This window comes from Platalea leucorodia, assembly GCF_965183815.1.
Source record: "Platalea leucorodia genome assembly, chromosome: 9".
Classification (NCBI taxonomy): Eukaryota; Metazoa; Chordata; class Aves; order Pelecaniformes; family Threskiornithidae; genus Platalea; species Platalea leucorodia.
In genome coordinates, this window is record NC_138831.1 from 2,940,202 (window position 1) to 3,166,596 (window position 226,395).

The following is a 226,395-nucleotide window of genomic DNA, read 5'->3' on the forward strand; positions in this document are numbered from 1 at the left end:
CTGAATTCAGGTCTCAGTTACCCAGTGAATCTACTGCACTTCTGTGCTTTTTGCTTCGTAGCAACTGTGGCTATCTAAGCGGCATAATTTATTAAATCAAATCTGCTTTGAGAAAAATACAGTCCACTCATTCTTCTAATTACTACTGTTCAAATTTAGCCTCAATTAGTGACCTCTCAATTTGCTGAGATTAGTTCTGCCTGTGTAGTAGTGTGACTAGCTATGAAGGCACATGCAATAAGCCTTACATTTCTTCTTCTACTTAATGTATTACACAATTAGATATCTCTTGTTGCTTTTCTTTGAAGGAGTAAACAAAATACCCTTGTTAGCGGCAAACATCCAGTCTCTCCTTTCCCGGGAAGGCTCAGTTTCTGACTGCTATGGACAACCGTGTTACCAAAAATCAGGGAGAGGACAGCAGGGCAATAATGTTGTTATTCTACCATTGTAGAACACTTTTTGATCTCTGGATCTCGACATAACATTACAGACATCTGTGAGCCACCCCCTCTAAAAACACAGAAAGGCAGACCTGCAAAATGAGTAGAGATGTGTTATTATAACTATTTTATATGGGTGAACCTAGGCACAGAGAGCAGATGCCCAAGACTAGTAAACAGAGTAACTGAACGGGAAACAAACCCCAGAGGTTCACATTTCCAATCTGTGCTCTAGTTACAAGACATCTCCCTCTGATCCTCCTCCTCATACTGGAAAGCCTGGAAAAGCCTATTGAATGGGTATCATAGCTTTTTATGTTAGGATTCAGCAGTTGTTTCAGCCACGTTTGAAAGGAATGAGTCAGGAATTTGTGTATGTGGGAAGTGGTTTCCTCTCACATTGCTGTATGTATGGATGAAATACATTTCCTCTACTATGAAGTCGCTGAATGAGAAAATAAAGTGGCGCAGCTGACTGGCACTTCAGTGGCTGTACTTCGACCCTGATAATGAAAAGCCAGCGGCCTCGGGAGGCCAGTTTGGATAATGCATTTCGTAGAAAAGCTGGTGAAGTCACTTGTATTCTTATAAAGAATGACTAGAAAAGGACAAAGTGGAGAAAAAATACCAATACTAAAACCTGATAAATTAGAGACCGAGTTCTATGGTGAAACCTGGCCTGACTGAAACCACAGGAGAAAATCTGGCTTTAAGACGTGAGCTATAATGCAATAATGAAGACGCCTCCCTCTGTGCTTCAGACAGTTTTTGTAGCAACTAGTGTTCAGGAATCAGAGATAATGATAACGGCTTGTGCCTGCAATCATTACAGCTGTGGCACGCACAGTATGCAAGGCATTTAATGTCAAACTTACCAGCATCACGCAGCGAGACAGCGGCAAGACGAAGTAGAATGCAGGTCACCTGCCTTCCCACCCGGCTCGTAGCCGGAGGACCGGTGACATTGCAGAGCAGGCAGGTTTTATTTGCAATGAGACTTAACCACAGAATTTGGGCTGGGGCTACAACCTGCTCAAAGATGAGCGTCCTCAAATCCAGGGAGCTGGTATGGTCTTCCTTCTGTCCTTCAAAGCTGATTTGGGGCTGGAGCGATAAGCCTCTGAAGTCTGGAGCCTGGTGGACACCCCGAGTGGCTGTTCCCATCTTGTAGGGAACTGGAGGGGAAAAGGAGGAGTTTAAGGGCTGGTCAGACAAGTGGGCTAAGGCAGAAATGGGGTTAGGGGAAGAGAAGAAGAAGAGTGGCACAAAGCCGTCAAGAGGACTCAGCTTCTGAGGGGAGCGCTACGGCCAGCAAAAAACTGGAGAAGGAAGAAGACATAGGTGAGGACTAAAAGATTTCCCCAGTTGTTCCTCAGCAAGGAATTTAAGGTTCTTTTTGACTTGAAGCCTGGAACAGTTCCATATATTTAAAAACCAGCAATTTTTTTGAAGCGCTTTGATGAGATATGCAGAAGAGAGAGTTGCCAGATATGTGTTAAAAAAAGGATCTTACTGCTGTCAGTAAAGAACTTCTAAAAATAATGTTATACATATGTATATAAAACATATAGGAGTATACATCCTGGAACACTTAAATGCATTTTCGTTTGAAGGTAGTTTCTTATGGCGAGGCAGGCCAGCCCGTCAGGAGCCACAGCTCTGCACCGTGCTGGCTCTCTCTGCTCCAGCAGCACAAAGACGGAGCCCCAGCGTGGCCTTCGCCGTGGCTGCAATCATTGCTTATTAGTGAATCATTCCATCAGACACCCAGGCAGGGCAGCAAACACAGAGGAGACATTCGCCAAGAAAAGAAGGGAAGTGTACTTCTGCATGCATTCCGTGTATATTTTAGCCATTTTCCAATATTTCCTTTGCTTTCAACCTCTACATGTCAAATAATAGTAAATTGCAAATGTACTAGTTCCAGCTGAGCACAACTGGGGGTGAAATAGCTTTTCTTTGAAGCTGAAGCTAGAGTCCACTTGAAAAGCTGTAGTGAGCGCCACAGAAATTTGCAAAAGAGTAACTGAAATTCTGACCTGGTGATTCAAAGCATTCAATGAATGCTGGTGATTCATGACACAAATTTTCAGAGGAGCTACATAATCCATTAGGAGAGCAGCCTATGAAAGAGACCATCACTGTAGCTGAGATAGCAATCACTAGGTAAACAGCTCATTAAAAGAATGTTATTGTCTTCCAGATCAGCAGAAAACCAATATAGACCTTAACGAATGTATTTTAACATTGAAAAATAATATATTATTCTAGCATTTGTTTTCATTGCTTTTCAGGTGATCAAGGATGTCATTACACATTTCAAGTAGAGTAGAGGAAAAATATAAGATGAAGATCCAGGGCCAAATTCTTTTACATCTGCACCCTCCCTAGGAAGAGATGGGGAGGATCGTTCCACCCCACCTTGGCTCCGCTGCATGCTGTGACATTCTGGGAGCAGCTCTCATCCCTGCTGCCAGTCTCTCGGTTTTGATGGTCCCTCAGCCTCTTACCTGGGACTGCTGGTAGAGGAGCTGACAGCTCTGTGTGCACCAAGGCAATTTTCCGTTGGCAAATCAAGGCTTCCTGAGTGGCACAATACAGCTGGAACACAACACAGAAGCTGCCCCAGAAATTTCAGTATTGCACACATGCAAAATGCGTGTGTGTGTGTGTGTGTGTGTGTGTGCCTGGCACGGGCAGGGACTGAGCCACAGGCCGTCACAGCAGTGGTCTGTGAGGGTGGGTAATCAGATGCCTGATGGTTTGCGTATGTGGACAGTTCCTGTGACCACATGTAAGAAAACAGAGATGGGAGATCTACAGGGATCCTTACAAAATCAGTTATACATGGACAATTTCAAAATAAAACGTTAGCTGGAGATAAAAATGGAGAGCTTCAATTAGCTTTTTATAGCATTTCATTTTTTGTTTTACTCCCTGTGTGCCATGTGACCAGTTACCTCTCCAACATTTTTCTTCATATTTGGCAACGAGCGATGTACTTCAGCGTTGCAAGTGAAGTGCATGCCTTTGCTTAATAGTCCCCCCATTCATTTAAATAGTCAGCAGCTTGCCAGCGCTGCTTTGTTTGCATTTTAGAGTCATGGATGATGTCAAGACGGCCTTGATTAAACGCTCAGCTAACTACTGCTCAGACGGAAAGGGGCTGAAGTAAACTATTATTTCAGAGACACTTGCAAGCTTGGAGAATACATATTCTCTAATATTAGTTTTTTGCATCAGGATTTGTAATAGAAGAAATTAAGACTCTTAAGGACTTTCCCAGCAATGTGCGACTACCCATGGATGTATCAGACACGCAGTATTCATATACTCTCAGAAGGATTTTGGCTGAGATCTATGCCTCTCAATAAGCGTGCTTTCTGCTTCTTCCTTCCTTCCTCAGTCAAGCTTTCGTTTCCAAGTATTGGTGTAGAAATTGTAGTCGCCCCAAGGGCAAACCATGAACTACATGGGGCCCACACAAAATTAAGAAGTTAGTGCCCCCATTCTAGATATTTAATCCAGAAGAATACGATTCCCTGCTTGATATGTAGGGCTAGGCATTGGGACGTGGGCAGAAACTGAGAGGCACGGACGCACAATAACGGCCCGCTACAGCTCAAGCTAGCTGATTGCCAGGCCAGCATGTAAAACATATGCAATTACTCTCCTCGGTTATCAAGACAGACCTTCTCAGAGTACACACTTTCCTTCCATCCAGCTCATTAAATATCAGTCTAAAAAGGAAAACATATGAAGTGGGAAAGAAACAGCCAGCTCACTACTGGAATAAAAGTTTAATAGAGGAGTCTCAGCTGTGTTCCACATATATGTTCAAATATGGCTAATGAAAGCCTGCAGAAGTCTCCCTTCTCCCCTCGAAATATTCCAAGCAGACTGTCTTTCAGAGAGTCAAGTCCAGTAGATTAACTCAGGCTTTAAACCGCAGGAGGATTTGAATTGTCAGGAATAGAGCACAGACCAAAAAAACCCTTTAAAACATTATTCCTTAAAACAAAAAAGGTGAAAGAAGCAAAATCAGTAGATACAGTTGCAAAATTCGGAGTTTCACAAGGAAACGCTTAACCGATGCTCAAGAGCATTGCTTCCAGCTGCCTTGAGAGCTCTGTAGAGAAATTAGAACAAGATTACCCTTACTTTGCAGTAACAACAAAGGTTAAAAAAAGAGTTTCCAATATGGGATGGTTAATTGGAAGAACTTTCTACTGATTTTGTTTAAAAACATATTAAAGCAGAGCTTGCCTCCTTGATCTCATACCTACGACTGCGCTTAGCGACCGGAGTGGTTAAGACTCTAGGAACCGGTCGCTGCTTTGTACCACTGAAGTTCATGCTTGCCACAACTCTCTTCAGGACAGATGATGACCTACATATGAACAATGGAAAGAAAAAAAGAATGACTGGATGATACAGAAATGATACAAACACAAGAGTATGTGTTTAGGCTGGCACTCATTCTGCGTGGGAAACATAAAGGGAGGCAAGAGGTTAGCTGTAAGGCTCACAGATTTACTCCTTTTCTATGTTTTCCTTAGTTCCCCCTCCCCTTATTGTCTGAGCAGACCTCAGTGTCCTACTATAGTTATCAGGTAAATTTTAGTGACCTTCCTGCTAATTGTTAATATATGACAGCTTAATATTCCCACTGGATATTTTAGAGAATAGTTCATGGATCAGAAAAGTCAGAATTGAGAAAGGGCTTTTGGATCATCCTCTCCATCTCTCTCTGCCATAAGCATTGCAGGCAAAAAAAAAAAAAAAAAACCACCGAAAAAACCCAAAACAAAACCAAACTAAACAGCTGGCATTTTGCAGCCTGAAACGCGATTGAAAAAGAAAATGGAGATGCTCTGAAGTGCAAATCCTGCAAGTAACTACAGATGAACTACCTGATGGATTCCCTCATTTCTTTGCCAATTATTTCCTTCTAGTTTTGTTGCTGCTTTTGTAGCCGTCAAAAGCAAATTCTTGCTGACAATGATCATTCTTGCACTATATCATAGTTTACTCTTAGTGTTTGCCTTGACGTTCACTCTGCGTTGCAGCGTACTATCATTTGCAATTTTGGCCCAAGAGCACAACTGAGATTTCCAGTTCTCCTGTCCGTACTGCCCAGGCAGTGACAGACAGATAGACTATAAGGTAGGCACCGGAGAACTGATGAATAGTTATTGGTAATTCAAATGGCATAGCAGTACCGGTAACAATTTTCTGTCTAACCTACTGTCTTCAAGGCCTATAAAGGCTAACACTGCCTTCAGAAACACTGTTTGAATTATTCCTCTTCCCTGTGATTATAGCCAATTCTGCTGGTAAAGAATTTACCTTATGCTACTTCATTAAAGCTACTTCTGTCAAAACGGCTACTGTTATACAAACATTTATTGTTTAGCACATCTATCCTTTCCCTGTAGCCGCAGAGCTGATATGCAGATAATACTGGTCTCATTTATGACTTTTTAGTTTACATCCCCTTCTCCATCTCTCAAAGGAAGAGGGTTTTCTAACTGAGCTTTAAGGCTCTGGTCACACCAGACCTTCTAACAGGTAGGATCTACGTGAAAGTTTAGGATTCTTCTGGTCTTTGGTACAGACTGCCTACGAAGCCTGCTGGAAGGCTCGCTTGTCACTTGTGGCCAAAGGACTGGTTTTCTACTAGCACAGGCCCAGCTCTGTTGGCAAAGACAGGATCTCCTGACTGTCCTGCCTGTGGGTTAGCTAATGTGTGCAGTAGCTGGTGTACTTGGCTAATGAACCTTGGCTAATGGTTTTTTGTTTAAAACAAACAAAGGCTCTTCTCTGTTTTCCCTCTGCTCCTGCATCAGTCAAGTACAGTCTGGCCCTTGGTACAGCTGGACTGGTTTTCATCAGCTGACTTAATACATTTCTTAGCCTCCTTGGTAGCTTAGTAGAACCAGGGGGGATGAACAGCAAAGGAGGGATTTCCCTGGCTAGAGCTTTCCTTCATATGTCACGCTCTGCTGTGAGATGAGCCCTGGGCTGCCACTGCGCCTGTGAGGCAAAGGGTCCCAGAAGCCCAGGCTGCACCCAACGCTGGAGATGCACAGCCAGATGGAAGACGAAGAGCCACACACAAAGGCTGAGCAACCCTGGCTTTCCATCACAGAAGTCCAGAGTACCAATACTAGCAAATTAAGCATCATCTGAGAAGCACAGCTCAAAGGCAGTTATGTCCTTAAGCATGTGTTGCCGGCGCCTCTCCGTGGGACTCAGCTGTCATCCAGAGCCAATGCAGCATTTGTCTCTCCAAATTCTTCGGTTTCTGCAGAATCTGGAAGCACTGAGAGTCACTGAACTTCTATTGGTCCACTAAATCTGGGGGAGGAGGGATAAGATCCCGCGGGTTCAGCCTAGCAACAAGGCAAACGTCATAGCTGTCGTGCATGAGGACGTCGATGGCCACCACGTTCCACTGGTTCTCCCACGTATCCAGCTCGAGGATCTCTTTGCTGATAACTTCATGACGAGCTGAAAAACAGAAGCAACAACAGCAGGCATCAGGAGTCAAGTCAAACAGGATCAGAGAGTTTTGTGCAGTTATTATTATGACCCTCTGCAAGGCGGCAGTGAAAAGGTAATTTTTGTGCTACTAACAGCTATGCTGTTCGAGGAGTGTGCGAGTTGTCAACGTACAGCAAATGAAATAGTGCAGATGGAGATCTGCCCAGTGTATTCAGTCCTCAATCTCTGGGCTCCAGGTGCAGCTGCAGGGACAAAAGCATGAAGTGCTCCATCTTGGTACGAGTGTGCAGGTGGCATTTCATTGTGCAATCAATTGTCAGATGCTCATCTCTTAGAGACAGAGTATTGCCTATTGTTAGTGAGCATGCCTACATGCAGTATGTTGTCTTTCCTTTGCCCTGACTACAATGCAGGTCTCAGGCTCCTGGAAGCACTCCAGTGCTATGGCTTCTCTTGGGTGCGAAGTCTGGACATCCTGTGATTTGGGGAGAAATAAAGACAGAAAGAAACCTCCAGGGCTTTAAATGTACTTTAGCTGTTCTGAAGTGCTGAGGAATTTGTCATGAACGGTCAGGTTAGAAGAATGCCATTAAATCACAGCCAATCTCAAGACAAGAAGCTTTTTACTGAGACTAACAAAAATAATGAAAGAATCACCATGCAGCAGAGAACCATAATTGCCAACAAGCAGTTCTACATTAAACCCCTTACAAGAACGCAAACCCTTTCTTTGCTAACAAAAGTCCTGAACTCTCCAGCAATTGTTACTCAAAACCAAGTTCTCTCTAAAAATAAGAAGTGTCTTTCATTTCTGCTCACTTTTTCTTTTCATCTTAAAGTTGCTTTCTGACAGCAAGTAACTTTAGGCTAAACTTTTCTTACTTGGAGCTGAGGACGTGCATGTACTTTGCTGCCAGCTTCCTTCTGATGAATTTCTGGATAGATGTATTAGGAGCCAGGTCTTGGATATTTCCAAGCATGGACACTTCACAGGTACCAGGATAAGAACCGTCATAGCAAGAAACATGGAATACTCAACGCCGTTTTATCAAGTCTTAAAAGACTGGTGACAGGCTAAACTTTACAGGGTCCAGCCTGAGGTTCTGATCAGCTATCCCTTCTAGAAAGCTTTTTTTTAAAAAAAAAAACAAAAAAACAAAAAGAAAAACAAAAAGCCAACACAAACAACCCTACCGTCATATCTATTGACTGCATCTCATTGTTTGGACACTGCCCTTCTGTGGAGCCGACAGCAAAGGACTGAAGAAGGGGAAAAGAGTGAAATACAGAAGAGCATCCAGAGGCATATATTGTTTCTCACGTTGGAAACACAGACCACGTATTCCTCCAGAGGACAGCAGCCCTGGGGTTTAGTACCCCCAAGATGGTGCTGTCGTGGTTTAGGTTCCATGCAGAATTGGTGGTGATGTTATGATGCCGTAGTGCCATGGGGTTTAAAATACCCCTGTTTTAAATAGCTCCTCTGCAAGTAGCTTCAGGAGGTGGGGAGGCCAGGTGGAAACAGGGCTTCTTCCCCTCCCAGGATCGGTTTCCTTGTGGAGCAGATTCGGGACAGCGCTGTTTACTGCAGGTCCCGCACACGCACGGCAGTTGTGGATCTGTCAGCTTTATGGAAATTTCTGCACATTTTTGTCATGTTTAGCTAAGGAAACCACTCACCAACCATTCAGCATCGCCGCCGCCTCTCTCACCTGATCAAGGAGCGCAGCGCGGTGTTTCCACCCCCCAGCCCCGAGCCCGTACTGCCGTTCCCCTCAGTTGTGTCACAATTAATCGTGGCATGATTTTTGTTGGTCTAAACCGAGACCTCTGGGACTTTCATAGATCTCTAGGAGCTTACTTGAGTAAAATTTGGGTAAGATTTCAGGATTTAGCCTCCTCTGGATAGTCCTTGTTCCATTCCTTTCTGCTGTTCACAGAAAGCGAAACAATAGTCATGATGGTTTGCTTATTGAACCTGGGTATTAAAGGAGAATAATCATAATACATAGGAAAGTTTCAGCCATCCAAGAGAGAAGACAGCAAACTGCTAAAAAACCCGTTACATGTGAGGAGAGAAGGCATGACTGACAAACTGCAAACAAATAACACGTGCCAGTACCAGCAAAGAGCTCATTTCTACGTGACCCTGCAAGAGCGAACAGGTTTTTCCTTAGAGGCAAATACAGAGACACAAACAGACCCAAGCTGTGCCACGGGAGGCTCCAGTCCCTGTATTTATTATTAGATCATCTCCTTTATGCAATAAATTTTTATGCCTGGATTTTTTTGGCATGGAGGATGACAAAAATGACACAATCAGAGGGAAAAAAATCCAACACTGGAACCGAGACATTCTGTGGGTAATTGCAATACTTCAGAAAAAAAAAATAAAATCATTAAAACATCAAAGGCAGATTCAGCAACCCTTCCTTCCAAGCCTCGCTGTGTTTTTTCCTGACCCGGGTGACTCACAACCTTTAGCGTCCCTTGTTTCCCTTTGCTGTGGGATGCTGTCACTGGGTTTGTTCCACTCGACAGATTCTGCTTTCCAGCACACGGAGTGTCAGTTAACTCTTAACCCTCGGGAGATAAAAACAGTATGTTGTTGGAATAAGTGAAGCAATCGTTTCTCTAGTCTTGTCTTATTTAATATGAAAGGAAGCAGCAGCCTTTGGATGAGAAAGTTCATGTGAGGAAAAGCACCGCTCAAAATACAGTCACACTTCAGAAAAAAGAATTACATCCCCCCCTTTCTTTTTAAAAGAGAAATGAGTTAACACACCTCAATTCTTAAGTCTTTTTTCTTTTTTTTTTTTTTTTGGTTAAGACAACAGAAAAGAGAATAGCACCTTTGATTCCAGGCTGTAATGCGGGATTTGGGCTTTAATCCCAATAACCAGCTTTAAGCCTGAAGGTGCAAATAATTCTAGATTCTGCCTCATTGGTTCGCCTTATTTAATTGCAATTTTGTTTTTTAGAGGCAATATCTTAGCAGCCAATTTTGCTTACAGGAGAATAATGTGACATCTACAAAAAGCAATTGGCTGTATTACACAGATTACCTGCTTAAAAAGCCCCCCCAGAACTCCCTGTCATACATTGCATTATTCTGCATCCCTTACCAGACAACCACCTCGCCCAATGAAAGGATTTCACTCCTCTCCAAATGCTTTCATTTTTTCTGCAAAATGAGGCAGTATTTTTCTGCGCGTTCTTGTTTAACCGTGAGAAGTTTTAAGAAACTTTCTTTACACTATGTTTTTCTGCATAGGAGTTAAACCACTTTCTATTAGAATTATTCGGGGAGTACAAACCTAACCCTAATGCAGATCCTTTCCAAGCAGTAAAACAGTGTTTATAGCAGTATGGTTTATTCTTATTCAGGAAAGGAAAAGGCTAAACCAGCATAGGGAACATTAATTTCAGCATAAATTTATCCCCATGAGAAACTGTGGTATGTTAAAAGAAAGTCAGAGCTCTTCTGGTATAGTTATGCCTTTTTTACATACAAGTGCAGACTGAACGCTAACACTGAGCCTGCAAACCCGTCTTTTCCCAGTGAAAGAACTTGAGTTATACTTGAAAATGTTTAATTTATAAATGCTAAAATCAGATTTCATATATGCAAATATAGTAGACTGAAAGCAAAATGAGCTTAATCTTTAAATTCTCTTATGTTCTGGTCTGTAAACAAAACACTTTCCCACAATTTTTCATAGGAAATTTTCCTCTAAATGTGCAGAAAAAAACAACAAAAATATTAGTTTTCAGTAAGTGATTGCCTGCACTCCATATAGACAGTCATGTTTTCTCTTTAAAAGGTTTATTTTCAAATATGAGTCACTCCCCAAATATGGCCAGACTTCATTTGATGCTGTAAGTTTTCTCATGTCATTTGAATCAGGACTGACCATAAATCAGGATGAACCATTCTTGAAAAGACCCCAGTATGACTGCAGGCAACATAAATATTTGATCTGCTTTTTCTTCTTTTTTTTTTTTTTTCCTTAAACTGCATTCCATCTGTGATTTGGAGGTTGGGGGGAGGAACAACTTTCCGTGTGAATATAGTATTTATTACCACTTTTGGTCTTTTTTGACCTTACTTTCACTTCCCTCTTTGGAACTGAACATTCAGATACAATTATTAGCTTTTGGGTTGGGAGGGTTAAAGGGAGAAAGATGTAGAAGAATTAAGCAACATGCTTAACAGGTAGAAAATCTATAGGTCAGCCAGGGCTATTAACCACGCAGCTATTATGTTTGTAAGCCAATACAAATAAATTTACTCTACTATAGCCTGTTTAGTGCCCAGAGCATTGAACTAAAAAAAAATTCTTGTTGAATTTTAGTTCATTGGAGTTACATCTATGGCACGTTTGCTGAAATGCAGTTGATATTTCATTATTTCTTATTGAAGCCCATGGACATCGGCTGGGATATTTGCCTCCATCTTACGAATGAGGAAACAGAGTTATGGAGATAGCGAGAGCACGTGCCAAGCCGCGAGTCGTGATGCCTCCGCGTTAGTGCAGGGCAGGGGTATCCCAAGGTGTTTCGGACAAGCTCACCTGCCCACCAGCTGCGGCGTAGCTCCGCTGACGTACTGGTATGTGGCCAGCAAGTTTATCCAGGGCAGGGCCAGGTGCCTCAGCACAGAACCGCGTTGCGTAGCCGGGGCTAGTCGCAGGGTCCCATTGGCCTTGCCCACGAGCTCTGTGCCCTGGGACATCCTCACACAGGCTGCTTGCCTGAGCTCCGGCTGATGTCGCCTCTCGGGTTGTCACAGCACCTTTTCCTTTCCCGTTTCCTAATGTGCTCTATCTTCTTTTGCCATAAACCAGTTCATAGAAAAAGACACCAAACCCGTACTGGTTAAACTGTTAACTGTCTGCTCTGCTCTTTCCGTGGAAAAAAGCGCTTGAACATCACAAGGTGCTTTCCAGCTCCCCAACAGTCCCCAAAATGTTGACTCAGGTGTTTTCTTTCACTGGCTTCCCCAGTTCTTGTCACCTAACAGCCACCCCAGAGCTGCCTTGAAGCAGTTCAGCCTCCACTGCTGCTTTGTACCTGGTTTCACATCCCATTATCTGTACCAGGGACCAGAGAATGATTTTAAACATATGGGACTAGCCTCTGCTCCTTATCTTCCTCGCCACTAATAGCTGCTTTCATAATTACGTGATGTGGAGTTAGGTGACTTGGGAATTCACGTTTGTGTTGCAATGGGATAAAAGTGCATTTAGATCATTACCACCAGATGTCCTGGCTCCTCATTTGCAGGAGGAAAAAGAGTAAGTTCATCAAGTCTGCGGCCTTCAATCCCATTGGCGTACGTGAGCTGCCCCCTAACTCCACCGGCCTGGCTAGCGTAACACAGCGAACACCCCTTGTGGGGTCAAGCACATCCATCATCTGTGCCTGTGGGCAGAAGCAGGCAGAGAATACACAGGAGAGGGAACTTGGCCTGACTGTTTAACATGCTGGCCAGCCTCCGTGATGTTAAGTATCAAGGCAGCGTATCCCACCAGACGCGGCGAAAGCTGGGAGGCAGGTTGGGGCTTGAATTTACAGCCGTGGCAGCTTACTGTTTTCAGAGCACCTGCGTGGAGTAAGGTAAGATACTCACTCTTGTAGACAGGACCTCTATCCTCTCGCTCTGCTGTGTAATTCTTCAGGACCATAGTTTCATGATCCACCCATTCACTCACAAATCAATATATATTAAAAAAAAATATATAAAAAGAATGGGATGGTCTACAGGAAGGAACTTCTAATTCAGTTACTTGAACTGTTTTTCTTGGGATTGATCCAGCTACTTCAGCTTTTAAAATCTTTCCAGATTTTGCCTGTCGTTCGTAGGCAAGGCCTCTTTCAGACATAATCTTACAAGCGCTGGTCCTGCTTGCGCTGCGGGCGATAGCCGGTTCCCGGGTTACAGTGGCAGCAGGATCAGTGCTCTTGAAGTCAATGCACCGTTCATATGAGTAAAAACTGCAAGATCAGAATAAGAATTACTGGTCTCAGACCTTCCTAAGATACTGTTTCTAAATGCCTTACAACGGGTTAATACATTATTAATAGAGGATATAAAGCATGTTTAGACTGTATGCATGACAGGCGGTTATGAACACAATAGAAGATGTCATACATGGCTACAAGCCATGTTTCTAAACAACCTATTGACCTCTTCAGCAATTAATTAAAATGCATTAAAATATCTATTAATCATTCATTAACCCTTTATGAGCTATAAACGAGCCTCAGTAAGAAGCATGACTGAATTACTAATACGGTGCTGGCAGCTATTGGGTCAAATTTAGATCTGGAACGAGCAGGTGCTGCTCCCCAGCAATTCCCCTGACCTGGACTGGCCTTATTTACGGTAGCGAGTTGCTAGCTACTGAGCGGGGGGTAAATGGGCAGCCCTCCCTGGGAAGGCAGCAAGCTGAGGAGGTCTCTCCCGCCCGCCGGTTCCCGCCAGCAGCCCGCCAGCTCACGCCGGTGCCGGGGAGAATTGGGCAAAAGGTCGAGCAGCGTTTTTCGGGGCGGACTCGGCGCGCAGGCTGGAGAGACGTGGCAGCGCCTGCGGAGCAGCGGGCGGCCGTGAGCAGATTTCTATGCTGAGCGAAGCACAGGGACCCTGAATCCCTTGCATTGGTGGGAATATTTATTCCAATGGTAACAACTGTGGGCAGGAGAACTTTAATTATTCATCGCTGCCCAGTAAATTCTAACAGAGGGAAACAAACAGTGCTGCAGATAGGTAGCCCGGGGTTTTCCCCTCTGCTTTATTTAGCTGGGAACATGGGAAGGTGCTGGAGAAACAGGTTTTGTTCCCATCCCTCAACCCCCAAACTTCACAAGTGCAGTATTTACTGTGCCAGACTTCTTAATATGTCTAAATTTAATTTGATTCCAGTAATGTTCCATAACCGCTATAATAAAAAACAAGCACTAGAATGATTCTCCATCTAAATCACATAATGGAGGAGACTAGGGGGAGCAGCCTTTATGGGAGATTAGTCAAAATAAATAACTATTAAGCTAGTCCACTGTCAGGAGAGGATGGCGTGGAGATACAAACTCATTAGCTCAGCTGGAATACAGTAATTACTACACGGTTCTGCACTGCCGCAAGCAGCGCCGCTTCTATTCCAATGTATGGATTGCAGTTTATGTAAATGAGGAAGAAGAGGCCAGAAAATGAATCTGGGGTAAGTACCTATCTTTTTTTTTTTTTAGAATTGGAATTACACAGCTAGTAGGACTCGGTGTCACTATCACCTATCTTGGCTAACAGTTGCAAACACGAAATTGAGATTCTTGCAGTCCAGGTTCATAGATATTTCTTCCCTTCCCCCTTCTCCTGACTGTAACACCACTTAAGTGAAAAATTAATTTCTACTTGGTATCAGTGAGTAAATAACAGAACTGGGTTGAGCAGCTCTGGTCCCACACATGATGCTAAACACATTACAGAATTTTTCAACATATACAGTAGGAAAGCAGTACATAGATCTTCTCCGCTATAAACTACACCGGAGATGGCAAAACTGCCAGTTCAGAGAAATACAGTTCCACATCAAGTGTGCTGTTGGCTGATGAAATCATAAGACCTTTTAAGTGATATGTGCTGCTAATAGCAGGCCGGTTAAACGTTTTATTATTTGCATTGAGGTTGTTGTACCTTTACTTTGCACATCAGCTGATGTCACATGGGTATACAGTAAAGACGGCATGCAAATTAAAATCATCAAGTTAAATAAATTCAAATCCAGAGCTGATTTTTTAATTCAAACCTGTGAGACAGGCAGTTGAACCAACATCCATAATCTGAAACTAAAGCTACAACCCCCAGAAACAGGCTACGAGATCTGTATTTGTGCAGCAGCAATGCAAAGCCAACAAACATGTGCCTCCGCAAGCTGGCGGCGACAGCAGATGACACAGTCCCAGCAAACAGGCACACACCCTTGCCTTCATTATTTTCACCAGAAAAAAATATTTATAATACTCAGAAGCAGTCGAAAAGAAAGGGAACCCAATCTGGCAGGCATTTTATCAGCGTGTAATGCTGCATACCTGAAGGGCTGCTTACCACCTCCTTCGGTGAGGCACGCTAACGAGGCTGCGTCTGCCACGCACGGGCTAGCATTAGGAGCTGTCAGCCTGTGCAGGTGGCAGGCTTTAGTTCTACGTGAAGGCAAAGGAAAGAAAACATGTCAACAAGAACATTGTACAGTCAGGCTGCAAAGGCTGCTTTAAAATCCGTAGTTACAGCAGTAAAGGCGGCAACATATTTTAACAATTAGTAGAAAGCTGGCTGGCTACTGCGCGTTGAGTCCTTCGGAGTATTCGTGCTACGGCTGATGTCTTCACTCTGTGCAGAACTATAAACTAATGGACAAAACCAACCATTTTAAACATTTCTGAGTGTCTTGATGAACGCTATAACGTTGCTGACAAACGACAGGCAACATTCATGACACTAGGCTCCATGAGCTGGAGCTGAGTGTCAGAGACAAGCAGATTAATGGCTCCTATTTGCCATAATAGTTTTAGCAGAAAATGAGCTGATTTGTATAAACTGCTGGCTAACAGATGAAGTTTTGTAAGTCTCACCAAGGAGGAAACAAACTCAAAACAAGCAAAAGTGTTTTTTTTGGGTACTTATCATGATCATAAGAACATAAAATATTTGTCAGCTAGTGATACAACACAGAGGTCTCCGAGTGGTTGGTACTCTAACCGTAGACATCAAGCTCCTGATGTCTTTGCCTTAGGTAAGCCAGGTCAGAATCCCTCATATCGTGATCAAAACATGGAGCATTGAAAGACCAGAGAGATCCTTGGGGTTCTGAATTGCCTTCTGGTCTTTCAGAGCAGATTTAAAGGACCTGAATCTCCCTCTGGAAGTATCTGTGCTTCTCCGTATGCTGCAGGGAGCCTGAGGTCACAAACGTCTCAGTGTAGGCACTCCAGGTAAGTGTCTAAGCTTCAGCTGAATTACTCCCCTTTCATGGCCAGGCCTTGAGAAAGCTTCTAACTTGAGGAAACCTCAGCAGGGGAAGTCTTACAAGCTGTGTTTGCCAACACAGCTCAACATGGACACACTTTGGAGTCCAGTCATCCCTCAGAGAGACTGTGCTCTGTGTTGTTCAACCTCTACTCTCGGCTGGCCAAGCTGACTTCCCTCTGGAGACTCTAAGGAGCTGTAATTTCTCTTCCTCTGCCCCCAGGTATGCTGTTAGGGCTGCACCACTTGTCCTCCTTCAAGCAGACAAAGATTTGTGAGGGGCAATATATATATGGGATGGGAATCCTGCCATCGCAAAACTTCGGGTGTCATATGGGACTCAGAAGCTATGATAGATGGGCAGTACTTATCTTTTCTCCAAATTTAAGGCCCTTTGAGCAGTTGACAGCTGTTTTTCAGCTTTGTGTTTGTGTACAGCATCTCTGGTCTCTAATTATCCATTTAGGTCAATACCCGTGCAGAAAGGCATACGGAGCATGGCACATACATGAGTGAAATTAAGATGCAACAACATCCTTAGCAGGCCAACTTGCTGGATCAAGAGTGGGTTTAAGCAAATGCAAAGACAAGCTGAGACTGGGGAGTTAAGGACAGATCTATAGTATATAGGGAGCTGGTTGCAGCCCCTGGTATACATTGGCTAAGACTTTCCATTGCAGCAGTGCTTTTGGCTTATTTTCTTTTTTTTGAGAAGCACTCATTCTTGAATGTTGACAGCAGCCCTTTAGTGTTCAGCAGGCGGAAAACCCAGAGACTACAGCTGTGCCTCCAGCTTGTTCCAAAAACTCCACTTGGTTGAAACTAAATTACAATGTTTTGTAAAATTGGAATATCCTCTCTTGGTTGCATCCCTCACAAAAATCAAAGTGGCATGCCAAGAAACCCAAAAGACTAAAACCAAACAAGCGCACTCTAAAATAACCCTAGCTGCTGCTAAAGCAGCAGCAGCAGCACATGCTGTTCTGTGAATATCTTGAAGCTGCTGAGCAGCTGTAATTGTGGAAGAGCAGAGTCAAGCCACCCTCTCCAAGTTCCCATATGACACTAATAACCCTCGCTCCCCCCTCCACCCCAAAGAGCAGATCAGCCAAGAGCTCCTTCCAGCATGCAGAGGAGACGGGGCCAGGGAAAGAGGCCAGCTAGATAACCTCTTCAGGTTCAGCGTATGGACACCACCCATCTTTTTCTTGATGATGGTAGCTGGAAGTTGTTATTGTTATGAAGATTTAGAAAGCTCTTTTCCTTTAATAGCTTGAAAGTCATATTAAGAAGCCCGTCTTTAATGCACAGCTTCCTCTCAACTCCTCAGACATTTGGATACATCTGATTTACAACTGAGAGTGAGAATCTTATTTTGGCTCCCTTGTTAATAGACATCATAACAACGTCTAACAACACAATCACATACTATTTCTTCGCTGGTATACAAAATGCACGCATAGGGGGTCAGAATGCAGGTTGCACAGGTAACTACAAAACCAGCATTTTCTAACTCTGCCTTCTTGTTTTCCAATCTAAATAATGCTTTTAGTGCAGGGGAGTTCTATACGTAATTATACAGATTGCAATAGTGAAGTCAGGAATCAGGACCCCATTGAGCTGGCATTATACAACCATACAAAAGATGGCCGTCTTGAAATCCACAGGGGGACCTGCAACTGCTCCCGGTACTACCACTCTTTATACACGACTCAGCGACAGAACGTGGTGGTATTGTACAGAGAATGTTTTTATGGCTCTGAAGCTACCTTATTCAGAAAATCTCATGCTAATCTGTTAGTCATCTTGAATGAAATTGCTTCATTTGGCAGTGCAAGCGATCAGCCTTTTGAGATTTGTACCCACTAACTTTAGGCTTTTTCCTAATACCGAGAAAATATGATGGCACAGTGTTTGCTATGGAAACACAGTGATGTATCATAACCATAATTGCTCTGAGGTCACAGAACTTCCATCAGAGATGACAGGAGAACATGCCTGCTAGAGAGCTGCCATACAATTGTTTTCAGGAAGCAGCTTCCTCAAACAGTAGCAAATGAAGGGGAGCTGTGAACTAGCCCATGAAAATCATCATTCTAAAATAACAGCAGCTTTACGTTCAGAGTTTGTTATACAAGTAAAAGCCGATGCAACTGGAGTCAGTGTAATGTGAAGGACACATCACCCAGCGATGCCACGTGGCCATTCCTGGGCAACAGTCAGCCTGACATGACATTTGTTTTTTAGCAGCGGATAATGTATTACTGCTTTCTCCTAGAAAGGAAATTGGGGTAGCAGCTCCTGTGTAGCAGGAGAGTTTAAGTGTGCATGTTTTGAGAGACTCTTTGCATTTATCATGAAAAAAAAAAATAATGGTTAGCAGTACTGGAGATTTAGATAGAGCCAAGCACAGTTGGGAGGATGAAGACTTGAAAGGAGGAAGGGGGCCACGGGGCTAGGATTATTTGAAATCACCAGATCCGGAATTTTAGTCTCTTTGTACCTCATTAAACACACAAGCTTTTTCAACACTGATTATGAAAGGCATGTAAGTAAATAGGCAGAGCCAGATAGCTTGGCTAAGGACACATGGATAGTGCCTTAATCTTCAACAAATATGTCCAAATTCTTTAATGTCCATAACACACTAAGCCCCTGATCTCAGTAGCTCTGGATGTAGATATGGACAGGTTTAGCACAGATCAGAAATATCCTTATTTTTTCATGTTTTGTTAAGAAAAAAGGCAAAGGACAAACAGAACACAATTCATATTGACATTAGGAGCTGCCGGTCCAAAGGGCTGAATCAGCTCTCTCGTTCCAGGGCATGCCAGTGCCACCTGATAGGGCTGGTTGGTCATCAGGTCAGTCTGTGTCCCCTGACACTGATTTCAACTGTGTAAAGAATATCAGACTCATTTTAGTACCTGCTCCGCGAAATCCTCCACAGAGGTACAGCTTCCCTTCCACGGAGCCTGCGCTGGTAGAGTTTGTTCGTAAGGAGAGGAGGGGAGAAGGCATAGCAGGTCCATCCCTCCAGAAGTCTCCATCAGGGTTATAAATCTCCACTGCGTCAAGACATTTCCGTGTCTGTCCCCTGTCACGACCAAGGCACCCAATTCCTCCTGCAAAAGATCCGTAGGTTAAATGCAGCAGTCCCAGGTTCTGCTGAAAAATACATTGCTGGCTGCATCATTTTTTGTTTACATGTCCTCATCTCCCTCCCTTTCTTTTCCCTTTCACAGCTCCAGAAAGCTGTTAGATAGTAAACTCAGAGCAGAGGCTACCGCGTTATCTACAGACATTGAAGCGAGATCCTTTCTGAAGTCTTGTATCAAAGGAAGGAGAAGCGGCATGTCTTCAAAATGCAAAGGTATTTTGTCTTGTTTTCTGCCTGTGTAGTAGAAATTGTCATAAATACTTGTTCTGTGTGCTGGACAAATTGCTTTATTATTAAGTGGCAATGGATCAAAAGTTATTCTCCAATTGCTGTTAGTGGATTTGACCCTCACACTTGTTCATCAACGATCAGTTGGATTTCTTTTGGTATCTTTTCCAATAAAAGAAAAAGATTACACCCATTTCTTAAGGGAAATCAACTTCCAGAAACAAACCCATCTGATACGCAGGAACGCCAGTTGAGTTAGTTGTGCCAAGCCCTACTGTCGAAGGGTTAATTAGGATGCCTGAAGTTGGTGTGCAGGATTGAAACGGATCCTGGTTTTCATTTGCTGGGACATACCGCAGCAGGCTGCAGACACACCTGAAATCTCAGTGTACCCTGCAAACACTGTACACTGCCATCACGGTGTAAACACTGCCTTTCCAAATCCTTTCCAGTGATCAAACCCAGATTTTGAATTCGCAGCCTTTGGTTCTCGAGAATTAATATGCTGATGTGCCCTCGCAGATTTTCCATAGGTGCCAATGGACACAGTACCCTGTAATGAGCACTGATGGCATGCTGAAGCAGTTCGTTTGTGCATGTGTGTGTATGTGACCACTTTTAAATATAAAACGACTGCGATATGCAAGGAATTTCCACCTGAAGGCTAGCTTTCCAGATACGTGTGTAGGACTGCTCAATTGTGTGAATCCAAAATGCCATTGTATGGCATTTATGCCCTTGCATAGGCAAAGGGAAAGGACTGCAAGTATAACCCACGCAAGGTTGGTGAGGCTGCTTTTATAATATATTGCCCCTAGTGCTGTTAAGCTGGTCTGTCAGAGAAATGAGCCCCTGGTGCTCAAAGTTTTATTTGTATATGGTTTTCCATCTACCTCTTAATATGGACTGTGTTACTTTTTCAACCTTTTGTGCATTCTCCAAAGGCATTTGCAAGAGGCAGTGACATGTCAGTGGGGACTGTAATGCTTCACATTTGCTACCACTGTATTCTTAATCTGGATTTGAGAGTCAGGTAAAGACAAGACCGGTTATGCCTGTATCAGAGCAGCAAAATTAGAACCAAATTCAGTGTCCGTTATCATCAGCAGGAAGTTTTCTTCCAGCTGAACTTAGCAGCGTTTGATTCAGTTCAAAATTCACATTTGAAAACCTCACTGGGTTTGGTTTTCAGTTCCTTTGCCATGCACAGCAAATCTTTCCTTGCCCTAATACCTACCAACAAGGTCCTAGCAGTTTGTATCAGGCTCCCCTCATTGTGTGCTTAAACAAGGCTAGCATCCAAATGCTTTCATTACTAGCTTCACACCCCCAGCTAAGCAGCGTCTGCTCTGACGGGCTCCTCTTCTGAGGCTTGATTCACCTAAGGGAGCTGAGGCAGGGAGTAATTGTGGTCATGGCATTTTGCTAATCATTTCCGTGCCAAAAAGGGACTTGTACGCATCGTCATGCTGAGCCTTTCCCACGATGGAGTCTCATGGAGCTATTCCTTAGGACTATTTGGAAACAAGGATAAGTTTCAGAGTTCAAACATTTACTTATTGTGTTGTTCTTTACTCCAGGAGCATTACCCTCTTCTATGCAGTATTCGCCACTATTCCTTAATGGCTTGTAAGAGAGGTGCCACGCTAAGGACAGGACACTACTCCCCTAAATTTATCAAGAAAAGTTTTAAGGGCTAATCAAACTTTTTAACTGATATGGCTATTTAATAGATAGCTTATCACATAGCCTTTCTGGTTCTATAGCATCCTTTGGTAGAATCACAGAGTACAGCATGCAAGACAATTTGCTACCAGGGTATGTACAGTCTACGGAGCGCAGTGTAATGTAGAAAGAGATACTCAAGCCGGTTTTAACCGGGGATCAATAATATCAAATCTCCCCACAGACTAATTTGATCTGCTCAAAAGACAGCTTTCTGCCAAAGACAGGCTGCTGCTGGTTATCAAGCTAGCTTTTTTTAGAATTAGCCCAGGTGTTACTGTACACCACTGAAGAATATGCACTCGCCCAAAGGAAAAGTCTTCATATGAAGAATGAAAGAGCATCTTGTTCGGTCAGAGGAATGAGTGGTACCAGCTAGGGAACGCGCGCGGCATGCCAGAGTCAAACAACAATAGCTTTGCTGATTGCCTCAATATTTCAAGGGGGGCGGTGGACAAAATGCCCCAGAACTCTTCTAGACGTGTAATTGCTGTTTATTTCTTAGTGTATTTTTATTGCCATTTTCTAAATTGAGTAACTGTAGGGCATGGTAACTTCAGAAAGAAGAGAAATAATCAGATACAAAACTGATACAGCACAGTCAGTGACTTTTTGCAAAAAAATCACAATCATTACCACTTAATGAAGGCATTCAGCTGCCAGTCCAGGGGATTTGCCTCCCAACGTTTTTCCTGTATAGTTATTATACTATAGTTATAGAAAAGTAATCTTTCGTGATCTATTGGAGCATCTTTTCAAAACTTTAAGAGCTACCGCATATTTTCAAGCATTTATGAAACCTTCATTGGATAGTTTAAGCCATTTAAATTTAACTCCCTTTAATCCAGTCATTATCAGACACAGTCTTGAAGGTACAAATATCTCCACAGCCATTTCAGATAAATCCAATTTCATGTTCAATTTACAACAAGGGCAAAGCTAAATTCTCAGCAAATAGAAAGTGAGAAGGAGAAGTCAGAGGGGAGTAAAGTTTAATTTTCAAGCTTAGAAAAATAGTATTCTGAAAAACAAGAAATCAAGAATTTCAATCTCCTCTTCTAAAGCAACGCTAACACTGAAATATTGCTAACAAAGGAATCCGAGGATATTAGCCTCTGCCAGCACTGCTTTGCTGTGTTCCCAGATACCGTAGTTGAGAAATACTCCTGTGAGACAATACTCTTTTTCCTCTACGGAGACTGATGTCTCAGGCCTCTTCCCAAAGAACTGAATACACAAATCAACAAAAAAGGTTCTCAGACTTAAATCAGTTCACATCTGCAACCGAGCGGAGGCATCTCACGTTAACCAGGCTATCCATCATCTACAATACGTATACCAAGCAAGACTTCAAATTGGCAGAAAAAAGAAACTTGCTGTGTCAGGGAACGTGGGCTGCTTTGTGCTCCGTCACTCACGACTCCAGATCATCCTGTCCCACTGCCTCCTTCATTCAGAGTTATGAAACCATTACGAGTGCAAGTGGAGACACATGGAATTACAGTTAAGACCATGAAGATTGTCTTTATTTCGTGTTCTCTGAGTAGAGCAGCTGAACAACTGAGTTCATGCTCTGCTCCTACAGGAGCCTCTACATAAAATGGAGGTAACCCTAAAAAGGCTAAGGGAGAGTGCAGTAAAGGGGGCAGATGGTTGTGGGTCATCTGGGGGAGACTCTTGTGCCAAGTGACCCGCCAGCAGCGCGTGGATCTGTACTTGCCATTGTACCTTAAAGCACGCAGAACTACAGCTGGGGTCATTAAAACACACATGCTGTGGCCACGGCCTCCCGGGAGTCCCAACAGGTATGCAGGAGGGCAGCAATTGCTATTCCCATGCCCACGGACTGGAACGGATGCAGGGGAGGGTCCTTCATTAACCCACACTCACCTATCTCATCACGAACAGAGTGGGTGAATTCAACACCACCTGGTTTAGTCCTCTGCATAAAGCACAGTTATATGTCCTTTATGCAGGGGGAGATGGATTTCTCACTGGGAGTTTTGAACATTTCTGTCATTTTCACATTCATCACACAAGAGGATTTAATCCCAGAACCCAGTCTTTCTCCCACCCCCCTTACAAATACACCCTTCCAACACATTAGGCTTTTTACATTATGTGCTTTCCCTAGGAGATATTTCAGATACCACTGAAGATCTAAAAAAAGCCAGTGAAGCCACCTTTGTGTTCTCAAACCCATTAATGCTTGAGAGCTTTCCATATCACGCTTGGATGATTCTGCAATCAAACATACTTTTCAAGGGCACTCTGTAGGCAGTGGTTCTAATGGACTTTAAATTTAACATGAAGCTCCATTAGTAAAATAAATATATAAATAAAATACATGATCTTTATTAAGAAATGAGGATAGAGAAGACAAGCCTTTGATGCACAGAAGGCAAAGCAGGGTAGGTGATGTGATTAGCACGTCTTCAGAATGTCAACGAGGTAGGGTTCCGTGCCTTGCTATACCCACACGCTGCTCGTAGCCGGCTGAAGGCAAAGCACACTGCTTTGGCTGAGGTCAGCTGCCTCCCTCTTACCCCCCGCTCATCTGAGAAGCCGGAATGCAATCTGAGTCACGTCAGTTCCAATAATAGCACACCCTTCCAGCACTTGAGGGGGAACGTCTGTAACGGCAGCGAAGTGGCAAAGCATCACTAGTAATAATTAGTTCGGCATGTGCAAAGGAAATAAGTGCCTTAGATATATCTGTATGTTTCTATAGGAGCGAGGCTGACATGCAGTTGAGTTTCAAGAGGCAGGGAACATTCCTACCTACACGCACCCAGTGACTTCACCCATGTCACTGGTACTTGCAAAAGCAGGCACTGGTGCAGAGCAGTTGCACTTCCAAGTCTCATCCACACCAAGCTCTTATGCAGCTACGTTTGCCAGGCAGCTGAGTCCAACGTGGACAATTTTTTTCACCCAGGATAGCCACCCAGATCCAAGTCTAGATTGCTCATTGCACAGATGGGATAGCTGACCAAAATGACACCTACAAGGTGGTTGGTGGCCCAGATAGGACTGAAAAGAGCTTATGTACTCCATTGAGAGTGGCAGGGTGATGGGGACCTCTGAATACCAGACTTCATACCATTTAATTTGCTACCCCCACTAACAGGCACCTGAAATTAGATATGAAGTACAGTCTCTCAGCCAGGGCAGTATATCAGGGAGCAACAAGAGCAGAGCTGCTTCCAAAGGGAAGGTGACCCAGGCAATGAGCTCACCATCGGGGCGCAGCTCCGCAGGACCAGAGGCGGGTGATTGCAGAAGGTCCTCCCAGCAGTTGTCGGGCAAAGGCAAGGTGACAAGAAGAGGCTAACCCCCAGGCCTGTGTTTAAATAACCTATGGGCAGAGGGTGTGGGTGGAGGCCCCAGGTGATGCTAGTCAGGATGATCAAGATCTATTAGTGCTCTCAGGGCACTGACACTGTAATTCTTTTTCATATAATTAAGTCCTCGGATCTCAATATGGAGCAACATGTATCCTTACTAGCGCCTCTCTGAATTTTTATCAAAGGAACCTGGGAAATGGGTGAAAAAAAAAGGAGTAATTCTCCAACCAGTAAGTGAAATCTAAGCTTTGCCTCCCGTAAAATAATTCACGATTGCATTGATCTCTGGAATGCACAATGGATTTAATAGCGCTAATCTCTTACGTAACGGTTCCCTTCATTACTCTTTAACGGCACTCAAGCTGAGAGTCTCAGCACTTACGTTGCTCGCTCACTCTCTGCAAAGCAGGGCTGCATAGCTGGTTTCTCAGAGAAATGAGGGAGCAATAAAGCTAGCCCTGGCAGGCACTTCCAAAGATGAAACCGAGAAGCACTGTCATTCTTTACTAACACAGAGCAAAGCAGATGAGGTAATGCAGCTTGTAGAAGACATCAGGGCAAAAGATTGATTAGAAGCAGGGCTGAAAAAATAGATTATTTTCTTCCTAAATGCGGTCAACACTTCGGATCCAGCTCCTTCTTTTCTCCTGTAATGCCTTGTTCTCATTTCCTTTGATAATCCTTAAGTGAGTAGAAAGCATTTCTGATCTCACCTCTCAGACCAAATTTTTGCCTTTTTTGTTCCTCCCCGCACACAGGCACTACAGAGGCCGTTGCACAGGTGTAACGGAGCAGAATCAGACCCATAAGCTGCTACTTGTCAGAAGTCCAAAGCATATTTATAAATAGGAATGTTTATTCTAGAAGAAGGTGTTATTCAAATGCACAGTTAATACTCAAGCATGAAAGCTAAAATGTCTCCTTCCAGCCCCTCCTACACACGCTTTCCTTTCCAGAGAGACCCCAAAGTACATATTCAAATAAGTATTTTATGATCGAGACGCTCAATATTTAATTGAACCTCATTTAACTGCTTAAAACTTTTAAAAGAAGCTCTCAGCAAGAACTCAGGGGGAAAAAACCAAGTCGTAAGAGGTGGGATGCCAGGCTAAGGAGGATAAATGAAAATTCTTTGATTCCTAAATCTTTCCTAACAGGATTTCTCATTCAAGTCCTTCTATATGTTCTTATTTATAAAGCAGGAATTATATAACATAAAAGGAACACATGGTTAAAGCTGTCATGGTGATACAACATTTTTTACCAGTGACCTGTATTTCAGAGACGGTAGTTCTACTGAATGTGTTTTAACATAAGCTAATGAATATGGCATTCAAATTTGGATAAATTTTCCTAATTTGTCCGTTGGCTGTAATGAGTTTTCAGAGACTTAGCTGGAATTCTTAGTTTATTTTCTTAAGCAAGAGATTAAAATGCATGACCTTAAATAGAGCCCTCCCATCTGGTTTTCTTCCAAAAGTGTCTCAATTGCCTCTGTCATTAAGAACACAATACTGCTCTTTCTTGGGCTTTCCAACGAATATAGTTATGTTCCTGGGAAAATATGGAGAGAAAGAGCTAAGACCAGTCAAATGGGATGAATAGGAGAAAGGATTTTGAGCCTTAGGAAATGCTGTTCATTTACTTATGAGGATTATGTACACTGTATAAATAGCATAAGAATCTCTAGGAACAACAAACAGACAATTATACTGCAGGATTGCTGATTAAGACACATGGTACAGGTTCCTGAACAATGCTATTACTCAGACCAAAAACTCTAATCTATTTCTCATTTTCCTTCCACCAGTGTGACTCTAGAATAATTCCATTTAAGTCATTAGGGTTTTACACGCTGGAGCTGGCAATTAGGCTGGGAAGAGTTTTTGGACAGTGACTATGTACTCTCTGTTCTGTGCCAAGAGGACTTTTCAGAAATTAACACTTCAAAGGCTAAGCGTCAGATTCTGATCTGGGTTAGAACAAAATGAGTCTGACACAACACAACTGAGATCAGCAGACTACTTACTACAGATTTACACCTACATGGATGAGAGCAAAAATTAGACTTGTATGTCGAAGAATCTGCTACTGCATCTTATTCAAAGCTCGTGCTCCAGCTATGCTTTTCGCTTCATATTTATGATAGAAATTGCATTCACATGTCAGAGACATTAGAGAGGATCAACTTTTAGTGCAGTGATTTTTCATTTATGCTCTAGGATCCTGAATGTGCTGACACCTGTATGAACTGTAGAGGAAGGCAAAGATCCCGCCTGAAAGAGCTGCCAAACTTCCTTCGTTCAAGGCCTTTGTTTTCAAGAGTTGCTTCAAAGAAGTCTCATCTCTCTGCAACACTACTTTATGTATCCAGTTAGAGTTATATATTTCTTTACTTGATGTTTTTATTTCTGGGAAGCGGGGCTTGGTTCTTGTAGCATGCAGAAGATATCTTGCATTTACCTGTTTCCACCTTGCCTCCCTCCCTCTCCTTGCTCTCCCCCCAGTAGCCACCAGTGGATCTTCTTAGATGGGCGCAGAGTGCAGGAAGCCCATGGAGACAGTGCACCACACAAGGAACAAGTATGATAGGAAAAGCGGGTGATGCTTGTGGGAATCCAAGCATTGACATCAAGCATGCTTCTGAATTGCCCCTTCACTGAGTGTCCCGTGAGCGTCCATGGGAGCCTGTTAGATGCTCAAGTTCTGTGCACACACACTTCACCGTGGGGAACCTCCACCTGGAGTGAGAAGGGGTATAAATGGCAATGGTAGAGACTGCACGAAGGTCTCCCTCTCATCCGTAGCGCAAAAGCCTAGTCATTATGCCTGAGCATAGATGTCTCTGAGGTCACTACATGAGGACAACCTACGAGCTGTGATCCTCTTCAGAATGTGTCTTTTTGCACAAATCGCCCTTGACAGCATCTTTCTAGACTCCCACAGTGCCCCACGTTCCCTGTGAAGCAGGGTGATGTCTGAGGGATCCACAGCTTCCAACAGCCTGCAGTGGTTTTACCATCCTCTTGACAGTCGCTGTTCTTTGGTCTGTCAGCATCAACTCTTGTTCCTTCCATTCCCATTCTCTCCTGAACGTCATCCACACGATCACATCGGCCAGATTAAGAGCGCTTTCACTGTCTTCCTTTCAACGCCATGAATTGCCCGTTCACCCTGCCAGGGTTACCATCGCAATAGTTTCCAAAGGAAAACTGTGCCCACCTCGCAGCCCATCAGCCTGAGAACCCACACGGTGACACGAACTTGTCGCCACGAATAAACCGTGGAATCTCGCTTTTCTGTGTGAGGTTTTAATTACAGTTGGCGAGTGTGAGTTTACAGCTGGAGATGAGGCCATGTGTGATATCAGCAGAATAAGATGCCAATATCAGTGACTGTATCACTGTTTCCAAACAGAATTCGTTTGGAAATTGCTTCATCATTTTGAGAGGTCTTGGAAAATGCTTTAGTGTCTTTCACAGACTCTTCAGACCGTGATGGTTAACATACACCAATCACATTGCCTTCTCAATTTTAACAGATAAATCTTCATTTCCACCCATACAGTTAAAGGTGGATTAAAACCAGCATATTCAAAGGTATAATTTGTTGACAAATCATTTTTTGGCTCAGTGTCAGGTCTGTCTTTCAATTAAAAAATTAGCTGTAATATTATTTGATTTCCTAAGGAAACAAGACTCATGCGGTTACCCTCACTACACGTGTGTTCTGTATCTGCGTTGACATTATTTTGTCTGCCTTTCATAGCTTTTGCGGCTGTTGGCCAGTTTCAACCAAATTTTACAGATTTATGGACGTTAAAGTCCTCGCAAGGTTTGTGAAAATAGGCAATCAGGAGTTTGTGGAAACAACTCAGACCTAGGTCAAAATGTCTTCCCCGCGATCGATATTCATGCTACCTGCTGGTAACTCATTTGTGTCTACGCTGGCTGCAGTTACACCTTGAGCGGACGGAGCATCAGAACAGAGGCAGGGTCCGAAACACAGGGGTAAAAATAGCACAATCTTTCTCAAAAATCCGCAGCAGCGTGCGAGCTTATACCTTTGGTATAAATTACAGGCAAGATTGTTCATTACAGTGAAATTACCCCAGATTTACACTGTCGAAACTGAGAACAAACACTGCCTTTATGTGTATTTAGTTACATCTAGTGGCAAGAGGGAAGGGTCGAGTGCCGCAAATTGTTAATCACAGGATTAAGTGCGTTGGTTCCCTTAGGGCTGCTCGAATCAGGGCTGCTCATGGGACGGTGCGTGAACCAACAAAGTGATGGAGACAGAGCAAGAGCTTGTTCTGGCCCACACGCCGATCCGCTTGTCAACAAAGTTTTTCTCACAAAAAAAATTATTGGTACTGGCTGACATGTAGGAAAGAATTCAAGTCAATGTTCAGCTCCCTGAATACTGCAGCACTGGCAGCTATATATAATAAAATGACGCTTTTTATATTTTTGTTAGCAAAATGCTTGGGAAGGTCTGTGAGACCATGAACTTTCCTCAATGCCATTTAAACAGGCATTTTTTCAGGTTTAATACTGCACTTTGTGTTCAAACTGTACATTTCGTTACTGTAATCACTCAGATATGCCTCTTTCTTTGTGAGATTTTGAGGGAAGAAAATGGATGCAGTTTTCCTTATTAGCCACTCCTTTTCCCTGTCTCAGCGTCAGGCTTGCTGTGAAGACGACTGTCAATTTGCTTTACCACATGCATCCCAAGGCGGCTCCTTTTTTTTTCTCCTTGACTCCCGTGTCTCATCACAGCATTCGTGGTCCTGATCTCAGAATGCTTCTTACTGAAACGCATGAATACAGCCTTTCTCTTCCCAACTATTACGGCTGCTTCTGCTGCCCCATTACAACATCAGTGTCAGTATAATTAATTATATATATTTAACCTTTTACAAAGGATGGAGTTTCCACATTTTCAAAGCACCTTTGAACCTGGGCAGGCAACACTCTCATTATTTAACAGCACACTGACGTTCTCTATCACTAACCTTTGACAATAATGAAATGATTTTCTGTTTGCAAAACTCTCTTTTCCATACGGGCTTCTTTCACCCTTTCTCCTGGTGGTGACTATGGGCCTGTCTCAAGCCACTTAAGAGAAAGAAGTTTCTCTAAAAGAAGACAAATGCAGCGTTAAAGCCATTTTCCTCTTCTACTTCAAAGACACCTTTCTTAGATACACCTCCTGCCAAACGCTTTCCTTATTACATGCCAGGAGCAAACTCTCCTTTATCCATGGTATATAACAACCCAAACAAAACCAGAACACACCGTATACAGGAGGTGTATTAAGTTGACAAGATCATATTTATTGTGTCCACTTCGATTAGCTTGTAAGCAGGAGTAGTTTGAAGCAGAAGGGATTGAAAGGTCCTGAGGTACTGATGTGATTGCTACCTTCCTCATGTCTGATGCTGCCCATGGGACCCTGGGAGCATGGAAGGGCATGAATAACCCACAGCCCACCTGCGGATTAATTGACTGTATGAAATTTTTTCACCATTTCTTCAAGTACTTTCCAGTTATACACCTGTCTATAATCCTTCTCTGCTTCATTTGATCACCTTTCTGTCTCCTTTTCTCCTTTCAAGATGCCCCTTCAACTTTTCCCCCATATCATTCCCAATGCTCGCAGTGCCTTTCTTCGCCATCTGCCTTTCCCTGCCTTACATCATCATTTTCTCTTCAGAAAAACCCCGTGCTTGCCACCTTCTGAGGTGTTCGGTAGTGTTCAGAAACAGGTGATGTTCTTTCTGTTGGCTTGGACAGAGGTTGGGATGGGGTCACGAAGGATGGTCTTTGGGAAAAGGATCATGTTATGGATGAACCGTAGAACTGGGGATATGGATGGGGATCATTTTGGGACAAGAGATTTTGGGGTAGGAGATTATTGAACTCTTTCACACAAGTCTTAAAACTTTTGGTCAAAATATCGTTTTGAAAGAAAAAATTGAAAAGATTCAATCAAAAAATGACAAAATGAAAGATTTTGATTTTCAAAAAAATGCACTGTGCTGAGGTGGGTGGAAGAGAGTGATCCACTGAATCTTATCAGAACCCACAAATAATGGTGGTTTTGACTGGGAGATCCAAATTCTCTTTTTCCCTATGGCATTCCTTCATGGCGCTGGGGATGTTCCTTAGCTTTTCACTGCTCGCCTGCGAAATGGTGCTAACAAGGCTTCTCTGCCCCCCTTTTAAAATTCACTATTATTTATAGCACACACTGATACTCCAAAGAAAAGTGGTTTAAAAAGCGAAGTATCTTTGTTACATTAATCCAGAACACAAAACATCCACTTAATTTATTCTCCATAAATTAAGGAAGGAAGAAATGACGTGGGGAAAAAATAACTCTAGAAAAATACTATCCATTTAGTCCAACATACTTTGTCCTACGTACATAACAAAGGGTGAGATATTTCACTTCACAGAGGCAAATTGCTGGAAAGAAGAAGAAGTCATGGTACTATCTGTTAAAAATCTTACCCAAGACATAAATCTCGCTGTTGACTACGGCTGTGCTGAAGCGGTATTTGGAGTACTTCATTGGCGCGCCTTCTGTCCATTTGTCTTGGCCCGGGTCGTACCGAAACGTTCTGTTACTTAATCGATCCGGCTCATCGTCAGGCAGATCCATCTGTATGAAATATGACAGCCATATAATAATACAACATTTGGAGCCCTCTGCACATGCCTGCATGCAATTAATCACAGCAGACAGCTGAGCAGATAAATAACATAAATACATCAATTATAGCTGCGAAGTGATTCATACTCACTAGGGTTTAACGGCACCCATGACTTGTGGCTGGGAGCACACTGTAGAAGGCAAATGAATAAGAAGGCATCTATATTCCGCAGCAATAAAGCTGAGGATTTGGGTAATAACAATACATCCATGGGCCCGGCTCTGGCAGAACATACCTCTTTCACAAGGCTGCTGGGAAGTCCTAATGGTAATAGAAGGAAAACCAGTCTATGTGACATTTTTATTTCCTGCTAAAGGCTGAAATCTATTCCCACTGTTACTCGGACCGTGAGTCTCAGGGAGGTACTTAGCTGGCTTTACTCAGGCCTGTATATATACATAACTTATTCTCAAGTCATTTGCGTGTTTATTTAGGCAGCCTAACCAGAGTAGTGTTGTTCAACTGCTGTAACTTCTCCTTCAATAGTTTTCATAATAAGCTCCTAACCCCCCGCTATAGCTTTGCTGCCATAATACTCTTTTTATACTCACTCCTACTCCTCTTGTTCTCTCTAATCTTCTTCCCCTTTCTCTGCCTGTCTAGTGTGATGCAGGGAACTCAGATTATGTTTTCTGGGTACGACAGCCTTGAATATAAGCAGTAGGCTGTGGGGGAAGGATCCTGAAATATTTTGGGATGAAAGGTTTCACGTAGAGAGTGTGAAAAGGAGAGAACTACTTTGCTTACTTGTGATGTTGTTATATGTGTTCTTGCTTTGCTTGTTATTTTTCTTTCCCAAAAGACCTTTCCAACATGGATGTAACGGACAAGACAATAGGAGGCAAACTAGAAAGTAAATATATAGCCCCTTGCTTACCCCCTGTAAGTGCCCAGGGGCATGCTCTTTCTTTGTCGTAAGTGTGAAACACTGATTTATTCACTGAAAGAGGGGCAAGATGTGTATTTTCAACACAGAGTAAGCATATATTTAGGAGCAAGCACCATTTGACATACTGTAAGTTCACATCTTACCTCATTTTTTTGGTAACGTTCACCTCAGAGCGCACAGTTTGCTCTTTATGTACAGAAAGCATAACATCCAGCGACCCTTCTCTCTGTCTCAAGGGTCTGAAAACTTCCTCTCAGGCTCACCAAACGCCTTCTTCCATTTTAAGATCCCCCAGTTACCAAGGCTGGAGTCGCTTGGGTTTTTAACTCTGCTAGCATCAGTGAGTTAGACCAGGGCTGAGCCAGAGCAATGCTGCTGGGAGTGGAGCCCTTGCCCTCCTAAGCTGTCATTTTATGTCCTGGCTTGACTTCGTCTTGTCTTGTTTTGATTGCAAAGCCTGAGTGGGAAGGGAACATGTATTTATCCCTGTCCTGTAATGGCCACATGCATTTACAGCACTCTGTCAATGCTGCGTCGTTAGTGTTTGTTCGGGATTGACGGAACATTCAGTGCTGCTCGAGCATAGGGACAACTCCTGGCTTGATGAACTAATTTGCTTTCACAGTGCAGCTGTAGTAGCCCCACATATACAATCACCGCATCTGACAGGTGAGCGTGGGAGATATATGGCACCAGAAGAACTCAGCACTCCGCAGTGCTGGTCTGAAAGAACTTTTCTGAGAGCTTTAGTTAATTTGTTCTAATCTGTTCAGGTATGCCCTAATCTTACAAAGCTATTAATCAATTACTCTGCTCATCTCAAGCCTATTTATATATGAACTCAGACTCCCCTGTGTTGTTACTGATAGTACTGCTCGGCAGGTATCCACTTCAGGTGTTTTCAAGGTGCCTGTGTTTATTTTAAAACTATTCTTGGCTCAATATTCCCGACTTGTGCTCCTAAGCCACTTTTCCCCCTTACAATCTGTTCTGGAGAACTATTAAGAAAGACAAAGCTGGTTGTCTGACTTCAACATCTATCTTTGCGATATCTTTCAGTTCAAGTTTTTTTTACGGACAGATTGTTTCTGCACTAAGTATATTTTCATATTTTAATTCTTTAAATAGCAAGGTATCCTTGCTCAGTTGTTGCAGTCTCAGAAATACTCTCTGATCTTTCTGTTGTCTCCTTTGGGGACTCCTGCACTCAAAATATCCAAAGAGGTGAAAATCTTGTTTGCTTTTAAATATTTTAAACAGTAATTTATTTCAAGAGAACGCAAACCAATGAGATGTGGTGACAGTCTGAACATATTGCTGTCAGCAATAAGGATTACAGATGCTCTACTTCATTGTCAAGTAAATGTGGGGCTTTATCTTGAATGCTCAAATTTAAACTGCACCGAGCAGTAAATAAGAATGGGCTACGCTCTTAAAAAAGATCTTTCACACTGGGAGCAACTGGAGAGAGCAAGCACGGTTCCTGACATCCATCTTCCTCGTAGCACAGTTCTGTACGTTCCCTGTGCTACTGAATATGGTATCTGCGGCTCTGCTGAAAATTCCCCTTACAACTTTACAGGGCCAAGCAATGCAACTGAAACAAATAAATGGATTGATTAAAGGAATCTGTTTTCCAGAGAATGCTTTGAATTTCATTTAAAATATAATTTAATGAAAATCAAATAAATGAACTTTGGTTAACTAAGAAGGTTTCCTGAGAAATTAAGGTGAACTTTACATTTCAGATATAAATCTGTCCCTGAAATTTACCTGGGTACACGCTTTTTGAAGACAGGGCTCAGTTAAGGGCCTCTGTATGATTTAAATACCATTATTTACTGATACCTGGAAAAATTAAGTGGACAGTATAGAAGGAAAGGAAAGGCTGAAGGTAATCCATTTTTCACAGCCTGTGATGACAAAACAAGTGCCAAATAAGTACGAAATATCATCCTAGTTATTTCAACTCAAGGTTTTTTGAAAAAAAAAAAAAAAAAAAAGGTGGTTAACACTGTAGCTATTTAAATTGGACCCACGTTGACACAGGAGATGTATTTTAAACTCTTGCTCACTGTGCCCATCTCTATGAAAGAACTGCCCTTCCTAAAGTTGGTATTTACAGTGAAGATGGCATAAGATGGATATTATTCCTCTTCCCCCTGTTTGGCTTTCCTACCAAAGATGTTTAATCAGAGGAATGTGAGCAATTTATTCTTCTGTTATCACTGTTATCACTTTCCTATGCAAGCAGCACCATAAAATTACACATCATCTAAACCACGCATAGCTCTGCTTGTTAGTAAGCAAACAAAACAAAACAACTGGCACATTTCTTAACCTGGGGTGTCCAGCCGCCCAGCACGTAGAGCTTATTCTTCACCGTCACCACCATATGGCAGGCTAACGGTACTGGAAGAGGTGCCGTGCTTCTCCAGGTGCCTTGCTCCATGGAGTACTTCTCCACACAGTTTGTGACCAGATACTGATTTTTCACTTTCATTTGCCCTCCTATTACATAGAGATCGTTATGGATGGTGCCCAATGCATAGAGTTCACGGAGCTGAGTGGTGCACAGGCTGTGCCAAAACTGGTTTCCTCGCTGGTGGTATCTGTAGGAAAATCCAAAGTTGTAAATGCCCTCGTTCACTGAGGTCCCACCAGCTTATTTTGAAACGTCACCCCCTTCATCATCAATGTTTATTCAGATGGTGGTAGGATGACAAGAGCAGCTTTCTCCTTCACTGAAAAGTTATAAAATTGAGCCCAATGTTTGCAAGATCAAGCATTTTTAGTATGAGGAATCCTAGGCATCCTTTCAAAGATATTTGACCCTACTTAAGGTAAGAAGTCCCTTATTTCTGCATGTGCGGCTCAATTGCAGCTTCCACTGAAGTTAGTGGGAAGAGCAAGAGCTCAACACTGCTGAAAATAAGGCTGCTTCATCTGCCTCAGTACGGATTTACTTCCTTAGATTTAGGCACCTGTATTTGAAAATGCTGTCACCTTTTTTTAATTTTGTCTTTAATCCAGAAGATGTCTGGTTTTCTTTAAAATGGGTGCATCTGAAAAAGACATGAGTAAAACCAGAATGAGGGTTTAAAGCTACCAATCATTATCCTTTAATCTCTGAAGTACTCTCATCAACAGAGAAGTCTCTTATCTCTGTCTTACTGGACTGCTCGGTTCATTTGCTTGACTCATTTCCCCCTGCTAATGACCTAGAAAAGAGCATCCTAGGAAAAAGCTGGGATTTGAGTAAGGAGAATATAAACTCCACATACATTGATGTAGGATCTAATCAAGCTCATTTATACAGAGATGCCAGTACGGTAAATCCTCCTTCTTTCGGGAGAAAAGGCATCGGGATTTCATTGCACGTATATAATTCATTGTGCCATAAAGATCAATTGTGACAAATTGATTAGAGTAATCAAAATCTCTGGGAAAACTTTCAAGTAAAGAACCCTTCGTCTAATGGTCTTTTTTTGTCCCCAGAAACATTCTTTGGATTCAAATTTTTTAAATAATTAGGGATTTTCTGACAGAGGGTACACACCTATAAATTTCGATGTTCCTGGTCTTTTGTCTAGCCATTTTGACGGCGCTTGCCTCTCCTGCCACAATAATATCATTATTCTCAGTGACAACACCAGTGCAAACACATCCTAAGCCCTCTCCATACTTTGGAGAAGAAATGAAGTAAGTCTTCTGTGTCGCAGGAGCGTAACAAAAACTGGCATCTGCATAGCTACCGTGTCTTGACCTAATGCCGAGAGAATTGTTGCCGATGCAGAGTAGGAGATCGGTAGTCTCCATGCCGTATCGCAGGCTGAGAGAAGGGTGGCGGGATAGCTTGATGGTTTTCAGTGCTTCCTCAAACATATCATTGCATTCTGAATTGCACAGGATCATCGTGTTCCTTTTCTGGGCTTCCATGAGAAAGGAAGGGCTGACAAGTACCAGTCTCACTTGCTTCAGGAGCTCAGTAAGGTGCTCTACACGTGACTTTCTGCTGTGCTTGACCCATCTAATGACGAGGTCCAGAATGGTCTCCTCTCTGGAAATATTCAGATCATCTGATTTTATGAGAGTCAACAGCTGCTGGAATTCAATCTCTAATATTTCTTCCTGTAAGCTCACCTCAGCAAAATGCTGATACAAGTATTTCCTCGCTTGATCACACAAATCTTCTGCCCCAATGTGGTTTGCAAAGTAGTAGATGCCCACACAGTTGGAAGCATCCATATGGTCCATCATGTACTTCTGACACATCCTGAAAACATCTTCCATCTGCATGAAATAGGCAGCAAGCGCAACAGTCTGCACATTCTGGTTAGTGAGGTGCAAATCTGCACTGTACATGTAACTGAGTATTACGGACACGCTCTCTGCGGAGATCTCGTACAGTACCACTTCTCTTTGCGTGCACTCAACCAAGCCACAGGTAAACATGGCCTTGAAATAGGGACTGAAGGCAGCCAGCACCACCTTATGGCAGGGGAATTTCTCACCTTCTGCAACTAGCACAACATCGATTATCTCTGTTGATTCTTTCATTCTCTTTACTTGTTCCAGTAAAGTCAAGCTATGGCGCTGCCTTCTTTTCTCCTCAGCCTTGTGATCCATGGTTGATCTCCAAACTTCGTGTTTTTAAATCTCCTCAGAATTCAAGATCTTCATCAGGAATGTTTCTAGAGGTAGAAGCATAACTTTGTCCAGTAAGAACAAATTATTGGGCAAATGAATATTGCTGTTAATAGCTAAAGCTAGTCATTCTATAGGGTGTGATATAATGCATAAAAAGTATGTAAAATTATGGTGAGGTCTCAGGCTCAAGGTCTCCAAGACACAAAAAAAATAAAATTGACACTTCAAGTGTTCTTCAATATTCAATACCCCCCCAAGTTTTGTGATTATTTAAAGAAAATTACAGACTTCCCTTCAAAACAGTCTTCTCCAGCTGCCTTCTCCCTCCTTTCCCTGATCCTGATCCAGAGCCTATTAAAATCAAGGGAAAGGTCTCCACTGACTTTAATAAACTCTAGGTCAGGCCCTTAGTCCCTCGGCTATTCAAGTTTTGTCTCTCATATGCACCTGAGGGACATTCGTCCTTGCTTAGATGCTGAAAGTACCTTATATTTTCAACAGCCCCTTAGGTTAGACAGCTGGAACGGAGTAGTGCCTTCCCAGTGCTCACAGCTCCTCTCAAACTAGGAGTTATGCCTAAGTAGAGAGTTCGGAAAAGGGTTTTACAAGACTAAAAAAATAGAAAAACATTAGACTTGCTTCTCTCATTAGTTTTTACAGTGATCTACACCTCTGCAAAGCGGGTGGGAAATAAAGCCACTCATACAGCCCAGTTCCCTGGCGTTTTACAGAGGCATAAGTGTACCTGTGGATGTTTAATACTCCGCCATACCACCAGACCGGGCTACCAGTTTGCAGACCCGTTTTGATTCAGAAGCCCTGTGCTTACACCCTTGCCAAGCCGTTAGGAAGTTGCCGCCTCGTTCCTCTACCAATGGATCGGTCTCTGCCCCATTGCACCCCACTTTACCAGTAGCTCTCTCCCCAGGCTTCAGGCTGAGAGCATCAAGCCGATGTTGGGGGCAGAGGCAGCTTCCACCCCTGAAGTATGGTGGCGGAGCTGGCAGGCAGCAGCTTGGCCTAATTGACCAGATTCTTTACTCTTTCACACCAAAGTGTAGGTCACTGGTTTTTACAGAGTTGCTACTGGTTTGCTTTGGGATAAATAAAGGATTAGTAAATAGGGGCCAGCTCTCGAGCTGTCCTCCCGCGTCTCCGCAGGATGCCGAGGTGCTGCAGATTCACAGAGTTTTGGTTCCACTTACTGTAACCTCACATGGGATTTTTAATTAAATTGTAATTATTCACATACTCCCTCTAGTTTTATTTACGGGGAAAACAGAAGGAACTTCATGGTCCCATTTCTGGGCTTTTTTGGGGGGGCCCTTTACTGAACCTCTCAGGCTTTCAGATCAGCAACTGCAGAACGCGAGGTACAGCGGTAGGGCTGGCAATGGGCGAGTGGCGTTTGCCCATCACTCAGGGGATACCAGTCCTTAAGACGGTTTTTGTCTCTAATGTGGTACTGGTTCTGTTGTGGAAATGCATTAAGGACTCGTCATGAATCACCAACACACAGCCAAGTCCTAAAGCTGTGGTATAACCATGTTTGAAACACATTGTAAACTATTCAAATGAGTACAATTCCTCAGCAGCTTAAATATTTGCAGGATCAGGGTCCTGTACGACAGATTGAGCTGGTTTTCTCAAATCCTGGAAGCACAAGGAGTAGTCTTAGTTTATTAAAGAAATATGTATCAACATAAAAAAAATGAGTATATGAAATTCTTTCAAATCCACCTAAAGGTATTTTCACAAACAGTCCAGATTTCTCTACAGATCTAGATAGATGGATTTTTAAAAAAATATTACAGTTATTTCCCAGGTGAAAAGGAAATCTACAGCTATATAATCAATCTCAGACCTACTCTTGTAGCTCTTCAGTTGTTTTTGGAAGTAGTCATCATTCTGTTTTAGCAAATTACATAGATTCCTCACTTCGAGTGCTAAATTAAAAGCCAGGCATGCTTGAAGACTAGCATTTCCTTGATTTTATCAATTCTTTCCATATTCCAAATCTGGAACTAGAAGCAACACATCTGAGAAATGAATCTAGGCTATTACCAGATTTTAAAAATGGATTTGGAAGACAAAACATTAACTTCGTAGCCTGAATGTGGGCCAAGCTCTAAGCAATTCTTATGGTACTTCTAAAAATCAATCAAAGGCAGTAAGTTTAGTACAAGAAATAAAGCAATGGTATTTCCAAAATCTAGAACTTTTTTTTTTTTTTTTTTTTTTGCTAGCTACATTGAAATGAAATACTGCATTTGAGAAAATGTAGGTCTTAATCCTGCATCGACTGCCTCTGGAGCAGTCTTTACAGTCAGTAGAAGCCTTTTATGAGATAGAAAATGTTCTTTTTTAAAATCCTACCTGATAACTAGATGGCCAGTTCATTGTTTTCCCCTTGTGCTATTTTATCACCTTGTAATATTTGATCTTCACTGCATTTTGATAAAGCAACCACACCGTATCTCAAAGATCATGTATTATAAGCACACATGTCTTAAAGCAGATGAGCTGTAGTGTCTTTAACCAAGTTGTTCCCTCTCCAACTGGATGAAAGTGTTAATAACTACCAAGAAGATGCCAATCCTGTTTAGCAATCTGACTAACCAGGGTTTTTCCTCCAAAATTATCAACTTCTCCGCTTTCTCTTTTGTGATGTTAGAGCTTCACACATCCTCCAGCTTTTCCATAATGGACAAAATGTGCATTTTTAATGTGAAGAACAAGTGAGATGATTAATCATCATCATCTTTCCCAGACATTTCTACAGATCAGGAAGAAGCAGCGTGTAGAACTGAGTTATGATTTCACTTCCTTCGCTGGTCACCTTTAAGTTTTCTTTCACTGTTAATTTAGCTTGCTTAAGAGCAACACTTTGTCTTTGATTACACCGTTCATCAGATTTCTGAATTGTATGCATTCATTTACCAGTGATTAGGATCTCTGGCACAACATGCTCACAGCCGTTTTCTCCTCTCTTTCATCATTAAGACGTTAGCAATAGGAATCTTTTAAGAGCAGAAGATAATTATGTTCTTTTAGTACTTATCCTATTGTAGGAAAACAGGAAAAAAGTGGGGGAAGAAAAACCAAAACTTTAACCCTGTCAAAATCCACCTAGGTCCCTTTCCCACTTTTCCCTTCAAAAACGAGTGATTCTGGAGCAGCGTTTATGCCCAGATCTCCAGGATACAGTCAGGACCTGATGGCTTACCCAAACCGAAATGGGGGGAAGGCCCACCGATTTCTATGTGCAATGCACATTTCTACTCACAATGTAGCTCCTGCCATTTACATACTACTTTAGGCACAAATTATCTGATGGATAAGTCCGACACCCACTACCCAGATGAGGAAGGGCACTGCCAGTGCGGGGTGGTCTCCTCTGCCGCCCACAAAGCCGGTGGGTCGGCCCTGGGCATCCTCCCCAGGAGCAGCAGCAGAGCTACGTACAGCCTGGGAGTGGAAGATGGGGTGGCCTCCTTTCTCCTGGAGCTGGTCCTTACCCAGTCATCACCTCATCCTCGGGTGCAAGGAGTCTCCACCTTGCAGTCAGGATCACCTGCAACCTTCCAGCTCCTCTTCACCCGCCTCACTGAGCGCTGCAGAGCAGCGCCGCTTCCCCAGCCAGAGCTATTGGCAGCACTTGGTTACCGTACACTTTCAAGAAGGCAGTATTTGCCTTTCCTCGTAAGGACGTACCTTCTTCATCTCCTTGCTTTGATAGCACACCAGGCTCCCGACTGAACTGTACTCAATAAAACCGTGCTGTCAACTTGTATGTAAGTCTACTTTCTCCACCCTACAGCTGAGGAAACTGAAGCTAAAAGGTTAAAAAGAAAACAGGATTAAAACCCAGGGGTGGAATCCTTTCATTAATTTCAGAAATCCATCCCTGTGCATTCGCTACAAACTTGTCCCTCCCTTCCTGGCTTTTAGCAGTGTTTAGGTGAGGTCATTGGAAGGATATTAATATTCTCCTTTATATCACTGGAAAGACTATTAAAGGGTAATAATGAAATGGTGCTGCTTTGCTTTCCCCTCTGGGTTACAGAGGAAAAAAGATGGTACATTGATATTAAAAGAAAGGATAAATGTGATACAAATATAATTTGCAGTGAGACACTATACTGAGATTCTGCCAGAGGCTGGGTTGTCATTATAAAACCTCCAGTGCAAGGCTCAAATCCTTTGTAATGTCACCAGGAGCTGAAATCAGAGTTACTGCCTTATTCAGAGTTTTTGGATATTTTTTTCTTCTATTGTGAAAAATGGGTTCAGGTGCAAATCTTCATTCGATGTTACTTTATTTCAGAGTCGTGCTGTTAATTTTCCTCCATTTCTGGCTGCTACTTTTATTTTTATATCAGCTGTTTTGTTAGTCTAATTTAATTTTTTTTTTTTTGCCTTTGTGTCATGAACCTTATGAAGAGTCATATATAATTTTATGCAGGAGCTACAGCATACGTTTTGCAAGGCAGTAGGGTGCTGCATGAGCAGTTCAAAACATAAATAAGTGCACTGCTGTGAGCTCAGCTCTACAGCTTTTATGAGGCTATCAAACTATAAATAAATGCTGTCCTCAATTCTCAGTTACACTGCAGCCTCTTTGAACTGCCCCAGCACCAAGGGACTGTAAACCAGATGGAAGGAGCTCATCAGGAATTTCCCTTAACCTCTGGGGGGGGCGGAAAAAAAGCTACCTTGTAATGAGAGACATTATTTTGTCTGTATTTTTGTCCGGGACATAGATTTTTCTTGTCTTCTACCCCAGTCCCAAGGAATCTCCTCTTTCCCGCACCGTGGTGGGAGGGTGGGAGCCGTGGGACCCGGCCCAGAAGAGGTCACGGCACCCAGCGTGGGGCTGCGGCGCGGGAGCACCTCCTGCGTCCTCCTCTTCCTCCTCGGCTTTTTTTTTTTCCTCTTTTTTCTTCTCTGCCTTAATGAGGCTGCCCTGTCTTCAGCCTGCCTCCCTTCAGGTGCTGAAAGGCTCAGAGTTCAGGCACATCAAAGAACCGCTGCCTCTGCCTATGAATTATTTGTGCTTCCTTTGTTATCAGTAAGCTGAGAAGCAAATCTGTTAATTGTATGCATTATGACATTTGGCTGACAGCCACAGCGAGGCAGAAATCAGTACCCAGATGATAATAATGTTATAATCTCGGGGTTTAATTATGAAGACTGTGCTGGCATTTAAGATCAAGATTTTAAACCGTGCAAAAGATCCCGCAGTGCTCGAGAAGGGCAAATAATAATAATGCTAATCTTGATATAAGGAAAAGATGTAATAAGAATAAGATATAGAAAGGAAGCTTCCAGGGAATTACAGATGCTCCTATATGTATATGTAATTCTGATACCTGGAAATATGCTGGAAGAAATTATTACATGATTGAATTATAAGAATTTAGAGGGCAATAAGGTGATAATAGCAGCTATAGCACCTATTTATCAAGAACAAATTGTGTCAATCCAATCTCATTTTCTCCATTTTTTCAGGGATAATAGGGGATAAATTAGATACTTTGTCTTGAGTGAAGTTACTGATACAGTCCTACATTATATCATTAGAAACAAATTGTAATGAAATCAACCGACTAAATCAACATAAGTCAGATGCCCAACTAGCTGAAAAAGCAGATTCAAAGAATAGTTATCGGTGGTCAGGCTGGGAAGCATGTCTGTGCCTAGAGATCTGCGCTGAAGAGGTCACTCACGGTTGCAGGGAACACTTGCCTCCTGGCTTTGACTTAGATATTATTTCTTGAATGAATTTCATCCATTCCGTCCAGATAAAACACAGAAACTTGTGGCAGAGCCTTAAGTGGGAGAACATCCAATTCTTTTTAGGAAATTTGTGTCTATATGGTTTGGGAGGGCGTACAGGTAAGCATCTCTAATAAACGGTACTCTGCGACAATTAGACATTTAGCGCTTGGAGGTGTCTCAAGCGTCACCGTAACTACTAGCAGCCAGGGTACCTTTTCTGAAGCTTTCCATATTCCATCAGTTACTAGTTATTTGGAGATTTAGGATTTTCAGGTTTTCAAAGGCTTCTAATTAAGTTAAAAGTCCAAGTCCTACCGAAGCTCACTGTGCAATTTAGGAACTGTCTGCATGACTTTTAAAGGTAAAACTTCAGCCTCCAGTTGCGTAGGCAGTTTTAAAAGGTTTGCCAGATGGCGTGACCTCCTTCCCATTAAACCCTGGGAAAGACCTCTCCTTGCTCGGCCCCTCCGGTCGCCCAGGCTCAGCCCACAGCAGGCGCGTTTCAGGTGATCTGGACCGATTTGTTGCTGGCAGGGAAGAAGGAATTGTAAGGGTTTCAAATGGTGAACACTACAAATCCAATTATGTCATTGGCCTATATAAGATAAAGTATAACAATGCTTCTGAGAGAGATTTTAACAGTTTTTCTCCCTCAGTCCCTGTGGCACCCTGTTTGTTTTTGCGTGCCATCGGATACTGAGGAGCCCGAGGCAAGGGAGCCGGAGGTCTCGCGCTATCCAGGCGTGGGCCAGCTGCGGCTGGGCACGCTCCTGGGAGCTTTCTTAGCCGGTTACAGTCTGCAAGTGGTGTAAAAAGCAGCGCTCAGTGCAGAAAGACAGGCTGCTGACCTGCAAGGTAACTGTGGATGTGGGCGGTTGTGGCAGTGTTGCATTACCCCGTCTGCGCCCTGGCCCCTGCTGCCGTACGCATCCCACCGCAGCGGGCTGGCATCGGCTCCGCTCATGCTGCTACATGAGACACAGCCCGTCCTTTCTACAGCAGCTTATTTGGTTTGTTAATTTAAAATAAAAATACAATGGGACTTAACGAGGCTCTTTGGGCTAGGAGAAGTTTGACACCTAGCAGTGAGATTTTAAGCAGCCTGCAAAGCTTCAGAAACCGAGTTTGGGAGCACGTTTGACCATCAGAGACCTAAAGGCGCTTTGATCAGTTTTCAAAGCCTTTGGGTAGTTTATGATTCTGGAAAGATTTGACAGTTTGAGCTCTGTTTACTGCCAAGACAGAGGCCTAGATGCGGGATTGGATTAATATTGATCCTATCTCAGCAAACACCAGGCATTTTCTTTTTTTTTTTTCTTTAAACTGTTATAGATTCGTGAAAAAAAATCAAAGAAGCTGAAAATGAAAGACCCTGTGGGCCATCTTTTCAAATATGCCTTCACCTGACCTTAATCTCACTCTGATTCAAAGCTCAGTGAAGTCAGTCAAAAGAATCCCACGATTTAAGTAGAAAATGGATGTGGCTCTGTTCACAAACAAATGCCTATAAACAACCCCCAGTCTGAGCCAATTATGTGCATTAATTGCATGAGAAGAATAGAAGCTAAATATATACATACAGAGCCCATTTCTTTTACAGTTCACATGTGCAGATCATTTTTCTTACATATCAAAACTAATTGAAATGGCAAAGTGCTCATTCACAGAAGGAGGATGCACAAGTTTGTTACATATCCAATGACAGATGCCAGCAGAAGGAAAATGTATTTCTAAAATGTATTTCAGTAGCTCTTTGAGCAGCCTGGCAAAGGTCTTAGAGGTTTCTCTTTTTGCATTTATCTAAACATACTGGCGAGTATAGGACAGGCTTACATTCTGGAACAATTGTATCATACAGTGTAAATTGGACTGTATCGCAACTAAAAGAAATGTAATTTAATGACAGTGCAAACTAAGCTCTATTTGCATTTTTACAACAGAAAAGATTGTGAACTCTAATTGCTAATATTTACATAAAACTCTGAAGTACATATCCCTTTGGTGAGCAAATGCTAGTACGTAAAAGCTGTAATATCCCTGTCACTCAGCAGTGAAATTAAAATAAATTGCAAGTTGTAAACCCTTATAACTTGACATCAGCATTCCATTAGTTACTGCCCGAATCCAGCCTTCCCCATAAATTTCTCTAGTTTCACTTTCAATCACTACCCAGCAAATACCTGGGTATGTCCATACCCACAGAAAAGAGAATTCATGGCAACAACCCAGCACCGCCTCCAAAATGGCCCCTGCACTAACACCCGGATTCGATACCTACCAAATCTGCAATCCCCACTGAATCCTCCTGTTAAAAACGTTCAGCCTCTTGGTGGTAATGATCAGTCCCAGGCACATATAAATACCTTGATGGGAGAAGCAAGAGTTTCTCTGAGCTTTCTTGCTGGAAGCAAGCCTAGATGTTTGCAGGCTTGTGGAGGGCGCAGAGCCCCCCCGTGCACAGAGCTCAGACACTGACCCTATTTCCACACTGCTGGCAAACCCCATATAGCTGCAAACAGACCCCAGGCTTGATATTGCTTGGGAGTTCCCATCCTAACTTTGCCTGCACTTAATCTCCTACATTTCCTTTATGAACTGGACAGTAGGCCCCCTAAAAACTGAGAGGGCTTCAATGTTGGCACTGATAGATATTAAACAAGGGTCCTACAGCCTCCCTGCCACGCAGCTGCCTTGCAGCAGACCCTGCATCGCTATGTGCAGGCCCCCTCTGCAGCATCTTTAAGGGTTCCCCAAGACATACATTCAAGTACCCCTGCCCACGAATTTCCCCCGCACCCAGCAACCCAAAGCAGCCTGGCCCTGGCGTTGGCACATTGCCCATCCATCTCAGCGCCAAACTCCCTTCTCTTTCCTGCTCTGAGTGGGGAAAGGATTTAAATGTACCTTTCCGACGGCGGGAGCGGCAGGTGTCTGTGAGAGCGCGTGGGAGAGGGAAACGGAGATCTCATACAGCAGCACAGAGCTTCTGGTGAGCAGCGAGGTGCCAGGGCTATAAATAGCCCACGCTGGGCTCCTGGCTGGGACGAGGAGCAGCTTTAATATCATGCACAGGGGCACATTAGGATGCAGCCGGCTGGCAGCGGTGCTGCTCTCCTTCCCCCCTGCCTGTACACTGCCTGGCCCGCCGCCTGCCAGACTCAGTGCTAAGGAGCAGCAGGCTCCTCTGTGGGATGGCACGGCCACCGCTCGTGTCGGTGGCCCACCTAAAACATTATGTCCCCCCCGCCAGACCTTGCCACGGGCACAGGACCGGGCACATCGCCGTGTTGCGGGTGGTTCTGGGTGGCTGGAGCGGTTCCCGCGTAGGCGATGACTGGCCTGACTCCCACCCCCCACTGCGGTCTGGGTACCAAAGCAGAGGAGATGCTGTTGCTCGTTGACCTTATCCAAGTCACTCTCAAAACCAAGGCCACTGTCTCTACAGCTGAGAGGAACCTCCCCAAACTGTTTCACCTGCCCTTGCTAGATCACAAAGAGCTCAAGTTGTGCAAAAAAAAAGGATTCCTGCCTGAATGTGTTATCTGCATATTTTTAATCAGACATAAGGCCTGACTATCTTCTTGTTTGTGTTGATGTAAATCAGAAACAGATCCACTAAATTGGTCCAGAACAATGGAGCCACACTGATTTACATCAGCTGCAGATCTTGTACTCTGTAAATTAAAGGGGAATAGAGAGGGCCATAATACACTATTTATATCTCCATATGTTAAGCAAAGATGGAAAAAAGATTAAGCAAAAATTAGGGTTATAAAATTGATAAATGTTGAGCCTATACTTTTAGTTGAGAAAGACATTAAGGGGTTTTCGGAATGTTCTTTTTTAAATGGCATTAATTTATTTATTCACTGTACTAATTGGTTGATTGGTCATAATAGCTTCTGAGAAAATTGAAAATGAAATGTATTTCCTTATCTAGCTTTTTAGTCTGACAGTTTTATTACAGAGTTTTTCCAAAAGCCTTGGAGGGATTGTTCACGAATGTTCAACTGTTAATAGCGGTTTGTTGGGTTTAGGGGAAAAATTAAGATGTACATCATTTTAAAAAGCATATTTCATATCATTTGTAAACAAAACCAGGAAAAAAAATCAAAGTGATTAAAGTTTACTCATGTCAGAAAATTCGATGGGTCAGATTACAAAGATATATATTGTCTAAACTCCCAGATTGTTCTTATTAAAAGTTCAACTTTATCTTAGAAATAAAGATATCCAATCTGATACTCCAGCTTTCACAGAAGCCAAGATGGAACGGTGAACTGATGAAACGCCACAACTGTGATAAAAATGGACCATATCCCCTAAATTGCCTTATTCTCCTGTTATGTGGAACAATTTATAGCATCGTGGTGGTGAACATGGAGTGTTTATGTAATACATTTTATTTATATGAAACCACTTCGCTACCATAATAATAATCATATTTCCTTTATGGGTGTGTTTCTTCAGCTAATTTCTGTAATGAGCCTGTTTCACAAAACCACTAAACCAATGCTTTTAAGACGAGTTCCTTTTTACCACTCATGAAATTCTGAATATTTCTCTTGCACTTCACTGAATTAACCGGGCCACCCCGTCTGGCAGCGGGGCGGCCGCCGGGCAGCTCTCAGCACCACTTTATAACGACACAAACAGAGTAACACCGCAGTGAATCAGCCCCCCGATATTTTTGCTAGAATTAAAAGCTTTCTCTGCTGTAAGCCAACCCTGTTTTCACCTTCTTCGTGTAATTAAGTCGTAATCCTTTCATTCTGATATCATTATCTGTTGTCATGGTGATTTTAATTATAAAAATCAATGGCTGAGAAGTGGGCGAAGACAAAAGTTTTTGCTGAACTTCTTGATGGCAAAGGGAAAAATATCTGTGGTAATACAACAAACGCCTGATCTTTTAACACAGTGTATTTTAAAACAATGATAAGTAGGTGTCAGAGACAGAAGAGACACATTTGATGTGAATATTTCGGTGTTTAGGAAATAGGGGTTGAATTTAATGTTTTAGAGCAATTTTTGGATGGCACCGGTCATACAGCCCCTTCTGGCGTTGCATGGACAAAGAAATTCCCTTCTAAATCTCAACTGCTAGTGGTTAACCTCATGGAAAAACACCCCCTTTGTAGGCAAAAGTCTGACCAGTTCCTAAGAGTATGTTTTTCAGCGTAAAGACTTGGGAAACAGATAGGCAACATTTACCGTTCATTTGAAAGAAGAGAACCTGTTTTGCCGGGCGGGCGCACGCAAATTGTCCGTAGGTGAAGCTGCACCATGGCTGGCAAGGAGCGGACCCACAAGGCGCAGGCAGTTATAGCTGAGCTTTCGACGAGCCCTACATCAGCTCAGTTAAACTCTGGGTGGGATCAGGATGTGGTTTTTCTTTGCTGCCGCTGAAGCATTGCAACCCATGTGCTGAACTAAACTCACCTCCTCTGGGTCTGCAGTTTTGCTCTGGCTCATTCTCTGCCGACAAATACACAGTTTTGTAGAGAGGCGTCATTGAACAGTGGCACACCGTTGTAGCTCGGAAGAGGAGAGCCTCATGCTTGGCTCTGTACCAGCGTGGCCACTGCTCTTTGCTCCTCCCAGCTCAGAAATTCCCCGGGGTTCCTCAGCCTCTTTCCCCGGGAAGCGAGGCAGCCCCTGATTCGGGGACTAGGACATCACTTTTGCTCTGCCTCCCGCGTGTGAGTAATTCCCCTATGGCCGTTCATCCTCTTGGCATCAGCCGTGCGTGGAAGCGCCTCCAGGCTGGCTGCAGCGGCGATGGCACCGGCACCGCTCGCTGCGGCAGCGGCTGCCTCCTCCCGGCACGTCGCACGTGGGCCGCTGCGGCACCCTCCCGCGTGGGCAGAGAGCCGCCGTGCGTTCAGGCCCTGGCGGTGGGTCTGGACCGCAGTACACGAGGTGCTCTACAAATGGCGATTATTCTTTTTGTATTTTGCTAGGACCAGTAATGATATTTTGGTTATCATATCCACATATACAATTTGGATACACAGGGAAAGAAAAATCAGAAACGAAGATATTTCCAGTTTAATCCTATTATCTCTTCTCTTATATCAGTCCAAATACAATATTGATTTTTTTTTTTTCTTAGGGTAAGTCTTGACCTTTAGAGCAGACCAAGGGCAATCGTGAGCTCGCCTGTGGCCACCGGTCCGGGGGGCAGCACCCCTGCAGTCCCTCTGAATTGAAATCTCTTTCTGGCTCTGTCAACCTGATTCCCAGGTTGCCTGACAGATAATGTGGCATGCCAGCCACCCGCTGCTTTTTCATTTAAATAAATGAGAAAGTTGTGGCTAAATTAACACTCCAGCGGAGGTAATAAGGACCGACTCAGCAGCTGCCATGATGTATGCAAATTGCAGTTTCACACATTAGGAGCTAGATGTTGCTTAATTTGTAGGCCTTCCTGTCTTTTAAATTAAAGAGCCTCCATCAAATTCAGGCGATCTTAAAAAAAAAAAAAGGCAAAAGAAAGCCCCCAAAGTCAACTACTCACCAGTGCTTCTAACTGCACCTACAGTCTTTCTTCTGGGGTTTCCCCCCGGCCCCCCGGTAAGCAGTTATTATGGAGTTATACTGCACTGCCAGATGCTTTTAGGCAAAATATCTGCTGGTTTCCAATGAACACACAGCCTGATGAAGGAGGTGCTGCCAGCCCTTTGGTATAAACAGAAACCTGATTTTTTTTTTGCAGTGGTGCCACAATCCAGGAGCTCAACATCCATCAGTTTTTTTTTTTTTTTCTCTGGAAATGAAACTGTAATAGCGCGAAGGAAGACCTGTGATAGCTGCCAGTTAATCAGACAGAAGGAACGGGCTGATAGGAGAGCATTTTTTCTCCTTTTAGATCAGGAGAGATGGGAATGGAGATGCAAAGAAGCATATAACTGGATGAGGCTTGTGGAAATGCTGTTCTGTACATTAGTTTTAGTGCTTTTTAATCTCTCTAAGAAAATGATGGATATAACTGTGTTAGGGTCAAAAAGATTTCTAAATGGGACACCGAAACTGAAACTCAGGAAGGGAAGTGCATATTCAAATAGCAGAACCTGGGGCCATTATGGCCGCAGAAAGTAGAAATAACTATAGTGTTTCTCAGGGTATGTATTGCGAGAGGAAGCAAAATATTAAAAACATTCTAAATCAGATTTTAGCTGGCTCAGAAATGCTGCAGCCACAGGATATAAGGCTAAAAAATGCTCCAGACTCACCCAGTCTCTCCCAGGTTTTATTCAGAAAGGCAGAGGTTTCATTCTAAAATAAATCCCATTCAAATGATTCGGGGTTTGCTTATCTTTTTTGCTTTCCTGACCTACATGGTCAGTCCTCAAAGAGCTATTGCCACAGCTCTTTGAATTCCTTTGGAGGAGATGCTCTTCCCTCTGCTCTGGTCCCCAATTCCTCCATGCTCAATTCCTGTTCCTGGATGTCACCTCCTTAGTCCTCACTTGCCCCTTTCACAACCTAGAGATACGGCAGTCACCCCCAGCGTGCCGTTAGCAAAGAAATAACAGGAACTTGCCCTGCCTAGTCATTCTTTGGCTGCATGTGTTGAAACAAACTGTCACACGAAAACACAAGTAAAAAAGCCACCGTGAGTTTGTGGGCAAGAAACGCTCAGACTGTAACCAAAACGCAGGGTCTGAGAGCGCTTCCCAGTTCCCAGAAGTGAATGCATACCCGGGCTGGCTTCCAGCTCCCTGCTGCAGGCAGCGCTGGCATACACCTCCTCCCCATCGCCCTTACTCCTCCAGGAAGGGAAACCTGAGCACCCGGGTGGGACGAGAGCTGCAGCCTGCCCGGCGCTGAGCTATCGGGGACAGGGAGTGAGGGAAAAGCCCCAAAGTGCCTCCATCCTGCTGTTCAGATGTAATCTTGGCAAACTTGGGTGATTTACTACTCAGGACACCAAAGACGACCGTAATTCTGCCTGCTGTGACTTTGTCTGTCACTCAGTACAAGCCCCTGCAATTCTCTTTGGTCTTTGTCCCTCATCGCTAAACCAGGATGATGATGCTTTCCTACCAGAGAGATTAATTAGTATTCACTAAGCTGCAGGGCCTGTGTGCCAATTGTGCAAATTAAGAAGGGTATCCAGGTTTGGGTATTCCAATAAATTCTGCATTTGCTGCAGCCCCCCAACCTAGCGCACAACTGTGCCACAAAAAAAAGGCATTAAAAAACCCTTTCTTACGCAGCAGTTACTCTGAATGAATTACCAAATATGAAGCACACTATGCATTGCTTTTCTGACAGAGGCAATAGCTCTGAGAGACACGGACTCCTCCCATCATGGGCATGAGGCATCTGTCCCTAACGTGGTATGAAGACGATGCGGGTTCGTACATGTCCAGTCCTGAGCACTGAGCTGGAGGTGGCTCCTCTCTCCCCTTCCCTTGCTGCCCCAAGTGGGGCTGGCGTTTGTAGCGTAGTGCTGGAGCTCCAACCCGCATGATGAAACTATGTCCCAGAGGCAGACAGACAGCCTGAACTGTCCATCCATCCATGGGTGTCAAGGTGCTGGTCACAGGGAGCAAGGATGGCGCACCTAGCAGGGCCTTCTCCTCAACGACCTCGGTAAACGGCACGCATCCTGACTCAGGCCAGCACCAGGTATCCTCTTTCACCCCATGACCTGAGTCACCAGACTGTAGCTTTGTCAGTTCACCTGCGAGGGATGTCATGAATTAGGAGGTAAAAACTTGGAAAGATCTGCAATACTGTCACCCTTTTAATTGCCCATCTACAGTTGCCCATAAACATGCAGCTGATTTTGCTCAAACCTTGCAACTGAGCACAGTGGTTTATTCTAGAGCAGCAGTACATCACAGAAAATGAAGAGGAATTAGGATCCTTCAAAAAAATAAAATTTCTTCTACTTCTGTCCACAAAAAAAGGATGAAGAAATGTAGCATCTTCCCAGTTACACCCCATGTGGCAGTCTTCCAAACCTCTTTCCATATGTTCCTAAGTGTCAAAAGCCCAAATGTTCCATATCTTGCTGCCAAATTCTCTGGCTAAGTCCCAACAGCTCTTACAATACAGTTGGGTATTGTCTAGTGAAAAAAAAAATAAATCACCTCAGATTGATAATTAAAAATATATTTGATCATCAGATAGATATGAATGGCCAAGGGGTGCTGTGCTGAATGAATCATTCACACTCACGGATTTCGAAGCAGCAGGATAGCTTTTTGATCTGACTGAAGTTGCCCCAGAAATCCACGTTTGTCGCAGAACGTATTGCCGAAGAGATCTGAAACTGGGGGCAGGGGTGGAGGCAGATGAGCCATGGCAGAGAGCTCTCTGTAGTGCCGGGGTGCAGCCTGCGGTACGCGTCTGAACTCGACGGCAGAGGCAGGGTTTGGACTCAGGCAATGCTGGATTGGTTTCACCCCTGTCTCATTTCAGACTGAGCCCCACAAAACCAAAGGCTAGGAGCTCATCCTTGTTGCAAAGCAAAGCGTAGATGCTGCTGTAATCCCATTCCTGGAGGCGCTGAGGCGCTGGGCGCGGGTCTGGGGACGGGGCTGAGGACCCACGCGTTGCTCAGCGTCTCATACACATTTCACGGCACAGGAGGGGAAGAGATGCTCGGTGCTCTCTGGCTCAGCTGCTGAATGTTGCAGCCTTCCCTCTGCTGTCCTCTTCCTCGAAACCTCCCAAGGTCTGGGAATGATGGAGTTCCATGCAGATATCTACATCCAGGAGCTGAGTGTTTACTCTTCTGCCTGTGAGGATAGCGTCTCCAAACCTTACATTTCCATTTTTAAAAGTTACTGTAACTCCAGAGAAGATCCAGTAATGTACTAGGAAAAGTCAACGAGTAAAAATAAGCAACACATGCTGGTACCAAAGCATAGTACTGTGGACTGGAAGGTTCCTATGTGCAGGAGTCCAGGAAGCCCCACCGACGGGTCCGTAACAGGAATCTGAACTGACGTTACCAGCCCACAGCAACCGCAGATGCTCATGACTCTGAAGCGCAAACAAAACCACAGATACCTTTGCTAACATGAGAATCGACGACTGTAGCCAAGATATAATAGATATCTTGTGCTGGAGGAACCAGGATGAGGGTTGGGGGGTGAACTCTCAGATACCGTAACTTTTGATGTTACTAAGAGCACATGGTGCTAATTTACAATAAGATCAAACACGAAGGGTGTTAAAGGCTTTGAGGATTGAAGGTGTCCATCTCTAAAGCACACGAGGCTCTGGTAACAATCCTTTGTTGTCCTGAGATATGGCATTGTCATCTCATAGAGGAAATAGTTTGCCTGTGGATGCTTTGTCCCCTTTTTCACTGCCATGCTCCTCATTTGACATCCCCTTTCTCAAAGTGTGCTTCTGCGTTAATTATTACATGCATTAATTCAGTCTAGGAGGAAAACCAGTTTTCCTGCACTAGAAGGCATAAAGTAAATTGTAGCAGATACTGTAAAAATTAAATAACTGAGAGGGAACAATTATGAACCAGATGCAAACAGGAACGAATGTGGTGCTTAGTACAGAGTAAGTCACGTGTGAATGCATGGTATTAGGGCGCAACACTGAGCACAACTGCGCCTTAATTTTGTTGGCCACTTGGTGCTACCACAGTACGTGTACGGGAGAACGCTCCCAGGAGGGAGCAGTGCGTTTGGTTTCTGTAAGACGTGAAGATACTGCCTAGCACCTAGGCCAGGATGGCAGCGGAGCTGCTAGAATTCGCTTGCTGTTCCAGAACGTAACGCTTGCTTTTTCTCCAACGTGCATTTCGCACTAGGGATATTCTTTATTTTCTCTAGTGCTACTCCTGATTTACATCAGCGTGAGCAAGAGCAGAATCAGGGCTCCAGTTAAATAACTAATGCAGCTGTTTTGCTGAACCAGCTTCCTGGCTGGGACTGAATCCAGTCAGCTGTGGATAACAAACCCCAGTAACAGAGATTGCAAAGATTTCATACATTAATTTTTTTTCTTAATATTTGCAGAGTTACTTTTCTTACAAAATCTGTTAGGCAGATGTTAGGAAGTAATTACTGTACATGAATCAGAAAGAAAATGCATATCTTACACTGAACATGTGTGAGTGGACTGAGTAAAGAAACCGAAAATAACTGAGAAAAAAAGCTCAAATACATCGAAGCAGAATCTGCTAGAATTTGCCATAGGGTTATAAGTAAGAAACAGCACAAGGCACGCTCTTCCCATGAGCCATACGTTCATTGTATATCCAAAACAAGAAGCCTGCTACCTGTTCTCGCAACAGCAGAATTACACTCCCCGCTCCTGGACAGAAGGTGACGTTAGCCCTGGCTGGGCAGGCAGAGTTTCCATCAGCATCTAAGAGCCTTTCAGGCAATTACATCGGTAACCAGCGTGCTGGACGAACGAAGATGTTGCTACGTACACCTTCATGCTCAGATATCCCCAAGCATCCTTAGATCACGGCGCACACAGATGTAAATATGACGGATCATATGAGTTAAAACTCTTGCCTCCGTGTACAGAATGATTGTAATTTTTATATATAAATACAACCAATCTTCAAACGATGGTGGCAGCAGTAATAACATGCAGGAGATTAGCATAGAAAGCAAAATTAGAGGGAAAATTTTGCCCTGAAGGATGTGGCTATCCAGGCTGAGGGTTCGCCCAGAACACAATATTCCCTCTACTTGCAAATCTGGGTAATCTTTAACAACGGAAAAAGTTCCTACTTCGGTTGTTCACAGTGCTCTGACGGATAGATTTCGAGATGAGATGGGAGTTAGTCACGGTATAACTGGGTAACCAAAATCAGGAGCATTAAGAGTGGATTCTGCCCTCAGCTTGCCTCCAGCATTCAGCCCTACTTTTCTCTGCTCTGATTTCTCCCTTGTAAAATAAAAACTTTATCCTTCCTTTCTGAAGTACTTTGAAATCTCAGGTTCCAAGTACTAAATCAGAGTTAAATAAAATATCTCAGTAAGTAATAATAAAAATACTGCGTGTCTTTTACGGCATTTTCCATCACCAGCAGTTAATGCGTTTCATAGCCCAGGTCAGTATAATTACCTTTATGTTGCGGTGTGCCTGGACCAACTGAGGCCGACTAATGAAATGATTCACCTGCACCGCAAAAGCTCCCTTAAGATGCCTTTCAGGGGCATAAAGCAGACCTCCAGATTGTGCTGATTTTCACACATAAAATCAATTTAGTTCAAAAAATAAATTGCACATCAGTAACTACGGCCCTCTAAAATCCCACCTCAGTGTTTATGAACCTCTAAACACTATAAAAAGAAATGTTACAAAAGAAGCCTTTAAAATTACAAACCAGCCAGGATGTTTAATATTTCACGCTTAAATTACAATGTAAAACCTCATTTTGAGAAATGCTATGAAAGCATCAGGGTTGGGTGCATTTTAGAACAGCATTTGTCATAAAATCGCGCTTGAACATTTGGGTTGCCAAGGCAGAAACAAGCATCACAGACACATTTACCCTTATGGGGATTCATCAAGGTTGTGCCGTGCAGCTGTTGTCTTAGTAAAAGAAAGTATCGGCCCCTGGCTGGAAGAAACAGAAACATAATTATGTTATGATGAGCTGGAAAACATGCAAAGAAAAATTGGAATGCAAAGCATGATAAATGATGCTTTGTCGATTGCAAAGCAGCAAGAAAACCAGGCGGCACAATAATAACTCTTCTCCAGTCAATGCTTCCAGTTTGGCTACCAAAATAAAGCCCCACTCTAACCACGACAGAATAGCTGCATCTTTTGGCTGTATCATTTAGTCCTGACAGAATGATGCTGGGTTTGAAAAGTGGATTATGCAGGAGGCATCCTGAGTAATAGAAATGAGAAAAGGAATGGTCAGGTACTTCTTGAAATTGAGACCACAATTCCATCCGGAGCAAATTTCTGAGGTTGCCTTATCCTGATTTTTATGCATATTAAAATTCAAACCTTAGAACCTTTTCCTTTAAGATGCCCTTTAATTACGTTTTCTGCCATAAAAGCCCTGTTTCTACCGAGGTGACCAACATTTTATCAATAGTAATGTAGAATCATAGGATCGTTACGGTTGGAAAGGACCTCCGAGATCATGGAGCAGTCCTATCGCAGTGAAATAGGAAACGCCATCCCGTAACAGACTCATTAATCTGTCTGTCCTCACGGGGACAAGGACAGGATTTCCCTTCAAGTGCTGCAGCGATGTGCTTGTCCAGGGTACAAACCGCTGAAGTTTATTCTCGTGATGTGAGTGAATCCAGACGGAAAATTGGACTAATTATATACCAGCACAGGAAACTTTGATTTAGAAACCAATACTGGGCTGCAGAGATAAAAAGAGACAAGTGTTTAAAGAAAACCTCCTCATGATCAAGGGGCCAGCAGCCCGCCGGCCTCTGCAGCACCCTGGGGGACACTGCCAAGGTTACGCAGGTCCACACTTCTGTAAAAACCATATTTATTCCCAAGGCAGAGTTATTCTCAAGCAAGAGGGCTGCTGGAATAACTCTATCAACCTCCCCTCTACAGACAAAACTTCGGGGCAGAATTTCCACCTTTCATTTTGAATTTCTACCTTTCATTTTGAATTTCCACCTTTCATTTTGAATTTCCTATCTCAGAGGACACCTTTTATGTATTTCATACTAAGAACGCCTCAGAAGCTGGTATTAACATTCTTGTGGGTTTTTTAATTAAAAAAAACCCAAATGAACTCCCAAACAAAACGTGTACCGCTTCTGTAATTAAAAACAACCAGCTCTCAAATTAGCATCTATGTAGGATGGGTCATCTTCTGTACATCAGTTTAAAGGACTGAAACCTATATTCAAAGAGTGTATTTTTAAGTGTGTATTTTTGGTCCTGTCAAATAAGGAGCACAGGCAAGGTACTAATCACTTCACTCATATAGCTACTGTTTGCAGTCACGGCTTTGTAAGCGACTTCTAATGACAGCACGATTTCCAGAATTTTTGTTACCTACAAAAAAATTAGGACTATTTTTACCACTGATTATTTTCATTTACATGGTAAAAATACTTTATTACTTGACTGCAGTTTGCATCTAGGGGTATTAAACCATTTGTAGCTTCATCTAATAATTCTGTTCCCACTGATTAGGGAAAGCGAAATGACTGATGGGCAACGAATCAGTGGAGGCCTGCAAACGATTTCTGTCAGCCCTACCTGCTCAGATGGCCCGCGCTAACCCTTCAGCCTTTCGCCGTTCCGCTTGGCGCTCGTTCGTGAAGAGGTGCATGAGACTGCAGAATTGCAGCCCAATGCCAAGCTGGTTATAATTTCTCCTGATAGAGTTAAGCTTAACCTGATCAATAAACTATTGTCCTTTAACATTTTCTTCCTCAATCCCGTTTGCCTGACACCGGGTTTCTTTTTTGGCTGCAAGGCATTAAAATAGGTATTTTACGGGAAAACGAAAGCAGTTTATCCCAGCCCCCATTCCTGTCTCATCCTCGTACATGTCTTATTCAGGAATACCAACAGGCAAGCAAAGGCAGATCACACAAGTACGTAAAGCTGAATGCCTGGACTCTGGCTAGGGGCAAATAAAAAAATAGCCAAAGAGAAGGGCAAATCCAAAATAATGCCTCCGAACTGCCAGCCGCAGTGGCATCGGCTTCTCTGCTTTTGACTTGGCTTTACCTCTCCATGCTCCATCTCCCATGGTCCCCAGGCGCTCTCTGCTCGCGGGCTGTTGCTCTCTCCAGCTGCTCCCTGACCGCTGCCACTTCCAGCATTTTTCGGTTGGAGCAGACTCTTCCATAACCACATACTTCTTAGATATTTTATTATTGCGTCCTCCTTCTCTATTATTTTTTCCTCCTTCTGGTTAGCAAAAGTTCTCTTTGTGTCCTGGCGAGCAGAATCCCAAACGGTTTAGCACCCACACTCCATCAAACCCACTTCTCAAACAAAAATACTCCTTTGCCGTTTCAGAACACGGTATCGTCAACCAGAGCAGAAGGATCTCATAAAGTCTATTTACCTTTGCATGCCAACGGGATATGATCCATTCAAAATTCATTTTGTGAATGAAAGCCTAACGACAAAAGAAAATCCTACCTCATTCCTTACCCCCCCCAGAATTACACGCCAGCCCGCCGTGCCGTCTCCCATCCAGCCTGCTCTCTCCCTTCCCTTCTCTCTGGCCCATCTTCTCTCTCCCCTTGCTGTGGTAACAAGTTTTCATTATATGCGTTTTCTCTGTCATTCCAGCAACGGATTCTTTTCCTAAAATTTACCTTATTTGAGGGCGTAGTCCTTTTCTCCGTACTCCTGTGGGTGCCTTGGGAGTCAATGGAGACGCTTAAACTAAGCAGGGCTCAGCCTTTAATAAACCAAACACCTTTCCCTACAAGGCTTAAGCAATTACCGAGTTAGCATAACGATTTCACCGAGTGTATTTCTATTTTTTATTACGAAGTTGATTTAGCTTAAACTGTGTTTCCAAAACGTATTTCACTCCACAGAGACAAGAGAAGATGTTACAGTCTCATAAATACTGCATGCTCAGACATCCCTGTGATTCCTCCCAGGGAGCCGGCATGCAGTAATTGCTCTGCCGAAGCCCCGTATATTGTTTGGATATCAGCTAGGTGAATTCTTCAGACCCAATCCCGTTTTCTCAGGTGGCTTTTCATTCACAGCTTCAACTCCATAAAATAATAAGGTAACTAGTCAGCAGTTGCTTCCCATTCATTTTTCTGATGCTATCACGAGATGGGGGCGGGCGTGCTACCTCTGAGAAGAAATGTCCTCAAATTCCCGGGGGCTCCGGGAAGCTGGGAGAAGGGAAGGAGGGGTCGGCCGATCCTCCGCTCCTGTGCAATGGTGGGAACCTGGGCCTGGCAGGGAGCGTAGGCTGGACCGCCGCCCTGCTGCCTCCAGTATTTGCTGCAGGGAGGTTAACGGGGTATCGAGGGAATCAAACCTCCGGACTGACCAGGGCAGGATCTCAAAGCCAGGATCTCGCCCTCGTGTCCCAACAAAGGTCATTTTCTTTGAGGTGCTATTTTTATCCTGAATTTCAGAAAGGGATTTTTTTCCTTGTCCCCCCCCCACCTCTGTGGCCTTGGGAACTGGGATATTCCCAGCAGCACAGCGGGAGAGGAGCCTGTTCCTGGCATCAGGTTTCAGGGATGGCTGCAGGGAAGCAGCAACGTGCTCCTGGCAGATAAACTGCGTGAGCAGGGGAAGAGGCTTCTTTCCTTCTTTCTTTCCTTCTTAATCCAGTTATTATCTGATCTGGATCCTTTAAATAAATATATATGCCCTTGCTTCTTCCAACTCTGGAGCTGGTGAGGGCTCTTTAATTCCACCCATCCGTGCTTAAGACAGTAGCTGGCCTGGCAAATTGTACGCCTCCAAGTGCAGCTCCCAGGGCTCTGGGTAAGACCCCATCTGACCTAAATCTTGCTCATTATAAACAACCATAAATGTTGGCTTTGTTTTGTTCTTTTTTTTTTTCCCCCCAAACAATAGCAGTTACAGGAATATGTAATTTTGCTTTTGCCATTTATAACTAACCCCCCCCCCCCGGGCCATTTAATATAAATGACACTGAAAGAGGAAAAAGATGTGGTTTGGATTTCCTTTTTATTTTTATATGGGTCATCTCTGAGGTTTTGCATTTATTGTTATTATTGTTAGTATATATTTCTTTCCTTTCCTCAGCCTTTGCTCCCAGGTTTGGACTCAGTGAGCACATTGCCTAGCTTTGAAAAATACTATTAATAGCTGGCTCTTCTGAAAAAGGCCTGAGACCTCTAAGTATATGTAGGCATGTAAAAATTAAAGTTTATAATATTATCCTGATGAAATGTGAAAGGCCTGAATCTGTGCCCTTAATATAAACAAGTTGAAAGTGCTCAATAAATGCTAAGCACTTAACAGTATTAAATGACAAAACTCAGTATCAGGATGCCTCAAGGCGGGGAAGCTATCTGAACTTCGGCGACCCTTGCTGTGACAATTTTTATAAGCGAGTATCATATACCATCAAACAGAGCTCCAATTAGACAGTTGCAACAGATGTACTGCATACAATCTATGGTGGTTCGGTGCCCTATTAGATCACGTATGTATAAATTATACACTGTATTTATAAATTGCCTTTACCATGGTGCACAGCGAGGGGCTCGGGTGCTCCTCCGAACTAGGGTCTGAAGGGCTCAACCTTCCCGGCGTGGCTTCAAAGTCGGAAGAGCCGCACATCTAACCGCGACCAGCGGAGTTTGGGTTTGGGACTCGGCAGAGCGGCTCAGACCGGGGAAGCCCAGACGGCAGCAGGGCTCCACAGCCTCCCCCCTCTGAATTCAGGCTGTCAGAGCCGTCCCCGCTCCCGGGGTGTCACCCGTGGCCACCCACGCCCGCTGGCAGCCCCGCTGGGCGGCCGCTCCTGTGGGAAGAACCCGGTGTTTTGGCTTCGCCAGCCGCTCCCCGCCGCCGTGCCCAGGCAGCGGGGCGGCAGCGGGCGGCTGAGCCGGGCCGGGCCCCCGCGGGCCGGGCAGCGCCGCACCAACGCCGCCCTGGGGCGGGGGGCGGCGGCTTCTCCCCCCACCTCCTCCGCGGCCGAGCGGCTCGGGGGGCTCCTGCGCTCCGCTCCGCTCCGCTCCCCGCCCCGCCCTGCCCGCCCGCCCGCCGGGCACCGCTGCCGCCTCGGCGCCCAGCCCAGCCCGGGGGCCAGCGGCCACCGCGTCCCGGCCGCGGCACCGCTGCCTGCGGGAGCAGCCGGGGCGCAGCCTGCGGTGGAGCCGCCCGGCTTCGGGGGAAGCGGGGAGGATGCGTGTGCGGGGCTTGCGACCTGCGATCGCGTCGGTGCTTGGATCCCTCCTCCTCCTCCTCCTCCTCCTTCTCCTCCTCCTCCTCCTCCCCGCCCTCCCGCTCCCCGCCTGGCAGCGAGGGGCTGGGGAAGTTGCGCTTCCACGCGAGATGGCTTCGCAGCGGGGATCGCTTTGAGAACAAGGTCTCCCCCTCCCTCGCCTCCCCCCGTCGCCGTGGCCTCCGAACAGTAAGTGGCAGGAAGGCAGGAAAGTTGCAAACAACCTGCAGCGGCAGGAACTTTCCGAGCTGCTCCAGCTGCATGTGTTCAAGGTGCCTTTGATGGGCGTGCAGCAGCTTCTGGAAAGTGGACTGCAGCTTTCCCACTCGTCAGCCCTCCCTCTCCCCCCCCCTTCCCAACCTCCCCTCCCACCGCCGCCACTTCAGCCCACACACGCGATTTGTCTGAGAAGGCAAAAAAAAAAAAAAAAAAAAAAGAAACCCAACAAACCAAAAAAAAAAAAACAAACCCCAACCAAAAAGTGATGACATGAAGCGGTGAATTACCCAAGCGACTTTCCTCAAAGAGCGAGCGAGGCGGGGAGCGGAGCCGCGCCGGAGCGGCGGCGGGGAGCGGCCGGGGAGCGCGGGGGGTGCCCGCCTGCCGGGGGTGCGGGCAGCTCCGCGGCGGCGGGCGAGGAGCCGGAGCCGCTCGCGTTTGACTTGCCGTGCCGGCTCCTCACTAGAATGCAAAGCCTCGCACAGGATGAAAACAGGTTTGTGGCGAATTCTCCTGGAAATGTTTCGATCCCCGCCGCCGCCGCCTTCCTGTTGGAGGTGTCAGAGAAGATCCTGATGGTGACACGGTGGCAGATACCTCTGCTGCGTACCCTCCGCTCTTCTTCGGAGATGTTAAGGCAGAGATAAATCTTTCATGCAGCTGTCTTTTCGTATCTGTGGCGGTTGCTGCACAATCTGCACTTGATTGCAGCTAAAATATTCTTTTTAGGATCCGTTTCACAAAATGATGCAAAATAAACACAGATGGGAGAAGTGGGGGAGAGAAAGCTGTAATGAGGTAGCGATGGTGGATTGCTCTTCCCTCCTTCCCCCCCTCCCGTGCCCTCCCCCAAAATGTGAGCCTTTTCTGAACACAAAATGCTACATTTCTGTTTTAAAGCAGTAAAGGTTTTGGGGGCTCTTTGGGGTTTTGGAAGGAGACTTCCATCAGGGGTGCTTGCCTGACTGACTTTCTTGAATGTCTGTGGCTACCAAGCCCATCAGCCTCTCTCTTGCCGTCACCTGTTTTAAAGTATGTCTTGTTTCTTCCAACCCCTTGCAGGTCATTCTTCCAGAATGCCAGAGGAAAGTTCGCCAAAGCGGAGTCCTCAAAACATCCCGTACAAGGACCTGCCCCATATCATCAATGCTGATGGGCAGTATCTCTTCTGCAGGTATTGGAAGCCAGCAGCAACTCCCAGGTGAGCACTTGCAAGCAAATGTCCTTTTTTACTATCAGTAAATAAGACTCTATTCGTGTAATTGTTATTTATAGCTTGGCTGGCGTTGCAAGGCTGTGTGCATGGAGATTTACAGAGCCACTAAGAGAGATTTCTCTCAGCTGAGAGAGCCCCCGCGGTAAAGGCTGTATTCCCCAAACCTTTACTCGCTCAGGTCGGCCTTACCGGTGTAAAACATGGAGTTACTGTCACCTCGTGCACAGCTGGCTTGGTTGGCAGTTCGCTATGCTACCCTGTGGCACGTGCAGGTGGCTGATGTCTACCGGCAAGAAACACCTCTTCAAACCAATGGCACAGGCGGGCAGGGAGGGCTGGGATACAGGCTTAGGGACGGCTGCTCTTTCTGATTTTCTCACTGTCAACAAATTAAACATTAGCGTCTGACTTCAGTTTCATCAGTAGCAGCTGAAATCTCAGGGCAACAGGCAGAATATGGGTTGACTCCATTGCTTTTTGACTGTTGCTTGGGGTTTTTTTTAATTGTTTATAGTTAGTAAATGATTTAGGGAGCTCTTTCACTGACAACTGTGATTCAAAACTGACCTCGGTGATAAACATGGGCAAGGAACCAGATAGAGAAAGTTCTCTAATGTTTTTGTCATAATTTAAATAATGCCTTTACTGTAATAGCTTCCTATGCTGCTTGTGTGCTGATTATGATCTGCTATAGAAAGCTATTTCTGTTCCTTCCATAGTTATGATCGTTCTTCTGCCTCCCAGTATCTGCTGGCTTGGCATGTGGTTATGCTACCGCTAGTGACATAGGTAGCTACTTCATAAAAATCTGGATCTTGTTTTATTGTTTTCTTTTGCTGCAAGCCAACAGGAAAAGCTATGTTGATTTTATACAGCGAGAAAACAGTCGCAGGAAAAAGTTGTTCAAGCTGTAGGAGGGAGTTAAACTTTTTCCGTGAGTGCCCAACACGTCAGACATCATCCCATGTCCAAATCAGCCTGCAACTGCGCTGAGAGGTGGATACGGGTCCGAGTTAGCCGGCCTTGGGTTTTATGCCTGCCAAACTACGGGGTCATGGGGATAAGATGGAGCTGGGAGGTGGGCTAGCACCGAAGTACGCTGTCCCGAGGGGAGGACCATGCAGCTGCCCCGCTGTAGCCCCATTGCACTGGTTGGGCTGTAGGACGTGGATCTTGGTTTAAGATCACCTGGTCCGCAGAGTATTTTATAGTTACTTCTACTCACTGCCTTTCAGAGACAAGGAGGAAAGTTTTTTGGCGCTGATGCTTTACGTAGTCTTTGCACCAACCTGAGTATTTCCTCTACAGAAAAGAAAATGCTATCAAAACAAGCTTCTACTGTGAAACCAGGCTGTCTTGTATTATAATGCTAATTCATCACTAACTGCCCACAACATTCTTCACCCAGTTGTGGAATTGCTTTCTTTTTTCATGTTTAATTTCTTAGCAAATCAGTAGCGAGTGGATGGGTCTTTGATCTAGAAATGAAAGGATGATAAAGAGCTGAGAGTTAAAACTCGATGCCTAAGTCCTCTGGGTAGTTAGTTTTTCTTAGGGCTCTGTGCACCAAGCAGTTAATGGAGAGCGAGCCTGCCCTAGTTTTGTGACAACAAAAGTGGATGGGATCGGTGTTGCTCATTTACAAGTGGTTCCTAGGTGCGTGCGTGTGTATGTGTTTGCATGTTTGTGTATAAGGCGGGGGCATGCTGCTTATTATTAGCTCTTTTTGCATTGTTATGTACCAGAGAGATGGTAGGTGACTGAATAACAAGTTAGTGCCTGGATCCTACAGTCAAGAATGCTCTTGAAGTGCTTTGATAGGCAAACCAAAAATACATTTTTTCCCCCCCCCCTCACTTTTCATAAGTAGCTCAGCTTTTTCTGCTTCATATGTAGAAGCTCAGCAACTTTCATCTAATTTTAAATGTTCAGCAAAAGTGATCTATATATATATGTACAGGGAGAGAAAGAGAGACACCTCAGGGGACTTTTACAGGCCTTTACAATTTATTCTATTTCAAATACTGACGGCGATTCTTTCAATCTTCTAACTCAATTGTTGATTCAGGTTCAAATCTTAACGCTAATGAATGATGCTATAACCGTCAAACGGTGGGATCTTTCATTGATCCATTATGCATCTAATCCCAGCCAGGGCTATAGAAATACCTCCTCACTGCAGATGCCCAACGGTTATCATTGACTTGTCTTCTGTTAGAATAGAACTTACCATCCTCAATCCCTCCCCCGGGGAGGGGAGAAAACGGGATATCTGCCAAAGGAAAAATGAAAAAGTAGCCCTAGCCTGGGGTTGAAGAGCGAACAATGGCGAGGCAGCGTCTGAGAGCGGGGCCGACCGACAGCCATCGCCCCTCGGAGCTGGTGCTTCTCTTTTACCTCCTCAAAGAGACCCGCAAAGGTGGATAAAGGCTGTGGCAGACTAATGTGCTGTAGCGTATTTTTTTTTTAGAAAACAATTTGTCAGGAAGGTAGGGAAATTTTGTAAAGCTCTTTTGCTTCATAAATATCCAGGCTCTGATCCTGTGTGGCGTTGATCTGACCGATCAGCCCATACTGGTGCACATATGGAAGCTTTGTTATAAGTGCCACCGAGGCCAAGGTTGTCCTGTGAGTGAAAGGCACCTATTGTGCGTTCCTCAGCAGGGTCCGCTTTGTTTCCAAGGGGGATTTAGGTGATTACTTCGCAGGAAGCTGGCGGACAAAGGCACTCAGATGTCATAATGATTAGATGGGGTAGCTAGAGTAGGTAGTAATGGGACTAAGGAAGGAGAGCGACAGTGTTTTCCACTTGTTTTTCGGGTGGGAAGTCACTCCCAACAGCAGAGCTGGGGACTGGGTGTCTTCTTCTATTGCTGTCTGCTGGCAGCAACGCAGGTGCGACTTACCTGGCCAGCAGCCCTGCAAGCTGCCCAACTTGTTGAGCCAGTTTCGTCTTAAGATGGAATTAAGTGGTCTTGTTGAACGCAGCGGGGAAGAAAAAGCAGTATGTTCTGGTGTTGTTTTCATGTGTTGTGCCAACTGCAGGATTTGTAGAGCGTGAAAGCAGGTAACTCTTGGGCACTGAGTGCTCGCTAGTGAGTGCAAAGCTTACGATCTGAGCAAGGCAGGGCATTTTCAGGACCCTGTAATGTTGGTTGGAGTAAGTAAATCATTGGTACCAAACCAGATTGATCTTGTGCCTATAGTGTGTCCCAGTAGCCGAGGTAATCCTACTTAATGGGAAAGCAGTCTTTGTGTAAACAAAAACAACGGCTCCATGCAAAGTTAAGGCCTCTGCTACCACCCGGAGCGGTCTGAGTCAAAATATGAGGTAATAGGAGGTGAGGAATTAGGAAACCATGCTCTGTTCCCAGCTCTCAGACAGAGCTGCTAAGAATAGGGGTGGGATGAGGAAGGGGAAGGAAAGTTGGGAGGAGAAGTCAAGACATTTCCTTTGAGGCCCCTAAAGGGCCTGGAGAAGTTCAGAGATGACCTTCTTTTCCTTTTTCCCCGGAGCCTTTTCTGGATGCTTCAGCTGTTCCTGTCACTGCCTAGATAAGCACAAACAGTTTGTTCTGGGGCACTTTCAGCCCCTCTGCTTGACCTCAGATAAACCCTGTGGGATTTATTGACCCAGAGTAGTTTTTTTGAAGGTGCTAATAGCCTGTGGCCACCATTGACTTCAGATAGAGAAAGTGATGCTCAACTCTCTCCCTGTAGACCAGCCACTCTAGGTTGGACGCTTGAAGCTTGAGACACTTGTAATTAGAGGATGCTTTTGAAAATGTGGGTTCCTGACATCCTTGTATCTGAGCTTCCTCATCTATCAAACAGAAATCATTAGCTGGCTAGTTAGCATGGTACTTGTGTCTCTCTCCACGTAGTGGTCTCTAGGTGCACTTAGATGATTGCCAGCAACTGAAGTGGTCGCCTGAGGAGGCTGCCTGAAGCTGAGACACGTGTGGGTCACAGATGTGTTCCTGGTCGATTGTTAATGTACACTAAAATGGGTTGGCTCAACTTCAGACATCGTGACCATGGTTTACGTGAACAGAGTTGCAATTGTCTGAGTAAACAGTGTCTTTGTAGGCGTTCTTTCAGTTCTACACCTGACAAATGTGATTAAAACCACAAAATTAAACAACTAAAAAGCACCTGGTTTTCAATTTACTTTTTTTATTTGTTTTACTCTTTGAAAAATGCCTGTCATTCATTCGGACTTGTTAGCAATGAAAGGCCAAGCCAATAAGGAGAAAATATATTTCTCTCTTCCCCGAGGACTTTGCAGAAGTGCCTGTGGTGCAGAAATACAAGCTGCCTTTATATTTGAACTGGCCCTTAAATTGTGAATATTGCTTGCTGATTTTGGCACCTCATTACCAGCATTTTCATGGCTTTTCCAGAAGAACAGCACAGCTCCCAGCATGAGCAGATGACAAAGTTGAATTTGACTTTGAGACCCTTCCAAAATGAATAAATAAATAAATAAACCAAAGTGAAGTCAAAGCAAAGGGAATCAAGTCACTAATTACAATGTCTTTAATTATACTGTGTGGTGTTAGTCCCTAGAAATACTTAAAGGAGTTTCTAATTCAGCGTCGCTCTTGAAGAACACTTTTGTTTGTACTAACGAGGTCAACTTCGAACTAACGCACAAGGGCCAAATTTGCGTAGTGCAAAGTGACTTCTGGCAGCACAGTTTGTCGTCGGATGAATTCAGCTCCCTCTGTGTGTTTGATCACACCGTAGGCAGTGCACAAGGGAAATAACAATTATCATTGGCGAATCAACAGTCCAGCAGGCTTTGCTTGCTGTATTGCCGTTGCCTGAGTTTCTAAAGCCTCCCTTCTATTCATCAGCCATGTATGCGTTCCTTTAACACCCATGTTCTCTTTGCTCCTTGTGACTGTCCTATTCGCTGTGAATGCGGGTGTCCTTTTATGATTTCTTATCCATTTCCAGAGGACGGGCAAATTAGCAAACCAGCTTCACGTGAGAGGGACTCTGACAGACAGGAGAGCAGCTTTGGTTCTTGCTGTAGATATTTCCAACAGGCTTTTTTAGTAGGATAATTTTTTTCAGTCCCCACAGGAACATTCAAAAGAAGCAAATCTGCCTTTTATTCCACAGAACCCACGGAAAAAGGCAAATAACAAAAGGAATAACAATTGTGATTAAACTGTCAGTTTTGCTCATCGCACTGTTAGGATCGGCTTCTGAGCACCAGTGTGCAAATTTGTGACATGGGTGTGTGGGAAGAAGGTGACTTTAGGAGTTCCCTGTTAGGAATCTCAAAGCAGTAACATTTCATCCTGGTCCTGAGACAGCAGCAAAGGAAGCAAAATCAAAGTTGGCTCTCCATGTGCCACCTGATGAACTCTTGGAAACGGTGCTGTCCAACACAGTGAATGTCAGAGGCAGAGGTAGAAATAGGAGAAAAGAAGAAAAATGGTCTTGAGATTCTGTTGTAAAACTCAATTTCTGCTTATGATTCTGCCAGAGACTGAAGGCTAAGCAAACCTTGCTTCTCCCGTGCAAATAGTTCATTTCCTTTTAATGGGTTTACAAGTGTGATGATCAATACTGGCTTTGTGCCACGACCCTGAGGGATCCCCTCGCTGGTCCCTCAGCAGTTAGAGCCCTGCCTGTCCCTCCAGGTCTCTGTATCCTGAGCAGACCCTGCACTGGCTCTCCTCTCAGATGCTGGTGCATAAGTTTTCTTCAGCTCATCAAACTGGGAGCACTCTAAACCAGTTGTTCGTTAACAGCAGCGCAATAGTTGAAGCAGACAAATTCATCAACTTTATCAGGGTTCCAGATGCAAGAGCCTTTTACTTCACTAGCACAAGAAATGTGTAGGTTTAGACAAAATCATAAAACCAGCTGCACACGGTTCCTTGCCTCAGTTTCTTCGCCACTCTTGAACATCCCTTGGGAACACACAGCAGCTCTTTTAGGTCACCATGAATACATCTACAGCAAGAGTTGGCTGGTATAGTTGTACTGGCTAGAAGAGGGTATTTTTTCTAGATGCCTGTTGCAGAGGAGTTGGCCTGTGTTTCCTTGCAAGTTCCCTTCAAGCTGCTGTGGTTTTGTGCTTTTCAGAGCCAGGGTGAACATCTGATCTCTTTGTTCTTCTAGGGAAATGCATTGTTCCAAGAGCTGTCCCTGCAGACGCATTTGGCTGAGCTGCCTTCCCTAGGTTCAGGCGTGCCATTGTCCTAATGTGCTTCCACTTGAATGGAAGCCATCCGTGTTTAATGACCTTCTATTGTCCCTTCTCCAAGAGATGTGACACAACCCTGATAGCAAATGGCTGATTCTCCTAAGTATCAAGGAGATGGTATTGCATCCTGCTCATGAGATGCCTTAAGATATGCTTAGGCAGGTCTCTTACCTCATCACGCCCCAGTTGTATCCTTAACTATACCCATACATCCCTGCCCTGACTCTACCAGTACAGACATTCTGACGCTCTATCAGTATGGCTTATTATCCTATAGGATGGGAATTAGCAGCACCGGGGTAAAGTTTTTCAACATCATTAAAACTCTCTCTCTCCTAGGGTTTCTTCTTGAAGACCAATAAAATCTCACTCATGTTAACTGGAAGAGAAATACTGGTACAACAATCCCAAATACCAACCTTGGGCTAGTCCTGACCACAAACATCTTCTGAAGCAACCAGACCTGGAGTAGTTACTGGGTGGTGGTGCCAGGAAAGTGTCTCAAAGCTGACCAGACTCGCTGACCCGACAGTGGTACCAAGGTGTGGCCTTGGGGACAGGCGGGGAGCGGCCAGTGGAAGCAGTCCTGGTGGCCAGAGCTGCAGTAGCAGCTATGGAGCCGTTTTCAATGTCCCAAGACCCTGAGTAACACCAGCCTTCGTGGGTACTTCCACTGGAAGGAAAGAGACTCCCCTTCTGCGTGACAGACACTTGCTCTCCAGCCAGGAGCTGTCTTCATTTCTGCTTGGCAGGCGCTCACTCAATGATGGGAGCCTCTGAATCCTCCCTTACGAGGCGGTGGCAAAGGCAGCTTGCTAGACCTAGAATGTTTAGTGTCAGAAAACAGAATAAAGAAGTCAAGGAGGAGCAGAGAGCAGGCAAAACACGTGGTCAAGATAGTCATTAGACAGTGACACAATGACCAGTGATTTACAGAATTGGACCCTTAATTTCTCTGTCCTTTTGTTTCCTCATCTAAAATTGGGTGTAATCATCCAGGCAAGTGATATAAATTGGGTCCTAGATGAAAGTTGCCAGAGAAAGTAAGTTATTCCTTGAGGTTTTGGTGGTTGAAGAGTGCTTGATGTTTGAAGAGAGATTTTAAAAAAATCTGCTAAGTGATGCATTAGTTGTTCTCTGCTGTTCAGCTACAAGTAAATTGTCTCAGCAGCAATCCATTAAAAGAAAGAAAAGAGAGAGAGAAAAAAAAAAAAAAGGAAACAAAATATTGACAACCAGGCTAAAGCCAAACATTCAGCGGTAATAGCGTAGTAATCGTTTGCTTGGGTATTGTGTATAGGTGGTAAGGAGACAATGTACAAACTACGCCAGATTTGGTAGGCAAGGAAGATTACTGATCTTTTTCAGCCATCTCTCTGACCTATGATAAAAAGGGCTTGCTCTGTATGTTTTCTTTCTTCCTTGATCAAGCTTGAATCTTGCGGAGTGAGGGAATAAAACTTCAATCTTTGGCCCTTTTTTAGAACAGAAAGTTGCTTTAATTTGCTGTAGGTGTCAGCAGGTTAGCTAGTTCACCAGCTGGCAAGATGAGCTTATTTTTATAATTTTTTAACATATTTTTTACTTTAATTTTTCAAAACTGTCTCGGTGAGGTTTCAAATTCAACTGTCAGATTCCAGAAATCTGCAGTGGCTTAATTTGCTGGGCTAAAGGCATGAGGAGTGATGAGGAAGCAATAAGTAATTAAATTGCTGTGGAGATAATATCTAGCTGACTTAATGGTTAAGCTTTTTCTTCATTTTTTTCAATTTTGTGTGAGAGCTAGTCTACAACATTTGGAGTATTAAAAACTGTATTCTGAGCAGCATTCGTAATCTCTTTTTATTAAAAGGATATTCAAGAGATCAGCACTCAGTCATCCTCTGGCCCGCCGCAAATGATTTTAGCAAGGAGCACCAAGCCTCTCAACCCAGGTTGTCCTGAAAACGCACGGATCATCTCTCTGACATTATTACCTGCCCACAAGTTCATTAGGACAGAAAGCTTTTTTAAAAATTGACTTTTTCTTTCCAGGTTGACCGTGGCCCCGTGCGTGCAGCACAGGGCTGGAGCTCAGGGAACCCCTGGTGACATTTTGACTCTGCTGTTAAACTCCCGCTGATTGCTGTCGGGTCAGGTTTTGCCTCACGCTGTGTGTCCGTCCTTGCCTCTGGCATGCTGTCTGGCCTTGGGCAAGGCTTTCTCCCTCTTGTGCTTCAGTTTACGTGGCGGTGGGAGGAAGGGTTGATCCTGGCTTGGGACAGGGTAATGGATCAGAGGACCTCTTGAGGTCCCGTTCATCTCTGCGTTACAAGACTCTGCAACAAGCCTAGCTGCACCCTTTGTAAAGCATTTTGGGGTTTGTGAAGGAGGAGTGTTGTACAAAAGCCAGCTGTTGTTATTATTTATGCTGTTTATTTACTGGTCACATCTCTCAGAGCTGGGGAATGGAGAAAAAATCATTCGCCAGATTCACTTTGTTTATATTTAATTTCACTTTGTTTATATTTAATTTCACTTTCAGTGTTTGGGGAACGTTTGTTTGTTTGTTAAACACTACTCCTTCCCCTAAAACCTCTAGTTTTACACAGTCAGTGGAAACATTGTGTCGCTCTTACACGTAGGTATACATTTCTCTTTTGAAGCATCCTTTAAGGGTTCTGCCCATCAGTGTTTGCTTCCTGCTGTGCCCGGTGTCCTGTCGCTTCAGGAGAGACGGTCAGGTCCCTGAGCACAGCTAAAAGCAGCATCAAGGTTTGTTTACCTTTTGCTAAGCCCAGAACATTTTCAGACACATCCTTGCTCAAGCCACCCCGTAGCTCTGCAGGCAGCCAGCAAACCTCTCTCCTGCCCCGTACGCCCACGCCGGCTCCCGGGCACCACGCAAGGCACGGGCATGGGTGCTGCAGTGCTCCCGAGCCCCGTCCCCATCTCACAGCAGCAGAACTGAGGTCTCCCTTCCTCCCCACGCAGCACGTGCGATGCTTCAACCCTCCTCTGAGACCTCTGTGTCCCCGATGCCGGGGGCAGCCCTGGTGCTGCACTGTAGCAGTGCAGCTGATGAAGCTCTTCCCATTCCCGTTCCCGTTCCCATTCCCGTTCCCATTCCCGTTCCCGTTCCCGTTGCAGGCTGTGACAGATGCACCCCTCACATGTGATCCGACAAATGGTGTCTTGTAAGTTGGCAGAAGAGAAACTCGGGAGGAAAGACAAAACGTCGTCCCCGCTGCTAGCTCACACAGCAGCTCCGACTCTTTCTTTGCCGGCAGTCGGAGGAGTCGGAGCCGGCCTGGCAGTGGCGGGGTTAATAATTGTGGTATTGAAAATATTTGTTCTTGATATTGCTGAGGCTTTTTAAAAATGGTCAGAAATCTGTGGTACTTCTCAGTTGCTGGCGAAGCGCTCCACATAAAACACAGCGTTCCTGCAGCAGAATAACAGCTTGTGGTTTAAATAAATGTTGTTATTTCTGCTCTGCTGTAGGTGTACATGTATGTTTTGGTTCAGTGACTGCCAGATACTGTAAATGAGTATTGATTTCCTTTTCTATTTTAAGCTTTTCTGCAGAAAAGGCATCCCACATGCCTTTAGCTTTCTTTGCCTGTACCTAAAGTGATTGCAGCCAAGGATTTATCTAACTAAATACTCTTTTATTTTATTGTTACCGCTCACCCTTATTTTAGTAGTTGCACCCCAAGTTGGTCAGGTCCCCGTTCACCTTTTGGAGTGCAAAGCTTTTACACCTAGCCCTTTTTGAGAGCAAATCAAGGCAGTGTTTAAAACTCGTGGCAAGTAGTCCCTTATTGACATTAGCGTGGCAGCCCCCCGCCACAGGTGAAGCTGCCTTGGTGCTAGAAATGAAAGAACATTTTAGGAAGCAAGCCTGCCGTAGCTAAAGGCTTTGGACAGCCGGATTAGCTCAGTGCGACCAAGAAATAACCCAGACCTGGATTTGGCAACCGTAGGCAGAAGTCTCTATCCAATTTTTAACTATTAAATCATCTGTAGGTAAACCACTGCACCTCAGCTGCGGTTCAAATTTACTTTGGTTCAAAACGGGAATAAACATTTCAGCCTTTAAAGGACATGTTGCAGCGATCACTGTCTTAGCAGGATTCCTGCGTCTCACATTTAACTGCTTACTTTCAACTTTCTCTCCTACCTCAGGTCTACAGCAAACGTGGAAGAGTAAATTAATTGGAACATGCTCAAAGCCTTGGCGAATGCTTTGCCTGTGACATTACTGATTTCCCAGAGGAATAGCTGCTGATATTGATTTTGACAGAGCCTCTCGCTGCAAAGATTCCTCTCATAGCGGGGCAGGGCTGAAGTGCAGCTCTGGGATGTGCCGAGATAGGCTTATTCATTGGAAATTAATGTGCTTAATCTCAAAGTATGTTAAAATATACCTAAGTGCTTTATGATTGAGAAATCAGTCCTTGAGTTTCTGTCTCTTAAGTTTATGGGATAATTCCACCCTGGCTTTTGGAAAACCACCCAGAAAAAGACTGGCTATTTGGAGACTCATGTTATCTGTGACATCTGAACTACTTATGAGTTTGTCAGTTTGTTAAAGATAACCAGTTAAGATCTCTGCCAACTAAGAGGACTGCAGATAAAATTGGATCAGAAAGGTAAAAGTGAGGACGGGTGATTGACTCAGTGCGGGAAGTAATCAAGAGTTCCACGTTATTGGTGGAATTGCCTGGTTACAAACCACGCTGTCAGGTCTAAGTATTTCAGGGAATTGAAGTTTCATGTTTTGCTTTAAACCATTGCCATACAATTGGGAATGGCACAGTCAGTGCTTTATTAAGAAGTAATAATATCCTACTGTCTCGAGTCCACAGAACAGGTAAAGTGTCATCCCCTTTCTTGCTCCTTACTTATTCACAGCTCTCTTCCAGGCTAGTGAAGACTTGCCCACGTAAGCCCAAAATGCCTGATCAAAGTACTTCGGTGGTGCAGTTTTTATTGCAGGGAATGGCTTGGAAGTGCTCTGACCCCCTTGTGCCAGGTGTGCACTTCTCAGCTTCTTCCCCGCACAGGTGCTGGGGGGAGGAGCTGAATTCCTCCTTTAATAACTTTTTCAATAGTGCTTGTCATGAGTTGTCTGTACCATCCACTCCCTGAAATAACAGCTTGAGACTGGGGGTGATTAGAGCCATGGCTGGAGTCTAAAATGTGGACAATCCCATGTTTAAGAACCATTGATTTTGTGGGGAGACCGACCATGAAGAACGCCTGGTGAGCCCAGGTTCAGACCACTAGTGATGTCCAGCTCCTGCATGAAAAAGTCCACAGACTTGTCTTAGAGGACTTTAGGAGACACTGCTTAACATGTAGACGTAGTGTCCTCTGCACCACTTCATGATTTGTCTCAAAGTATAAGCACTTCTTAGCAAACACTTGAGAATAGCTGAGTAAGCAAGCATGTTACTAAGGACTTAAAAGTCCCCAAGTACTTGTGTGGACCTAACCAGAGGGATGGCTTTACTAAGTAAAGTCATTTCCATCATTTGAAACCTACAGAGGCTCAACTAGAACTCCTCATCTCGATACAGGGGTACTGCTGTCTAATTCCATCATCTTCTGTGCTATGCAGAAAGGTGAGATTGAATGGTCAAAACGGGGCTCGGATGCCACGCAGGGAGCATTCTTGCATGTCTTGAGCTGATCCCTTAATCAAGCACACCTTGTTCTTTTCTAGGAAGCCTGCTTGGTCTTTTAGGGTTGAGTTGGGTTTGTCAAGCTATGAACTTATAGCAGCAATGAGTAGTGACTTGTCACTGGAACAAGCACCAGGGCTCTGAATATGCTGAGACTGCAGGTGAACTCGGTAAGAAGGAACCGTTTTTGCACAGCTACTTTGAAGCAGAGACACGCTTTTATATAAAAAAACCTTCTTTGTTCAGTGAACAGGTTTAGTCCTGAACTAGTGAGTAGTGCTGAGCTTAAGCAACAGTGACTGTGGAGAAGAAAGCTTCTGGCCCTTTAATTGCAGCTTTCTCATGCTTTGAAAGGACAGTCCGTCTAATTACACAAGCCTTTCTTTTTGCAAGGCTTTGGCTCACCAGGCAGTGCCTGCATTTTGATTTCAAGACGAAACTGCTACACGACTGGCTAAACAGTAATTTTTCTCCCTTTGGAAATCAAGAGATGTTCAGTGCCACTCCGTGAAAGAGGGGAAGGTCTGCGAAAACTGTTCTTGCTCTCACTCCCTGTTTGTTGGTTCTCCATTGAGAATCGTGGTCCTGCAGCCATCTTCCATCTGCGGTGGCTTTGCTTCCAAGTGAAAATTAATTTTTAATAAAATTAACAAGAAGTATCTTATTTTTCCTGATTTCCAAGGGGATCTGTGCCAGAAACTCTTTTGCTTCTTTGAATATTCTTCCTCCACACCTTAAAGCTAATCTAAAAATTTTGGCTGTGATTTCAGATCGACTTGAATTTTGCAGCTGATGTCTTCTATTTAAATAATGCTTTGCACAGTTTTCTTAGAAAGACACTGACTGTTTTGTGCATTTATCCTTGTAGCTCCCCTTGAGAGATACGGCCTCCATTTTATCTCCCTTGTAGCCCTCGTACCAAGGCAGGGCTGCAGCAGAGCCCAGTACAGAACTGGGATGTCCAATTCCAGCCTTATCCCAGGCAGGTCCAGGGGCAGCTCCCCCCAGGCTCCCCCCAGGTCATCCTCCCTCAGTCCTGTGCGTGTGAGCAACGCCTACACCTTGCCTCTTTGGAAACAGAAGTCGTAATTCTTCTTTCAAGGATTCCTGTGCTCTGCAGAAGGGCAGCAGCAAGAGGAAAGCGCAGCTCCAAACCCTGAGCTGCCCGTGCCTCCAGAGTGCTCGGCTGCCTCGCAGATTCAGAGCAGCAGGTCTGGCAGTCAATTCTGCCGAGGAAAATCCCATCTCTGATATCAAAGTGAAGGAGTGTCTCCCCGAGGCAGTCCGTGTAACCCTAGAATCCCTTCTCTTCAGTTTTATCCAAGAAAGGGGTGGGAAGATCTGGCCCATGAATTTTAAGCTACACACCGCACATTTCACCTCTGATCTCAGCCTCGTGTCCCCTAAAATACTACTTCAAAGCTTCCTTGAAACAAAATGCAGCTGGTCTCAAATGTTAACTTTGCAGAGATTTGTCTAGAGCTATGCAGTTGCCAGGTTCCAATAATTCCTTCCCTCCACCCCCACCTGAAGTTTCCTTCCTCTCTTTTCCCTACGTTAGACCACGCATGAGTTATTCTCGGTGAGGGCTTGCTTTTCGAAGAGCTACAATAAATCAGCATAAGCTGTTTCTCCACATTGTTTTGTGCTGGCTCTAGCTAGATCCTGTTGAACCTTTTGTTTTGAAATCTATATCTGTACTACCCAGTTTTGTCTCTGCCCCATTGATTTATGGTGTCTACCCTTTCTGGTGTCGTTGAATGACCGACCCATGTTACTGCTCCTGGAGGTCATGGCAGTTCTCAGATGTCCTCTGAACTCTGTGCTGATGAGGGGTTGTTGTGATTTCGAGATGTATGATGAGACCAGGCTTGCAGACATTTTGCAAGAGAGTTGCTTGTGGAAGCAAGCACCGATTTTAACCGAGCCCTAAGTCTCTACCGTGTTAGGCAGTAGGTTGCTGCCCGAACTAACAGCAGCCCCTTTGGACAGGCTTGAATGGGAACTTCCAAGCCTGAGTAAATGGGGGAAGAAAACAGGAAGCAGAGTTTGCTGGAGGGGTTTATTTTTTAATTGCCAGTTTAGGAGCTGGACAGGAATGAAGCTATTGATTCTACTAGACTAGACCAAACCACATCAAACACAAATGTGCAGAATTCTAAATTCCCACAAGCCCTATAAAATCAAGCAGAAGTTATGTAGTGTGAGCACAGTGCATGGCCCTTTGGCATATTCTGTGGTTGCTCAAAGGTTTTTCACAGGCTAAACTACTACAGTCTTAAACTACTACTTACCTCAGTCTATCTGGAAGAGGTGAATTCCTCCAGACTGGGAGCTCTGTGAGATATCCATGCTGATGCTACATGGTCTGTGATACCGAGAGAAGGTTGACAGAGACTCGACTCCAGGTATTGCTGCTCCGACTTGCTTTTTCTCCTGAGTTGGGAAAAGTAGCTGTAGAACTACTAGTTTAACATAACATTGTTCAACTTCAGTGATAGCTGAAAAAAGAGGTGGCTACCCAGATTATGGACCAGCGTGGCAAAGGTGAGCATATATGGGCCAGTAGAGCAGAGGCTAAGAATGCGTTTCTCAAAAAAACTGAGTAGGAGAGCAAACAAAGCTCCTTGAAACATGGCTTGGAATTGGGAGCAAAGTCATTGCCTCTTGTGCCTTGAGAGGGACATAATTCTGCCTGTTTCCTAGAGACGGAAGGACGGCATGAAGGGACACACCTGACTCCACCATAAATTTTCCTGTCTGACCAGTCACCAGGCTGAACTCTTGGCTAACTGCGTAGGTCACGAGCACGCACAACATGAGAGAAATTGCCATAACTATTTGTAATCCCTGCCCATGGCCCAAGTTCTGTCAGGGTTGCTTCAGGACACAAATCACCTCAGGGAAAAAAAAAAATTGCAAAAACTGATTCAAAAAGCAGATACAGAGACATCCTTCTTCCAAACTTCAGGTCTTACACCCAAAGCAAGAGGCCCTCCAGAGAAAAGGTCACCAAGGGCTGTTACAGTGAACAGAACAATTCATTCTTCATTGCGTGTTCTTGGAAATGATTAGCTGGAAGTTTTTTTACGAAAAGGTAATCTTTAACAAAATACTAAGGGTAGAAAATTGGAATGACAGTTAAAGCTTGACAAAGTTACAAGCTGCTTAATGCATAATCTTACTATGTGAAAGATAACTAGTCTTCATAATCACCGAGGACCACTAACCCAGCTAACACAAGAATGCATACCTTTAATTGGTTTTCCCTTACAATATACTTTGGAAGCAAAATATATATACATGACATTACATTCTTAACAAGTTAAAAAGGTTTGTGACCAAGTATCCAGTTGCTTGTCCAAAAATTCCCCCGGTGAAATAGTTTTGATAAATAAGGGTTAACTGTTCACTGTGGTTGTAAGAGTCAGGCTGATGCCAGCCAGAAAGGAACTGATAAATCAGCTCAAACAACACAACAAAATGTAATACTTAATTCCAGCAAGCCAGTCATTTTTCTGGCAGCCTACCTAACTCAGAGCTTTCCTGTCAGTTTTTAAAAATTACTTCAGGAATTTAGTGTCAAGTATTAAAAACTGCACGAGTCAGATGTTCTTCGTTAGATTTTATCTGGTTCTGGTAACAACATACATAATACCAAATGAAAAGCATAGTTGCCTTACATAGAGTAACATGGTATTAGCTTAAGTTGCAAGGGCTTGATTCAGGAAATCACTTTCACGTGTGATTGAATCAGTCCTTATTCAGGACAGCATTTGTAACTCTTTTTTAACTTTTATCTTGTACTTTGTAAGTCCTACTGACTTTCACGAGTTGAAGAAAGTTTCCTGAGGTTAAGCAAGTACTTAAATATTGTTCTGAGGAGGGATGCTTTTGAATGGGGTGGAAAAGATTGCATTTTTCACATGTGCAGTCATAGGAAGCTTGTCTTCGGCTCTTTGGTCTAGTCCCAGTGTTTTGGGTTATGTTCTGGCAATAAAAGAGCACGCACAGGGTCCCACAGAAGGACCTCTGTCCCCAGAGGATGCAAGATGTTAAAATCATACCATCCCGCTCACAACCTTCCTCTTAGTTCAGTTTCAACGTGATTTTTGTTGAAAATAAAGCAAGAACATGGGTCCTATGCCCCGCGGGACCCAAGTCCTGAGTCGTGTTTCTGGCCTGCCAGACTTCATGGCACAGCAGCTTTCTGAGTGTTGTTTCAAGGTACGTTTCTTCGAATGACAGAGCCCTGGTTTCGGAGGGCTCTTGCTCATTTGTGTAAGCCCGCTGCTGCAGTTTATTTTCCCTGAAATTCTTCTCCTGCAATTGGTTGTGGAATTGCATCTCTAAGCAATTGTACTGGCACGGCAGAGGGGGCAACATGTGTCCAGCAATAAAGAAGGTGGGAACCTCTAAAACTGGTTCTGCTCCTGCACCTAAAGCTGAATTCCTGCCCTGCAAAGCTGCTCCCCGCACCAGAAGTGAACTATGAGAGGGTGTGAAGTTACAGTGAGAAATATGGAAGGGTTGCAAAGAGCTAAAGCTTAGATCAGCTGGTGACCTCTCCGAGAGGCAGGACAGAAAGACAATGTGGTCATACGGGTTTGTGCACACCGACTTTGCTTTGCAGCCTGGCCTCCACCACTCCCAACCTCCCTGATTTAGGAAAGGATATTTGCTTGTGCCTTGTACCAACTGCACCTGCGGCATCGTGGTGTGGTGCAAGCTGCAACTGCAACACAGCAGGGACTGGTACCAGTCATGGGTGAGCAGCACAGTGGAGATGTGGGAGCAGGGACTGGTCACTGGTATATAACATCACCTCCTAATGGAAGAGAAGTAAACACACCCAGTAGCTGATTTGAACCATAAAGACAAATATTGCCCTGCCGTCTTGTTGTAATAAGTAACTGCATCTGTTTGCCAAGCTGTGCGGTACCAGGAGGCAGAAACCTGCAGTGGGGAGGGAGGAGGAGGTGGTGAAGGCTATGGGAAGGGGAGGGATCTGTGAAAACCATCTGTTGCTTTTGCAAACAGCAGTCGATACACTGGTTTCCCTTAATAGCTGTGATTGTTGCTGCACTAGTTAGGTGAGAGCGAGCACACGGATGCTTACTCACGCTCAGCTCACACCTTGGCTTTGTGTGCAGACACACCTGCCGAGCGGGGGGAAGTCGTGCTGTTGTGTGCTTAGGTGCTTTCTTGAGCAGATGCCAAAGCAATGCTATTTCGAGATGTTCAGCAATTACAGTTCTACCAGCCAAAGCCAGCTGAAGCATCCATCAGGTTTCCCAGCCTGCGGTTAGAGAGACCGGAGCTAGCGTGGGTTCAGGCACAGGTCAGTCCCCGCCAGAAAGCTTTGCAGGCTGTGCACAGTGTTTTCTACCTGAGACGTGCATATCTCCAAGGATTTCACCAGTGCAATTGCAAGAGCTGGAGGTGCAGAAATTTCTCCCCAGGATCGATTTGATACATGGCCACCACGCAAACCTTGTTTAAACATAACTTCCGTTGAGGTTGCGCACAGAGACACCGCAGCCCTACAAAATCTTAAAGCCTGCAAGGGTTTCTGTATTAATTTTAAGCGACTGTTGAAAGCAGTCTCTGATATTCTGTTATTCCAGCCCTTGCGGTAGGAAAGAGCAGGCTGCGATTCGAGAGCAGGGGTGTCTGCAAAAATGTTTACATAGAGTAAAGAACTGCTGTCAGTCAATCTAATCACTCGCTGCATTTTCATGCCAGCTTGCTAGTGAAAATATGTTGCACCATGTATTTGTTATACTGCCTTCAGGTATGATTTGGCAAATCTAAACTTGTTTTATAAGGGAAAATGGGAGATTAGGTGAAAGAGCCAAATCCTTCAATCCTTGCTCAGATGATACTCGTACTAATTTTAATTTTTCAAGCTGTTATGTTTGATGTATGGCCCCTGTACTTAGACCCAAAAGCTGGAGCTAAAGAGCTGTGTAGAAGTGACCTAGTTTTTAGTCAGTAAAGCCACTCTCACTTTTTATTGAGCAACAAAATGAGCTACTTCTGTTTCGACATAACAATTTGGAAATTTTATTGCTTGTTTACGGCTATTGATAGGGCAAAACTTTCAGAAGTATCTAAATCTTCTCAACAGCTACTGCCATTAGGGCTCTTAAGGCACAAACAGAGGGCTCTTAAGGCACACACAGTCCCAGGAATTTTATTCAGTATTTTGCAGACAAATAATAACCAGGTCTCTTCCCCGTGGTGTCCCAAGGCTCAGTTCTGCAAGGCCTGGCAGTTGTTGCGCTAGATGAGAGGGGAGGTGGCAGGAACACCTTGCCTCTCTGCAGCGTTGAGTTTTTTTCTTTTCTCACTGGTTTCACAGAAGATGAGGGGGCTGAGCATCGAGCAGGATGCTGTCAGGCAAAGTCGTGGTGCTGCATCAGTGTGAATGAAAGCAAAATTAGGGCTTTGCTGTCAGGGGGATGAAATAACAGCAATAATTTCCTAGCAGAGATCTCTTTGCCAGCTTCCTATTAGGTTTCATTCACTTGATGCATTTCAGTGCATGCATTCAACTAATATTTCTCTGAGAAATGAAGGGCTGTATTCAGTCAGCAAAGTTGCACCTTAATCTCTGTGCCTAGTCAGCAGAAAAAAAGGTAGGTCCTCTGAAGAGTAACCGAGGGCTTAAGTAAGACACTGAGCAGGGATGCTGTCAAGAGCCAGGTAATAGGAGGTATACGGCAGAGAGACTCAGCCTGGCTGAGTCTGTTGGATAGCAAGGTGATGGGTAGAGGGGAATTTTCTCTCACGTTTCCTTAGTTTCCGCATTGGAGTCCTGTGCACGCAGTGCCTCTGCTTGCTGCACCGCAGAGTCCAGAGCGTGCGGGTTAACAGCCTGGCGTTGCTTCACCCCCAGCCCCCATGCTGCATTTCTGGCAGATCTGCCAGCCCCAGCCTTGGGGACCCTGATGTGTGGTCTCTTTAGGTGACCCAGGACCAGGGCTGAGATACCAGACCATTCCGCGTAGGCGGAGGCAGAAGCATTTGGATGGTGCCTCCAGTTTTCAGGGCCACGGGTAGAATGATGACTCGCTGTTCCAGCGCTGGCCGCAGAGTCTCTGCTGGGCTGCCTGTGTCTGGGAGAGGGGGGACATGTAAAGCCATGATGCCTCTGCTGCAGAAAGTTAATCGTCTCCGCTGTGGAATGAGCAGTCTCTCAATTTCTTCAGCATTTGGAGCTATAATAATAACAGACCCCGCACTCTGAAAATCAGACGGTCTGGCAAGTGCATTGATAACTTGACAAATCTATTGACTGGGGAAGATGACAAAGGAAGAAATGATTGCTCCACACTAATCATTTTGAATTCTTCAGTGATACTAAAGAACATTTGTAAGGCGCAGCAAGTTAAATATGCTACGTGACTTAACCTTACCTGTGCTAATTTGTATTTGACAAATACCAGACTGTCTTTGCATTGCTGCTTCTGTGTTTGCTGTGTGCTCCGTAAAATCCTTCTGGCTTCAATGGATGCTCTTTCAAGTTGTCTAGCATGAGCAAATACTTTGAAGCAGGTGCTAATCAAAGAGCTAGAGCGGGAGTTTCTACATCATCCAACATCTTTTTTAAGTTTAAATATATTAGGATCAAAGCAGCCTATTGCAGTGAATACACTGTCTAAAAATGTATTCAAAAGCTCAATCAAAATAAAGTTGAGGAATTCACTAGCCGTGAACTGCTGTCATTATTTTATGTTGTCAGTTCATTTAATATTTCACTGTTAATGTACTGAAAATGTCTAACTTGTAGCCTTCAAACTGTTTTGTGGTTGCTGATGTTGCAACGACAGATGGTTCTTTTAAACAAACAAGTTATATTTATGTTGCTAAAGCTGGATTTTAAGTAGTCACCTGTTGAATTCAGCAAAGCTTCTGTAATTTCATTGCTACTTCTGCTCTAGTCTAGTCTAATTCTATACAAACTTTGCCCAGTAAAAACACTGGGGAAGGTTCATTCAACTTCAGTCACTCTCACTTGATGCCATTCCGGTAAAAGTAAAGCATCATTGGTAAAACTGGAATCTTTGAAAATAAGTATTTGCATGTCTTTCAAAAAGAATTGTCTATTAGACTGCGTTTTTTTATGATCCCTGTCTGTAGTCATATGGTGGCTATGTAAAAGTCACGTTAATCACCAAAGTGAAGCAACTGTTTTGGAGCAGAAACTGGAATGGTAAAATTACCAGAATTGGGGTCAAGAGATAAAATTCCAAACTCCAACCAAAGTTCTGGACTCTGCTTGAGACCTGTTCTTTAGCTGAAATTTCATCTTTAGCTGAAATTTCATCTTTAAGAGTGCTCTGTAGCATCAGACAGTGTGCAAGGTATAAAGTTAAGGACAATATTTGTATTTGAAACCAGGGAGAAATACCAATCCCCAAAGAAATCAATGGCAACTCTTCTGCTGTAAGAGCAGTGTAGACACCTCAGGCCCAAGAGGGAGTTATCCAGCTGAAGGATTGATGCTGATGCCCATCTGCATCTTCAACTTGCAGCAGCCCATGGTGGCAGGGAAATGGGAAAGAGCAGTGTCCGTCCCATGAGCGGCTGACATCCGTGTGGTCTGTCCTGCTAACACGTGGTGAAGACCAGGTCGATGGCGGGTCAGGATGGCAATCGCTTCTCCTCTGTTAAAACCCACCTCGGCCATTATATACTCGCCTTGTACTTGCTGATGTCTGAAATGCTGTTGCTGAATTGAATATACTGTTTGTGCTTGCAGCTCTGAAGCCGTTGTGCGTTGATTGCCAAGTTAATGATTTATACCTTAATGCTCCATTTAGGGCCCTCGTGTTTATCGCTCATGGCGCTGGGGAACACTGCGGCCGCTATGATGACTTGGCCCAGAGGCTGACAGGACTTAACTTGTTTGTTTTTGCCCATGACCATGGTGAGTAGCCTAAAACAGTACTTGATTTACAGCAGCTCAGGACTTTACTGAAGCAAATGCCATTAAAGCTACCCAGCAGTGAGAGAAGAGTGAATTTACACCTCAGCATAAATGAGAAAGGGATCATGTGTTGCTTTGTAAAGATCTGCGTATTGAATCTGTGAAAAAGCCGTCCCTGTTCCTTCAGTTTTCCTCAGCTTTGTCATTGATATTACTGCTGGTGCTATTTTAACCTCTGTCTAAGGGATTATTTCTCTTTCACCTATCTCTTGGGGGGTGAGGAGTTATTATCCACTGTGGAAGTGGGACTAGGAGCCATTTCTGTTGGATCCATGCTCGTTGTCCTTAATGATCCCAGAGGGGAGGCTGCAATGACAGCACAGCTTTCATACACCAATACAACGAGACAGCTGCACCCTTGGGACATGGACAGGCATGGAGGCATCACAGACCTTTCTTGGTCCAGCAGAGACATCGGAGCTGGCTGCACACACCTCAGCTCTGATGAGAAGGCAGCTTGAGGGCATGCAAGGCTGTGATAACACGGCAACACCACTTCAGCCCTCAGCCAGTAGGTCTGGGCAATGCTGTGCCATGCAGACTTATTGTCCCAGCCTCTTCTGGCTTGAAGAGCTCTGCTCTGCGCTCCGTTCTGTGACACAGATATGCTGGTATCACCAGATCTTCTGCAGCGCATGAACTGGGTCATCCCAATAACGTTTGAACCATCTATCCTGGTTCTTTGGTAGCCTCCTGGCACGCCTGAATCTTGAAACTTCATGACTTCCTTGTGCTTGGAAGTCTTTGCTTTGTTTTTATCGTTGCAGATAGCTGCCTCCCCGCAAGAGTCACTGTAGGTATTAGCAGAATGAATTAGTGGGATTAATGATGGCAGTGGACAAAAGGCAAGGCCAAATTCTGAGCTGACAGGTTGAAATGGGACGTAAATCTGTTCTCCTTCTGGCAGATCTGCCCCTGACATTGAAAATTATACCGCAATACTTTGGAAAGTATACTGCAATTTACTGGGCTGAAGCTGAGACTCAAACCTTCCCCTAGATCTCCTCAAAGACAGGACTGCTTAATTTGAGCTTGAAGATCCTGAATGCAGTTGAAGTTAGAGCAGGTGCTCTCACGACTCCCTTTCAATCACAGCACTGCACTTATGTGCAAAAATTAACCCTATATTTTCCCTGAAAAAGAGGAAGTCCTAGTCCTAGTCCTCAGGACAGCTTGCAAGGAAAATAAATAAAAACCATGTGATTTTTCTCAACAATCGATCACATGCCATATTCAGGGCTAGCTTTGCAAAGGCAGTTGGCCTGTGCAGAAGTATCATTGCTGACCACATGAGTCTCTTTCTCCCTATATAGGCACAGTATTTCTAAGTGTTGATTCATTCATTTCGATATGCTTCCTTCTGAGTTGGACGTAGGCTAGCAGGAGTCTGCAGTAATCCCAGCAGAAAGCGTGTCCATTCCTCTCTGTTTATCTGTATGGCATAAAGTTCATGAGGAAGGCGATGGAACAGGCCACGTGCCATCCGCTCTGCAGCTGCTGTGAGTAGACCACAGACAGTATATACAAAAAGTTGCTGAGCTCCAAGACACCCAAGCAATTTGTTCAGAGCCACCGTGGGCCTACAAGAGACTGCGGTTTCTCGCTGTGCGTGCTTAATGTCATGCATTAGTTCCTCATTCCCTTAAAACTTGATAAAGGGTTTAAGAAGCAGAGTTAAAATAACAATATGTGAAGCAACAAACCTAGAAGAAATGAGAAAACCCTGCATTTGTCACATGGATTTGATACAGAGAATGCCTCTTCTCTTGATGGAGAAGGGCCTTTGGGTGAAGGTTCCTGTCAGGCATTTTTTGTGCTGTATAAAGAGACAGTTATCTTCTCTCCTTTTCCTTGAATATCTTTTTGACTAGAGAAGCATAAATATTTCACATTTTTTTTTCTATAGACGGATGTTGCTGGATTAATTAGTTCGCTTCAATTAATACAAATCTGGTTGCTCAGGCCAGTTAACAACTTCATTCTCCCTGTCAAACCTGCAGTTTTCTTTGTAAATTCAATTTGGTTTTTCTTCATCAGTAATGGGGAGAGGGTAAAGAGGAACCTGAAAGCAGAACAATGGAAACACAGTTGTGCTACACAAAGAGCTAATTTAACTGAGCCCAGATTCACTGTAAGTTAGAAAGACGATTACCATATTTTAGGCTCTGTAAAATAATCTTTGCACCTAAAGAGGTAAGCGGTGAGGATGAACTTTGTTTGATGGAATAGGGGTCACAGCCTGAGCTGGATGCCAGCGAGAGCTGAAGGACATAAACACCTCCATTGCCAAATTTGCTCAGATCAGACTGGGAAGTTTATAGCTTTCCTCCACCATAATATCTACTCCAAATCACTTCACCAGTGTGTTCCCCCTTTGGATATCTTTGGGTAATATTAATTATTCAATTGTGTTAGCAAAATAATTGTTTTCTGTTCCCCATCTCTTACAGTGGCTCTTAGTCTTAGGAGCTTGGCGTAGATTTCCTGACCTGGACATTTATTCTAGTTCTGGTATTCTCATGGATAAAATTCCCAATATAGACGCATTGTCCATGAGATTATTAATGCAGTTCCACAGTGTGGCTAGCATGATTTCCCAAATGAGTTGGGAAGTTACTAGGGCTGTAGCATGTGTGACTTGACTGATTTATGTTGTGTCTATCCTTCAGTTAAAAGAAGGAAAAATAATTTCCATTTATATTGCTGAGTCGGTAGGAGCTTACACGCTGGCTCTAAATCTTGCCGAAGGCTGCTCTGCACCGTGGTTTGCTGTTATGCAAGGCTTCAGCAAAAAGGTTGACACTTCATGGAGTAACAGCATTCACCCAAATTTGTGTCTTAGTATTGCCCTGTATAAGGTATCACTGGCTCAGTTCTCTTAGTACGGCAGGATTCGTGCATTTGCTCTTTTGGGTATTTGATAGTAATCCCAAGACCACTGGACCTCATAGATATGTATTAGAAATTTTCCACGGCAGTGGTGAAAATTTAATTCCAGAAGACCTCTTAACCCTACCTTAGATCTAATATTGTTAAATTGCTTTGTTTTATATCAATCCCATGAAAGCGGAAAATGGTATTTCTTTGTAATACAGCATTTTTTTCTGTGGTCTCTTATATGGTGTTTTTAATAAGCAGGCAATGGTTTCCCATGATTTCTGGGTTTACTTGGCGTGCAGCTTGATGAAGGCAAAGTTAAGGCTGCTGGCATGACCTTGCTATACATTTCTGCAAGCTTTAGGTATTTTGAAAGGACATCTCACTTTTTTAATTTCCTTTTTATATTACTATTATTTTATTACGGCAACATTCAGATGACAGAAAAAAGAGACAGACAGACATACTAGGTTATTGATGATCAATTCAGGAAAGCCCTCTTAGAAGGAATACCCGTGGGAGATTCATCAAACCGGAGTGATACTGTTATTCTTCAGTCGCAGGCAGATTGCAGCTCCTTTCATTATAATGCAGTATTTTTAGGGATCTGTAAAGCTGAGAGCCAAGGAAAATGAGAATAAAGACTAGAGAATGTGGCTTTGTTTTCTCATACCGAGCATTTTCAGTTGGTAAAGCACATGATGTTCCAGCTATCCTCATCTCTCATCCTATAACATCTCATTTGCTGAGATCTTATTCTCTATGGTTGCAATACATGGCCGGAGCCCAGAACAACCGCAATTTCACCTTCAAAAGTACATGTCAACTAATAGCAGTTACAAAAGCATTTCCAAGATGCAAGGACCACAAAAATGTATTTACTTCTCTCTTAGACTTTTTAACAGTAGTGGCACTGGCCCTCTTTTTCACTTGGACTTGCTGGTGCTTCTTACGGGTAATGTGGCTGTCTTATGTGAAGATGAGGGAGGTGAAATACTTAGCCCGAACTTGGCAGCAGTTCCTAGCCCTTAGATTTGCTTGAGGACAGCCCCTCCGACCTCCCCTCTGCCTGTCCTGGTACGTGGAGACCTCCGACTCTTTGATCCTCTTGGAAGCTGTTGAATTTCCCACTCTCAAATTATGTGTAACATCAGATCAAAGCAAAGGGAAAGGTTGCAGCTCTAACACCTTATTCATATTCCTTAGATGTTTCTAACTGAAGTTCAGCTTGCTTTTTCATCCCCACTGCTATTTTGTGTGTGGTGAGCATTTCTGATGGGTTAGCAGGTCCCTCTCAGACACTTACTGCTGCTTGTGCTCCCCATTAATTTTCTCTGTTTTCTCTATTTAAAAAAGCACTCATTTCTAAAAAGTAGAAAATAGCTGGAGCGGGGATTTTTAAATGCATCAAATACTAGCTGGTTTTGCTTTGTTTTTTTTTTCCAAGTGATTGCTATGTTGTTCTTGCAACTGTTAAAAGACCACTTTGTTGATGAGAACAGAAGGCTTTTATTTATTCATAGCACTGGGAAGGATTGATCTACACAGAAAGGTTAAAAAGGACTAAACATGGTCAAACTGGGAGGGGGGGAAATGACTAAGGAGTGTGTCAGCATTAATAAGAGCGAGAATTAGGGTAGCACTGCGAGTGAGAAGTAGCAGCTCACGCACAGCAGCGCGAGGGAATGTTCCTGGAGAGCAGCGCTCCCGGATGATGTGATCAGGCAGGCTTCAGGGCGATCTCCAGGGATGGAGTCGGGAAAGCCTTGGCAAGCGCTGTTCGGAGCTGGTTTGCTTGCAGAGCAGCACAACTGTTCCTTGGTGGCTGCTAGCGAGGCTGGGTGTGGGCCCGCTTACCCGTAGCAATCTGTTCTCTTTCTGCTTCCTCGCATTGACTCTACCTCACTAGAGCAGGAAAAGTTTAAACTGCTTTTCTGCAGAGACATAGGAAAGAATGGCACTCATTGTTTGCATTTCCTTTGACAGGAGGCTTACAATGGGTTGTGGGCATTTTTGTTTTATTTTTTTCCAGAGAAGGGCTCCTGGCCTTCAGCATAAGGCATGACCATTGCTAGGAAATAAAATCTTCCGTACGCACTACTGGAAATAATCGCGGGTGTGGACACATTAGCATTTGCAAGCAGTGCAAAATGACTGTTCTCCCCATGAATCCTGTTCTCGTTCGTGTCCCCGCAGCAGGAAGAACCTCAAACAGGACTGGGATTTGCTTGCATGCGAAGTTGCCCTATGTGAACCGTACCAGCAGCCATGCTCTGAGCAGTTGGACTGCTACTGATGTGCTCATCCTTAGACAGATGCTCTTCTTGGCCAGGAAAGAGAATATAGCACTAGCTGTGTACCTGTATTAGTGCATCTGCTTTTGGGCTTTTTCTGAAGTGATGAAAATTGTTCTCCCAGGAGAAATTTGTAGTGCTGCCCAGCCCCATGCATAAATACAGGTCCTGAACCTACTGCATGCGGTAGGCAGAGCTCCCGTGGTAGGGTAGCATGCCTGGCAGGCAGTGAGATCTGCAGTCGCGCAAAACCAGAGTGTTTCCTACACACAAATGTTGTGGGGGGTGGAAAATGCTGTTACAGTTCACCAGCTGGAGTGGTGACTGCAAGGGCAGGAGGAGATTCAGAGCCCAGCTGCCAGGTTGAGTTCCCCTCTCTCTGTATGTATTTCCTCTGCATAAAACTCCGCTCTTCAAGAGTCAGGAAAGTGCTTTCTTTTAATATTTTTATGAACATTTCCAATCTGAAGACTCCAAGCCCGTTCATGTTTGTCAGATAAGGACTGCTGCGGGGGATTTGCCGCTGATAGTTAGGATTGTCAAGCAAAAAAGAAGGAAGTTCTTCAGAGCTTCGGATTAAACTTTGCAAGTACATTCCCTATGGGGAAATTAGCCCTTTTGTTCTTCAAATTATCTCAACTTGTCTGTCTTTCAGTCCTTTATGATAATTCATTTGAAGTGGAGAGAGAGCTGCTAAGGGGTGATTAATCTGTCCCACCGTGATACAAGTGTATGGACATAAATCTTTGTGCATATAGCTCTGAAAACTGCTAGATTGAAAGCTCATGACAGAGCAAAACCAACGGGAATATAAGGGGATACTTAAATGATTCTTTGACCCTTGGTCCATGTTCAGTGTCATATGGACCCATGAGCCCTGTCTGGAATTCATCCGTTCTCCCCTTTTAACCCGGGGGAAGATTGAGTCGTAAACACGGCTGCGACGTCAAAAGCAGGCAGTGATCTCTGCTGCATGGCGTGCGGGCAGGGCCAGAAACTGAGGGGATATACCAGAGAAGAGTCATCCTGGTCTGCCCCACCTCTCATGCTCTCTCCTGTAAGCATCCTCTATAGGTTTCTCTTAGCAGGAGGATCCCAGAGGAGATGGCTCTTTGGCCTGGCTGGCAGAGCACCGCCAGTGCCGTTTTATCCCTATTTTGACTCTGTATTCGGTACGGTCCCAAGCCAGCCTAGCTCTCCCAAGTCTTTCCTTCTCCAGATGTTGAACGAAAGTAGCAGTCAGGCTTATCTGCCTTCCAGGGCAGCGGTGAGGAATGCTTAGCATGTGTGGGGCATGCAGGAGGTGAAACCACAGAGCGTAATTACAGGGTGAGAGTTCAGATGCTGCAGTACACCATGTAATTCCTTAGGCAGTGAGAAAACTGTAAGAACCTGGAGCAAAGTCCTCCTATAAAACAAATAGCTACGGAGTAAACTTACTTTTGCCACCCTTTTCTAACTCGGTTTCGGTTGTGGAGATTCTCATGTAAAGTGGGGCTGCTGCATGCGCTTCTCCCAACACAGACGTGAATTCTGAACTTGAAGACCAAAAAGCAAGATTAACTCGAGATGAAGTGGGAGACCAGCCTGCCCACCACTGATGAGCTCCAGCCAAAGTGAAACCAGTCGCTTCTCACCTCCAGCTCTTCTGGAGTGACGACTGGTCTTGTAGCACTGGATCTCAGAGCAGCAGTGACAACGTGCTAAGGAAAACAGGTCATTCAGTTTGAGCCTCTTTGAAATTATAGGCAGAATAATTCATACTGCTAAAAGATGCACCTTTCCCCATGCATTGGACACGCTCGTGAACACACTCTTTCAACTGGATAGTGTATTTTCTCTTGCTTTCTCCCAGACTGCTGCATGGAGTCGGGCTCTGTTGGTGGTCGTGAGACTACCTCCCAGAGGGGCCACACACCTCGTGTAGGACCAAGTGGTCTGGATACACCTCGTACAATACAATGATGCTGAAATGTGCCTATAAGTGTGTCAGAATACGGTGTAGTCCAGCCTCAGGGGAGTATCCTGTGGCACCACAGGCAATTGTAAGTACTTTGGTTTTATTAAATAGAGGTGTGCACACTGTTATTGTGATTTTTGAGAAGCTCATTACAGACTCTGCAGCCCAGTCTTGCTCTGGTGAAGTCATCTCAGCGGTGATTCTGTCACTTTAGCCCTTCATTCACACTGGGATCTTACAGTCCTGAATCTGCCTGCACCACATGGCATCCTTCAGGGTAGGAAGCAGTGTTTCCATTTGAGGAGAGCGACTACACAACAGCAAGAAAACGCGAGGTGAATCATGAAAGCAAATAACCTACAGTGTCTGGTGCTCTAGAGTAAGCCATGAGCAGGGACTGGGAAATGCAAGTGCAGCTTTTGTTTTGCTTGCCTTGTGAAGGCAGATGAAACAACGCCGTCGAGCCAGGAAGCAGCTAGACCACAGCAAACTAAAAATAAAGCGACAGTAAGGCTGCACGCAGCTGGTGTATCTGACAGTGCACACACAAGCCGCAGTGGAGTGTTTTGCTTAAAGCGTTTGGGCTAGGAAGGGGGCAGGGGATACTTAGAGGTGCTTCCACTCCACTGAGGGGATGAGACTTTCTTTCATGGACTTCCCAAAAGTAATACTGGAGCCATGCTGATGTAAAAGTGGGGAAAACATGGCCCTGCACCTATCTTTTAGGCAAGGGGGTTTGGAAATTGTGAGGACTGGATACACCTTTAGCACTGGCACGTAGAAGCAAGAGCGCCTGAAATCAGACGTGTAGTGTCGTCTAATGTGTGCTATGAAAACATATCAAACCAAACCTGGGCTGCTCAAAGCAATCTATTTGTTTATCTGACCAATTTTTTTTTAAAGTCAGATTTAATTGTGGTATAATCAGTGATAGGAGACGGGCAGAGTTCTGTGCTATAACCCAGAGCTGGGTGCAGGCGTTGTTTGGATGGGGGGCAGTGCAGATGCTCCATCGTCACTGCCCCTATATGTGGACAGCACACGATGATCATGTTGGACTGCAGTAAAGATTGCAAAAGAATGGTTATGGTTTCCTCCGTTCCCCTAGTTACTCTGCCCTTTCCAATCGCTCAACCATTTCCTCACTGCTGTAGATCTACCCTATAACAACAGATTATTGAATAAACCACAACATATCATCCAGTTGAACAGGATCTTTGGCTCAGGTCCTGGCTGAGCTGAGCTTGCTCTTGATGCAGCAGAGGTGTGGGTTTGAGCCCCGGGTGAAGGGGAGCTGGGACACCCTTTACTCCAGCCTTGCCCCATCCGCCTGGCACGAGCTGTTCTCTTTCCTCGCTCCATCAGGTGATGAGAAGAAGGTGCTACAGAGCCAGCTCCCCTGGCTTTGCTGAAAGCCCACTTTATGAGGGAATCCCTTTTGGGGCACACTGGGACCTGAGGAGCTGGCTTTTTACTCTGAAAGCAGTGGGCCGTGCAATCTGCCCTATTTCTCCTAATTATTCACTGCTTGCTAATGAGCAGAGGGAGAAATGTCAGTGGGTCATTCCATGAGATAGTACATCTTCTCAGCAGCTGCTTCTTGAACAAAGCCTCGCTGTTGGCCTTCACACAAGGAGGCGTGAGGCTGTAACAACGGCCCCCAGTGAGAGGGGACACAGCGCCAGAAGGAACAGAGTGCTCCCTTTGGAGCACAACGACTTTGAGGATGGAGCTGTTGGCGCTGGCCACCTTCCAGACCGTGCTCCTCAACCTGTCACTGTTAACTGTTAACAGACAGACGGCACGACAGAGGAAAGACATGTCATTCATTTGGGAAACTTAAAAGGCTTCCTTCTTCCCGTGAGGGTTGAGTCCTTCTGGCTTTCCTTCCTCTGCCTCTCAGATGAGAGATACCCTCCATGATAAAGAGGAGTGGGCCACTAAATTTGTGTGGGGTGCGGAGAATGTTGGGACTAAGGGACAGGAATTTTGGACGAGTGGTCCTGATAATCAGGAATAAAACATCCCTTATTTGGACAAAGGGTTCACTTTGGTGAATAAGGGAAACTAAAGAGGAAATAGCCTTGGCTGAACTGAGCTCATTTCGTTTTATAACCTGTTGTTTTGTTGCCTCAGATCTGTGCAATTGTCATCTGTACTCAGTCTTTACATATATAAATCAGTCCCTACATCAAGGGTCAAATTCTGCTTTCACAGCTGCTCAGGTAAATCCAGGGTAACTCTGTCACCATGTCAGAAAGCGGGTTCACGCATGTAACGTGTAACTGCGTTTCCTATTAGTGACGGAGGGCTGGCAACCTCATGTAATGTTTTCAACAGCTTACTTGCTCTCCCATAACCAGCTTTGCTAGCTGTAGGAGTACGTCTGCATGCAGAATGGTTGAGGGTGGAAGGACAAGAACCAGATGCTTATTAAAGAACTAAGGCTGAGAGAGCGGATCATTTCATGTTGCTAGCTATGTCTATTATCTGGGGCCATTGGACAGACATCAAACTTGCTTCAAACTTTGTTCCAGGGGTCGTTTCCTTTACTGACATCCATGGCAGGACATTAGTTCATATCAGCAAGGACTTTGGCCTCAAGAAGCATCAGAGGAATCTGTATTCTTTAATGGAAAAAATAATAAGTAGATGTTGCATATACCATCAGTGGACCTTTTTCATTAATGGTGTGGATGATGGGATGGAGAGCACTTCCAGCAAGTTTACAAGGGTACGAAATTGTGGAAAGTGAGCATATGCTGGAAGGCTGCTATTCACAGGGACCTTGACAGGCTGAAGAAATGGACTGGCAGGGACCTTATGAAGTTTTAACAAAGGCACTTGTGAAGCTCTGCATCTGGGGTGCAGTAACCCCATTCAGTATTAAAGGTTGGGCACTGAATGAATAGAAAGCAGCTTTGCAGAAAAGGACCTGGGGATCCTTGCAGAAAAGTTGAACGTGGGTCAACAGTGTGACCTTGTGGTGAAGAAGGCCACCACATACTGAGCTCTATTGGAAAGATTACAGTCAGCAACTCAAGAGGAGTGATTATTCTCTTCCATTCAGCATTTGTGAGACCACATCTGAAGCGCCGGGTCCAATTTGCTCCCCAGTAAAAGGAAAACATTGACATACTGGAGCAAGGCCAGAGGAGGGCTGTCAAAACAATTCGAGTACTGGAGAACAAGATGTACGAGCAGAGGCTGATAAAACTGGGTTTATTTAGCCTCAGAAGAGAAGGCTAAGAGGACATCTTATTGCTGTCTACAAGTCTCCAGTGGGAGGGTGTGGAGGCAGCAGAGCCAGACTCTTCTTGGAGGTGCACGGTGATGGGATGAGAGGGAACTGACACAAGTCACAGCGTGAGAAATCCCAATTAGATGCAAGGAAAAATGTTTTCACCATGAGGGCAGTCAAGTGCTGGAGCAGGACCCAGAGAGGTGAGGAAATCTCCAGCCTTGGAGATAGTTAAAGCTCAACTCAACAGGGCCCTGAACAACCTGATTGAATGGGGAAGACTTTGAGTAGGGGCTTGAACTAGATCATCTCCATACGTCCCTTCCAGCCTCAATTATTCTTTATGAACTAAAGAGCATCCTAGCTGCTAGCATTTGGGATGTTGCTTCTAAAATTAAAGCAGAGGAGGTTTTGAAACGGCTGAAGATATGGCCCTCTTAGAAGCAGCCTTTAATGGTATCTACAACTAGGACCAGCTTCATCTTCAGGGAGATGCTTTTTGATGTCTTTGCATGATGAAAAAAAGGAAGCGTGTTTATTTTCACCTTTACAGGGACAATTTTTCCATAGCAACAGCATTTAATTAATGTGACTAGCTTTCCTATTGTTTATTTGTCAGGTATGTCTAATTTTGAGGAGGTTGTTTCAGAAGCTAATTACTGATGATTCCTCACCTATAAATGTACCTTCACACAGATGTGGAGTTTGTCATCCTGTTGAGTTACAAATGACCGTTCCAAGTTACTGAACACCACTTGAAAAGTACAGGAGAAAATATATTTAATCCTTTTGGATTAAAACATAGTCTGGTTTCCTTCAATCCCTTTTTAGATAGATAACAAGAGTCAAAGGAGCCCAGTCCATCTCAGATTATGTCTGGTTCAGCCCTAACCTGGAGGAACAGCCTTATGAAGGAGTGCGATATTCAAAGAGCGCTCTTCTTTGCACCAAACAAAGGCAAAGGACAGGCAGCTTTACAAAGAGAAGTAAAACATATAACCAGTCAATAAATGGCCTAAAACTGCCATTTCATCTTCATTTTTAATGCACTTTGTGCCCTACCTGCATTGGAAACCACTGAATAAAATTTTTCTTGCTGAACTGAACAGCTACGGTACGGGGGGAAATTATTCACTAAAGCAAGCAAAACTGTTCAAAACTTCGAATGAGAGAACTGATTTTCCTTACAACATCAGTAGCGGTCTGAAGTCATGGGAGGGCTCACTTAAGCTCCATGCTTTGGTGTGCTTTGATCAAAACTGGCAGTCCCATTCTGGTTTTCACCAAATGTTGCTATTAACAGATTCCCTGGGCCTGCCCCAGGCAAACCTACTGCACTGTGTTTGTTCATGCGCTGTGAAACACCATGAGCTGTTACGGGGGCTGAACCAACACCAGGCTCCTTGCAAGTGAGGCATCAGCCCCCCACAGCTTCACAGGCTGAGGGCTGGGGCCGGAGTTACACGCTTGCCAAAATAAAGACGCAGAAGCAGCCCGTATACTGCTTTTTATACTTTGTAGTTCTAATGTTCGTTGTTTGATTGTTTATTTGCTCATTCATAAAGTGTGGCATGTTGTTATGGAGCTGGTATGCCTGATTCCAATGGGTGGATTTCCTCCGTAAATAACTAGCCCTGTTGATTTTCCTGGGAGTAACTCTACTCGTTACAGACCGTCAGCCCTTTTAAGGGACTATCTCACAAGGCCTAAAACTAATAGACACATTTCTTCTTACAAAAGATACAGAAACTTTTTTAAAAACCAAAATGTTCTCTAGCAGGGACCGCAAACAAGACATTGAATATTGCAGCAACAAGCCCCAGAAGCAAAACAGACAATGAACGAAGGGAAAATTCATCCTTTTGCGATTCACATACTCAGATTCTTCCCTCTTTAATCAGTCTGAGTGTTGCAGAAAAACATTTGGTTACAGTGTCTGGTTTTTTCAGTTAATCGCGTTCCTCCTATTGCACATTCATTTTGAACGTGAAACGGGACATTTCTTTGTTTATTAAAACATTCTCTTATTAGGAGCAGAGACAGGAAGGCACTCCCTGGGTTATCTCGTCTTTTGTTCCTGCCAGCAGCTTCCCTGTGGCTTTGTCACAAATGGTCAAAGCTCAGCTTTTAACCAAGTTTGGTTGCTAGCAAACACGGTCCCAACCGAGCAGGCTGTTCCAGGCTCTTGCTCCTCTCACTCTTAGAAACTTCTTGCTTTTTGTCCCAGTGTATTTCTGCCCACTTTACAGCTATATATTTCAGTGCCAGTGTTTTTCTCCTCTCCATCTATTAGTTACCCACAACATGTTAGTTAAGAGCATTGCTCTTTTGGTCTCACACCTTCTCTGGAGAGCCTGGCAGAGGGTTAACATTAACTGACGTCTCTCACTTAGGTACCACGTAACCCCTGGGCCTTCCCTGGTCCTGCCTCCCCTCCCCGCGAGGCGTCGGGCCAGTCTCCTATGTGCCAGACCCCCTCAGCCTCGCCTCTTGCTCCGTCAGGGATGGTGCCAACGTGCGCGCTCCCAGCTCAGCGCTGCAGCTTCTCTTTAATTTCAGAACGCCTTTAATTTAAAACCATGTTTGTAATGTGATTCTTACATGGTTTGGGGGTTTATTTCTTAATTGCTTGAGCTCGCCATCTCTACACACAGAATACAGGCTTGCAGCCTCTGAAGGCGGTAGCTAAATGTCACTAACTTCAGTGGGGCCAGGATTTGACTCATGGGTTTTAAGGAAGGTTGTTCTTCCTATTTTAATAAGAAGCTAACATGTCTTGGACTCTTATTTTAGAGAAGAAAAGATCATTTTAGCTGATAAAGGGGTGTACAGGGAACTATGAGAATCATGATTGGTGATTTGGGAAAATGATTTTAGAATTTTAAAAAATTAATCTTCATAATTGCAAGCCTCTGGCAGTGCGATCCTCTTCATTTCCAAGTCCGTTACTAAAGTAAAGCAGAACATCTGGCTAGCCTCTGGTTCGGTCTCCCAACTCGGATGAGATTTTCCAGCATCACAGCAGCGTTCCTTTCAGCCTTGAGCATCTTCCTTCTTTATAATAACAACATGAGGATTGCAAAAAGATCTCACAAAACTTAAGGCCAGCTGGAAGAAGTCTTACCTGAAGCTGTGTGGGGAGCGCACTGTGCAGCCTTCTGTGCAGCCTGGTGGTCAGGGAGCCGGCTGTGCAGTGGAGGTGTTTCGGTTTTGTAATGTGCGAAGGCATCGAATGAGAACTCATCAACCCATTCCTGTAAGCAACAGCCAGTCCTCGGATGATAGCGTATCTTGGTCTGTACCAGCTGTGTCCAAATTTTACTGACCTGAACTAGAAAAGCTCTTTTGCTTGGTATTCCGAAGACTTCCCTGGATTTCACATAGCTTTAGGTCTGGCCTATGGTCTGTTATTTTTCAATAGAGCAGCAGTTTTGGTAGCCATGGATATATCTCTTGCAGGTGGTCCTTCCCATTCATCACAGGATCAACCCTGTATGGTTCAGATCAGGATGTGGCTCATTCTGTGCTGCAGTAGTAGACTATGCAAGAAGGTGTTTGGAAATTCCCACTCGGCTCTGCCACAGATTCATCGTGGATCTCAGGAAAAACACTTCACTTCGCTGTATCTATCTCAGGTTACTCATGGCAAAATCCGAACATCATATCGACCCACTTCCAGAGAGCTTGCAGACGAAAAGCCCTAAGCTCCAAGAATGCAAAACTGTTACTGTGAATGGCTCTTCACAGGCTGAGAGGAAGATTCAGCAAGTGAAGAGAGCACCTTAGAATAAAATATCTCACCAATATTTAAAGGGATGAGGCAGAAAAATATCGAAGGTTAAATTGCAACTGTATAGCATTTTCTTATGTCCAAATGCAAAGCATTTGCTTTCAGAACTGCTAAGGAATGGGGTTGTGGGTGGAAAACAAACAATCGTATGTCAGATAATTACATGCTGGTTGACTAGTTAGGTAGTTACATGTGCTTTGACTGAATTTGTATTCAGGATTGCACCTGGAAACTTGACTGCTTCACAAGCCCTGAAGAAGAGTTATTCTGTACCAGCTAAGCCTGTGCTTTACTGCTCCCTCTGTCAGTGTTGCCCCATGAGCGGGAATAACTGGTTTTACCCACAAGGTGAGATTTCCTAGGGCATTAAAACTGATGCCACAGAGCCTGTCCTGTGGCACTCGGGGGTTAATTTCTCTGAAGATACCGTCTGCAGATTCAGCTCATGGGGAAAGCTGTTATACCCACAGCATCTCTAATGCTGAGATTTATTCAGGGCTTGGCAGTACTCTCCAATTTGAGAATCCTTGTTTAGCTTCAAAAATAAAATAAAAAAAAAGTGCTGAATTGTAGATGGTACAAAGACTAATGCTCTCAACCCCAATCCCTTAAAATTGACGTTCTCCACACTGCATTTATTTTCTGCTTCTGAATTTATCAAAGACAAAGCGTGCTGGGACACCCTGGCAGTTTGGCTAATGCTAAGGAGAGGCAGCCTGATCCGTAGCGGTGCCAAGTTCATGCTCAGTTCAGCGGAGGGCTGGGGGACGGGAGAGGAGGCTGGGGGCTGTTCTGAACTGAGACTGACGGACACGACCTGTTATTTTGACTACAGTCCCATGCCTTTTCGTGAAAGTTGGACCTATCCTGACCAGATTTTGAAGAGCGCTTTCTCTGAGCTGCAAATATGCCCTCGTTGAGTGATTGCAAAGTAGCTTGCACAGCCCAAAAGCAACATAACAAGTCCGTAACCTTCAACAGCTCAACACTTGTACCTGTGTGTTGTTTACTGAAATGCAGACCTGCCAGCTAGTATTCATTGCCTACTGTCAACCAGCCACGGTTTGAAATGAGTAATAGCGTACAGAAAGCAATAACCTGCCTGTTTGATCCTGGCTTGTTTGGTAAATATATATGTAGTGAGGATTTCAGAGTTGCAGGGAGAAGAGTTACAGAGAAAAGGGTATCAAGTGCTAAAACACAGCTGAAACAAGAACACTGAAATCAATTTCTACCACGAAAGGACAAGAGCTTTGCTGCAAGACGAATTTAGTAGAGCTATTTTCTGCCGTGCTGCTTTCCCCGTGACTTTCCCCGTGCACCATCTCAAGACCACCCAGGCACGAGCCAACTGGCAGCCGTCGGACTCCGCTCTGGCACACTGGGCAGGGTTGTCCCACCCAGGAACGCTCCCTGCCAGACCGGCTTAATCAGAAGGTTTTTTTCTTAATTGTGTTGCCAGGAAAAGCAGGTCCCGGTCAGGTCCGGTAGGGTTTGAGTGGGCTATAGCTCGGTGCGGATGTACCCTGTTAAAAAACAAACAAAAAAAAGCCTGCCCTTATTTCAAATAATCCACCTGCTGCTCACCCATTGAGCTTGTGCAAAGTGGGTATAAAAAGCTGTCAGCTCTGGCAGAGTGGTATTCCCTTCATGCCTTGTCAGGAGCGGGGACAAATCCACCCTAATGAGGGTGGCACTGCCATGTGGCAATGCAAAGGAGCGAAGCAAAAAGCAAAAATCTCTTTAGCTCTGTGGGAAAGCTCCCGTCGGACAGGTCGATTTGAGAACTGGAAGTGCAGCCCGTGGGGAGAACTGGCCCTGAATGCAGGAGTTTGGGAGCTCCGGTTTGCTAATGATCTTCTGGCGGATTAATTGGTAAAACACCTTGCTGGTGTCTTAGAATATGATTCCCACTTTTTAGAAGCATTATTATTATTCCTTTGCCGGTTGCTGAAAAAATTATATAACCAAAAAAATCAGTGCCAAGATTGCTTTGGAATAGAGAAATGCTGTACTCCAGCGCCAAGAATCTCCCAGACTAAACAGAACCCACCGGGAGCCCTTGCTCTATATGGGAACTCGTGTTTTATTTTAACATGTAAATAAATTGGGTGAAAGATGGCTCTTTTAAATTCTTCTTTTTTGTTGTTATTGATGTGGGTTCCCAATGGGTGGTCTGCATGGAGGGGAACCGTTTGAAGACAGCTTGAAAGGAAGTAGTGCCTGTCCCCCAAGACATTCGTCAACAGCATGGAGGGAGTTGCTACATGATCCAGCTTTCATCTTTTTCTTCTTGATGCCTAATCTACTGTTGGCAGGGAAGAATTAGGACTGTCTTTCCCGAGATGAATTGATTCGATTGTTTTCTCAAGCATAAAAATATTCAAGGCGCACGTATGGATTTTGCAATGTAACTCGCTCGCTGGAGCATGCTGCAGTGTGCTGGGCAAGGCTCCCTGCTCCGAGATCAAGAGGTGGGTCATTAACTTGCAGCGCTATTTGGAGGGGAACAATCAGGCGGGTTGTGCAAACTCTCAGGCAGGGCAAATGAAACCGTCTTTAAGCAAATAGAAGAGCAAGAAATGAATGGCCTTTGTTAAGGAAAAAATGGAAATGTTTTCCAGTTAAACAAGCTGTCATTTAGGACTTAATAGCATGTGCGTGTTGGAGAGCCAACCCACATGCCAGCCGTGCTTTGGAATAAATGGGCAGGGGAGGGGAAGGGGAGTGTGCGGTTCCACTCCAGCGCTGGCTTTTTCATTGAAAACCCTGACATTTTGAATTGGTGCCCCAGCTGTTTTAAAGCTGGAACTTGGATCAGAAAGTTAATGCAAGTGGACTTTCATCCTTGTTTTCACCTGGGAAAAAATAAAGTTTGCACCCTTTTTTTTTTATTTTATGGTATTAAAACAAGAGAAGAAAATTATGTATATGTTTTTAAAGCTAAATTAAAATAGCAGGGAGATTGTCCTTGGCTGCTTTCCTCTTCCAGTGAGTGTGAAACTCTAGCTACCATCAATGGTATCTTAGGTCATATGTGGAGAGCAGAAAAGAGGCCCTTCTCTGTTCTTGAAAGATCAGCAGCATGTAGGTCAAGTGAACGAGCGAGACCCTGGATTAACTCCAGCAAAGTCCATGCAATTTTTTCTGCAGTGTCTGAGCACTGATCCTGGTTCTATGTCATGCCAGAATAAGTCTTTGAAGACCAACTCTGATGCTAAATAATGTCACCTCAACTATACTTCAGGAAATTATCTGCTCCTCGTGAAAGAGGGCAAAATCTCAGTGCAACACTGCAAGAATAACACTTAAAAATTATTATAGGGCCTTTAAATGGAATCACTTAGTGCCAGATTATAAGACTGCTTAGAGGCACCATAAGTTGTGCCTCACTGATTATATATCTTGCATCTATATTGTGATTTTCATCCCATGGGAAGAGATGAGATGGGAATCGCTTCACCCATCACCAAAAGAAACTCTTTTGCAGAGGAACTCAACAGCTGCTCAACCACCTCTGACAGCTTTATGCGGCATTTTCAAATCTTTGATCCCAGTAGCCTGGTAGAGAAGGGCATTCCCTTCACCTGTCTTTTGCTTTAATGTTCTTGAGGGCTGGCTTGGAAGGTGGCATTGCAGAAGGGGCTGAGGAAGAAAATGGAATACTGTTGTGTATGAGCTTTGTGGAGAAGGAACTGGGCTCCCTATTCCTCTTTCACGGGCCTTACCTTCCGTGAGCCGCTCAGCAGCAGCACACCGATTTTGTGATAGGAATGACAAAGCTACCCTAATCCCGGCAGCTTGGGAAGCGACTACGGTTTGTGCAGGTTTTCATACCGTCTTGCCCCCTTTCATTGCCTGACGTTCCAGGAGACACTTACATTTCTAGTCTGGCCACAGTGACTGCTGTTTGTAAATGCAGCCTGTGAAGAGCTCGTTATTTTGCAACACAAACACTCAGATGGGATTTTTTCAGCATGTTTTCATGAGCAACATGGTGTTCCAGGAAGACTTTTAAGGAACTGTAATTCAGGGCCAAATTCAGCAACACCATAAGAAATGGACAAGTCTTCTAAAGCCAAAAGAACCGTGCTTGTATCCATTAGAGATGAATTGGCTCTTAACATTGACAGAAACAGTTTGCCTTGTCGGACAGAATTAACGACTGCTCCGGTATGTACCGGGTCATTTTGTTTGTCATCTCTGGCGTTCAGAAATTTTAAGTGGCTTCAGCAAGATGACTAGTTCTCTGCTCCCCAGGAATAAGGCACAAATAATTTTAGTATAGAAAATCGCCTGTTTCTTTTTTTTTTTTCCCCCTAACCAAGACAACAAACAATATAACTCTGTGTGTGCACTATTCTAAAAATATCTCAGCTCTGCAAATGTGTCTCTGATGTGGGAGGAGAAGGCTTTCAGTTTGCTGCACTCTGTGTGTGAGGCAAGTGAATAAAAACTATCCAGCGAATGCTGAAAGAAAAATGATTTTCCTAGCATTGAGAAGGAATAAGGAAGCTGACAGACTTGGGTGTTCAGGACAAGACTCCCTTTTGGTAAGAAAGAGGCAGGGTCCATCTGTAATTCTTAGGTGTGTGCTCCTAAAACACAGATAAAACATTAAGGGTGGAGAGATACTTGTGTTGGGTACAATAGTTTTATAATGCGCCTATTGTCATGGGAAACCCGGTGCGCTCACTGTATCTTTACAGGCGGTGTGAAAGAAGGGATGCTGAGGACTACTCAGACAGAGAAGGGTGGGCAAAAGCTACTAAGGATAAGCACGTGTTGAGCTATATTTCAGATCCTCGAGGAACATAAAGATGGAAGCAGTGGTGAGGGGGAACCCTCTCCTTTCAGTTCCTAATGCTTCCCATCTGCCATGGAAGTAGTCCTGCTGGAAAAGCCCTAGGCAGTAGGCTTGTAGCAAATATTCACAGTGTAAAGCTTGCCAATACTGCAAGCAGGTTTACCCTGCGCTGTGCCCCACGGTCCTGTCGGCTGGTGGTCCAGATCACAGGCTTAGCTGGAGCACTCCACAGCTGCCTTCCAGCCAAAGCACTGCTTTTTCTTCTTGTGGAAACCAGAGTTGTGGGAGAGGATGAGAGAGATGTTGCACAGCTAAGGCTCGGTCAGATGGACATTGAAAAGCTCACCTCCAAGGTTGAGCTGCAAAATACACTGCAGCACAGCAGCCGACCGAGGTGGCAACTCGATCGGAGTCAAGGCAGCACGGCAAATCCTAGGACAGCTTACCCTGCTTCTCGTCTAGCTCAGGTGTCTCTGTCCTGCCTTTGCTCTCCGCCTGCGTGCAAAATGAAGAGTACGTAGATATGGAGTGCAGATGCTAATGCTTGCCTTCCGTGCATCAGACTTGATTTGGTTGGGGAATGGAAAAAGATAAGGGAAATAAAACCCTTCGGGCTGCCTTGCTGTGGGAAGTCTGTTCTCAGGGCAAGGAAGCTGCTTTGTTGAGTAGGAATCTGCGGGGTGAACTCAGGGGTGCTTCCCGTGCGTGTTTGTTCGGCGAGGGGAACATTTGCTTTACATGTCACTGACAATACGGGCACAGTCTGTTGACTTTTCCAGATGTTGATTGTCCTGCTTTGAAGCTTCTTCCTGTTGTTTTACTTGTTTGTGTGTCTGAATGGTGGATTAGCTGCACTGCTTGTTAAACAAATAATTAAACACTGAGAGCTTTGAAATCCAGTATGTTTAATTAATGAGCTTTGCTCACTTGATGAAAAGGATGTGTACTTGATTCATTACAAAACAAGTATCGTTTTTTCCGTAGTGAACTGTTATGACAATTTGAAGTGTTTACTAGTTCATTAGTATTTTTTTTTTTCATGAAACCTTAAAAAAACACCCAAGCAGAAAATCAAGGCTTCACACAACATTTGCTATGTAAACCCATTATTAGTGTCGTCTTGTGTATTGTCTCACCCACATTCTCCATCTATGTGCTTTCTCCCATCTCCTCCTCTGCAAAACTGTGCTGCCTTACAGTCTGGGATTAGAGGTAATTATTACTTTTAGATCTTGCAGTGCCTTGGACCAAGGTCTGTGATGATGCCCTGCAGTGCTGGGTGCTGTACAAGTGCAAAAAAAGCAGTCCTTGCTCAGACGAGTTTCAGTAGATCTCATACATACAGGCATCAGCCGTAATGCCTTGTGACACCGCTTAATTAACTGCTGCACTGACTTCCAAAACTGAAACACTCCTGAAAACTGTATCCACTGCTTCATCTTGCGCTTCAGGTATAAGTTTTACCTCCATTCTGAATGCATTTCGTGTGGGGCAGGGAGGAAAGCAGGGGCAGACAAGGGTCGCTGTCTCCCAGTCTATGGGGGTTGGGTATTAAAATGAGCCGCTGAAGTGGTCCCTTCCCATAGCAGTGGGATTGCAGGGCAGGTTGTGGACCACCACAGCGAGGTCCCCACCTGAGCAAGCTGCCACAAGCTCAGGAAGATTGCCGGAGAGGGATTAGGTTGGCACATTTGCACCTTGCGCACCAGAAGAGCCATCCAAATTTCTGTCACTGGCATCTCCCTCCTGCGGGCTGGAGACCCAGCCTTGCTCCTCCGTGTGGGCCACCTGCAGAGTGAAAGCATCTATGAGAGCTTTTAATTATGTTTTTTTTTCCTAACCCAGACAGTTTAGCAGTAGGGAGGACATACTATTTTCATGTCTCTCATCACCTGCTGGGGAGTGAGAGCAAACAAGGGTGGGGGGTAGCTGGGCTCACTTTCCCGCATGCTGCAGTGTCCAGCACCAGCGAGGAGCCCATCCTGTCCCCAGTTTGGGGCAGAAAACAGAGGCAGAGACCTTCAGAAATAACCCAAATCTTTCAGAAAGCTAATAAACACATAATACTCATGTAAATGCCTCCTTTTCCAAAAGGCATTTAGGTATTTGCTTCAAATGGACTTGTTGGACTTCAATAAGCTTATTGATGAAGGGGGCAGTGAAAGAAGAGGGTCTTCAGCCTGAGTTTGGCGTGGGCTCTAACAAAAATCCTTCCTTTGCACACCACTGCCTGCGCTGTAACATGCTGCTGCCTGCTGCTACTGCGGAGCCAGTGCTGAAGCATTAAAATCACCTTTTCTGGCCTCCAATGGCTCCTTTGGGAGTTGAATCACACCCATGCTCCAGCTTATTAAATCCGACACTGCAGCACCGAGCCTTGCCAATGGCCCCCTCCGACAGAAGTGAGAAGTGTCCTTTCGATGTGGGACTCTGCGGTACAGGAGCGGCTCCTGGGCTGTGCCTGGTGAATCATTGACTCCGCAGTGGTGCCAGTCCTCACCTTTAGCTACTTCTGAAAACTCCTGGTGCTCCTGTGTTAGTGCCATTGCAATTCCGAATGTATTTAAGCTCAGGGAGTAGTAAGCCTGGAGTGCCTGACCATCCCCTAATTCTCCTTCTTCTTGGTTCTCCCACTTCAAAATCTTGGAGTTCCATATCTAGCGAGGAAAACAAACACGGAGTGTGATGGATCCTGAGGCAGGAGTCAAGCCCTGCATTCCTCCCGATTGTTTCTACCATCATTGGGGTAGAGAGAGCATTTCACTCCACAGATGCCTGTTGATAGTGTCCTCACTACAATACAAATGGATCCAAACCATCCCCTTTTCCCCAAAGTTGGAAACCTCAAAATATGTGAAAAGTCAAGATCCAGATTCTGCTTGGAGAATTACTGCTCCCCAGGCAGATTTCTCATGTCCTCTCTCTCTGTTTTATGGCTTTCCCATAATAAATAGGGAGCAAAGGCTGGAAAAACAACATAGCCCATAATTTCTGCTCTCCCATGACTGTAAGCTTTAAGGAACACCACTGAAATCGGTAAATTTACAGCAGGATAGCTAAAGTCAACATCTGACCCTGCATTCGCCTGTCACCTCATCTTCCATAGCAAAACGTTCCTGCGGAAGCTCTGAAGAGCGATTCGGTCCACACCTGAGCGTGCAGGGTCGGGCTGTGCCTTTGTCAGGAGGGTTTGGCACTAGGAAAGAGAAAGAAATACGTACAGTGTGCGGCTTATATAAAAGTTGGTGTTTAGAATAAAAATTGTGCAAATATCTGAGGGTGGACAAGGTGTGCTGCCGCGCTCACCCATCCCCGCGGTGCCTCAGAGGGCTGGGTGCTAATGCACCCTAGGGTGTGCGGAGGCAGGCGCTGCCAGGCTCTCCTCTTTGCCTGATGTTCTGTTGGTCTTATTTAGTGTATTTAAGGATGGATTGCTTCGGCTATGATGTGGCCCCACAGCCCCAGCAAACATGCGTCAAACATCCCCGGCAAGGCACGGCAGAGCGGCAGGTGAAGCACCCATCACGGCTCCCACTGGAAGGAATCTGCCCAGCGAGCCCAGAGCTGGGGTGCTCCTTTCTCCAGGCAGTTCCCATTTGGCCGTTACTGAAGGGAAGGGAGTGTCGAGTTGCACTGTGCTTTTTATTTACATTTTTTTCAGCATATCTCCAATCTGACCAGGATGTCACATTTTTTGAGGCGTGTGATCCAATGCCAGCTGAAGATTCTGGCTGCTTTGGAGTGGTTTTCAAAAGCAAGCCCCGCAGCACAAGAGGATATGGGATTTGAGGAATGCAGGGACTTGTCGAAGTATGCATTTGCAGGACCACAGGCTCCATTACTCAGGCACAGTGATACCTAAATGATGATAACGCACTCCCCAGAGCCCTCACACCCTCAAATATTTCATCGCTGAACCCTCAGCTTTGTCTTCCTGCGCAGCCAGTCAGTATTCTTCCTTCCAGAGAGGTGCGTAGCTTTGGAGGATCTATAATCTTAGGTGAAATCATGCTCTGAAGTCATGCTTTCTGACAGGATTGACTGATCATGAGTTACTGTTGTTGTCTCTACGGTGGTAGAGTTGCAGTCTGAGCAAGCTCATGCAGAAAATACAGAGGGCAGAATTTAATAGCTATTACGTATTGGGCCAGGTCATTGCAGCTTTTATTCAGACTTTGTTTGAGCAAAGTATGTTATTTTGCAGTGGTGTGCTTGGTTGGAAATGGAGGCTTAGACCTCCTGATTCTAGATTTGCAATTTGAAAAGGTGTGGTTTGCATTCTTGTTTTGAAAGGCTCGCATCTAGGAAAGGGTGCCCACAATTATCTCAGTACACGCAGCCCAAAATGGCCCATCACTGAGCCACTGCACATACACAATACTAGCAGTGAACCACGCAAGCTGGATGTGAAGCCAGATAGATAGGAAACCTATTCAACAGGTTTTGAAAACCAAGCGTGTCATGTGGATGTGCACTGGCAGTCACAGCTCTTTGCAGATGAGCATCTCATGGTTATAACCTCACATTGCCCTGTTGAAACCAGGGGCCCCCATTGAAACCAGGGGCCGCAGAGGGAGCGTTGTGATGAGGAACTCGTGGAGCTGTGATTCTCGTGACACGTCTCTGCTGACAGCCTCTGGTTAGTTCCAGTTCCCAGGCACCAGCAGTTCCCCTCCTCCTGCACCCAGTGTCTTGCCACTGGCACTGTGGAACCGCTATGTCAGATTCATTCCCAGCAAAACCCAAAGCAAATAGCTTTACATCGAGGATGAACCTGACCTTCATTCTTAATAGCTCTAAAGGCAAACGATCAGAGAAAAACACGTCAATATTCTTGACTGTATCGATGTTTGGCTGTGCACATCTTCCATCTAATAGAAGAGGTCTTAGTTCCTCACCCTGAAGCTTTCTCAACTGGGAGTGTCAAACTTGCAATAAACTCATTCTCTGGGGGAGTAAGTTCAGTTTCTTGGAGGGGAAGAGAGAAAAATAGTAAAATAAAAGAACACAACCTAGCGATGCCAGCTGGCTAGCCTTGCGCAAGGGACAGGGATAGTATCAAAGCAAAGACTTGCATGGCCTTCCTTTACCATACATGCAGACAAACTGCTCCTCAAGCATTGCTCTGTGCCATCTGAGCGGGGAGCAGTAGTTTAGTAGGTAAAGGCAGGGTCAAAAGGTGGGTTCATTAAGTTGCTAATAAAAAACCCCAAACCCTGCAGAAATCCAATGAGATGCTTGTCACAGCTATTGCACAGGTATTTCTTGGCTTCCACACTCGTAACTCTGACTGTTATGAGCAGTATCATTGTTATGTGGTAGGACCAGGGGATTTTCTCCACACTGAGGACCAAGGAGGCTTTCCAGACCTGCCTCTGTCTCATCCAAAACCAGAGCAAAGCCTCACAACCCCACAACAGGGAGTCGTGGCCCGTATACAGACCTGGGCCACGGGGGCTTGCTGTTTCTGCTTGCTCGGCTGTCTTACACGGACACTGCAGAGAAAGAGATCCTAGAAGCAAGTGCAAGCAGCACCAGAGTAAAAAAGTGGAAGTGCAGAGCTCTGCTAAGACAAAATTTTCCTCTCTCTAGACTATTCAACTCATCTTAACCTGCTAAATTTGAAGTTTAAATATTAGGACCTTGTTTGATGTCCACGAAGTGAGTGGACTGGACATGTATAAAAGTTGGGAAAAGCTCCCTTTCCATCTGTAATAAAAGTCAGTTTGAAGTTAATAGGACCACTAGCCACACACATGGCTTCACTTCTGTAGATCATTGCAACTTGTATTTTAATTGGCTCCTCGATTTGTTTCTGGTCACTGATCCACGGAGAATGCTTGCTATATCATATTTTGGCAGGAATTGGAGCGTGTGCATGGAAAGCAGAACCGGAATATGTTCTTTATAATTGACCAGCATGACACCTATGGGTTTATCTGGCAGACAGTGTGGCCGATTGCAGTGTTCACTGCCAAGAGACCCAGCTCTGGCGAGCACCTGGCGGGATGAAAGAAGAGCAAGTTTGGGGTTCAGTTTTTCTTAGATAGAGTATATTCAGTCCAGCTTTTTATGAGAAGTTCTGCCTGATTTGGAAGGTGATTTTTTGGATGGCTTGCAAGAAAATTAAGTTCAGACGTACTGATTTCTTCTGGTATGACTATTGCCAGCAGATCTAACTGAAAAGCCTTTACCTTTCTGGCCGGGTAGGCAATGCTTTGCTTTGCTGATCACTAGAGGGGGTGCCACCCAGCAGGCAAACAAGTACCAGGCACTTCACATCCTTTGACAAGGCATTGCCCCTCTGTGCCTTTAAATCTGCCTAAGTGCCCACTGGAGAAGGCCTAGGGAGACACACAGCAGCAGGGAGATGTTGTTTGAGACTCCCTATACCCTATTCTGTATGGGTGGGATGTGTTTTCCCCTTCCCAGTTTTCCTTAACAACCTGCCTGGAACAGAAACAAGCAAGGAGACTGTTTTTAAGGAAGAATCCTATTTGTGATAGGTAATAACATGTATGGGTGGTCAGGTAAACATGCGAACTGCTTCCCCAAGGTGGTATTAATTTCAAGGCTTTGCAAGCTCAAAATTGCCTGGGACTGCGTTTGTGGTGATGCTGGCTCCACCTCTGCCAGGGATGCCTCTGTTCCCATGGCAACTCACCATCTCCCGTTTTAGTCTTTCCCTTCCCGTTGATCAGAAGAGATAATTCCCAGATACAGAATGAGCTAACAGCATCCAGGTGCAGTACAGTTTTCATTAACGCTTGTTTAGGAGACCCATGCCACTTGCTGCTTCCCCGCTGCAGGCTCTTGCAACCACCATCACTTGGCCTCCTCTGCTGAGAGCGCTTCACCTCATAGCAGGGAAGGTTTCCAGCCCACCGATGCTCCAGGGGAGCGGTGAGAAAAGGCAGGACTCCGCAAAGCTCATGCGTACCCAGGCACTGGAAAAGGCTGTGTCCACAGCCCGTTAAGTTTATAGCGACTATATCTAGTCTTCGGAATTCTTCTGTTTCTTGCCAAGACTCTGCACAGCAGTTGGCTCAGTACAGTCAGCCATCAGGCCCCAGCAGCTATGATCCCTGGGGCAAAAACTGGTTTCCGAGGATGCAGTGACCTCCCATCCCTACAGCAAGGCAGGACAGCCCTTCTGCCCTCCTCACCCTGGTGTTTAAGGCTGCGAGATCAGTACTCTCAGTTTTGAAGAGCAGGTAGAAACACAGGGGAATATGATTTTTTTTTAACCAGATCATGGACAGTATGGCACTTTTAAAATTGTTCTCTGCAGCTTTCTATTTCTGCAGTACACTTTCTGTTGAGAGATGACTGCAGGAGAAGGTTAAGTTAGGACAGTAACAGTCTAACAGGCATGTTTCTGCTGAAGCCTTTCTCGATTGCAACCACTGCTTCAAATGACTTACATGCATGCTCTCCTTTTCCCCTACAGTTGGCCATGGACAGAGCGAGGGTGATCGTATGGTTGTCTCAGATTTCCACGTCTTCATCAGGGACAGCTTGCAGCACATTGATCTCATGAAGAAAGAGCACCCCGAGCTGCCCATTCTCATTCTGGGGCACTCCATGGTAAGCACCAGCCCCTACCTCTCCCGGCAGCACCCAGGACACGTGCCACAGCAGGAAAAACAAAACTGCAAGCAACCTTCCCTTCCACTTCATTCACTGACTGAGTTGCCAGCATGCCTTACCCCACAAGATCTGTCTTGAGTATAGTCAGTCCTTAACTTTTCCACCCGGATCATGGCCCTGATTAGTGCCATTTGCAGCAACGGGCCTGTTTTTTAATAGGACCATTCATTCACACCGAGTACCTGATAAGTCCCACCACCTCCCTGCAGCATTGGGCTTCCCCTTCCATTTTAACCAGTAACCAGGAGGTTAAGCCCTCCAGAGCTTTGCGAGCGGCTAGGGGATGAAGCACGAAAATACCCTGTAGCCTCATGCTGTTAAACAACCTAACAGGAAAATGTACCAGGGATTAGGGCTTCAAAAACAAAGGCACTGATTTGGTGAACAGATCTGAAGTCTGATTCTGACAGCACGGGCCAAATCCCTTTATTCAAGCTAGCAATATTCCCACTGATGTCATTGATCTGCTCTCCCTGCCTTCCCAGAGGAGATGAAAATGAATAAGTACTTTGGGATTCAGGCCATGCTCAGATAAACAAGTGTCCTTGCATAAGAAGGCGCGGCATGCTCTGAAGTGCTCGCTGCGCTCCAAAGCCACTGTAACAAGGAGCTAATTTCCCAGTGAGGTCTTTGAGATGCTTCTCGCTGCTGCTCCATTTAACAAGCCCCTGGTTCTCCGGCAGCGTGGAAGTTCACCAAATATTTCCCTTGGCAACTAATCCTCTGCAAACTTTCCCGAGCAAGGCGGCCAGGTCCCTTCTGTCCCCCACCCCTCACGCCATCCGCCGCAGTCCTCATGCAGGAGGGCTGGCGTTCAGCCCTGAACCGTGGGCTGGGTGTTCGCTGTCAGGCCCTGGGCACAGCGCTGCGGGGCTGGAGGGGCTGGGGACACTGAAGAGGAGAATATTTAACTTCCAGTAATTAGGGAGGATTTTCGCTTGCCGGATGGCAGCATTGCGTTGCCCAGGTTACCAGTGCCACAAGCATGGAGCGAGCCCGGCTTCACGGCATCTTCCCGACGCAGCACCAGTCTGTCACACTGATAGGACCTCAACTTATTTTTCAAGTCCCACCTGAACTACCACTTCAGACATTTTCTTCTTATTCTGTTTAACCGAGGAGGACGCAAGGCACCCTAGGGAGCTGAGGGACATTGCACGGAGTGGAGTTCAGTGTGACCTGAGGGTTTACAGCATGAGAGCAGAAACCAGGTCTCTGCTCCCCCACAAAACACAGACACTTCCAGTGCCCCTGCTCCTCCAGCCTTCCCCGCTGACCACACTGCACTCTCACGGGGGCAGAAATAATTTGCGTGTTTGGACTAAAACCCTTCCAGTAACAGGATTACTATACAAACGAGATGTCGACACCTGTATTAAGCTGTGGGCTGTTATTTTGCATTGCAGGGGGGAGCCATCTCCATTCTGACAGCTAGTGAGAGACCCAGTGAGTTCTCAGGCATGCTGTTAATCTCTCCTTTAGTGGTAGCCAGCCCAGAAGTCGCCACTCCCATCAAGGTAAGAGCAAACCTGCGTTGCACCTAGTCACCTCGCTCTTCCGCTGAAGGAAACGCGTTAAGACCTCTAGCTTTAAAATGCAAAACCCCGCTGAGATCTGTGCCACCTGGATGCCAGTCAGTGCTTCTCTTCTAAGTGCCTCCCCCACAGTCCCACCTACTTTTCAGCGGGGAAGTGAATCCTGAGCTCGTCCAGAAGAACTTATTTAAATGAGAGTCGGAGAACGATGCTACCTCGGGAGGTGGTAGCAGACTGTGCTTTCTTCACCTCACCCTGCGGCAGCCCACACAGTGCCATCCTTTCCCGTCCTCTCCTACAGTTTTCTTCCTGACTCGTACAGAGTCTGGTACAGTTGCAACACGGGCTGCTGGCTAAGTCAGGCCAGGGTTATTTTTGGTGTTTGGGGGATGACCAATTTCTAAACAAAACTAGAGCTCTTGAGTCCCAGGAATCCTTCATGAGCCTCAAAGGCGGCTTCCAGCTAAAGCATCGCTGCCCCAGCAGCATCCCATTTGGCTTGATACTGAGGCTGGTTGTTGTCCAGACCATCTCCTTCAGTTTGCAGTTAGGCTTTACCCCCGCTTCCATTCACACCTCCCTTCCAGAGCTATTTCTGATCCAAATTTGCACTGCCCGCCCTGCCCTTCCCCAGGGAGGCTCTGCAAGGCAGCTGGCCCTCAGCTCTCCCCTCCTGTCTGAATTTTTAAAAGAATAAACAACAATCCTAAAACAAGCTGGAAGCAACGGGAAGGACCAGCAAAGCCAGCAGGAACGACAGACCATCTCATTCCCACAGGACTCGTTCCTTTATCCTTTCTCCCTAGACTCTTCTCCTAGGGCTAGCTGCTTCTTTTAATCTACTTCTAAGCTATTTCTCCTGGCTTTTTTTCTTCTAGGAGAAAGGAAACAGATTGCCTCAGCTTTCAGTATAATCCTGTTCCACCTTCTGCCGTAGCGAAAGCCATCTACTGACCCCACAAATGATTACAAGCACCAAAGGGTGCTTTTTAATCACCTCACTCTGCCGCTGAAGGAAACGCATTAAGACCTCTAGCCTTAAAACGCAAAACCCTGCTGAGATCTGCACCACCTGGATGCCAGTCGATATTTTCCTTCTAAGGGCCTCCCCCACAGTCACACCTACTTTTCAGAGGAGAAGCAAATCCTGAAGTCATCCAGTCCAAGAAAACTTATTTAAGTAGGAGTCAGAGCACCATAGGGTGTTTTCAGGAGGCCAGTAGCTGATTCTTCACTGGTGAGGCTATACCTGACTCAGTGTAAGGGTCCCATGAGCACCAGTGCCCCTGTTTTTTCTTACTTTGGAAAGGGAAAAAGAATAAATATTAAGAAAAAAAAAAATAGTATAGGGTCTGAATCTGAGAAACATCGTCAGCCTTCTGTTTCCAGTTGAGTCAAGGAAAATATGGAGAGATTTTCCTTCTTCTAGAGCTATACTTTTTGCTAGATGCTAAACCCTTTCTGAAATAAGGACTCACCCGTTCTGTGGGAACTAGTATTACTGTAGTCTGGTTTCTCGCAGATCTGTACCAGATTGTTGCTTTATTTCAGTGTAGGAAATGCTAAGCTCTAACTGAAGTATTTTGGAGGTGTTTATACAGTCTCTTTCCTAGAGGGTCTCTCGCATGCAGTAATACAAGCACACAGTGAGTTTCTTTCTCTTTCAAATCTCTTGTTGCATCTCAAAACTGATTGATAAAAATTTAATTATTCCTGAAATATCTCTGCTCTGTCAAATTTAGTTGAAAACAATCCTGGAGTTGAAAAGGTATTTTCAAGAGGAAGGAGTGAAAACAGGCAGAGTGTTGCTGCGTGAGCCATGTTTTCCCATAAAGCTGAGCTGAAAACGCTTGTGTGCTTTTTTTTCCTCTGAGAGCCAAAAAACATTTCATTGGGGTTTGTGCCTCTGAGGCATAAAGGCTTTGGTTTTCCCTTGGAACTGCTACGACTTCTCGGCCCTGGGCTGTTTCCCAAGGACCATTGCATTCATCCCTTTGCCGGGGAAGTTTCCAGCTGAGCAAGAATTTACCTTGGCCTAAACAAATGAGGGCTCAAGGCAACAATACCAGTGGGCCAGCTTACACACTGGGTCCTTCAGTCTGTGTTAGAAATACCTTCCCTTGCTGCCGAACCAGCCCTTGGCAGCAGCAGAAACGCAGCGCGTTTGCAGGCTACGTGCAGGAAAATCAAATTCTGCTCTTCGCAGAAACATAATTTCATCAATGCCCTATAAATCCTGTGTCCTGATAGAAGCATCGACCTACTTGTTGCAAATCCAGTAAAGAGGGAGGGATCTTGCTGCCTTGCCCCTTTTCTTCTCAACTAATCTGGACAAAATTTGGCTCTGAATCTTCAACATTTCAAGGGGTGCAAAGAGACGGGAGTCACGTATGCTGGCAAAGAGCAGCGTAAGGGTAAAAGAGTATCATCTCCCACTACATTTCTGCTATTGAAGGCTTTGAAATCGGGTGGGCAGGACAACCCCTTAGGAAATATTCCCTAAAGATTAATCCTATGCTAACCCTCAGCCTATGACTTAAAGACTAAGTACACAATATTCTCTTTTTGCTTTTTGTGTTTTCCGTTTGGCCTCTTGCTGATCTATTGCTTTCCAACCCAACTGGACATCACGTTGTTCCAGTACCTGAGGGTCTCCCAGTCATTCAGGCTGAATCTGCACAGGTAACAGTGCAGAGGACTGTTTTTAAAGATATAGTCAAACTAGAAGAAATTAAAAACTCTTATTTTGGCTTTGCTCTGGGCTGTCCGGCGTAGCAGAGGTGTTAGTCATCAGGTTCAGACAAACGTATATAAGGTGGCTTGGTATCCAGGTATGGAGACACCATATCTGATATCTCCTTGATCATGTCATATCCAATGACATCCCTGATATAATATCTCCCTGATAACACTGTTCAGTTGCTCTCAACCTGGTCTCTTCCACAATGAGCTTCCAGAGACTTTTCAGCTCGGTCAAATGAGCCTGGCTCCCTTAACCAGTTCAAACACAACATTTTTGTTAATCCAGCTCATTGGTAGCTGAAATGAACTAAAGGGCCTTCACACAAGCAGTTTGTCAAGCAGAGATCATGGGAGAGAGAAGTAAGCACATCGAGGTGTGCAGGGAAGAGGGATTGCTCCATTCAAAAGAAAAGTGTCTACACCGCGAAGCACCCATATAGTTAAACTAAAGCAAAAAACATGAAATCAGCTTGAAGTCACACTTCCAGTCAAGAGGCAATGTTCAGCCATCTATTTCAATCGTATTCTGAGATCTTTCTCATAGAGAGGGAAGGGCTGGATTTGAACACCGTTAGTATTTCACATACCTGCGGTGGCCTCGAGCAGCTCTAATAACCACTGCGCTATAGCGTCACCCTCAGCCCCGCCAGTAATATCCCCATCATTCCATCATCCATTTTTGATCATTTGGGAGCTATTCTCCCAAGAACCAACATTGCCACTTTGAACCAACAGGGAGATCAACTTTCATATATCAAATATAGCCAGCACTTCAGCAACATGGCTTTTAATTAAAGTCGGGCATGTCACAAGCTATCACAGTGCTTGGAAAATCAGTCAAGGCCCAGGGGAACCTTCTGAGTTTTTTATTATAACATAGAACTTGATTTTTCTGTCTGTGACCTTTCCTCCAAGAATCATCAAAATCACATCTGAATTTTGAGGGTGTACTACATGTTGGAGGGAATGGAGCATTTCCTGCAGGTCTGAAGACCCTTTGAAGGACGGTGGCAGAGTCCTTTCGCAATCAGTCCGATAGACCAAGGTTACTTCTGTCTGTGCATAAATAAGAGATTTTATGCACACAGGGAGTATATGTATGTGTGTGTAAGTACATCTGACATGTCTACGTACAGGGGCTGGTGCTTCTCTTGTACAGCTGAACACCAGAAATTACTTTCACGGATATCACCAGCCCAGGACGGTACGTGCTGCTGTGCTCGTGGTCAGAAGCCAGCCCTATCTCTGTGGCAGTTTAGCAGTCAGCTTGTGACTCCGTTTGACAAAACTCCAGATACGAGCAAAAAATCCAAGAACGTTTCCAAAGCGTGTCACGGAGGCGAGGTCACCAGTAGGCAGTGGGGTTGGGATGATAAGCATATATCATTCGAACAGAAAAATGGCCATACTGAATCTGACAAAAGCCTGTCTAGCCTGTCTCCCAACAGGGAAGAGCCTGAGAAAGAGCATATATGTAGTTCTCCTTTCCTTGTCACACCTTCCCCGCCTTCAGCATATCGTTAGGCTGGTGTGTTATTGCTCATATGGGAGGAAGATTCAAATTTCTGCTCCTTCAGCAAAATCCCTATTGCAGATCCTTGGGAATATAAACATTCACACATGTACCAAGCAGACACGGAGCGGAATCCCCATCAAACTCACGTCTTTTTCGGGAATTTGAGAGTGTGTCAACTAACTTCCTCCTTCAGCCTAATGTAAAAGTAAGCAAAGCCCCCGTCTTCCAAAAACCCTGCCATCTTTTACTCTTGTGTGTGTCATCTTGGACCTAAATATCTGTGGCCTTAATACCGACATACTGATCTCGTGGCCAATACTCTAAATAGATATTGAGAGAGCATCAGCTAACCTCTCATGCCAAGGTATTTCCTCTTGGATAAGCAGTCTTTAGGCATAAGAGCTTACCCTAGCTCTTAACTCAGGCTCCAATTTTAGGGCAGCCTAATTGCCTTAGTTGTCGTGATAATCTTTGGAAATAGGCACTTGAAGACCGTTATTCGGATGTTAGCGGTGTCCTGGGAGGTGTTTCTCTCACTCCCCATGCTCTGTAAAGGATACCTGGGACAATTACACTTGCTCGAAGTTAAATACCTCAGCTACGTACCTGAAGTTACTTGGCATATGTCTGGGTCATCGTAAGTGGTTTCAAAGAAGCAAAACTGTTCCAGCGCTGTCAGCACGCAGCGTCCGTAACCTGGCCTAGGATTCATGAAGGTGCGTTCCTCGAATCATCACTGCTTGGAGTTAACACAAAACGAAGAAAACCCCATTCCCGCTTGTTTGCATCATAAGGTCATACCTGCATCGGTGTGATAATTAATTCATTAATTGATTAATTTTGCTGGCACAATGGCATAGCCAGTGAGGGGCTCAATATACTGGTAGACAGTGGCAGCGGTTCCCAGTCATACCCACCCCAAGGTACACGCGCGTTCTCAAATCTGCTGTGAGTCTTTACTGCCTTTCACTCCTGGATGACTTCGACTTTGCCCTTGTGTTATTCCTCTAATATCATAATTACTCTGTCATGTATCATCCGAGACGTCAGGGATGGCTTCAGAAGCGATGACATCTCGGCAGGAGCAGAGAACATAGGTGACAGCCTCCCTGCAAGTGTTAGCGGTGAGCAAGAAAGAGCCATAAAACAGACCAACAAACACTAACTGCATGTTTTCTGACTTAATTAAAGACAGCTATCAAAGGTCAGAGCAGAACCCTGGTATCAACGTGCTATCAAAATGAAAGATGTTACCCTTTCCTCTGCCAGTGGTTTTGAGCCGGGGCTGCTGAATGCTTTTGTGTTTCGTTCCCAGGAGACAAGCGAGCAATGGATTTCCTTAGCCACTGCATGCACATTTTGCTGTTGTTTATTTACAGGTTCCCTGGAGAATATGCTTATCAAAAAGAGTGCAGCCTAGGCAACTACTGCAAATTGCACCGAACAGCACTTACGCACACTGCAGCCTGAAATCAAAGCTGTGGCAGCAAGGAAAGGGCAGTAAAACAACAAAACCCAGCCCTTTCGAGGGCTGGAAATGGCTTTTTCCTATCAAAGGGCTTAACCGAGGCCTTTTTAGAAATTAACCTGAGAAGGGGAAACAGGCAAAGTACAACGAAGTGGTGATGTTGATGTGGACGGCCAGCTGACGGCATCTCAGACTAGCACACCCACTCCCCAATCCTGGGAGCCATTTAAACACTTTCTTTTTAAGAGAAATGTTTTAAATATAGGACAGATCTTTCTCCAGTGTCAGTTGATATTTCTCAACTATTTAACTTCTGTGCTGATTCCCATCAGCTCAGGATTTGGCCCTCTATGTTCTCTCTCTTGCTCTAACTGGCTCTTTAACTGCTTGCTTTCCTCTCCCACAGGTTTTTGCAGCGAAAGTGCTCAACTTTGTTCTCCCAAACCTGTCGCTGGGATCGATAGATCCAAATGCAATTTCCCGGAACAAGAAGGAGGTGAGAACCCTAATGTGATTTACAGTCACTGCATAGTCTCTATCTCGTCCCAGAAAAAACAGACCCAAGTGTTTTGCTAGATCATGAGGGCAAGATCTATGCTGGTGTAAAAAGGTGAAACGTCTCTGAAGTCAGTGGAACTGACTGCACATAGCAGAAAACTGGGGGAAATCAGCTGTTCATCCCTTTGGTGCGTCTTGCACCCGCAGCCACTCTGGGTACAAAACACAGAATCACAGAATCACAGAATCATTTAGGTTGGAAAAGATGTTTAAGGTCACCGAGTCCAACCGTAACCCAGCACTGCCAGGCCCACCACTAAACCATGTCCCTAAGCACCACATCTCCCTGGCTTTTAAATCCCTCCAGGGATGGGGACTCAGCCCCTGCCCTGGGCAGCCTGGGCCAGGGCCTGACAGCCCTTTCCGTGAAGAAGTTTTTCCTAATATCCAACCTAAACCTGCCCTGGCGCAGCTTGAGGCTGTTTCCTCTTGTCATAACATAACATAACGTAACGTAACGTAACGTAACGTAACGTAACATAACATAACATAACAGAGACCTGTCCTATGGTTGCGGTGGAAAGCACATGGGAACCATGTTTGTCTCTGCTGCACCACTACCGCTCGTTACAGGAGCAAAAACAACTTCTACAGGTTGCAAACACACTGCTAAAGTCAACTTTTCCACCCCTGCTCTTTGCAGTGAAATTGTATAAACCTAACAGTCCTGGAGATTTGTTTTCCTGCTTGCAAACCAGCATCGTGGTGTGCTGAATGCATTCAAACGGAGGAAAAGAGCATGCTTGCCCCAAAGACCTTGCTACAAGGTCTCCTGGATTACACGCTGGCTCTGCTACAGCCTTTCTGAACAAATGATGTATTCTTGCTGTGCCCGAGAATAATACTTAAATGAGCTGCAATTGAAGCAGCCGTTGTAACAACCCAATCCCAGCTCCACCACTGCGACTGTGCGTGGAGCTGTTCCAGGGTGAAATTTCTGTAGTGTCACCATCGCTTAGGACTCTTCTCCCATTTATTCCCACTCCTAGTAATAACTGTTGCAGCCTGTTCGTGCTGTCACTGGCAAACCCAGGCATCATTGCAACTGCTGCAACAACACGTAACGAGGTTTTTTCCTTCTCGCTGTTGTGGGAGGAGTGAGAGGAGGAGACACGAACTGTAGGTGAGCGAAGGTGCTTTGGCTGGACCCAGAACTTGGTGTGTTTCAGAAATCAACTTGAATGATAGAAAATGGCACCCGAGGGTGTCTCAAAAGCAGGAGAGCTTCGCTGGTGTGGTGGTCAGTTGTTCCTGTGCTCAGCTCACATCTCACTGATGGATGCTGTCATTTTTCCTGCTGTTCATGCAATGGTTCCTATCTTAAGTAGAAGTTAATAAATTGCCTTCCTCTGGGGAGGCAGCTTGACCGGCACTGGAATTGAAGCTGAAAGGATCAGGAGCAAAGCCAACGTCAGCGGCTGTGTGAGTGCAATGTCTTCAGCCTCGGCGCATCCCACCTCTTTGACTCACCCATTCGGTAAACTGGAAAGCAAAGGGTCTCCCAGAATAGCCACAAGGTGCTCAGGGTTGTTTCTTGGCTCTACCAAAGATTTTTTTTGGTCAAATGACTTCTGGTTTACTTATCTGTGAACTGAGCGTAACATTTCACTGGGCTGAAGGCGGAAAGATTCAAGGAGCTGAGAAAAGGAGGACAAAGTAGATCCTAGGAACCTGCCAGGACGAGCATGGAGCGAGCTCATCTGCATCGACTGATGCACCGTATGACATATGTTCTCAAGTACCATATGAGGCTGCACTAAATATCCACTTGGGAAGAAGGCTGATTCCAGTCAAGCTATAGAAACCTGTTCTTAATTACATTCAGCTGCCGTAACTTGTTGCATATAATTCAGAGAAAAGGTTTAAATTCGAGAACTAATTCACTAAAATCACACGGAGGAAAGTTTCCACTTCTGCATTTGTATTTAGAGGATAAAAGCAATCAGTGCTCTGGAGGAGGAGAGGAATTTGGGAGTGTTACCCCCTACCTGAAGAGCGAACATGGCCGGGACGCGTGGGTCTTTGCCTGCTTGTGCACTGATTTGTTGTGCGGCACTTGAACGCTGTGCTGCAGCTGGTCCTTAAGGGTAGCAGCTGTAAATAACGCCTGCCTCCGACAGTTGGATCCTCTGCTGGAAGACGCTAGTGCTGCACTAAATAACTTTACAGGAGAAAAGTGCTGATGTGGGGACATCCCAAATAATAATGCATTTAGAAAAGTGTCAGCGAGCTCCCTTAACTCGGTGCACGGTATTGACTGACCATTTCGATGCTGGGATGATGTTAGGAATCACCACAGCAACCACTGGACATAGTGTATAATAAATGCTATTGTGCCGTCTTTCTACCCAAATATTCGCTGCTGCTCCCACTTCTCTATGATGCTCCAAGTCTCAAGAGCTTCCTTTGAGCGTTGTTGTTTTTCCTCTGCCCTTTCCCTTTCCATGGAGCAAGGGGAAGCCTTTTGCAGCGTTTGAAAACATAGGTCTGCTTCCTTAGAGTCTGCTTATAACGGAGTAGTCTTCAAAACGAGACAAGAAGCCCTCCTTGCTGCGCTGCCTGCACACCTGCAAGCGAACACGCAGCTGACGTAGCAGCTGCGGATTGCGATGTAAAGCGCTTTCCCAACCATCTTCAAACACCAGGATTCGAGGCTGCAGGCACTTACTGAAGACAACGCCGCATCTCGGTCCTCTGGCTGCCTCTCACGCACCCTCCACCCTCCTTTTGGACTCAAGACACGCAGCTTCAAAGCACACAATGTGCTAGAAACATCCATTATTTATGTGTTAAACATATTCTCCTGCCAGACCAACTTTCTATTCTCTAGAAATATTTTTGGGACATCATCCAAGAATTTCCTGATGAGTTTGTATTCCCAGCAGGCTGTTCTCAGGGTGTAGGGACTGAAACACAGGACGGTATGGAGATGTTTGTTTGATCTGCTTGTTATATCAAATGCAAGAGACACAAAAGAGAGCAAGAAGCAACCTTAAAAACCCGGTCTTGTTATTCCAAGGAGGAATAACATCACAGGGGCAGGCACCTCTTTACCCCATTGATCTTTGTTAGCTGTCATTTAATTCAGTGGAATAGTCCCACTGACCTAAGTCTTGTTCCTGAAGAGTCCGCATAGGATGAGGCTGTAATTACCTTATAATGAATTTATCGCTCCGCACAATGCAAAGGGAAGATACAGACCTCTAAGCAGGGGAAGATAATGCAGCAGGAGCCCTGATGGTGGCTTCTGTCTTAGCATTACAGAAAGAGAAAAAAGAGCTGTTGTGACGGGCTGCGCCGAGCCTTCGCTGGGCCGTGGCCGGAGGCTGTCGCGGGCTCTCCTGGGGACACCCTCGCTCGCTTGTCCCCGCTGTCCCAGAGCTCGGCGCGCCGACGGGAGCTCTGGGCTTGCAGGGTTTGCAGTTTCTAGCTTGCAGAGTATACAGCCCATTGCCTGTCTTGCCCTCTTTCCCCAGCAAGCTGCCGCTTTGTACTCGCCCCGTGCACTGAACATTAACTCTGCCAAGGATTCCTGTTCATTGACGGGGAGCAGGATCCTCCCCCTGCAGTCCTGATCGATCTGGGTTAAGATTTTTTCCCCTCCCATCATCTGCACAAAAATATTTGTTGGCTGCTCAGTAGCTAAAATATCCCTGTTCTTTCAGAAAAAAACAAGAGAAAGAAAGAAACTCCTTGGGTCATTCTCTTAGCATTTATGGGGCTGGGGAGGGGGCCAGCTGACAGGAATTCATCGACATTGTTTTACGCCATGGGAAGGGAACCACCCCTCCCTTCCGCCCACCCCTCCTGCCTCTCCCCCCTGCAAAGTCCCTCATTTGTTGCCTTCAATCAAAAAAAAAACAAACTAAAAAATAAAAAGAAACCCATCTCAAAGCTGTGTTGCTTTAGCACAGCACTGTGACATAGATCCAGACAAGTAATTCCCAGATGAGGCTGAAGCCAGTTGCTAAGTAGCCGATGCAACACGGTGGTTTTGCTCCAAATGCTGATGAAAAGTCAACACATTTGGCTGAAAATATCAGGGTACACCCAGCTGTCAATGGGAGAGCTAGCAACACCACACCAGGCGGCTGGTGATTTGGAAGTCAAAGCCAAACTTTTTCCATGAGCACGTTCACGAGAGGATGCTTCTTTCCACACAGGGGCAGCTTCTTACCCCTCTGAAGCACTTTGCAGAGCAGGGAAGGAATGGCAGGCAGACAGGCTGGGCGGTGGAGGGGATGGAGGCCGCGGGCGGAGGTTTCTGCACCAACAAGTGGTCGGGCACTGGGAGGGTCCATGCGGAGCCGAGAGAGGACCACGCACGCTTCAGCCTCTCTGCTCCCTAGGGCCTTTAGCAGGAGCAGAGGATGCTCTGCAGGTCTTACGAGTGGATCCTTTTACCTTAACTACAATCTCATCTTTGCAGTGGCCTCTCACAGTGTTTTCCAAACCCTCAGCATGCATGGGCGCTTGCTTCTTTGGAAGGGAGATACTACACATAAGATCCTAATATTAGGACCTGTGATGAGAGACCTCTATCTTTGTCTCCCTGTGGAAAACTACCCCTCCCTCCAGAGTAGCCGTGATCTTGCACAGAGGCCAAAACACAACGATGGCTTTAATCAAATACTGGAAACATCTGCTGAATCCAAGGGTCCCTAAATGAGTGCTACAACAAGTTGACTCTCTTTGGTCCAACTCCAGCACAAGTTAGAGTGGCTCTACGGCTCTCACCCCCTTGACCACGTTCAGCACTGTGGGCTGGGACTGAAGGGTGCCAGCCGCTAATAGTCCCAAATTCCCACCCACTCCTTCCCCTTGCTGCACTCGAGGATAGGAACCATGAGTTCAAGCAGCAGGAGACAGTGGGACTGGCAGCAAGAAGGTGATGGGGAAAGACTTGTGAGCACCAGCATGCCTCGCTGCCAGCTCCATTTCCAGTGCTTTGTGCCCCAACGCATTTGAGACAATGAAGAGAGAAACTGGCTTTACACCAGTAAAGCAAATTAATCCCCCCAGCTGGGAAACCCCGCCATGTAGTGCGTAGTGTCCTTCTGTCACCCTGATCATCTCATGTCACAGGGAGATGAATGCAGAATCCACCCCAAAGCCTTTCTGGCTTCTTGGTGGGGACCAGGCAGGCCACGCTGTCCTGCTACAGTGCCTGTCCGTGCCTATGCTTGTGCCGAGCTGCGTGTCCCTGGGGTGGCCTTGGGGGTCACCTCCGCCCGTGGTCCCCCCAGGGCAGGCACGTGCCGCAGGAAGAGGGCCTCACATTTCTGCCAAGCCAGGGAGAATTTGAACAGACCGCACTGCCTGCGAGGAGAGGAGGAGACTGTTTTTGGCTAACCTATAAATAACCATCATTTCTATAAACATCTGCCAGGGTTGGGAGAAATTGGAGGCTGTGCCAGAGACCAACCCATAATCAAAGCATTCTGGCAAATATTGAGATGGCAGTGGCTGTGTGGGCCGTCTCCATGTACAGTATACAAATATTTACTGTAGATTTGCCTGCTGCGGTAACTACTCGTTCCTAGCAACTTTCTGCACCAACTCTTGTACAATTTTATCCTCTCACAGTCTGGCTGAGCAAGTTGTTGACTTTTTTTTTTTGCCTACCACCAAATACGATCGTTTGCTGCCTTGTCTGTGCACACTTTGCACCTGGAGAGGACCCCTTGGCATAAGAGTGCTTTGCCGCCAGGTGTGTCAGTTGTCTGTAGCTGTAGGTCACGGTCTTCATCCCTGGAGAGAGAAGATGAAAGAGAAGAACATCTGAGCCCTCAGCAGAGAGGATAAGGACCTGGACAAAGTCAGCTTCCAAGTAACGCAGTCTGAAGAACCCTCTGCAGAAGAGATATTGTCACCTTTGAGTGACAGAAGGACATGAAAGAGCAGAAAAATGCAGGCAGGTGCCCCCAGGGGAACAGTCTTTGTCCAACACTGGTTGTCTCCCTGCAGAAAGAGCTTTGGCTTGAGTATTTTCTAGTGACTTAAGAAAGAAGCACACAGCATGGGGTAAGCCAGGTTGTGTGAGCAGCTCTGGGTAGCCACAGTAAAGATCTCGACCTTGACTCTAATGGCAGGATGTCCTGACAGAGTAGGAAATGACCATGCAAGCCAAGGGAAGAGACTCCTCACCGCCAGGCTGCTCTGCTTTGTCTTTTCTGCATGAAATATTGCTAACCTTAAATTACCTCTTCCTCCCTGCCAGATGGAGTCTTATACATCCGATCCCTTGGTCTACCACGGTGGCATGAAGGTCTCCTTTGTCATCCAGCTGATGAATGCCATTGCCAGAATTGAGCGAGCTCTGCCCAAGCTGACTTTGCCCATCCTGGTGCTACATGGCTCCTCCGACAAGCTCTGCGATATCAAAGGGTCCTATTTACTGATGGACACAGTGCAGAGTCAGGACAAAACACTCAAGGTCTTCTTACTTTCTTGATTTTTAGGGTCTTTTCCTGTCAGCGTCGGCCTGAGCATGAGTGACCGTGAGGGGTAGGGAGCCTGCTGAGCTCTGGAGAGCTGGAGGCAAAGCAGGGCTGATGTGTTGGTGAGACGGAGCAGGTTACGGCCCCTTTCACCAGGAGGTAGCCCAAGTGCAGCCCTCCCCTGCAGTGTGGTGGCCTTTCACCAGCGACAGCCGGGCTGCGGGGTGGTGGGTGATCTCAAGACCTGACCCAGGGGTGGCTGTGGACCTAGAGGGTCACTTGGACATAAGCAACTTGGTGTAGAAGTAGAGTGAGGCTCATAAGCAGGTAAAGTGCTGACCCCAAAAGCTCTTCCAACAACACCGTGTGAGCACCAACCTTACCTCCTGCCCCGGCGCGTAAAGGTACAGGGGGCCCTTTCCAAAGCGCAGCACAACAAAAGCCACTTCACATCTGCTCATTTCGAGAGAGCCACAGCTGATTAACCAATTGTTAGCACATGAATGAGCCTGAAAGAGAGACAGGGAGACCACGGGAAAGCTTTTGTCATTGGAAAAATAACTGGATAGTCTGGGCATAAAGGAGTAAAATTGCACAAGGCATGATGGGAACATCCCCCATTGTCCTTTAAACTCCAAGGGCACAGTAAGTATTTCCTCCTTCTTAGTGGGGTAGGAAGCCAGAAATGCATGGGGTTGGGACGTGCATTATCTTCCTAAAGGGCAGCGGGGTGCGCGGGTGACCTGCAGACGTCAAGCTGCAATGCCAAGGCCTTCCTGCTCGCGGAGGGCCAGCACCGCCAATGGCATCGCTTTGATTTCGTAACCTGCCACGTCTAGGAAAAAAAAAAACCAACGAGGTATGGGCAGGACGTGTTGGACCCCGTGGGTGTTGATGAGAGGGGACTGAAGGCTGTTTTGTTGATGCGGATTTCATTTTTCTGTGCTCATCTCCGCTCTCTCCCTGGTTGCAGGTGTATGAGGAAGCCTATCATGCCCTCCACAAAGAGCTGCCGGAGGTCTCTACCTCTGTCTTCACAGAAATACTGACATGGATTGGCCAGAAGGTCTCAGCAGCTGGGGAAACCAGCCATACTTAAGAGCAGTTGTTTTTGCAGCTCTTACTGGGGTTTTCTGGGAATAGATGCTTTTCTTAATAGAAGTCTCTCTGAAAAAGATCTGATGCGGAGGGACTCTTGGGATATTTTGTCATGCATAGTGTAAGGGAGGGTGGGGGGAGAGGCACAGGGTGGGGCAGCATTGGCTGATGTAAATGGCCGGTACCCTAATCTGGGGAGGAATTGAGAGCTCTGGGAGCAGCTGTCAGAGCTTCCCAGGTCGGGTGGCTTTACTGAAACGCCCCTCACCCACCAAACTTCCCCCATCGCTTCCCCTTCTCTGCTTTTGCTGGGGTGACAGGGGTGTATTTATACTGCAATAATTTTTGGTATGTTAAAGAAGTCAGTATCTTCCACTTCATGGTTTTGATTCCAGGTGTGTACAGTCCCTTCCCTGTCCCCACCATCCAGTACCTTAACAGCCCTGGTCCTTGCGAGGAGAGCAGTAACGAAGGTGCTGGGTAACGAGGAGAGGCTGAAGAGGGAGCTGACAGCTCCCTGAAAGCGAAAGGCTGGTTTTCAAGGTCAGCCCCCTTTGGATGCTGCCTTTATAAGGCCAGGGGAGAGCATTATGCGCTGGGGGAAAGCGTGGTGAACAGCTCTTTAATTTTCATCATCAGAGCAGGATCCCAGAGGGGAGAGGAGGAATGTGGAATCAAACCCACTTAGCACATTCAAAAACCATGCTTTTCCCAATGCCAAACCCCATCTCTCCTCTGCAAGATGAACCACTCTGTAAATATTCCTAGGGGCTGCTTTTTTTCCTTCCCTTTTTTTTTTTTCTTTTTTTTTCTTTTGGAATTAATCACTTGCGCTACTGAAACTGAAAAAGCAAAGTCAAAGTTATAAGAGAATATAGTAACGTAATATATTATGTATGTAGAGGTGGCTGCGAGCTGGGGAAGAAATGGGAGGAGAGTCTAAAGAAGGGGTTAATTGTTCCTTCTCTTGGCAAGGCGTAATGTTGTCCTACCAGGATCCAGTCCTCTCACCATAACTTTACAGTCATAATCTGTTGTTTTCCTTCATCAGTTGGAAAATGGCCTGAAAATAGTGCTAGAGAGAAGCGCAGAGCATCTGGTGGGTGGGGATTAGCAGTGGGTGTCCTCATGGTCCACTGGTTTAGCAGGAGACCCACAGCGTGAACACAGATCCCATCCAAGCTCATCCCAATCTCCTCCTAATCAGCGCAGCCACCTCGGGGGCAGATCGCAGAGCAGAGGGGCCGAGCTCACCCCTTTTGGCAACGCGGGGAGCTGAAGGCAGAGCATAGGGTGCAGGCATCCATCCAACGTCTGCCTGGCTGCACTGGGGTGTCCAGGGACACTGGTGCGCAGGCTGCCATGGAGGAGCTCGTGGACTGGCCCAGTGGTGCAGACAAGCCAAACCCTAGAGCTGCCTGGGTCTCGGGTAGCAGCAGGGCTAAAGGAAAGACTTTACACCTGCTTATGGAGCAGAGGCGTTGTATTGATACAGCAAAAGCTGCATAGTGATCACGGCGTGGCTGTGGGGGTCACTTTGTCCAGGGTGATGGCCCTAATTACGAGTACACTTCTTGGCACTAGCCAAGGGGAAGGGGTTTAACCTGCGCCTCTCCCTCCAATTTTGCAAGAAGAAAATGCCTGCAAATGTTGCACAATGGGAGAGTGGGGCATCTCCCCCAGTGACAAACCAGTCCCCTTATTGCCTTCCCTGGCAGCAGCGGGACCCCTCGCCACGTCCTGTGCCGCTGCCCCAGGGCTGGATGCAGGGGGTCGCCCGCCTCTCCTCCCCTCGAAGCCAGTTCTGGCAAGATTCAGGAAAGGGACCTCTGTGCAATAACAGTCAGAATCAGGGCTTAGTCCCGTTCAGTCCCAGCAGCGTGGATGGATGAAGGCTGCGTGGATGGATGAAGGATGCGTGGAAGCAGGTTACATCCTTCTACTTGCCCTAAGGGGCCCAAGTCAGGAAAGCTCTTTTATACAGGTTGCTCCAGGCACTTTCACACTTATCTTTTCCTGCCTCTAAAGAGAGGAACGAGCTGTAGTTCTCGCAGCAATGCCGGCTTTTGATTCAAATATTATTCCAGTGCAATCAGCTGTTCCCACCAACCCCTGCTAAACCTCTGGTGACACTTGCTATGGGAAGGAGGCGATGCACAGGTCGCCTGCTCTGCATCTTCCAGCAGCCCGGCTTGTTGCAACGTCTTTTCCCCCAGCAAGATCCCTCCTTGCCAGATGCTGCTGGGGAAAGACAGCAAGAAGAGAAACGCAACAGCGGGGATAAACCTCACCTGCTTCTTCAGCTGGGAGGGGGATCAAGTAGGCGTGATCCAGTGGTGACAGACAGTGCGGGGGTGGTAGCAAGATGAGGATTTAAGGATGGGATTTTTGAAAGCACTTTTGCCGAGGAAGTCAGGAGGAGCAAATCAATGCCCACATTCTTCACATCTCTTCCCAAATTGCCAAGCACTTTGCCGGGGGGAGGGAGGTGACCCTCCAGCTGGAAGGTCAGAGCCCGTCTGCTCCCTCCAACCTGGCTTCAGGCAGAGGAAGGTCCGTGGTCAGTGCCTTTGACAAAATGTGTCCTTTCAGCCAAGAAACATCTGCAGCTCAGCAGAAATAAAAGGAAACCAATTACGTTGATCTGGGGAAGGCTCGTCCCTCTGTCAGCTAAGCTCAGCAATGGCATGTGGCCTGGGGAAGCTGCGTTTGAAAAACCAGGTTAACAAACAAAAAGTTGAAAGAACAACCACCAAAAAAAAAGCCAAATAAGCCCCAAGCCCCTGGCACAGCAGGGGTTACTGCCACCCTCAGCCAGTTTTCTGAAGAATTGTCTTCTGAGGAAATCAAGACGAGGAGAGCAGCCCCGAGGAGAGCAGCCCCTTGGCGGCCGGGGAGACGAGCGCGGGGGGCAGGAGCCAGGAGCAGATGGGCCTGGGGCAGCGGGGGCGCGGGCTTGCACCCGCTGCAGCTCCGCCCGCGCATTTCGGCTCTCACTGCTGCTGCCCATCCCTTACCCTGCCCGTAAGCTACTTTATATTGACCCGGTTAGGTTTCACCGTGCCCCGGAGGAATTCTTCCTTCGCTGACCAGATTAGTAACGAGCAGAGCTGCTGCCAAGGGAAATGTAATTAAACCCTGTTTTCAAACGGCAGGTACCATTTGCAGGGAGCACAGCCGGCCTTATGAATGTTGCTGTGCGGAGCCGCACCAGAGACCGGTCTGCCTTTGAGAATAGGTGGCACTGGTGACTGAGCAATAGCAATGTGTAACTACTGTATATATCACCACCGGTAGCACCGAGAGACCATTCCCCGCTGCCTAACCCATCACATTTTCTATTTAGCCTGTTCTTTTTATACCGCTCACCTTAGCACACTGCCAGCACAAGCCCATCGAGATCACACTTACTTTTCCGAGTAATTTCTGAGCTTGTCTCTCTTGTTCTGTTGTGTTCCAGTTCAATAAAATACATTTATATATATATACATATATAAAAACATATATACATACACATGTATTTTCAGTGGGAAAAACCATATACGAGTTTAGGATTCTTAAAGGAATACAGTGTATATTGCAACTAATAATAAAAGTTATGTTTTCTGAACAGAGCGTGTTTGAGGGCATCATTGGTGACTGCCGTCCCTTCGGAGGGTGAGAAGGGAAAGGCAGAGAGATGTTAAATTGCCGTTCAGCTTGCGGAGGCGGCGGCTGCAGCCCCTGGGCGCTGCCGAGTCACCAGCGTGGCCGGCGCCGGCTCCCCAGCCGCTGCGGACGGGGGGTCTGGGGGCAGCCCGGTCTCATGGAGCTTCCCTTTCTGCTTCAAGATCAGCTTTTCAAAGAGCCCTGAAACCCACCACCTCACGCCAGTATTTGCTACAAGCCCAGAGCAGCACAATAAAAAATCAGCTTGGGACACTGCAGGTGTCTTTACATCTAACTTGGACCTAACAGGGCTGGCTGGCTGGGTAATCCCAGGGAAAACTAGCTCTACTCTCCTCAGAGTCAAAGCTTTCTTTTTTTCTTAATTGTAGCTGAGGTGCTAACTTTAAAACAACAAATGAAAAATCCCCTGGCCTAAGTGCTTCCCCACCGCAGATGAACCAGGGGTCCGGGGCTGGTGGAGGAGCCTGGAGTAGCAGGCAGGCTCAGCCTGCTTCGAGACCCAGTTCCCACGCCTTCACAAGCCCATTAAAATATTGCGGGGGTCCTGACCCGTACCCAGTTCAAACAGGAAACATCTGCACCGTGGCCAGGAGCAGCAGCTGCTCAAATCCTACCTTTTCCCCCAGCTGTGACCCCAGAGAGGGCTGGGGAGCGGGGTTTCTGCGCTCTCCGCTCCCAGGCAGTGCCCAGGTGCTGTAAGAGCCCCCGGACCTGGGGCTGGTGCTGTCAGGGTGCCCCGTGCTGTGGAGATGCCCCTCCCGCCCAGGGAGCGGGGCTGGGGCACGGCGCAGACTTCGGGACAAGCTGCTGCGTTCGTGAGGGCTCCCCCGCCGCCCACTGGCACCCCAAAACGGGTGACGACCGCCGCGGCCGCAGCAGGGGACAGGCAGGACTGCGTGGCCACGTGCCCACCCTCCGGCTGGGGTCATTAGCAGCTCCAGAGCCAACCTGCAACCTCCGGCAACTCATTTCATCCTCCTCACGCCACTACTCGCTAAATCAAGAGAATAATATTCTCTTTCTGCGGCCCCGCGCGGGCTGTGCATCTGATCACGCCCCGGCTCAGAGGCTCTGGCTGATGACTTTGATGTGTGCATCAGCACAGAGAGCAGAGCCGGGGCTTTTTGCCAAGCCAGCGGGCAAACTGTGGCAGTAAGAAATATCAATAGTAACAAGATTTGCTTTAATACCGGCAAGTCCCCAGCTCTTTTACCTGGTATTTTAGTGGCTCATTAAGCTCCTCGCAGATTTGAGGGCTGACAGAGGGTGCGTGCCTTGGTGCCGCCAGCTTTCCCGATGTCACCACCCGGTGCCTGGCGAGCTGTCACGGCCATAGGTGGCCTCGCTATTTTTAGCATGTGCTGCCAGTCTGATCCTGCCAGTCTGTGGGAACCCTGAAGCTTTTTGCCTATTTCTCTTCCCCCAGCCTGTGCTCGGTCTTGCGTTACCCAGAGCTGGCGGTTTCTCTCGGGGTTGGTGCAAGGCGGGGATCAGCCGATGGTAAAGCAGGAGCCAAGGCAGTGCCGGGGAGGGGTGTGAATCCCTAAGGAGTTCCCTCCGGCTGCCCCGACAGGGCTGGGCAGCCTGCCCCACCGTCAGGGCATGGGGCGAGAGCTGCCACACTCGGTCACGTTGCTGCAGGGACCGTGGCTCTGTCAGAGCTCCGGGACCAGACAGCCCATCACTCGGGCCAGGCTCAGGCACTGGAAAAGAGCCAAATGCTGCAGCTTCAGTGAGCAGTGGGGAATTTGAATTCAGAAGATCTGCTCAGCATATAAACCATCAGTGCTTGGGTTGCATTTTCTGCTGGCAAATGATTAAGCGTGGGATTTATAGGCCATCAGAGGAGGAGGGAGAAGCAGGGCTGTAGTTCACTCCAGTGCTGCTGGTGGAGGCGAGTGGGGACTCGCACCTCTCCGGCTGCCGCCGTCCCTGCCCGGCCTCGGGCAGATCTCCATCACAGAAAGGGGGATGGAGCTGCCGGGGCCGCGCAGGTGCCGCCGTACCATCAGCGACCACCGCCACCGCACACCGTGCTGGCAGCCTGACTCCTGCCGCCGCTGCTCCTGCTCACTCCAGGCTCTCCAAAGTGGGGGTTTTCGGGCAGCCGTTTGCTCTTCTCTCCACGTATGACCACAACAAGTCCCCTTTGCGCACAGAAATGGGGCAATGCTCTCCCAGCTTATCAGTCCGGGATGCTCTCTTTCTCCATCCGATGGGGAAGCTGCTGATGTGGAGCTACCCCTCACCTTCCTGCGGCTCTCCTAACAACTCCCTTGTTACACCAAACAGCCACCTCCATGAGCAAACACCGCAGGGCCCACACCTCCCAACAGGAGCAAGCCGAACAACCGGCCTTCCTGTGGCCACTGCTCCTCGGGAAGGAGGGACACGGCATTAATTTCCCATCCCTCTGGAGGAAGGTCTTCAGAGTCTGGAAACATTCCAGGAATTCAGATGAAAAACAATTCCTAAGAGATCAATTAAGAGTTTGGATGGATCGCATGCTATGCGCTGATGTCTAAACAGAGGAAACTTGGCAAAGAAATCTGCTTGGCCTGGAGGGGGAGCGGAGGGGAGGGCAAGATGGCCATCATGGAGAACACTTGTCTTGTAAGAAAACACAGAGATGAGAACAGCAGAGGCGAAGCAAGGGCAGCTCGGGTGCAAAGGACGAGCGGTACCTTCCCTGCATCAGTTTTGGTCCATGACCAAAGGCAAGCAAGCCCCTGCCAGACCACAGTAAACCCCGCCGTGAGGCAGAGCCCCAGGAAAAGCCGAGCTTCCCAGTCTTCCCAAAGTCAGCAGCCTTCGTGTCAGAGCCGTGCCTTCATTTAGATGAAAAATGATGCAATGGCAACACCAGCAAAGCTCCTCTCAAGCCAACAGAGCGAACCCTGGAGCAGGAGGGATCCACATGCTAGAAACAAACAACTCTGGTTCCCCATCCAGAGAAAATAAATCTGTTTTTCCCCTCACGCTGGCCTGCAGGGTCAGCTTCGTGCTGCAGCGATGGCAACAAGCTGCCCGCCCGCAGCACAGGGCAGCCCTTGTGCTATCCGTATCAAAAGCCCCGACGGCGCTGAGCTCCCAGGGCTCACCCCACGCACTTTGAACACCAAGTCCTCTCTTCCCGTGCCAAGCGTGTGCACAGCCCACGCTGCGGCCGCTCCGCTCCAAAACCCAGCCCGGGGCCACTCGCGTGACCGGCAAGCCCTGGATGCCCAGCAAACGCTGAACTTTGCACGCAAGACCGATCTGCCCCTGTTATCGCTGCCAGCACCGCGGTCGGCAGAGCAAGAGAAGTACTTTCCCCTCGTGTGCTTCAGACCTGGAAGATTGTTGTTTAACTGCATGCATGATTGGAAAAGGTCACATAAAATCAGGAGACAAGAAACACCATCTCCCCTGGCCGCGGGAAGGGAAGGAGCAGTCCCCCCAGGAGCGGCACGGCCCGAGCCAGCGCCTTGGACGGCTTTGAAGACACTGTGCCCGGCAGGCACTCAGACCGGAGGAGCAGCATGGCAGAAAAAGCTTTCTGGACAATTCGCCTGAAGCGTTTTCAGCTTCTCAATGACAGCCTTTGGGAAAGGGAAAGAGATTGAACTTGCCGCCAACAAACTTGTTTTAAAACTCCTGGATAAAAGTTCAGTTTTAGATCCGGGGAGGAGGGGGGTGGAAGTTCTAGAGAGCAGATTGCTGGCTCCCGTTGTGGAAGCAAGCTTAATAAAATTCGTAGAAATATTGGTGGTTCTGCTATGCTGTGCCAAGAATGTGTTAGAATAAAACCTTCCGAGCAGAAGGGAGAGATATAATGTCATCTTAGCCTTGATATGAAAGATCAACCTTCCTCTCCTGAAGCGTATCTGGAGGAGCCGTAACCAACACGTTCACTCGCCTTCCCTCCAGAGCAGGTCCCTGCACAGCCTTGCTCGCGCGGTTCATCACTGCTGCAGCCTTGGACAAATGGTACCAGCGCGACCCTGGCTCGCAAAGAAGCGATGTGATGAAAGAATAAAGAGGGAGGCATTTTTTCTTACTGGGTTTTAATGCCATCCCAGCGCAACACAGACCAGCTCGGTTTCCTCCGTGGGAAAGCCACACCGAGTTACTTCGGATTTCTTTAAAAAGACCAGCCCCAGCCTACCCTGCGCCCATGAGCCGATGCATCTGGCCGCACCGTCGCACTCCCCTCGCCCCCTCTTGCCTGGCACACCGTGCCAAAGCAACGGCTGGGGTTCTGCCGTACCAGCCGAGGGAGCAGGGCGCAAAGCAGACCCGCTGGCAGGGAGCTGCGGCCAGCAGGCAGCAGATCTCGCTTTCCAGTCCTGCTCCCTCTCCCCTCGAGCTTGCTCCGACGGCAACAGGAGGAGCGAGAGGAAAGCTCTCACACTCCTTTCTCAGAGCTTATTTTGGGAACCGAGCAGCCAGACCCTCGGGACCAGAGCTAGCTCTTTGCATGGGTACTGATCCTCTTCCAAGGCTTTCTTTAGTCTCCTGAAACGCCCTTCAAACCTTGTCCCGAACTTGGAGGCTTACAAAAGTTAACCACAACGAGGAAAAGGGAAAGGCACGTGCATGCCTGCCCCCTTCCCCAGATGCTGATCGCATGTAGCTTGAAGCTCGTAGCTTGGCTTTGGCCTGAAGGGTCTGCATGTCCACAGCTGCACCCAAATCTGGCTGCTGTCCCCTAATTAATACTCTGCCTCTCTGCAGCCCTTGCTTTGGTTATTGCCAGTAACCCACCTCCTATTTCCTATGTAAAACCACAGAAACCACTTGCAACCCTAGAAAAGGAGTTCTCTGCCCTTCTCCCTCAGCACTCCCTCGAGGCAGGCAGCCCCCGGCAGAGCCAGCACCTTTATTCAAAACAGGCCCCAGCTCTGACAAATGGTTTGCCAGTGTGGCCTCTCTTATCTTAATAAATTCGTTATGTCAAATCTGTTTTAGCTTAGAAGGTAAAACAAAAACCTGCTCTGCCAGCACTCCCACCCGCTGCGAGCAGAGAACCGAGCCAAGCCTTGGTTTCGCATCGCCAGCCCCAGCTCGGTTCGTTCATCCCCGGGAGCCGAGCACAGGCAGACGCAACCCAGCTCCCCAGGCTGTGCCAGCCTTCGCCGGGCTGCCCCCAGCAAGAGAGAGAAAAACTCAGCGTCACCGGAGCAGACGAGTCTGTCAACGCACACCGACTGCGAGCTGTTACGTGGGAAGGTGCTGTCTCCACGGTTTGACCATGACTACCAACGCAAACAGCTCAAACCTCTTAAAGAACCTCGTCGTTTACTCCAGGCTCTCACAGCACAACGGTACTCCTTGTAAGCACTGTTTTTTGAGTCCCAAAAGCCTGATTAGCGCTTGAACTTTTCCAAGCCCGGTCCCTCCCTTCAACAGCATTAGTCATTCAGATGCTATTAGTATCCCCCTCCCAAAAATTGCACGTTCCTACACGGAGCCACGGCGACGGGCTTCGCTCCTCGTTCCCTGAGCACCAGTCACGCTCTGAAGTCAACAGGGGCCGCACACAGGCAGCTCAGTCATTGCCACCGGGACTACGGCAGCCACCCAGGCATACAAGAAGGCAAAAGAGAAAATAAGCACCTGTGTCCTCAGGGAAGGGGGGAAGGAGTGCCCGGGCAGTTCAGCAGAGTGGAGTTTTGGAGAAAACACGTTTCAGAGGGTCCAGGGGTGCACTGAACAAGTCAGAGTAGCGAAGCACAGAGGCTGAGAAATCTCCGTCCTTGGATTTAATGGACAGTGAGCAATGACAGAGGCACGGGGTGACAAGAAGAGAGGGAGGGACAACTTACCTGTCCGGGGCTGCCCAGAGAAACCTTCCGAGACAAAGGTCTCCTCCCTGACGCGCCACCACGCTGACCAAGCCTGTGCCACGGTGCTGCTCGTGAAACAGAATAATCCCGGGAGAAAGGAGCCAGTAAAAACAAGTCGGTGCTTCACGCCCGTGTTCTGGCCGGACCGTAGGAACGGGTCACCAAGGGAGGAGAGCAGAGGCACGCTTTCCTCGCTGCCTGCGAGCCAGGCGGTGCGGAGCCAGCCCTTGGCCCGGGTGCGGGACAATAAGCTGAAGGAGCTCACCAAGTCCTTTCAGAAATAAAGCCACGCTGCTGTTGTCGGTTGGTAACAAAGAGGCCAGGGCAGGGACAGATATAGTGAAATATACTATTTTATTGCTGCACACATGCTTACACATTTCTTCTTAAATATATTGTTGCTCTGATAAATTTTACAGTCGTCTTAATTCAACAAGTGGCTAGTAGTAACTGAAAAGGACAGAGGCAACAGAACACAATAAGGACACTGGCAACAGAAGAAAAATCAAAAGGTTTTTATTTTGTGGTAAAATTATTTGCAGCAAGAATAAAGTGAATTCAAATCTAAGTTTTGACCTGGCTCACCTTAATTAGAGAGCTTGCCTGCATGCTGACCATCTGCTTACGCATGCTTTTGGATAGCCCTATTTTGCCAAAAGGGATGGGGGCGTGAAAGGACCCCGAGTAACTGGACAACCTGACAGGGCTCACAGATGCGACCGCTAAGTGCACGCGGAGGGATGAGGCGTTTGCTCAGCAGCCCGCGTGGAACTGTGCTACTGGCGAGGCAGATCGAAAGGCCACGCTGCCCTTTCCTCCCACGTGTACAACTGCAGCCTCGCTTGCTCCACGGTTAACGACGTGGGAACGGAATTATGCCAGAGCAGCCGTATGGAAAATGCTTCCCAGCACCGCTGCCCCTCCTCTGCCTCCCTCCTGCTTTGCCCACTGCCAGTGTCCGCTTTGCTTTAGCAGCTGAGGCATCTGCAGAGAAAAGCGTTAGCACATTCCTCGGTAATCCTGTTTCTGCATCTCATTCAGTACAAGCAGAAGGCAGAGGCCACGTCCTGTTCTCTGGTGGCTCCGTGCAAGCCTTGGGCAGGGCTGTCACAACCACTGCTGTGGAAAGCTAAGATGTCAGACGGGGAATTTATGCAGGAGGAGCAGAGGGGATGTGATAAACTAAACATCCTGCTTAGATGTTCAGTATCATCTTCAGCCCTATAGGGAAGAGAAAGGCAGGGGAACTGAACCAGCTGGGTTAAGCTGTCGGTTGTTTCTGTAGCAGGTTTCATGAGCCTGACACTCCACTGAGCAAGAGAACAGGCAGCTCTGCTTTCATCCTTCTTTCTCCAAAATATATGGGACTTCATATTAAAGCTTTCTCAATAGCTCTTCCCCTCCTCAAGTCCACTGAGATGCCTTTATCAGTTCAAGTTGTGCTGGGCTCTTTGGTGGTCCTGTCAAAGCCACACAAGCTTAGAGATGGGCATGGAGGTACGCTCCAGAAATCACTCGAGAAACACACAGCTCCTCTCCGTGTCACCACCCCAAACAGAAGCACGCTCCTGCTGCTCCCTGCTTCCCAACAGCAACACACCCCTGCAGGGACACATCCTCTCCTCTCACCCGAATATGGCTGCAGAAAACAAATCACAAGAACTCCTTGCACTTCCTCACAAGCATTTTGAAACAAAATTTGAAGAATTGAAGCACGCCCTGCTTGAACAGCCCTGCAGCCACCATCCCCTGCCCCAAAGAGCCTTGTTCTGCAAGAGACACCAGGTAAAGACAGATGACCAAGTGCACAAGCACTGGGGTCCAGTTAAGTGAATGCACCTCATTCCTGCCCCACCAGCTCTGTCCCCAGCTTCTGTTAGTGCAACTCAATCCTGACACATGATTTTCCCAAAGTCCAGCTGCCAAACCCCAGTGCCCCCTCCTCCCTGCAACCGAACCCAGCCTGCCTAGTGCAAGTGGTGCCCAAAGCCTGCCCACGCACAGGCAAACAGCTTCAACGCATGCCAGATACAGGCAGATGCTCTGAGCAGGGGCAGTGAGGCTGCAGTTCTCCCATGGTGTGGGAGCATCAGTCTCTTACCTGGTGAGATTAGCAAAGAAAAGAAACCCATCCTCCTGGCACATCCACACCTGAAGAAAGTCCCTGCCAAATGCTGGATCTCCAAACCCTTTCTTTATCCATGTGAAGCACCACTACAGAAAACGACACCCTGAAGCTGCGGGGCATCCATGCCCAGTTCCCACCTCAAACACTAAAAGCATACCTGACATGGATTATTTCAAGCTCCTGCCTCGCAAAGTGACCAAAATGACGATATGCATTAGCAATGGCAGCCCACTGCCGGTGCAAGACTCTCTGCGTGCTTCACACAACGCCTCTTCTCCCTCCCAACTCACAGCAAGTCAAAGTATGCCCGGCCTGCGCCTTGGAGACCCAAGCCTCTCATAACATGCCACTCCGGAGACGAGCAGCTCTATCGGGCAAGGCAAGCTTTATGCAGGGGTATCACCTGCTGGTTGGTGCCAAGGAGAAAGAATATCATTACCCTCATTAGGAGTCTAAGGAGACAACACGAGATAACACGACCTACTGCAGAACACAGATTCAAAAACATTCATTAGTACAAACAGTGAATTTCCTGGAGAACAATGAAGCTACGAGGCTCAAGGCTGAGCAAAGCCAGAAGGTCGACAAATGGGACAGCCGCCCTGTGAGAGACCCAAAAGGCCCTTTTTCCTTTAAAAAAAGATTTTCAGTGACCCCTCTTCCCTGACCCACCAAGCAAGTCAGTTTTGCTCTACCACAATGGACAAAAAGAAAGGGAAAAGTGCTGTTTCCAAGAAGAAGGTGTTTCCTTCCCCTGTTAGGAAGAAAAGGAGGGCTCTCCCTTTTTAATGCATTGAAAGCTACTGCTTTCTAAGAACAGAAGGACTCTGGTCTCTACTGTATTCCCAAAGCTGTTTGTTCAGAAAGCAAGGCTTTTAAATTCTGAGCACTTCAAAGCAATGAAAGCCTAGGGAAGACCTGGAAATCACTTCGTTTCTTTTTTTTTTCATCTAAGAACTAGAACAGCAGGTGAAGACAGTGCCTTCCACATAGCCAAGTACTCCTGTGTCACTGTTAGGGAAGCACTGCCCATCTTTGCCAATCTTACAGTGCTTAAGTGAAAGAAAGGCCACCTCCTTTCCAATATACTTCTTTGGAGAGTTTAATCCAGTTTTCTTCCTCTGTTGGTGGCAATTCAACAAACATCCTGGCATGAACCAGTTTCAGAGGTGTGTTGTTGGGCAACAGAACAGGACGGGTCCCAACACCAGGCAGTGGCGAGTCCCCCCAGAGCAGCTCCCTTACCACCCCCAACAGCTTGCAGCCTCCTGTCCGCATTGTATTGTACAAAGCGGCAGCTACTGATTTGGGCTGAGCTCTGGGAGCTATTTCTGAAGGAGAAACAAAAAAACAAAATAAAACCAAACACAAACCAGACATGCACATGTCCAGACATAAATAATTTAAAAAGAAACCATGCCTGAAAGTGGATGGGAAAGAGGACAAAGGAGGGGAAGAGAGACATTCAGAGACTCAGATGTTCGAGCCAACCCACTGGGGGCTACGCAGGCTGCACACGACAGGCAGGGTTTGCACACATCAGCACTCAAGCCCTATACTGGCCAGGAGGTTTTCCAGAGCTTCAAGTTTCTGGTTGGCTTCCTCGATGGCACTGTAAGTCTGCACGTTGCTGGTGATGTGGAAGCGGATGTCGTCAACCAGAGGAATGGAGTCAGTCTCCTGCCGTTCCTCCACAGCCTCCGCATTCTCCTTCACGGCAGCCACAAACTCCTCCAACTCCACCAGCTGGACAGGGTGGGAAAGAGAACCATTAGGAAGACAAGAAGACAGGCAAAGGGACGTAAAGGGTTGGGATAATTGGCTCAGCCACTGTTGAGGGATCCCACAGAAGAAAAAGGGAATGCTAAGGGGACATGGAGACCCAAATCTTCCTGCGTCTCCTACAGACATCACCTGGAGATCCTGCCGTTCATCCTAAGGAGGCAGTAATGCTCCAACAATAAATGGTCACAACTGTAAGCAATCTGTGCCTCAAACAGCTCACTGTAATACCCACTAAGCATCCATAGTTCTGGTATTGGGGCACATGAATATGCACAATATTCCTTCCAGAAAGGCTCCTACAGCAGGAACCAGGAGATGCTGCCAGACAGTTTTGGGAAATGTCTTGCAACAGGCGAGACAGCGGGTGCTTGTGCCCAGTTCAGAACCAGGAGCCACAGATTACGCTGTCCCCACCGTGGCGCTCAGCCCCACCACCAACAGCCGACCAGCAGATCACAGCAAGGCAGCTGCTCTGTTCCGCACCCAGCCTGACAGAATCGGGTCACCCATGAATGATTTTGCATCAAGTTCCCCGGGAACATGTGGTGTGCTGAAGGGTGAGAGGCAGCTTCCGTCTGTCTACAGCACCAAACTGTGCCTGGGCACGGCAGGTTGCTGAGCCCTGCTCTATCCTACACACGCTGCCAAAATCTCTCCCTGTTGCCATCATCAGCGCATCTCTACAAGCTGCTGGCAGCTGCTGCTGTTCGAACAGCTGGGGTGCCTCCATTTGTGCCAACACCCTTAGGAAGGCACATTGCCAACGCCGGGTCCAAGGACCCCCACTCAAGCTAGAGAAGGGGAACGCAAGGGGAACGCAGAAGTAAAGCCCTACCTTCCCCGGTTACTACTTGGGATATTCATTCAGCTTTCAAACCAAATCCCTTTTTCAGAAGCCAGAATCTGGGTGCATGCTGATGTGTCCATCATCCCCAAGCTATACACTGAACAAAATAACAGCCCCAGAATCATTTCCTTCGCTGTTTTCACATGCCAAAAAATTTCACACCTTTTAAGCTGCGGGTGAAAATGTTACATTCCCATGTGAACTGTACAAGCAATTTATAAAGGTCTGTCTCAGGATAAGAACACCCCATAGGTTCTAGTTTATACTTCTGTATGGCAGCTTTCTCCATAAGTCCTGAAACTTCAAGCTATAATCACTGAGGATACACTTAAATGGAGCCCCATAAAGAAAACTTCAGTGTTAGATTCATTACTTCTGGCTGTTTAACGGCCGAATTTCCCCTGTGGAAACCGCTACTGTTAGATTTGCCATCCTGGAGGATAGTAGAGATCACACATTGATTGCTCCTTTCTATAGCATTATGCCAGGAAGAGCTCCCTCCAGCAAACGCCAAAAACCATTTGCTGCACAGAGCTCCCCCGCACGCCCCACTGGGCTCTCCAGGCTGCAGCTGGTGTATTCAGGCAACGCCGTTGTTGCTCTGGGCATGGTGGCTGAAAGCTCGGTGAAAGTCACCTGCCCATGGCACTTGCAGAACTTTTTGGGCAGGTTTTTCACCCCACAGTCCCCAGGGATGTGCTAGGCAGCCACCAGCATCTGCCTTACTGCAGCGACATCAGGTACTGACGCACTCCTTATCCTCTGTCCTAACTCACCATGTGCTTTGCTACTTAACCGCTGCTCATTTTCAGGAAGCACATTAAACCAAAGAGGGCAAGCATTTATTACAGACCAAACTGCAACCATTAAATCTGTTGTCTCTGTGGCTCACTGTTCAGTTAGATTTACGGGCACATGCGGGAAGTGCAGTGGGGAGTGTTTCTGCTACCTTCTCGATGATCTTTGCCATGTACTCCGTGCACTGGTCCTCCAGCCGGGTCAGCTGGAACAGCTTTGCAATCCTCCAGATGCTGACAATGTTGTCCTCATCGAGGATCTGAGCCAAGGTCCTGCCGCAAAGGCGCTTGAGCCCAGGCAGCAGGTACATGTCTGCCACACACAGCACGTCGTAGGCATTTTCCGGGGACAGCTGGCAATGGAAAGAGGGGAATTACTGTCCAGTCCTACCCACTTCACTTGTCTCTGGCAAACTGCCTTCTCTTCTGTCTTAGCAGAGATTCCCTGAAGTGCTGTTTGGTCCATTACCGAACAAGTGTTAACAGTACTATGGAGAGACAGGAACTCAATCTTTCAGGGCTAGGTCTTCCACTCAGTTACCACAGAGGAGTTTAAAATGCTGCAGAGGCAGCTTGCTCAGCACAAAGCAAGAAGTTTGCCGTGCTGCAGCTGACCCCTCTAGCTAAGCACAAAGCAACACTGAAACACCAAAGTGCAGCCGAAAGCTGGCTGATAAGAAACGTCCAATGTGGCAGTGGAAGGAGGTAGCCTTTACCAGAGGTACTGAAAGCCCTTCAGAGAGACAAACGGAACAGGCTGGCAGAACAGAGCACCTTGTCCCCACTACGACTTTTCCTCCCATTTTGTACTGCTGGACTTGCGCGTAGTGAAAAACGTGCAAAATTCTCTTAAGTTCCTTCCTCAAACTGGCTCTGCTAACTCAGCCAGCACAACCTCCCTGGCACGGGGGTACACCCAAGGACAGAAAATTGCACCCCAAATAAACCATAGGTGAGGCCCAACTAGGTAAGGAACAGACTCTGCACATTGAATACTACTGGAGCTTTAACAGGCATTCAAGCTGAACTAAATTCATGAACCAGATGCTGAAGCTTACACTGTGAATGGCCTTCAACATTTTCAGTCTCTTGAGCTAGAAACCCACCCTCCCATTTTCCTCTTGGGTACTTTCACTCTTTGCTAGTGATCCGAGGATAAAAAATGCTGTAGATAATGCTGGAGACACCACCTCCAGCTTCACTTAGTCTCTTCCCCCTGGCTGGGCAAATCCTATTTTAGTCAGCCATCTGCGTCACTAACCTGGAACTAGAGCCTCTCTCCGCACAGATCTGTTCCTGCTAATGCGAAGTGCAAAGAGCACCGTTACCCACATCCATTTTAACAGCAAATCTGCAGGATGCAGCATACCCTGGCTGTGGAGGAGTCGAGATCACTTGCATCTAGAGACCAAGCCACACTGGTCTAGACTGAGGAATGGTTAACTCTGGCGCAGCATGGTCCACTGCCCTGATAACTGGTCAGCAGCAAAACCACTGCTGCGCACATCCACACATGTGGTTGCTCACTCTGACAACTGCGAAAGGCTGATTATTTCTTCCCCTACAGCTGTCCACACCGGTGTTTGGAGAGAATACCCACAGCAAATGTCTCAGCTGTGTAACACCCTGCAACAGCTGTGCAGAAGGATGCAAGATGTGTTAGAGGCATGCCCTGAATGCCATAGTGCCACAGTGGTGTAACAAAGCTCTTGGGGTTATTAATGAAGTGCTGCTTTGTCCTTTCATAAGCTCCAGGAACCTCACGAGCTGGAGGCGTTTGAGTCAGTACTATTGACGGCAGCAGCTCCCAACTGCTTGACCAAGGACAAACCTGGCAAACGTTCCTCCAAAAGCTCCCCTTGAGCCCACACAAGTGTTCTGTGGGGTTCTGAAGTCAGCAACTTCTCTTTCTGCCTGGAACCCTTTCTGTCCTCTGCTCAGACGCTTCCTTCCAACTGCAAGCACTGTCACTACTACATAGCAGAGAGACATATAAACCTTTTGGAAAAAGAAACATGGAATTGGGAGTGCTGACGCTTGGTTGGAGAAACCCAGGGCAGGGAGAACACTCCATAAAAGTGTGGAACTTGAGCTATATTCCTGTTTTCCTGACCATTTTTCCTGGTAGTTTTTCACGACATGAGCTCTCTGCAGAAGCTCATATCTTGGCTGCTCAGTTTGAAAGCCAAGCTACTTTCTGTGATGGCACCATTCTGCATAGAAAACATACGAGCAAGACCCTTTCAACTCCTACACATTGTTGTTGGTCTGTCCTCCTGCTCCAAGTCTAAGCAGCGCAGCTGGGACACCCCGTGGAAAGGAATGGCTGAATGAGCCATCACGAGGAGGGCAGGCAGGCTGGAGAGGTGCAAGGGAACAGGGTCATGCTGCAGCGCAGTCCCAAGGTCAGGAGGGTCTTCACAGCCCCAACATGCTTCTTTCCCTCTCTGCCTGCCCTTTCAGCACAGGGCTGCGGGAAGAGTGCAGACAAGCGAAGCATCTGCTCTGCGGCATACCAGTGGCAATCCTGCCCTTGCTGCCTGCTAAATACATCTCTCCCTACCGCACATTCCCTGCTGCTACCCGGAGGTGAACAGATCAGCAGAAGCAAGGTCACAGCTGCGTGCACTCTCTGTACGTGGCACCTAACCCAGAGCACAAATACTGCTTGGGAGAAGTGACATTGGCAGGTGCAGCAGCGGCTCCGATCACTGCCCTAATGCCAGAAAGCGTTCCGGCATCTTGTAGCTAGACCTCCTGAAAGCATCTGCCACAAAACCAAAGCAGGAAGCTGCTTAAATGCTGAGGTTTGCTGCACCTTCCATTAGGCTGAAAACTAGGCGAGGTCACTGCTTGCGATACTGAGCACAGCAAGGCGTTGGTCTCCCAGTGGAACCTTTGCCCACCCCAGCAATAAATAACAGTGGAAATAATGACTTGCTACAAATGGAAACGTGGGCTATGATGCCAAGAGTAAATAAGCAGAATCTCTCAACCTTTCCACATCTCCAAATGTGTTCAATCTGCCATCTACTGGCAGTTGCTCACCTTATCCTTCCACAGAGTCCAAGAGGGAAATCTGCAAAGCCCTGCATTTATCACGCCAACATACAACGTGCAACCTAATTTCCAAATTTTTGTTATTGGATGAAAGACCAGGGATTTGCTTCCCGAATGTCATGCACATAAACGAGATCCCTGCCTGGCTAACCCAGTATGTGGGTTCCTGAGACAGAAGTGAGGTAGCAGAGTAGGGCAGTGGGATTTAAGAAACCACACACACATCCCCCCTCCAGATGCTGCAGGAAAGCACAGCGGTGAACACCTCCAGGATTAACCAGCACAGGAGGAAAGGCTCCACGACTGGCCTCACCTCTGTATCATCGCTGTAGATGTAGTAGAGGACCCGGATGAAGATGTCTTCTGAGATGTTGTGGAGAGTCACCACGGGGATGCTGGGCTGTGTCTGCAGCTCCTCACTCTCACTGAAATGGTCTTCAAGAAGGGCTTTGAAATAATCACTGCGACCACAGAAAAATGCCTGGAGAGGAAAGACAGACCCAAACACTAGCATCTTTTTCATCGCACCAAGTCAAACAGCACTACCAACCAGCTGTCAGAGCAGCTCCAATATATTTCGGAAGTTCAGACTCTGATTCTCCCTATATTTTGAAGCTGCATCTCCAACATTTTTCCATACCTTATTTCTATCCATGTCTACCCTCAGAACCAAAAAAACCATTTGTAAACTTAAGAGATTCAAAAGCAGTATGGCTTTAGGGCAGGAGTTTGAGTTGAGGTTGGATTGCAAAATCCATTCTTACTGCTGTTTACTTGCAGATCAAACATTCCCCTCTCCAGATACTGAACTCACAAGCCAGCAGTAGGAGATTTTGCAGCTGTGAATGTTGTAGCTGAATCCATAAATTTATCTCCTCACCTCTGCAAGAAAGGCGAGGTTTGCCGTTTTGTTAAATGCTTTAAATACAGTTTCCAGCTGCAACAAGACTTGCTTTTCCAGCTGATGAGGCAATGCTGCTTTTGCAGAGCGTATCCAGCACTGGATGAGTGGGGGAGACAGGTAGAGTAGACTTATGGCAAAAAGAGAGAAGAACGAAGTACAGCACAAGCACATACCTTATGGCACAAAAAGTTGTAATCTGCCACCCGGAAACACACGTCGGGACAACTGTTAAAGTTGTCAGTGCTGTCAAACGGCAACTCCCCAAAACCAACCTAGGAAGGGAAACCAGAAAACCCTACCTTTAACATTTGTGCTTTAAACAGGCTCAGGGCCCCAAGTTTGGACTTCTTGGTCTTCCCAGAAGCAACCATCCATCCGTTCCCTCCCCACAGCGCAGAGCACCAGAGATGCTCTGAACACAGATTTCCACGTGAGGAACTGGAGTCCTTGCACTCCCGATAGAGAGATTCCTGGCACAAGTTACAGCTGCCTCCCTTATCCATGGAAACTCCCTGACCCTCCATACACCTCTGGAAAGCATTTCTGTGCCCACCTAACAAGGCAGATAACCAAGTGGAGGTGAAGTTTACTTCATGTAGTGGGTATCATAAGCATACTACAGCTTAGGACTAGCCCTTTACTGTGTAGATGTACAGGTAGATGTAGTAACGTATAGATTACATAGATGTATACACCAGTTTGAAATGGTTTGGCTACAATTACTGCCTCACTTGAATAATCTGACATTTCTAAAGCACATTTTAAATTTCTCATTTGATTTGCAGCCAAAGATAGTGTTGTTGCAGTATTAATACTCTAGTGAATTATTTTAACACCAACACACCTCCTCCCAGTCCCACATGCCAACAAAGACAGCACACACACACACACACACAAAAAAAAAAAATCTGTTGGCCTTATGTTATTTTAAAGTGACACTTCCAAATATTTTCACTTTCACCTTATCCTATACACAGGGTAATTCAATTGTAGAAAAAAGTTTATATTCACAGTCATGTAACCAAGACAATTAATCTCTAGAACCAGAAGTTTCCCCTGGTTCTTGCTTTCCAAGCACATGCCCCTGAGCCGCCTGGGCCGAGGAGTTCATTACCACTCGCTCTCATCCAGGGAAGTTACATTCCAAGTTTGCACCTGGGAAAACCCTGGGCTGACCAGGAAGATCAGTCTCCCAACTGCAGACTACCTAAGCACCATTTCCAACATGCCTGCCTCCATCCTAACTAAAAGCAACTGACTTCCAGCTTTACTGGGAGCCAGATGACTCCTCCCTCCCAAACCAAACAAAGACACAGCCTGCAAGACGCTGGGTCGGTGCTCAGCCAAGCTCAGTTCGCATGCAGTGGGGCTTCTCTCACAAAACAGGTCCTAGGATGTGGCAAGGCACCAAGCTGGCAAAAGCTCACACCACCAGTGAACATGGCAATCTGGACCCATCTGCCAGGCTCTTTGCCTGTCCACAGCAACATTTGGCATCTTCTGGTTCCTCATCACAGAAGCGTAAGCCCAGTGACATTCAAATTGTGCACGTGGCTGTCACAGTAATGCTGCCTTGCTGTAGCACCTCTCCCCTGCAAGTCTTTCCTCATCAGGGAACTCCTCTCCCAGAGGAGATGCAGCAATTCGAGGAACGCTCCCCTCATGCTCTATTACCTGCTTTTTATACAGCTGTAACACAACGAGCACCTCCAACATCAAAGGTGAGATAAAACTGTCCCAGTTGTAGATTCCCCAGGCTGCTATTTTGCTGGTATCTGTGTCTCACGTTTCAAGGCAACGAACAAACGGCGGTCTGGGATCTGCAGCCGCGCTCTCTGTTGCATCCCATGACAAATGCCAGTAGTCACGATCCAACTGCCCGCTGTTTCCCCACAGCTTCCACATTCTCTCCTAGAAAATCTGACATGACTTTCAGGGCTACACAGTTGCAGGCACATTACAGGTAAAACAAACCTAGAAACAGGCCGTGATAAGATGCCACTCTTTGTAGCACAAGAATTTTAATTGAGACATAAACTCCACATCTCCTACATGCATCCCTTCTTTGCTCCCCTTTCATTGTCCAAAGGTAAACCTTTAAAAGGAATCCATCCCTCTGGAATGGACATGGGAGTTTTATTTGTCTCAGAGTTTGTCTCCTGAATTACAAACTCCTCTGGCCTCAGTTTCCTCCTTCCAGCCTTGCCTGGTCCCCACTCTGATGCTCAGGTTTACAAGGTCATTTCCAATTCCTACTACAAAAGCAGGTTCATGTCTTTGTCTCTCCTATTCAGCATGAAGTGGCTTTGCAGAATTTTCCCTTTCACTCCCCTTTTAAGTCTCCACTACCTCTACTCTCCTCCCTTGTCACGCTTGAGGAATTTCATCTCCCTTTCAGGGTCTCCCTGCAGAAAACTGGCTTAGTCCTCCCACCCCGCCGTTCAGGCAACCTCCTTAGCACCCCCCTGCACAGACAAAGCGCAGCTGCCGAAGTTCAGTATGTTGCCCAGGAAGCACAGAGCAGTCTAGCCTGCGCGGTGCAAACACATTCAGAATAACTCATTCACCACACAGAAACATTCTCAACACCTCTATAGCATAAGACTGCTTGAACATTCACTGGATCTTCCAGCCGTCACATGTGGAGGACCACGTCTTTGCTGCTACCCGTTTGCTATTAGCACTTAAATAGAAACGTTGCTGGAGGCAAAAACATGCAAAATAAGTCAGTGGCAGCAATTTGTACCTTGGCCAGATTATCTCAGCAAGAAAACTGTAAATAAATTACAACACAAACTACAGGGGTTAGTGATCCAAGAGAAGATTACCAGCCCATAACCAGATGCAAGTGGATGGGATGAAAAAAAAAAAAAAATTGGAAGCATGTTGTAAATAGTTCAGTTAATCTGCCTCTGCCAAATGGGCAAAGCAAAGCACAGGAATAACCGCCATGGGCAACCCCACTACACAGGTGCGGAGACAGACAAGATGCAACCCATCGACTTGTTTCCAACTGTTCTTTCTACGCATTACAAGATTTAGCTTTACCCCAAAAGTGACAAATGGTCACATTTTTTTGCAGCCACACCAAATGTCGATACAGATGGAGAGAACAGTATTTATTTCACAGCAAACTCTGATCCTTTTAAGTCTGATTTCACCTTGGTTTGGAAAAGAAGATTTTGGTTAAGAGGTAATGAAAAGCCAGCTACAAGGAAATGATGTGCCTACAGTCTCAAACACTGGAAGCCCTGGAGTCTCTAACTCAGAGGTCACCTGGCAGACACGAGATGAAGAGCTAGGCAGACTGGAAAGCCACATGGTTTTTTGACAGTTGACTGGCTTTTGATGGTATTTTACTTAAATCTGTCACTGCCAAACTGTATTGCAACAAACCAAAGAAGCAGCTGTTGTGGTCAGAAAAATTCTGGCCATTACTAGTTTAAAACAAAATAGAGACAACCACCACACTTTTAAAAACAAACACTGAAAGAGAAAAGGCTTTCAAGTATAAACAGGAATAAGAAACAAGACACCAAGATTATAAACATGTTTAAGAGTTCAAAGAATAGATTGTTCTCATTCTAAAAACTAATAATGAACTGTGATTGGGTAGCAAACATTAATGATTGTTTTAGTACTATAACGTATTACTGAACTACGAAATTGGGACGCATAGAATTTTCTGCATCATTCAATTATCAAAGACATTACAGGCAAATTATTTGTTTATAGTGAAACAGAAAGTTGTATACCTCCCCATTTCATGTAACATGGCATTACATGACATGCAGCAGCTCAGAATGTCAAATTCTGGGAATGCTGGCTTTTATCCAGAAGCCGAATACCTATTTTGTTCTGCATAGGCTGGAAAAAAACATGTTTCTCTCTCGAGAACACAGATGTTTGTACGTGACTATTCAGTTGTCCCTGACATTTTAGGTTACACACTTTGTATATTATTCCTTGTATGGCATCAAACCCTGTAAGAATGAGGATGTGCAATACCTCTGTCCCAGAAGAAAGATGCCCAATTCACAGAATTCAACAATTTGCAAACATTAGGATGAGATATAAATGGCAATAGGATGAAGAGCTTTGTTCGTATATTCTTTGTAAGTTAACAAAAAAAAAAAAAAGGCCTATAGAGAGAGAAAAACAGGAATCTTTTAGAATTTATCAGGCTTTTAAAGAAAGCACCCATGTTTGTGCATGGCATATAAATTCTCTAGTGAACAGGCGTGTGCCCATGCTCTCTTCACCTTTACAGCCATAACAAGTCTAATGCTGCTGCAATCGCCGTCGTTCTGATCTATGAACTCAGCAAGAAAACCACAGCTCACGGAGGCATTCACAGTGCTGTCAGATGATTATATTATCCCAAGTTTCATATTTTACTTCCAGCTCCTATTCTGCATGAAAGGATTATAAGGGAAGTGTTTCTAACCCTTGAGAAGAAAAGCTTAACCTGACAGGAGCGTGTCATCAAGGTCTGGGAACAAGCAATCAAACAGAAAGCACTATTTTTTTTTTATTTGTGAAGTGACTTAACATTTATGTCAGTCTCGCTGTTTTTGGGCCCACGATCCTTTTCTTAACTCTCAGGGAGGTAAATCTGAGGCTTACTTATAGTATCACCTCTCTTTGAAGCCTGCAAACATACAGAAAAGCATATTGAAAGCCACAAATAAACGCACGCTTATTTGGGGGAGGCAGGTTACGTGGGAAAGATTTCTGCATTGGTAGATGGAAACTTGATGGAGAAAAACTCCCTTTATAAAGTGCTCAGTACTCAGAGAAATATGTCTGCCAGAAGCCAGAGCAAAACACGCTGGCTTATTACAGGTGAGAAACCTTACCCGTGCACAAATACACGCGCACACACATGCTCTCTGTACCAGGCAGGTCTATTCAGCAGGCGACAAAAAGAAAAAAGGCAATAAACTTCACTACATCACTCAGTCATACAACCTCCGGGCGCAGCAGCCACCTGAAATGAGTTCATGTTATTAAATTCAGTTGTTGGTATGAGAGAGAGGAAAAAAAGGGACAGAGTGAATCTGCTGATGCTACAGAAATCAACAGATGCAGGGAGAATGAAGACCACTAATATTTATCCTGTTCTTCTGCAACTGGCAGCAAAGACCCACATATATGAGCCTAACTAATAATACTGATGGTATTTTAACATAGTGATCATCAACCTGTGGTCTGTGGGTTATTTCTAAGGGTCAACAAGATGCAGTTATGAAAAGCAAATCTATTGCCAGTCAAGTTAAATTTGCTTCAGAGGGACTCACATTTCTGCTGGAAATATTTTCAGGGTTTGAAAGCACCTCTCTACTGCAGGGTGTCAGTTCCTAGCAAGCAAGCCATCTTCCATCTATATGTCCCTTCAGGTACCAACGCCTGCTGATAAAACATTTCTGATACTCAAGAAGGACAGCAGAGAGAAGGAAAAAGAGCTGGGGGCCAGCTCTTGTCCCATTGTTGTCAATGGGGAAATCCCCACCAACCGCATGGCGAGGGGTTTGTTTACAGAGATCCCTGCTGGGGGAAAAATCCAAGGGAAAGGACCAGCAGCCTCATTAAACGATTTTACAGCATTTCCAAGCAATAAAAGGCTTTCAGCATTTAGAGCACCAGCAAAGAAGCAAGCACTAAACTTGATCGGAGAAAACGCAACGGAACACATGTGAACACGTATCACAGCCCCACAGAGACCAGAAGTAGTATAAACGCTCCCTACCCGCAGTTCGGCTGGCAGGGCGCAGTCTGCTAGGAGAGCCAGATCTTCCTGCAGCCGGCAGTTACCTGTGGGCTCAATCGTCAGCACTTTCACACAGGTCCCTGGCTTGGAAGAAACTGGAAGAAGCAAAAAAAACAAAAGAGCAGAGATGCCTAAATTCCTCTACAAACATTCTCTCCCATTTAGAGAAAAGAAGGATACTGCAGGAAAAATCAGTATTATTGCTGGTTAGCTTTTACTGCAAAACATGTGGGATTCCTCTATGTAACCAGGCATACAGCACCCCTCAGTACAGCTGGTGAGCAGGGCTGGAAGGGGACGCATGTACCGTTGTCTCTCCTCAAGCCTCCACTTAATTCCTTGTGCTGGAATGTCAGCCGTGGCAAACACAAAGTTGCCACAGGCATATTTCAAGCCCGACTTGCTCTCTGCAATCCTTGTCATCAATTATAGTTGAGGACCATTGATCGGACTGCCCCTGATCCCTGTAGGAACCATTCATACAGTGCCTTCCCCAGCCGACCACCCCTTCACCTAAGGTGAAGCCTACGCCAGGGAGTATTTAGTTAAAACAAAGCTGCTTCCATGCCTCTCTGCTTGGCCACGTGCTCTCACGGGTCCCATTTCAGCTGTGCCATCCTGAGTTCACTCCAGGGAACAAAGGGATTTATTCTTCTTTCGGTAATAAGTTCTGTGCACCTGAGTCTGTCCTCTACACTCTACCTGTAGACCCCCAAAGCACAAAGACCCACAAAACACCTGGACTCCTAAGCGTGCCCGTGTTGTCTGCAAACATTAAATCAGCATTGCTACCACCACCAAAGAGATCAAAGAAACCACACAGAGACGGCAACTTCATTTGCCTTTTTCAGACCTAGTGCATCTTCCTGCCTTGCCCTACCAGCCTACGCAGTTAAGCAGCCTGATAAAGGGGAAGCAAAATACGCCATCACACTTCTGCGGTCTTGCTACGACCAAAGTTGCTGTGGAGCTCATTGAAGCCAACCCCTTTAACTTCAAACGAGCGGCAGCCCAAAGTACGCCCAGCTATTGTGTGACGGTACCGCTGCCATCGCAGCCTGTCCTCTTTCTGGCCACCTCCCTCCCTCAGTTCACTACCCCAGGTTTGTTTTCAGCTCAGCATGCTTTGGGGTGAGGACTGGAGCATGTTAAGACATTCAAGAGCCCCTGGCATAAAGGGAAGCATGTGAAAAAACACGGAGCACCACTGAAAAATGCAAAGTTGTGGCGAGGAGGGCTCGAGATGCTGTTGGGAGCCAGAGAAACACAGAGCTAACTCTCAAGACAAAAGAGTTAAGTGGCCCCATGCTGAAGTGTTCAGAAGAATTTCTGACAGGCGTGATTCACCGCATTAAAACCCCTCGCAGGTGAATCACGCCACCTTGAGACCTCATTTTTCCTGACATTTTGCACAGCATTACATGAGCTCCATCAGATGACTCCATTGGGCCGTGGGCGAAACAAGACGATGATGTGCCACAAAACAAGTTCTCCACCCCCTCCTCCACCGTACTGCTGCACTCTTCAGATATGCCACCACTGTACCTCAAATAGGCCGAATATCCCAGAAAGATACTGGAAAGGGAAGGATAATTTACCAATACAAGACAGCCAGGTACCTTCATTGCTACACACGGAGCTACACCAGCAAGGAGACAGGCTGCTCTATCAGCACTAAACGGTACCTTCAGATAGATGACTTCCAGGGTAAATAAGCCAAGAGGAGACCTGGCACCAACACAAACAAGACGGAGTGCATTTTCTCAAAGAGAGAATCATTTATATTTGTGTAGTGCCTATTACAACAGTCGCCAAATCAATCAGGCTCTGTAAGCACTAATGGACCCAGCAAGTTTTAAGCAGTAGTCAAGAGAAAGAGTTCTTCTCTTGGGATCTACAAAGCATCTGTGCACTTTCACAGTGACATGAAAGAACAGTGATTTGTCTGAGAAGCACATCTATCATGAGGCATTTCAGACACTGCATCTCTCAAATCCAAGAGCACAGCATTTGGTATCACAAGCAACTCTCTCCTAACAGAAACAATAAAAATCAAAGTGACAGAACCGGAATAAGCTGTTGGCCACAAGCAAGCAGCAGGGACCATCACCTTCTTGCAAGAAGTAGGAATGAAGGGTTTTCTGAAAACAGCAACATAAACAATGTGAGGAGCTGGAGGGAAAAACCCAACTAGGGTTGAGAATGGTGGATTTTGTCTTTCTTCCTGGTCTAGCCCAGCTGTATAGCACCGAACGTCACCCACCAATTCATCAGCTGCCTTTGTTTCCACTGCTCAATACTTCGCTGTAGTCTTTTGTTTCAATTGAGCTGATGCACCACAAAAAAATAAAAGCCACAAAAAAGCCCACCAAACTCCCAAACCTTTCCAAAATGATGCCACACTCAGATATCTACCTTACACATCCTCCTCCCAATGCCACGACCAGCTATAACCATGGATTCTGTACCTCCAGGGCCTCCACTATGAAGGCAAGCATCACAAACCTTGCTCTCAACCTTTTTGCCCTAAAACTTGTAGAATAACTGCAGAGCATTTATTTTCAAATACCTCCAGTTCTAAAGGAAGGATTATGGCTTAATTTCAACAAACCCTGTCTGAACTCTTCCAAACACTGCAACAGTTTTTTCCTGTTACAGCCACACTATACATGCGGGGGAAAACATGCAAGCATTCCCACTGAAGTCTGTCTGAGGTGCAACAGAAGGCGCTGGGTCATCCTCTCCAGGGTTTTCCTGAACTACTGTCTGTGCATGCCAAGATACTAAGTGCTTTTGAAATGCTGCTTAACTCTAGATAATGAGATTGCAGAGACTGCAATTATCCACTGGAGCTGCACAGGCTTGAGTTCACATTGTTTTATTAGGCACATTTCAACTTTATAACACAGATGCAAGGCATGACCCTGCTCTGCAGACCTGAATCAGCTGTCTATTCCACAGAAAGCGCTTTGAACGAGCGGAGATACCTAACGCACTCCAGGGAACAGCAATGCTTTGTCAAGTGCCAGACATGATGTGATCTAAGATCTTTCCCAATTTTTAACTTCTGTAATTCTTATATGTATTATTTTCTGCAGAATCAAGTTTTCCTGGCTTCCACATGAGATCTGATATGAGAAACAAACATTTAACAGATCTATCAGCAGTTCTGTCTATTCACTTGAATCCAACCTGTCATAAATAAAATCAAGCCTAATACTTCCATCAGTGCTTTACACCACCCAAGGATTATGTCTTCTGTCAGACCTTAGAAATGAAGAACAACTGTTCCCTCCCAAAGAACCCAGAAATTACATGATTTGTCTGGTCCCATCCAGGAAGGTTTTATCATCACGTTTGCAAGTGGAGCTTGTATCTGAAACTCCCAACCAACCTGAAACGTTGCTTCACCATTTTCCATTTTTGAACCCCACCAAGAAGTCAGTGTTTTTGCAGTTCATGTATTTAACCACTGGACTTCAGGATCCTTAGGTTGCCAATGACATACTATGCAATGGCTTCAGCCAGCTAGCAAACTATCCACCTTCTTTTCCTCCCACAATCTGAGATTTTAACTTGATGTATCAAGGCAGAATGGTCACCTCTAGGGTCTGAGCTAGACCATGAGAGAAAAAAGAACAAGAAGAAAAGGGAAAAAGGGGGCAGGGGAGAGGAAAGGTCTCCAGCACCTCACTGGATTACTCTGATATCAAAAGATGCCACAAGATAATTCTGTTACCTGATTGAGCAGTTTTTATTTTCTAGTCATTGTATTCACCACCACTCCCCTTTTCCACCACTTATTTAATACACAAAATGATCTTACACTACTTGCAGCAAGAAACCAAGAAATGCCTTTCTCGTCTCTTCAGATGCATGCTTACATATGGGCTTACATGGCTGAGGTAAAACTTATGATACAGTTTCCATGCTATAAGGACTTCCACGCTGATCTACATAGGAACAACTGTACGGTGGTAACCTAGTACCCTACCACCAACAAACAATTGCCCGTGCCTAAGGGGAGACATGCATACGGTAATATCTTCCATGGGATTTGCAGGTGAGGAATTTCTTGAGCCAGAAGTATTGCCTCTTTCTGTTAAGCCCTGCAACTTCAGGAGGCTGAATAATCAGAACTCATGATTCAAAGGGAAAGGTGGAATAGCTACATGCTTACCTCTCAGATCAAGAAAGATGCTGCTATTGACCTAAAAGCTACAGACTAGATTCTCTTCTCAAACCAAAATTGACTTGACTGAAGTAAAGGAGTTAACTCAGAGCATGAAATGAGAATCAGATGTTTTCAGCCTGAAGGTTTTGTTACCATATAATTTTTTTTTTTGCTTAATGACTAACACCGCTTTGCCCTGCTTGTGCTGTTTTGATTCTTCTTCACGTGTCCTTTCACTTGAACTAAGGAGATGAATGATAAACTCCAACTGTTGGTTTTTGAGCAATAAGCTGATGTCATGATTAGATCACAAGCTCTTTGGATAACAAAAAGCCCTTAAATAGAAGATTGCATCATTTAAGGTTTGGCACATACGTGTGTTATAAATACACATGTGCATTCAGAAATACTTCTCTGCTCTTAAAAAAACGTTACATCTCTGCATTCGTTTTGAGCCAATTACCAAATGTTTTACTTTGGTTAGGGGTCAGATAAATGCAGAAAAGGACTTTTAATTGTACATATTATATCTCCCCAGGGATTTAAACAAGCTCTCTGCTGGAAGACACTTCTCAATATACCCCACAGTGCTCCACTGGATGTCTGGCAACCACAGCAAAGTCCTGCTGCCATGGCTGCTCTACTATAATGAAAACATTCAATATAAATGATAAACGTGCGTGTGTCAGAAACCGCTACAGCTGCCCTCCAGAGAGCCCACAACTGAAAACCATCATGCAAAGATGGGAATTCCACAACAGAATCACTTTCTGGAAGCCCCAAGAGGACCATGAAACATCTACCATCACACTTTCCTCTTTCTCCCTGAAAGGACACAAAGGCACAGCAGAGACAACAGCAAGTAAAATGCTTACCGAATTCATAGACTTTTTTACATTTGGTCTCCAAATCGTCTATGAGGTCCTGCAGCCGACACTGCTTGGCCAACCTCTTGCAATCATTCACGTATTCTACGTCGATATCAAGACGACCTGCCAAGGAGAAATGCAGCCAGCTCTTTTAACCCATACCACTTAGGTGTAAAAATGGCAAAATCAGGGATTGAAGACTTGATGGCACAGAAATTCAGTAATTAGACACATCACCTCACTTCTCAGCATCCAGTTACAATTCAGTCCAAGAAGCTAAGACGCGGTACCCCACTGCCCACCACTTCGATGGATCTCAGTCTGGCATCTGATTCACATTCCCACCTTCCAGTGTCTACCCTCACAGCTTCATTCAAGAGGCCAAAGAGCGAACAGGCTTATAAAAAAAGATGTCTAATTCCCTCAGAAAAGAACAAAAGAACAGCACAACAGCAGCATGCGTGACTGCCACCACTGGCTATCTGGCTTAGGGTGAGAAAAGACTTTAGGCTCACAAGCTGGCATCCCAGAATCTTTTACCACCACTGAAAACGTGGTGAGAAACATTTCTGAAAACGCTGGACTGGGGAAGGAGAGCCTTGAAGATGAAGTTAATTTCTGGCACCACCTCCTGGCCTAAAATAGTTCAGCAGTTAGCATGCCTACAATACAACATTTGGCATTTTCATAGAAGGTTTAGGATCAACTTCTGTCCAGAAAAAAAATATTAGAAAGTAGTCATTCGGCACACACTGCTCAGGTCTGCCAGACTGGAAATGTCGTACGTGGGAACCTGGCTTTTCACCAGCTCAGGGGACCGTTAGCCCAGATGACAGATTTACCTTCCTTAAGCTAAAAATACATTCTCCACATCCATCCAACCAATCAAGCCAAGCTGACTTTTTTTTAATTGACTGTATAGTTATTGGCAGGACAACAACTGACAAAAGGTACAAACAGCTTGGAAGAGAGAGGGATTGCTCACATTCTCCCGTTCTGCTAGCAGAGAGGATGTGTTGGCGACTCATGCACCCAAACACGGCTGTTTGCAAGCCTGTGCCACCAAAACAGTGCTACAGCAGAGGCACAGACAGCTGCCCACCAGCCACGAATACATACACTAGACAGCAAGTACTTTACCTGTGTATAGGTACTGCAGAAGAGAGCCAAAGGCTGCTGGATTAATCTAAAATAAAACATGAGAAAGTTACCTTTAGAATTCCCAGGAACTTAATAACAAGCTTGAAACTTGCCTGAATACAAACCTGATCCTGAACAAGTCAAAAAAACCCCCACTTAAACAGCAACTCACACACTGCACCCGATTTCCTTGCTCCTTGTGTAACTAACGTTGCCACTCCACCTGGCTTACACACCTCTTTAAATGTATGAACTGATAGTAATCCGTGTGCCTAGGGGGACAGGACTGGACTAACGGACGTGCTCCAAAGACACGGTTGTAATACAGGGTCCGTAAAATCCAGTCATTCACTGGTTGCAAACATTTCCGACTCTTCTTAATTTGAGAGGAAAGAGAAAGGAGAGACATTAAGCATGTCCTGAGAACCTGGAAGTATGTTTGTCACGAGAGGTTTTGCACAGCCACAATCGAGCTACAGAAACGTACGCCAGAGTACTGCTGATTAATGGATGGAATGCACTTATGGCCTATTTAGTTCTTGCTGCGAAGGTAACAAAAGGGACTCAACTAGTGCCAATTACGGAGGTGATGTCTTCACCACAGACCACCTGGCCACCAGGAATTAGAGAGACTCAACTCATCCCACAGAGGAGTCACGATGCAGCTGGCAGATGGCAACAGCTACCTGCTACTGCAATTAATTAAGATATGTTTGAGCCCACGACAGAGGGAACAAAGGGGAAGTACGCAGTCTACAGCCTTTTGTTATCCAAATAAGATGCTATTTTGCTGCATAAGGTGCCTCCACAAGCCCCTCCCCTTGACCAGGCTCATTCTGAGCTCCAGGAGCTATTCACTGTGGAAGTTAACCCTCAAACTGTCCTTCCTACTCACTTTTCTCACCCAGTTGAAACAGGGAAAGAAAGGAAAGAGCTGGAAGCACAGCCTTGCTCACCAGTGGATGCTTCAACACTATCATGTTCTTTCCCTTCCATTTGGTCTCAAACATTTCCGCAAAGTAGGCGCTGCGAGCACTGAGAATGCAGCGGTGGGCACAGAAGGATTTGCCATGAACAATGAAAACGATGTCGCTTTGGTAACCCTGCTCCAGCAACCTGCGAGGAACAAAGAGAGGGGAAATTCATTGCAGAATGAGAAAGGAGAGAATGGAATAAAGCTAGTGGGGGACATGGGACAATTAGGTCTAAATGAACAAATGCCTCTGGACAACGCAGTCTCTCCCTGCCCAGTTCGAAGGCCAGCACAGGGGCTGGTACTTCACATACTAGCCTGGGATCTCCCACTCCCTCCAATGACTCAAAGAAGTTTCATTAGTGCAAGAGGAAGGCTGGAGAATGAAGCCTTCTGGATTCAGGTGAACCGCTGAACACAGGGAACAGTTTTTAAAGAGGAACTAGTTGCCCCCAAACACATCTCTAAAGGTTAATCCAGCTTTTAAATTGTCAGATGACAAAAAGCCCTACAGAAGCACACACTTTCAAAAAGAATTACCCCACTACAAAGTAAGGTGCAACTTTCCTGCTCTCTGGGCACTGTCAGCACGCACACTTTAACCATGCAGCAAATAGGAGAGGATTTGATGTCACCCATCCTCAGAAGAAGGAAGGATGTTATGGGCATGAAATGCAGGCAATTACCACATCAGCAATGAAGCCTTGTTTATGATTGCATGCCCATACCCTCATTCTTTAAAAGGAAAAAACCCAAGATTGCTACTTCTAGAGTTTACGGCAACCATCACCGGTGTTTCCTAATGTCCATCGCCCCTTGCATGTATATTCTCACAAACATCCCCAAGAGGTCAAATCAGGCAGACATCAGGCATCATACTCCTTCTAGAGAGCAGGACTGGTGCACAGAAAGGTGTGGGGTCACACAAGGAGGTGGTGTCAGAGCAGGGTCTTGAATGCTGATCTCTGTCTCCTGCCACTAGAACATCCTTCCTACTAGCGTCTTGCCCAAAACAAAACAGAAGCAGTTAGGTGTTTATTTTTTGCCCCCTACTGTTTCCCTTTGTTTCAATTTTAACACAAGGTCTGTTTGGAATGAGAAGCGGAAAACAGCACATTTTAGTTTTCATGTGTGCTCAGCTGCATCACCTGAGCCACAAACTCACCAGGGAAGTGATAGATCACCCTCCAAAATTATACTTCCCTGAAAGGCAGAATGTGATTTTACTCAGATAAATGAGTTTCCTTCCTCCCCTCTTTCCCCACAGCTTCAGAAATTAGGACTCTGTAGTCATGGGAAGATATCAGACCTTTCTAGGACTTATTTGCTCTCCAATTTTGAAGATACAGATGCTGAAACCTTGTTCATTTTTTTTTTTTTAAGTCAGTCCAATGGGAACAAAAAAAACCCCCATAATCCACACAAAAAAACAAGTCTGTGTAATAACATCAGAACTACCAGGGTAAAAAAACAGCAAGAAGAAAAGATTGACACTATTCCTCTACTCCTAGAGGAAGTTAGGGTTCTCAAGTTCTAGGCTAAGACTACAAGGTGTGACAGGCAACCTGCAGAAACATCTTAAAATTAACACATTTTAATGAATAAAAAGAAAGAATTGAGCACTGTCCGTGTAAGTCAGTTTGAGGCTTTTCAAGGTGCTCTATCTCAGAAACGAGACAGCTATTACCACTGCTGGAAACCTCAGCTCGCAGGCTATAGCACTTCAGGCCTGAAACTTAATTTCAGTTGACATCTCCTAAATCCCTGATGTGGTTTTAGTGATCTGATTTTGGTTTGACAGTAAAGGATGACAGTCTAATGCTTCTGCATCATAAAGACCAGCTTTCTGTTGGCTCTGGAGTCCGTACCTAAGGCACTGGAGGCTATATTTTAAATGCACACATATCTGGAAGCCATCCCTTAAGGCACAAAGGAACATCCCTTAGGAAGCTCTACATGCCCAGGAATGAGATAGGGTACTGATAGGGCCTTTCAAATCTGCCCTGAACAGAGAGCTTGAATATCCAGGTTAACAGCTAAGGAAGGATGACAGAATGCATTGCACACGGAGCTGCCTCCTCTGCTTACCGCTGTAGGAAGACATCGTAGTAGTCTCTCTTCATGCACTTTGCTGTGATCTGTTTGTACTCCTTCAGCAGGCGTCGGATGGCATCACTCAGAGCTCCATACAAACAACGTTCCCCATCAAAAGTGTTTGCCTCACATTTCGCTCCTGCAAAATGATCACAGGTACAGGCCAGCAGGCAGAGTCACATCTTTCCCCAACAAGTGTCCCCGAATGGTTGCTAAACGCGTATGACTTTTGGCTGGTGACATGTTTCACTGTGATCCCCTACGCTACTGAGCATATTTACAAAAAACTAAGCTCCCCGTACATGTATATAACCTAAAGCTGTTCTCCCACAGCAAAATCCCTTTCTGAAGAAGTCGTGGCTCATTTAAACTGACCCCGGTAATACACCTCTCAGCACGGCTCCAGCAGCATTCTGGGAAGAAGAACCTCACCGTACAAAGAGTACGATTGCTTATTGGACTTTTAACAGCTCCTCCTAAAAAGCATTTCTGCCTTGTGCAAGGCAAGAGATGCCTCTTTACGTTAGACTCTGTTAGAAATTTGGAAGGCACTTACATTTTGCTATTTTAGAATTACACAAGTGGTTGATTAAGATGCTCTGAATGCAGTGGAAGAGACAAATTTTGAGCTCTGACTCTGCACTCCGATTCCTCTGCCAGCACAGAGAACATCACCACTACCTAAGGGAATTTGGGTGGTGGGAACCAAATGGACAGGCACTTTGCCTGGAGAGTTTGTCTTGCTTTGTTTGAGGTTAGTAAAAGCCCTTGCATTTCATCTTTAAGACCTGTTTACAAAGCAAGGCTATCAGAAGAGTACAAGAAAGTTTGACACAGACAGTTCTTCAGATGAAGTACAATTCTTACATCAGCATGCTCCCAACAGCAATGCACCCTCACAAAACATCAGCACTGATTTCAGAAAGTCATGCTGCCTTGAGCCATCACAGAAAGCTTCCCCGTAGCAAATTCAAGCAGCAAATGGCCTGCAAAAGGGACCGCGAAAGTGTGTCCAGGGCTCCCACTGCAGCCCGAGATCGCCAACTGGTTGTAACAGAAGTTTCCACAAGGGACAGCTAGAAGGATATACAATCCCTACGGACCAGTATGGAGAAAGATATTGCACCCATAACCAGGACACTTTTGCTCACCATTGGCTAGAAGATAGCGTACAAGCTCCTCATGTCCACAGAGGCAAGCATAATACCTGACAATAACAAGAGAAAGAAAATTAGAGATACAGTAAGAAGCAAAATTCAGTGTTCGGGCACACAGCAGCATGCAGACCTCAGCACTGAGCCACCCCTGATAAGCTTAGAAGATGACTCCTCATCAGAGTGAGGAATCGCTACCGAATAGCACAGAAGCCTAACCCCAGCAGCAGAGTAAGCAGGGTCTGTTCCCAGCACTCCTAGGCACTCTGTCCTGCAAGGAGATCTCAAGGTGCCAGTCTGGGTTCAGCATCTTCTGTTGCACCACCAGCTGCCAAATCCATCCTCCTTTTAATGGAGGTCATTTCACGGGTACTGAGCAATTCTACTGAAATCTCAGAAACACTCCTTGCTCCTTCTGTTGCCAGTCCGACTGCTGCACGCTACGATAACGAGGGACCGGCACCCACGCTGGAGGTACAGCAAATCCACCCCTCAAAGTCCTACTTAGGATGAGTTTCATTTTCTCTTTCATAATCTATGCCTTTCATGATTCTCTTTTACAAGGACCTCAAATTGTCCTACAAACTAGGAGAATCCTGTAACGTGCATTGCAGCAGGCAAATGTTAGTCTACCTTTACTTTGGGGAGTTATTCCGTACTCTAAATATACTGCAGATGTCTAAATGCACTTTGGAATTGGCATGTGGGGAGGTAAAAAGCTCACGCCACCCTCCTCAGCACCAGCATGGGGATTCCTCACTTCCTACTGCACGTTCACAGCCTTGCCGGTCAGACTGTGATCCCACGGTCACTTTGCATTTCACCAAGCCAAGCCTTCACCTGAAAAGACATGCTAGAATGCCTTAGACTTTGAGGGGGGAAAAAACCTAACAAGGCCAAGAAAGGACTGCTTAATCCAGGTAATTTGGCCACAAAATTAGCCACCCTACTGAGCACTACTACAGCAAGCGTCAGTCAGACGGGCAGACAAAGACATATTTAGCACAGCACCCACAGAGAAGAGAAGCAGAAATACACAGCCAAATCTCTCAAAAAGCAGAACCTGGGACGTTTTGTAACAGCGCTGTTAGCTGCTGATGCAGAGAGAGCAAAAGAGCTCTGAAAGCCTTCCCCTCCCGCCCAGCCAGCGCTCTAGGCTGCAGGACTCACAGAGGTGTACTGTCCCATTTATCACGGACATTAATTTCCACATCTCGCTGTTCAAGAAGGTATCTGGAAGAAAAGGGAGAGCGAAGTTATAACTTCATGCAGCTACTCACTCAGTCACATTCTCCTCTTTCAAAAGATGCAACTTTGAGTTTATACAGTAACTTCCAAAGGTATGACAAGATCTTGCATTCGACTCGGGGAGCTGTCAGCTGTGGCTGAAGGGGCATCAGTCAAATCCTCAACCCAAAGAACGGCATTCTGCAGCTGGCTCGGCAGCTCCCTTCAATCTTAAGTGGTGCACATGGGGAAAGAGGGGAATCAAACCCACCTCCTGCTGACCCCTAACAGGGCAGCAATCACAAAAGAAGCCTGAGGGCTTCAGCAGTACCTTCGCATTCTCCAACAATGCTCACAGCCTGGCTGCTTACAAATAAGTCGCCAAGTTTACAAGGCCAAGGCTGGACGCCCATCCTGCTTGCGGCTTTTCTTGCCACGAGTAACAACATCAGTGTCACTCCAGACTGCTCTTAATTCCTGCCACTTCCTTGTCCTGCACATTTAGGCTATATCAAATGCTGCCAACGCTCCCTCTTTGGCAGCTCTAGAAGCCAGCCTTTGCCTTGCACACAAATCTCCTACACAGCCTGGCTCTTGTTATAGCCTGTCCTCAACTACTGCAACAACCATCTCTCCCAACCACAAGTAAAAGTCCCCTCTCAGCCTTCACAAAGATTCTCAAGGGTTTTTTTTTTTTCTCATCCACCACATCAGTCCCCACTTTCACTCCCTCCATCAGTCTCAAACTTCAGGTTCCCCTGACCACCTTCGAAATCCCAAGCAACTCAGCTCCTTTCTACTCAGCCCCATATGGCTGATTTGTCCCCTCTGCTTTGACAGCATTCCCAGACCGATCATTTCTCCACTATGGCTTCTATGCTTGTCATCTTAAACCTCTGCACAGCCACCTGCACGGCCCTTCCTTCTATAGTGAACCTGCAATTTACTGTTTGCAATGAATTAATCCAGCACAAATACACAACCAATAACAATGTTCCCCAGACCTCATCTATCTGCCTATTCATCCTTCGTTAGCGAGCACCTTGAAAGAGAGAGGCTCCTTCTGATTATCTGGGAAGATCCACACGTTGGGAGCTGAAAGAATCAAGCAGGATCAGGAGGTGAAGAGCGTTCTTAGACTCAGGCCATGAGATGCAGCAGAGGAGTCTGTTGGAAACGCCGGGCTTTTCGATTACAACATCCGTTCACCCTGCAGACAACAACCCCGTCTGCCTCCTGATCTGAAATCGCTGCAGCTAAGCCACGCTGCTTCCATATAAGCAAGGAGAGTTGACCTGAAATTAAGCAGCCCGGCATTTCTCAGAGATACCACCGCAGTCTACAGCACAAGGCAGCTAAATATTTCCACGATGATTACTTTCCAGGGATCTAGCTTCCTACCAACGCAAATACAATTTCCAACAGTAGAAAATGAGCAGCTGCTGAGAAGAGACTTCTGCAAGGACATTTGCCACAGACAGCGTTCATACCAGCCAAGCACGCGATAACCGCCTGACACTCAGGTGCCTGAATTTTAAGAAAACAGGCAGACCTCGCGCAAGCCTAAGAACGCTAGCAAAGGCTCAGCGCACGTCCAGCTCCCTTGGGGGAAGGGCCGGGCGCGTTTGTTTGCAGAGAAAGCAGCTCTCCTTTTCACACCCCAGCTGTCTCCCGGCACCGCCGCTGCCCTGCAGAGGCCCCAGGCTGCCGGAGGCCGCTGCCTGAGCGGCCCGGGGCAGGCCGGGCCGGGCCTCTGGTAACTACGACCCCCGGGGCGGCCGCAAGACCGTAACGCGGCCCGGCCCCGCTTCCCCCGGCTGGTTACAGCGGTTGAAGGCAGCGGCTGAGGCGGGGGGGAGGCCGGGAGCTGCCCCCCGCTCCCCGCCCCGGCCCGGCTCACCGGACGCGGCTCACGTCCCCCTTCTTGCAGCTGGTGAACAGGTCGCTGGTGTCCATGGCCGGGGCAGGCCGCGGGGCGGCGGCGCCGCATTGACGCGGAGAGCGGAGGGAGGCCGCAAGGGGCCGGGCCGGGCCGGGCCGGGGGAAGGGGCCGAGGGGCAGCGGCGGCGGGACGGAAGCGGCGGCGGATGTAAACACGGCGGCGGGAGGGGCGGGGCGGCGGCAGCGGGGCGGCCCCGCCGCCGGCCTGAACTCGAGCCGCCAGGCGCAGCGCCCCCATGCGGGCTGGAGGAGCAAGCACCGCCCGGGGCGGGCCGGGACACGCGTGGGCCGGGGGTGCGGCAGCCCCGGCCACGGGAAAGGGGTGCCGGGGGGGCCTGGTCTGGAACAAGGACGAGGGCCGCTCTGGAACGCTCCTTGGGGGACCTGATCCAGAAGCAGGGCGGGGGGGAGGTTGTCCTGGAGCACACGGAGGGCTCTGGACCACGGGCGTGGGGTCCAGCGCTGGAGCAGGCGTGGGATGGGGGGAGCTGGTGGGGGCACGGGGGTGTGCACGCATGCGAGGGCTCTGCTCGGGGACAGGGGAATGCCCCAGCAGGGAATGGGGGTCCTGGGCTGGTCCTGGGGGACCCCACGGGACCGGACTGTCACCCCACGGGGGGAGCCAGCTTCCCACAGCCCCGGCAGGGCTCAGGGCTGCTGCAGCGCGCTGTGGGGCGCGGGGCGAGGCTGGCCGCTGGCCGCCCCCCGCCCCCGCAGAGGGACCCCAGCCAGCCCCCGTTAACGGGGCGGCAGAGGCGAGTTCAGGCAGAGGCGACCACGCACAGGACTCGGCTCGGGTCAGTGTTCAGACACCCGGGAGGTGCGTTTTATTGCAAAGAAAACAAAACCACAACCCTGTCGCTTCCAGGGCCAGACACGAGTGTTTCTAAGTGTTCTCCGGCAGCAATGCCGAGCAGTGGCCAGGGCTGGCAGACAGCTGAGGTCCAGCAGGAACGAGGGTGCTGAGAAGAGGGGCTGGGAGCCCGGCTGTCAGCAGAGATGAGCCCACGAGGCTCTCGTGAGCCAGCATGGAGGAAGGCGCTTGCTGTCTGTGCTCGAGCTGCCCCAAACCCTCGGCGAAGGGGAGAGGTGCTCCTGCGTGGCTGCGAAGGTGGACGGGAACAGCGGGATCCTGCTGCGATGCTCCAAGGTCACACTGCAATAATCCATACGATGCTGTACCTCCATTTCACACCGCATCCTTTGCCCGGAGGGATCCGTAAGGGGGTATCTTGAACTGTATTCTCAACCTGCATTACACACCCCGCAGCACAGCTACCAGGTCGCTTCTCATTGTTTCTTTACACCCTACGTACCACGAGGTGGTCTGCAGGACGCAAAGTCCCAGCACGGGTTGGCGTCCACATCACAGGCGCTGTTCTAGCCATCTGGGTAACATCTGGGAGTAATCTGCAGCTTGGCCATCCCAGACCGCATCTGGCCACCGTCCCACAGAGATGGAGAGCCACTCTGATCTTGGCCGTGCATCCAGCCAATGCCATCGCCAGCGTTCCCCGGGGCACGGAGCTCCTCACACCGGCGCCTGATGCTCTCTCTGAAGAACCACCTCCATTTCAAGCCAGAGCCTCTGCTTTCTGGCTGTGCTCCCCAGGAGGAGAGGGGGCAAGCGGAGGAGAAAGCAGGGAGATGGAGCCGAGACCCTGTTTTGCTACCCAGGGCCTCTAGACCGGTGACTCCAGGGAATGTCCCATCTCATTGCTTTGCAGACAGAGAAGTCCTCACACAAACCATCCCTTACGTTCCTGCTATGAGCCCCTCTGCTCACAGGCGAGTCCAGCAGCCCCTCGTGAATAAAGCTGGGGACTGTCCTAGGCAAGTCACAGGAAACAAATACCCAGAGCTAAGAGAGGGGGAAAAAAGTCCTTTAGTTTTTTTCCTCTTCACTTTTTATCTCTAAATCCCGGCAGCCACCAGGTGTCAGTGCGATCAAACGTTTGGCAGATGGGACTACGGCAAAGTCCGGGTAGGTCAAAAAGAGTTTTCCAGGAATCGCTTTGTCTCCTGCATCTGCTCTGTCGCCTGGCACACCGCTCTGAGAAGTCCAGCTTTGACAGTTTTTGTTAAAAAGAAGTTTAACTACATTAAGGTGATAGAAAAGCTTCCTGTTACAAATGCTAAGACAAAGTTTCTCTTCCTCTTTAAATCCTCCTTGTGCAGAGCTGGAAACCCAAGCACTGACCAGAGTAAGTGGGCTACCAACAGCCTCTCTACAGTAGTCCCCAGCCCGCGGGTCCCCGGAGATGACCCGTCTCTGCAAGGCTGGCGGGAGAGGGACAACAGTGCAATCGACTTAACAAGATCAGCCTAGTGCAAAAAAATGATACGGAGCAAGAACAAATGGCAAAGGTATAAAAAGTATTACCAGACTAAAGTGAAATGCTATTAACCAGTAGATTCCTGGAGCTAAACCGAGATCATACAGCCAGGTGCACCCTGTCAGAGACAGCACAAAATTGTTGTCAGCCTCGTGACAGCCACCTTTAGACAGTCTCAAGATCGCCTGGATGCTCCAGACACAGAAGAGAGCTCTACAGTTTCTGGAAAACCTTCAGGCCACAAGAAGCCAGAAGAACAAATCAAGAGAACTTGCTAGCTTATTAACAAGCCTGCATAGCCCCCTCGGTTTCTTTAAAGTTTGAAAACTTTACATTAGATCGGCAGGTGCTGAGCCCAGCCAGAAGCGTTGCTTTATCAGCACCTTGTTCTTTCTCTGAATTAGTGAAGCGGACAGAAAACAGGGCAGCGAAGCAGCTCCTAGCAATGAAGTGCAGCAAGGAAGTGTTTTGTGGGTGAACTGATTCACATCTGATTGGTGGCACTATCTCTTTAATAGCCATGGGGCATTAAAAACATATTTAATGAGGATTATTGGACTTATAAACATTTATATGGTGAAACTGCCTAAAGGCCCCGGCCAAGCCAGGCCCCGTTATGCTAAGTGCTATACAAACTCAATTTTTAACTTCATGCTTTAATTTACTCACCAGAACAACAACTTGCATTTAATCCCGTGAGTCCCAAAGTGCCATCAACACAGCCACTGAACGTGTGCAGTTTCACTGCACAGACCCATCAAACTCAGCAGGAGCCATCGTCACGGGGGGGTGGGAGAAGAGCCACAGTGGCAGTCCACGTACACGGACTGTCCCCCACTACCAACTGCTGGGGCAGGAGAGGGGACTCCTCTGAGCATCTCTGCAACCCTACCAACAAGATACAAATGGAGCTGACGGTCACTGTCTCCTACTTAACACGGGGAAAGGTATGGAGGCAGGATAAAAAACACTGAAAACTGGAATCTGGATAGGAAACCAAAGGCTATCACCTTTCCTGAATCCCTAATAGACCGATATCAACGTGGTCCTACATCGAGGTGACCTGTGATTCAGTTTGTATGCAAAGCGCTATGCAAAATGAACCAACGGACTCTTGTACCTTGACTATAGGCACTCACATCAGGCAGGAACATGCTAAAAATATCTATACATACAGGGATAGATTTACAGGCTCGGCATCAGGCTGCATATCTGGAGTCTTTCTGTATAAAAGGGTCCCTTAAAGGCCAAACGCGAAGCTGCATCTTGCAGTAAGCACGCACGCAGATCACCGTAACAGAGAGGACAACTGTTGCCTCTGACCGAAGCAAGTCCCTCAATCCCTCGATGACAGAGGAAACAAATGTTCTGGGATTTCAGGCTTGGCAGTAGTTCTGAGTCTCGGTTTAAGCAGGGCTCAGAGAACAATTATGCATATTCACGTGCCTTTTATCACACCTCTTCAGGGAGCTGGAGCCTCAAAGTTGCCTGAGGCATGCCTGAGATACGTTCATTGGGGAACTCGTATCTGACTCTCATCTGAACTGGTTTTTACGCTTGCTTCAGTGCAGTGATTTTAAAGATGTTACCCCGATTTACACCTATGGGACATAAACACTTCCCCCCACTCGGGGCAGGATGCTGAAAAGGAAATAAAAGGACGAGAAAATTATGTTTCTGAGTTTTTACTTTTCTCCCTGTTTAAAAAGTCTCACATAGTCTTTACATTTACCTCAAAAAGACCAACTGAAACCAAACTATCCTGGAAAACAGGAGTGGGGAAGGCCTGCCAGTCTAAAACTGAGACTTAAGGGATACTTTGCTGCTGATTTCACAGGCTGTTGTGCGAAAGAGGTGGGTAAATGTCCTTTTTGAGCAACTCTCCAACCTAAAGCAAATTTCCAGCTAAGATGCTGCACCATGGCACTGAATTCTCTGCAATGGGTCAAGCAAGGGTAAAGTGCTCACACTTTGCAAACTCGGCTTGGAGCTGTGGAGCTGAAAAAGGGAGTGGAGCTGTTTGTGGTGTGAGGGGGGAAATGAGATGACAGAGGGATGTCTTCCCCAGATGTAAACATCAGCCCATCTAATTAGCAGCTGAATGCTAGAGCATGTAAAAAAAAAAAAAACAAACCTCTTTTCACACCTGGAACACAAACTCTGCCCAGGACACTGAGTCTTGGCTCCCCTCCATCCAGAATGCACAGGTTTTACTGCACCTGCAGGGACTGGACATGATCTCAAGGTCAGGATCTGGCTGCCGTAGCTCCAGCCGGACTCCCAAAGTGAATTTACTCCCAAAAGCAGGACTCTTGGTGGCAGATGTAGCCCCACTGCCTTGCTTCTCAAGACCAGCCACTCTCAGCCACTACCAGAGAGCTACAGTAAGTGCGTTTAAAGGTGATGAAAGCATTGGTGCTACTGATAGGAATACACACAGAGACCTACACACCCACCCCTCCCGCTTCCCTCTGTTCAGTGATCCTCCTGGCTCTAAGCCTCAGACGCAGGCTCAGGAATTCTATCGGGAAAACTTGCCCAAAGACTTGACCTGTCCCAAGCCTTTAAGAAGTTCCTAGAAGCCACCTGATCCCATGGTCCATCAGTCAAGACAGGAGAGAGACAAATGCATTTAAGGGGGTGGTTCCCTCCCTTCTTTTTCTAAAGATGCGTGTCTTCCTCAAACACATCCACATCCTCGCTCGCCTGCTTATTGATCAGGACATCCCAGCTGTCGGGGCCATTGATGGTGTTTCCACCGTTCACGCTTGGCTTCTTCTCCTGCATTTCCGACTGGCTGTCACTGGCCACATCCAAGGTGGGGTTGTCATGGCAGCCGTTCTCAACAAAGCGCAGCTCCTCGCCGTGCGACTGCAAAAAACGGAGACAAAGGAGGACAGGTCTTAATGCTGCTGAGAAGCACAATCAGACCAGGCTATAAGGGTCACCGAGGACTTTGCAGGGTCAGTGGGAAAAGGTAAATTTAATCCTAGCCCAGCCCTTGCAGCGGTAACGAGCTGTCCTGAGCACAGCAAGAGACAGGTTTGCACCTCTCTTATGCCTGAATGGGCTCCCCTGCTGCTCCAGCAATGTATCCAGCTACGTCCAGTAAGTGGACAGGGGAAAACAATCTCCCTCTTAACTTTCCAATCCCCTCCATCCCAAGGGCTAAGAGTCTAGCCACCTTCTCCGCCCATCCAGTGCTCACCATGTTCTTCATCTTGGGCAGGCGTCTCTGCCAGCAGTTGTATATGAGCCCCAATACAATGATGATGGCACAGATGGAGCCGATGATCACCAGTACCACAAAGAGTTTCCCATAATCACTGCGTGTCTGGTTGGGGTGCGACTGGCAGCTTGTGGTGGTCGAGTAGTTCTGGATGCCAATCTGGAAGGAAGGAAGGGGTACACTAAATCCCCTGGCCTGCAGTCAGGTGGGATCGGGTTCAAGCTTTCCAGGGTCCAAGTATGGGACCATCACTGTGGGCAAAGGAACTAAAAGCCAGGGCTGGGGAATCAGGATGCACACTGTCTTACATGACTAGAAGGCACATAACTAAATTAACACCATCTTCCATGAAAGCTGACACGTCAGCAAATGACAGTAGGCACAATCTTATCTTGATCGCCTGCACCAGTATCACACCTATGTGCAAGACAAGGAGGCTTTCATGGGAGAAACTGCCCAAGATTAAGAGTTCCCAAGACAAAGTATGGACCACTGATGGGTGCTGAGGTGGCCATTTGACAGTAAATGTAACCATAATAAATAGGTTTCTGTTAAAGCTCTGGTCCTAAGAGGGAATAGTGGTCTGAGATCTTGAAAGTGGACAGCTGCCTGCTGATGCAAAAAGCTTAGGAACAGCTTCCCTAGAAATGGGCCCCAGTGGCTGTCAGCCAACAAAGCCCAGCATCGGTCCCAGTGACTTGGCAGATTTCAAACAGGTTACATATCAATTCAATAGTAAGTATGACGGGTGTAAGAGAATATCCTCCCTCCTCCTTCCAAGCTTGTGCTAGCGCAAGGTCAGTGCAATGAGTAGTGTTTCATTACTGATAGAGCCGGAGAGTTGGAGGCAGGTAGCGAGGCTGCACGTTAACATAGGGTCACAGTTGCACAAAGAAGTCAAACCTTGCACCAAGACAAATCCTTCTTTTTGAACAGTTCTAGCTGCCGATACTTCAGTCACACAATTTCTACAAGATTGGCTTTTCACACTTTCTCTAGTGTAAGCCAATCAATACAGCACTGAGCACTTAATTTGCTTTGTCTAACTGCACCAGTTTGTTAGGTTAGGAAAAAACCTGAGAGCAGGCAGCCAGCAAGGCAGTGACACAACTCTGCTGCTAAAGTCAACAGAATTACTCCAGTAGTGTAAAAAATCCAAGCCGAATCAGGCCCTCAGTGCCTACATATCCCATAGGCCTAAGGGGCAAAGTCAGAGATCATGGGACTAACTTGCCTTCATCTTTACCCTCCTCCAAGCTGTCCAGGGTTAGAGGGGAACACACGAGGGCTAGAGGCAGCTGGCAATGGAGTATGGCGTCCATCAGCCTGCCCTTGTGTCAGCAGTTGTCTAACGGAGGGAAATGCAGACTCCGGGATTGCAGGACGGTGTGTGAACGCGTCCCATCTGGTACAGGCACCTCTCCCACCTCCTTCAGCAAAGCCTGAGCACCCAACGTATGTAAATCAGCTGTAGGGTGAGCAGGGCCAAATCTGAGGCTCTGCAGCACCCGCATCGCCACAGGCAATAGTGTAGAAGGGATGAGACAGAGTATCCCAACAACATCAATGTGTGAAAAGCAGCCTCACAACCAAGCCACAGAGGCAGGGAGGGAATAACCCACAGTTACTCTCTTAAATGGGAGCAGACATTTGATGGCCTGGCAACTACCAGAGAGGGAAGAAGGGAGTTTGCCAAGCGACTGACTCATCTGTTTGCCTGCTGCGGGTTCAGCACTGAGATATGGTCCCACTTTTCAAGGTGCTTATTTTAATTGTATAGCTAGTCTTAACAAACGGATGCAGACAGACAGGCTCTTACCTCAGCTAAGCTCCTCTTAACATCCCCCAGTGCCGTGAGAACATCTTTTGTAGGGATGACGCCTGTAAAGAAGGAGAGGGAGAGATCAGTGCTGCTCTCAGCTCAGACAGATGGACTCATCACTGTGAAATCCCCAACAGAACGGAGGCAGGGGAACACACATTTTTGTTCATTGGTATGTTATGTTAGGAGGCTGAAAGAGTGCAAGGACCACAACCAAGGGTACCTCCAAATGTTCTTTGAAGGGGGGAAAAAATCCAAGCATGTACTGATAACAGAGGCACCTAGGTGCCCTTCCCACAGCCACAGAAGCTCTCAGGATCTGTCTCTGCTCTGGGACTGAGCAGCAACACCCAAGAAGTCATGGAGGCATGTGCCTATGCTGCCTGATCCAGCCTCCCTGTCCAGCACAACTCGATCCTGAGCTGCAGCACTCAAAATGTTCCCACAGAGCTCCATGCTCACCTATCGCAACCTTTAGCAGATGTGCTTTGCTCTGCAGGACAACCTGGCAAGGCGGTGTGCCTGGCACAACAGCAGAGGCTGCAGGAGCTGTGCTGTAACAGCTCCGTTCCCAGCAGGAGACAGCTTCAGCCAGGGAGCCACCAGCCCACGCTGAGCCACCCCTGCCTGGGACCCTCCTTCCCCAACAGCTCCCAGGGTGCTCTCCAAGCCAGGAGAACAGGAGCAGCCAGGGAGGATTCAGAGGCTGAGGCCCATTTCTCCCTTCACTTGCACAGCAGTAAAAAGAGGAACTGAACAAAAGCTTGATTATTCAGAGCAGAAAATACTTTGGTTCCTGAGGTTTCTAAACTCAGGAGTATCTCCCAGCCTGGCTCTGCTTCTGGAGGTCAGACCTGTTTTCTTCTCCAGGAAGGGGGATGTTCTGTCTCATGACAGCATGAAGGTTTTCCTTTAGAAGACCAAATGCTCACCAAAGCCTTTTCACTGGCACATGCTCCAGCCCAAGGGCTTGAGAGAGATGCATTGATTTAAGGCATTGATACAGCAAATGCCACTTCAATGTTAGCTCTCTTTTCCTATCACTGTGGGGCATTTTAGATTACTGTTGGGTTCTTTTTCCATATAGGCCATAACGTCAACATTAGAGGCCTCCGTCACTAAGCAGGCAGCACAAGCAGTACAGGAAAAGCACCCTCCTGCCAAAAGAGGATTAAAGAGATGGTAAAATGTTCCAGCCCAGCCCACCATTCACTGTCAGCTTTTGTTTCTTTGGGGGTGCAGGGGAGGCACTATCAGGACTGGCCCAGTTCAGACAAGACTTAAGAAGTGTTAATAAGTGAACTAAGAGCAGGCTCTCATGTGCTGCCATTGCAGTGGCCTGCCCATGGAGGGGAGTATATAAGCACTGGGATAAAGCTGATGGATGCTCAAGTGAAGGCAATCCAGGGAGGGAGCAAAGCAGGAGGCAAAGTGCAGTAAGATAGAGCTTCATGCAAGCGGTGAAGGGCAAGCCAGAAGGCAGATGTGAAGAAAAAGGGTCTTATGTCCTCAGTCCTTGTCCATCCCTCAAGTCCAGCTAACACTGGGAACTGGTGGGATTGAAACGGACTGGAGAGCAGAAGCTCCTTCCAACATGGCTGAGCACCTCCACTTGAGAGCCCCTTAAATACACCCCCCATCACAGCAAGGCTCCTTCTCCCAGCACTTACCCTGTTCCCCTGCCAATGTCATTAGCAAGTGCTTGTCGTTCTCATTGGGTTTGCTCAGAGAGATCAGCCAGCGGTCCTGCGGTCCATCCGCCTGTCTGGAGAAGGCATCCTCCACCAGTGCCAACAGCTGGGGACCCCTCTCCAGCCGAAACTCCTCCTGCCACAGGAAAGGGACCTTGGTGAGTGCATGGAGCAAACAGGGCAGATGTAGCACTGCAGGGCTGGCACGGCTGCGTGGCCAAGACCCCTGAACCAGGCATGCCCAAAAGCTGGGAATGCTAAACCTGGTGCAACGCTCTCCTGCGCAACCCCAGTGCCCCAGACTGGACCCACATCCATCTCCTGACACGCCAACCCCTCCTCCTCGGCTCCTGTGGCCACCGTACACCCCACACCACGCCAAGCCCAGCTCCCCCGGCACACAGGGATCCTGAAGCGACATTATCGTGCAAGGCAAGAGGGCAGCAGCCAGGCTCTTCCCCGCAGCCAGCGCTGGGTCAGCGGGTGCCGCTCAGCCTGACGTGCTCCAGCCATCCCCGGGCAGGCTCCTTTGCTGCTTTCTCACTCCTGTGTTTCTATTCTTATCTCCGGTTTCCATGCCAACCTGAAGGCCACATAGATGATTAATAAAATGGAGAGCTCTGGTTGCCATGGCAATTCGAAGCGCTCAGGGCAGGCACAGGCCTGTGCTGAAAATGGCCTAATTGGAAAAGACACCGATGACTGGGGCCTGAATCACAGGGGCCTGCCAGTGCCTCGTCTCATCAGGTTCGGGGTTTCGGCACGGGGAGGCAGGAGGAGCAGCGCCAGGATGCAGCGCCATGCTGCTCAGCTGCGGCTCCGGCTCCCGGCCCCGCTGCCAGCCTGCGGCTCCGTTCTGGGGGATGCGGATGAAGGGGGAGCAGCTTAGCCCAGGAGCAGGAGGAGGGCAGAGGTGAGATGTTTCTAGTGACGGGGAAGGCAGAGGTTGCAGAGCACTGATAAATGCTCCGTGGCGGGGTTCGGGAAGGAGCCCGAACACACGTGAGGCGAGGTGGAGGTCACCTCCTGATGTGTAGCCAGGTACCACTGTTGGGTCAGATCCTGCAGTCCTCACTTGGGCAAAATTCCCAGGTATATTGAGTGGGAGATGTGCCCAGAGAGAGACTGAAGTGACTGCCTTGCCCAGAGCCCATTAGAAAGATAAATGGGCTGCCAGCTTAACCCAGCAATACAGACATCATCTCTGCAGCAGGTAAAAGCCTGGTGCAATGAAGAATATTAAAGCTCAAGGTGCAGCCCTCTGGAAGGGGCTAAGCATCCTCCATGCCCCTCAGCTTTCCAGTGGGACTTGGTACTGCACCAGATCAGGGCATCAAAACACAGGGAGTATGTGAGGAATCCCCATTCACACTAATTTAAGCTACAGCACTCGCAATGCAGGTTCTCCCTCGCAACCCTGGAAATCCAAACACCACAGGGCTCAGATACAGAAACCAGAAAACAAAAGGGACAGATGGTAGGTGAGTTGCCCAAACTGAGCAAATTACCACGGGTAGGAAACAAACTGCATCAGTGGAAAGGAGAAGAGCTTGATTCCAGCTTCAGCCATGCAAAGTGGTAATGGGAGGCAGGGAATGAAGCGATGTTCATGTTAAATATGTATGTTGACAAGTGTCCCTTTGAATAAGGGGGAGGACAGCACAAATCATTCGCTGGGAAATGTGTTTTGAAACATGAAATCAAGTAGAAAAACAGTTCAGTCCTGCCTATCCCAGGGCACTGTCTTCTTTCAGTAAGGCAGAACTGAGGATTCAACAGTAAAGACACAATTTCATCAAGAGACATCTGCTTTTCAGTTCTCGCCCTTCCAGTGGTTTAAACAACACAAATGACCACAGGAAGGAAGCAACTACATATTACAAAATTAACCAGCATTTAAACTCCACAGAGATGGGAGAAAGAGCAATGGGGACTAGGACATAGAGGAAACAGGGCAGCAGGACTCTGGTTTTCAAGGACTGATTTTCTGAGTTGCAACTGTGAACTGTAGCAGAGATACTTAAAACCCTCCAAAGAGCCAACTGGTTTGCTTAAATCAGGAGGAAAGAAACCAACTTTTCATCTACCCTTAAAGCAGTCAGCATGCTTTATTGGGTACAGGAATTCCCGTTTTCCCTGTCCCCAGAAAGTTCACCTTAAAAAAAATTTAAAAAAATAATAAAAAGAAGAACCCCAACCACTCACCAGTAGTGGAAATAGGCCAGTGCCACCCTGCAGTAACAAAACCAGCCAGCTCTGCCCAGAGCAGGAGCCGCAGCGAGCGAGAGTGCAGACACAAGAGGCCAGACCACAGTTCCCCGATGAAACATTTCGGTCTCGGGCTGTCAGGCTTGTAATCATTTCTTAGAATTATGAAAGGCACCTTGACCCCAGGCCTTTCACAACTGGTTTTAAAGTGCCTGATAAAAGGCCCAGCAGAGGTGAATGAGCCCTTTTACCAGGGACCCACAAGGGGCTCTGGCCTCATGAATTAACTGCAGCTTTATGGGGATGGATGGATGGACAGGCAGCGGATTAGCAGAGCGTGGCTGGTTAACAGACCCAGATAACACACAAGATAACAGGGTGGGGAGAAGAAGCACTTAAGGAAGATTTAGTGACAGCTGCTTGACACTGAACCATTCACACTGCAAACGGGGAGTCCCTATTCCTCTGAGCCATCAGAGGAACGTTACTATATCCTGGAAGGAGAGGAAGGAAGAGAGAGAAGGAGACTCAAACCTCAATCCTGCCACCTTTCCTACCAGTAAGAGGTGCAACGTTAAAAGCTCTCGTGTCTTATGACAATCCAGGTACTGACTGGCACAGACTCGCAGCCAGGAGTTAGTCAAAATCCAATATGGGACTGACATGTGCTAGACTTGGAGCAAAATCCTCTCCCTCCACCCACTCTTTCCCCATTTGGAGAACAGGAACATTTCTGTCCTCCTCCCCTTCTCTCCACAGCCTCTGTAGGGACTTTGAGATTTAGTGCTTTTAAAATGTTTTGTGGCGAAAGCAGACAGCAAAGAGCTGTGCCTGCCTCCACATCTCTAAGCACTATTCCCCCCACGCCATCAAATCTCTTTGGAATAACTTACACAGTCAATGTTATCCGACATATTCAGGATGATGTAGTTTTTCCCCGCAAGGTTGCTCCAGTCTTTGCAGATCACCTGGGGAGACAAGACATAAAGACAGCTGGGTTTGGGCAGCGAATGCAGCTCTCCTGCTGAAAGCATGGGGTACACAAGGGGCAGGAGCACGGGGCTGTGCCATACCCCAGAGAAGCGCTTCTCAAAGGAACTAACTGTCCCCTAACTCTCTGCACTAAGGAGGAAACACTATTTCAGTGCTAGCACATGGGGCAGGGACAAGGTGCTGTGCCAGCTTGCCACAGCCCAGCTTACCTTCCACCTGTACCTGGACTCCAGGAGGACTCAGATACTCAGCAGAACGCTCTCCAGCCTGCAGCCTTATCCTGTATGCGATCAGGACTTAACACAAAACCTAACTAGGAGCCTGTGTGGTCCTTAAACTGGCAAGACAGGGCAGCACTTTGCAGGCAGGATCGGACGCACAGAGGGGCTAAGTCACTTGCTCAGGGTGCCGAGCACCGCGGGGCAGAAAGCAAAATTAAAAGCGTTCCCTGGTACTTTCTCACCAGCCAGCTCCTGCTACCTATCTTCCCTTAACCAGCTGCCAGTTTGCTGGATTCAGGAACCGCAGTTCACCTCATGCTTCCTCTCCCACGGGCTCTCCTAGGCCGACATCCTCACAGATCTGTCTACCCTGCTCCACCTGCTCTGCATCTGGTCCCTGCAGGCAGCAGCAGCAGCAAAAATAGCACTTCCTTCTCACTCCCTTTCCAGAAATCCTTGGGGCCGTTTTTGTCCTGACACTTCCAATAATGCAGGCTGAAGAAACAAGGAGCTTTTGCTGCTGTGCATGCCCCAGAGGGCAGGTGTTTATTAGAAGCAGGATTCTGTGCAGCAGTTTGCTGGGGAAGATGTTAGGGGGCAGGGCTTTCACCAAGGATGATGGATACCCTTACGAAGTGCTGTGAAAAGCATCCTCCAAAATTAAGTTTTGGCTGGGTGAACAGGAGAAGCTACTTCTATCAGTCAGACTTCACGGCGTGGGTAAGGTTAAGGGGTTAAACACCCCCCCCCACAGGAAGAACTACACAAATATCTCCACTGCAGCCTCGCACCCACTCCCTGCTCCCAGTGCTACCTGTGCTGAGTCCCAGGGCAGCTCTGTTGGCAGCATGGCCACGCGGGCGTCCCCAGCCTGGGGTGACAAGCTCCTCTCTGCTGCCACAGTTTCAGTGGCTGACTCTGTGTCATTCCAAATGGGATCCAGCGCAGGCTCATCAACCCTGTCCCACGGAGACGCAGAAGAAGTGGGGTGCTGCTCACTGCCAGAAGGAGTCTGGGTGCCTGGGGAGCTGCCTCCAGGAGAGGGTGTCCCCACAAGCGTTTCCATGGTCTGCTCCATTTCAGTTAGCGCTGTGGGCTCCAGCATCTCCCACCCCACCGTGGTCTCTGAGACCTCCTCTCTGGCTGAATGCTCTTCCCCACCAGCCTCTACCGTGGTCTCTGCAAGCTCTGCTCCTGTGGTAGTCACAGTCAGCTCCGAATCTGCTCCCCCAGCAGCCCATGTGTCCCCAGCTGTCACCTCAAAGGGCTCTTCTGAAATACTGGGAGACCTCGCAGCAGTAGTAGTAGAAAAAATAGAGGACACAGGCAGAAGACCTGGTCCCATGCTGCTCCCAAGGTCTAAGCCTGGAGGAACAGAGTCCTCTTCTTGCCCTCCTATGGCTGCCTCGGTCACAACACCTGGCCTGGCGGAGGCTGTGGAAAACAGAAGGGAGAAGGAGTCCTCTTGGCCCACTGCTTCAGAAGATGCAACCTCTGGCCCAGAGGTCTGGAGGCTCTCCATTCCTCCTCTTGAGTGGTCTATAGGGAGCAGCCCCTCCTCTTCCTCCAGCGTGCTGGAGAAAGGCATGTGCAAGTCAGGCTCGACAAATTCTGCTGGCGGCTGGACAGTGGCTGTTTCCCAGTTGTCTTTCACCTGTGTCCCATTCCCTTTCAGCAGAGCCTTCTGAGATGCAGCAGGAAAGCTGTAATCTAAAAAGAGATTCAAAAGACTTCATGTCACATCCCAAGTAACCATGAACTCTGAAAGGCAGAGACCTGGCCCCATTATACCTGTCTAGCCACGGATGGGGTCAAATGGCAGAGACCCTCTAAGAGCAGGTAGCCTGCCACTGAAAAGAACAATCCCATCTGACAAGTGCAGCGCAACCTTCTGCACTTCCCCAGCTCCCTGTCCCATCCCAGCAAACCCACTTTCCCTAGGGATAATTCACATGTTCATTCCCCCCGCTTCTTTCTGTCCTGAAGATGTTTTCACAGACTTGCTAGCCAGGAGATTTGCAAATAACAGCTTTGATACCTGGCATCTCCAAGGTGAGGTTATGAGTGTTAAGAATTAAGCTGGGACCTGGGGATTAATTTCACATGGGATTCAGAAAGATACTGGGTGGTAACAGCAGTCAGCCACAAGCTAAATGGGAAATACTAGGGAAGAGAAACAACAGCACAGCAAACCAAATCCTACTCCCTGGCACGCCCAAGTAATACCACCACACATGAATCAACTTGGGCATCTTTGAAATGCAGAACTTCACTTTGCACAGCACTTCACAGCAGAAAAGTCATCCCACAAACATCTGCATTATGAGTTTTCCATGTCATTAAGGAACAGATTTGCTGCAGGGAAACAGAAGCCAGCAACAGGAGCCAAATCCAACTCCCCTCCCTCCGACTTCAACCCTGGTTGTTCCATGGCTCTGACCACAAATGCATGTGATGTTGCTAGACAAATGCAGATGTTGAAGGAGAAAGATGCATCTCACAAATGTAAGGTGAGAGCAGGCAGTGGCTTCTTCTGGAAGCCCAGCAAGGAGCTGGGATCCCAGGATAAGGAGAGTATCCGTAAGACCAGACACGTTAGGCTCAGAGTGGCAGGCATAAATCCACTAGGCATAAATCAACCTTCAGCTTTCTTGAGAAATTGCCTGTACCCGAGGAGCTTCGTTTCAGGAGTTTGCATCCCAATTAACTCCCTTTCTCCCCACAACGAGCACGGCACATATTCTGACTGAGAAAGGGAAGAAAGAGGATCCCTCCACCGCCAGAAATGAGCACCCTGCCCTGTCTATGGTTGCTGTTATTAAGTGACTGTCTGAAATCCCCAAGGTCCCCATCCCCTCTCCTGCCTGCCAAGGCAGATGCTCCACTGAGCGCAGTAGGCAGCAGCTGTCTGGATGCTTTACAGAGGGGACCTGCACAAGGAATCTCCGTGCATCCCTGACTCCAGTCCATCGCTCGCTGCTGCCAGAGCGGGTGTGAGCTCCCAGGCAGGGAGGGCCGTGTCAGCAAACACATCCATTGCCTCGGATATTCCCTGGCAACCAGGACTGCCCATGCTGCTCCTGCATGCTCCTCCCCATCCCTCCTGAGCGGAGACCCACGCTGCTCCCTCCACCCTGAGCAGGAGGTGCAAAGATGCTCCTGTTCAGCTGGCAAGTGGCTTCCCTAAGCCACAGCTCATTCCCTTCATGCTGTCAGCAGCTCCCTCCAGACGCTGCCCAAAGATGAGCATGATCCAGCTGCTGACCTTCAGGGTCGTGATGTGGTGACTGTCTCCCAGTTCTGGCTGCAAACAGGCCACTGAGATCTACCGACCGCCGCAGGCAGAAGCAATGACCGCTCTACCCAAAGACCCTGAGGATTAAAAGATTACTGCTACTCAACAGCCTACTGGGTGATGCTCCCACAGAGGCCACGGAGGCCAGTAAGAGCAATCAGCAGCAGCACAGACAAACAAAAAAACCCTCCCCTCCATTGCCTGGCACTGGTCTTCCCAAAGGCCCTTACCAACAGCTACACGTCCCTCTGTCTGCAGACACAGTCACTGCCTTGCTAGATGGACGCTTAACAGCAGAGCAGGCACAGACCATGGGATTGAGGACATTAGGTCAGGACCCTCTTCAGACAGATGGTGAAGGTTTAGTGCATCTCCCAGGGCTCTGCTGCTCCTCCTGCTGCAGGGACACTCAGGATTTGCACCAAAAACACTAACCTCAGCAGGAACCCTGCCTGCCCTGACGTGCTGTGAGTGAAAAGTGAAGGTTTCGCCCCTTAAAACAAGGCCCTGTCAGATGAGATGCTATTTTCAAGGATCAGTGATCCAATCTGCCATCTCCTTTGCCTAAAGACACTCTCAGCTATTCCCAACTCCTCTGCACCTCCTCTCTTCCCTCACCCTCTTCCCACCTGGAGGAGAGCAAGAACTGGCAGATGGACACAGCAGAAAAACAAACCGGGAAAACGCAGTGTGAGGTTTGCCCCACGGGAGCTAGAAATGCTCCTGACCTATCAGCTCTCCTTTGAAAGTCACACATTCGACCTTTCCTTAAGGTGCTCTGTCACAGGTTAGCTAGCTCCCATGGGGGAAAGCCCCACGTGCTGCAGCCACGCCGCCTTTCCACCGAGAAGATCTAAGGACGCCGGAGAGAACGCCACTTCTGCCATCTCTCCAGGGCGATGGATGCTCAGGGACAACCCACGCCACCCTCTCCCAGCAGGCTTCTGTCTCACAAGGCAGCCAAAGACTGAAACCTGAGCTGCTTCTCTGGGCCAACAAACCAACAAGGCAGAAGCAGACACAGGAATCCTCGCGCTCACTGCTAACTGAGTCAACATCCCCGCTCGTCACCAGTCTCTCCACTATCCTGCATGCTAAGCTGGGAGCACCCTTCTCCTATCTGGTTCATAAGACCCCACTGATTACAACCTCAACTCCCCTCAACTCTTGTGAGGGCTGTTTTTCAGATTCGCATGGAGAACAATAAAACTCGAGGCACTTTGGTCAGTTGTGCTGGTTTGTGCTCCTTAAAACAAGGAGCTCTCCATACAACCCAGTTCCCAAAGGGGTTCAATCACTTTCCAGGTTCAGAGGTTCAGGGATGGTGAGTCAGTCCTTCCTTCCAGACTTTCCAGCTAGACACTTAGTTCCTGGAATCACCTCCTACTGTCTCACTACCAAGGGCGTCTGTCCACTTCTCAAGATCAGCTCTCTTTAAGGCACTCATATTTTCTTTTGGTTTACACCTCTCTTCTATGATTTGAAGGAGTTTTTGCACCCTGTCCACCTCCTTGGTGTGATCCCAGCCACTAAGCTGGTCCCAGCATCTCTTCCCAAGGCTCCTTCCAGACAAGCTGGTTTCCGTCACTCATCTGTGTAACACAGAGCTAAGAGCTTTCCCCCTAGGAGCTTCCCTGGCTACGCCAGGGGAGGTTTAGGTTAGATAATTAGGAAAAACTTCTTCACTGAGAGGGTGGTCAAGCATTGGAACAGGCTGCCCAGGGAAGTGGTTGAGTCTCCATCCCTGGAGGTATTTAAAGAACGGATAGATACGGTGCTCGAAGACATGGTATAGATGGACTTGGCAGTGCTGGGTGAACGGCTGGACTCGATGATCTTAAGGGTCTTTTCCAACCTTGATGATTCTATGATTGGAAGAGTCTTCTCAGCATCTCCCTTGATTCCCCTTCGCCCCAGCCCTAAGGGGACTCAAAGAGCATCTCCCACTTTTAGTGGCTCCTTCCAACAGTCAGCTAGCAGTTCCCCTTCAGCAAGTGGTCTTCTAGACCCTCCAACCCCCTGGCGCACCTGGCTGTCCTCTCCCTTCAGCAGACCCTCTACGCCTGGCTCCCACACCCTGCGCACGTGGAAGTGCACCCACAGACCTTCCCACCTACTATCCATTCCCATCCCCACCAGCTTTTGTAGAGAGAAACAGCAACCACAGAACAGAGAGGCCAGACAAAGGGGACCTGTGCTCCCGCTGCAGAAGTGGGGCAGTTTTCTGCTAAGGAGACAGGTATTATGGAGCTGGCTGCAATGCCAGATCCATCAGTCTGGTTTATCAGCTCGTCAAACTTCAGTGAGGAAGCAGAGCGCTGCCAAAGAGAAGGGTGCCTGGGAAGGGAGGAGGTAGCCACTGCACAGATCATCAGCTCCCTCCCTGCCAGCGTCTGCTCTGTAAGTCTCCCACCAAGACCAGCAGTAGGTTGGAGCACAAGAGGAACTCGTGGCCACACGCAGAGGTTGCATGTGCCGCGTACCCCTTCCAGCCACAAAGAAAGGCAGCCAAGCCACAGTGGAGCCAGCCTGATCACAGAGAGGGACAGCTCAGGAGAACTGCCCACCGGAGCCACGAAACTGCCTCAGCATCTCTCGCCAAACAGCCCAGCAGGGATAGGCCTGATGAGCATAGCAGGCAGCCACAGCTCCACGTCATGTCCTCTCCCAGAGCTTCTCAGTCACACCGTCCCCTTGGGAGTCTGGTTCACCGATATGAAATTCCACACCTCCACCTCACCTCCTTGCCACCACATCCTTAGCTACACCCCTTAATGCTTTCCATCAGCAGTGATATTACTCACATGGCAACATCCAGCCGTCTTCACCTCCCCCAACCCCCTCCAGCTTTTATCTTCCAAGCTCTCTTGCAAAGACCCTCCGGCACTATTTTCTGAAGAACCCATCTTGCACAGCCCTCCTGCCACTCCAAGGCCTGCCCTCTGCATCTCCCAGCAGACCTAGGTCTGGGTGGCACAGATTCATTTCCTTCACCCGGGGAGATGATTTGCCCTGGGAGAGGTGAACATGAGCCCCAAACCTCTGCAAGAGCCACCATTTAGGCGATGTCCTGCTTCCTCTGCAGTCAGTACCAAAACTTCCCTGACACCAGACGGGCTAACGCTTGGCACTGTGCCAAAGCACGGTTCCCCTGCCAGACATTTAATTCATGACATTTCTGCTTCTCCTTCATTCAGAAGAGCTGGTCTCAGTTACTGCCCTACAAGGTTCCCCAGCCTGTATTTGCCACTATGAGCTGTTTAAAGCAACTGTGACAGCTCAGAAAAAGGGTGACCCTCATTGTTTTTAGTACACATAACCTGACCATAAGGTCTTTATTGGATTAAACTGGAAGATCATGTTAACCAGTGATTGAATTACTGATAACTAGAAGGCACTGCAATAAAGACAAGAACACTCCTGGGCTCCCACCACAACACCACAGCCTGAGAGCACCGCTCACACTGAAGCACCTCCCAGCTTCGGGAAGCGCAAGGTGCACTCTATTCGCTGCTTAAAATCCAGCCAGGTCTGAGGTGGCATCTGCTCGCCGTTTTGCAATATAGAGCAGTGAGGCTTACTGCAAAAAGGCATACTCCAGCTGATTGAAACTGCAGGGGGATTTCAAAGAGGCAAAATGCAATTACTGGTGCTGGAATTGAGCCAGTTGGGGCTAATAGCCTAATCTTCCAGAAGAGCTAGCCAAAGAAGTTACTATCTGTGACTCGAAGACAAGTCCACAGGCACAAAAGAGATCATAATTAAACAAGAGACCCAGGGTAGCGAAGTGGTTAGGTCTCATTATGTTTGGCATTTGCTTCAGGTAGCGACTGGGCACCAAGTGCTACAGCTCTTCCCAAAGAGCCCCATGCCTTTTTCCTGCTCAGCGTCTGAACTGCAGCAAGGCCAGAATAAGCCACCCTCACCCAGAGTCGGTCAGGGATAGCTGCAGCAGAATAACACTGTGCACAGAGAAAACCTCTTTGTCACAGGTCAGCCCTTGCCAGCCACGTCTTGGTCGAGATGGCTGGTCCCAAGATAGATCACCTAACGTGTCGGTGTACGCTAAACCAGGGCACAAACAAGAGGCATCCCGGGAGCTGAGCTCAGGGAGGGGGCTGCTCAGCGCAAAGCTGCTTATGTAGACAGTCCTGACCAGGTGCTTCATTTCATTAATGCTTGGGTTGAAGATGGTATTAAGAACTGCAGATTTGCTGTCAGTCTGGATGAAGAGGCAGCAGATTTCTGTAAGGCTGAGAGATCCTGGGATCTCTCTGGCCAGAGGCAAGCAATTCATCACAGAAGGAAGTGAATCTCGCTATCAGAGTTGGGGATGGAAGATATTTTATCCCATTAGCTGGTCAGAAAACTTATTTTTCTTTGACTACAGTCCTCCTAACTTGTCTGTCCTGTTATCCCTCATCCTAGCTCTCCTGGGAATCCCTTCTGCTAATTACTATGAATAATTAAAAGATTACAATTTCCGCCCCGCCGCCTCCCAAAGCGCCACATGCCATCCTAGTGAATCACCAACCTATAAGACTAGATTTGATAGCTCCCAGCAGAGTCATGCCTTGGTCTTCAAAGGCACAACCTTGGAGCTAAAAGAGCAGATGCTGGCTGTAATGAAGCAAACTTCATGCCAGCCCACCATCACACTGGATGATGTGATGATGCACTCCAACCCTTGGAGGCTCAGCTGTTGGGCAGCGGAGGAGAGGGACTAAATGCCTTCATTCATCAGACATTCACAAGTCTTGCATCAGTTTTTGGGAGCCCACACTTCCCAGCAATTAATGATTAGGCTGCCTCAACCTAGAGCCTTCGCTGGAAGGGGAACACTTGGGGCAGTGCGCTCGCACTGAGCCAAACACCGAGAGGTGCAAACCGGGGAGCACTCCAGGATGGATACACCACCATATAACTCCGTCACTAAAAATCAGGGACTCAAAGGCACCTGCAGCCCTAATGACTCCCATCTTCTAGCCCTAAAGCTAGAAGAGATGTGGCATCTGTTGCCCAGGAAATCCAGCGTGACAGTAGGAAACATGGGGGATTGGAAGCCTCCAGGCGAAACAAGATGGGGAAGGTGGGAAGAAGGGAAAGGAGGACAAGAAGGGCCAGATGCAAGTCCCTGCAGGTCCACTCTACCTTCAGGGTTGATCTGTGGCTCAGGCCAATTTGATACCAAAGATGAAACAAAGCAGCCAAACCCAAACTACAACCCGAGAAGCTTCTGGGTTCCCTGGAAGCCTGAAGGCAGGGGGATGCAAAAGTAACACGTTCACAGCTCCAGTGACTTGCCTCTTGGCTGAAGGATGAGTCACACACGGCTTCTTTCCATAAGGATATGGCATCCACATTCCCACCAGACCTAATCCATCTCTTCCAGATGCAGCTCCACTGGGTAGCACCCGTGCACAGGTTAGCACACATGCAAGCGTGCACTTCTGTGCACACTCAGACAGAACGAGACAAATCTCAGGGTCCTTCCACAGGCTGGTGCTCACTGATGTCAATACAGATTTACTGTTCCGTAGCATAAATCAGCAAAAGCACATTATTCACGAGAACCAGAGCCCCAGGCTGAGCTGTGCTCTGCCAGTGGGAGTTTGTTCTCACTTTCTAATGGCCTAACAGGTGGCCCTAGATGCCACATGTTTTCCAGAAATATTTTTAAAGGATGTTCGAGTGCACTTAAAAAGAGCAGCAGCTGCAGATTGTTATTACTTTTTATCTCTTGCAGCCTCAAAGTCACACAAAGGCAGAGGAGTGTGTCCCCCCAGCCTTCAGAAGGACTAAAAAAAAAAAAAAAACAAAAAAAAAGAGAGATGACTAATACAGCTTTGAAATCTCAGATCTGGCCTATCCGCAACAAGACCACCAGTGCCAGGCCCAATATCTTTACATCAAACTCAGAAAAAAAACCAGCACAGATCTCCATTCATAGCAGGGAATTTTCTCTCTCCAGTAGTATAACAATCCTGGTTTGTGCCTTGATTGATACAGGGTCTCAAATCTGTGCCTGGGACAGAGCTACCAACTTTGCTGGGCTACACTTCACTGTCGTTCGGAGAGAAATCCCACATAAGGAAAACTTATACCGCAAACTTTTTTTTTCTTAAACAGCAGCTGTTTGAAACTGCTTAATGGATTTATACGTTGAAAATTACCTAACAGATGTCATCACACAGTTCCACAAGGTATCACATGGCATCTGTCACACATGCAGCACGTAAGACCCGTTGGTTGTGTGCATCTCTCCTGCACAGGCTTTGCATGACAGGAGAAGGCTGCCCAATTTAGGGATGCTATTACAATATCCTTTATTGTAAAATGACACACAGCAGGTTTCTAATTAAATTTTAAGTAGAAATGTGCTCCCAGCTCTTGAATAATTCAAACTGTTCTATTAACCAAGGTTCTGAAATGCCACCGAGACACGAGCTCTGGACGCAGCAACGGCCAGGGGAAAAAACAGCGCTTGGAAGCACAGAAGTGGTTAGCTGGGCAGCGGATAGGGCAGCGTACGCGTAAAGGACAGCTGAAAGAGCACATCTGCTCACGGAGGAAAGCACTGCAGGCAAGAACGGAAGGAGAGAGGAGCGTGTTCTGCATACAAATGGGGCGAGGCACGTGCAAGAGGCGAGGCTGGGTTCGGTACCCAGTGCATCTCGCTCTCAATGCACAAGCACATGCTGTTCTCCAAGTCACGTCCAGATCTATCAGTACATGCAGGTGCCTGCTGGCACACAAATAAAAGCGCCGCTGAGCGCGCTGCCAGCGCGAGAGCAGCTAAGCCAGAGCATGTCCCAAGGATGCGCCGGTGGGAACGCACACCACCCGCCCCGAGCATCGCTGCGGAGGCAGCATCTGCACAGCTTCCCCATGGCCAGGCCTGCAAGTGCCCCGGGGGCCACACGAGCCGCAGGGCAGCAAGAGCACGGCCAGATGAGTTTAGCAGCAATGTTAGCAAGCAAAGGGCTTTGGAGACCTAAGCTGGGACGGCCCTTGCCCCGCGTAGCGTGCACTGTGCCCCAGCGAGCAGCCTGAGCCAGAGCACTGCGGCAGCCCTCAGCCCTGTGTGAGCACAGGTCTTTTTTAAGGGCACAGAAATAGGAGTGAAGATAAAACAAGACTTGTGCTTTCTAATTGCAGACCTCAGTCAGACCTGCTGAGAGGGAGGCAGCGATAGCTGATAAGGGAGGAGGGATAAGGCTGAAGCCTGGCCCCTGCGTAACGCTTAATACATGCCCCACATGACACTTAAGAGCAGGAGCATGTGAAATAATCTCCTAAGCTACTGGAAACCCTGCAACGCTCCTTCTCCTTCCTCCCATCCCTCTCCCTGAGGGTGTCTCAAAGCCAATGAGGGGCTCAGGGGGAGACCACTGAGGGGACCCAGTGGTCTCAAAAACCACTCCACAGAGGAAAGCAAGCTCAAACGCTAACAAAACTCATTTTGGCCGTGACTCCCCAGAAAGGAGGCAGCACAGGGTAGGCAACAGGACAGCAGCCCAAGGGAGAAAACCTGCTGTCTTCCCTCAGGCCAAATCCCCACTGAAGTCACAAAGTGAGGAATCCAGAATTTGGCCCAGGGAACCCAGCTTTGACTCAAACCTCAAGACGGCCTTGATCTCTGAGCCAGGGTCTTGAGACCTTTAGGCTGTGCTTAACTGACAGCAACAGAAAGAAGGGAGAAAGAAGAAGGCATAAAAGGGGGAAGGAGAGAGAGAAAGAAGGGTACAAGGCAATGGGAAACTAGGTGGAAGCAACACTTTTCCCAGCTCATAGCAGCTCAGGAATAAAGGCTCAGCTGTAACTTGGTTTCTAAAGCCTGTGCTTGCTCAGGGTTCACTGGGGACACATCAGGCACTGAGGTGAGAAAATAGAGCTGACGTTTAATCTCAGGCCCTCTTAGCGAGAGTTGTGTCAAAGCAGGAAGGCAGATCCCTGCATCCTTCCACCTCCCCAGAGTCCCTGCAGAGCAGGGAGGACGAATGGGGTAAAATTAACCTACCTGTTGCCGGTCCCAAGTCCAGGCTGGAGTCGTTGAGCTCTCCCCCATCTTCCCAGAAGTACTGCGGGGGCTGTAAGATCTTGGACTCCTCATTCTCCTCGCTGGCAAAGCCCGATCCTGGGGCAGCATGCAGAGAGCCAGGGGCAAGATCAGGCTCCGCAGTCTCCGGGCTGGTTTGCTCGTGGGAATTCATGGCCTCCAGGTGGGACATCATGGCAAATTCCAGCAGTGAAGTTGACGTGAGGCCATCAGTGGTTGGCTCCGAGGAGGAGGCAAGGCAGAGGCACAACGTCCCTGTATAATGACAGTAAACCCATATCAGAGAGAGGACTGACACCCACGGGGCTTGTCCTCTCCTTGCAGCCTGCTCCTACCAAACCAACCTGCTGCGCACACCCGCCTTCGGGGTGACCTGCCCCGAAGATGGGCTGTGCTCTCAGCTGATGAGGAAAACCAGGGTATTTTGGGAAACATCCACAACCACGCAGAGGAGCATTCACATCCAGAAGGAGTCGGTGCCAAGCAGCCACCCAGCCTGGGGCACCTCTCTTCAACGGGGCAGGGATGGTTCACCCTCTCTGAGGTTTTTTTGCCTCTTTGAAAGGACGGGGTGCCTTGTTCATCACCCATCCTGGAGAGGAGGTGGAGCGTCTTATACTTAAGCCATGACATTCTGGCCCTGTGAAATCAATTACAGTTTCCTATCCAGCTGTCACCCAGGCAAGATTTCGCCCTAGTGCTCCTGATCTGAAGCTATATTATAGGCAGGGGGACTGATTTAAACCAAAATTATTTACATCACCAATATTAATCATGTTTTAAATCAGTAGGCTGGAAATCTATTTTTAAGTCATTGATTTGAACTTCATTTTGCATTCACATTTTCTGTTTTCATAAGGAAGGGCTGACTGGCACAGGTAAGAATTAAAATGTACCCACAGCAAACAGCTACCTAATGCTAAGGAGGGAGGCAGGTTGCATTTTACACTTTTCTTTCAACAATTATATCCTTGTTATTTCCATTTTATCTATTAGAAGGTTTGACTGACACTTCTTGATTCCTAGATGAGACTTTAATTGTGATTTGTGTCAAGGTACATTCACATGCATATTGAACTTCAATCAAAATGCAAGAAAACACCACCTGGAACTTGGCTTTATTCAGCCGATAAATACCATGATAAATATGGAGACATAAGGAAAAAATGAGATTACCAAAACATGTTTTACATTTAAAACAGTTTTGTTAAGCAAGCAAAGTAACTAATTTGGGTGAACTGAACCAATTGCTTCCTAGCCCTCTGTTCTTCAGCACATTAAAACTAGAAGATCTCATCCTCTCACAGCTGATTTTTATTCATAGATCAGAAGAAAAAAGGACAAGTTTTCCCGCTCTCTCAGCTCCTACTCAGTTTCTCAATTCTTAATGAACTAGTCACTGAACTGAACTAATTGAATAAGCTGAAAATGAAGACTAATTTGGTATTTTTCTTTGATAACCGATTTTCTAGACAAGAGAAATGCAGCAGATCTAATCCATCTGGACTCCAGTAAAATATCTGATACAGTGCCTCATGTAGAATTACAAGAAGACACCCATTAGCAGGAAAACTGTAAGGCAACTATAAGGCACTGGCTATACGAAAAATGACAGAGGTTTGTGCTGGAGGGAGGCTATTAGTGGAATTCCTCAAGGTCTGTCCTTGGATCTGCTGTTCTTTAATATTTTCCTAAGTGACCTTGGAACAAAAATTAGGAACATGATAATCAAATTAGCCAAGGACACAAAGCAAGGAGACATCCTCACTGCACAGAAAGACTGTAGGTACAGCTAGGTGATCTTGAGAATGGAAATAACAGAAATATTATGAAAAGAAATAGCACAAAGTGATAAGTCACCACCTGGAGAACTAGCACCAGACATTCCTGATACAAGATAGGAAACCATCCATTAGAAATGTCTTAAGAGGAGAAACTCCTGTATTAGAAACAGCTCTGAGATATCACTAGAATGCAGATGCGATAATGCTTGCACAGTCCTGAAGTATTAAAAATAGAGAGATTTTACAAAGCACTGCTGAGACATCACCTGGATGCTGCACGCAGATCTGGATACATGTGGCCTGAAATGATTTAAGCAGAGCTGAACTGCCTTCAGGCAAGGGCACAGAGTAGGCGACCTCCCGAGGTTCCTTCCCACCACTATGTCCTATGACTCCACGTCCCAGAAGGACAAATTCCAATCAGGGCAAGTGCCAAGATGAGCTGTGGGGCAATGGCAGATGGATTGGCCCTGGTGCTTGCACTGAAAACACTGGCTTGTTAGCACAAAAAGTTTAGGAGCTGCTGCTCACTTGCCAGGCTGATTACCAAACCTGTCCTGGGAACGCTGGAAGCCAGAAATGCATTTCTCAAGCCTTCTGCCTCCTCTGACCCTCTCCACCTTCCTCCACTATTCTTTGAACTGAGCAAAATCCAATATTGGTTACTCTTTCCCATATACGCTTGGGCCAGGCTTCAGCACTTCTCAGTCTCGTTTATTTTATTCTATTGATCCAAGGCAAGATCAGCCGAGGCCAGCGCAGCAACAAAAAGGGAACGGCAACAGAAGCAGAGTATCAAAGGGGAAGGAAGCTACTGCAGCATCACGGAGCCAACCAAAGCACCTCTGGGCATCCCTGGGGATGGGCCGGCTCCCTCTGAGCTGTGCACGCAGAGTGAATTCCACGGCTGGAAATGAGAGTTTGCACGTCTCTTGTGTGGAAGCATGGATCCGGAGAGACCTGGCCAGGTCAGCCCCCGTGCCGATTCAGAGGTGCTCACCAGGCTCCAACGTGATGGTGCCTGGCCTGGGGTTCCCTGGGCTGGCACAAGACACCTGCATCACTAACGGCGAGTGCTGCTGAGCCCCGTGCAGCCCAGCGGAGAGAGCACTTGTCTTGAGGAGCTTACAGCTTAAGCAAACATGACAGAGAGCAGCAAGGGAGAGAAAGGGAACATTATTCTCAAAGTTATCCATAAAAGGGGAGCAGAAGGATGGGATGTGACCACGGCAGGTCCAAGGCCACATGGAGAATCTGGTGTAGCTGGGACTGCAACTGGCTGCCTGGATCCTACATCAGCTCTTTATCCACCCCAACGCCTCAGTTTCCCTGACTCCCATTAGCAGAGACGTGGCTGATGTGGCGCCCTGGATTTCCAGCCAGGCTACAATACATGTCCTGGGTCTCCCAGCCAGCTAGGTGAAGCCTCAAAATGTAACTGCGCCAGCTCCAAAGACTGGCTTAAGCCTGTTTCCATCATCTGGGCTGCCTCCAGAGCTCAGCCGCAGCCAGTCCCACCACCTCTACAACAGACAGCTCGTGGCAGGTGAACCCGAGCACCCACAGAGCTAATCCCATCCATGTGGGAAGCTCAGATCCCAGGAGTTTGTTTACCCTCATTTAACTCTGAAGTGTTTACCCAGTTAAAACCCCCTAAGCTGCATTATCTTGTTCACTGGGAAGCTTTGCTCTCCTCAGCCCAAGATAAAACTACACCACCTCATCCCTAAGAATGAGTCATTAATAGACACAGCCTGAGCAAGCCAGGTTTCGCCTGGGGTGGATTTGGAGTAGGACAACGTCTTGGGGCCTGATCCAACGGCACGGGATGCAGAGGCTGGCCTGGGGGAACCCTCCGTGCCAGCACCAGCCCGAACGCCACAGGGCTCATGGCACCATTGCGTACAAATGGGTACCTCTCCAGACAGCATCCTGGCACCACTTCACACCTTTTGCACCAGCAGCAAAAACCCAAAGGCTTGGGGTACCAAACAGCAGACCCAAGATTTGCCACCTTCCCCCTCTCTTCCAAGCATCTCATAAAGGAGCTCAATGCAGCTGTCAACTCCAAGGCAAAGAAAGAATCAAAGCACGAGCTGAGCTGGAAGGCAGGGGAGCACAGCCGAGAGACGAAATCTAACGCCCCAGACACCAGTGGCTAGCCATTTTCCTCCTAGGATGGGGAACAGGGATTAGACAACTTCTATCAGCCATCAGCCTCCCAATTTTGTATTCTAAAAGGCAGATCAAGCGATAGGAATAAAGAAACACAAACGAATAAAGCCCTGTGACTGTAGATGGGAGGGAGCAGGGAACGGAGCCAGGGCTCGCCAGCTGCTTCAATGGGGCGTTTGTCTCTCATTTCTATTTTTGCAGCACCTCTGCGTAACCTGGAGGAGATGAGGCTCTGCATGCTAAAGAGGGCAGCCAGCCTTCGGGGAAACGGCAGGGCTGCGAGCACGGGAGGGAAAACCCTCCCCGGATCAGACAGAGGAGGGGCGAGAAAGGAGAGAAAGTGGGAGAGGTAGGTGGAGGGGGGAGAGGGAACAAAGACAGAGAGCACCGAAACCAGCACGGGAGCTCCCGCGCCCGCTGCGAGCTCTCCAGCTGCTAGCACCCACAGCGGCGACACGTGGAGGTAACGCTGACCTTGCAAAAGATGCTTCACCTCTGCAAGGAGCAGAATGGGGCGATTTCAGCAACAGGGAATAATACTGCAGTGTTACCTTTCCAAGGCGAAAAGAGCCAGCCAGGAGGATACACAGATGAAATGAGTTTGCTAGTTGCTGACCCCACCGGCCCCTCAGAAAACGGTTCCAAGTCAAAGTGGCAAGGCTTGCTCCGTTCAGCTCAGCAGAGGATTCGATGCAACAGCCCCGGACAAGGCAGATGGGGGAGTTTTGCTCAACAGCAGAAAAAAAAAAATCTGAGGAAAGAACATCTGCCATCTCTCTCCCAAACTGCTGTGAGTAAGAGCAGTTTCACATTTCTAAGAGAACCCCAAAGTATTTTCTACATTAGCTGACCAAGAACCACTTTATCCCTTTGCCACAAGGCAAGCCACCTCTCTTACGGGACAGGGCAGCTATTTAAAAGCTCCCAACTGGCCTATTGAATAGGACTAGACGTGAAAGAGGAAATCAGTCATTTCTGTATCCAGCTGAAATGAGAAGAGGGATTTGGGGAGATGAAATGGAATCTGGCTGTGACTGTGTCAAACAGCCTTTTAAATTTTCTTGCTTTTTAATTAACAAGAAGCAAACCTCAATTTTCTCTCCAACAGAACACATAAACATCCCTTAAGATGTCATCGTGTCGGCTTGACCTGCAGAGGGGCTGGTGTGCCCTTCAGCATACCCAGCTGAAGGCTGGCTTTACCTCTCCTTCCTGGGGGCTGTGGCTGCAGCGCGCTGCCACGGCGGCAGGCCCAGCCTGCTGAAGGGAACGGCGCTCGCCTGCAGCACACGCTCCTGGAGCACACGCTCCGACTTACCTGCCTCTCACCACCAGAGCCTGCACACCACCACCCAAGCACAGCTACGCAGTGGGTACCACGGAGGGGGACGAGAGCATCTCGGTACTGCCAACGCAGCAGCTGCAACAATGTCCATCTGGCCCTGCTGCCGTTGACCTTCCTTTCAAGCCCACCCCAACCCAGGAGTTACCCAACAATGTTATTTTCTAGGAGGGCTGGGTCAGGAATGGGTCATTTACTGATAATCAGTTAGGACAGAAACACAATGACCAGATGAGGGAAGCATCTGCCAGGGACATTCCCTCCCCCAGACCACCGCGCCTGGAAAAGCCAAGGAGCAAGGCCCAAGGGCAGAGAGGAGAGAGGCCCCAGGGCAGAACAGCCAACGGCACAAACCACCTCCAGAACATAACAAAACACAGAGTAATTTAAATAATAAAAAAGGATCCCAACCACAGACAGTGGAAGAAGAAAGTGTTGTTCAGCTGAGGGATGTCCGAGCTGATTCCCCCATGCTCACCTGGAGCCTCTGCGCCCCAGACCCTCAATAGCTTGCACAGGGAAGCATACAGGATGACCGCGTATCAGACCAAGCCCTTTTGGCGCTAATTCAGAATTACGGGCCATACCCATGCTGGGACGCTCCACCTAAGAGACCTCTCCCAGTCCAGCTCCCGCACGGCCTCATTGCTGCTCTCCCACGCTGCACTAGACCACTTACAAACCCAGCCAGGTCCCTAATCTCTGAGATCATTTCCAATTAGGGCTTCAGAAAACAGGATCAGACTGCCATCCTCCTCTGGTACTGCCAGCAACCAGGTCCCTCTAAAACCATCCACCTTCCCATGGCACCAGTACATTTTAAAGCAATGGGAAAAGCACTCGGGTCTGCAGGGAGCACATACACCTACCAGCCTGCACCAACAAGAGGGACAAGGCACAACTGAAGAAGCCCTTGCAATGGGACTACTCTTTAGAAGGAGATCCTAGAGCACGCAGTAGCTGTGCCAGCACCTTTAAGCTCTTACAGATTTTACAGCTAGCATACTGAGAGAGCTCAAACACCAGGCTACAGGGTGTGCACGCCTGCACGTACTGAGTGGGCGCTACCTTGCAAAGGACTGCCAACGTTTGCTCCCTTGGCATTTCAGCAGAGAACATCTACAGCACGCAGACCCAGGTACGTCCATGGGAAACGGCAAGGCACCGCCAGAAGATGCACCTGCTTTTGCAGATAATTGCAGATGTGCCCTTTGTCAGCACATGTGCAGCAGGGGCCTGGCCTCCAGGGGTGCCAGGCATCCTCCGCCCAGCGCTGAGAAGAGTCGGGTCTCCTGTCCTTACGATCAGTAACATCAGGACTGCTCTAAGCACCACCACCCATCTCCACAGAAGACACTCCATGCAAGCAGGTCACGGCAACTCGGACAACCCTGTCCTTCCCCCTTCGCTCAACCATTCATGCCAGGAGTCACAATCTTGCTTGGTTTCAGTTTCCCAGACTGTTTGCCTTCGCTCCCTCCCCAGATCGTCTGGTAGCCTTCCCACCTCCCTCCTCTGCTGCTGCAACGTCTGCTCTCCTCCACGCTTCTCGCTGTCGACAGTGGCAGTTCCCAGCCCGGGGCGGAGGAGATGCAGCCCCTGGGGAAACAGCATTGGGGAGACAGTTGTACACAGCAGAAGTGAATTTTCTTTCCTCAGTTACCTTTCATAGGCCTCCTCAAAGCAGCCCACAGGCCCCCAGGGGTTAACAGACCACAGGATGAAAGCCACCGATCTAAGAAAAACCACAGCCCACAGATTCCTTTGCCCTCTCACAGGCCCAAAACATTTCATCTGCCTGCTAAAAATCAACTCGCCAGGCCTGTGCTTCCTCTTCTCTCTCTGTCCCAACCTGGACCACGTACCCTGCAGCGCGTGGTCTGATTTCCAGCACACCAAATAAATGCTCGTGGCTGCTTCATCTTCAGAGCCTCCCTGCCCGGGCAGAACAAGCACTACCGCAGATGCAGGAGGGACTTCCCTCGAGACACAGTTGCCCGTCAAAATACAACAGAAGCCTTTTACATCCCAAAAGGTCTTTAAAACTCACTGGCACAACACTGAGCACAAAATGGTGACGCTCTGCTCCAGCCCCAGCAGCAGAGCAGCGACGACCACCCTGCCACACGCTGGCATGCCGTGCAGCAGCGTCACCCCAAGAGGCTCCGCTCTCCAACCAACCTCATTCACCCTAGGCAAAAAAGCTCACGCAAAGGTTTGGGAGTCCCAGGGCACACGTACGGGTCCTGACTGCCTTCACAGCACATCAGGCAGGGTAGGAAGAGCCGAGAGTGGTTGCCATTGTCATACAGAGGGAGGGCTGCAAAGCTGGCTTCTCAACAGTAAAAAAATTATCCCCAAAACAAGAACATACATCCAAACCCTGGTAACCACAATGGGGCTTAACCAGGCACGGGGACAGTGGGGGGGCTGACTTGAGCCCCAGCAGGGCGCATCTTCCTTGCCAGCATCCCTGGCCCTCTGAACAAACCAACGCACGTGTCTGCTTTGCCTCCGTGCGGGCTGCGCTCGCGTGGCTGACAAATAGCCTCTCTCCATTCTTTTGGGATTACGTGTTTCAATAGCCAGCGAGAACTGGAAGCAAGTTCACCCGACCGCCAGCTGCAGGCCGTGATGCACCTTCCCCACAGCCCCTCTGCCCCTGGCCCTGCAGCAGGGCTGCCGTTCCTGCTGCTGCTCACTCAGGTACCCACAAAATGCCGGAGCTTCTTCCCACACTGAGAGAGTGGAAAAAAAACTTTTGTGCGCTCTGATCTGCAGCTCGTCGCCGGCAGCTTCCCCTTGAGGGCTTAATGTAGTTATTTCTACCCCTGATGCCTATAATTAAATGAACATTTGCTTATGGCACTGAAGAGGCCAAGGAAAAACTGACTACAGGGAATTTTCATCCATCCTAATTTATACTCCCTCAGCTTGGGCTCGTTCACACGATGCTAACAAGGAATCTTCTAAGCAGGCAGAAGGGAAAAAAAAAAAAAAACAACTTAAATAGCCCCCATGCAGAGAAGCACCTGGGGAGACAACAAGAGGGAAGAGACCAATTCCTTCCCTTCTCCCCCTGCTTTTAACCACATCATTTTCCTACTTGCAAAAGCAAAGGGGCTCAGATACCCTGGAGCCTGGAGAGATGTTTCCACGCTCTGCCAGCGGACCTGTGCTGCCCAGCAGTCTGCTGGGACCCCAATGAGGCACAGGTCCCGTTTCAGCCCATCCCGCAGGTCTGCGGAGGCTCCCGACGCTGGGAGGCACGCTGCGGGAAGCGTGCCTTTCCCCCGGCTTTGAGGAATCTCGCTCGGTCCCTCCAGCTCTCCAGGTTTTAACTGTTCCTGTCCTACAGGACTGGAGGAGCAAGGTTGGAGGGCACTGAATTATTCCAGATTGGAATAGCTGAGCAAAACTACTAAGCAAAACAGGGCTTGCTTTATAAATTCCCAGCAGTCTGCATCTCCATTTCTGACCTCCCATCTAGGTAGGAGTCCAGAGATGCCTGGCCAACTGAGTCCAGCCCCTCAGAGCTGCCACAGCCCACCAGGATTACCAGTTTCACTGGATTAGGAACTGAGCTGTCCCTCAGAGCTGCCGCTCGCCTCCCACCCCTATGCCTCTCCCTGCTAGGACAGCAGGGAGGATCACAGGGAAAGCCAAGGACCCAAATCCTCCATATCATCACCAGCTGGACAGCAACACTAGAAAGTTTCCAGCAGCCTCAGCAGAATAGGAAGCACACCCTCCCCTCGGCACAGCAGCATCAGCCGGGGTCCTTTTGGCCGCCAGATTTTAAAACCACCACGAGGTCCGTCTCCTTCCTCCGCAGAGCAAACGTAGCTTTGAAGCGATGGGGATAGGGCCAACCCTCACCGGCACGGGAATACGGCAGTTCCCCCCATGCACCTTGCCCTCCTCTGTGGAGGAGGCAGAGGTCCAGCTGAATTTGGGGACACGGGTCTCCTGCTGAGACACAGCTAAAGGACCTCTGCCAGCCATGCCCGAGGTTTTCCCTAATGTGGACAACCTGCCTGGAGGAAGCCACAAAACTGGCTCCCTGCTCAGCTCTGGAAAGGCTTATTGCTTCTGTGCCACAGAGTATTGGCACAAAACCCCAACAGGTTTTCTGATCCATTTTGCTCTTTAAGCTCACTATTGTTTGCAAACCTAAATGGCTTTATCCCTTCTCTTTAGGGAGCCCCAGACGACAGGGGTGAGGCACTGTACATCCAGCTCACGGACAGAGCGGCTCCACAGATGACACATTCCCCCATGAACATTTTCGGGAGATTGGGGTAATAAGAGAGATGTGCCAGGGGGTTGGATGTCACCGTATCACAGCTCGGTCGTGCTGGAAGACAGCGACTGGTTGGGAAATCAGCCCTTCCCTCCCTGCCAGAATGACTCAAGACAAAGACTCCCCCACTCTTTAAACGTCCCCGTTCAAAACTCCTGTTCCACACCAACCAGATTTCTGTACAAAAGCGATGGGGGTAGGGAGGGAGAGGGCACTCTTAGCCTCACGGGTCTTTGGGGGGATCCCTTTGTTGAGAAATTTCCCCAGACTATTTAAAAATAGAAGCGGAGCCTTCATAACTATTCCGAGTATAATTATTCCTGCACTTAATTGCCTTTCCCTGGCACCCTACCTCTCCTCTACATTTCAAGAGGAGGCTCTTGGGGGAACGCGAAGCAATTTGTGGTTGCCCCTTCCTTTGTGCCAGTTTCGCGGTAGTTAGTAAAATTACCACGACGCCAGAAGAAGCCATCAATGCAAGCAAAGGCGGTTTTGGGGCAGCCCTGCCATAAGAGGGTCTACCCTGCCGAAGCACGGCGGTGGGCAGCACGCCCCGTCCGGGGCAGCGTCCATCACGCCCCGCACCGTGGCTGCGGGGTGCCCGCGGGGACCAGCGCCGTGTACCCCGGCTCCCAGGCAGGAGACCCCGGCTGAGCCCCCATCCCCGCTGGGTGAAACCCATGGGCATCCAGCCCCCGGCGCTGGGAGCCCGGGGGTCCCCTCTCACCCCCCGGGGGTCCCCTCTCACCCCCCGGGGGTCCCGGGGCAGAGACCGGCCACTCCAGAGGGCTCTGATGCCCGGGTCGGGGGCGGTACCCGGTACCCAGGCAGAGCTCCGGGGCGGGGGACGGGGACCCGACAGAGGCCCCGGTACCCGGGGGTCAACGGTGCTTGGGGAGGGGGGGGATGACGGAGACCTGCCTCCCGCAGAGCTCCCGCTGTCCCGGACCCATGGCGGGCCGCGGTTCCCCGGGGTTGTGGGGGGCAGACCCCCGGTGCCCGGGGCGCTCCGCCGCCCGGCGAGGGGACCGACACCCGCCCGCCGCCCAGCCCCGCCGCGGGGGGTCCCGGCGGCCGTCCCGCCCCAGCCCATGGGGATGGCGGCGCCCCGCGCCCCGCCAGCCTTCACTCACCGGCGGCCAGAAGCAGGAGCAACGCCGGGGCCCGGTGCAACGGCTGCATGGCGGCGGCCGCTGCCCTGCCGCGCCGCCTCTTCACGGGGAGCGGGGCCGCCCCGCCGCCCGCCGGGCTCTGCCCCTCGCCGCCGCGCCCGCCCGCCGCCCGGCCCCGCACTGCATCCCGCCGCCCGGCGCCGCCTCCTCCCGCCGCCGCTGCCCGCCGCTCCGGGGGCGGGGGAAGCGGCGGGGGGGGGGGTGGTCCTGACTGCCCGCCGGGTGCGCAGACGGAGCGGCCGGCGCGGAGGCGGGGCGCAGCCGGTGATTTGCACCTAATTTCTGGCTGCGGAGCCGCCGCCGCCGCCGCCGCCCCCCGGCCCGGCCCGGCCCGGCCGCCCCCGGTGCAGCGCCCGGGCTCGCCGCCGCCCCCGGGCGCCCCGCGGCGCCCACAACGAGTGCCGGCGGCGCGGCTGCATGCGCCGGCGGTGGGTGATCAGCCCCCGCGGCGGGAAGGCGGGAGCCGCCGAACCCCGCCGGGGACGCCCCCCTCCGCCGGGCGAAGCGGGGGCAGGAGCAAAGCCCCGGCGGGAAGGCGGGTCCCTGTCAGCCCAAACACCGGGGCCCTGGCAGGAACCCAGACCAAAGACCCTTCACATCCATCTTCTGACCTTTCCTCAGTTGCCCATGGCCCAGAGCCACTGCGCCTCCCTCACCCCTCAGCCACCGCCTCACTTCATAACCTGGAAAAGCTTCTCCCCCCGGGCAACTTCATTTCCCCACCTCCGGAGACCATCTGGTCCAACCCCCTGGTCAAGCAGGTTACCTATGACCAGTTGCCCAGGACCATGACCAGATGGCTTTTGAGTATCTCCAAGGTTGGAGACTCCACAGCCCCCCTGGGCAACCTGTGCCAGTGCTTGGTCATCCTCACAGTTAAAAAGTGTTCCCTGATGTTCAGAGGGAACCTTCTGTGTTTCAGTTTGTGCCCATTGCCTCTGGTCCTGTCACTGGGCACCACTGGAAAGAGCCTGGCTCCATCTTCTTTGCACCCTCCCTTCAGGTATTTATATCCCCCTTGAGCCTTCTCTTCTCTGGGCTAAAAAACAGTCCCAGCTCTCTCAGCCTTTTCTCATATGTGAGATGCTCCAGTCCCTTAATCATCTTTGTGGCCCTTCATTGGACTTCGTTGCCTTCTTTGCAGCAAAGGCACATGTCTGGCTCATGCTCATGTCTCAACTCAAAGGTTCATGGCTGCCTTGGTGTCCACCACGACCTCCAGGTCCTTTTCTGCTAAGCTGCTTTCCAGCTGGTTGGCCCCCAGCATATATCAGTGCATGAGGTTGTTCCTCCTCCCCAGGTGCAGCACTTTGAACGTCTTGTTGAACTGCATGAGGTTCCTGTCAGCCCATTTCTCCAGCCTGTCAAGGTCCCTCTGGGTGGCAGCTCGACCCTCTGGTTTATCAGCCATTCCTCCCAGTTTTGTGTCATCAGCAAACTAGCGGAGGGTACACCCTGCCCCATCATCCAGATCATTAATGAAGATGTTAAACAGGACTGGACCCACTATTGACCCCTGGGGTACACTGCTAGTTACTGGCCTCCAACAAGACTTTGTGCCACCACCCTCTGGGCCCGGCCATTCAGCCAGTTTTCAATCCACTGTCTGCTCATCCAGCCCATGCTTCTACAGCTTGTCTATGAGGATATGGTGGGACACAGTGTCAAGGCCCTCCTGAAGTTCAGATAGACAATATCCACGGCCCTCCCATCATCTACCAAGCCAGTCATTTCGTTGTAGGAATTTATCAAGTTGGTCAAGCATGACTTCCCCTTGGTGAAGCCACGCTGACTACTCCTGATGATTTTCTTGTTGTTCGTGTGCCTGGAAATAGTTTCCAGGATTAGCTGCTCCATCACCTTCCCGGGGATCGAGGTGAGGCTGACTGACCTGTAGCTCCCTGGGTCCTCCTTCTTGCCCTTCTTGAAGATAGGAGTGACATTTGCTTTCCTTCAGTCTTTGGGCACTTCTCCCGGTCACCATGATTGATCAAAGATTATTGAGAGCGGCCTTGCAATGACACTTGCCAGCTCCCTCAGCACTCATGGGGGCTCTTTGAAGAGCCAAAGATCTTTGAAGAGGCCAAAGTCTGCTCTCTTGAAGATCAGAGTCATGAGCTTGCATTTGACCCTCCTTCCTCCCCTCAGGATCCTGAACTCCACCATCTCATGGGCACTGCAGCCAAGGCTGCCTTTGACCTTCACATCCCCAGTGAGCCCCTCATTGCTAGTGAGTATGAGGTCCAGCAGAGCATCTCTTCTTGTTGTCTCCTTTATCACTTGGAGGAGGAAGTTATTGTCAATACACTTCAGGAACCCCCTGTACTGCTTATGTCCTGCTGTGTTGTCCCTCCAGCCGATACCAGGGTGGAGCACATCTGGCTCCTCTTCAACCTTGAGGCTGGTGAACTTATTTTGTACTTGTAAGTCCTTAGGGGGAGCAGGAGCCTTCCTCTTGGTGTCAGAAGCTTCCATCCTTCACCTTCTCAGAGGTTGCACTTACCTTAATATTAGGGGTGGACACTGCCTGCTTCTCCGCTTCAGCTGGGGCTGGGGGCTCTTCGGGCTGTTTTGTCTGAGAGAAGATTCTGTCTGTCTGCCTTTGATCTCCTCTGCAGCAGGGTGCCGCGCAGCCTCCTGTAACTCCTCCACTTGGTGGCACAGCTCCTCCAAGAGAGCATGCCTTCTGCGGGACAGACGGACATTTCTCCTGGTGCCAGAGAGGCCCCAGGCTCTCGCTGCAGCCTGGGGCTTGGAGGGCCGCATCCCTTATCTGAAGCTGGGTCTGTGTTGGAGCCTCTGCTCTAGCAGGGACCAGCTCCAACACCCGCTGGGGAAACCATTCTGCGGTGTGTCACCGCCATATCGGAGACTGTCACGGTGATACTAATTCAACTGACGCCCCCTTCTTCGTGCCCTTCTGCACAAACTGCGGCGCAAACTGCTGCGTCTGTAAAAAAAAAAAAAAAAATTATAGTGCAGCAGTTCTTGGATTGGTAGCTCTTCGAGCAGTTCTCTGTTTTGGCAGATAGCACAGCAGAGAAACATGCTGAATATCATGCTGAAAATCGTTATTACAGCAACAAGAAGTCCAACTGCTTCAATTACATTCAATTTCAAATTAAACACCTCTTTAGTGGCCTCAGGGCACAACATTACAGTAAATGACGCAAGCAAGGTCTTCGTCAGACAGGTGTCCAAGAAATAAGGCTCAACAGGTCCTGTAACACCACAGCAGTTGAGAGGGAACACCCGCCAGGTCCCTCCGCCTCAGCCCCTCTCACTAGCCCGAGGAGCTGCCACCTCAGAGGAGCCCTGCAACTCAACAAGGCCAAGTGCAAGGTCCTGCACCTGGGTGGGGGCAATCCCCGGTGTCAGTACAGGCTGGGGGATGAAGGGACTGAGAGCAGCCCTGAGGAGGAGGACTTGGGGCTACTGATAGACGAAAAGCTGGACGTGAGGCGGCAATGTGCTCTCGCAGCCCAGAAAGCCAAGCGTATCCTGGGCTGCATCCCCCGCAGCGTGGGCAGCGGGGCGAGGGAGGGGATTCTGCCCCTCTGCTCCGCTCTGGGGAGACCCCCCTGGAGCCCCGCGTCCAGCTCGGGGGTCCTCAGCACGGGAAGGACACGGAGCTGTTGGAGCGGGGCCAGGGGAGGACACCAAAATGATCCGAGGGCTGGAACGCCTCTGCTGTGAGGACAGGCTGAGAGAGCTGGGGGGGTTCAGCCTGGAGAAGACAAGGCTGCGGGGAGACCTCATTGCCGCCTTTCAGTGCTTAAAGGGGGCTCATAAGAAAGATGGGGACAGACTTTTTAGCAGGGCCTGTAGGGACAGGACAAGGGGTGATGGTTTAAAACTGAAAGAGGGTAGATTCAGACTAAATATAAGGAAGAAATTTTTCACGATGAGGGTGGTGAGACACTGGAAGGGGTTGCCCAGAGAGGCGGTAGATGCCCCATGCTGGAAACATTCAAGGCCAGGCTGGATGGGGCTCTGAGCAACCTGATCTGGTTGAAGATGTCCCTGCCAACTGCAGGGGGATGGACTGGATGGCCTTTAAAGGTCCCTGCCATCCCAAAGCGTTCTGTGATTCCATGAACTCCTGGTCCAGCCCCGGCCAAGCATTTGAGACCTGGTCAAGCCCTGAGCATCACATGGCTGCAAACATGGTGTGGTTCCACGCTGGAAGACTCAAAAATGTATCGGTCCCTTTCCATTAGGCATCCAGCTCATGTTTTCAAGCTTTCCTCAACAGCAGCAGCTAGAAGGCTTTTTCTTTGGTTCCAAAACAATTTTCTCCAGGAGGGCAGGAGATGCTAAAATCCAACATCGCAAGCTCTGAGTGAGGAGCCAGCCACGCTGTCACGGCCTCACCACGTGTCTTTGCACGGGTGCCCCGTGCTCTACGTCTGCCATATGGCACGTCACTGAGACAACAGGACATAGGTCTGGAGGTGATCAGGATTTTAAATTCAAATGTTCTTATCCCCCAAATAAGTGTTCATTAAAAATATTCTTGAGCTTTTTTTTCCTGCAAGAATTGAACTTTTCTATGGTTGAAGAGTGAATCTTCTGCAAAAAAAAAAAAAAAAAAAGATGGTATTTTTTTTCTGGCATGAACTTGCTGGTGTTCAACAACTAAAGAAAGGTGTTATGTGCCAAAGACCGCTGAACCCTCTAGTGAATCAAGCAGCCAGCCGAGGGCACCCGGGCTTATCCAGACTGACCTTTACAGCTCCGGCCAGCCCAACGCTGGCGCATCTCACCCCTCTGTGCAACTGCCTGCCTCTTTTTGCCAGCTCCTTCCTTCCACCATCTTCTCCCATGCAACAGCAACCCCGAGCGTGGCCAGGGCAGGTAACAGGCTGGCTGTACCCCTTACCCGACGCGGCAGGGCAGAGCCGACAGGCTGGAACCGAAGTACTGGCTTTTGACTTCTTTTGGACCACGTCCCTCCGGCGCTCTGAAAGTCCTTTTTATCCCAGAATCAATGCAGCCCCCAGCCCCCGCCAAGCAGGAAACGCAGCAGGAACTCCCAAGCTGTCGCTTACCCATGAGATGAGATAAAAACACCTCAGTGCGCTCCGATTCTAGTCCAGGCATGGCATTTAATGAATGCTCTTGTCATTTTTCACTTTGCTGCTGGTAATTTGGCTGTCTTCGCGTGCAGGTGGCTTACTACAAGCGGGTAACTAAAAGCCTTTCACATCTCCTGACCCTGCCACATCCAGCTCCCAAATCTTACAAACTGAATCCGGTGTCTGAAGCAGCCTAATCACATCAAAGAAAACGCAAAAACACCCTCGCGTTTTACACGGCCTCAGATCAGAGGGAAGCAACCCACACGGGCATGGCAGCGGGCACGCTTTCCGTGAGGCTCATGGTGCTCCCTGGATTTTTTTTGACGTCATACATCAATCTCAGACGGAGTAACAAAGGGGGAGTATGAAAGGAGAAGATACATTTTAGGCAAGAAAATTAAGTAAAATTAGTGGTAAGATCAATCAGCCAGGTCAGCGCTGCCAGCGGAGCAGAAAACAGCCAGCAGAGATGGGCAACACCAGTTCTCTTTAAAAACAGCAGGGACTGAAGCCCAGCACAGCCCCTCTGTCTTCATTTTACGCTCCCTGGAATAGGCACATCTGGCTCAGCTTTCTTGTGAGGCACTGACAGCTTTATAGGCAAAGGCTTGTCACTTCTCATTTGATCTCCTCCAGCCTCCCTACCTGGTGTATATTCTCCAACGATGTTCAGAGCACTGGTAAAAGGCGCTTTACAATTGCACTAAATGCTTTTTTATAGCTGCTTCAAAGCTGTTCAGAGTTTTTTCTTGGTGTTACCGTTATCTGCGCTTTTCTGTTCTTCCCCCAAATTGTTCAATTTCACAGTTACGTCTGTTAGGCAGAATGAGAAGGCAAGCATGTATTTTAGGCTGGTGAAACTGAAAATCCTTCTGCCATCTCCCCCTGGAAGTTACCGTAACAGCTTCTGCTTTCAGGAAATTCAGCCAGCTTTCTGATTTCAATTTAAGGGTCACATTTTGTTCCAAGAGACTTGCAAACAAACACTACCGAGGTAGAGGAATGAGGTGATAGCTAAGGGAAAGAATTTGGTGCCTGGGACTTGTTAATTAAAAAGAAATTAACCACAAAGTCTAATCTCAACAGAAACGTAACTTATTTTGAACCTCCAGTTAAAAAAAGGCAACACGTGAACTTGAAATCTGCTGGTGGGATGTTTTATTCTCCTAAATACAGCAGAGTGGAATCAACCTACAAAGGTGAAAGTCATCTATTGCCCTTGCTCAGCAGAGCAAGAAAATAAACAACAAGCAAAACAAAGAAGCAGTCAGATGATAAGTTCTGGCAGCGTTAGAAAATATAGATGTCACTAGTAGCAGGAGAAAGGTTATTTCTGTGCACGCTGACAATCGTCCAGACAGCAGAAGGTGATCTGTGCCCACTCTTGGGTGAGAAGGAAGAAACCCGCTCTCAGACTCTGTCCCGTTACCTCGATGGCTGGCTTTTTGGGACAGCGACCCAGGGCAGGCTTGTGGCACACCACGCGATTTAACCCCCTCTTCTCTGGGGCTGTGCAGCCCTTTGGCATCTCATCCCCCTGTAAGAAGAAAGCTTAAGAATTCCCCCACCCAGCCCCTCCGTCCTTAGGCACAAGGAAAGATTTAACCTCTCCCTTGTTCCAGTAGATGTGAATTTACTTCAGAGCCTCCAACAAGCTTTCTATAAGCTTATTTGCTGACTTAGCCTTTCTAATGCCGGGACACTGTGAAACGTTTTGACTGTACCAAGCAGGGGCGGGTACCCGCTCTATTCTTGCACAGCCCAGGCACGCAGCCATTCTCTGGGCAAAATGCACAGCTTCTGCTCTCATCCAAAATCCTGCTGGGGAAAACATATAATAAACACTTCAAGAGGAATGACCTGGAGCAATTAATGCCTTCCAGAATATGCTTTAATTAGAAGGGAACAGAATCTGCTCTATTTAGAGCCCAGGAGCGGGAGCAAGATTTTCTGTATCACTTCGAGCCGTTCTTCATCTCTCTGCATCAGCTTGCTCCCCTTCGGGGAGGGCACGCTGCCCGCCTGGACCCAGCGATGCTCCCGGCCCTGCTTGTTTCCCATCCCCTGCTCTAAGGTGCAGGGGAAGAGCGAGCACAAGTTGTGCTTGACTTTTCCAGTTTTCACATGCCCCTGCTGCCTCCCATCCCCGGAGCTTTACGTTTCTCTCCTCACTAAAGCGGGGTTGATTGCTGCATTAACAGCCATGCCGTTCTCCTGCAGGAGGCTCTGACAGCAAACCTCAGCAGACTCCTAGAGGGCAGAGGAAAACAAAGCTATAGTGTATTTGATTAAGGGGCCAGAATAACCTTTCCCAGAGCCACCTGGGGCAAGGAAGCAGACAGCTCTCCAGCTGGAAGCCCAAGCAGGTTTCCTTATAGCCCAGGGGACAGGGCTCCTCACTCGAGGGGAATAGCCACCCAGTCCCATTGCTCTGTTGGAGCTAGCGTGCAGAGAGATGGTCACAGCCTTCCACTTGAGTGAGGGGTGACTACTGAGCTCCCAGCGAGGAAGGAGAAGGGACTGCATCCCTCAGGGATTATTCACATCATTTAAGCTGGGCTTCTGTACAACACAGCTTGGAGAACCCCCTCATCTCTGTGTTGAGCTCATCAACTCAGATTCTAAGCACAGACCAAACACCCTTCTGGATGGGATGGAAAACCTGCAGAAATACAGAAAAGCAGATGTCATGAGGGCAGGCAAACCTCAGACCTCCTGAAGCTGTCTACTGGGGAAGAAGGATAAGCAAGCTAAAGCCCAGTAGAGCCAGGAGGCTGGTGACAAGGTGCAGCTCTGCCTGTTTTAGAGGCACAACCCGAGCCCAAAAAAGTGACTGCCAAGCCCTTGCTGCACAGGGTTTGAGGAGCGCACATCAGGGAGCTGAGCACAGCAAGAGGCAGCGGGACAGGGGCCCCCCGGTACCCAAGGCAGGTGAGCAGAGCAGCTCAGGGATGGCAGCCAGAAGTCCACATCCCCAGAGAAGCTCATGGTGATGAAGCCAGTCCACAGGTCAAATTCAAGGTCTGCTGATAGCAACCATCATCAGACACCACCCAGTGATCACTTGGCAGCTCCACAGCAGCAGCAGAACACAAGAGAAGGCACCAAGGGCCCCCAGGCTGAGCTTAAATAGAGCACCTGGGCCATGGGTGTGGGTGGGGGCCCCAGGTGAGCCTGGTTAGGGCAGCTAAGGCCTATTAGTACCCTCAGGGCCCTGACAACATAAGTCTTCCTTGCACAGTGACTTGAGAAACTGGGGTGAGTTTCTACCCCACACTGGACAAAGTATCCTCACTGAGAAGAGCCTAGAGGGGATTTATGGCTCATGCTTTTCCTTGCTAAACTGAAAAGCCCAATGCTATCTTCAGAGAACCTCCTGGTTTCTTAGCAGCTGGCTAAGGTGGGATGCAGGTGTCTCCAGAGCAGAGGGAGCAGCCTGTATCTGAAGAGGGCTGGTGTCTGTTGACTCTGAGGAGAGTCATGCACTGGCTTGTGGGGACTACTGGCACTCATATGTACGTCTTTCCAAGTGGCTTGATGGGACTGAGGATCCTCAGCATCTTTTACACGGGACAGTTATTTTCCCATCTCCCTGAGCACCAGATAACCCAGAGAAGAAACTTGGCACCTTCCCTGGGTTCTCCACCTCGCCTTTAGAGGGAAGTGACTTGCAAGATGAGCAGAAAGGAGCACAACCCCCTTCCAGGGAGCTTTTGCTCTAAAGACGCAGAGCTCAGCAGCCCCTTGAGACTCCTCACAGACATTTAGTTGTGGCCGAGGAGCCTGCTGGATGGCTGGAGTCGCTGGCAGACCAGTGCTCCATGATAATGGAGACATTAAATCAGTCATGGCAGCAAGAACTGCATAATAGATGCAAAATACGGCAGAAGCCTGATCCAATTTTGGCTCTGCCTTGTTAAGTGGAGAAGTATTTTAGGAGATGGAAAAATACTAGGAAGTTCAGAGTGCATCCACCCTGCAGCATGGCAGGAGGGGTAGCTGTCTGCAGAGACTCGCCTGTATCTGTAGATACACATCTTCCGTAAATCCGTAAACATATTCCCCTACCGTCTTCACGGCTCAGAGATCACATGCTGGAATTCAGGTATTCAGGTCAGTTGAGGTTGATGAGGACAGAGCCGTAAGCATCTGAAACGGCCCTCCTGGCTGAACTGCGGCGGGTTGGCCTCCTCTACAACGGGAAGATGACGCTATCCAACACAACCGCTACAGCTTGAGCACAGCTACACTGGGAAAGCTCTTGTCAACCAGTTTCCAGACAGCTCTTTAGTAAATACACAGGAGAGGGACAGAGCGGGTTCCAGCCAAGGTCTGGCATGGGAGAAAGTGAAACACTGCCAGTCCAGAAATGCTAGATATGCTAGTTTTTCCAAGTGGCTTTGGCATTAATTTGAGGGGGAGCTGGAGGTAGAACTTCCCCTGCCCAAGGGGCATCAGCCATTTGACAAGCAGACTCAGAAACAGCCGCAGGCACACGGGATGCAACCCAGGACTTGCAGATGTAGTGTGTTGGTTTATGATCGCCATAGAGGCAGAAGCTGTCAAGACTCCAAACGCTGTCCGTAGGTAGGAAAGAGCTTGCAGGAAGGGGAGGGGGCTTATCTCCCCCTTTTTTGCAGGTCACATACCCCCATGTGTTAGCTGGTTATCTGCAGGTACCTGCTCACGTGCCCCAAGCAGGCAGGTATGCATTATGTTTATGCATATATGTGTGCTCCGTGCTGGGCTGAGAGCAAGCAGCTTTTTATGAGATGCAGAGAGCTGTGCTGTTCTCAGGAGTCTGCACACAGCATGCTCAAATTAAACTGGATCAGGATCTGGCCCATCATGCCCTTTTCAAATCAAGATGCTCTTCCAAGCCAGTCTCACCCAGCATTTGCCAACAGCCAAATCCCAAGGGGGGCACGACCACCAGGAGGGACGCTGCCTGGCTTCGCACAGCCCCGTCTGCTTTGCAAGGAGCACCCCCACCATCGTCATCTGCCGTCGGAGCCCAGGCACAGCCTGCTGTGGACAAACCTCGCCTCCCCAAGGCTCTTGCTTTTGCCCCAGGTTCTCAGAGGCGCTGTGCAATGTTTGGATCGCAGCAGCGAGAAGCCAAGTGCTCAAGCTTGGCTAAACTCAAGGTTGTCAGGGGAGCAACTCCTCGTTTTCACGAGAGCGCGGCTTGGCTTGCCGACCTCCAGAGCCCCGCAGTAAAATCCTTGCTACGTTCAGCTGGAACATGCCCCCTGGCTAGGCAGTCCCTGTTCAAAGCAGCATCTCTTTTCACCCCTGTCCAGACCAGACACCTGATGTTGTCAACAGCCAAAACTTGCTCCAGGGAACCTGGAAAGCTCAGTGGCCATAAGAGGGGGAACGTGCCTTCAGACTGGCATTAACACTCCACTGAGCGGCTGATGCCAACAGTAGCAAGGGCGCAGCTGCAAGAATTCATTGCTCTGCTGGATGCTGGCAAGGCAGTGAGGTGGGAGGGCATAACTGCCTCTGCAGGGAGGGTTCAGGAGGAGACAGCGAGCAAAGTGACAAACAAGTGACTCCAACAATGGCACCTCTCTGTTGCCACTGCTCACGCTGTGTGCCAAGCCAGGTGGGACCAGAGGCGGGCAGCAGCAAGTCGTAGGCCAAACCTGAAGGGTGACTGTCAACAGCCCTGTCCAGCAGCAGGGCAAGGAGCTGGGAAAATCAGGAGTCCCACTCCATTCCTGTGTATTCTCTCACGGTTCACGGTAACGTGCTTGGCCACCTATTTAACTGCATGGATCACTACAGGCATTGCAGAGGCTTCACAAGGTTGCAAGTGTTTCGGAAGTATTTTGTATTTGTCCAGTGCAACGCAAAGCTGCTTTCTCCTCCCACACCCAACGTTCATCCCCACACCACCCAAGTTCAGTTTGCTTGACAAGCTTGTTGCATCCCTCATTACTGCTGGTTTTGCTATCTCAGGGCCAGCTCTTTCCCCGGCAACGTATGCGGGTTCCTGCAGAACCGGGCACAGCTTGCAAGTGTTGGCAATTGCTCTCCCCAGGGATGGCCCCTGCCCGTGGCCTTTGGCATTAGGCGAAGTGCTAACAGCTCAGCGCCCAGCCCTGAGGAACCAGGGCCTCCCCAGGTGGTGGTTCCAGGCAGGCAGCAGCTCTGCCCTCCCCAGCGCACACCCCACCCAGGCACACATTCAGGGGGCAAAGGGCGAGCTCAGGCAGGGAAGGCCTGCCAGTCTCTGTGGGCTGCCTGCAGAAAGCCCTGGTAGACCAGAAACCCAGTGGGAAGGGAAAAAAACCAGCCAAAACAGTTAAACAAATACACAGGAGGGAGCTGGCAGACAGAAAAGGCAAGACTCGGAGCCAGTTTCAGGCTGGGAGTCATGTGCTAAGCCCCCAGCAGGGTTGAAGCACTGCTAGCTCCTGAGTAACAACCAGGCTGAGAGGACACGCAGGCACGCACATCACCATGACAAACCCCCGGTGCCGGCAGCCAGGGACGCGTCTCCTTGGCCGGCACCGAATTGCGGCAGCCAGCTCACAAATTCTCTCGAGCACAGGCGGTAGGAGGCTGGAGATGCCTCACGGTCCCCAAGTCTAGCCAGGCAAAGCACATTCGCTACAGACTTCAGCTGCGTCTTGGAGAAGGTTTACTGCTTCTCCCAGACTGGAATCCGAGTGGCAGCCAAGACAAGATCAAGCCTGCCTAACCCAAGAGTGGGAAAGGGAGGGAGGTGGGAGATGTGTACGGTGACAAGGCCACCTCCGGGTGATACTAACAGTTACAGGCGAGAGTGGCACAGAGGGATCAGTGCTCCGATGAGCAGGCAGGACAGGCAAGGAGCCACTGCAGGCAGGCCCTGGGTGGGAACCGCAGTGTTCCCGACGCTGTCCTGTGGACAGCCGTGTCCTGGTATCTACCACCGCGAGGACGTGCTGTAGCTGAGAGACCAGGGCAGATCCCACTAACTTGAACACCGAACACAGGATGTTTGTACCCAAACCCAACCCCACAAACTGGTCCAGCATCCAGGTTGCTCACTTATGCTTTCTTCCCCCCGTGGCTGCAGGAGTTCCCAAAAGAGAAGGAAACACAAAAGTATTGAAAACCAAATATATTCAAAACGCACCTAGTAAGAAAATTGCATGTGAACGCTGAGCCCATCCTGTCCTGCCTGAAGACCTCCAGCTCAGGGCTCCTCCACTGCTACTCCCAAAACCAGCACCGTGGGTACTTCACCCTCAACAAATGGGTGGGAGATGGCGTGCAGTTTAGGTGCCAGCACTTCGATCCAGCCATAAATTCACATCTGCTGGCAGCTGCACGGAGATAACGCCCAGTAAGGCAGGGGAAGCCCCTTCCCTAAGGCTTCTGGACACGGCCCCAGCATGTACTGAAGGAGCTTTCACTGCCCATGCAGATCACCACTAACATTAGAAATAGTTACGTTTTATTTCACTTCTGATCTTCCTCTGCCCCCATCCCTCCTTGCAGAAACCAAGCACAAGGTCAACCCACGCGGGCACCTGGGGAAATGTCAAGTGTCAGGCGCAAAGGCCTGGAGCTGAGAGGCGGGCTGGTTCACGGAGGGGTGAAAGCAGTCTCAATTATCACCCACCAGGCCGCAGGGTCGCCAGCGATGGGAAAAGAGAATCCCTGAGCGTGCTTGCAATCCAAGGGGCGTGGATAAGGCAGACAAATGCTTTTCGAGTGCTCCCACTTGGTCTCTCCTGCAGATGAGCCCGTAACAACTAGCGACAAACAAACAGCAAACATGCCATCTATGTGGCCAGTGATTCTCTCCCTGTTGTGCTTAGCTACAAGGCAAAACAGTGAACGAAGTTGCTAAACAGACTTGGCTGGGCATTTAACTACTTAATTCTGTTCTATTTACAAGGTCTTCCGCAGCTCAGCACTCCCTTAATCCATAAGGCACAAAGCAAGCAAGAGAACGTGCAGCTTAGTCCCTCTGGATGGTGATCTCTGTAGCGTTCCTGGGAGGGCTGCAAGATGGAGGTCTCATCTCCCAGGAGCACGTGGCGAACTCCGCTGCCAGCCTCAGAACTGCTGGACAATCAGCTTCCGCTTCACATCCCGGCTGAACCTGTTCATCTTGAACACTTCGCTGTCGTAGAAGGCAGAGAGGTTGTGGATGTTGATCTGCCGAGCCTGGGAGGAGGGAGGGGAGAGGTAAATGTTTATTAAAAAAAAAAAACCAAACCAAGAACCACGTGGTTTTCCATAGCAGAGGATGCATAAAATTGTGACAGTCAGCAATATCTGCTCCGCTCAGCAGGAACCAGAACTGCAGCAGCAGGGGAGACTGCAGGTCAGAAGCAGCAGCATTGGCAGAGCTGAGCTGAGCAAAGAGAGGATGCTGTCTCAGCATCTGCCTGCTCTCGGCTTGTCCTTTTACTTCCACTAGAGCCAGAACGTAACTACTATCCAAAAGCCTCTAATACCTCACCCAGTGGGAGACAGTTTTGCAGGAGACCTCTGACCGGGGGTGGCCACACCGGCAGCACCAAGCTGTGGCTCTGGAAGTAGTTACTCTGCACATTTGATGCAAGGAGCAGAAAAGCAGCAACGCGGGAATCAAACACTGCTTTAGTCCAAGGTCAATACTTTGCATGCAAAGGCAGAGTCAGGAGCACAGCACCTGGACCAGGATGAGGACGCACTACGGAGGAGGGGGGTGAGCCTCAGGAGGGACTGGGAAAGTTCATACAAAACAGATTTTTCTGCTCATTGCTTCTTCAAACGCAGGTGTCAGGGAACTCGTGTTCTCATTCACCTGCAAAGCACCAGCCGTACTGCAGGATTTACCACTCCCACCCCAAAGCTTTATGGGGGTGCAGGAGAACTGAGGGGGAAGAATTTGGCACTCCCAGAGAAGAGAGGAGCAGAGACAGATGAGACAGCCCTGATTCTGGGTTAAATTAACACCATTTTTCTCCTGGTACCGTAACTGAGGAAGGGAAGTTTGAGAACACCTCTGGTTCTGAGGCCGCAGAGAGAGCAGGAATCAACCCCAGAGGCAGCTTGTTACGATAAGTCCATACCTTATCCACCAGGTCCTTCTCTGGGACTTCTATGGTGTCTTGCTGGGCCCCATAGCGGTTTCTCTGGTACATCACCTGCTCTGCAACCAGCTGCTTCAGGATGAACAGCAGCAGCTCGTTGTTGTCTCGCTTGAATGAAAGGTAGCGGGAGAACGTCTGGGAGGGAGGATGAGACAAGCCAAGAGGGTCAGGAACCGAGGGACGCACTGCGGTCTCCCGTGCCCAACACCAACCAGCCCCCTCCTCCCTCAGAGCACAAGGGGAAACCAAATGACACTGCTGTCACCTGCGCCCTTAGTGTCTCTTAAGGACTTCGGCCTTGCCAAGCTGCCGCCCGCACATGCAGTTAAAACACAGCCCTGCGAGAGCCACGACACTCCTCTGCCGGCTGCTCTTACACCCATTAAAAATCTCTGGAGGGGCCCTGGAGCCTCTCGGGGGCCGGCAGTGCGCTGCTGGGGAGGTGTGCCGCCCGCAGGGCAAGCAGGAGGGCTGGCCCTGGGGAAGGCACAGAGCAGCGTCCCTTAACCCAGGCTGCCCTGCGCCTCCCCAGCAGACGCTCACACTTGGCTGGCTGTTTGCAGCCAAAGAGAGAGGCCACGAGTCGTCCAGACTGAGGGCAGACACTCGCAGTGGATAAATGCCAGGCTGTGGCCAGCCAAGAGCTGTCTGGAGCCAGCCCCTGCCACTCAGAGAAAGGGCAGACTGTGCACTAAACGAGTCCTGCCCTGTGGTTAACTGCTCCCTGACGAGCCCTAGGAAAAACGTGAAGAAACTAACTGCCTGCTCGGGCTCGATCACCTGGCGGCAGCGTTAGCGGCAGTCCTGTGCCAAAATAGCAGGGAAGGCGTCAAAAAAGATGAGAGACGTGGCAGCGCTTTCGATACAGAGGCTCGGGGCGCGCTTCCTTCTCAGCCCCAATACAAACATTGCCCCACCGCAGACTGATGAAAGGCAGTCAGGTAGCAGTGCCTTCAGACCCACAGCACTCGGTTTACGCGGGCTCAGCGCCTGACCCCGCCGGGCAGACCCCTGCGGAGCACGGAACAGCCTCTTCCCGCAGCCAGGGCGGTGCAAGGAGGCTGCGGCTGAACCCGCAGGGTCTGGGGTGCAGCTACAGCCCTCGGCTCAGCCGGTGCCCACCTTGCGCATGCTCCGCATGACGCTGAACTTCTGCGTGTCGATGAAACTCTCCAGCATCACCCGGATGGCCATGTTGACGTCATCTTCCACCACGTAGTCCCGCAGGTGCATGCGGGCGTGGGCCTCGGCCATCCGGATCATGGACTCAATGTGACGCACTGTGATGGGGATGCTGCCGGTTGCCTGAGGGGAGAGAGGAAGAGGCAACTCCTTACTGAAGGATAAAAGACATGGGGGCAAGACAGGCGGCTTCTGGCCCAGGACCTCCTTCACACGGCAGGGAGCTGCTCCTGGGCCTTTGAGGGCTCCCAGGCTGAGGAGGCTCTGCCACCTGCTGGCACCTTCTGCACGGAGCGCGACAGGCTCCCCTGTTCAACATTTTAATTCAGCAGGGTGCGAGGGGATGCTACGTGGGGTCCCTCTTTGCCATTATTTATTGCCCTTCCAGGAACAGCAATCCCGTTTCCTCCAGCAACTTTTAGGAGGAGTTAAAGAAAGAAAAAGCCAGCTAGAAAAAATATAGTTTTCCCAAGCTCCAAAAATCTCCCTCTGACCTCAACAAATTCACCTTCCACTTGGAGTGGATGAAATGAGCCTGAGAGGTGCCACGGACAAAAGAGAAGGGTGTTTCTACACAGAACGGCTCCCTGTGATGTACCAGGAGCATACGGGTCTGAGCAAATGCAAGCATCTCCTGTGGGCCCGCCAGACTGGCTGACAATAAGAGGACTTTGCCATGGCAGGCACCAGTACACGTGTCCAGCCCATCAGTCCACACATCACCAACAGGCAAGACTCTGCATTTAGATGAGGAATCATCTGTTCAGCAGACACTGCAGGATCTGCCTGTCTCTCACAAAACAGCGGCACAGACTTTTGTGACAGGAATGGCAAGAATGTGTCAACATATGCTGGAGCAGTCTCAGGCTGATTTGCAGCCTAGATACATACTTCTTCCCCCCTTTCCTCAGTATTCTCACCATAGACTCTTTCCTGAGGTCGCTGTACATCCGGGCCACCTTGTCCTGGTCCATCTGGTTGAGTTTGGGGTGGACCTTCTCTTTGGCATAGATGATGTATTTCCTCAGGATCTCCTGGGGAATGGGTTCAACCCCATACGTGTTGGGAAGAATGACCTCATCAGCATCCCCATTCACTGCCTCTTTGCTCCCTGGGTGGTGCTTGACGTGGCTGCCAACAACGAACCGGGCAAGCATTTCATCCTACAAGAGAGCAGTGGAATACCAGACGCTGAAGACACTCACTGGATAGCAAAACTCAACAGGCAACTGCAGCTGAGCATCCCAACAGCAGCGTCACGAGCCCAGCACAAGCTCAGATTCATAGCACAGCTTGTACCTGCACTGGGTCCACTGTGTCTCTCACCACACACAGGATATCAAATCGAGAAATGATGGGCTCTGTCAGGTCTACATTCTCCGAGAAAGTCAACGATGGGTCATATCGCCCACCTGGATCACCGAGACAAACACTGAAGTCAAACACAGGCTCCAAGGCTGAAGCTTTGAAGCCAGCAAAGACCTCCAGCACTTTACTGGAGACTTTACTGCTCGCTTGATCTCTGCTCCAGACGGGAGGAACCAGGCAGAGGGAAGGGAAGCTGTGCCACAGTTCTCATGACCGCGGACTGATGCTGGAAGCCCGAGATGGTCCTGTGGTCTCTCAGCACTTACCTATGGGATTGGCAGCAGCAATAACGGTGCAGCGGGCTTGCAAGGATGTGACAATGCCTGCTTTGGAGATGGAAATGCTTTGCTGCTCCATGGCTTCGTGGATGCTGGTCCTATCTTGATCATTCATCTATGAGAAAGCAAGAATGACTTAAACTGAACCTATGTCTATACCCATTGCCCAACACACAAAGGGGAATCAGCTCCTGATGCTCTGAAAAGGTACCAAACTGCACTACGGACCAGCAAGGGCCTAAGGAAACTGCAGGAGTCTCGGTCAGCTGGGAGATGGCACCTTGAGTTACAGCGTCTCCTCATCGCAGAGGCTACAGCCCGTCCCTCCGGAGCTAATCCTTCCCACAGAGATGAAGCCGGGCCTCACCTTGTCAAATTCATCGATCAGGCAGACACCTCTGTCAGCCAGCACGAGGGCTCCTGCCTCCAAAGTCCACTCCTTGCTGACCGGGTGCCTCTGCACATAGGCTGTGAGGCCCACAGCAGAAGCACCCTGGCCAGTGGTGAAGATTGCTCTGCTAGATGCCTTCTCTATGTATTTAAGAAACTGTGATTTCGCAGTACCGGGGTCTCCACACAGGAGCACATTGATGTCACCGCGGACTTTGTGTTTGCCACCTACAACAGTAATGGGAGAGACACGTTAGCAGCTCAGTGCACGGCTTGATAGCAACCCTGCCCTGAACACCACAAAGCTGAAGGGAAGGCAAAGAAGAGGCAGGGAAACCACTTTACAGGGGAGTTGAGGGGAAAAAAGTCAGCTTTGGAGGCGGTCACATGTGTAAAACAGCTTTTCTAACCTTGCTGAACACATCTTTCTAAGGAGATGATAACAAATCAGGACACCAAAAGGTCAAACCTCTGAAGGGGCATCAAACACGACCTCCTAGAGGAAGGGGGATAAAAACTTGCCCAGGTTTGCAGCAGGAGCTGTTTTCAGTCTTAGTGTTTCTACTCTCACATCAGAGTTTTCAGTGTGATAAAAGCGGCCACTTCCATCACAGATCTCCCTCAGTCTGTTACCTCGTCTGTCAGCAAGACACGCAGAGAACCCTAACCACTCTCACAGCACAGACCAACCCAGATCCATTTGCCTTCAGCTGAGCGAAGCAGCCCCGTGACAGAAGTGACACTCACCTGGATTTTTGGGCTCTCCACCGAAGAGAGCTAAAGCCAAGCCCCTCTTGATATCTTCATGCCCGTAAATAGATGGGGCAATGCTGGCAAAAATCTGAAAGAAAAACCAGAGGAGTTGTCCAGGGAATGCCATTTCCCATTCTGGAGAGAATTTAGCACGAACATCAGCAAGGCGCTGTATCTATGGTTCCCCTTACGATACTGCTGTCTCCAGAGTCCTTTATTATCCAAGGTGAGGGGGCTTTTTCAAAGGTAACTACCCACCCAGAGCCCCCTAAAGGTGACCACAAAAATGGTGCTGTTGGGGCAAGGCAGATTGTGTAGTCTGGTTCCAGAAGCTGCTGCCGCTGCCTCCACACTCCCGTTGTACGCAAAGCGCACCGCAGCGGCTCTTATCAGCTGTTGCAACGCTGGAGACCTTGATTTGAGACTTTCTCACTGCATACAATAGTAGTTGAATGGGCTACGCCGCACATGAATTGGCATCACAGTTAAATATTATGAACAACCGGCTTAGTTTCTCAAGGGTATTCTGTTAAGAGCCTGATGCTGGAGACTCCTGATGTTACAACAGTCCTGGCTCAACTGAAGCTGCTCCACCCCCTGGGAAGAGCGGTCAATATAAAACCAGCATGGCCAAGGCAACAGAGTGAAGTCCCCCTAATTACAGAGCTTAAACCTGACCCAACCGAGGTTGAACATGCACCAGTCCAGGAGCTTTGTTCTTTCAAGTATTGGATTCAGGTCTTAACACGCAGAGAGAAGCAAAGGTAAGATCTCTACCACAACTTAAGCTAAGTAATAACATCCCCTTAAGGGGACTGGGGACACAAGCATTGGTCCCTCAGAACACTTCCCCCACTTTGCTTTCGAGATATGGGGAGAGAAAATAATGATCAGATATAAGCAGCGCCCGAGTGTCTCTCACCCGTCTTCCAGCCCTGTTGTGATGTGGGAGGCTCAGAGAAGGAAGGGGAGAAACAGAAAAATTTGACCCCCAAAATTACAAGGGAAGTTTCTTATTTACCTCCCTCCTGTAACTCACTCTCATCAACAGCTGTCTGAGAGCTACAGAAGACCAGAAGACCATTCAGAGGGAACTAGGATTTCTAAAAGTTTCTTTAACCACTGTTTAGCCAGCTGACACCTTTCATCACTTTCTGATCCAGCTACCAGGTGATGGCAAGCTATCAACAGGGAAAGAAGGGATGTCTGAGGCTGACCCACCTTCTCCCCAATTTGCTCATCCTTGGACAGACCCACAATCACTTTCACATCTTCATCAGTCAGTTCTCCAATAGCCAGCTTGTTGTCCTTCTTGGCGATGTGGTTGGCCAGGATGACAGTCGCGAACACCGGGAACCCGTTGGCGGTGTTCAAGGAGCCGTCGTAGTTGTTGTGGTAGATCCCTGTTAGCTCCTGGGAAGCAGGAGATGGTATGTCAGTGCCTGCACCGTACAAAACAGACCCCTCTCTGTTTTAAGATACCAAAAGTGTCTCAAAAGTAGCTGCCCACATGTGTACGAGGACATTCCCTCCCCACATCCCCACAGTTTAAAAATGCTCCGCGCTCACCCCATACTTGAGTTCAGCAATGTACTCACGATCTCGTCCCCCGGCTTGCAGCTGTCAACCAGGTCGGCGAGGAGAATGGCATCCTTGGAGCGGGGCAGCCTGCCGGCGGCTACCTTCCCAGGGCTCTCCTGGATTTTGATGCGCTGGTAGTTCTGATAAACTGTCTGCAGTGATAAAATAAAAAGTTACCCAGCAAGCCTGGCGGGCATCAGCACGGCCGACGCTTTTCAACGGCAGCTCACCAGAGAAGGTCCATTCAAAGATTTACTATACTTTGGTTAGAAAACTACGGGCATGGGAGGATGGAGGTTGCGAGGAGCCATTCCAGGGTGTGACAGACAACAATGGGGACAGGAAAGCACTTTGCCACATCTCACCACTGTGTTTCAGCCACCACAGTGTTTGTCCACCCAAATACTGGACCAGTTCCTGGGAGGAGGATGCTCCCCTTGTGATGGTTAAAGATATCAAAGCAAAGAACGAAAGTCAGAAGCTCCACATCACTGATTTCGCTACTCTCCTCTAGTTTCCTTAGCTGGCAGATCAGGAAAGGCTGACGTAACTTGGGAAGGAGGAGAGCTGGACAGTCTGTGTCTGTATTTCTACAATACGGACAGGTAACTGTGTACCACAGAGATGATTGTGGCAAAAGATTCAGCCCGAACACTTAAAATGAGGCAGGAAATGACTTTTGGCTGCTAAATTGGGCAGATTCAGGTCAAGAGCACAAACAGACAAGATCTATCTTCACAGACCCCTGGATACAGCAGCAGAGCCCTCTCCCAGCACCAAGCCTGTTCGAAGGGGGGGAGCCAAGGCAGGGCTGGGGGGCAGAGGCACTGCAGCAGCCTGGGCAGGACGAGCAGACAGCCCCGTCCAGGCAAGCACATCTCTCACCTCTTCCATGTTGATTTCAAAGGGGCCAAGAGACTGACACTCTGGACAGGAACCAGGCTTCACCTCCTGGTTCTGGGACTGGAAAAAGGGTCCCAGGATGAAGCTGCACTTGCTGCAGTTGTATTTGACCATGCTGAGCTGAGGCAGGACCCCTGTGCAACTCGTCACCACTCCGCTGGTCCGGATCAACTGATTCAAATGCAGTTGCCTGAGGAAAGACAGAGAGATGCTGGATGCCTGCAGGGCACAGAAGGCAGAACACCCTACGGAAATATTCTTGCTACAAGGCACAACTCCCAGAGGCCTAGTAAGAAACAGTTATCAGAAGGCGTTTTCTCGCAGGGTGTGTGTTTTACCTTTGGGGACATTGAAAGTTCATCCTTAATCTGACTTGTTTTCTGTATTAAGCTCAGTCATCCTGTTGGACTTATCCTGAGGCTTTAGCTCACAGACTAGTTCTCCTGAGCACCCCAAAGCCTGCTGCAGGCCCCACAGCCGCTGCGCGTAATTCTGCTGCTTACCTGAGCGACCGCAACTCTTCCACCAGAGGGAGGTGGGAGATACGGACATGGATCTCCTGAGCAATACGATCATATTTGGGGTACATGGCCAACACCACCTCCTTGGCTGCTTCATCAAAGATCTTCAGCATTTCTGCTGGGGCCTCAGGCAGAAAATAGGCAAGGACGTGTTCCTGGGCTGCCAGATCCTCGTAGTTCACCACCAGACTCTCTCTGTTCTCTTAAGAAAAAGATGGGGTCAATTGTATTTTCAACCTGCTCACTCCTCAAGGAGTCTGCAAAAGACAGCCAGAGCAGACAAGCCTGTATCCCGCAGGGTGCAGCTTGCAGATGTCTGCACCTTCTCTGAAAAATGTTTACAGGTCAACAATTTGAAAATGGGTGGAAAACTCTCTTTAATTCATTTCTCTGACAAATTCTTCATCAGTACCAAGCTTGTGATTGTTCCTCTCCAGTTCAGCACAGATACTTCCCAGGCTCGGTGTTCCTGAGACTCAAAAGCCTCAGCCCAACACACAACTCTCCCACAGACCTCCAGGAAACAGAAGTTAATAGGAGAGACGACTGTGCTGAATGGTTGGCCAAAACCTTCTGCGTCTTTTGTTCCTGGAAAGGGACAAGACAAATGCCTTCTGTTTCCTAGCTGTGTAACACTGACCCTGATCCACTACTCAAGCTTCTGGAGCTTCTATCTCACTATAAAGAAGAATTACGAACAACTGCAGTTACACGAGCTGTTCTTAGATGTGACAATTTTGGCTTTTAAAATTTATCAACGACAGCCTTAACGACTGCTTCTTCTGGCAGTGCCCAGTCAGAATACAAGGCTGCAACGCTGATGTGGTTTTCAAAGTCACAAGGTCTATTTGTGTCCCCTCGCTGGAGAATCCAGTTTCCAGTGTGAGAAAGTAACTGGCACAGACAGCAAGCAATTGTTGTCTCTTTCAGATCGCAAGCTTGCAGACCACTGTCTGCTGCCCCACATATTCTTTTGCTAGCATTTCTACAATATGAATATTAATGAGTAGCAGACGCCAGGGGCCTTCTAATTAGTCAGCCAGAATCAAAGAAGATAGTAGACATGTTTCCATTATTCATTTATCTCCATCAGCATCAGAGTTTTTTTAAAGTGCTGACTCAATGTCTGGGGCAAACAGAGCAGGCAGAAAAAAGCCACCTGCAGACTGGATCCCTGCAAAGTCCCACGACCCACATAAAGAGGAGAGAGCCTCTAATCACCCAGCCCTACCTTTGCACATGTCGCTGATCCTCTCCTTGAAGACATTGTGCCCATGGTCATCTACATGGGTCTTCAAGAAGTTCTTGAAGCGGTGGTAGATCTCAAGCCGAGGAGCTGCCATGGAAACCCACTCCCTCACCGAATGCCCTTTCATGTCTTCCAGATTCTCAATGCTCTCAATCATGTCTTCATCTTCCTCTTCCATGCCATCGGCAGCTCGCTCTGCCAGCCGCCTCTTCCGTGAAGGACGGTCTTCGTCTTCATCGTCACTATCTAAGAGTTGGGAGGAAAAACTGTTAAAGAGCTGGGATTCCCATTCCCACTCTTTGGATTAGTCACAGCTGGATCGCATGGGCTGCAGAAGCAAAGAGGTCAGGGCCTGGGATACACACCAAGAGCCATCCCAGGCCCAGCCTAAATCCAGTTCTAGCCTGGCTCCTACATCTTCCACAACGTAGCTAAAGACTTTATGGGGGTGAATAAGAAGATTTGTATGCAACAGCACACAGCCACGTCCATTAAGGCACTGAGGGAGGAAGGCCAAGGAATGGGCTTCCAAGTGCATCAGAGGCCCCCCCATCCAGCCCACAAAAGCCTCTATAGGAACGCCAACACCAACAAACTCCACAGCATACGCTTGGTAGCGTCCCAAACCCTTGATACAGGCCTGGGATCCTGAGTTAGTTTCAGCAGTGAACACACAACCAGAAGAACGCACCAAACAAGCTCCTAGGAAGCCCAAACCAAAGGGCTCGTGCACCGGGGAGTCCAGCCAAGCGCACAGCCAGAGATTTCACTAAGAGCTCAAGCACACTGGAGCTCCAGGGACCTCCCTGCTAATCCGAGGGTGAGAGTCCAGCTCCCCAACAAGGGCTGGCTCACAGTCAACCTCACGGGGATCAGCAGCCCGCTTGGTACAGCTCATCTCCACCTACCGTAGAGCAGCCCCCTCCTCATGCGGCCCATGCCCTGCTCCAGCTCGCGGTCTCGCTGCCTCATTACTCGCTCTGCGGCTTCCCGCTGGCTGGCGGTCAGCTCCTCCACATCTTCATCGTCCAAGGCCAGGCCCTCCGCTTCATAGACATCCAGCTCGGGGATGGGGCGGTAGTCCCTAGCGCACACACACACAGAGCATCGAATCAGGCAGGCTCCAAAAAGCGTTTCTCCAGCCCTCCCCTGGCTACCGCTGGGGAGGCGTCAGGACAGTTCTTCTGCAGCAAGAGAGAGCGCGTCGAGCGGGAAGGCACTGCGCAAGGGAGGACGCCCTGCAGTGCCAAGGGCTCCGGCACCACGGTTGTGAATGCCAGCATTCATACTGTAAAGTTCACCAGCTTGCCGGCAGGCCTGGCTGAGTAAAAAAAAAACGTTAAAATTTACGCCTGCGGGAGTAAGGAGCTGGGCTGGATGCACAGCACACATCCAGGGAGATCCTGGTTTACCCGCACTGGATCACCATGGCACTTTGCTCCCAGCTCGCAATTTGCTCAGTGCTTCCAGGACTCAAACACACCGTGCCCTGACCTTTCTCCGCTGCCCAGCAGCTCTTAGGTCCCCTCGCCCCAGCCACCAGCACAGCAGAGGGACCCCACCGCGGCTGGGAGCCCCCTCCCATCAGCAAAACCCCCTCCCCAGACACAACACCCCAGAAGCTGGCTCCCACCGGCGTCCTTACCTTTCCATCCCTTCCCCGATGAGCTCTTCGCCTTCCTCCTCCTCTTCGGGGAGCCCCTCGGTCCCCAGCAGCCCTTCGGACTCATCCTCGAAGGGAGGCAGGTCCCGGCCGGGGCTGGACGTGAAGGGATCGCCCCGGCGTGAGCTGCGGACCGGGCTGGTGGCCACCGCCTGCGACTCGGAGGAGTCCTGGGGGGACGGGAGGGAGAAGGTGAGGGCGGGGGGGCCGGGGCAGCCCCGGGCCCCGGGGGCAGCGGGGGGCCGGTGCTTCCAGGAGCCCCTGCAGCGGGGGCGGCGGCCAGACGGGGGCCATCAGCGATGAGTCCGCTTTCCCGAAAGGGGGGAAGAGATTAGAATAATTAACCCTCCTTGCAAACGACGAGAGAAACGCACGGAGCGGGGGGAAATCCACCCGGTGCCCCCGGCTCCCTTCGCCTGTGCAGAGCCGGTGGGAAACTTCCCACGCCATTTCCCACGCCCCCCCCCCCCGAAATCCCCTCTGGACCCCGCACGATCGTGACCGCGGTGCCAAGAGGCCCGGGGCGGGGAGGAACCGGGGTCTGCGCCCCGGCTCGCTCCGCTCCGCTCCGCCGCCCCGGCCGCTCACCGCCATCGCCGCCGCTTCTTCCTGCCCAGCCGGATTCCGCGCGAAAACAGCCCCACGTGGTCAGCAAAAGCGCGCGAAAGCTCATGAATAATGAATAGCCTCGGGGGCGGGCCCCGCCCCCTGCCTGAATATGGACGGCGGGGGGCGGGCACCCCCCGGGCAGGGCCCAGGGGCTCGGGAGCCCAGTGGGCAGCGGTGGCAAACTGGGGCAAATTTGGGCCAAGGTTTGGGGATTTCCCTCTGGGCGCGAGGGGGCCCGGGAATCCGAGCCCCGGGAGAGATCCCGCCGGGAATTCCTGCGTCCCTGTTCTCGGGTCTGCCTCTTCTGCAGCTAACATCAAGCCTGGCCTGGCCAGGTTTGCCACCGGCCCGTGGGAGAGCCGCTTCAGTCGCCGTTGTTCAGGTTCACGGTAAAACTGCAAGAGGTGGGAATGGGGTTCTGGTGTTTGGGAGTGTTTTGGCCTGGGTCTGAATGCTCCTCTCCCAAGCAACAAGCGACAGGACGAGAGAAAACGGCCTCAGGCTGCGCCAGGGCAGGTTTGGGTTGGATATTAGGGAAAATTTCTTCCCCGAAAGGGCTGTCAGGCCCTGGCCCAGGCTGCCCGGGGCAGGGGCCAAGTCCCCGTCCCTGGAGGTATTTAAAAGAAGAGTAGATGTGGTGCTTAGGGACACGGTTTAGTGGTGGGCTTGGCAGTGCTGGGTTAACAGTTGGACTCGATGATCTTAAGGGTCTTTTCCAACCTAAATAATTCTGTGATTCTATGTAATTCTATAATAACACTAACGGGACCCTAATTGGGGCCGTTCTGAAGAACATCTGTCTCCGCAGTTGCTCGGCGCAGCGAGCAGTGCCATTTAGGAGAGGAAATGAAGAAGAACACCTGTCCCATAGAAACTGGAAGAAGAATTTAGAGCGACAAAACAAGCAACGGGCTGATGTTTGGCAAGGAGGTGAAACGCTTCCATTCCAGGCCACGGGCCCTTGCATAATGGCAGCTGGTTTGGATTTTGGAGGTCTGTCCTCTCTGAAGGGTTTCTGACCACTGTTTGGTATCAGGCTGTTACTGCTCTTGGCTGCAGTCAGATGTGGGACGGTAACCCTGAAACAGGAGACACCAGAAGCAGAAGTGACTGAAGAGGCAGCTGACAATCCCAGACCTGAAATGGCTCTTCCAGGAGCCCAGCGGGATGATTCAGCCTGGTACCGATATAGCAAAGCAGGAGCATCACGATATAAATAGGAGCGTGGCTCATCCTCGTCTGTGACACATGACAGGGAGCTGAAATAGGCACAGGGGCCCCCCAGAAATGCCCCCGCCTGTAGGCTACTGGAGACCACCATGGCTTAAAGGAAAGCAGCCCAGGGCCTGCGTAAGGCGGTGCTGTCTGACAAGGCTCCGGTGATGCACTGGGATGAACTGGTCCCACCACAGGGTGCCACTGTCTCTCCAGGCACTGGACGGCCGATGGACAGCTTTTCTGTCTGTCTGTCCCAGCAGCCCATGGACAACGTCCTTGTTTTCACTGCTCTCTACTACAAGTGGTCCTGTGCTTGAGCTGGGGTGCTCAGTCTTTTTGAGAAGCGCTGAGGTTGGGCGGCTAAAACCATCCCTAAAATCAGGTGGCCGCCGTGCACGGGCCAGGGCTCCTGCTGTGCCAGAGCCCAGGCGCTGGGGCACGCGAGAGGGCTGAGATGCAGACAGGGCCCGGGCAGCTCGCGGGGGCGAACGCAGCTCAGCACCAAACTCCTGGCTGTATCAAAACACGCCACTAGGATTTTGCAGACTGGCAGCTTACAGCACAGGAGGAGTCCTGGGGACGGAATTCCCCGTGAAAAGAAGGGCAGAGACACGCGAGTAGAGCCCAGGTGGTATCCCGTGGTGCAAATTTATGTGTAATACTAGAAATCAGGAGCTTGGTAGAGCAGCTCCAAAACAAGACAGGCACATCTGTCTCTGCAGTTGCTCAGCACCTGAACAGCAAAGCAGTTTTGGATGAGAAGTAATATCCTGTCCAGCAGACTGATCTAATGAAAGCTGGAAGAGTATTTTAGATAAAATGAAGAGTGGAATTTGGTGGCAATACGAGGGTGTAATGTTCTTCTGGAAAGCGTGACTGCACCTTCTGCCTCCGTTGCCTGCAAGTCAGGTGACGTTGCCAAAGGAGAGCAGACTGCAGCAGGTACAGCACCACGTGCCAGCTTTCCTTGGGGCCCTCAAGGTTATACCAGGGCTGCCAAATATCACCTCTTGTCTTGCTTCAGCCTGGCAACACCGAGTGGCACAGCAAGGACACAGGGAGTGAGCTATGCCATCTTTATGCCCTGCCGGAGGAGGTGACGCAGAGAGCAGCAGTCCTCAGCTGAAGCGGGAGGACGTGCGCGGTTAAGGAGATGACGCCGTCCTTGGAGGTGGGAAGAGCAGAGTTATGTTTGCACACACCATGTTTGGCTTGTTAATACAAAGGAACCGTAAGTGCGGACTCCCCAGCTCCTCTGTTTCACGTAAGCAGTGAGGGAGGCAGGATCTAAAGCGTCACGGTCCTCGCGGTGGCACCCAGCAGTGTGCCTGAGAGGCAGCTTTTGGATCTTGTGTCCCAAGCACTGGGCTCTAGCCTCAGAGTGAATCAGATGGAAAGAACGGGTGGATTGGAAAGCAAAATCTCTCCTTCTGACACAGTTATGTGGGAGGTAACATGTTCAGTTAGTTAGCGCCTGAGGCTACAAGTGAGAAGACATGGATTTTACTCCTGGCTCTGTTACCAAGGCACTTTTTAGGCAGAAGCACTCCACCTCTCTTTAAATGGAAATATCCCTTCTATAAGTCAGAGATGTTGGTGCCTGCCGAGCCTTTGAGCTTGGATCCATAAATACAACACGTCAAAATATTGCAACGTATCATTAACCTGAACGACAGCGTGAGGAGAGACAATTTGAGGACCGGCTTCTCCAGATGTCATTCCAAAGGCATGACACCAGCATAAAAACCTGGTTCACCCCAGTGGAAAATCAGAGGAATAGGGCTGAGGAAGGCAACACAGTCTCAGGGTATGTCCCCTCCACAAGGCTTGCTGCAGCGAAGCTGGAAAATTAAACCTGAGAAGAGGATCAAGCAGACTTAAGCTGAGAAAGATGTGTGTGTGGGGTGGGCCTGAAACGCTTTGGGCGTGCTCTTTGCTAGAGCAAGGCATGAAACTTGATCAATACAGGGATATTCAAAGAGGCGTGGACCTTGTACAGCGAATTTCAGCTTAGCAAAAGCCTTGCATTCCTATAGAAGCAATCCCTAGAGCCCCAGGTGAACCACAGGGAGAAAACCACCCCGGAGTTTATCCTCCGGCCCTTGAAATGACTCAGATAAGAAGCATCCCCCTTGAAACTCTGCTCACAGTCAGGCAGCTCCTGCTGCCTAGAGTGACCTGCTGATATTTAGCCAGTTATTTCCTTTAATTTCCTTTTTAAGTCTTGGCTCATTTGTCCCAGTTATTCCCTTGTTTACTATACTGCACTTTTCTTTTCTCTGTCTGGTATTTGCACCTCTAAATCCTGCTAATTATTTATTGTGTTTCCCTTTAGCTGCTATCGTCCAAGCTCTGCCAGGTTAGTTCTGTCAGCTTTAAATTTTCCTTAAAAGCTGAACTCTCCAGCCTGTTAATCATTCTCTCCTGCAGGGACTTGATTATAGGATCCAGTCCATGGAAGCAAATTATTAACTCCCCTGCCTCGCAATCCATAATTCCTCTGCAGAAGGAGCCTATTTCTGCTCGCCTTGGAGGGGTGCTGGATGGTGCGCGTTGGCGGAGGGCTGGCCTGGAGGATGGGATCAGGCTGTCGGAGAGGGCCTGTGCGTCACGGGCAGCACCCAACGCCGCCCGCCTGCGGCGAGGACGGGCTTCGGCTCGGGCAGGCCCGGGGGTCGCTGCCCTGCCCGCTCCACGCCAAGGGGACAGCCGCCTGAACATGAGCCAGCAGTGTGCCCAGGTGGCCAAGGGGGCCAATGGCATCCTGGCCTGTATCAGGAATGGTGTGGCCAGCAGGAGCAGGGCAGGGATGGTGCCCCTGTGCTGGGCACTGGTGAGGCCGCCCCTCGAATGCTGTGCTCAGCGCTGGGCCCCGCACCCCAAGGCGGCCATGGA

The 226,395-nt window shown here is 47.9% G+C and overlaps 5 protein-coding genes across 9 annotated transcripts; 1 reads left to right on the forward strand and 4 right to left on the reverse strand.

Annotated features, from left to right (window-relative positions):
- Positions 1-6,786: 6,786 nt before the first annotated feature.
- KBTBD12 (kelch repeat and BTB domain containing 12) lies at positions 6,787-36,674 on the reverse strand (the record flags this gene model as incomplete). Its single annotated transcript, XM_082322451.1, has 5 exons — positions 6,787-6,956; positions 18,900-19,097; positions 30,954-31,104; positions 34,387-34,657; positions 35,605-36,674. 5 exons carry the CDS (start codon positions 36,672-36,674, stop codon positions 6,787-6,789), a joined length of 1,860 nt encoding a protein of 619 aa, XP_082178577.1.
- A 24,093-nt stretch (positions 36,675-60,767) lies between these two features.
- Positions 60,768-128,240, forward strand: MGLL (monoglyceride lipase). Its single transcript, XM_082322452.1, has 8 exons — positions 60,768-61,042; positions 61,609-61,747; positions 82,486-82,592; positions 109,072-109,208; positions 110,678-110,788; positions 116,939-117,028; positions 123,311-123,526; positions 124,504-128,240. The coding sequence occupies exons 1-8, from the start codon at positions 61,033-61,035 to the stop codon at positions 124,627-124,629; spliced, it is 936 nt and encodes a 311-aa protein (XP_082178578.1). The 5' UTR covers positions 60,768-61,032; the 3' UTR covers positions 124,630-128,240.
- A 6,384-nt stretch (positions 128,241-134,624) lies between these two features.
- On the reverse strand, positions 134,625-163,145 carry ABTB1 (ankyrin repeat and BTB domain containing 1). 5 transcript variants are annotated; one of them, XM_082322166.1, is made up of 13 exons: positions 162,948-163,144; positions 162,090-162,257; positions 160,991-161,053; positions 159,818-159,873; positions 158,661-158,805; positions 156,556-156,715; positions 155,600-155,645; positions 154,466-154,582; positions 149,396-149,511; positions 143,820-143,918; positions 143,056-143,223; positions 139,835-140,035; positions 134,625-137,999 (listed from the first exon to the last, which is right to left on the reverse strand). In XM_082322166.1, the coding sequence occupies exons 5-13, from the start codon at positions 158,693-158,695 to the stop codon at positions 137,793-137,795; spliced, it is 1,149 nt and encodes a 382-aa protein (XP_082178292.1). In that variant the 5' UTR covers positions 158,696-158,805; positions 159,818-159,873; positions 160,991-161,053; positions 162,090-162,257; positions 162,948-163,144; the 3' UTR covers positions 134,625-137,792. The 5 variants fall into 5 exon arrangements, with proteins under 5 accessions (XP_082178292.1, XP_082178291.1, XP_082178288.1 ...); XM_082322165.1 differs by having other exon boundaries at positions 162,090-162,342; positions 162,948-162,964; XM_082322162.1 differs by lacking the exon at positions 162,090-162,257 and having other exon boundaries at positions 162,948-163,145.
- Positions 163,146-167,985: 4,840 nt separating this feature from the next.
- PODXL2 (podocalyxin like 2) lies at positions 167,986-197,628 on the reverse strand (the record flags this gene model as incomplete). Its single annotated transcript, XM_082321516.1, has 8 exons — positions 167,986-168,195; positions 168,533-168,712; positions 170,373-170,434; positions 172,046-172,202; positions 175,168-175,242; positions 176,303-177,198; positions 186,804-187,097; positions 197,580-197,628. The coding sequence occupies 8 exons, from the start codon at positions 197,626-197,628 to the stop codon at positions 167,986-167,988; spliced, it is 1,923 nt and encodes a 640-aa protein (XP_082177642.1).
- A 12,995-nt stretch (positions 197,629-210,623) lies between these two features.
- On the reverse strand, positions 210,624-222,346 carry MCM2 (minichromosome maintenance complex component 2; the record flags this gene model as incomplete). Its single annotated transcript, XM_082322584.1, is given in 17 exon segments — positions 210,624-210,871; positions 211,765-211,920; positions 212,908-213,090; positions 213,888-214,130; positions 214,267-214,379; positions 214,602-214,728; positions 214,981-215,231; positions 215,751-215,844; positions 216,978-217,169; positions 217,355-217,489; positions 218,223-218,430; positions 218,744-218,963; positions 219,993-220,256; positions 220,919-221,094; positions 221,656-221,843; positions 222,262-222,277; positions 222,279-222,346. Coding segments are annotated over 17 exon segments (2,745 nt in total). The 3' UTR covers positions 210,624-210,760.
- Between the last annotated feature and the right edge of the window lie 4,049 nt (positions 222,347-226,395).

Excerpts from the sequence above, each read along its gene's own strand:
- MGLL (XM_082322452.1), top strand. Across the intron at positions 61,748-82,485 it reads AAGCCAGCAGCAACTCCCAG|GGCCCTCGTGTTTATCGCTC; the intron begins GTGAGCACTTGC and ends TGCTCCATTTAG. Across the intron at positions 82,593-109,071 it reads TGTTTTTGCCCATGACCATG|TTGGCCATGGACAGAGCGAG; the intron begins GTGAGTAGCCTA and ends TTTCCCCTACAG.
- ABTB1 (XM_082322162.1), bottom strand. The coding sequence starts at position 163,003 with ATGGACACCAGCGACCTGTTCACCAGCTGCAAGAAGGGGGACGTGAGC. Across the intron at positions 158,806-159,817 it reads ACGCTATCTTCTAGCCAATG|GAGCGAAATGTGAGGCAAAC; the intron begins GTGAGCAAAAGT and ends ATCATTTTGCAG. Across the intron at positions 155,646-156,555 it reads TAGTGTTGAAGCATCCACTG|ATTAATCCAGCAGCCTTTGG; the intron begins GTGAGCAAGGCT and ends GTTTTATTTTAG.